This window comes from Anomaloglossus baeobatrachus, chromosome 2 (assembly GCF_048569485.1).
Source record: "Anomaloglossus baeobatrachus isolate aAnoBae1 chromosome 2, aAnoBae1.hap1, whole genome shotgun sequence".
In the NCBI taxonomy this organism is placed as follows: Eukaryota; Metazoa; Chordata; class Amphibia; order Anura; family Aromobatidae; genus Anomaloglossus; species Anomaloglossus baeobatrachus.
Window position 1 is genome coordinate 188,672,143 of NC_134354.1, and position 288,358 is coordinate 188,960,500.

Genomic DNA, 288,358 nt, shown 5'->3' on the forward strand with positions numbered 1-288,358 from the left:
CAGCTCCTCCAGGACATGTGGCTGTGTTGCATGATGGCCATCACTAACAGACATGACTGCACACCATGCACACTGACACAGCACTTCTGTATATACATCACAGGAGGGGCTAGGGCCTACAATATATACATTACAGGAGGGGCAGGGGGCATAGACGTTACTGGGGGGGCATAGATGTTGCTGGAGTGGCAAACAGCTCTGGTGGCGTACACATTACTGGGATGGGTGGCTTAGCACTCTGGGGTGCCGCACAGACTGCTCTGATTCATATATATACACACACATAGCTCTGCTTCACACACACACACACACACACAGCTCTGCTTCACACACACAGCTCTGCTACACACACACACACACACACACACAGCTCTGCTTCACACACAGTTCTGCTTCACACACAGCTCTGCTTCACACACACAGCTCTGTTTCTCACACACCACACACACAGCTCTGCTTCACACACCACACACAGCTCTGCTTCACACACCACACACACACAGCTCTGCTTCACACACCACACACACACACAGCTCTGCTTCACACACCACACACACACACAGCTCTGCTTCACACACCACACACACACACAGCTCTGCTTCACACACCACACACACACAGCTCTGCTTCACACACCACACACACACAGCTCTGCTTCACACACCACACACACACAGCTCTGCTTCACACACCACACACACACAGCTCTGCTTCACACACCACACACACACAGCTCTGCTTCACACACCACACACACACAGCTCTGCTTCACACACCACACACACACAGCTCTGCTTCACACACCACACACACACAGCTCTGCTTCACACACCACACACACACAGCTCTGCTTCACACACCACACACACACAGCTCTGCTTCACACACCACACACAGGTCTGCTTCACACACCACACACAGCTCTGCTTCACACACCACACACAGCTCTGCTTCACACACCACACACAGCTCTGCTTCACACACCACACACACACACCACACACACACACAGCTCTGCTTCACACACCACACACACACACAGCTCTGCTTCACACACCACACACACACAGCTCTGCTTCACACACCACACACACACAGCTCTGCTTCACACACCACAAACACACACACAGCTCTGCTTCACACACCACACACACACAGCTCTGCTTCACACACCACACACACACAGCTCTGCTTCACACACCACACACACACAGCTCTGCTTCACACACCACACACACACAGCTCTGCTTCACACACCACACACAGGTCTGCTTCACACACCACACACAGCTCTGCTTCACACACCACACACAGCTCTGCTTCACACACCACACACAGCTCTGCTTCACACACCACACACACACACCACACACACACACAGCTCTGCTTCACACACCACACACACACACAGCTCTGCTTCACACACCACACACACACAGCTCTGCTTCACACACCACACACACACAGCTCTGCTTCACACACCACACACACACAGCTCTGCTTCACACACCACACACACACAGCTCTGCTTCACACACCACACACACACACAGCTCTGCTTCACACACCACACACACACAGCTCTGCTTCACACACCACACACACACAGCTCTGCTTCACACACCACACACACACAGCTCTGCTTCACACACCACACACACACAGCTCTGCTTCACACACTACACACACAGCTCTGCTTCACACACCACACACAGCTCTGCTTCACACACCACACAGCTCTGCTTCACACACCACACACACACACAGCTCTGCTTCACACACCACACACACACAGCTCTGCTCCACACACCACACACACACACAGCTCTGCTTCACACACCACACACACACACAGCTCTGCTTCACACACCACACACACAGCTCTGCTTCACACACCACACACACACACAGCTCTGCTTCACACACCACACACACACAGCTCTGCTTCACACACCACACACACACAGCTCTGCTTCACACACCACACACACACAGCTCTGCTTCACACACCACACACACACAGCTCTGCTTCACACACCACACACACAGCTCTGCTTCACACACCACACACACACACCGCTCTGCTTCACACACCACACACACACACAGCTCTGCTTCACACACCACACACACACACAGCTCTGCTTCACACACCACACACACAGCTCTGCTTCACACACCACACACACACACAGCTCTGCTTCACACACCACACACACACACACAGCTCTGCTTCACACACCACACACACACACAGCTCTGCTTCACACACCACACATCTTTCTTCAGCTCTGCCCTTACCTGCTCTGATGCCATCCTCCTGCTGCTCCGGTATAGGCCGCCGTCCTCCTGCTGCATTTCCGGTGCCGCGGCCATCCTCCTGCTCCGGTGAGTCTCCTCTCCTGGCCACGGCGCCGGTCTTCTCATCCGCGGCCGCGGCGCCGGTCTTCTCATCCGCGGCCGCGGCGCCGGTCTTCTCATATGCGGCCGCGGCGCCGGTCTTCTCATATGCGGCCGCGGCGCCGGTCTTCTCATATGCGGCCGCGGCGCCGGTCTTCTCATATGCGGCCGCGGCGGCGGTCTTCTTATCCGCGGCCGCGGCCGCGTCCTGCTGTGACGGCCGCGGCATTGGACCCCACAGCAGAGCATGGAGCAGGCATAGCTCTGACCCCGGAAGTACAAACTACTTCCGGGGTCAATCAGCGTCCTGTGCACGCAGTTTGTTTTTGCGTCTTAGAGACGCAGATACAAATAAATGTAGGTGCGTGCACCTCTCTCCCTCCCGAAAACACAGCTGATTTATTAGACTGTCTTTACGGAGGGGGAGAGGGTGTGAAGTAAAAAAAAAAAAAAAAAAAATTGCTGACGGGTGGCAAGTATGGCCCTGGTGGTGGGGGCCCCCTTGGAAGCTCTGATGGTGGGGGCCCCGGGGCTGAAGCCCCGCCTGCCCCGCCTATAATCCGGCCCTGATTACACTCATCACATGGCTAATGTTAGCTACATCTGCCGGCTACCATCAGGATAAAATTATTTATACAGTCCAACTTAATAACAACATAACAAATAGTTATCTCCCATCAGAGTGTAGTCACTAAATGAAACAAAAATTGTATGATAATTGAACATTTATTGTAAAACTGTCATGAATTAATCATATTAAGGCGCATTCATCCAATGCACCATGTGTGTTGTAGAACTGAAACATTACAATTTTAGAAAAAACTTTTTATGTATATATGTCTTTTTCACTTTTTGTCACTAAATTATAATAAAATTTGATATTTTGATATGAATATGTGGAATTGCTCCCAGTTCTTTTGTAATATAGGCGGCCACCACCGTCTGCCTCCTTGCCAAAGGTGACTGGGCTCCGACCCAGCCACATGAGTAGACTGTTGGCAGGCCTGGTCACAGGTCTGCCGTTGAACTCGTCCTCCCTCCTTCCCTGTCAAGGCTACTCTCCACACTGAACTAGAACTTGTGTCTTTCCCGCCTCCAGGCCTGTGAACTCCTCGATGGGCGGAGCCAACTGCCTGGCTCCACCCCCTGGTGTGGACGTCAAACCTGGAGGGTGGTGACAAGGGTTTCTGGGTTGGCTGCTGTCACCTATTCGGAGAGGAGGGGTGTGTGTGTGTGTGTGACTATCTGGGACGACCTTACTAGTCCAGAGCGTCACATTCCTCCTTGGTTTAATGCAGACCATCCGCAGGCTGCCCGTACATCACTGGTTTATTTTATTTTTCTGAAAGATAAAAAACGGGAACACAGTACAAGTATACTAACGATTGTACAAACTTCAAATATTAACTTTTCAGATCTTCCCTTATGGGAGGCACATACTTGAACGTTGCCAACTTAAAAACATTTTTATTAATACGGGAAACGGGACCGGGTCCTTCAATCACCCACCCAAACAACCTGAACCTTGATGCTGCCCCTAAGAAGTGGGCAGCACCCCTTTTCCCCAGTCCAGGAACAGGCCCAGGTGTTATCCAACGGGACGGGTGCAGGGTTTCACAACTGCCTGTCTTTTCAGAGGCCCCACGTCCAAGGGGACCCCTGACTCAGAGGACGGCCACCGGTTGTAGTGGTGGCGGGCCTCGGCCATCTGTTTCCCGCAGGCCTATCCTCCAGTCTGCCTCCCCGGAGGCTGTGAAACCGGAAGCCTGGTTAAGGGAAGGTGTTATTTACAAGCCCAATAGTTTTTGGGTGGCCTGCTAGTTCTCGGCCTTGTCTTTAGGCAAACGGGGGAAAAACGGGCAGTATGGTCCCAACGGGGACTGTTCAACTTTGGCAACCGGGTTCCGCTGCCTTTACTCTGTATCTTCTTCCTAATACTTCTCCTCAACGGCAACCTCAGGGCTGTACGGTGGGGGAGGGGACTGGGAGCGCTCCGGGACATCCTGGCGCACCCTCCTTTTATCACTGAGGGCAAATCAGCCCCTCTCCATGCAATGTCGGGTGTAGGTCACCAGGTCCCCTGCAACCAGATCCCGATCTGGATGACCCAACGGGAGGTGGGAGTTGACGTCGGGAAACAAACACTTCGGCCTCCAGGCCCGGTTCGAAGATGAACCCCCATCCACGCTGGGGGTCAAACTGGCGGACTTGGCCTTGGAAGGTCGGGCCCCGCACCCGGTAGGTAGCACTCCGCAGGTTGTCCTTCTCCCGGATTGTGCGGGCAAGGATCTCTGCTTTCCTCCTCTCACAGGCCTCGATCTCCCGGCCCAGTTGGTTTGGCCGCTGCTCCCAATACGGGGCGTCTGCTTGCCCGGGGTCTCTACGGGTGGGGATCTGGCCCAGCTGGAGTTCCCCGGTGGCGGCCACGACCGTCACACTCTGGCAGGAACCCCGCTGCGTCGCAGCCGGCTCTGCTGCCTTGCAGCGGCCTCCCCGCGGGACCTCAGCCGAGGCCCAAGACCCAGGAACAGCCTGCCTCACCTTCTGGGCCTTCTTCCGGGTAGCGCTCTCCTCCTCAGCCGGGCGGACTCGGCTGGGCTAGCGATGTTGCAGCGTGTAAAGCACCCTTAAGTGAAGAGGCCTGACCCTGGACCCCGAATGTGCTATGAAAGGAGATCTTGGACAAATGAGCCTAAACACAGAGTCTTTTCAATCCAATTAGCCTCGAATGGACTATGGAAAAATTAATAAAAGAAGAAATTAAAGAAAACCAAATGAAAAATGTTGCTAATTTAAAACTGGACAGAGAAAAAAAATGTACAGTATATACCATGCTGTGGGAAGGTAATAATACTGGTATCAGGAACTAGATACCCACTATGCCACTTCTACCACGTATTGGGCTGCTGACCATATCACTTAGAGCCATGTATGGGAATTCCTGGGTATACAGTATCTATAGCTGAATCAGTTATACCAGCTGATTTATGGGTAGAAGTGTGCACTTAGGCGTATACTCAGTTGATTACGTAGGGAGGAGGAGATAATCCAGCATCCAGTTCCAGAAATTTAAAACATCAGATTTTATTCAAAATTTCATTAAAATTCCATGTTCCATGGTTGCATTAAAAACGCATCATAGCAGGTGTAAAAAGGGAGGACGCGTTTCGGACGTATATGTCCTTAGTCTAGATAACACTAAGCAAGAATGACATGTTACTATAAAGGTTTAGAACAGGAAGTAGGAAAATAATCAAGTCGAGTGAAATACACATGTTTCACAGGTTTCACACAGAGAGGCAAGGGGAGAGTGAAAAAAAAAAAAAATTTTTAAAGTTAGAGGACATTGGCAATCTCATTTTTCACATTCATGCCATGCGGCATTCTTGTTTTTAGTAAATACATCCATTTAGCCTCTCTACGCAATAAAGTTTCCCCCATATCGCCACCTCTCTTTGGTAAAACAATCTTTTCAGCTGCAACAACTTTTAAAGAATCCAGGTTGCCCGCATGTTGGCTCTGAAAATGTCTGGATATCGCAGACAAAGTGCGAGTGGTAGTGTGACTGACATCATAAACATGCTCACATATGCGTCTTCTTAGTGCACGTGATGTAGAGCCCACATACTGGATATGGCACTGTGTACAAGTCACAACATATATCACACCACTTGTGCCGCAATTTATCATTGTGCGGATTTTAAATTCTTGTTCAGACACACTTGAAACTACTTTAGTAGTGCCTGTCATGAACTTGCAAAGTCCACAATTTTTCTGTCCACACTTATAGGAGCCAACAGTGGGCAACCAACTTTCCTGAGTATTTTTATTTTTAACATTTTTATTTTGGTGGTCGCTAGGGGCAACCATGTTTGCTATAGTTTTATTACGTTTGGAAACGAATTTTACACCGTTTTTAAGGATGGTTCTTAGAGTGTCATCCACATACAGAATTGGTAAGTATTTCTTTATGACACTAACAATGCTATGGAAATCGCTGCTATAATCAGTAGAAAAAACTATAGGTGAACAGTCCTTTGAATTAAAGGGAGATGTTTTTTCGTTTGCAAATACTGTTCACTAGTTTTTTCATCTGATTTTTCCCTGGCTGCACTGATAATTTTAGATCAATAACCTCTTCTCTTAAAACGTCCCTCTATGATTTTGCATTGATTTTCATATGCATTGGATGATGTGCACGTGCGTCTGGCCCTTATGAATTCTCCTATTGGGATATTATTGGTGACGTGTCGGGGATGGCAACTGGTAGCATAGAGGAGACCATTCCCTGCTGTAGGTTTTCTATAAATATCACATGCCACTGTTTCATTCTCTAAGTCTGCACTGAGACTTACATCCAAAAACGGAATAATTATTTTATTGAATTGAAAAGTGAATTTTATGTTGCAGGGATTGTTGTTTAGATACTCCACGAAATTTTTTATACTACCAGTTGTTCCATCCCAGATCACTATCACGTCATCTATATATCTCAAAAAAATAAAAATATTAGAAATAAAGGGATTTTTTTCAGAAAAAATATACTCCTCCTCCCACCAAGACATGAAGATATTGGCGAGAGAAGGAGAAAATTTTACTGACAAGAATTTTCCCACTAGAATTCCGAACCCCACGTTTTATCCTGAACAATCATCCAATGCATATGAAAATCAATGCAAAATCATAGAGGGACGTTTTAAGAGAAGAGGTTATTCATCTAAAATTATCAGTGCAGCCAGGGAAAAATCAGATGAAAAAACTAGGGAACAGTATTTGCAAACGAAAAAAACATCTCCCTTTAATTCAAAGGACTGTTCACCTATAGTTTTTTCTACTGATTTATAGCAGCGATTTCCATAGCATTGTTAGTATCATAAAGAAATACTTACCAATTCTGTATGTGGATGACACTCTAAGAACCATCCTTAAAAACGGTGTAAAATTCGTTTCCAAACGTAATAAAACTATAGCAAACATGGTTGCCCCTAGCGACCACCAAAATAAAAATGTTAAAAATAAAAATGCTCAGGAAAGTTGGTTGCCCACTGTTGGCTCCTATAAGTGTGGACAGAAAAATTGTGGACTTTGCAAGTTCATGACAGGCACTACTAAAGTAGTTTCAAGTGTGTCTGAACAAGAATTTAAAATCCGCACAATGATAAATTGCGGCACAAGTGGTGTGATATATGTTGTGACTTGTACACAGTGCCATATCCAGTATGTGGGCTCTACATCACGTGCACTAAGAAGACGCATATGTGAGCATGTTTATGATGTCAGTCACACTACCACTCGCACTTTGTCTGCGGTATCCAGACATTTTCAGAGCCAACATGCGGGCAACCTGGATTCTTTAAAAGTTGTTGCAGCTGAAAAATTGTTTTACCAAAGAGAGGTGGCGATATGGGGGAAACTTTATTGCGTAGAGAGGCTAAATGGATGTATTTACTAAAAACAAGAATGCCGCATGGCATGAATGTGAAAAATGAGATTGCCAATGTCCTCTAACTTTAAAATTTTTTTTTTTTTTTTTTTCACTCTCTTCTTGCCTCTCTGTGTGAAACCTGTGAAACGTGTATTTCACTCGACTTGATTATTTTCCTACTTCCTGTTCTAAACCTTTATAGTAACATGTCATTCTTGCTTAGTGTTATCTAGACTAAGGACATATACGTCCGAAACTCGTCCTCCCTTTTTACACCTGCTATGATGCGTTTTTAATGCAACCATGGAACATGGAATTTTAATGAAATTTTGAATAAAATCTGATGTTTTAAATTTCTGGAACTGGATGCTGGATTATCTCCTCCTCCCTGCAATTCGTGGTAGTAAGGTCTAACTACCAAAAGTCCGTGCACCGTTCTTGGCTGATACTCTAATCTCCTGAAAGGGTGAGCTGTTTTTTTTTTTTCTTCTCTTTGCTCAGTTGATTACGTGTTTGTTTATCATTATGTGTCTCTGGATCCAGTGGAATTGATGAGAAAACTTCCATTTTTGCGAGAGACCTTATCACAGGTATGGTTGCCACTCAATGTGCCACATAAGTATGACCTGGGAGAGGTTGTGCCAGTCTGCATCTGAGCAAAAGTTATATTGTAATGACTGATCTGGTGGCTGTGACCGGCCAGGGAATAATGCTTCCCAGTCTGGTGAAAATACCTTTATGTATAGTGGCAATAACGTTCTGACAGTGGCTTTTGATCCCTCAACATGACTCCCTATGAGAGTGAGAGAGATGACTCTTGTTTCTGTGGACTTTATTTTCTGTTAAACCATTTATTGAGTATAACCATCAAAAGGTGCATCCATGAAGTAAGTCGTTTGCCTGCAATGAACATGTATGTGGGACTATTCCTATCAAGTCCATTGCTCCTGCCACTCCACAGTAATCAGTAAGGTCACCAATGGACCGAGAGGTAGGTTTGTGCAGGGCCCACTCAGGTGTTAGCACATGTATAATGGTGCTACATAGTTTGTGAACTCTTCAGAATTTCCCATAAATCTGCATTGTTTTGAACTAAAGCTACATCAGATTTTTCACAAGTCCTAAAAGTAGATACAGAAATCAAACAAATGATTGAAAATATCAGACTTTGTAACTTTTTTGGGGGGGAGGAAAATAGTCTAATGTTACATATCTGTAAGAAATAGATTTGCTATGAGTACCTGGTGTGTCCCCCATGTGCATCAATATCTGCATCTAAACATTTCCGTTAAGTATTGATTAGTCCTGCACATCTGCTTGGGGGAATTTTAGACAATTTTCCCCTACAAAATAGCTTCAACTCTTTGTTTGTCGGTTTTCTCCATGAACTCCTTATTTCAGGTCATCTTACAACATTTCTACAGGGTGTAAGATGGCTGCCAGACAAATCATGGAGGGGAGATATGTATCACACAGGTGTTTATCCTCTGTGATGTAAGCCCACAAGCTAGCTCCAGCACGTACAGTATATTACTGACAGTGTTAATTGGTCTTGGCAAGGCCCAAGTTTACAAGCAGTAAACCAGTATTGTGGTGGAAAAAGCTTTGAAAAGTTCCATGATTTGGCGCAACTCAATGCTTTACTAAAATTATGTGATTTATGGCATTCTCGTGACATTTTCACCCATCTCCGAGAAAGAGGGTGGTGCTAGGGCGAGACAAAATGTTCAACAAATTCATGACAAACAGCAGCATTAACTACACCACAAACCTTACTGCAGCACCTTTAATTGTTGCTTTTTATGGTACAGTTCATCTCATTAGATGTTATTTGCCAAACTGATTTTTCTATGGCGACTATGAATTCTAGTGACGCCCATGACAATCCTGTCCTTTACTGATGCTTATACATACTGTACATACACATGTACAGTGTGTCAGCACACTGTGATTAACACCTTTTCAACATGGCCACTTTCTATTATTGCATTTTCGATTTTCCTCCCCTTTTTCCATGAGCCCTAACATTTTTTATTTTTCTGTCCACATAGACTTACGAGGGATTGATTATTGTTGGACAAGTTGTGCTTTTGAGTTACACCATTCACTTGAGCACATTGTATACTGTAAACTCTAAAAAAAAATTCCCAGTGAAGTAAATTTGCAAAAAAACCCCACAATTCTGATATTTTTTAAGAATTGTTTTTACAACATACACTTTGTGGTAAAACGGAACTGACAATATAATTCTCCTTGTCAGTATGATTACAATGATACCAAATTTGTCCATTTTTTTTAATTATTTTAATGGTTAAAAAAATTACTAAACTTGTAAAAAAAATGTTGTTGATTGTGTCACCATTTTTGATACTTGTAACATTTTTCATTTTTTGGTTAATGACGCTGTGTACAGACTTGTTTTCTGAGGGGTGAGATGTTTTTATTGAGAACATATTGGGATTGATATGACGTTTTTATTGCTTCTTACAGCATTATTTTACAGTGTTGGTTTGACCAAAAAATTGCAATTTCACAATTTTAGTGACTGAATATGACAATTTGGCCCTAGGATGGGAAAAGGTTGTGTACCCCGGCGGCACGGTGGCTCAGTGGTTAGCACTGCAGTCTTGCAGCGCTAGGGTCCTGGGTTCAAATCCCGCCAAGGACACCATCTGCAAGGAGTTTGTATGTTCTCCCCGTGTTTGCGTGGGTTTCCTCCGGGTACTCCGGTTTCCTCCCACACACTCCAAAGACATACAGATAGGGACTCTAGATTGTGAGCCCCAATGGGGTCAGTTGTCAGGTTTCCGGGATTTCCAGTTCTCTTTTGTAAGAGCTTGCCCTCGGTTAACATGGAGTTTACTGTTCTGTTGCCCTACTTCCTGTCCAGCTGCTTAAAAGGCCGCCTCTAAGCCTAGTCCAGTGCCTGAGTATACTGCTTGCTGTGTGCTCCTGCTTTGCTGCTTCTAATTCCTGATTACCTTTGGATCCTCCTGAAAGACTACCGACACCGTCTCTGGACCGTACCCGGTTTCTTCAAGCTGTGCCCGGACTCCGTCTGCCATCTTTGGTCAGCACTTCTGCCCGGTACCTTCCGGTTCGTAACCACTCTGGACAATTATCCCGTACGGACACTTCTGGACTTTACCACTTGCCCCTTGTGTCCCGGCTGCTGCGCATTTAGGCCTTCCGGGGTGATTGCCAGACAGTCCCTGTATAGGGGTTCGCTCTTGGTGGTCTCCCTGGGGGAGTCCGGTGCGTGGCCCCGGGAATTCCCTCCGCTCCGATTCGGGAAGGTATCTCGTGTGTTATTATTCTATTGTGTGTTCCGTTGTGTACCTATCGTGGTTACCTGTTATAAACATATTTGTACCAAGAACTCGTCTCTGGTTGTCATTGCCCTAACGCTATCGAAATCCTCAGAATATACAACAGTATTACATCAGTATTGCCAATGTATGTTAAGTGCTGTGGAATTAACAGCGCTATATAAATGAATAAAATTATTAATTATTATTACCCCTGAAATATTGAGATTGAGTGTAGTGTCACCTTCCTTGATGCGTGGATGCTCCACGGCATCCTCCTAATGCCATGTCCCTGATCCCTCCTCTTTCCTGCCAAGTCATCCCTGTGTTGTGTGGTCTTCGACTCACCTCCCCACTGGCCACTTGCATGTTGCGTGGTCCTCTACATCCCTTCATTGCCATCCATGTTTAGTCCAGTTTCTGGCTTGATGCCCATGTGTCTGTCAGTCCCCAGCTCCTGCCTAGGCCCCGGACTGAGGTTACCTGGTCTGCAGCCTAGGGGGAATGCGCGCACGCTTCCTGTCCCTTGTCGAGGAAGCATGCGCACTTTGCTAAGGTGTCCTCAGCCAGCCGGGAAGAACCAGGCACTTAACTCTCCCTCCCCTGATGAGAGGGGCCAGGGCAATACATTAAGTTTTGATCCTAGCGGTGTATTAGTCCTGTCTGTCTTCTGTGGTCTGCAAGGCACCAGCACCAGTCTTGCATGTCACCAGTTCTGCTCTGCTGTGTCTGTCCTGTCTGTTTCCCTGGACGTATCCTGTATGTTCCCCAGTACCAGCCTGTATCCTGCACCTGTTTCCGTACCTGCCTATATCCTGCACATGTGTCTGTACCCGCTTGTATCCTGCACCTATGTCTGTACCTGCCTGTATCCTGCACCTTGTCCTGCGCCTGATGTACCAAGACTGGTGATCCATGCCTGATGACCTGGACCCTTACGACTGGAGTTCTCTGCCTGATGACCTGGACCCTGGTGACCGGAGTTCCTCCTGAGGTCCTGTCCCTTCTGCACCTGTGTCTGATGTCCTCTGCTTGATATCCCTTGCCTGGTGACCTGAGCCTGATGACCCGTGCCGGACGTTTTGCACCTGCCTGTACTCGTTCTGCCTGTTCCCTTCCAAACTATGATCCTGTTCTGCCGATTGTCCTGCTAGCTCCTCTTGTCTTGCCAGTGCCTGTCCTTTACCTGACCCTGGTTCTGCTGCCTCCCTGCTCCGCTCAGCTTCCACAGTCTTAGTTAATGCCCTAGGAGTGGCACTGGTTTTCTGCCTCACAGCGGGCGCGAAGTCAAGCCCCTCCCACTAAAGGGTAAGCCTGGGTTCCCCCTGTGGTCCACTCCCACTCGCTGCCTTACCCAGAGGTGAGCATTACATGGAGTATGTTGAAGGGGTTTAAAATAAAATTATAGAGGCTGGAGTATCACTTTAACATAGAAATATCGGCCATCCTGTAGATCCTAACCATACAACTGACCAGGGGCGGACACAGACTGCAGGAGGCCCCTGTGCAAGAAATCTTTTTGAGCACCCCCCACCACAACAAATGATGTAAGCATATAGACTGCACAGTTTATTACTAGTTTAGGACACAACTACCAAATCTAAACAATAAGTAAGCTCCATATTTACCAACTGAATATAACACTGAACAGTCCTGCCGCCCTTCTATCTTGCTGCAGCTTCAGCGCTGTCTCCAATGCTTCGATGTACATTGACTGGAGATGGCACAACCTGGATGCTCTGTGTGTTTTGCAGCTTGTCAGTGGTATATGGTTCAAGTCTGAAGCTAGTGATTGTCTGCAGCGGTTACATGGGGCACCTGGGCTGTGATGTCTGTAGCCATTGTCAACAGAAGAATGAGGAAATGCAATACTAGAGCTGCCAGGTGCAAGAGAGATGAGGATACTGTATATAGTTTATTAAAGCACAGCATGTACTTCTCTGTCTTTGTTCTTCTCTGTTCTTCTCATGTCTCTTTTCTTTGTAGTGCAGCCTCCCCTCCTCCTGGGGCCCGACTGCTGTGTGCTCCTAAAGTAATTTCAGTACAGGAGTGGGAGCGCTGCTCCATAGGGTAGGCAGGAGCCATGTTTGTATCCAGCAGAGGCCTCTCTGCTGAAGCCGGAAGCTGCTAGGCGGAGCCTCCTCCTTTCTGCCTCTGACTTCCAATCATCCTCTGCGTGGCCGGCTGTGTCTGCAGAGATGAATCCTCCTGACTGCAGGCCCCTAATAGGTGAGGAAGGGTCCCGTGTCAGCTCAGCATAACCATATGTGGCCAGCTGATTGGATCCCTGCTTCTCCTGTTAGGATTGAAGCTGCTGCCGGCAAAGTGAAGCAGCACATGTTTTCAGGCCCCTCTGCAACTGCACTGGCTGCAATATGTCCGCCAGTGAAGCCAAGTATTACTCCTTTCCATCCAATCTCCACCGTGTACTCAAATGTAGTGCACAACCACATAGGGGGTATTGCCACTTTCGGTAAAAACTGCTTAACAAGTTGTCCTGTCCATTTTCCCCCTTTACCCCTCATGTAATTTATAAATTAGGTGCTAAAACAGTATTTTAGGGGAAAAAATGAAAACATTAAAACATATTAATGTTATGATTCAATAATTTTTTATTAGGTTTTTAAAGTCTATACATAAAACAGTTCTTACAAAAACAATAAAACAGAATGTACTGTATAGCATTACTTCATGCTATATCAAACAAATAATATAGACATATACAAAAGGAGAAATAAACAAATAACATTGGTAAAAACTATGACATACAGTCGGATTAAGAATCTCCATAGTATGATTTTCATATAATATGGCAGGAGATGGATGTAGACAAACAATTTTCTTATTAAACTAATTGATTAAGTATCATGTATTACGTTTATACCAGAATTAGAACTAGATTAGGTTTAAAATTTTATGTATAGTTGTTAATAAAGTCAGTCCATGGGTCCCATTTTTTATGAAATCTGTTCCAGGAGTTATTAATCAGAGCATGCTTCTCTTCATAGAACTTATGAAGGGATATTTTTTCTATTAGATCCTAAATATTTGGAATTTTACTGGATTTCCAACGTGCCGCCAATTCGACTTTGGTAACTAGAAGGATATGAATTACGATGGCCCTGTATTTTATGTTTATTGTATCCGAATCTATCGATAAGAGAGCTAATTGTGGGGTTAGACTTATTTTTGAGTACATTATCAGATTTATTATTTTAGACACTTTCTGCCATAAGCTTCTGATTCTAGGACAGCTCCAAAAAATATGAACAATGTCACCTTTTGTATCGCAACCTCTCCAGCATGTTGGTTTTTGGCTTGTGAATATTTTAGCTACTTTGTCCGAAATAAAATACCATCTGGTATAAATGTTATAATAAGCTTCATGTAATATAGCGCAGATATTGGAAAGGTATGTGTTTTTAAGAGCTTTGTCCTATTGGACTTTAATGTTATAAAGTTTTGTAAATCTGCTGTGGTTTCAAATTCTTAGTACACCACTAGATGAATTTCTTGAAGGGTCTAGCTTCCAAAATGCAGTCACTTGTAGGAGATTTTTTTTCTGTTTTGGCATGTCAGGGGCTCTGCAAATGTGACATGGCATCAGCTTTCTACTCTAGACAAATTTACGCTCACAAATAGCAGTTTTGCACCACATATGGGGTATTGCCACGTATTTCAAAGAAAAGATCGACCAAACCAGACAAGTCTTTTCTGCTCAACCACCACAACCCCTTCATATAACAGACCACTGCTCCTCCCCCATAAACGTCCTCTCTACTATCACCGAAGAAGAGCTTGCACATCTTCTCTCAAAAGCGCACCTCACCACCTGTGCACGTGATCCCATCCCAACCCACCTCCTCCCCAACCTCACCACTATCCTTATTCCAGCCTTAACCCATCTCTTCAACCTATCTTTAACGACTGGTACCTTCCCTTCTGCCTTTAAACATGCAACAGTCACACCCATCCTAAAGAAACCTTCCCTCGACCCAACCTCTGCTGCCAGCTATCGCCCCATATCGCTACACCCATTCACCTCAAAACTCCTGGAACAGCACGTCCATGCTGAACTCTCCTCCCACCTCTCCTCTAACTCTCACTTTGACAACCTACAGTCCGGCTTCCGTCCACATCATTCCACTGAAACTGCCCTGACAAAAATCACAAATGACTTACTGCCAAAGCTAACAACCACTTCTCTATACTCCTACTTCTGGACCTATCCTCAGCTTTTGACACTGTTGACCACTCCCTCCTACTACAGATCCTCTCTTCCCTTGGTGTCAGAGACCTCGCCCTCTCTTGGATATCTTCATACCTCTCCAACTGCACTTTTAGTGTCTCCCACTCCCACACAACCTCTTCATCCCGTCCTCTCTCTGTTGGTGTCCCTCAAGGCTCTGTCCTGGGACCATTACTTTTTTCTATCTATACATTTGGCCTGGGTCAACTCATAAAGTCCCATGGTTTCCAGTACCACTTATATGCCGATGACACTCAGATCTACCTCTCTGGTCCAGATGCCTCATCTCTGCTGTCCAGAATCCCAGAGTGCCTATCTGCTATATTTTCCTTCTTCTCCTCTCGCTTCCTAAAGCTCAACGTGGCCAAAACTGAGCTGATCATCTTTCCTCCATCTCACCTACACTCTCTACCTGATCCTATTACAATAAATAACATCACGCTCTCCCCAGCACCCAAAGTTCGGTGCCTCGGAGTGACCTTTGACTCTGCCTTGTCCTTCATACCACACATTCAATCCCTCACCACCTCCTGTCGTCTTCAACTCAAAAATATTTCCAGAATCCGCCCCTTCATCAATTCTCAATCTACAAAAATGCTAGTGCATGCTCTCATAATCTCCCGCCTCGACTACTGCAACATCCTCCTATGGGGTCTCCCTGCTAACACGCTCGCCCCTCTTCAGTCCATCCTTAATGCTGCTGCCCGACTGATCCACCTCTCGCCTCACTACCACCCCGCTTCTCCTCTCTGCAAGTCCCTCCACTGGCTCCCAATCTTCCATCGTATCCAATTCAAACTACTAATACTGACTTACAAAGCCATCCACAAATTGTCTCCTCCATATATCTCTGAACTAATATCTCGCTACACTCCAAAACGTAATCTCCGGTCCTCCCAAGATCTCCTTCTCTCCTCCTCTCTCATTCGCTCCTCATGCAATCGCCTCCAAGACTTCTCCCGAACATCCCCAGTCTTCTGGAACTCACTGCCTCAACACGTCAGACTATCTACTACACTTGCAAACTTCAAAAAGAACCTAAAGACTCATCTGTTCAGAAATGCCTATAACCTTCAATGACCTCACTGCTTCACCACCGTGCGGAGCTGCCGCCCCACCACCGTGCGGAGCTGCCGCCCCACCACCGTGCGGAGCTGCCGCCCCACCACCGTGCGGAGCTGCCGCCCCACCACCGTGCGGAGCTGCCGCCCCATCTACACCCCACCTACTGTCTCCTCCCCATAATCCTATAGAATGTAAGCCCGCAAGGGCAGGGCCCTCTTCCCTCTGTACTAGTCTGTCTACTGTAACTTGTATATGTATTTTGTATGTAACCCCCTTCTCATGTACAGCACCATGGAACTAATGGTGCTCTATAAATAAATAATAATAATAATCATCACATTCAAAAAATTTGTCAACACATGATGAGTTGGGTTTTTTTTATCCAATATGAAAGTTACAATTTTGGGGCCAAAACAATATTTTATCGTAAATTTATTTTTTGTTTTCGCATTCATATTTTAGAAATTATGTGAAGCATCTATGGGTTCAACATGCTCAACACTCCAGAAGACACATTCTTTGATGGGTTTATTTTCCAAAATGGGGTCACTTTTGGGGTCTTCTGCTGTTTTGGTGCCTCAGGGGCTCTGCAAATGAGACATAGTGTCTGCAATCTATTACAGCGAAACTTACATTCCAAATAACAAATGTCAATTCTTCCCTTCCGAGCTCTGACATTTAACCAAACAGAACATTTTTTGACCACATGTGGGTATCGCCATACGCAAACTGTAAGGTCTACTTCTTCATGTTACTTCTTGCAAAAGTTAAAAATTTGGGGCTAAAGCAACATTTTTGTGGATAAATAACAATTTTCAATATGTTGATGAGTGTAGTTTCAAAAATGGGGTCAATTGTGAGGGTTTCTACTGTTTAGGCACTTTAGGGGCCCTGCAAATGTGACATGGTGCCCAAGATCTATTTCAGCCAAATTTGTGTTCCAAAATTCTTTCTGTTATGAACGCGACCGTTTGTCCACACAGAGATTTCTGACCACTTGTGGGGTATCAGTACACTCAAAAGAAATTGGGTAACAAATTGTAAGGTCTATTTTCTCTTGGCTATCCTTGTAAAAGCAAAGATATTGGTGCTAAAGCAACATTTTAGAGGGAAAATTGCAATACATATTTTTATTAATTCCACTTTGCATTCATTTCTGTGTAGCACCACAAGGCTTAACATTTTTTCCTGACAACAGTTTTGAAGTATTTGAGGGTTGTGATTTGTAAAATGTTATCACTTTTGGCGAGTTTCCAATATAAGAGCCCCTCAAAGTCAATTTAAATCTGAATAGATCCTTAAAGAAACACATTTTGAATTTATTTATTTTTTAAATAAACTTTTATCCCTTTTAAAATCCTAACAAAATAAAATAATGTTTGAAAAATGATCCAAATGTACAGTAGACATATGAGAAATATTATTTATTGATTATTTGGTACATGATGACTAACTGGTTTAATGATGAAAAACTGAAAGTTTAAAAATTGCAAAAGTTTTACTGAAATCCCAATATTTTCTCAAATAAAAGCAAAAACTATTGATCTAAGTTTACCACTAACATAAAGTAATTGTGTCACGAAAAAACAATTTCAGAATAACTGGGATTCATTGAATCGTTCCAGAGTTGTTATCACATAAAATGATACTGGTCAGATTTCCAAAATCTGGCCTGGTCATTAAGATCTTTACAACTAAGGACTTGCCTAGACATCAAAGTTGTATTTGTCTCTTTAATGCGGGCTCACTGACAGCGCGATTTCATGCATTCCAGCGCTGATTGTGCAGTTCCCTAAAGCCTATTGGTGTTTCTGTAACGCGATCTCGGGGCGCTAATGGGTTGTCAGCTGATCACTGCAGTTGCTGTCATGAGGTATTTCCTATGAAAAGGTTTTCAAAAATATGAAAAAAACCCTATAAGTTCAAAGCACCCTCCTTTTGACCCATTGAAAATAAAACATTAATAATATATATATAAAAAATACACTTATTTAGTATTGCTGCATTCAGGAATGCCTGATCTATCAAGATATGAAATCAATAATTCTGATTGGTAAATGGTCTAGGGAGAAAAAAAACCCAAAAATGTCAGATTTATGGATTTTTAGATTGCAATAAAATGCAATAAGAGGCGATTAAAACATTGCATGTACCACAAAACAGTATAATTAAAAATGGCAATTCAAAAGTGTCAACCCAAAATAATTAAAAAAAATAAGCTCACACAGTCCCAGATCCCTAAAAATGAGAACACTACGGGTCTCAGAAAATAGCAACAAAAGTGCAATTCTATTTTTTTTTTACATAAGTCTGCATTTTTTTTCACCACTTAGATAAAATTAAACTCTACATGTTTGGTATCTACAAACTCGTACTGACCTGGGGAATCATATTAACAGGTCAGTATTACCATCGAGAGATCATGGTAAATAAAAAAATAAATAAATAATTGTGCAATTGCACTTATTTTATAATTTCACAGCACTTGGAAATTTTTTTCCATTTTTCAGGACAATATGGGGTATTCAAAAGTACAACTGGTACCGCAAAAAACAAGCCCTCATATGTCTATATCGACAGAAAAATAAAAAAGTATGGCTCTTTGCATGCTGCGCTCTGCAAGACCCGGGAAACTGATGAGGTGTGACATCAGAAACGTCACCCCTTATCACCCTTATGATGAGTGATAACTAAAAAATTTGGAAATAAAATTAATACATTGTATCACATTATTTTACTAGAATGCGCTTTCCCTTTAAATTAACTGACGCATACATTATCGTGCTGCAAGCATCAACCAATAGCATCGCAGGATTTGAACTTAAAGAGAGAAAAAAAACGTCAGTTGGTGCCAGTCTGCGATTGCTCTATTAGAGAAAAGACAGGCTCCTTATTGATCTCACAAGCGACATTTATTGGAGTATTACCCGGACCAGTACCTGTGGATTTAGAGACAGCCTTCTACCTGTGGATTTAGAGACAGCCTTCTACCTGTGGATTTAGAGACAGCCTTCTACCTGTGGATTTAGAGACAGCCTTCTACCTGTGGATTTAGAGACAGCCTTCTACCAGCGGCCCTAGTTTCCAGGAAGAAGAGGAAGAATGGCTATGAGGAAGCGGAAAAGAGAACTGATCGCCCTCTATGAAGCGGAGTGGTAAGTAGATGAGATAACATCACTGCAGTCATACACCATAAACTTACACCAGTAATCCCAAGATACATAGAAATCAATGGGAAATTCCCAACCAGCCATAGATACAGAGGAAGAAGTATGGATGGGCCATAGATTTTTATTATGGTGCCAATAGCTCAGAACTTATGTGGAGCCATAGTACGGCTGTGTGTATGAGGCTTAATCCTAATATACAGTATATCCATCTCTTCTATCACAGCTCACAGTCTACCACCAAGGAAGACACAAAGAGGAAGAAGATGGATGATGACATCCCGCAGCCTGAAGAGCGGGCAGCTTTCTTCATGCTCCTTGGTAAGACTCATTGCACCTTCCAAGGATTCCAGCACAAAGTATTACATTATGTGACATGTAGGGAATAGTGTTCTCTCTTTCCCAGGATGTGATAGACATACAGTATTCAGGACCTTCCTCTATGTGATAAGAAGGGTCATGGATTAGGTTTTATGATAAACATGAAAGATATGTTAATAATGGATCCTGCAGCTTACACCACATCCTAATGACCTAAGGCCCCGTCACACTAAGCAACATCGCTAGCAACATCGCTGGTAACGAACAACTTTTGTGACGTTGCTAGCGATGTTGCTGTGTGTGACATCCAGCAACAACCTGGCCCCTGCTGTGAGGTCGTTGGTTGTTGCTGAATGTCCTGGGCCATTTTTTAGTTGTTGCTGTCCTGCTGTGAAGCACAGATCGCTGTGTGTGACAGCGAGACAGCAACAACTAATGTGCAGTGAGCAGGGAGCCAGCTTTTGCTGAGGCTGGTAACTAATGTAAACATCGGGTAACCAAGAAGCCCTGTCCTTGGTTACCCGATATTTACCTTTGATACCAGCCTCCTCCGCTCTCACTGCCTGTGCTGCCGGCTCCTGCTCTGTGCACATGTAGCTGCAGCACACATCAGGCAATTAACCCGATGTGTGCTGTAACTAGGAGAGCAAGGAGCCAGCACTAAGCAGTGTGCGCTGCTCCCTGCTCTGTGCACATTTAGCTGCAGCACACATCGGGTTAATTAACCTGATGTGTGCTGTAACTAGGAGACTGGGGGCTGGTCACTGGTTGCTGGTGAGCTCACCAGCAACTCGTGTAGCCACGCTCCAGCGATCCCTGCCAGGTCAGGTTGCTGGTGGGATCGCTGGAGCGTCGCAGTGTGACAGCTCACCAGCAACCTCCTAGCAACTTACCAGCGATCCCTATCGTTGTTGGGATCGCTGGTAAGTTGCTTAGTGTGACTGGACCTCTACTATAGTCACAATGAGACTTTTATTGGTTCCTTCCCCTGTAGAGTATTATAGCTCAGTAGACTATGTTATTCTGTCAGTGGGGACGGACACCTAAACCATAGAAATAAATGGCAGCAATATCATACCCCAATAATGAGGTCAATGTTCTTCAGGAAATCTCCTCTTTGCTCTCCAGAACCGATCACTTTCCTGCTCTGGGGCTTATTACAATATGGCATCTCATAGGTGTCGGATAGTGTGTCGGCTTATTGGATTTTAAAGGGGTTGTTCATTATTTAAATAGTGATCGTCTATAGGACAATTCTGCAATATCTGATCAGTGAGTGTTGGGTGTCAATCCCCCACCGATTAGATAATGATGACCTATCCCGAGGATAATCCTTCATTAATTAAGTGCTCCACAAAAGCTTTAATTTAACACTGTTATTACTATTTGCATTAGGTAGTTAATAATAAAATAATCTTACTTTTATCATTTTTGTAGAAGAAGAATACATCAAGTGTTTTCTAGCCAGGGACAGCTGCCTTAAGATTTCGGACAAGGTATTATTGTAGTGAGGGATAGAAAAACATCCAGAGACTATCCATCACAGAGAAATGAAGGCTTATTCTTATGTACCAGAGGACAGATATTACAGAACAGAGGAATATACTGATCACCTGTACATGTAATGTATAATATATACTTTATAACTGCTTCTCACCCCTCTAGTATCTCCTCGCCATAGTCTTCACCTACTTCAGAAGAGCCGGACTGCGCACTGCGGAGTACAGAACGTTCTTATTTCCAGCTCTGTGAGTCTCTTTTATTATTACACCTTTATGTATATAACATTTTTTTTTTTTATTTTAAAAACCAAACAGCTCTTATATCACTGAACTAAATACATGATAATTGTGTTTGCTGCTACTTATTTTTTTGTATTTTCTTCTGAAATGTTTAATAATTTTTTTGGTGTAATTTTTTTCCCTCCAGGTTTTTAGCCAACCAGTTTGAAGAGGATGAGCCATATCACCGGCAAATCTACCGCTGGGCCCTTGGATGGACGTAGAGTATGAAGAAGCATCGGCTCCTGCACTTACGCGATGTGTTACTCACGAGGATGGGATTTCGCGCTTGGGTGAATCAGGCCACCTGTGATCTGGTAAGTAATATAAAGCAAGAAGACTATAAAGCTGACCTGTAACCAGAGTCACAATATAAACAGCAGTACTTATTTTGAAAACCCATGTCAGAATGGTTGAATAATCCTGATAATAGATATTAGTGCAGCCGTAGCTTAACACATGAAATGCTTGTTTTGATATCGAGCAGGAAAACTCTAAGGGATTGTACAACCATTCTGATATGGAGTTTCAAAGTAATTACACTAGGCTCATCAGGTCTCAAATAATTATAAATTAGATTATGAAATATGGTGACAGATTCCCTTCATGCGTTAATTCTAATGACTTATTTCATTTCAGATCATGGCACAAGACCCTGACCATTGGGCATGGAAGAGAGACAGGAACGTCCATCACAGCTGGGCAGTACGTTGGTTCCGGAGGGATACTGCCCCATCCTGCTCTCTGTGTAACATCGATCCACCCAAGAGGGAAAAGGCCAAGAACATCCAGTGCCGGACAGACACAGAGGAGGAACCCGAAACAGCAGATTCCTAACCATCTCTGGTAAGCGTAATATTGCTGTGGGAAAAGGGTTTCATAAGGTAAATGTATAGTATAGATCTATAACAGACCGATCTCTAAGTGATCATTTATTCTGGATGAATGTAGATAAAATGAATATTCTTCCTGACATGTGAAAATGCTGAATTATCTATCAGTACATCTGTAAAGTAAAATGCACTTTTTTTGTCTCACCCTTAGTAATGAGAAGGTCATATAGAAGGACTTGATAAGATTGATATATGATTATATTTTCATCTAATAATTCTCTTTGACATTTAGAGGTGCTGCTGCCACGATGGAGAACATATCGGCCGGACGGGGAGCAAAGCTGCTGGACCTAGAAGGAGAAGAACATGACGAAGGCGGATGAAGAACTGGATAAGGAGGAGATATCCTTAATAACCACATCACAGTACACAGTCACTACACACACATTATATATACTGTACACACACACCATATGTGTGTGTGTGTGTATATATACTATATATATATATATATATATATATATACTGTACATAGACGCACACACACACACATACACACATATATGTATACTGTACACACACTATATACTGTGCACACAGATACACATTATATATACTGTACACACACACTGTATGTATGTATATATATATATATATATATACTGTATACACTATATACAGTATATACTGTGTGTATATATATATATATATATATATATATATATATATACATATACTGTACACATGCTATATACTGTACACACAAACATACACTGTACACACACTATTTACTATTTACTATATACACCACACACTACACACTGTACACACACACACACACACACACACTATATACTATACACATGTATCCTCTACATACACACACTATATGCTGTATACACACACTAATTACTGGACACACCCCACACACTATACACTGCAAACACACTTTATACTGTATACACACTATGTATTGTACACACACATACTGTATACAGTACACGCACTATATACTGTACACACACTGTATACTGTACACACTTATACACTATATACCGTATACACACACTATATTCTGTACACATACTAGAAACTGTACACACACAATATATTGTATACACACACTATATACTGTACACACTCACTATATACTGTACACACATACTATATAGAGTACAGATACACTATATACTATACACACTCACTGTATCCTCTACATACACACACTATATGCTGTATACACACTATTTACTGTACACACCACACACTATACACTGCACACACACTTTATACTATATACACACTATGTATTGTACACACACTATATATATATATATACTGTATACACTATATTTATATATATATATATATATATATATATATATATATATACATACACTGTACACATGCTATATACTGTACACACATAAACATATACTGTACTCACACTATTTACTATTTAATATATACACCACACACACTACACACTGTACACACACACACACACACACACACACACACACTATATACTATACACATGTATCCTCTACATACACACACTATATTCTGTATACACACACTAATTACTGGACACACCCCACACACTATACACTGCAAACACACTTTATACTGTATACACACTATGTATTGTACACACACATACTGTATACTGTACACGCACTATATACTGTACACACACTGTCTACTGTACACACTTATACACTATATACCGTATACAAACACTATATTCTGTACACATACTATAAACTGTACACACAATATATTGTATACACACACTGTATACTGTACACACACACACTATATACTGTACACACACACTATATACTATACACACTCACTGTATCCTCTACATACACACACTATATGCTGTATACACACTATTTACTGTACACACCACACACTATACACTGCACACACACTTTATACTATATACACACTATGTATTGTACACACACTATATACTGTACACACAATGTACACTGTACACACTTATACACTATATACCGTATACACACACTATATTCAGTACAAACACTATAAACTGTACACACACAATATATTGTATACACACACTATATACTGTACACACTCACTATATACTGTACACACATACTATATAGAGTACAGATACACACTATACACCTTACAAACAGTATAAACTATACACACAATATAGTGTACACACTATATACTGTACACATACACACTATACAGACACCTAATTGTTAATTTTTCACACTTGTTATGTTATAAAGGTACATATATAGGTATGTTATAAAGGTAACCTCCCTTAGTATGCCCGGAGGAAGGGCAGTACAGCGGCCATGGTTTCCCTACAGGTTTCCTCCACTGGGGGGTTTTCCTGTCCTGAGTGTTGCTGTACGCTCTTTGTGAGTAATGGGAGGGAACCACCACATAGAAAACATTTAATAAACGTCACATTTTTTAAACTCCACATTAAGTAGCAGAGTCTTTTTTTATATATTTTCATGTGTGAATGCAAAGTCAAGTCTTAAATGAGAAATTTGATTAGTCCATGGCTGCTGGACCAGATAGCTGTGAACCTCCTACTTTTTGCAGTTTCCATGGCGCACCTAGTGATTAATAGGCCTCCTCCATGTTCTGCATGTCATACAATGATGTTGTGGGGCTTATTAATTAGAAGATAAGGTATGCACACCAGTGACTATGCAAGGGGAATACATGTAATAGCAGAAACTGCTGTGTGAATACTGACATGAAAAATTCAATAGCTATATGTAAGAATAAAATGTGAAAAATGGAACCTGCATTACTGCCATGAACATATGAATAAAGAGAAATTTAGCTACTGAATTGATCAATGCAATAGAGCCCCAACACTACGCCAAAGTATTTCTCTACGTTGGGGTCCCTAGCTTGTGTGTGTGTGTCCTCTCATGCAGTTAAAAAACTTACCGTGTATGGGAAGCTGAGACCCAGGCTATATATACGTATCATGTGGATTGGCAATAGGTGTGAGTGGGGTGGGTTCTCAAACGAAAAACTACTAACAAATAAGGAATAACGTTTGGAACTCCATTCTATGTCTAAACTTGGTGCAAAAACCTAAAAAAAAATCACTATATGGAGATAAGGTATGCACACCAGTGACTATGCAAGGGGAATACATGTAATAGCAGAAACTGCTGTGTTAATACTGACATGAAAAATTCAATAGCTATATGTAAGAATGAAATGTGAAAAATGGCAGTAATGCAGGTTCCATTTTTCACATTTCATTCTTACATATAGCTATTGAATTTTTCATGTCAGCATTAACACAGCAGTTTCTGCTATTACATGTATTCCCCTTGCATAGTCACTGGTGTGCATACCTTATCTCCATATAGTGATGTTTTTTTAGGTTTTTGCACCCAGTTCAGACATAGAATGGAGTTCCAAACGTTATTCCTTATTTATTTATTAATTAGAAGGGGCACCAGCTATGCTGCTAATAGTAGGAGGTTCACAGTGCTCTGGTCTGGCTGCCGCAGACTAACGACACGGCTGGGGAACCAGAATCCTACAAATATTTTGGTTCAACTCTAAATACCGTCATTAATCCATTCCCTTATGGGAACAAAGAGAAAGAAAACTGTTAATTAATTATAAAAAAAGACCCAAGGATATCTTCCATCTCTCAGTCTCAGTATATGAAATGGATTCCAAATTGGGCCCAGTAGATAGATCACATTCGAGGCAGAGTGTACCCAACTTCAGCCTTGTCATTATATAAATGGCTGTTTAGAGCTATGTTTAGGGAACAGGAATCACACCATTAAAGTGTCTACCAGCACAAAATTACATTATTAACTTGGGCCAGTGCTGTGTCCGCACCCACATTTCCTAGGGGACATTTGCCAGAGACAAGACCAATGTTCCGAAGCAGGGGGCAGTTTTGTTTTAGTTCTTATCTTTTCAAGGCACTAAAAGCCCCATGAAATTATTTTACTGCGAGGAGTGTTGTATGAATCACATTAATAGCACTATAATCACATGCACCCTTTTCGCTTGAGTATAATCATATATACGTCTTGTAATAAAACTACTACCCCCTCCTCCCCTTAAAGGGCTTTTTCTCTTTCAGCAAATCTCTGGCCCTGGCCGCAGGTTATTAGAAAAAAACAAGCAAACCAGCTGTTCTCATTTATAAGTTTATCCTGGGACAATTTTTTTTTATTTAACACAACCAATCCAATAGCGGGCTCCACTTTCACCAAGAGCAGCGCGTTCAACTTTCACTCAAGGCAGCAGGGAGCCTCAAGTGTGAATTTTGGTGACTTGAATGCCAGATTGCCAGACTACTGTGGCACCGTGTCCCACAATCTGGCAGTCTGGCAATCCACCAGCAGGTTCACTGGCGGTCACACTTGGCACCATGGAAATACGGCTGTGACTTCCGATAACCTGACTGACATCATAGTTAAGTCCCCTGCTGCCCTTAATGTGTTGCAGGAGCTGTACTGAGTGGTCGCGTTTTCCATTACTGCAGCTTCTGGATGTAGCAGAGAAGGGATTGTGGTGGGACTTCATGTGGATTACGTCAGATCTGTGGGGGTGTTTTAGGGGTTAATAAATTTGTGAAAGAGGGTGTGTTTTTTTCATTTAAAATATAGGATTTTTGTGCGTTTGTGTTTATTCCTTTTGACTTACAGGTCTCATAGACCCCTTCCCATTACTAACTTTGGGCTTGATGACCGCTTCATGTTTATGACAAATCACACCTGTCATTAACTCCTTATATCACTCCTGCACCAAGGCAATTGAATAGAGACAGGTAAAGCACAGAAATTGATGCATCTAATGGATGTGGGGCAGCTGCAGGTTGCTATTTTTAGGTTGGGGAGGGCCCAATTATCATGGGTCTCCCCAGCCTGAGAATACCAACAGTGAGAGTGGGTGGGGAAAGCAGGACTTCAACCAATCACAGACGCCGACAAAGAAGGTGGGCAGGGGAAGCAGTGCATATCCATAAGGGTTAATGTTCGAACCAGGAAGTAGTGTGACAAGGAAACTGTACGTATAATTCTCCTGCTTTAACGACCAGAATTTTTTTTTCTCTTGCGCCGTAACCAATCACATTAATTCCAGTAGCAAAGATGGCTACGACATTACTGTATTTGGCAAGCAATTCCAGCATGTTTAGTGGCTGAGAATCAAGCTGTGAGTTTTTGACAAATCACAGCTGTTATTAACCCCTTATATTATCCTGATTACCACTGCATCATGGCGATCGGGATGAGCCGGGTAAAGTGTAGAAATTGTCGCATCTAATGGATATGACAATTGTGGGCTGGCTGCAAGCTGCTATTTTAAGGCTAGGGAGGGCCCAATTACCATGGGTCTCCCAGAAAATACCAGCCCCAGCTGTCAGCTTTATCTTGGCTGGATATCAAAATTGGAGGGGACCGCACGCACGGTGTTCTTTAAATTATTTATTTAAATAATTTTAAAAAAGCCACATGGGGTCCCTTGTGTTTAGATACACAGCCAAGATAATGCACATAGCTGGAGGTTTCAACTGGCATAGAGGGTAGGCGGGGAAGCAGTGCATATTCATAAAGGTTAATGAGTGGACCAGGAAGTAGAGGGACATGGAAACTCGATAAGTGTAATTCTCTTGTTTTAATGATCGGAAATCTTTTTTTTTTCACTGCGCCATCCCAAGCACAGTAATGCCAGTAGCAAAGATGGCTACGGCACTAATGTGATTGGCAAGCAATTCCAGCATGTTTAGTGACTGAAAATCAGGGGCCAAATATGGTGGGGGGAGTGTCGAAACTCACAAGGTGAAGAGCAAAATATGGGTAAAGGATATCGTGTATACCTTAATATTCATGTGAGTAATAGTGCCAAGTATATTCGCTCATCACTAGAAATAACCATGATGTGTCTTTCATCTGCTGCATTAATTTTCCTTGGCCAACTACTGCTTTTATAATCCTCAATGTAGCCCTTTTCTTATTTTCCTCAATGTTGAGAAATACAGGCAGACACTTATCAATCATGCAATACTATCAAGGAGGCGTCTGCTTGGCTCTAATTTTATTCTGCTACAGGACAAACCAAAACATATGGCTAATGTCATTACATCACTAAAGGGGATCTATCAACATAGTTTTACTACATATTCTGAGGACAGCATTAGGTAGTGGATAAAACACTTAATTCAGCTATGTGTCATTTATTGGGCTCTGAGCTGTTGTTTACTTATGAAGGTTTTATAACCAGGTGATTATCACTGCAGGAACTACAGGGCTTGTGAGCTGTTGTCAGACCCCCTTCTCCTGATAAGCAGCTAACTGGCAATAGACAGTGTACATAGAGAGCTGTGTTGTGGATGGGGTTAGCATTTTGAGCTCTGCTACACGCTACATCTAAGAACTCTGATTGTGTCAGAATTGCTTCACCCAGTAAACTAAGTGACACAACGTTGAAATCAGGTTCTCTTCCTACATTATGCTTCTTTCAGAAGAGCTAGCAAACAACTTGTGATTTTGAGAGAGGGCAACCTGATGACCATGAAAAGATTTTGTGTGAGGGCCACGTAATGACCCTCTAAATATTTTGAGCGAGGACCGCGTGATGACCCTCAAATCATTTTGAGCAAGGGCCGCCTGATGACCTTCTAAAAATTTGGAGCCAAGGCCTCCTGATGACCCTATTGATATGGTGGAACAGGAAGAGAAGCACAAAAAAAGAAGAAAACATGAACTGTATACCCTTTTTTGGGTGGCAAGGAGTGCATGGGAATACAACAGAGTAAAAAGGTCATTTGATTTGGCTTTAGGTACTGTTACTATCATGCGGTGGGTTGGGAAGTCGGGGCCAATCCAGGCCTTATTCACTTCAATAAAAGTCAGCCTGTCAGCATTTTCAGTTGACAGTCTGATGTGCCTATCAATTATTATGCTCTGGCAGCACTAAAAATTCGCTCTCACAAAATGCTAGCAGCAGAATAGGCCCCTCCAAGGTGTAGAGGAACAGTTCATGTCACATGTCCAGCTTTGATACCCAATAGTTGTATTGCACAGAGAAATCATGGAGGACTCTGTTGTACGGTTGGCTAGGTATTCCTTCACCATCCTCAAAAACTTTCCCCTCTTTGTCAGTCTACCCCACGCACAGCGTCGGTCTGGCTTGCCGGGGTACCGCGGAAACCCCCGGTAGGCCCCGATCTTGTCTTCAATCTAAGCTGTATCCGGCAGCCTGCAGGGGCCCCCCCCGCCGGGTGTATTAACATGACCTGCAGCTGTGGCTCGCTAGACTATCGGCCGCCTCCGCAGGTGATGATATTGTATACAGCAGTGAGTTTATGATAGTGCCAGTAGTTACAGGGGGGGGGTCAGTCCTGACCTGGAGGGGCCCCCGTAGCTTATGTGTTATGAGCACAGCAGGGGCAGAGCAGAAGCTCCTTCCGAGAGGAAGAAAATGCATCTAGTGGTTAAGCAGCCAGGACCTGTAATGATGTCATGCCCATGTGACCGTGTGGCAGGAGCCGGGCAGGAGCTGCCAAAGGAGATGTAACTGGTAATGAGGGTTGAGGAGGGCATGGGGGGGCGCAGGGTGGGTGGCATATGAGGGGTCCAGACTGTGACACAGGGGTGTTAAGGGATACAGGGTGTGTGGATTACGGGGTTTCAGTGTGTGTGAGAGAAGGGTTATTTGGGGTACACCCAGGCTGTGTGAGATATGTGTGATTTGGGGAGTGCAGGGTGTGTGCACCAGTGCCTGCTGCGTGATGTGAGTGAAGTCTACACAGTAACCCAGGCGTGGACACAGACTGCAGGAGGCATCTGTACAAGAAATCTTTTTGGGCCCCCCAAAACAAAATGATGTAAACATATAGACTGCACTGTTTATTCTTAGCTTAGGACACAATTACCAAATCTAAACAATAAGTAAGCTCCACATTTACCATCTGAATATAACACAGAACAGTCCTCCCTCCCTTCTATCTGCTACAGCTCCAGCGCTGTTTCCAATGCTTCTATTTACACTGGCTGGAGATGGCACAACCTGGATGCTCTGTGTGTTTTGCAGCTTGTCAGTGGTATACAGCTCAAGTCTGAAGCCAGTGATTGTCTGCAGCGGTCACATGAGGCATCTGGGCTATGATGTCGGCAGCAATTGTAAACCGAAGCATCAAGTAATAAATAGAACACTAGAGCTGTCAGGTGGAAGAATGATGAGGATTATATTTTATTAAAGGAATTGTCCAGACAAAGGTCATTACCTGGAGGCCAGATTCTGTAAAAATAACAAAATAAATTGTATTCACACCTGCTATTGTCGCGGGCAGAGGAGGGGACGCCGCGCTCTCCCACTGCTCGGGTCCGGCTGCCGCAGCTGCTCGGTGGCTCGAGCGATGGGCCGGATCCCGGGGACTCGAGCGGCGCTCCTCGCCCGTCAGTGAAAAGGGGATTGGGTTTTGGGATAATTTATTGTCCGTGACGCCACCCACGGTTGTGGTGATTTGTTAGCACCACCGCTGCTCTGTATGGGGAGGCCGGGAGTGCTGGTACGGAGCAGCCAGTTGTTGATGTGCCCCTCCGTGGGTAGGGGTTGTGGTCCTCCCGGGGCCCAGTGATGGGATGGTGGACAGGCGGGGATGGGGCCTGTGGAGGTGCAGGGGCGCAGGGACAGCGCTGTGCCGCACGGCACGGAGGTATTCACTCAGCCAGTAAACACGACACAGTTCTCGGTAAACAAACGGCTGGTTGGACGGGTCCCTCGGACGGTTCACGGTGCTGATGTTCCCTGCAGTTAGCGGTGACGGTCTCTTCCCTGCACCTATGAAAGTCTCTTTGGTAGCGATGGGTCCCCACCGGTTACCCACTCCTCGGCTTCAAGCTGGGCCGAAGGAGCCCTACTTTGCCCGCAGGCGCTGGCCCTGGGAAACTGGAGCCCTGGCGGTGGCGGTGTCTCCCCTTCACGGTCGGACTGTTGCCTTCAATCGGGACTTGGTTGTTAGGAGACAGACGTCCCCTTCACTGACGGATTTGGCAAATTATGTCGACTCCTAGCCTTGCCGGGATCCGAAAGGCCCCTGTCCTGGTGCTGACTGTTCTTCGTGTACTGCTCCAGTACCGCCGGGTCACCACCCGTCCGCGGTCCTTCCAGCAACCTCCAAACAGTCCCACTGCAGACTATCACCGCCATCTGCTGACCTTGCTGTCACAGTCCGGGGCACACACCCGGACCAACTTCAGGCTTTACTACTCTCTTTTTTGTCACTTCAGCTTCTCCTAAACTGCACTGCACTCTAGCCCTCAGCTAGACTTCAACTCCTCTCAATTCCTCCTCCAAACTCTATCTGCCTGGTTCTTCCCGCCTCCAGGGCTGTGAACTCCTCGGTGGGTGGAGCCAACCGCCTGGCCCACCCCCTGGTGTGAACATCAGCCCCTGGAGGAAGGCAACAAGGATTTTGGTAGCCTTGGTGTTCCTAACTGGGGTGTAGGGTGTGGTGGTGTTGTGACTAGAGATGAGCGAACCGGTCGCGGTTCGGCTCGAGGTTGGTTCGCCGAACGGACCTCCCGTTCGAGTTCGGTTCGTCGAACGTTCGACGAACCGAACTCGAACTGCATAGGAAACAATGGCAGGCAATCACAAACACAGAAAAACACCTAGAAAACACCCTCAAAGGTGTCCTAAAGGTGACAAACAACTCAAACACATTGGAAAGTGACAAGGACATATACTCATGCGAAAACAAAACAGCTGGACAAGGAAAAAGAGGAGGACACACAGATATAGGCATGGCACGCCCTTCTAAAATCATGTAAAACACCGCAAGGTGACTCCAAGCGGAGTCTCCCTTTTTTCCAAAAATTGGGCCACACACACACCCACCCCTTCAGTGGTAGCACTTGTGCCCCAGTTGCACACTTCACAGCTAGATTTGCATCAAGCACATTCAAAAATACGCCATAATTAACCGTCCCCAGGATGACACCAGGGTAGGTAGCTAAGTCTTTCCTGATCCCAGCTCTGTGCAGCTTGGATCATTTATAAAAAACACAGCAATCAAGGGTTACTCCAAGCGGAGTCTCCCTTTTTTCCAAAAATTGGGCCCCACACACACCCACCCCTTCAGTGGCAGCAGTTGTGCCCTAGTTGTACACTTCACAGCTACATTTGCATCAAGCACATTCAAAAATACGCCATTCTTATCCGTCCCCAGGATGACACCGGGGTAGGTAGCAAAGTCTTTCCTGATCCCAGCTCTGTTCATCTTGGCTTCTTTTAAAAACACATCAAGCAAGGGTTACTCCAAGCGGAGTCTCCCTTTTTTTCCAAAAATTGGGCCCCACACACCCACCCATTCAGTGGCAGCAGTTGTGCCCCAGTTGTACACTTCACAGCTAGATTTGCATCAAGCACATTCAAAAATACGTCATTCTTATCCATCCCCAGGATGACACCGGGGTAGGTAGCAAAGTCTTTCCTGATCCCAGCTCTGTTCATCTTGGCTTCTTTTAAAAACACATCAAGCAAGGGTTACTCCAAGCGGAGTCTCCCTTTTTTCCAAAAATTGGGCCCCACACACACCCACCCCTTCAGTGGCAGCAGTTGTGCCCTAGTTGTACACTTCACAGCTACATTTGCATCAAGCACATTCAAAAATACGCCATTCTTATCCATCCCCAGGATGACACCGGGGTAGGTAGCAAAGTCTTTGCTGACCCATGACTTGTTCATCTTGGCTTCTTTTAAAAACAATGTAAGCAAGGGTTACTCCAAGCGGAGTCTCCCTTTTTTCCAAAAATTGGGCCCCACACACACCCACCCCTTCAGTGGCAGCAGTTGTGCCCTAGTTGTACACTTCACAGCTACATTTGCATCAAGCACATTCAAAAATACGCCATTCTTATCCGTCCCCAGGATGACACCGGGGTAGGTAGCAAAGTCTTTCCTGATCCCAGCTCTGTTCATCTTGGCTTCTTTTAAAAACACAGCAAGCAAGGGTTACTCCAAGCGGAGTCTCCCTTTTTTTCCAAAAATTGGGCCCCACACACCCACCCATTCAGTGGCAGCAGTTGTGCCCCAGTTGTACACTTCACAGCTAGATTTGCATCAAGCACATTCAAAAATACGTCATTCTTATCCGTCCCCAGGATGACACCGGGGTAGGTAGCAAAGTCTTTCCTGATCCCAGCTCTGTTCATCTTGGCTTCTTTTAAAAACACAGCAAGCAAGGGTTACTCCAAGCGGAGTCTCCCTTTTTTTCCAAAAATTGGGCCCCACACACCCACCCATTCAGTGGCAGCAGTTGTGCCCCAGTTGTACACTTCACAGCTACATTTGCATCAAGCACATTCAAAAATACGTCATTCTTATCCGTCCCCAGGATGACACCGGGGTAGGTAGCAAAGTCTTTCCTGATCCCAGCTCTGTTCATCTTGGCTTCTTTTAAAAACACATCAAGCAAGGGTTACTCCAAGCGGAGTCTCCCTTTTTTCCAAAAATTGGGCCCCACACACACCCACCCCTTCAGTGGCAGCAGTTGTGCCCTAGTTGTACACTTCACAGCTACATTTGCATCAAGCACATTCAAAAATACGCCATTCTTATCCATCCCCAGGATGACACCGGGGTAGGTAGCAAAGTCTTTCCTGATCCCAGCTCTGTTCATCTTGGCTTCTTTTAAAAACACAGCAAGCAAGGGTTACTCCAAGCGGAGTCTCCCTTTTTTTCCAAAAATTGGGCCCCACACACCCACCCATTCAGTGGCAGCAGTTGTGCCCCAGTTGTACACTTCACAGCTAGATTTGCATCAAGCACATTCAAAAATACGTCATTCTTATCCGTCCCCAGGATGACACCGGGGTAGGTAGCAAAGTCTTTCCTGATCCCAGCTCTGTTCATCTTGGCTTCTTTTAAAAACACAGCAAGCAAGGGTTACTCCAAGCGGAGTCTCCCTTTTTTTCCAAAAATTGGGCCCCACACACCCACCCATTCAGTGGCAGCAGTTGTGCCCCAGTTGTACACTTCACAGCTAGATTTGCATCAAGCACATTCAAAAATACGTTATTCTTATCCGTCCCCAGGATGACACCGGGGTAGGTAGCAAAGTCTTTCCTGATCCCAGCTCTGTTCATCTTGGCTTCTTTTAAAAACACATCAAGCAAGGGTTACTCCAAGCGGAGTCTCCCTTTTTTCCAAAAATTGGGCCCCACACACACCCACCCCTTCAGTGGCAGCAGTTGTGCCCTAGTTGTACACTTCACAGCTACATTTGCATCAAGCACATTCAAAAATACGCCATTCTTATCCATCCCCAGGATGACACCGGGGTAGGTAGCAAAGTCTTTCCTGATCCCAGCTCTGTTCATCTTGGCTTCTTTTAAAAACACAGCAAGCAAGGGTTACTCCAAGCGGAGTCTCCCTTTTTTTCCAAAAATTGGGCCCCACACACCCACCCATTCAGTGGCAGCAGTTGTGCCCCAGTTGTACACTTCACAGCTAGATTTGCATCAAGCACATTCAAAAATACGTCATTCTTATCCGTCCCCAGGATGACACCGGGGTAGGTAGCAAAGTCTTTCCTGATCCCAGCTCTGTTCATCTTGGCTTCTTTTAAAAACACAGCAAGCAAGGGTTACTCCAAGCGGAGTCTCCCTTTTTTTCCAAAAATTGGGCCCCACACACCCACCCATTCAGTGGCAGCAGTTGTGCCCCAGTTGTACACTTCACAGCTAGATTTGCATCAAGCACATTCAAAAATACGTCATTCTTATCCGTCCCCAGGATGACACCGGGGTAGGTAGCAAAGTCTTTCCTGATCCCAGCTCTGTTCATCTTGGCTTCTTTTAAAAACACAGCAAGCAAGGGTTACTCCAAGCGGAGTCTCCCTTTTTTTCCAAAAATTGGGCCCCACACACCCACCCATTCAGTGGCAGCAGTTGTGCCCCAGTTGTACACTTCACAGCTAGATTTGCATCAAGCACATTCAAAAATACGTCATTCTTATCCGTCCCCAGGATGACACCGGGGTAGGTAGCAAAGTCTTTCCTGATCCCAGCTCTGTTCATCTTGGCTTCTTTTAAAAACACAGCAAGCAAGGGTTACTCCAAGCGGAGTCTCCCTTTTTTTCCAAAAATTGGGCCCCACACACCCACCCATTCAGTGGCAGCACTTGTGCCCTAGTTGCAAACAGGATGTTTTGATTTGCATCAAGCACATTCCAAATCAACAAGCATTTACTCTCCCCAGGATGACACAGGGGTAGTAAATTCCTTCTGGATCCATGACTTGTTCATTTTGATGAACGTCAGTCTGTCCACATTGTCACTGGACAGACGCGTGCGCTTATCTGTCAGCACACACCCAGCAGCACTGAATACACGTTCAGAGACAACGCTGGCAGCTGGACACGACAAAATCTCCAAGGCGTAAGTTGCGAGCTCTGGCCATTTTTCTAGGTTTGAAGCCCAAAAGGAGCAAGGCTCCAGTTGCACAGTCATGGCATCGATGTTCATTTGGAGATACTCCTGTATCATCCTCTCCAGCCGTTGACTATGTGTCAGACTTGTTGTCTCTGGTGGCCTTGCAAAAGAGGGTCTAAAAAAATTATGAAAAGATTCCATAAAATTGCTGTTACCGGCACCAGATACGGTCCTACTGGTACGGGTAGACTGTTGAAGATGACGAGACCGTCCCATGTTTGTCAAGTTACAACTGGGAGATTCACTCCCTGCATCTGCACGGTTGTTTGGTGGAAAAGCCGAGCTAAGATCTAGTAACAGCTTCTGCTGATACTCCTGCATACGTGCGTCCCTTTCTATGGCTGGAATTATGTCACAAAATTTGGACTTGTACCGGGGATCTAATAGTGTGGCAATCCAGTAGTCATCATCACTTCTAATTTTGACAATACGACTGTCATGTTGGAGGTAGTGCAACAAAAAGGCACTCATGTGTCTTGCGCAGCCATGCGGACCAAGTCCACGCTGTGTTTGTGGCATAGAGGTGCTACCCGTTCTTTCTTCCTCTGACATCTGACCCCAACCTCTTTCAACTGAAATTTGACCAAGGTCTCCCTCATCCGCTGAGTCTTCCATGTCCATGGACAGTTCGTCCTCCATTTCTTCATGTTCTCCTGCACCTTGCTCAACATTTCGCCTGCTACTATGCGCCCTTGTCGATCCCTGTCCCCCTTGGTCCCATGCCTGCTGCGTTGGTGATGATGAACGTCTGGACCTTGGTGATGTTGTTGTCCCTTGCGCATATGAATCCTCCTGTAGTTCCTCCCCTTCATGTTGTCCCACCCCCTGACTCCGAATAGTGTTTAGCGTGTGCTCCAGCATGTAAATGACTGGAATTGTCATGCTGATAATGGCATTGTCAGCGCTAAACATATTCGTCGCCATGTCGAAACTGTGCAGAAGGGTGCATAGGTCCTTGATCTGAGACCACTCCATCAGGGTGATCTGCCCCACCTCTGCATCTCGTTGGCCCAGGCTATACGTCATGACGTATTGCACCAGGGCTCTGCGGTGCTGCCACAGTCGCTGTAACATGTGGAGAGTTGAATTCCAGCGTGTCGCCACATCGCATTTCAGGCTATGAACCGGCAGGCCGAAAGACTTCTGGAGCGATGCAAGTCGCTCAGCTGCGGCGCTTGAACGGCGGAAGTGAGCAGACAGTTTTCGTGCCCTGTTCAGAAGGCCATCTAGGCCGGGATAGTGTGTTAAAAATTGCTGCACGACAAGGTTCAACACGTGAGCCATACAAGGTACGTGTGTCACCTTGCCCAGGCGAAGGGCCGCACCCAGGTTTGCAGCATTGTCGCACACGGCCTTACCAGGCTGCAGGTTGAGTGGAGACAACCATTTATTAAACTCGGACCGCAGAGCTGACCACAACTCCTCAGCTGTGTGACTCTTATTACCAAGACATGTCAAGCTAAAGACCGCCTGATGCCGTTGCGCTCTGCTGCCAGCATAGTAATGAGGGGTGCGTGATTCCTTCTGCGCAGTGAGAACGCTGGTGGCCTGACCAGGCAGGCTTGGGGCGGAGGTGGAGGACCCAGATGAGGTGGAGGATGCAGAAGCAGTGGCGGAACTTGGACAGACAGAGGATTGACACACAAGTCGTGGGGACGGCAAGACTTGTGCAGCAGACCCTTCACCATCTATCACCATAGTTACCCAGTGCCCAGTCAGCGACATGTAACGTCCCTGTCCATGCTTACTGGTCCAAGTATCGGTGGTGAAATGCACCCGTTCACACACAGAGTTTCTCAAGGAAGCGGTGATGTTGTGTGCGACATGCTGGTGTAGCGCGGGCACACCTTTCTTAGAGAAGTAGTGGCGACTAGGCATCTGGTACTGGGGCACAGCGACAGACATAAGGTCTCTAAAATCCTGTGTGTCCACTAGGCGGAAAGGCAGCATTTCGGTAGCCAACAGCTTACAGAGGGATAGAGTCAACCTCTTAGCTTTGTCATGGGTCGGAGGAAGTGGCCTTTTATTTGACCACATCTGAGGGACAGAGATCTTGCTGCTGTGTGTAGACGGTGTTGAGTAGGGTGTCCCTGGAAAAATGCAGGTTTGTGAGGAAAGTGCAGGCGGAGACATGATGTTGCCTTCATCCAACGTTGGTGCTATCGATGTCTGAGAGAGCTGTACACACTCACTTGTTTCCCCTTCCAAACCAACTGACGACCTTACAAGCAAACTGCCTGTTGCGGTTACAGTGGTGGAAGTTTTGCGTGGAAAAACAGGTGTGACAGCTGTCCCCACAGTCCTAGAAGATGAAGAGCGCGCGGATGCACTGGAAGGGGCAGGCGGTGGATGGTTCGCTCCGCTAGGCCGCATTGCAGCATGGTGAGCTTCCCACCGGGACTTATGATATTTAGTCATGTGACGATTCATGGAAGAAGTTGTCAAACTGCTGAGGTTTTGACCTCTACTAACAGAATCATGACAAATGTTACATATCACATGAGTTGGGCGATCTTTTTCGATGTGAAAAAAGGACCAGGCTAGGCAAGGCTTAGAGGCCATGCGACCTGTTGATCCACCCCGAATAATGCTCATAGGCAGAGTGGTGGCTGAGGATGCAGTTGTAGACGTGCTACCAGTGCTCCGACTCTGTCCAGGAAGGCGCAAGGTAACTTTGTCGTCGGTTGCATCCTCCTCCACCGCCTCTGTTGACCTCCTCGAGTGCCTGACTGGGGGTTGACAGTAGGTGGGATCTAGAACGTCATCATCAATTGTTGTGTTTGCACTCCCCTCCCCCTCAGACCGAGCCTCTTCTTGCCCTGACCGAATATTTAAGTTGTCATCCCAATCGGGTATCTGCGTCTCATCTTCATCAGTATGTTCCTCATTGTCTATAACCACAGGTGTTACAGTTTGTGACAAAGGGTCAACATTATGCTCAGAAACTTGGTCCTCACGGCCTGAATCAGAGTCACAAAGGTTCTGGGCATCACTGCAGACCATTTCCTGTTCTGTACTCACTGTAGCTTGGGAGCAGACCTCTGATTCCCAGGCTATAGTGTGACTGAACAGCTCTGCAGACTCAGCCATCTCAGTTCCACCATACTGTGCAGGGCTGATGGAGACTTCAGAGCTGGGAGAAATCAAGTGTGATTGGGATGACAACTCAGAGGACTGGTGTTTTTTGGATGCGGTACTTGAAGTGGCTGAGAGGGCACTTGTTGGACCACTTGAGATCCATTCAAGCATTTTCCTTTTTTGCCCATCATCTACCTTTGTTCCTCTTGTTCGTGTCCGTAAAAAAGGGAGCACATCGGATTGTCCACAATAAGTAGTAGACATCTTACTTTTGCTAGTAGATGGTCTATCTGCAGCAGATGATAATGGAGCTTTGCCACCTTCCCCACTGACAAAACCTTTTTTGCCTTTTCCACCACGCCTCTTCCCCTTTCCACCAGCATCTGTCATTTTGCCACTCATGTTGATTGCGACAAGATTGTGGACTGAAAATGTGGTAGTAAAAATTGAGAGGTGGTGAAGATTGCAGTGGTGGTCTAGCTTTATTAACAGCAGAATAATAAAGAATAAATATCCCTGACAATGTAACTTAGTTATAATTAGTTGGAGTGTGCAACGCAGGCAGACGTGCTGCAAATGTCTTGGCACTAGTGGTACTAAAGCAAAGTCCAATAGCCACGTATAGGATGCCACTAGGTACACTGAGTGTTTGCTAGTATAATGGCTTAGTTATAATTAGTTGGAGTGTGCAACGCAGGCAGATGCGCTCTGCAAATGTCTTGGCACTAGTGGGACTATAGCAAAGTCCAATAGCCACGTATAGGATGCCACTAGGTACACTAAGTGTTTGCTAGTATAATGGCTTAGTTATAATTAGTTGGAGTGTGCAACGCAGGCAGATGCGCTCTGCAAATGTCTTGGCACTAGTGGGACTATAGCAAAGTCCAATAGCCACGTATAGGATGCCACTAGGTACACTGAGTGTGTGCTAGTATAATGGCTTAGTTATAATTAGTTGGAGTGTGCAACGCAGGCAGATGCGCTCTGCAAATGTCTTGGCACTAGTGGGACTATAGCAAAGTCCAATAGCCACGTATAGGATGCCACTAGGTACACTGAGTGTGTGCTAGTATAATGGCTTAGTTATAATTAGTTGGAGTGTGCAACGCAGGCAGATGCGCTCTGCAAATGTCTTGGCACTAGTGGGACTATAGCAAAGTCCAATAGCCACGTATAGGATGCCACTAGGTACACTAAGTGTTTGCTAGTATAATGGCTTAGTTATAATTAGTTGGAGTGTGCAACGCAGGCAGATGCGCTCTGCAAATGTCTTGGCACTAGTGGGACTATAGCAAAGTCCAATAGCCACGTATAGGATGCCACTAGGTACACTGAGTGTGTGCTAGTATAATGGCTTAGTTATAATTAGTTGGAGTGTGCAACGCAGGCAGATGCGCTCTGCAAATGTCTTGGCACTAGTGGGACTATAGCAAAGTCCAATAGCCACGTATAGGATGCCACTAGGTACACTGAGTGTGTGCTAGTATAATGGCTTAGTTATAATTAGTTGGAGTGTGCAACGCAGGCAGATGCGCTCTGCAAATGTCTTGCCACTAGTGGGACTATAGCAAAGTCCAATAGCCACGTATAGGATGCCACTAGGTACACTGAGTGTGTGCTAGTATAATGGCTTAGTTATAATTAGTTGGAGTGTGCAACGCAGGCAGATGCGCTCTGCAAATGTCTTGGCACTAGTGGGACTATAGCAAAGTCCAATAGCCACGTATAGGATGCCACTAGGTACACTAAGTGTTTGCTAGTATAATGGCTTAGTTATAATTAGTTGGAGTGTGCAACGCAGGCAGATGCGCTCTGCAAATGTCTTGGCACTAGTGGGACTATAGCAAAGTCCAATAGCCACGTATAGGATGCCACTAGGTACACTGAGTGTGTGCTAGTATAATGGCTTAGTTATAATTAGTTGGAGTGTGCAACGCAGGCAGATGCGCTCTGCAAATGTCTTGGCACTAGTGGGACTATAGCAAAGTCCAATAGCCACGTATAGGATGCCACTAGGTACACTGAGTGTGTGCTAGTATAATGGCTTAGTTATAATTAGTTGGAGTGTGCAACGCAGGCAGATGCGCTCTGCAAATGTCTTGGCACTAGTGGGACTATAGCAAAGTCCAATAGCCACGTATAGGATGCCACTAGGTACACTAACTGTTTGCTAGTATAATGGCTTAGTTATAATTAGTTGGAGTGTGCAACGCAGGCAGATGCGCTCTGCAAATGTCTTGGCACTAGTGGGACTATAGCAAAGTCCAATAGCCACGTATAGGATGCCACTAGGTACACTGAGTGTGGGCTAGTATAATGGCTTAGTTATAATTAGTTGGAGTGTGCAACGCAGGCAGATGCGCTCTGCAAATGTCTTGGCACTAGTGGGACTATAGCAAAGTCCAATAGCCACGTATAGGATGCCACTAGGTACACTGAGTGTGTGCTAGTATAATGGCTTAGTTATAATTAGTTGGAGTGTGCAACGCAGGCAGATGCGCTCTGCAAATGTCTTGGCACTAGTGGGACTATAGCAAAGTCCAATAGCCACGTATAGGATGCCACTAGGTACACTGAGTGTGTGCTAGTATAATGGCTTAGTTATAATTAGTTGGAGTGTGCAACGCAGGCAGATGCGCTCTGCAAATGTCTTGGCACTAGTGGGACTATAGCAAAGTCCAATAGCCACGTATAGGATGCCACTAGGTACACTAACTGTTTGCTAGTATAATGGCTTAGTTATAATTAGTTGGAGTGTGCAACGCAGGCAGATGCGCTCTGCAAATGTCTTGGCACTAGTGGGACTATAGCAAAGTCCAATAGCCACGTATAGGATGCCACTAGGTACACTGAGTGTGTGCTAGTATAATGGCTTAGTTATAATTAGTTGGAGTGTGCAACGCAGGCAGATGCGCTCTGCAAATGTCTTGGCACTAGTGGGACTATAGCAAAGTCCAATAGCCACGTATAGGATGCCACTAGGTACACTAAGTGTTTGCTAGTATAATGGCTTAGTTATAATTAGTTGGAGTGTGCAACGCAGGCAGATGCGCTCTGCAAATGTCTTGGCACTAGTGGGACTATAGCAAAGTCCAATAGCCACGTATAGGATGCCACTAGGTACACTGAGTGTGTGCTAGTATAATGGCTTAGTTATAATTAGTTGGAGTGTGCAACGCAGGCAGATGCGCTCTGCAAATGTCTTGGCACTAGTGGGACTATAGCAAAGTCCAATAGCCACGTATAGGATGCCACTAGGTACACTAAGTGTTTGCTAGTATAATGGCTTAGTTATAATTAGTTGGAGTGTGCAACGCAGGCAGATGCGCTCTGCAAATGTCTTGGCACTAGTGGGACTATAGCAAAGTCCAATAGCCACGTATAGGATGCCACTAGGTACACTGAGTGTTTGCTAGTATAATGGCTTAGTTATAATTAGTTGTAGTGTGCAATGCAGGCAGACGTGCTCTGCAAATGTCTTTGCACTAGTGGGACTATAGCAAAGTCCAATAGCCACAGATAGGATGCCACTAGGTACACTGAGTGTTTGCTAGTATAATGGCTTAGTTATGAGTTGGAGTGTGCAGAGGACAAGAGGGTACAGTGGCAGGATTGTGGTGCTCTGGGTAGAGGAATGGAAGCCTGCCTTTCTATTCCCTCCTAATGGTGAAATGCAGGGAGGAAATCCCTGACCTTGGCTGCACAGACGCTGGCGCTGTTTTCAGGACCAGTCACCTTAACTCTGACCCTGCCGGTTTGAGCCCTTAAAAGGACTGCTATAAAGTGCTCTCCCTATGCTGTCTAACGCTGTGTATGCAGCGCATACAGCTGTATCGGCGATAGGACAAAGGACGGAACTGCGACAGTGATGTCTGACACCAAAGACGCAGAAGGCAGATAATGGCGTCCGTGAAGAAAATGTCCGGTTTTATAATGCAGGGACATGTGACATGCAGATCCTATCACACATGCCGTTGCTTCTCTGGCTCAAAGTCCACTTAGCTGTGTGTGTGTCTGTGATTGGCTGACATGCTGGCCCGCCCCACAAGACGCGCGCGCTTAGGGAAGGAAGACAAGAAAAAAAAAAAAAAAATGGCGATCGCCATTATAGAAACAGCAGTGATCTGAAGGCGCTGTTCACGCACACTATACACTGAAATGTCATAATAGTTTGATTCACAGAGTGACTTACACTATTACAGCAGAAACCAAGCTATGATTTAGCTGTTTTTTGGCTGCTAGAACCGTTCTCGAACGTTTCTAGAACTATCGAGCTTTTGCAAAAAGCTCGAGTTCTAGTTCGATCTAGAACATGCCCCAAAATCACTCGAGCCTAGAACTGGAGAACCACGAACCACGAACCGCGCTCAACTCTAGTTGTGACCTGTGACCCCTGGCTTGCCCAGGGCGTCACTGTAACGCCTGGTCCCACCAGACCCCGGGGGGGGAGCTCTCTCTCACATCTGCCCAGTCCCAGCATGGCTCCCACATGCACTCCTGCCCCCACTCCCAGGCAGAGAAGGCCTTCCACTTACCGGCCCCAGGGCTCTGCAGACGTTGCTCCCACTCCAAGGCCTGCTGCAGTTTCCTCCTCACACAGAATTGCTGTAGGTGATTCTAGGCTGCGTGCGAGGCCACGCCCCCTTTCTTAAAGTGGCATGCCCCAAATCCTGGAAGTGATCTCAGAGGTCACCTGCTGCCTAATAGGTATTTAAGTTCACTTCCCCCGGCAGCAGGCGCCCGAGCAACGCCTCTATTAGTGCATTGCCAGTGTCCTAATCTGTCTATGCTATTGTTTATGATCCGTACATTTGTTACCTGATTCTAATCCTGTGTCTCACCGTAGTGCCATCTATACCATTCCGGCTGTGGACGTCACCACCTATTCCTACCGTGGACGTCACCGTGCCATACCTGCCGTGGACACTATCTGTACCGTACCGGCTGTGGACGTCACCACCCATTCCTACCGTGGACGTCACCGTGCCATACCTGCCGTGGACACTATCTGTACCGTACCGGCTGTGGACGTCACCTGCTGTAAAACATCTCCGGTGCCACTTCCGTGTTCCGCCTGCCGCGGACATCGTACCCGAGCCACGCCTGGCCGTACAGAGACTCCTACCTCCGGTCCCTGGCTGCCGTGCATTTAGGCCTTCTGGGGAGGCGCCGCACAGTCCCTGTATAGGGGTTCGCTGCTGGCCGTCTTCTCAGGGGAGTCCGGTGCACGGTCCAGTGGGTCCACCTCCGGACGTTCGCCGCTCCTCGGTGAGCGTAACAGTTTGCTCGGGCCATGGACTCCGCCGGGATCACGGTTAACCCGCTGAATGACCTGCAACAGGAGCTCTCCCGCCAACGTGAGACCCAAGCAAGGTTCGTGGCTTACATAAAGTCTGTGGAATCCCGTCTGGCATCCATGCAAACCTCCGTATCCTCCGACAGCTCCCAGTTGAGTGAACTACTGCAGGAACTGTCCCGCCAGCATGAGGCCCAGAGACGCATGGCTGAAGATATGGCGGCCGTGGATTCTCGTCTAAATGCCCTGCAGAATCCGACCTCCTCTACAACTCCCGACTCTGCAGGATTATCGACATACATGTCTCCTTCTCGCCTGGCCTCCCCACCCATGTATGGAGGGGATCCCCGTTTGTGTCGCGGTTTCTTAAACCAGTGCTCCCTGCACTTTGAGCTGTCGCCGCTGCAGCAAGCGACCGATCGCTCGAAAATCGCATTTATCATGTCTCATCTGACTGGTCAGGCTCTGGCTTGGATGAATCCGCTCTGGGAAAAGAATGACCCGACCGTCCAAGTCCTGTCCGTCTTTCTGACCACCTTCCGTAAGGTGTTCGATGAGCCAGGCCGTCTCTCATCTACTGCCTCTTCACTCATGAGAATCCACCAGGGGAATCTCACCGTGGGACAGTATGCAATCGAGTTCCGCACTCTGTCCTCCGAGCTCAAGTGGAACAATGACGCCTTGGTAGCTGCCTTTTGGGAAGGGTTATCCGGAAAAATCAAGGATGAACTGGCCGGCCGGGATGTACCTACCACCCTGGAAGAGCTGATCTCTCTGGCTACCCGTATTGATCTCCGCTTCCAAGAGCGTGCCAGAGAGGTCACCCGGACAAGAAGAACCCCGCGCCTTGCGCCCACCTTCCAAAGGCCGATGTCACTTCCCTCCACCAGGCCTACTGCTCCGCACGAGCCCATGGAGGTCGACCGCGTCACTGAGTCCAGACTGCGACAGAGGAATCGGAGAATGGCAGGAGAGTGCTTTTACTGCGGAAGTGCCAAACATCTGATTCAGGACTGTCCAGTAAAGCCGGGAAACTACAGAGCCTAGGGTCCATCGGAGAGGCCACCCTAGGTCACGCCACGTCCTCTCCTTTTCTCCAGGTGCCCGTATCCCTGTCCTGCGGCTCCATCCGGTTGTCAGTACATGCGTTCCTGGATTCTGGCTCCGCCGGGAACTTTATCCAGCAGTCCGTGGTGGATCTACACCAGATTCCCGTCCGATGTCTTGCTACCCCCATCAGTCTGTCTTCCGTGGATGGAAAACCGCTTTCCGAACCCATCCGGTTCATCACAGAGAACTGTACAATGCAAGTGGGGTTGCTACACTCTGAGACAATCGTCTTCCATGTGCTCCCTGGCATGGCACATGCTCTTCTTCTGGGAATACCCTAGCTTCGGTCACACAAGCCTGTGCTCGACTGGGATTCCGGAGACATCCTGCAATGGGGTGCTTCTTGCCACAATCACTGCCTGACACCAGTGCATCCTCCGCACCCACCAGTCAAACCGGTCAACCTTCCCGGGTTACCTCCCGCCTACTGGTCCTTTTCCGATGTCTTTGACAAAAAGGAAGCTGAGACGTTGCCGCCACACAGACCCTACGATTGTCCCATTGACCTGCTCCCAGGTACAACCCCTCCTCGTGGGCGCATCTACCCACTGTCGCGAGAAGAGACCCAAGCCATGTCTGACTATATAAAAGGAGAATTTAGCACGAGGCTTCATCCGAAAATCCTCCTCTCCCGCCGGAGCGGGATTCTTCTTTGTGGGAAAAAAGGATGGGGGTCTACGGCCCTGCATTGACTACCGCGGATTGAATAAGATCACGGTGAAAAACAGGTATCCGCTACCCCTTATACCGGAACTGTTTGACCGTTTCCGAGGTGCCAAGATCTTTTCCAAACTAGATCTCCGGGGTGCGTACAATCTGGTTCGCATTCGGTCGGGAGACGAATGGAAGACCGCGTTCAACACTCGTGATGGGCACTATGAATACCGAGTGATGCCCTTCGGGCTCAGTAATGCACCGGCGGTCTTCCAGGAGTTTGTGAACAACGTCTTCCGTGATCTTCTCTACACCTGCGTAGTTGTGTATTTAGATGACATCCTTATCTTCTCTCCGGACTTGCATACCCATCGAAGACATGTCCGTCTGGTCCTGCGGAGATTGAGAGAGAATCGCCTTTACGCCAAACTCGAGAAATGCCTGTTTGAGCAGACCTCGTTACCCTTCCTTGGCCACATAGTCTCGGATACCGGCCTGAAAATGGATCCTGACAAGGTTTCAGCCGTACTGAAATGGCCCCGTCCGGAAGGGTTGAAGGCTATCCAGCGATTCCTGGGATTCGCCAACTATTACCGGCAATTCATTCCACATTTCTCATCTCTGGTGCGCCCCATATCCTCTCTCACTCGCAAAGGGGAGAACCCGAAGAAATGGACACCGGAAGCTGAAGAATCGTTCCTGTCCCTTAAACGTGCCTTTGCTTCTGCTCCAGCCTTACACAGACCCGACATTAACCAGCCGTTTATCCTTGAGGTAGATGCCTCCTCATCCGGAGCCGGTGCGGTCCTTACACAGAAAACGTCAGAGGGTAAGACAGTAACCTGCGGCTTCTTTTCTAAGGCTTTCTCCCCAGCAGAACGAAACTACTCAATCGGAGACCGTGAGTTGCTGGCAGTCAAGCTGGCTCTGGAGGAATGGCGATACCTGCTGGAAGGGTCATTGCATCCAGTTACCATCTATACTGACCACAAGAATCTGGCATATCTTCAGACAGCCCGCAGGCTAAACCCCCGACAGGCCCGATGGTCATTATTCTTTGCCCGCTTTGATTTCGTTCTGCATTTCCGTCCAGCCGAGAAGAACCTGAAAGCCGATGCGCTATCTCGATCATTCCTGTCAGAGGACCAGGAGGATGAACCTCGGCACATCATTGAACCTTACAAACTAATGGCGGCTCCAGTCGGCATGCATCACCTTCCTCCCGGTAAGACGTTTGTTGCTGAGGTCGATAGAGAACGTGTACTCCGGTGGGGACACTCTTCCAGAATAGCAGGTCACGTGGGTCAAAAGAAATCTCTGCAATTGATATCCCGATATTACTGGTCGCCAGGGTTACGTCAAGACGTCCAGGACTTTTGTTCATCCTGTTCCTCCTGTGCCCGGAATAAGGTCACGAAGACCCTTCCGGCGGGCCCTTTGCTTCCTTTACCTGTACCATCCGCTCCATGGCAACATATCGGCATGGATTTCATCACGGACCTGCCAAAATCGTCTGGCTGCACAGTCATCTGGGTGGTAGTGGACCGGTTCTCCAAGATGGCCCACTTCACACCACTCTCCGGGCTACCGTCCGCTCCGGTTCTTGCTGACTTCTTCATCCAACACATCTTCCGGCTTCATGGCTTGCCTCTCCATATCGTGTCCGACAGAGGGGTCCAGTTCACCGCTCGGTTCTGGAGAGCAGTCTGCAAGATGATGGATGTGGAATTGGACTTTTCCTCTGCCTACCACCCTCAGTCCAATGGGCAAGTGGAGCGCATTAACCAAATCCTGACTAACTATCTCCGCCACTTCGTGGACGAACACCACAGCGACTGGGTCAAACTGCTTCCGTGGGCCGAGTTCTATAACAACCATGACAGTGAGTCCTCTGCTAAATCTCCGTTCCAGGTGGTGTATGGACAGCGACCCAAAGTGCCGTGTCCTGTGACAAGTTCCTCAGGCAACCCTGCAGCTGATGACCTCGTGAGGTCCTTCTCCGCCGTCTGGGCTGAGACCAAGTCGGCTCTGGAACGGTCCTCTGTCCGCATGAAGAAACACGCTGACAAGAAATGTCTGGATGTTCCTTTCTTCCGACCCGGAGATAAAGTCTGGCTCTCGTCCAAGTATGTCCGCCTGAAACAGCCGTCTTACAAGCTGGGTCCCCGCTTCATTGGTCCCTTTGAAGTGCTCCGACGGATCAATGAGGTGTCCTACAAGTTGAAGCTGCCGTCGACACTTCGCATCCCGAACTCCTTCCATGTGTCCCTCCTCAAGCCGGTGGTCCTGAGTCGTTTCCATGGTGATCCTGGGGTCTCGCCTCCTCCTGTTGGTGATGATGACGTCTATGAGGTAAAAGCCATCCTTGCGGCTAAGGAGGTCCGAGGTAAAACCTATTATCTGGTGGACTGGAAGGGGTTCGGTCCTGAGGAGAGGACGTGGGTACCTGCGGAGGACGTGGATGCTCCTCGTCTCCTCCGGAGCTTCCTGAGGAGGAGGGGGCTTCGGGGGGGGGGTACTGTAACGCCTGGTCCCACCAGACCCCGGGGGGGGAGCTCTCCCTCACATCTGCCCAGTCCCAGCATGGCTCCCACATGCACTCCTGCCCCCACTCCCAGGCAGAGAAGGCCTTCCACTTACCGGCCCCAGGGCTCTGCAGACGTTGCTCCCACTCCAAGGCCTGCTGCAGTTTCCTCCTCACACAGAATTGCTGTAGGTGATTCTAGGCTGCGTGCGAGGCCACGCCCCCTTTCTTAAAGTGGCATGCCCCAAATCCTGGAAGTGATCTCAGAGGTCACCTGCTGCCTAATAGGTATTTAAGTTCACTTCCCCCGGCAGCAGGCGCCCGAGCAACGCCTCTATTAGTGCATTGCCAGTGTCCTAATCTGTCTATGCTATTGTTTATGATTCGTACATTTGTTACCTGATTCTAATCCTGTGTCTCACCGTAGTGCCATCTATACCATTCCGGCTGTGGATGTCACCACCTATTCCTACCGTGGACGTCACCGTGCCATACCTGCCGTGGACACTATCTGTACCGTACCGGCTGTGGACGTCACCACCCATTCCTACCGTGGACGTCACCGTGCCATACCTGCCGTGGACACTATCTGTACCGTACCGGCTGTGGACGTCACCTGCTGTAAAACATCTCCGGTGCCACTTCCGTGTTCCGCCTGCCGCGGACATCGTACCCGAGCCACGCCTGGCCGTACAGAGACTCCTACCTCCGGTCCCTGGCTGCCGTGCATTTAGGCCTTCTGGGGAGGCGCCGCACAGTCCCTGTATAGGGGTTCGCTGCTGGCCGTCTTCTCAGGGGAGTCCGGTGCACGGTCCAGTGGGTCCACCTCCGGACGTTCGCCGCTCCTCGGTGAGCGTAACAGTCACACTATCACCCTCCTGGATCCATCGCCGGCCGTCCTGTGCTCTGTGCCAGCATTAATTATGTCACCGTTCTATGGGAGACAGGAATGCTGCAGCTTGTGATACCTGCAGTTCAAGTCACCTGAGCGCTGCAGCTGATCACAAGCTGCAGTGGTCCTGTGTCTGGTGGAGCTGTGACATAATTAATGCTGTACAGACCACAGGATGGTCGGCGCTGGATCCAGGAGAGTGACAGCAGGTGTGAATAATTATTTTGTTAGTTTTACAAAATGTAACCCCATTAGATTATTTTGCCAGACAATTTCTTTACAGTACATTTATTATATTTTACACAACTCCTTCAAAGGGAACCTGTAAGCTGATACCCATGAGCCATGGGCAGCCTGTACCAGGCAGTGGCTGTATGATCATAGCCAGGTATATGTGACCCTGACAGCTGATACCCATGAGCCGTGGCAGCCTGTACCAGGCAGTGGCTGTATGATCATAGCCAGGTATATGTGACCCTGACAGCTGATACCCATGAGCCGTGTGCAGCCTGTACCAGGCAGTGGCTGTATGATCATAGCCAGGTAGGGGAGGAGGGTGTCAGCACCGCGCTCACCCCTCTGCTCGGGTCCGGCGGCTGCTGCTCAGTGGTGGCTCGAGCGGTGTGCCGGATCCCGGGGGTTCTCGAGCAGCACTCCTCGCCCGTGAGTGAAAGGGGGTTGTTGGGTGTTGGGATATTGTTTATTGTCCGTGACGCCACCCACGGTTGTGGTGATTTCACCACCGCTGCTCGATGTGGGGATCCCGGGAGTGATGGTGGGGGAGCAGCTAGTTGTTGTGTTGCCCCTCCGTGGGTAGGGGTTGGTGATCCCGGGGCCCAGTGATGGGATGGAAGGTGCAGGGCCTGGTGGGCGCAGGGACGCGGGGGCAGCGCTGTGCCTTGCGGCACTGTGGTACTCACTCAGCCTGAGACGTGGACACAGTTTTACGGTAAACCACACGGCTGGAAAGACGGTTCCCACGGACGGCTGCACTTGCTCTCCCAGTAGGTGATGGTGATGTCCCTTTTCCTTGCACCTTTGTTTCTGTGTTGATAGCGATGGATTCCCACCGGTAACCCGCTCCCCGGCTTCAAGCTGGACCGGAGGAGCTCTACTCTTTGCCCGCAGGCGCTGGCCCTGAGAAACTGGTGCCCTGGCGGTGGCGGTGTTTCTGCTACAATGGTTGGGCTGTTGCCTTCAATCGGGACTTGGTTGTTGGGGGATCTACGTCCCCTTCACTGACGGATTTGGCAAATCCTGGCGACTCCTAGCCTTGCCGGGGTCCGAGAGGCCCCTGCCCTGGTGCTGACTGTCCTTTGGTACGCTGCTCCAGACCGCCGGTCCTTCCAGGAACTTCCAAACGGTCACCCCTTCAGACAATCACCACCGTTGCTGACCTTGCTGACTCTGTCCTGCACACAGCTGGACTCACTTCAGGCTTTCTCTCTGTCACCTTTCACCTTCCTTCAGCTTCTCTTACTCCTCCTTTACCACTTCTACTTCACTTCACTACTTTCACTTCCTTAGCTCATCTTAGCTGTTTACTCCTTCACTCCCTAGCTTAACTGCCTGGTTCTTCCCGCCTCCAGGGCTGTGTACTCCTTGGTGGGCGGAGCCAACCGCCTGGCCCACCCCCTGGTGTGAACATCAGCCCCTGGAGGAAGGCAACAAGGATTTTTGGGTTAGCTTAGGTGTTCCTAACTGGGATGTAGGGTGTGTTGGTGCAATGACCTGTGACCCCTGGCTTGCCCAGGGCGTCACATTCCCCCTTAGCAAAATGCAGACCGTCCGCGGGCTGCCCGTCCAACACCGGTTTTATTTTTCTGAAAATGCATAAAAGGGGTAACATGGTAAACGGTAACATATATACATTTTTAATGAATCTTCCCTTAACGGGAGGCACTTTTACTTTAACGTTTCAAACGGTTTACGGTTACGGTTTCCGCTCTCTCCCACCCAAGTAACCTGGCCCTGATGCTGCCCCTAAAACCCAGGCAGCACCCCTTGACCCACAGTCCAGCACACGGTACCCGAGCGGGATCTGTCCTTCCCCTCCAGAGGGTAACCACCGGTTCCTTTGGTGGCTGGGCCCCAGCCGGCTCTGCTGCGGGCCCTCCCTCCAACCTGCCTCTCCGGAGGCGGCAATGCGGAAAACGGTAACGGCAAACAACTTATTTACAAGCCACTTAACGTTTGTGGTTGCCCTGCAAGTTCACGGGCTTGTCCATGGATAGTTCCCATGCAAAACAACTTTTAAACGGTCCCCACGGGGATAACGGTGCCGGCTCCGGCCGGTTGCAAATCACACAGACAATCAGGTGAGGTACTCGGTAATCATTTTCTTATTTTCAACTTTCAACAACACAAACTTGTAAACTCAGACTTTGGTCCCAACGGGGACGGTGCAACGGGCATCCGCTGCCCTACTCCGGATATTCAGGCTCTGGTGCTGCCGCCAAGGGAGGGGGTGCGGCGCTCGCTCGGGCCTCTGGGCTGCCCCTTAATTTAGCGTCCAGCGTGAACCACCCCCGCTCCCCATAGTGCCGGGTGTATTGCACGATGTCGCCCGGCATCAGGTCGCGGCCGGGATGCTCCTCAGGGAGGTGGGCATTCACATCCCGCCGGGCTATAAACACTTCGGCCTCCAGGCCCGGTTCGTAAATAAACCCATAGCCCCGGCGGACATCAAACCGCCTCACCTGCCCCTCGTACAACGGGCCCCGGACACGGAACGTGGCCTGGCGGAGATTCTCCTTCTCCCTTATCGCTCTGGCCACCAGCTCAGCCTTCTTCCGTTCCCTTTCAGCGATCTCCAGGCCCAACGGTACCGGCTCCCTATCCCAATACGGCGCTGCTGCGAGCTCCGGCGCACGGGTCGGGCCCCGCGGGACATCCTGGACATTGCCCACTGTCAGGAATCTGGGCGGCATGTCCCGCGGTGTCTTGGCCTTGGGCGCTGCCTTGCAGCAACAACCCGGTGCTACCTCAGCCGAGGTGTGGGGGATGGGCATAGGGGCTTTCCGCTGCTGGGCCTTGGGCTCGGAGCGGGTCATTGGCTCCGGCTCGGGGGACTTTTCAGGGGATGCCTCCGGTTCAACCTTCGGAATCTTCCACGGCAACACCTCCGGTTTACTACGGGCTCCGGCTACAGGCTGGCCCGCCTGGGCGGGGACGCTGGGTGTTGCTACCGGTTGCGGTGGTAGAAGGCCTAATGGCGGGGTCACGGCCTCCGGGACGGGTGGCAAGGGAGGCAGCAAAGGGAGAGGGCTTGGACCGGGTCCCTCAGCCGCAGCGACCGGTCCCTGGGGGACATAGGGGCGTGGGTCACTCACCCTCCCTTTCTCCGCTTCCTCCTCGCGTCTCCGCACGGTGGCTATAACGTCCGCCATGTCGGCCTCCCACTCCTCCATGAGGAGCTGCATCTTCACCTGCAGCCGTTGGTAGAGCTGCGCGGTCCGGATCTCCACCCACGCCGCGGTTCCAGGCGCGGGGGCTACGGTGTCGCGGGACGGCATCCACATGGTGACTTCTTCTTCCAGGAACGGTATATCTGCAGAGTCCTGGCGTCCCTGCTTTTATAGCTGCAGCTACATGCAGCCAGCCGCCATCGCGTCCCCCTTAGCTCTTTCCGGCCCCTCCTCTCTCGGGGCGGGATTTTGGCCTTCGCGCCTCTGCTACTCGAGAAGACGCTCGAGCGGGAACTTTCGAGCCAAAGATGGCGGCTTTTGAAATTTTTCAGCCGGATACCTCCGGCAGTTACAAGGCGCACCTCTACCAGACGGCAGAGCGGTAGGATCCTGTTTGTGACGCCAAGTTGTCGCGGGCGGTGTAGGAGGGTGTCAGCACCGCGCTCACCCCTATGCTCGGGTCCGGCGGCTGCTGCTCAGTGGTGGCTCGAGCGGTGTGCCGGATCCCGGGGGTTCTCGAGCGGCACTCCTCGCCTGTGAGTGAAAGGGGGTTGTTGGGTGTTGGGATATTGTTTATTGTCCGTGACGCCACCCACGGTTGTGGTGATTTCACCACCGCTGCTCGGTGTGGGGATCCCGGGAGTGATGGTGGGGGAGCAGCTAGTTGTTGTGTTGCCCCTCCGTGGGTAGGGGTTGGTGATCCCGGGGCCCAGTGATGGGATGGAAGGTGCAGGGCCTGGTGGGCGCAGGGACGCGGGGGCAGCGCTGTGCCTTGCGGCACTGTGGTACTCACTCAGCCTGAGACGTGGACACAGTTTTACGGTAAACCACACGGCTGCAAAGACGGTTCCCACGGATGGCTGCACTTGCTCTCCCAGTAGGTGATGGTGATGTCCCTTTTCCTTGCACCTTTGTTTCTGTGTTGGTAGCGATGGATTCCCACCGGTAACCCGCTCCCCGGCTTCAAGCTGGACCGGAGGAGCTCTACTCTTTGCCCGCAGGCGCTGGCCCTGAGAAACTGGTGCCCTGGCGGTGGCGGTGTTTCTGCTACAATGGTTGGGCTGTTGCCTTCAATCGGGACTTGGTTGTTGGGGGATCTACGTCCCCTTCACTGACGGATTTGGCAAATCCTGGCGACTCCTAGCCTTGCTGGGTTCCGAGAGGCCCCTGCCCTGGTGCTGACTGTCCTTTGGTACGCTGCTCCAGAACGCCGGGCCACTACCCGTCCGCGGTCCTTCCAGGAACTTCCAAACGGTCACCCCTTCCGACAATCACCACCGTTGCTGACCTTGCTGACTCTGTCCTGCACACAGCTGGACTCACTTCAGGCTTTCTCTCTGTCACCTTTCACCTTCCTTCAGCTTCTCTTACTCCTCCTTTACCACTTCTACTTCACTTCACTACTTTCACTTCCTTAGCTCATCTTAGCTGTTTACTCCTTCACTCCCTAGCTTAACTGCCTGGTTCTTCCCGCCTCCAGGGCTGTGTACTCCTTGGTGGGTGGAGCCAACCGCCTGGCCCACCCCCTGGTGTGAACATCAGCCCTTGGAGGAAGGCAACAAGGATTTTTGGGTTAGCTTAGGTGTTCCTAACTGGGATGTAGGGTGTGTTGGTGCAATGACCTGTGACCCCTGGCTTGCCCAGGGCGTCACATGATCATAGCCAGGTATATGTGACCCTGACAGCTGATACCCATGAGCCGTGTGCAGCCTGTACCAGGCAGTGGCTGTATGATCATAGCCAGGTATATGTGACCCTGACAGCTGATACCCATGAGCCGTGGGCAGCCTGTACCAGGCAGTGGCTGTATGATCATAGCCAGGTATATGTGACCCTGACAGCTGATACCCATGAGCCGTGTGCAGCCTGTACCAGGCAGTGGCTGTATGATCATAGCCAGGTATATGTGACCCTGACAGCTGATACCCATGAGCCGTGGGCAGCCTGTACCAGGCAGTGGCTGTATGATCATAGCCAGGTATATGTGACCCTGACAGCTGATACCCATGAGCCGTGTGCAGCCTGTACCAGGCAGTGGCTGTATGATCATAGCCAGGTATATGTGACCCTGACAGCTGATACCCATGAGCCGTGGGCAGCCTGTACCAGGCAGTGGCTGTATGATCATAGCCAGGTATATGTGACCCTGACAGCTGATACCCATGAGCCGTGGGCAGCCTGTACCAGGCAGTGGCTGTATGATCATAGCCAGGTATATGTGACCCTGACAGCTGATACCCATGAGCCATGTGCAGCCTGTACCAGGCAGTGGCTGTATGATCATAGCCAGGTATATGTGACCCTGACAGCTGATACCCATGAGCCGTGGACAGCCTGTACCAGGCAGTGGCTGTATGATCATAGCCGGGTATATGTGACCCTGACAGCTGATACCCATGAGCCGTGGCAGCCTGTACCAGGCAGTGGCTGTATGATCATAGCCAGGTATATGTGACCCTGACAGCTGATACCCATGAGCCGTGGGCAGCCTGTGCCAGGCAGTGGCTGTATGATCATAGCCGGGTATATGTGACCCTGACAGCTGATACCCATGAGCCGTGGCAGCCTGTACCAGGCAGTGGCTGTATGATCATAGCCAGGTATATGTGACCCTGACAGCTGATACCCATGAGCCGTGGACAGCCTGTACCAGGCAGTGGCTGTATGATCACAGCCAGGTATATGTGACCCTGACAGCTGATACCCATGAGCCGTGGCAGCCTGTACCAGGCAGTGGCTGTATGATCATAGCCAGGTATATGTGACCCTGACAGCTGATACCCATGAGCCGTGGACAGCCTGTACCAGGCAGTGGCTGTATGATCACAGCCAGGTATGTCTGACCCCAAAACGCTGCAGAGATTCAGAGAAAGACATTAATAGATGTCGGGGACTGAGCCACATGAAATACTAGTCGTACAGATGTGATGTCTGATACACGCTGCTGGATCAATGGGTGACATGTATCCGCTGTCAGGCTCCTTGTAAGCAGCGCTCTATACCACAGGTATAGAAGAGAAACAGAGGAAATACAACAAAAAACAGCGGCACCATAGACATAATTAAAGAAGGTCTCACTAATTTGTTTACTGATGGAATATGTGTATGCATGTAGTGTCATAATATACTCATCTACCGCTACTCTCGCCGGTGTCCAGCGCTGTTCTGCTCCTTTTCTCAGTGACATCTCCGCCAATCTCTCCGGTGTCCAGCGCTGTTCTGCTTTTCTCACTGATGTCACTGCCGCTCTATCTGGTGTCCAGCACTGTTCTGCTCCTCTTCTCACTAATGTCACGCCACTCTCTCTGGTGACCAGCACTGTTCTGCTCCTCTTCTTACTAATGTCACACCACTCTCTCTGGTGACCAGCACTGTTCTGCTCCTCTTCTCACTAATGTCACACCGCTCTCTCTGGTGACCAGCGCTGTTCTGCTCCTCATCTCAGTGATGTTACCGTAGCTCTATCTGGTGTCCAGCGTTATTCTGCTCTTCTCACTGACATCACCACTCTCCAGTATCTCCAGTGTCCAGCGCTGTTCTGCTCCTCTTCTCACTAATGTCACTCCACTCTCTCTGGTGATCAGCACTGTTCTGCTCCTCTTCTCACTAATGTTACGCCACTCTCTCTGGTGACTAGCGCTGTTCTGCTCTTCTCAGTGATGTCACCGCTCTCCAGTATCTAGCGCTGTTCTGCTCCTCTTCTCAGTGACGTCCCCACTCTCAAGCACCTCCGGGTCACATTGCTCTGCAGGACCTGAAAGTGACTTACAATGTAAGTCTATGGAGTGTCAGAAAGGCTTTAATTGTAAAAGACTTCTGGCTCAGCGTGTAGTGTGACCCAAGATACCGGAGAGTAGTGACTGCACTCAGGAAAGTAGAAGAGCTGCATTAGGTGAGTATATTAATACACTCACACTACATTACTTGCACAGACACACTCCATCAATAAAATACAGAGCAGAAGTCTTCTGTATATGAATGTATTCACCTACAGTATATGTTCACATGAATCACCACATCAGGCCATTCTCACACTTGTAATGGAGCTGAAATAATATAAGCATATAGGTGAATACAAGGATGTATACAGATAAATACACGTACAACATATACACATGTGCGCAGAAATACATAGACATAACACATATACAAATATATTAGACATATAGATGAATGGATGGATAGATAGATTAGATAAACAGATAGATAGATAAATGGATAGCTAATGGATAGATAGATTCGATACACAGATAATAAATATAGTAGATACACAGATAATGGATAGATTAGATACACAGATAATATATAGATAGACAGATAATTAGTCACAGATAATAGATAGACAGACAAGTAGATAGAAAATAGATGGATATATAGATAGATAGATAGATAAAGATAGAATAGATACACAGATAATAGAATAGATATACAGATAATAGATAGATTAGATACACAGATAATATAGAGATAGATAGATTATTAGATACACAGATAATAGATACACAGATAATAGATAGACAGATTAGATGCACAGATAATACAGTTAGGTCCAGAAATATTTGGACAGTGACACAATTTTCGCGAGTTGGGCTCTGCATGCCACCACATTGGATTTGAAATGAAACCTCTACAACAGAATTCAAGTGCAGATTGTAACGTTTAATTTGAAGGTTTGAACAAAAATATCTGATAGAAATTGTAGGAATTGTACACATTTCTTTACAAACACTCCACATTTTAGGAGGTCAAAAGTAATTGGACAAATAAACCAAACCCAAACAAAATATTTTTATTTTCAATATTTTGTTGCGAATCCTTTGGAGGCAATCACTGCCTTAAGTCTGGAACCCATGGACATCACCAAACGCTGGGTTTCCTCCTTCTTAATGCTTTGCCAGGCCTTTACAGCCGCAGCCTTCAGGTCTTGCTTGTTTGTGGGTCTTTCCGTCTTAAGTCTGGATTTGAGCAAGTGAAATGCATGCTCAATTGGGTTAAGATCTGGTGATTGACTTGGCCATTGCAGAATGTTCCACTTTTTTGCACTCATGAACTCCTGGGTAGCTTTGGCTGTATGCTTGGGGTCATTGTCCATCTGTACTATGAAGCGCCGTCCGATCAACTTTGCGGCATTTGGGTGAATCTGGGCTGAAAGTATATCCCGGTACACTTCAGAATTCATCCGGCTACTCTTGTCTGCTGTTATGTCATCAATAAACACAAGTGACCCAGTGCCATTGAAAGCCATGCATGCCCATGCCATCACGTTGCCTCCACCATGTTTTACAGAGGATGTGGTGTGCCTTGGATCATGTGCCGTTCCCTTTCTTCTCCAAACTTTTTTCTTCCCATCATTCTGGTACAGGTTGATCTTTGTCTCATCTGTCCATAGAATACTTTTCCAGAACTGAGCTGGCTTCATGAGGTGTTTTTCAGCAAATTTAACTCTGGCCTGTCTATTTTTGGAATTGATGAATGGTTTGCATCTAGATGTGAACCCTTTGTATTTACTTTCATGGAGTCTTCTCTTTACTGTTGACTTAGAGACAGATACACCTACTTCACTGAGAGTGTTCTGGACTTCAGTTGATGTTGTGAACGGGTTGTTCTTCACCAAAGAAAGTATGTGGCGATCATCCACCACTGTTGTCATCCGTGGACGCCCAGGCCTTTTTGAGTTCCCAGCTCACCAGTCAATTCCTTTTTTCTCAGAATGTACCCGACTGTTGATTTTGCTACTCCAAGCATGTCTGCTATCTCTCTTGATGGATTCTTTCTTTTTTTTCAGCCTCAGGATGTTCTGCTTCACCTCAATTGAGAGTTCCTTAGACCGCATGTTGTCTGGTCACAGCAACAGCTTCCAAATGCAAAACCACACACCTGTAATCAACCCCAGACCTTTTAACTACTTCATTGATTACAGGTTAACGAGGGAGACGCCTTCAGAGTTAATTGCAGCCCTTAGAGTCCCTTGTCCAATTACTTTTGTTCCCTTGAAAAAGAGGAGGCTATGCATTACAGAGCTATGATTCCTAAACCCTTTCTCCGATTTGGATGTGAAAACTCTCATATTGCAGCTGGGAGTGTACACTTTCAGCCCATATTATATATATAATTGCATTTCTGAACATGTTTTTGTAAACAGCTAAAATAACAAAACTTGTGTCACTGTCCAAATATTTCTGGCCCTGACTGTATATCTATATATATATAATTGCCTTATTCTGTCTGTCTGTCTGTCTGTCTTGCTCCAAAAACCTGTCCTTTTCGCGACAAGCGTCTCATTGGCCGCTCGCCTCACCTCGGCTCCGTCCCCCCGCACGGATTAGCCGTTCGCCTCGCCTCGGCTCCGCCCCCCCGCACGGAATGGCCGCTCGCCCAGGCTCCGCCCCCCACACGGATTGGCCTCTCGCCTCGGCCCCCTGCACACATTGGCAACTCGGCCACGCCCCGCCCCCCTCACGCATTGCACGCTCGCTCTGGCCCCGCCCCCTGCACGCATTCCCCGAAACGACACGGAGCCCCGACTCCCAGGTGAGTGCTGTACGCCCGGGAGCCCACATCAGCGTACGCCGCCAACCCAGCCGACACATACCCTCGCATTGCTGGGGTTGCCGGCGTACGCTGGTGTGGGCTCCCGTGCGACCGGGGGGCGGGGTATGCTGGTAACCATGTAATATTGTGTAGCATGGTTACCAGCGTACACCGGCTCCCAGGTGAGCGCATCAAGGTCCTGCAGCGACGGAACACACACACACGCACACACATAACAACAGACACACACACAACAGATCACACTCACTCTCACACACACCTCACACACACATCAGATCGCATCCACACACTCACAACATCCCGTGATATCGCTTGCTTCTCGGCGGCGATACAGTGCGTGCAGTGATCTTCCAGGACCTGCCGGAGGATCACATGGCCGGAAGCATGTAGTATCTCCGGATGTTGTGAGTGTGAGCGCGTATGTGCGATATCGTCAGTGTGTGTGTGTGTGTGAGTGTATGCGATCGGATGTGTGTGAGTGTGTTCTGATGTGTGAGTGTGAGTGTGTTCTGATGTGTGAGTGTGTGTGTGTGAGGGTATGCGATCGGATCTGTGAGTGTCGGCAGAGGAGCACGGCGTGCAGCACAGCTGCTGGGACCACCCACCGGTGGGCACAGGGAGAAGTGGGGTGTGTGTGTGAGTGTATGCGATCAGATGTGTGCGTGTATACTGTCTGATGTGTGACTGTGGAGCACGATGGGGGGTGCACAGCATGGGGGATGGAGCACGATGGGGAGTGCGCAGCATGGGGGATGGAGCACGATGAGGGGTGCGCAGCATGGGGGATGGAGCACGATGGGGAGTGCGCAGCATGGGGGATGGAGCACGATGGGGGGTGCGCATCATGGGGGATGGAGCACGATGGGGGGTGCGCAGCATGGGGGATGGAGTACGTTTGGGAGTGTGCAGCATGGGGGATAGAGCACGATGGGGAGTGCGCAGCATGGGGGATGGAGCACGTTTGGGAGTGCGCAGCATGGGGGATGGAGCACGATGGGGAGTGTGCAGCATGGGGGATGGAGCACGATGGGGAATGCGCAGCATGGGGGGATGGAGCCCGATGGGGAGTGCGCAGCATGGGGGATGGAGCACGTTTGGGAGTGCGCAGCATGGGGGATGGAGCACGGTGGGGAATGCGCAGCATGGGGATGGAGCACGATGGGGAGTGCGCAGCATGAAGTGCGCAGCATGGGGGATGGAGTACGATGGGGGTGCGCAGCATGGGGGATGGAGCACGATGGGGAGTGTGCAGCATGGGGGATGGAGCACGTTTGGGAGTGCGCAACATGGGGGATGGAGCACGTTTGGGAGTGCGTAGCATGGGGGATGGAGCACGATGGGGAATGCGCAGCATGGGGGATGGAGCACGATGGGGAATGCGCAGCATGGGGGATGGAGCACGATGGGGAGTGCGCAGCATGGGGGATGGAGCACAATGGGGAGTGTGCAGCATGGGGATGAAGCACGTTTGGGAGTGCGCAGCATGGGGGATGGAGCACGATGGGGAATGTGCAGCATGGGGGATGGAGCACGATGGGGAGTGCGCAGCATGGGGGATGGAGCACGTTTGGGAGTGCGCAGCATGGGGGATGGAGCACGATGGGGAGTGTGCAGCATGGGGGATGGAGCACGATGGGGAATGCGCAGCATGGGGGGATGGAGCCCGATGGGGAGTGCGCAGCATGGGGGATGGAGCACGTTTGGGAGTGCGCAGCATGGGGGATGGAGCACGGTGGGGAATGCGCAGCATGGGGATGGAGCACGATGGGGAGTGCGCAGCATGAAGTGCGCAGCATGGGGGATGGAGTACGATGGGGGTGCGCAGCATGGGGGATGGAGCACGATGGGGAGTGTGCAGCATGGGGGATGGAGCACGTTTGGGAGTGCGCAACATGGGGGATGGAGCACGTTTGGGAGTGCGTAGCATGGGGGATGGAGCACGATGGGGAATGCGCAGCATGGGGGATGGAGCACGATGGGGAATGCGCAGCATGGGGGATGGAGCACGATGGGGAGTGCGCAGCATGGGGGATGGAGCACAATGGGGAGTGTGCAGCATGGGGATGGAGCACGTTTGGGAGTGCGCAGCATGGGGGATGGAGCACGATGGGGAATGTGCAGCATGGGGGATGGAGCACGATGGGGAGTGCGCAGCATGGGGATGGAGCACAATGTGGAGTGCGCAGCATGGCGGATGGAGCACAATGGGGAGTGCGCAGCATGGCGGATGAAGCACGTTTGGGAGTGCGCAGCATGGGGGATGGAGCACGATGGGGAATGCGCAGAATGGGGGATGGAGCATGTTTGGGAGTGGGCAGCATGGCGGATGGAGCACGTTTGAGAGTGCGCAGCATGGGGGATGGAGCACGATGGGGAATGCGCAGAATGGGGGATGGAGCACGTTTGGGAGTGCGCAGCATGGGGGATGGAGCACGATGGGGAATGTGCAGCATGGGGGATGGAGCACGATGGGGAGTGCGCAGCATGGGGGATGGAGCACGATGGGGAGTGCGCAGCATGGGGGATGGAGTACGATGGGGGGTGCGCAGCATGGGGGATGGAGCACGATGGGGGGTGTGCAGCATGGGGGATGGAGCACGATGGGCGGTGCGCAGCATGGGGGATGGAGCACGATGAGGGGTGCACACCTCCCCCCAAAACACACACACACCGCCACACACGCACTGCACAACACACCACACACACACTGGGAACCTCTAACACCGCCCTACACCGACACTCACACACACAGACAACGCCGCACACACACAACACCCAACACCGCAACACACACAAATATACGCACATACCGCGCAACACACACATTGCACAAAACATACCTCCCACCAAAACACACACCCCACACCCACACAAACCGCGCAACACACACACACAGCACTACAGACACACAGCGCTCCACAAACAACGCAACAAACACAACGCAACACAAACAACACCGCTCTCGCCCCCCGCCACACCCAGAACATGTACAGAGCCCTACACAAACACTTGGTAACTACACACAACAACATCTATATATATATATATATATATATATATAACAAAAATCATACATTAACTACACAATACGTAAATTCTAGAATACCCGATGCGTAGAATCGGGCCACCTTCTACTAGATAGATAAATAATTAGATACACAGATAATAGATTAGATACACAGATAATAGATAGCTGTGCACACATTATACATGGACTCACCCTCTCTGCAGATGATTACACATGGAGCCCAAGACTGCAGGATTCTCTGGAGCCTGTACTTCCATCTTCTCTTGTGGTGCAGCCTCCCCTCCTCCTGGGGCCCGACTGCTGTATTTTCTTTAAATAGTTCCAGTGCTGGAGGGGGAAAGTGTGACGCCCTGGACTAGTCAGGTCGTCCCAGGTAGTCACACACAACATCACATCCCCTCCCGGTTAGGTGACATCAGTCAAACTAAAAGCCTTGTCACCACCCTGCAGGTTTGATGTCCACACCAGGGGGGCGGAGGCAGGCGGTTGGCTCCGCCCACCGAGGAGTTCACAGGCCTGGAGGCGGGAAAACAGAGTCAGGTTCAAGTTGACAGAGAGAGTAGTCTAGAGGAGGGAGAGAGCAGTCAAGGTCACGGGCAGTCCTTGTGTCCAGGCCTGCCAAGAGACTACCAGGTGGCTGGGTCGGAGCCCAGTCGCCATTGGCAAGGAGGCAGATGGTGGTGGCCACCTGCAGAAGACCGGGAAGACGACCGGTGGAACCGTAAGGGACCGGGACAGGGGAGTGGCCCGCCGGAACCGAACCGGGGAGCCAACTGGATACCGGAGCACCAGGGAGGGTACTCGGACCCAGTACAAAACCCTGAACCGACAGGGCCGAGTCAAATCAACTGATTGCGGACTGGACTTAAGGACCTATCCCACACAAGCCCCGTTAGAAGACAACAGTCCAACCATACAGGGTAAAGCCACCGCCAAGGCATAGAGACCCAAAGCGCCAGCGTCTGCAGGCAAACGGGCTCCTACGGCATATGCAAGTCGGGGAGCGGACTACCGGTGTCTAGGCATAGGAGTCAAACATTTACATACAGAGGTGCAGGAGAAAGGCGGAAACCACCAACCTATTCTGGGAGAAGCTGCAGCCGGCTGCGGGCCCCATTCATCACTCCGTTTGGTTTACCAGAGACTCCAGTGTGTTGTGTCAGAGTGAGTACACCAGTGCCATCAGGCACCGCACCGCACCGCAACACTTCACCCTGCACCCCGGCCCTCGCCAACCGGGCCCCGGGACCAACACCCCCCTACCCACGGAGGGGTCAACACCTAGCTGCGCCATTGCACTGCTCCCGGGAGCCCCCACACCTTCACCGCAGCGGTGGTGTCTACAATCACCACAACCCGTGGGTGGCGTCACGAACTTACATCCCAAACCACCACGGCCCCGGCCGTGGAACTCCTCACCCAAATCCCTGCGTGTAGTGTCGCGGGCGGGGAGGAGGGTGTCAGCACACTACGCTCACCCCTTCTGCTCGGGTCCGGCGGTTGCTGCTCAGTGGTGGCTCGAGCCGTGGGCCGGATCCCGGGGGTTTCTCGAGCGGCACTCCTCGCCCGTGAGTGAAAGGGGTTTGTTGGGTGTGGGGATAGTTTATTGTCCGTGACGCCACCCACGGTTGTGGTGATTTCACCACCGCTGCTCTATATGGGGATCCCGGGGATGGTGATGCGGAGCAGCCAGGTGTTGTGTTGCCCCTCCGTGGGTAGGGGTTGGTGACCCCGGGGCCCGGTGATGGCTTGGGAAGTGCAGGGCCTGGTGGGCGCAGGGACGCGGGGGGGCAGCGCTGTGCCTTGCGGCACTGTGGTACTCACTCAGCCTGAGACGTTGACACAGTTTTTACGGTAAACTAAACGGCTGGTAAGACGGTCCCACGGACGGCTGCACTTGCTCTCCCAGTAGGTGACGGTGATGTCCCTCTTCCTTGCACCTTTGTTTACTTGTTGGTTGCGATGGGTCCCCACCGGTAACCCGCTCCCCGGCTTCAAGCTGGACCGGGGGAGCTCTACTCTTTGCCCGCAGGCGCTGGCCCTGAGAAACTGGTGCCTTGGCGGTGGCGGTGTCTCTCCTACTCTGGTTGGGCTGTTGCCTTCAATCGGGACTTGGTTGTTGGGGGATCTATGTCCCCTTCACTGACGGATTTGGCAAATTCTGGCGACTCCTAGCCTTGCCGGGGTCCGAGAGGCCCCTGCCCTGGTGCTGACTGTCCTTCGGAACACTGCTCCAGACCGCCGGGCCACTACCCGTCCGCGGTCCTTCCAGGAACTTCCAGACGGTCCCCCTCCAGACAGTCACCGCCGTTGCTGACCTTGCTGACCTGTCCTGCACACAGCTGGACTACTTCAGGCTTTCTCTCTGTCACCACTCTTGCTTTCCTCCTTTACCACTTTACTTCGCTTCTACTTTCACTTCCTTAGCTCATCTTAGCTCTTTACTCCTTCACTCCCCTAGCTTATCTGCCTGGTTTCTCCCGCCTCCAGAGCTGTGAACTCCTCGGTGGGCGGAGCCAACCGCCTGGCCCACCCCCTGGTGTGTATCATCAGCCTCTGGAGGAAGGCAACAAGGATTTTTGGTTAGCTTTGGTGTTCCTAACTGGGATGTAGGGTGTGGTGGTGTGTGACCGGTGTCCCCTGGCTTGCCCAGGGCGACACATTCCCCCTTAGCAAAATGCAGACCGTCCGCGGGCTGCCGTCCAACACCGGTTTTATTTTTCTGTAAAAGATAACATGGTAAAATAATAACATATGTACATTTTTAATAACTCTTCCCTTAACGGGAGGCACTTTTACTTTAACGTTGCATAACGGTTTACGGTTACGGTTTCCGCTCTCTCCCACCCAAGCAACCTGGCCCTGATGCTGCCCCTAAAGCCCAGGCTGCACCCCTTGACCCACAGTCCAGCACACGGTACCCGAGCGGGATATGTCCTTCCCTCCAGAGGGTAGCCCCCGGTTCCTTTGGTGGCTGGGCCCCAGCCTGCTCTGCTCAGGGCCCTCCCTCCAACCTGCCTCTCCGGAGGCGGCATTGCGGAAACGGTAACGGCAAACAACATATTTACAAGCCACTTAACGTTTGTGGGTGCGCTGCAAGTTCACGGGCTTGTCCATGGAAAGTCCTCCATGCAAAAACTTTTTAAACGGTCCCTACGGTGACAACGGTGCCGGCTCCAGCCGGTTGCAAATCACAAAGCAAATCAGGTAATGTACTCGGTATCATCATTTTCTTATCATTCTTTCAAACAAACAACAAAGTGGTGGTCCCAACGGGGACTGGACAACGGTGCTCCGCTGCCCTACTCCAGGCCTTCAGATTCATCCGAGGGAGGGGGTGCCGAGCTCACTCTGCTCTCCTGGCTGCCCCGTAGTTTCACATCCAGGGCAAACCACCCCCTCTCTCCGCAGTGTCGGGTGTACCGCACAAGGTCTCCCGGCATTAGGTTGCGGCCAGGATGCTCCTCGGGCAGGTGGGCATTCACATCCCGCCGGGCTACAAACACTTCGGCCTCCAGGCCCGGCTCGTAAATGAACCCATAGCCCCGGCGGACATCAAACCGCCTCAGCTACCCCTCGTAAAGGGGTCCCCGGACACGGAACGTGGCCTGGCGGAGATTTTCTTTTTCTCGGATAGCTCGGGCCACCAGCTCGGCCTTCTTCCGTTCCCTCTCAGCGACCTCCAGGCACAGCGGTATCGGCTCCCTATCCCAATACGGCGTTGCTGCCAGCGCCGGCGCATGGGTCGGGCCCCGCGGGACATCCTGGACGTTGCCCACTGTCAGGAATCTGGGCGGCATGTCCCGCGGTGTCTTGGCCTTGGGCGCTGCCTTGCAGCAACAACCCGGCGCTACCTCAGCCGAGGTGTGGGGGATGGGCATAGGGGCTTTCCGCTGCTGGGCCTTCGGTTCGGAGCGGGTCATCGGCTCCGGCTCGGGGAACTTCTCAAGGGATGCCTCCGGTTCAGCCTTCGGAATCTTCCACGGCAACACCTCCGGTTTACTACGGGCTCCGGCTACAGGTTGGCCCGCCTGGGCGGGGACGCTGGGTGCTGCTACCGGTTGCGGTGGTAGCAGGCCTAGTGGCAGGGTCACGGCCTCCGGGATGGGTGGCGAGGGAGGCGACGGGCGGAGAGGGCTTGGACCGGGCCCCACAGCCACGATGACCGGCCCTTCAAGGGCATCGGGACGTGGGTCACTCACCCTCCCTTTCTCCGCCTCCTCCTCGCGTCTCTGCACGGTGGCTACAACGTCCGCCATGTCGGCCTCCCACTCCTCCATGAGGAGCTGCATCTTCACCTGCAGCCGTTGGTAGAGCTGCGCGGTCCGGATTTTCACCCACGCCGCGGTTCCAGGCGCGGGGGCTAGGGTGTCGCGGGACGGCATCCACATGATGGCTTCTTCTTCCAGGACCGGTATGTCTGCAGAGTCCTGGCGTCCCTGCTTTTATAGCTGCAGCTACATGCGTCCAGCCGCCATCGCGTCCCCCTTAGCTCTTTCCGGCCCCTCCTTTCTCGGGGCGGGGTTTTGGCCTTCGCGCCTCTACTACTCGAGAAGACGCTCGAGCGGGAACTTTTCGCGCCAAAGATGGCGGCTTCTGAAATTTTCCTGCCGGATACCTCCGGCGGTAACAAGGCGCACCTCTACCAGACGGCAGAGCGGTAAGATCCTGTTTGTGACGCCAAGTTGTCGCGGGCGGGGAGGAGGGTGTCAGCACACTACGCTCACCCCTTCTGCTCGGGTCCGGCGGTTGCTGCTCAGTGGTGGCTCGAGCCGTGGGCCAGATCCCGGGGGTTTCTCGAGCGGCACTCCTCGCCCGTGAGTGAAAGGGGTTTGTTGGGTGTGGGGATAGTTTATTTTCCGTGACGCCACCCACGGTTGTGGTGATTTCACCACCGCTGCTCTATATGGGGATCCCGGGGATGGTGATGCGGAGCAGCCAGGTGTTGTGTTGCCCCTCCGTGGGTAGGGGTTGGTGACCCCGGGGCCCGGTGATGGCTTGGGAGGTGCAGGGCCTGGTGGGCGCAGGGATGCGGGGGCAGCACTGTGCCTTGCAGCACTGTGGTACTCACTCAGCCTGAGACGTTGACACAGTTTTTACGGTAAACCAAACGGCTGGTAAGACGGTCCCACGGACGGCTGCACTTGCTCTCCCAGTAGGTGATGGTGATGTCCCTCTTCCTTGCACCTTTGTTTACTTGTTGGTTGCGATGGGTCCCCACCGGTAACCCGCTCCCCGGCTTCAAGCTGGACCGGGGGAGCTCTACTCTTTGCCCGCAGGCGCTGGCCCTGAGAAACTGGTGCCTTGGCGGTGGCGGTGTCTCTCCTACTCTGGTTGGGCTGTTGCCTTCAATCGGGACTTGGTTGTTGGGGGATCTATGTCCCCTTCACTGACGGATTTGGCAAATTCTGGCGACTCCTAGCCTTGCCGGGGTCCGAGAGGCCCCTGCCCTGGTGCTGACTGTCCTTCGGAACACTGCTCCAGACCGCCGGGCCACTACCCGTCCGCGGTCCTTCCAGGAACTTCCAGACGGTCCCCCTCCAGACAGTCACCGCCGTTGCTGACCTTGCTGACCTGTCCTGCACACAGCTGGACTACTTCAGGCTTTCTCTCTGTCACCACTCTTGCTTTCCTCCTTTACCACTTTACTTCGCTTCTACTTTCACTTCCTTAGCTCATCTTAGCTCTTTACTCCTTCACTCCCCTAGCTTATCTGCCTGGTTTCTCCCGCCTCCAGAGCTGTGAACTCCTCGGTGGGCGGAGCCAACCGCCTGGCCCACCCCCTGGTGTGTATCATCAGCCTCTGGAGGAAGGCAACAAGGATTTTTGGTTAGCTTTGGTGTTCCTAACTGGGATGAAGGGTGTGGTGGTGTGTGACCGGTGTCCCCTGGCTTGCCCAGGGCGACACAGTAGCGCTAACTCCCTTGCAGAGCGATGTGACCCCTGGGTCCGTGAGAGGCTCGAGCCACCACCCGCAGTACAAGCACGGATCTGAGCGGCTCGGCGGCCGCAGCCGAGCCCGCTGGGCGGTACAAGAGCAACTCAGGGATGAGGGGGGCAGGGAGCCATGTTTGCATATAGAGGCCCCTGCTCTGCTGGAGACGGAGCAGGTGGGTGAGCCTCCTCTGGGCTCTGAGAAATGACGTCATCCTCTGCGCCCCGGCCGGCAGCTTCTGCAGACATGAATTCTCTCTCCTGGATCCCCTACCTGCATCTCCTAAGGTGAGGAAGGGGCCGTGTCAGCTCAGCACAATCATATGCGTTCAGCTGATCGGGCCCCTGCATTTGCAAAGTGTTCAACCTGCCGCAGGCAAAGGAAATCCCCATATGTTTTCAGACCCTAGGAGGGGCCCCCTCCTGCTTGGGACCCCTGTGCGACTGCTAGTGCAACTGACCATCCAATACCTGGAAATTCTCAGTTACCACTTACCAATATTGCTATAATTAGTTGTAGTCGGCCTCATAGCTTCTCCGAATCCTGAGGACCTGTCATGTTTTCTTAATTCATGTCGATAAAATATATTGCATCATATAGGTACTAAGAGGAACAAATACTATACAAATACTATAAGCCTGAGAAAAGAACCAGAGAAATGGACAATTATGGGACCATAGTCACAATACTGAGTAAATCTTAATAACAATATAACTACAAAAATGGGTAGCAAACAAAATGCCAAAAAATAGTAAAAACAAAAAAAAGCATTTTAAAAAAATATGTCAAACTTTATTAGTTATCACAAAACAATGTCTTTAAAAGTAGATAAATAATTGATGAATTAAATATCCGTAGTCGGTATGAGGTGAGGACACATGATATAGGCCAACAGTGAGGAACACTGGTATACAGTGGTATACAGTTAGGTCCAGAAATATTTGGACAGTGACACAATTTTCGCGAGTTGGGCTCTGCATGCCACCACATTGGATTTGAAATGAAACCTCTACAACAGAATTCAAGTGCAGATTGTAACGTTTAATTTGAAGGTTTGAACAAAAATATCTGATAGAAATTGTAAGAATTGTACACATTTCTTTACAAACACTCCACATTTTAGGAGGTCAAAAGTAATTGGACAAATAAACCAAACCCAAACAAAATATTTTTATTTTCAATATTTTGTTGCGAATCCTTTGGAGGCAATCACTGCCTTAAGTCTGGAACCCATGGACATCACCAAACGCTGGGTTTCCTCCTTCTTAATGCTTTGCCAGGCCTTTACAGCCGCAGCCTTCAGGTCTTGCTTGTTTGTGGGTCTTTCCGTCTTAAGTCTGTATTTGAGCAAGTGAAATGCATGCTCAATTGGGTTAAGATCTGGTGATTGACTTGGCCATTGCAGAATGTTCCACTTTTTTGCACTCATGAACTCCTGGGTAGCTTTGGCTGTATGCTTGGGGTCATTGTCCATCTGTACTATGAAGCGCCGTCCGATCAACTTTGCGGCATTTGGGTGAATCTGGGCTGAAAGTATATCCCGGTACACTTCAGAATTCATCCGGCTACTCTTGTCTGCTGTTATGTCATCAATAAACACAAGTGACCCAGTGCCATTGAAAGCCATGCATGCCCATGCCATCACGTTGCCTCCACCATGTTTTACAGAGGATGTGGTGTGCCTTGGATCATGTGCCGTTCCCTTTCTTCTCCAAACTTTTTTCTTCCCATCATTCTGGTACAGGTTGATCTTTGTCTCATCTGTCCATAGAATACTTTTCCAGAACTGAGCTGGCTTCATGAGGTGTTTTTCAGCAAATTTAACTCTGGCCTGTCTATTTTTGGAATTGATGAATGGTTTGCATCTAGATGTGAACCCTTTGTATTTACTTTCATGGAGTCTTCTCTTTACTGTTGACTTAGAGACAGATACACCTACTTCACTGAGAGTGTTCTGGACTTCAGTTGATGTTGTGAACGGGTTGTTCTTCACCAAAGAAAGTATGCGGCGATCATCCACCACTGTTGTCATCCGTGGACGCCCAGGCCTTTTTGAGTTCCCAAGCTCACCAGTCAATTCCTTTTTTCTCAGAATGTACCCGACTGTTGATTTTGCTACTCCAAGCATGTCTGCTATCTCTCTGATGGATTCTTTCTTTTTTTTCAGCCTCAGGATGTTCTGCTTCACCTCAATTGAGAGTTCCTTAGACCGCATGTTGTCTGGTCACAGCAACAGCTTCCAAATGCAAAACCACACACCTGTAATCAACCCCAGACCTTTTAACTACTTCATTGATTACAGGTTAACGAGGGAGACGCCTTCAGAGTTAATTGCAGCCCTTAGAGTCCCTTGTCCAATTACTTTTGGTCCCTTGAAAAAGAGGAGGCTATGCATTACAGAGCTATGATTCCTAAACCCTTTCTCCGATTTGGATGTGAAAACTCTCATATTGCAGCTGGGAGTGTGCACTTTCAGCCCATATTATATATATAATTGCATTTCTGAACATGTTTTTGTAAACAGCTAAAATAACAAAACTTGTGTCACTGTCCAAATATTTCTGGCCCTGACTGTATGTAAAAGAAACATATTATATATGCCTTTACATATATCTTTAAATATACCATTCTGTGTCTCTTGCCTTTGTCCTATATATCATGTGTGCTCACCTCATACTAACCATGGATATTTAATTCATCAATTGTTTTTCTACTTTTGAAGACATTGTTTTGTGATAACTAATAAAGTTTCGTATACAAATACAATAGTAACAAAGCTCAGGGTTCACATCCTAAAATTCCTTCTTTCATCTGGATCCAAGCCCGGTATATGCAGAATAGTGACTGATGAGTCAGGGTGGGATTGTTGTGCACTTTCTCCATCCCACCCATCTGTCAGCAGGAACTGTCTGGGTGATGCAGGATATATAAGAGGTGCCTGCAGCTTCCTGAGTGTGGGGTGCAGTCCTGGGTGGGTGTGGAGCACAGCTCATCTCCTGCCCATGATGTCAGTGCCTGGGACAAGAGGTCACTGTTATTGATCCTGTGCTCAGTGCTCTATTGACACAAAGGTTTGGGGATTCAGAGAAGGGCAGCAGCTGGATGGACTGAGTGGGCACCATGGAGGCACACATGCATCACCCACGAGCCCTGGCCATGTTACTGCTGCTGGGGGCACTGGCACAGATCCCCCCCTGTGTGACTGCCCTGGAGAGAACCTACTATGTGGCTGCTGTCATCACTGACTGGGACTACAGCAATGGGCAGGCTGACAGGTAATGACCTCCAGGCTGGGCTGAGTGCTGGCTGTAATGTGTATGTGTGATGGATGGATAGATGGATGGATGGATGGATGGATGGATGGATGGATATGGCATAGCTAGGTAAGATGGACGGAAGGAAGGATGGATATGTCATAGACAGATAGGTAAGATAGATGGATTGATAGATAAATAGACTAATGTGTATTTAGTCCTGCCAATAAAGCTTATTTGAATTTTAATTTGATAGATAAATAGATAACAGATAAAGTAGATAGATGATGGATCGATAGATAAGAATAGTTTGATAGATAGAGATGGATAGATAGGCAGATAGATAGATAATGGATGAATGGATAGATAGATGATAGATGATAGATAGAAAGAGAGATAGATAAATAGATTGATAGATAGATAGATAATGGTTTGATAGATGATAGATATTAATAGATAGATAGATAATCTTGGTTTGATAGATAGATAGATAGATAGATAGATAAATAATGGATGGATAGATAGATAAATAATGGATGGATAGATAGATAGATAGATAAATAATGGATGGATAGATAGATAGATAGATAGATAGATAAATAATGGATGGATAGATAGATAGATAGATAGATAGATAGATAGATAGATAGATAAATAATGGATGGATAGATAGATAAATAATGGATCGATAGATAGATAGATAGATAGATAGATACTTAGATGATAGCTAGATGATGGATAAATAGATAAGGATAGAGATAGATAGATAGAGGATATATAGATAGATGATGCTAGATCAATAAATCTGAATAAATAGATAAGGATGGATAGATAGACAGACAGATAGGTAAGTAGATAGATAGATAGATATGAATAAATATATAAGGATGGTTAGATAGATAGAAAGATAGATAATGGAGGATAGATACTGTAGATGATAGATAGATAAATAGTGGATAGATAGATAGTGGATAGATAGATAGTGGTTAGATAGATAGATAGATAGATAGATAGATAGATAGATATGCCCCATCATAAGCCATGGACTTCCATAGCCCCCATCCTAGAAGTGCCCCCACAGTCCCCACCCTGGACATGCCCCATCATAAGCCATGGACTTCCATACCCCCCACCCTAGAAGTGCCCCCACAGTCCCCACCCTGGATGTGCCCCATCCATCCTGCCTACAATCCCCACCCACCATTCCCACAGCCCCAGTCCCTAATGTACACTTGCTTTGGCAAAACTAATTTGTATTTGGTCCTGCCAATAAAGCTTATTTGATTTGATTTGATTTGATAGATAGACAATGGATAGATAGATAGTGGTTAGATAGATAGATAATGGATAAGATAGATAGATAGATAATGGATAGATAGATAGATAGATAGATAGATAGATAATGGATAAGATAGATAGATAGATAGATAATGGATAAGATAGATAGATAGATAGATAGATAGATAGATAATGGATAAGATAGATAGATAGATAGATAGATAGATAGATAGATAGATAGAAAATGGATAGATAGATAATAGATAGATAATGGATAGATAGATAGATAGATAGATAGATAGATAATGGATAAGATAGATAGATAGAAAATGGATAGATAGATAATAGATAGATAATGGATAGATAGATAGATAGATAGTTACATGGATGGATAGATAGATAGATAGATAATGAATAGATAGAGAGATAGATAGATAGATAATGGATAGATAGATAGATAGATAGATAGTGGATAGATAGATAATAGATAGAGGGATAGATAGAAGGATAGATAATGTATAGATAATGTATAGATAGATAATAGATAGATAGATAATAGATAGATAATAGATAGATAGATAGATAGATAATGTATAGATAATGTATAGATAGATAATAGATAGATAGATAATAGATAGATAGATAGATAGATAATGTAAAGATAATGTATAGATAGATAGATAGATAGATTTCCAGGAGTCTGGTCAGTTTTTCATAGTTTTTTTGTCAGGAGTTGTTTCAAAAGCCGTGTGAAAACTAAAGGAAATATTGACACGTCTCCTTCTTGTTAGCTCCACTTTTGGATTGGACTAAAAAACTTCAGTAAAAACTGCTATGTTGTTTTTTTTTAGTTTTCCAAAAAAAACCCTTTTGTGTATGAAAGAAAGTACTCTTTATGTTATATTAAAGGGGTTGTCCAGACATATATTTTTTTCTTATCAGGTTGCTTATATAAACAAACACCCCAATACTCGACCTCCCCAGTTCAGCGCTGCCTCTCTATCGTTGCTCCTGTTTTTTTCAGAGTGCAGCACTGACATCATAGCTAAAGCGCTGGAGACCACTGCTGAAATTAACGGGGTGGTGATGTGACAGTAGGAGCCCAGTGATTGGCAGCAGTGGTCACTGCGTTGTAGTCTTGATGTCACTGCTGTAGCATGAAAACAAAGACTAGAGCCGTGATGGAGGACCATATCTGGACCCAGGAAGGCTGAGTATTGGTGTTTACCACCATGTAATAGAAAAATATATTACCGGACAACCCCTTTATTGCAACTTTTATCTTCTTCATAGATCAGTAGAGGGAGATTTGGATTATTATAACTGTTAGTGTCATATATTAAATGTTTTATAGGTTTGTAAAAAAATAAAAGCAATAGCAATATACTAAAAGATTATAAGGAAAGCTGTCACCAGTCATATCTACTAGATGACAGGTCTCAGCGGTCAGACCCCCACCGATCACCACCATAGAGGATCCCTATTGGACTGCTGGGGAGAGTTGTACTCAGCTATATCCATCAATCTCATAGGAAATCAATGGATAGACTGTGCACACGCTCTTCCACCTTTCCATTCAAAGTAGGAAACAAAAGTCTCAGCAGCCTGACCCCACTGATCTAGTAGTTATCATCATCCTTCCCGGAATAAGAAGTAAAGGCCCCGTCACACTAAGCAACATCGCTAGCAACATCGCTGGTAACGAACAACTTTTGTGACGTTGCTAGCGATGTTGCTGTGTGTGACATCCAGCAACAACCTGGCCCCTGCTGTGAGGTCGTTGGTTGTTGCTGAATGTCCTGGGCCATTTTTTAGTTGTTGCTGTCCTGCTGTGAAGCACAGATCGCTGTGTGTGACAGCGAGACAGCAACAACTAATGTGCAGTGAGCAGGGAGCCGGCTTCTGCTGAGGCTGGTAACTAATGTAAACATCGGGTAACCAAGAAGCCCTGTCCTTGGTTACCCGATATTTACCTTTGATACCAGCCTCCTCCGCTCTCACTGCCTGTGCTGCCGGCTCCAGCTCTGTGCACATGTAGCTGCAGCACACATCAGGTAATTAACCCGATGTGTGCTGTAACTAGGAGAGCAAGGAGCCAGCGCTAAGCATTGTGCGCTGCTCCCTGCTCTGTGCACATTTAGCTGCAGCACACATCGGGTTAATTAACCTGATGTGTGCTGTAACTAGGAGACTGGGGGCTGGTCACTGGTTGCTGGTGAGCTCACCAGCAACTCGTGTAGCCACGCTCCAGCGATCCCTGCCAGGTCAGGTTGCTGGTGGGATCGCTGGAGCGTCGCAGTGTGACAGCTCACCAGCAACCTCCTAGCAACTTACCAGCGATCCCTATCGTTGTTGGGATCGCTGGTAAGTTGCTTAGTGTGACTGGACCTTAATGCTGGCCATACAAATTAGATAGCTGTTGGCCAAACAATGCTTCAGCCAATCATTTGCCCAACAGCCATCTCAGCCGACTCTCCCGTACACAGGAGCGCTCGCTCAGACTATGGAGTTAGTGCAGCTCAGCCCCTCAGTCACTTCAATAGAGCTGATCTGCAATGTCAGGCTCATCCCATTGAATTATGAGGTGTTGGGCGTAACATGAAGCAGCCAGGTTTCCTAATCCTAAACAGCACTTTGAATAGAGCGGTAACAGCATTTACAGATGGCTTTGTCCTTTGAAGTCTATGGGAGTTATGACCTCCATTCCTTTTATAACGGAATCACTAGAAAAATGTATTCAAGGGACATACAATAAAAATCCAATTGACTCTCTGCAGCCCCTACTAATTTGCTAAATAATGGGTCAGGGTCCCTTGGAATTAACCTAGGTGTGTAGTGGCTCTCCTATTGTTATGGGTGGGCCCTACTCTGGGGAGCCCTGTGGCAAGCCTGGGACCAGAAGGTCACAACATCTTATTATGTACAGGTCTGAAGCTTGCGTTTAATTGTAACTTCTTACCTTTGGTGCTGTAGGGGTTACGGACTCTTTCTTTTCTGGCTATCCTCTGTAGCCTTGATGTCAAGTGCAGCTCCTTGTGGTCACTCCCCTACGCTTTAAAGAGTCACATGTCTTACCCTCTGATGCCGGTGATAGAATTTCATTTCTAAGCTGTCCACTTTGGAAGGAGCCAGTCTCTGGAAGAAGCTGATGTGTTGTGACAATTGCAGCCATGGTGCTTAGCTGCATTGGAAGGCATTGGAAGAGTTTGGAGTGTTTTCTTTATTGTGTCTATTTTACCCCTGTCTGTCTCCCTTCCCTTGTGTTGTATTATTGTACTGATGAGATTAGTGCTCTCACAGGCCTTCTCACTAGCCAGGGTAAGTTCAGGGCTAGCCAAGGCCTAGGCACATGATCGGCGATGAGGGGAAGGACTCATATATGGGCGTTTGGGAGTTCAAGGAACATACTCAGGTGACAGCAGGAGATGACCCCTCTCCCCTCTCCCTAGCACTAGGGCCCACCGTTGTATCACATTCCGCTGTACCCTGTGTGTTGCTGCACTTGCCTGGGGGGTTCCCTTGTACCTGGTGGAACCCCAGTAGTCACTGCATGATACCTATACAGGTGGAACAATTCCCAGCCATAAAGAAATATATAGAGCTTTGCCACTTCCAGTGCACTACTTCCCCCACTAAAAGCTGATTATTGGAGGTGCTCTCCAACCAGTCTGACATTATCACCTATCCTGAGGTTAGGTCTTCAGTATCAAAGTCCTGGAAGTTTAGTGAAAGTGTTAGAGCCCCACCCTTAGAAACAATCATACATTCCACCATTGTGAGTCTTAGCCCTCTTTCACACGTCTGTGAAAATCATGCACGTTTTTCAACGATGTGTCAAAGGTGCGTATTGTCCTCCGTGTGCCGTGTTTATGGCACACGTGTGTTCTCCGTGTGTTATCCATGATAACACACGGAGAACGGGAATGTTCTGCTCACCTGTCCCTAGCGTTGCTACTTTAATATTGATGACCAATTCATAGAACAGATCATCAATATCAGATGAATGGCACTACGACACCCTGACACCCTGTTATCAGCTCCAGCGGTGGCCAGATGCAAACAGTGAACATATACGCCTATTCCTCTGAATAAGAGCTTATGTGCAGCACCGAGAAGCTGCCATTTAATAGTGTGTTCCAGTGCTTTTCTTCTAGCCACGGCCAGCGAGGCTACCAGATATTCATTGGGGGCACTGATTGAGAGCTGCTAAGGAGCTTGCATTATTTCTAGATTACCTGGACAGTTATTGATTTGCTGCTAATTTCTATATTTTACAGTGACTGTGTGGCGCCCCTGACCTGGTCAGGCACCACTGAGTACTGCACCCGTGCTGGGGACAGTACAATACAGGTAATCCAGAAGGCTGACCGGGGTGTGGAACACAGGCGCATAGTGATCAGGTCTCACACATGTACCCATGAGAGGACCCCTGGGGATCCCAGGAGGGGGAAAAGCCTTGACCTTCACTGGAATAGTGGAGGGGGCCAAAAGCCTCCATCTCCTCTCAAGGGGTGTGGTAAGAGAGTCTGGTTGCTAGGTGGCGTAGGCAAGAACAGGAGAGGAGGAGCAGTGAGTCAGTTAGAGCAGAGAACTCCAGAGGGCTCAGTGAGGAGCAGACCTGTGGGGCTGTTGCTGTCTAACAGCGCCCGCGCAGTGGCTACTGATGGGGGAGAACGGTCAACTAGGAGTGCTACCTGAAAGCCAGCTTCAGCTAGAGAGAAAGCACGGAGTGGGAAGTAAGGAGACTGCTAGAGAGCACCAGGCCCAACCGGGCGGCAGATCCCGAAGCGAAGATAGATCCAGCTTTCTTCTGCTAAACCTGCCGGTGTGGGGCTCTCAAAGCCCACACCACAACACCACAAAAGCCGCAGCCACGTAACCGCAGTGAGGGCCCATAGGTCACAGGAGGCAAGCAGCTGGAGTGGCCTGGTCCGGGGAACAAGCAAACGGCAAACAAAAGGGGGAGAGAGGCTGCAGCATCTTCCCTGGGTGACCCCCATAGGGACTCAAAGTCGGGGTCACCCCAAACCACCAAGGGCTAAGGAAGGCGAGTCAGTAGTCACCCTCATAAAGTCAGCCGGAAGGATACCTGGTTCCCATCTGGTTCATCCCAGCTACGCCCGGGCTACTCACCCTGCCATCAAATGTGAGTAAAGCCCTTGAAAGACAGTTCTGCCTGTGTGAGTCATTCTGCGACTTGTGGTACTACAAACCTACACCGGGCCCTGGGGCTTGCCTCACTCTCAGGAGGCTATTCCAACTAACTGCACACACCATCAGCCCCAGGCGACCCTCAACCTGCAGTGGCGGTCCCTACTGACCGCAATACTGAGAGTGGCGTCACGATCAAAACCGAAGATTCCCTACCTGTGACCAGATCCAGCTACGTGGAGTCCCTGAAGGTATGCACCGACACTACACCTGTGGGGCTTCACATCTGGCGTCACGAACAGGATAAGGACTAGACCTGTTCAGACAGGTGACCATGTGCCTGGGCGGTCCGCTTGAAAAATTGGAAGCGCCGCCATATTGCCACCATGAAAAGCGCGCTGAAAAACAACAGCAGCCCGCGCTGGGAGAAGTTACCGCCCACGAAGAGGTGTGGCTACCCAGAGATCCCCTGCAGAGTTCTGAGCTTGCCAGCGAAGAGAGCGGAAGCGTCCGGAGACGGCGGAGCAGGAGAGAAGCCAGCAGCTTGCTAGAGAAAATGGCGTCTGAGTGCAGAGACCCAGAGCCAGGCTCCGCTGCCTGGTGGTGTCGGGAGCTCGCCGAGTTCTGCGATCAACTGGAAGCCAGGGTCGGAAGGCTGATCAGAGAGGGACGCGAGGAGTTTCTATGGATGACCGCGGCGGTTCGGGCCTACGAGGAGAGAGCCGCGCACCGAGTGCCAGACCGGGCGGTGACGACTCAGACCCCGATGCTGCTACCGATGGGTGAGTCCAGTGTTGCCCCTGCCGGCCCGGATGCCCCGACCCCTGCTGCCACGCCCGCGGTCCCTGAAGAGGCGCCCGGTGCGGCGACGCTGAACCAGGCCGCAGCCACGCCAGGTGCGGCCCGCCAAGCCCCGGCCGCCGCAGCGATGCCCTGCTCGGCCCGCCAAGCCCAGGCCGCCGCAGCGATGCCCTGCTCGGCCCGCCAAGCCCCGGCCGCCGCAGCGATGCCCTGCTCGGCCCACCAAGACCCGGTCCCTGCAGCGACGCCCAGCCCAGCCTGCACGGATCCCATCGCAGCTGCGACGCCGATCCAGGCCGCCGCCATACAGGGCGCGGCCCGCCAAGACCAGGCCGCCGCCATGCCAGGCGCGGCCCGCCAAGACCAGGCCGCCGCCATGCCAGGCGCGGCCCGCCAAGACCAGGCCGCCGCCATGCCAGGCGCGGCCCGCCAAGACCAGGCTGCCGCCATGCCAGGCGCGGCCCGCCAAGACAAGGCTGACGTACCATTTACCCCGGCCCGCAAGGCCAGAGCAGACAAGGCTCCCCAGGTTCAGGAAGTCCCTGCTAGGCAATCCCTGGTAGGTGAGGACTCCGCATACTGGCAGCTAAAAGCCGACCTGGAAGCTAAGTTCCCACGGGAGATGGTGGAGCGGTACATGCTCCCTCCGCACACCCCAAAGAGTATCCCGACAGCTCCCGCAGCAACCACGGCAAAGAGTTCCCCACCTGGGCCGGCAGAAAGAAGTCCATCCCCAGCACTGCTACCCAAGGAGTGCCAGGAAGAACTAAGGGGGGGAGGAGGCCAGGAGGTTGAGGGGCTGACTCCAGAGCCATACCCAGAGCCAGAGATGCTGCCTTATTCTCGCTGGGATGAGGAAGACCTGACACCATCTGCAGAAGAAGAATTGCCCAAAAGCCTTACCTGGGAGTTTGTGAGCTGCACCCTACAGAATCCAGCCCGTAAGACACACCGCAACAGAATGCAACTATCCTCTGCACCGTCATCTCCAGAGCAGAGAGAAGTCACCGCCAGAGACCTGCAAGAAAAACGAGCCCTGAGAAGGTCCAAAGCCCAGGCCAGAGGACCCCTTTTCAGAGGAGTAGTGGAGGATTTTAATCTGAGAAGTGGATATGGATTCATCGTAGCACCTGGTATCAAAGAAGGGATATTTGTCAACAGAAGAGATGTGAGAGCTCATCTGCCTAGAGGACACCCTGGCAGAAATCTAAAGATGGGAGATTCAGTCCAGTTTACTATGCATCAAGGTGAAAGAGGATTGTATGCGCTTGACGTAGCACTATGCACCAGCAAACCTTACAGCCACCCCATGCTACAAGAAAGAAAAGACAGAGATAAAGACACAGATGAAGATCAAGAAAGAAAAGACAAGGAACCTACAGATGAAACCACTTCAGACGACGACAGAGAGCAGGAAAGCAGCAGGTGCCACCGCCGTACAGGCTCAAGCCCTGGTAAAGAGGAGTAAAGTAAAGTAAAGTAAAGTAAAGAAAGAAGTTACCAGTTGAAGTTTGAAAAGTTTTGTTTTGCAACGTTCACGTTTAAGCATGTGCCCACAAAAACTATTGTGAGAGAACCATAAACCTTAAGGCTATGAACTGGCTATAGCCACAAACTCTCGCAGTGTAAATAGTTACACCAAAAGGGCACCACCACCACCAGAGTCAGCCTGTTTAGGGGCTTGGCTCGTCTGCAACCAGGAGGAGCCCGTCCGTATATAGGGCCTTGGCTCACCTGCAACCAGAGAGCATGCCTGTTTATGGGGCCTGGCTCTCCACCACAAAGAGGGTACCTGGTCAGCACCAACTGTGGAGGCCGCCTCTGCATCCTGCCAGAAGAGGCTGAAGGCGCGGATCCACCAAGCCAGGTATACCCTGAAAACCACCAGCCCATGAAAGCCGCCTCTACATCCTGCCAGAAGTGGCTGAAGTCGCGGCCAACGTGAAAGGGTTTTGGGTGGGTTAACGGACTTGTGGGTGGAGGGTGGTGATGTATGGTACCTGGTGCTTTTAAAAATGTTTTACATGTTTTAATGTTTTATGCATTTTAAAATGTTGTCTTGCAGCCCGAGGACGTGCTGGTGATAACTAAGGGGGAATGTGGCGCCCCTGACCTGGTCAGGCACCACTGAGTACTGCACCCGTGCTGGGGACAGTACAATACAGGTAATCCAGAAGGCTGACCGGGGTGTGGAACACAGGCGCATAGTGATCAGGTCTCACACATGTACCCATGAGAGGACCCCTGGGGATCCCAGGAGGGGGAAAAGCCTTGACCTTCACTGGAATAGTGGAGGGGGCCAAAAGCCTCCATCTCCTCTCAAGGGGTGTGGTAAGAGAGTCTGGTTGCTAGGTGGCGTAGGCAAGAACAGGAGAGGAGGAGCAGTGAGTCAGTTAGAGCAGAGAACTCCAGAGGGCTCAGTGAGGAGCAGACCTGTGGGGCTGTTGCTGTCTAACAGCGCCCGCGCAGTGGCTACTGACGGGGGAGAACGGTCAACTAGGAGTGCTACCTGAAAGCCAGCTTCAGCTAGAGAGAAAGCACGGAGTGGGAAGTAAGGAGACTGCTAGAGAGCACCAGGCCCAACCGGGCGGCAGATCCCGAAGCGAAGATAGATCCAGCTTTCTTCTGCTAAACCTGCCGGTGTGGGGCTCTCAAAGCCCACACCACAACACCACAAAAGCCGCAGCCACGTAACCGCAGTGAGGGCCCATAGGTCACAGGAGGCAAGCAGCTGGAGTGGCCTGGTCCGGGGAACAAGCAAACGGCAAACAAAAGGGGGAGAGAGGCTGCAGCATCTTCCCTGGGTGACCCCCATAGGGACTCAAAGTCGGGGTCACCCCAAACCACCAAGGGCTAAGGAAGGCGAGTCAGTAGTCACCCTCATAAAGTCAGCCGGAAGGATACCTGGTTCCCATCTGGTTCATCCCAGCTACGCCCGGGCTACTCACCCTGCCATCAAATGTGAGTAAAGCCCTTGAAAGACAGTTCTGCCTGTGTGAGTCATTCTGCGACTTGTGGTACTACAAACCTACACCGGGCTCTGGGGCTTGCCTCACTCTCAGGAGGCTATTCCAACTAACTGCACACACCATCAGCCCCAGGCGACCCTCAACCTGCAGTGGCGGTCCCTACTGACCGCAATACTGAGAGTGGCGTCACGATCAAAACCGAAGATTCCCTACCTGTGACCAGATCCAGCTACGTGGAGTCCCTGAAGGTATGCACCGACACTACACCTGTGGGGCTTCACAACTGCTCCTGGCCCGATAGATCTCTGTGGCTCCGTTCATTTGTGGATCTGAGCTGAGGCACCAGGCTCAGTCACCACAAACTGTATGGAGCTATGCAGGGTGGACAATGAAGAGCAGATGTGACTCCTTAATCAGTTGATCGGTTGGGTTTAATAGACTCAAGGGTACTTTACACCCTGCGATATTGGTACCGATATCGCTAGCGAGCTTACCCACCCCCGTCGGTTGTGCGTCACGGGCAAATCGCTGCCCTTGGCGCACAACATCGCTTACACCTGTCACACATACTTACCTTCCCTGCGACGTCGCTCTGGCCGGCAAACCGCCTCCTTTCTAAGGGGGCGGTTCGTGCGGCGTGTAAAGTACCCTTTAGTCATGGAAAATGCCTTAAACTTGGTCTTTTGATGACTTATGCAGCTGTATAAAAGATCCGGCAGATGTAGAAAAGCAGTGGTCATGGTCTGGGGCTCTAGAGAAGGGTCAGGTGGGTTTAAAATTTATTCCAATCTTTGATCTTATCTTGTGTGTTTATTTTTGGAGAACAACTCAATGTTCACTTTTTTTTTCAAACCATGATTGTGTCTAGTGACTTAGTGATTTTATTTGTGACATCTGCAAATAAAAATATGACCAAAATAATAAAACAACAAAGTGCAGAAAATGATTTCTCACTCTGACAATGAAAACATGCAGTAGACTTAGGGGTACTTTGCACGCTGTGACATCGCTAGTTGATGCTAACGATGCCGAGCGCGATAGTCCCCGCCCCCGCCGCAAATGCGATATCTTGTGATAGCTGCCGTAGCCAACATTATCGCTACGGCAGCTTCACACGCACTTACCTGCCCTGCGATGTCGATCTGGCTGGCGACCCCTCTCCTTCCTAAGGGGGCGGGTCGTGCGGCGTCACAGCGACGTCACACGGCAGGCAGCCAATAGAAGCGGAGGGGCGGAGACAGGGCCGGCGTCAGCACCCGGCAAACCCGGGCAAATGCCGGGGCCCTGGAGAGCCGGGGGGGCCCACTCGGCCTCGTCAGTTCTCCTGTCCCTTGGCCGGGGCCCACTCGCCTTTACAGTTCTGCGGTCCCTGGCCGAGTTCCGGGGACCGCAGTCCTCGGCAGCAATCTGCGGCGCCGTCACTTTAAGGCGCGCAGACATCCTGGTTTGAATTTCATCTGTGGGCGGAGCTACCGCCTTCTCAGTCTCACAGATGAAGGAGGCGAGCTTCTGTCCGGCGCTGTGTGGGCCCCCTCTCCACCGTGACCTAATCGGGTAAGTGCCCTCCCCGCCTCCCCATTATGGGCCCCGGTGAGCTGCTTCTAACCCCCCAGATGTATGCCCTGGCCCCTGCCAATCCCCCCCGCCGATTCCGCGGGTGCTGTACCCACCGAGCCGCGGGTGTGGGCCCCGCTGAGCTGCGGGTGCTGCCGCGGGTGCTGTCCCCGCCAAGCGGCGGGTGCTGCCGCGGGTGCTGTACCCGCCGAGCCGCGGGTGTGGGCCCCGCCGAGCCGCGGGTGCTGTCGCCGCCGAGCCGCGGGTGTGGGCCCCGCCGAGCCGCGGGTGCTGCCGCGGGTGCTGTCCCCGCCGAGCCGCGGGTCTGGGCCCCGCCGAGCCGCGGGTGCTGCCGCGGGTGCTGTCCCCACCGAGCCGCGGGTGTGGGCCCCACCGAGCCGCGGGTGCTGCTGCGGGTGCTGTCCCCGCCGAGCCGCGGGTGTGGGCCCCACAGAGCAGCAGAGTTGTGTGCATTTGTCTGAATGTAGCAGAGTTGTGTGTGTTTGTCTGTATGTAGCAGAGTTGTATGTGTTTGTCTGTATGTAGTAGAGTTGTATGTGTTTGTCTGTATGTAGCAGAGTTGTATGTGTTTGTCTGTATGTAGCAGAGTTGTATGTGTTTGTCTGTATGTAGTAGAGTTGTGTGTGTTTGTCTGTATGTAGCAGAGTTGTGTATGTGTTTGTCTGTATGTAGCAGAGTTGTGTGTGTTTGTCTGTATGTAGCAGAGTTGTGTGTGTTTGTCTGTATGTAGCAGAGTTGTGTATGTGTTTGTCTGTATGTAGCAGAGTTGTATGTGTTTGTATGTAGCAGAGTTGTGTGTTTGTCTGTATGTAGTAGAGTTGTGTGTGTTTGTCTGTATGTAGCAGAGTTGTGTGTGTTTGTCTGTATGTAGTAGAGTTGTGTGTGTTTTTCTGTATGTAGCAGAGTTGTGTGTGTTTGTATGTAGCAGAGTTGTGTGTGTTTGTCTGTATGTAGCAGAGTTGTGTGTGTTTGTCTGTATGTAGCAGAGTTGTGTGTGTTTGTCTGTATGTAGCAGAGTTGTGTGTGTTTGTCTGTATGTAGCAGAGTTGTGTGTGTTTGTCTGTATGTAGCAGTGTTGTGTGTGTTTGTCTGTATGTAGCAGAGTTGTGTGTGTTTGTCTGTATGTAGCAGAGTTGTATGTGTTTGTCTGTATGTAGCAGAGTTGTGTGTGTTTGTCTGTATGTAGCAGAGTTGTGTGTGTTTGTCTGTATGTAGCAGAGTTGTGTATGTGTTTGTCTGTATGTAGCAGAGTTGTATGTGTTTGTATGTAGCAGAGTTGTGTGTTTGTCTGTATGTAGTAGAGTTGTGTGTGTTTGTCTGTTTGTAGCAGAGTTGTGTGTGTTTGTCTGTATGTAGCAGAGTTGTGTGTGTTTGTCTGTATGTAGCTGAGTTGTGTGTGTTTGTCTGTATGTAGCTGAGTTGTGTGTGTTTGTCTGTATGTAGCTGAGTTGTGTGTGTTTGTCTGTATGTAGCAGAGTTGTGTGTGTTTGTCTGTCTGTATGTAGCAGACTTGTGTGTGTGTGTCTGTCTGTATGCAGCAGACTTGTGTTTGTGTGTGTGTGTGTGTCTGTCTGTAAGTGTATATGACTGTATAGATTTGTCTGTTTATATGTATTTTTGTGAGTTTGTCTTTAAATATGTATATGTACGTGTTCGTATCGGTGTCTGTGTGTGGATGGGGCCCACTGGGACTCTTCCGCCCGGGGCCCACAAAAACCTGGAGCCGGCCCTGGGCGGAGATGAGTGGGACGTAAACATCCCACCCACCTCCTTCCTTCCGCATAGCCGGTGGAGGCAGGTAAGGAGATGTTCCTCACTCCTGCGGCTTCACACACAGAGATGTGTGCTACCGCAGGAACGAGGAACAACATTGTATCTCCTATTGGTGCGACATAATGAAAATGTCCGACACTACACAGATCACCGATTTATGACGCTTTTGCGATCGTTTATCGGCGCATCTAGGCTTTACACGTTGCAACATCATTACCGACGCCAGATGTGCGTCACTTTCGATTTGACCCCGACGATATCGCAGTAGCGATGTCGCAACATGCAAAGTACCCCTTAGTTAAATTGTAATAGAGGTCTGAACAATACGCCTATTTTCTGCCATCTTGCGTCTTATTTAGGGGTCGTCAGAATGATGATATAGGCAGACTACTATACAGACAGACTTTCCTGTTTCGTGATCTTTTTATTTTTTATTTTTTTTCTGTTACATGACCTTTGATCCTGTGTGAGATATGAACAGGTAGACGGATCAAGACAAACAAAGCTAGCAAACATGCACAGTTTTTGGCTGGGTGTACAGGTTAACATTTTTTGACTATTTAGACTTGCTGCTACGAGGGGCTGATGATAAGTCTTTGGCTTTACCCAGAAAGAAACGAGATAGGGTGATGAAAATTTACATTTATTCCACATACTCTCCACTGATGTCAACACACTTATTACATCGATATTCCAAGTTCTGTAAGCCTAGCAAAAAGAAGGATTTCGGTAGTGCCTCAAACCAGGCATCCGTAGCAGCCATGGCATCAGAAATGGTGTGAAATTTGGTACCCTTGAGTTGTTTCTTCAGGTTTGGAAACAGATGATAGTCGGAGGGAGCTAGATCTGGTGAATAAGGTGGGTGGTCAACCAGCTGGAAGCCCAACTTTGCCAGTTTTGCCTTGGTTACTCGTGCAGTGTGAATGGAGGAGTTGTCTTGCAGGGACAAGATTCTTTTAGACTGCTTGCTGCTCCTTTTGGCCTTTTTGGCCCAAAAGTTCCATGTAGTGGAACCCTTTTGAAGGCAGTCCACTAGCAGCACACCCTCCTTATCCCAGAACACAGAGGCCCTCACGTTAGTGGCTGATTTTTGAACCCTGAACTTCTTTGGAAAAGGAGAACCACTGTGCCTCCACTCTTTTGACTGCTCCTTGTTTTCAGGATCATACACATAAATCCAGGTCTCATCCATAGTGACCAGTCGATCCAGGAAGTTCTTATCAGTCCAGAAACGCTGACAAATGGACCCTAAAGTTTTCACTCGCATGCTTCTCTGATCTGTTGTCAAACATTTGGGGACCCACTTTGCAGATCGCTTCCTCATGTCCAAATGTTCATGGATAATAACACAAACATGTTCACGGGAAATCCCCATGATGTCTGCTATTGCTTTAGCTGAAATTTGTGGATTCTCCAGTTTGAGGTTGTGCACAGCATCGACGATCTTCGGAACAACAACCACTCTCGATCGTCCAGGACATTCCTCATCATTGGTGCTGAAGTGGCCCGTTTTAAATTTGGCAACCCAGTTCTTAACTATGGAATATGATGGCCATTGATCCCCCAATGTCTGCGACATATCACCATGAATATCCTTTGTGGACTTTCCTTGCAGAAACAAGAATTTTATCACTCCTCTGCTCTCAGTTGCAGTGAATATCGCATTAGACTCCGCCATTTTGTTTTCCCGCGTGCGTAGAACACTGTTGCCATAAGCAACAAACACAAAATTTTGAAAACTTATATTAGACACATAAGACTTTCATGTGATTACGATTTTTGTAGATATTTATGCACAATTACGTAAAATGTGAATTTATGCCATTTTTATTAGTGTAGAAATATTATAAATGATGATGCACACCATATTTTGTGCTATAATTTGTTGACTTTTACATTTCTCCTCATTTTTTAAAAGTCACCTGCAGATTTTCTGTCACTTGCGGTGCATATATACGGGCTGGAATGAGTGTTTCTAAGGGCGGCTTTGCACGTTGCGACATCGCACGTGCGATGTCGGTGGGGTCAAATCGAAAGTGACGCACAGCCGGCGTCACTTTCGACATCGTACTGTGTAAATGCTAGATGATATGATGAACGAGCGCAAAAACGTCGTTATTGTATCATCGTTGCATTCACCGACATTTCCATAATGCCGGTGCCGCGACAGGTACGATGTTGTTCCTCGTTCCTGCGGCAGCACACATCGCTGTGTGTGAAGCCGCAGGAGCAAGGAACATCTCCTTACCTGCCGCCGGCGGCTATGCGGAAGGACGGAGGTGGGCGGGATGTTTACATCCTGCTCATCTCCGCCCCTCCGCCGCTATTGGCCGCCTGCCGTGTGACGTCGCTATGACGCCGCACGACCCGCCCCCTTAGGAAGGAGGCGGGTCGCCGGCCAGAGCGATGGTCGCAGGGCAGGTGAGTGCATGTGAAGCTGGCGTAGCGATAATTTTCGCTACGCCAGCTATCACACGATATCTTACCTGCGACGGGGGCGGGGACTATCGCGTGCGACATCGCAGCATCAGCTTGCGATGTCGCAATGTGCAAAGCCCGCCTAAGGCACGATATCGTGTGATAGCTGGCGTAGCGAAAATTAACGCTACGCCAGCTTCACATGCACTCACCTGCCCTGCAACCGTCGCTCTGGCCGGTGACCCGCCTCCTTCCTAAGGTAAGGAGATGTTCCTCGCTCCTGCGGCTTTATACACAGCGATGTGTGTAGCCGCAGGAGCGAGGAACAACATCGTACCTGTCGTGGCACCGGCATTATGGAAATGTCGGTGAATGCAACGATGATACGATAACGACGTTTTTGCGCTCGTTCATCGTATCATCTAGCATTTACACAGTACGATGTCGAAAGTGACGCCGGATGTGCGTCACTTTCGATTTGACCCCACCAACATCGCACGTGCGATGTCGCAACGTGCAAAGCCGCCCTAAGAGTGCCTGTTTGCCAATAATTGGTTAGTGTACACTCCCTGCCAATGTCTTCTAGGATGAAGCCAAATGCACAATATGGTCAAAAGTACCGTATAATGACACCTACACCTTGTATCTATAAAGCTTTTATGATATCCCATTATTTTTATATAGGCATTAATATGGATTTAGTGCACCCTCCCTTTGTAGCTATAATAGCTTCCAATTTTCTTGGATGACTTTTTAGAAGATTCTTGAATGTCTTCATGGGAGTTGTTTGCTTATTCATTAACAGTTGGCACAATTTAGTCAGGCAGAATGGTCTCCTGACATTGGCCAAACCCAGTTTTGGTCCATCAGTCTGTCATATGGACAAACATGATTCGTCAGTCTATAGAACACACTTCCACTCCCCTAGACTCCAGTGGCGGCTGCTTTACACCACTCCGTCCGGTATTTAGCATTGTGCTTGGTGATTTAAGGCTTGCGTGCAGCTACTCAGCTATGGAAACCCATGCCATGAAGCTTCCGAATCACAATTTTGGATGTTAATGTCAAAGGATGTTTGGATCTTTGTAGTTAGTCAAAGGAGATCTCATTTATATGTATAAATACATGTGTGTTCCATATAAAGGACTGGCATATGACTTATTCCTTCTGAAGACCATACTGAGGACTGGGGAGCCCTACTGCATATGGAAGAAATGCGATTCCAGCAGCTGAATAGGAGAGGATTCTTTACAGTTACAGCAGTCAGACTGTGGAATGCCCTACCATGACTGTGGAATGCCCTACCACAAGAGGTAGTAATGGCAGATACTATAACAGCTTTTAAATAAGGGCGTGATGATTTCCTCAGTACACACAACATTGTCGGTTTTAAATTATTTATTGACAAAAATATATAATTGGTGGAGGAAGGTTGAACTTGATGGTCCTGAGTCTTCTTTTCAACCTATGTAACTCTGTAACAGTGTTAGTGACTTTTGTGCATTATTCGCCTGCACGCTCTGTGACCCCACTTTGTAACTTTATGTGGTCTCCTCTTTGTGGATAAGTTACATTGGTTCCTTCCACTTCTCAATAACACAAACCACAATTCATCGTGAAATATTAGGAGAGAAGAAATTCACTGAGCTGATTGTTACAGTGATGCTATCCAGGATCACTTACTAATTCAGTGAGCTCGTTAGAATGACCCTTCCTATCTAAAATGTTTATAAAAGCAGATTTCGTGGAACGAGGCTGAATTTTTTATACTTATTGGCAATGGGGCTGAGTGAAAAGCTTGAAATTAGCCCTTAAGACGTGTGTCTTAATGCTCATGTTCATACAGTGTGTTTCAGTGTGTCTCTGCTCAGGAAACGTGATGTACTAGACCAGCAGAAATATCCAGCAGAATCAGAGGTGGTAATTGGGATATATGCCACGTCTCATTTGCAGCTGAGATGAGCCATTCTCACCACTACTTCTTTAGAAATCTTTCGCTTTGTTCACATTGCAACCTTTTATTCTAAAAAACAATTAGGTTGCCTAAAAATGATCTTACAAACTAAGATAGTGTATTAAAAAATTTGCTTCCTAGCTGGTTAGATGCATTGTATGTACTGTATATACATAGATAGACCATTGGAGGTTCAATGGGTACAGTAGGATTCTTGACTGAGTATATCATAAATGTAAAGCATCTAATACCAATGATAAATGTGATTGTTATTGTTTAAGGCATTGATGGTTTTAAGATAATAAATGGAAGCTTATTTACCTTCCCGTTCCCCATGAATCCATTGGAGAAGCAATGTCTGCTCCATTCGAAAGTCACAGGACTGCCACAACCTAGAATTGGCTGCAGTGCTCAGGTGAATAGAAGAGTGTATCAATTCATGTTTCTTGTCTACTCACCTAACCAACTGCGCTGGATCCACGGGGGCACTGGAAGATGAGTATGCCTAAAGGGGGCTTTACACAGAGTGACATCGCTAGCGATATCACTAGCAATGGCACCCGCCCTCGTCGTTTGTGCGTCACGGGCGATTTGCTGGCTGTGGCACACAATATTGTTGGGAGCCGTCACATGGACTTACCTGCCTACCGATGTTGTGTTGCCGGCGAACCGCCTCCTTTCTAAGGGGGCGGTTCGTGCGTCATCACAGCGGCGTCACTAAGCGGCCGCCCAATAGAAGCGGAGGGGCGGAGATGAGCAGCGGTAACATCCAGCCCACCTCCTTCCTTCCTCATTGCGGGTGGCCGCATGTAAGCTATAGTTCGTCGTTCCCGAGGTGTCACACTTAGCGATGTGTGCTGCCTCGGGAACGACGAACAATCTGCATTCTCAACAATCAACGATTTTTTGAAAACGAACGACGTGTCAACGATGGACGATTTGGTGAGTATTTTCCATCGTTAACACTTGCTCGTTGGAGTCACACGCAACGACGTCGCTAACGATGCCGGATGTGTGTCACGGAATCCGTGACCCCGACGATATATCGTTAGATACGTCGTTGCTTGTAACGGGGCCTTTAGTTTATTATTTTAAAACCATTAATGTCTTTAAAATATATATATATATATTTTGGAGTTGAGCATTCCCTATATTGTTTTGACCCACTATACCAAGTATATTTAACACATATAAATGTAGTTCTGATTTAGACCTGTCATATTTTCTTCTCTGTTATACAGATCTGAATATGTCTTTAAGAAAATAGTTTTCAGGGAATATGAAGAAGGTTTTCAGAAAGCAAAGCCAGTATCCAAGCTGTCAGGTAAGCATCACAATGAAATCACTGATGTTCTGATATAGACAGTAGATTCTTATCAGGTTTGCCATAGACACATGATAAAGTGCTGATATCGTGAGACCAAAACCTAAATATTTCTGGTATTTCAAAAAGGGAATGGATCTAGGCATACGCCAGACACCTCTGCTGCAACTGATTGGAGGAAACGGCAGAATCAGATGTGAAAAAATACAAATTATCTGATCCTTCTGGCACTATTCACCAGTTTCTATAGACTAAGCTTCTCTGCACACCCATAAAAATCAGAAGACTCCATCAAGAATAATTTCATGTTGATGGTCAGTTTAGAAATGTTTCTTGAGTCATCTACTTAAAGGGGTTCTCCAGCTTTGGAATGAAAGTCTACAGTCACTCTAGCGCACTGCAGGCTCTCAGGATCCTACGGTGGTAGTGGCAAGAACTGGTGTACATGATTTGCATACATGCACATATTACAACTAGACGTATTTTGCCTCTGTCATTCCATTTTTAGTGAGCGAGGCTGCCCACATCTAGTCAGAATGTTTCCGGAAGTATGCAAATCACATACTTGTGGTCATGTGACCTCCCACTCTCACCACCGGCAGCGGAGAATCCTGACAGCATGCGCTGCACATGATGTGAGGATTCACTAGTCTGCAGTCACAGGTTTGAAACTCTTTGGACCAAATGAGCAACATTTCTCGTCCTTATTTTTAAGTTAATGTAATATTCACAAATGGTTTTGTTAAACTACAGCAATATTCTATTTATTTAACTTTATTTGTTATTCATTCTTTTACATGTATAAAGCAGAACCTGGTACTGGTTTTATAAGATTAAGGAGATTCATTGCCAAGTTCTTGGCAATTGTAAAACTATGGATTAAGGAGAAAGATAAGAGGATGTTAAACAAGTAAGGAAAACTGGAAATCCAAAAGTTTGATTACTATTAAAGGGAATTAGTCAGCAGGATTTAACCCCAAAACTATTTACGGTACATGTGCATGTAGCTGTTTCAAAGACAAGTACTACTAAATCTTTACAAGGCAAGTCCGTTCATCTGTTACTAAGAAATCAGTGTTGAACTGATACGGAAATGAGACTGTAGATCTGAAGCTTCTGTCGCTCCAGCTCTACTCCATGACCTATGCTTTCTTCTGCTTGACTGATGGCTGCTTTGCAATGAAGTCACACAGCATAGAGGCTATTGGTCAAGCAGGAGGAGGCGACGCTGGACAAGTAGAGCTGGAGTGACAGGGGCTCAGATCCACAATAGTTTTTCAGGCTCATTCACATACCAATTCAAACTCTTATTTCTCAGATTCAGAGGAATGGATTGGCCATGTTATGGTATAGCTGGACTTGTCTTTCAAAGAGCTACATGCACATATAAATTCTATGAGGTCCAGAAACATTTGGATAGTGACCGAATCTTCATGATTTGGGTTCTGCATGCCACTATTTTATTTATTTAAAATGAAACAACTGAGATTCATTTAAATGTAGACTTTCTAGACTTTCAGGATTAATTATAGGGGTTGAACAAAAATATCCTGTGAAATGTTTTGAATTTGCAACAATTTTTCTATAATGCATCCTGATTTCAGGGTTTTAATAGTAATTTGACTAATCTTTACCATAAATTTTCATTTTTAATACATTGTAGAGAATCCTTTGCAGGCTCTAACTGCCTGAAGTCCAGAAGTCATGGACATCACCAAATTCTGAGTTTCCACCTTTGTGATTCTTTGCAAGTCCTTTACTGTAGCTGACTTCAGTTGTTGCTTGTTTATGGGTCTTTCTGCCTTAAGTTTTATTTTAAGCATGTGAAATGCATGCTTAATGGGGTTTAGATCTGGTGATTGACTCGGTCATTACAGAATTTTCCATTTCTTTGTCTTAAAAAACCTCTGGGTTACTTTTGTAGTATCTTTTAGGTCGTTGTCCAACTGCACTGTGGAACACCGTCCAATCAACCTTGCTGCAATTGGTTGAATCTGAGCACAAAGTATAGTGCTGTACACTTCATAATTCATCCGGCTGTCTTCAGTCACATCATCATTAAACACTAGTGACTCAGTGTGTTGGAAGTCATGCATGCCCATGCCATTACACTGCCTCCACCATGTTTTACAGAGGATGGGGTGTGCTTTGGATCATGAGGTATTCCAAGACTTCTCCATACTTTCTTCTTCCCATTTTTCTGTTACAGCAGAAGTTCACAATATTGTTTGAGCCCAGAGCCACATTGTCATACTGAACCAATCCCAAGGCTGAAATTTTTTTTAAAGGGATACTTACATGAATACATCTTCAGAACCACCATCAGGACATTAATACATCACCAGAACCAAGTTTTAAGTATTTGAGGAGAATTTAGAAACTTTCTGCTCAGTTTCTGCTTTCATAAAATCGATGTGAACACACGCTAATTTAAATGGAGATTTTGGAACAGAAACTCACCATCAGTACATGAATGAATCACCATAACCACTATTAGTAAACAAATGCAGCATCAGAACCACTGTTAGTACATGAATACAGAGCTAGAATCATCATCAGTATGTGAATGCAGCACGAGAATCAGCATCAGTACATAAATGCAGTGCCAGAACCACTGTCATTGGATGAATGCAATGTCAGAATCACCATCAGTACATGAATGCAGCTTCAGAACCACTATCAACACATGGATGCAGTGCAAGAACCACCATCAGTACGTAAATGCAAAGCCATAACCACCAACAGTACATGAATGCAGCGCCATAAGCACTGTGAGTACATGAATGCAATGCCAGGAGCACTGTCAGTACATGAATGCAATTACAGGGCTACTGTCGATACATGAATGCAGAGACAGAACCATCATCAATAAATGAAAGCTGTTGTGAATACATTTTCCAGATTGGGGCTCCCTCTTGTGGTCAGAGCTGGTGGTGCAGTTGACTCGTGGAATGAGAGCCACACACCTGTGGCGGACTGTCAATCAGGCCTTTCAGATTGGGACTATATCACTAAGTATTTTTCTCCTGTTAGTTGCCGGTGCTCAATTGATTTCTTGTGTGTTAAGGACATTCTGAAACCAGCCTTGCTCTCTACTAGAACTCAGTCAAGATAAGTTGGTCTTTGTACCTTTGCTTATTGTTTCCACTTTCTTGTTGTTTTTTCTGTTTTGATACTATTGTTTGATTCCTATTTTGCCTGTGTGGAGTTCTTGGTGGAATTGGATCATTCCCTGCTGGGAGTGTCTGTATATTTAGTTCCATGATACTGCAATGTATTGTGTTTTTTCATGCTTGGTATTAAATTCAGTCCCCTATCTATATTAGTGTTTTTGGATCTCAGTAACATCAGAGTACTGATATAGTGGGGGAGAGGCCATGTGGTCTCAGGGTTTTTCCATGTCAGGCATGCTGAGATTGTTTAGGGTTTTTACGGCTGCAGACAGTGCTCTTTCCTATCCTTTCCCATAAAGATAGTTTTGGGCCTCATCTTTGCTGAATCTGTTTTCTAGCTTTCTATTGTGTTTTCCTATATCACCGTAGTCTTTATATGTGGGGGGCTATCTATATCTTTAGGGATTGCTCCGAGGCAGATTATTTTTTCTTATATTTCTATCTGTAAGAATATTTAGTTCTCCGGCTGTGTTGAGACAACTAGGTCATCGTAGGCTCGTCCCACGGCTACTTCTAGTTGTATGTCAGGATTAGGTCTGCAGTCCGTTAAGGTTCCAGGTATTCTGGTTAAATTTTTGGGTTTACGCATTTTTTGATTCTCCTCGGTCCCTGAATCATAACAGAATGCAGCACCAATACCACCATCAGAGCATGAACACAGCTTCAGAACCAAAATCCCTACATGTATATAGCACCGAGCATAGTGCAGCGATTAATTGCAATGTCAGGTCAGCTCCATATACAATTGCTTCACTTGAAGCTTCAATTCTCATTATGTCCTTAACAATGGTAATGTGATGCTGGGAGATTTTGTTACCAGCCATTCTCAGACTGCTGACCATACAGGAACCAAAGTGCTGGTTAGATGTAGCCAGTATCACAAATAGACATGTACATGTACAGCTTATACTGTAGGTGACATGTTCTCTTATTGAATTTGTTACTATCCCCTTTTGTCGCCGTATAGTACAGTAGCCATGATGAGTTTTCATGTCTAGAGCTCGTCTCTTCAGACTTCCCTCTTCTCAGTCCTCTGAAGCACATCCCAAAATGGTGCCCACAACAATAAAAGTATCATCATTATACTGCCCATAAATAAAAAACATCTCACATGCTGCACCGCTGAATAAATAATTGCCACTCAGTGTACTTCCTGCACAAAATATCCTTCCCCTCACACTGCCTCTCTCCTTAATATCCCCCCAACACTGTCCCTCTTCATAATATCCCCAACACTGCCCTTCTCCAGAATATTCCTACCACACTACCCCTCTGTATACTATCCCCCACACTGCTCCTCTCCATAATATTCCCTTCACACAGCCCCTCTCCATAAAATCCCCTCAAACATTGCACCTCTCCATAATATTCCCCCCACAGTGCCACTCTCCATAATATCCTCGCCCACATTGCCCTTCTCCATTACATCCCCTCAAACTGTCCCTTTCAATAATATCCCCCACCCAATGCTCCTCACTATTCTATGACCCTGTCCACAATCCCCTCCAATAATGTGTGTGCCTTGGCAGTAACCCCAATCCTTCTCCCATCTAAAGATATTACACATTTAATCTTCAGCTCCTATATGGAGCACTTACTGGGTCTTCTGCCTCTGTGGCGCAGGCAGCAACGTGATGACATCATCATGCAGGTCGAAGCTTGGGCTGAAATTGTTGCCAGTCTCGGCACTCAAGTATTCAAATGTATTTGCATCTGAAAAACATGAATACATTTGAGTATTGGAAGAGGTGAGTAGCATCTCCTGTCCATGGCCGCAGCATATCCTCTGATGAGCCGCATATGACCTGCGGGAGGTATGTTTTGCAGGCCTGTAGTGCAGGTCAATCTTAGTTCCATCTGTCCAAAGAATTATTTTCCAGAACTGGTTTTGCTTCTTTAGATTTTTTTGGTAAAGTCTATTCTGGCCTTTCTATTTTTAAGACTCATTAATGGTTTGTACCTTGTTGTGAAATTTACTCTCATGATGTATTCTCTTTATGGTAGACTTAGGGGCACTTTGCACACTACGACATCGCAGCTGCGATGTCGGTGGGGTCAAGTCGAAAGTGATGCACATCCGGCGTCACAGTCGATATCGTAGTGTGTAAATCTTTTTTTATACGATTAACGAGCGCAAAAGCGTTGTTATCGTATCATCGGTGTAGGGTCCGGCATTTCCATTAATTGGGAAATACCGATGTTACGATGTTGTTCCTCGTTCCTGTGGCAGCACACATCACTGTGTGTGAAGCCGCAGGAGCGAGGAACATCTCCTACCTGCGTCCTGCGGCTCACGCCGGCTATGCGAAAGGAAGGAGGTGGGCGGGATGTTTACGTCCCACTCATCTCCGCCCCTCCGCTTCTATTGGCCGCCTGCCGTGTGACGTCGCTATGATGCCGCACGACCCGCCCCCTTAATAAGAAGGCGGTTCGCTGGCCAGAGCGACGTCGCAGGGCAGGTGAGTGCATGTGAAGCTGCCGTAGCGATAATGTTCGCTACGGCAGCTATCACCATGATATCGCAGCTGCGACGGGGGCGGGGACTATCGCGCATAGCATCGCAGTATCAGCTTGTGATGTCGTAGTGTGCAAAGCCCGCCTTAGACACTGAAATACCCATATTTTTAGAAAATTCTCTTCACTTGGGTGGATGTTGTGAAGGGGTTTTTCTTCACCATGGAAAAGATTCTGTAATTATCCACCACCGTTATCTTCCGTGGTCCTTAAAGCCTTCCCAACTCACCACTGTGCTCTTTTTTTGCAATATGTACCAAACTATTGTTTTGGCCACTCCTAACATATCTGCTCTCTCTCTGATGGATTTCTTCTTTTTTTTTTAGCCTAATGATGATCTGTTTTACTTCCATTGAGAGCTCCTTTGACCGAATGTTGTGTTCACAGCAAAAGCTTCTAAATGCAATTGCCACACTTGAAATCAGCTCCAGACCTTTTACGTGCTTAACTGATGATGTGTTAATTAGTGAATAGCCCATTAAAAAGATTTTGAGATAATTGTCCAATTACCTTTGGTCCCTTGAAAAAGAGGAAGCTACATGTTAAATAGTTGTAATTCTTAAACCCTTCCAATTAAGGATGTGAATTAATGACCAAGCTCCAATTGTCAAATTTGACCAGTATCATGTTATGGGTTAATGACTCTGGAACGCTTCAACAGATTCCAGTGATTCTGAGTCTGTTTTTTCATGACATGCTATACTTCTGTGAGTGATAAATTTTGGTCAATATTATTTGTGTTTACTTTTTAAAATATTGAAAATTTACCAAAAATTTTGAAATTTTCAAAATTTCAATTTTTAAGCCCGTATGTCAGATAGTGTTATACCACACAAAATAGTTAATAAATAACATATGCCACATGTCTAGTTTACATCAGTACCTTTTTGAAATATTTTTTTTGTTAGGAAGTTAGAAAGGCTAACATTTATGAGCAATTGCTCATTTTTCTAACATTTATCAAACCAAGTTTTTAGGGATCACATCACATTTGAAGTGACTTTGAGAGGCCTATATGCAGAAAATACTTAAAAGTGACACTATTTTAAAAAAACTCCACCCTTAAAACTGCTGAAAACCACCTTTAAGAAGGTTATTAACCCCTTATGTGCATCACAGGAACTAAAGCAATGTGGAAGGAAAAAATAACATTTCACTTTTTCCCACAAAAATGTTGCAATAGCCTCATATTTTGCAGGAGAAAATGGACCATACAATTTTGATGTGTAATTTCTACAGAGTGTGACAATACCCCATATGTGGTAGAAGACTACTGTTTGGGGGTGCATGGCAGGGCTCAGAAGGGAATGAGCATTATTTGACTTTTGGTGTGCAAAATTGTCTGGAATCGATAGTGGACACCATGTTGTATTTGCAGAGCCCCTGATGTGCCTAAACTGTGGAAACCCCCCACAAGTCACTTCATTTTGGAAACTTCACCCCTCAAGGAATTTATCTAGATGTGTGGTGAGCACCTTAAACCTGCAGGAGCTTCACAGAACTTTATAGCAATGAAAATATAAAATAACATTTTTCCGGCAAACATGTTGCTTTAGCGCCCAAAATTTTAATTTTCACAAGGGTAACGGGAGAAAATGGAACATATACTGTAATTTGATGTGCAATTTCTCCTGAGTACACAGATACCCCGAATGTGATGGAAAGCTATTGTTTTGATGCATGCCAGGGCTCAGAAGGTCTCTTCAGGGAGGAAGCAGACAAACTCTTGTCAAAAGTGGCTCTTTAACAAGCCTTTTCATATGATCTAGGATTTATGCCAGATCAGAACCTCAATTTGCAGACACTGCTTTTTCGGGATGATTGTCCCTCATCAGTGCAAAGTATGAGATCTAATCTGGCTGTATGAGAAGTTAAAGTGGGGTCTAAGGGGAGAATTTTTCTCCTTGCTGAGACTGACAAACCAATCTGGCTGTCAGGGGTGAGGAGTCTTTTAGCTACAATGCTCCTCTGCAATATATTCAAATTGTCTCTTCAGGGAGGAAGGAGACAAACTCTAGTGCTACCTATTGGAAGTAGCAATCCTAAAAGTCAAAAGTGTCTGCTAGCATAGCCATATAATTGTGCATAACACTTGTAGATTATTGTAAACTATTTCTCATTTAGTGGCCTAACTTAAAGCTTATGGGCCCTAATGTAAAATCTTCAACAGGACCCCCATTCATCATGGGTCTTTAATAGTGTCAGGCTTTTGCAAGGCTCAGGTACAACTTCATCCGCTGTACCAACTCTAGTTATACCAATGTTCCTACTGTAATGTAACCAGGGACGGTAGTCGTGGCCTAGGGCTACCAACCTCAGCCCACCCCGGCACGCTACAGACACGGGGTGCGGAGTGGTTTCGGGAGTAAGTGAGGTACCTGCTTGAAGCTGCACATCTTGAGTTTCATCCGGCTTTTCTGGATCCCGTTCACACTACAGATCACACGCAGCACTATCAGGGACGAGTCCACCACTGGTTAAAACTGTAACAACTTTACTGTATGCTTCCTTAAAACACAGTTTCCAGTTAATAACATCATGTTTCACACCATGATTTTCCACAGGTGTGACTCTCTTCTCAAAACCCAGCTCTGTCGCTATGGCCACCAAGGAGGAGAAGGATGGGCGCTTTATCCATCTTTTTCTGTTCCAAACACCTGAGGCTTTGGTTAGTCCCACGGTCCGGCTCTGTAAAAGTGGGAGGACTATGACAGCCTTTGTTCCCGCTGTGCCAGTGACACCATCCGTCCCAGTGGTTAGCCTAGGAAAAGGCGCTCTCCTCTTTCCCCTTCTGGCTTACATTCTGTAACTGAGGGGTTACTACCTACTTCAGTCTCCTTGACTATTTCTCTCATACCTTCTTAGCCTTTCTCCTCCACACCCCATAACTCCACTCCGCTACATCTGTCTCTCAGCCTTCTTACTCTGAAATTCTTCCCTAACTCCCCTGAACCAGGAAGCTCTCCCCCCTATATTCTCTTTAGCTGGGGACTGGCCTACATCTGTTAACCCACACCATCCTGCCACTTTTCCTCAACTTCCGACTCTCCCCTATCACCAAGGGACCAGGGCCGGTGACACCGAGTGGCAATCAGCGATTTTGCACAATAAAATACACATTTAAAAAGATTACACCAAACATATGCATGTGGAACGTGACATCTTCGGGTGGGGCGGCGGTAGGGCACTGGACACAATCTTACACTACCAAGAAGTTGGAAGAAGACACGCCGCTGGAAGTACTGTGATCCACTGGGCAAGGTTCTACAGGGACACGTTGGGTTCTTGCTTTCATGTGAATGTTACTTTGACATGTACCACCTACTAAATACTATTGCTGGTAAGTTCTCTCCCTTATGTCAACAGTTTCCCAGCAAATTATTGTACCTGTCACCGAAAAAATAATAATGTTCAGGAATAATTTAAAAACCTGAACATTTGAAGATGTTGACATTAAAGCGTAACCATCATTTTCATTTTTATTTCAGAAATCAATAGTACACATGAAAATAAGCAGCTCTGTAATATATCTTAGCAGAGAAATCTGCTTCTTTTTCTGCCAGAATTGATCAGTCATTATCAAAATTCTCAATTCTGAGGTAAAATCTGTATTCAGTTAAGACTTCCCCATTACTGAGATGGCAGATGTTACTGATGACAGTTATGCTTTAAGTCCCAAGTCCACAGAGTTAAACCCAATGAAGGTTCATTAGGTTGTTCTGAAAAACAGGTCCGATTTGTTAAAGGAATTGTCCACTACTTAGACAGCCCATTCTCAATTGCTATTTTCACTCCTCTAATATGACAAGAGCATATACTCACGTCTGGCACTGGCGCCATTCCAGGAACGTGTGTATCTGGTCTCCTAGGGCTCATGTGATGTTATTATGCCACATGAGCCCAGCAGTCAAAACGCGGTCACTTCACTCTCACTTCTTTTGGATGAAAATGACGCCTGGAATGAATGAGAGCTATTGTTGCTCTCTGACGTCCTCCAAATGTCATTAACATCTAAAGGAAGTGAGAGTGAACTGGTTGGCTGCAAGGCTGACATGGCATAATAACGTCACGTGAGCCCTGGGAGACCAGGCACACACGGCTCTGGAACGACGCTGGCAGCAGTAGTGACTATAGGCTTTTATTATATTATAAGGGGAAAATTGTCAGTTGAGAAGGGGTTGTTTGAGTAGTGGACAACTCCTTTTCCACAACTTGCAGGATCTGCTACGAATATCCTGATGCCAGATACCACAGGACAACCTCAAAGTCCCAGCCTTGATAGGTCAGAGCTGTCTTGGTAGCACCAACACAATTAGATTTTAATGTTGACACTGTATATATCTCTGGTGACCTGTTCATGATGTGCTTTTCTCTATGAACTGTGGGGAAGCTATTACAACTCTTTTCATATGGGGACTTTCATGTTCCTTTGATGAAGCTTGTTTTCTGTTATTTGAAGGCAGCATATAATCTTCTTAAAATTGCATTTCCTGGCGCTCAAATCCTGGGATCATTCCTGTTCTGCCCCCCTGCTGCTGTATTTACCCCCCAGCAAAGGCCTGAGATCCTAGTGATAAAAGACATCCTGTAATTAGGCCTTTTACGTGTTATGTGGGAGTCGTAATATTGAAAGAAAGGCTTATGGTTAGATGTTTGGACAGCTGGAGTATTCTCTTCAGGTCAGATATGTGTATAATTGTCCTGATCAAATGAGGCAAATGTTACAGGAAAGTGTATTTATTCTGCCTCCATCAAAGTCCATCATCATGAGTTCCATCACTGCAGGCATGACTCAGATGTGAACAGACTCTTAAGACCTTTATAGAAAAGTGATCCTCAAACAATCAGATACTAGTTAGAAAACAACAAAACACATAGTACCCACCTAAGGCTGCTTTCACACCTCCGGTTTTAGCAGAGCCGGACAATCCGGCTCTAAAACCTATGTGTCGCGGGCGGGGAGGAGGGTGTCAGTACACTACGCTCACCCCTTCTGCTCGGGTCCGGCGGCTGCTGCTCAGTGGTGGCTCGAGCGATGGGCCGGATCCCGGGGGTTTCTCGAGCGGCACTCCTCGCCCGTGAGTGAAAGGGGGTAGTTGGGTGTGGGGATTGTTTATTGTCCGTGATGCCACCCACGGTTGTGGTGATTTCACCACCGCTGCTCAATACGGGGATCCCGGGGATGGTGATAGGGAGCAGCCAGGTGTTGTGTTGCCCCTCCGTGGGTAGGGGTTGGTGATCCCGGGGCCCGGTGACGGCTTGGGAGGTGCAGGGCCTGGTGGGCGCAGGGACGCGGGGGGGCAGCGCTGTGCCTTGCGGCACTGTGGTACTCACTCAGCCTGAGACGTTGACACAGTTTTTACGGTGAACCAAACGGCTGGTAAGACGGTCCCACGGACGGCTGCAATTGCTCTCCCAGTAGGTGATGGTGATGTCCCTCTTCCTAGCACCTTTGTGTACTTGTTGGTTGCGATGGGTCCCCACCGGTAACCCGCTCCCCGGCTTCAAGCTGGACCGGAGGAGCTCTACTCTTTGCCCGCAGGCGCTGGCCCTGAGAAACTGGTGCCTTGGCGGTGGCGGTGTCTCTCCTACACTGGCTGGGCTGTTGCCTTCAATCGGGACTTGGTTGTTGGGGGATCTGCGTCCCCTTCACTGACGGATTTGGCAAATTCTGGCGACTCCAAGCCTTTCCGGGATCCGAGAGGCCCCTGCCCTGGTGCTGACTGTCCTTCGGAACACTGCTCCAGACCGCCGGGCACACAGCCTACGGGGTCCTTCCAGGAACTTCCAAACGGTCCCCCTCCAGACAGTCACCGCCGTTGCTGACCTTGCTGACCTGTCCTGCACTCAGCTGGACTACTTCAGGCTTTTGCACACTCTTTCTGTTCTGTCACCACTCTTGCTTTCCTCCTTTACCACTTTACTCCGCTTCTACTTTCACTTCGCTGTTTACTCAAGCTCTCCCTGAGCTCTAACTGCCTGGTTTCTCCCGCCTCCAGAGCTGTGATCTCCTCGGTGGGCGGAGGCAACCACCTGGCCCACCCCCTGGTGTGAATCATCAGCCTCTGGAGGAAGGCAACAAGGATTTTTGTTTAGCTTTGGTGTTCCTAACTGGGATGTAGGGTGTGGTGGTGTGTGACCTGTGTCCCCTGGCTTGCCCAGGGCGACACATATGCAACGGATACGGTGACAATACCGCATCCTTTGCATACGTTTTTTACATGCGGCCCATCCGTTTTTTGCCGCTTGCGGCACGCTACTGAGCATGCGCAGTGGAAAAAACCGCATGCAATGGCCGGATGCTGTGTTTGCCGCAGGACGCCGCATGCGGCGTCCATAGGCATGCATTGCAAATCGCGCCGGATACAGCGCAATGCAGTTTTTTTTGCGGGACAAAAAAATGTGCCAGGCAGCGTTCCATCCGGCCGCCGCATTGGCTAAATCTGCCGCATGTGGCAAAAACCGGACCGGACGCAAACCCATGCGGCACAATCCGGCACTAATGAAAGTCTATGCAAAAAACCCGCAACCGGCGGCAAAAAAAAAAACGGTTGCGTTTTTTCTGCAAAGCGACGGATTGTGCCGCACAGGAAAAAACGGAGGTGTGAAAGCAGCCTTACCCACCTCTGTGGTCTAGCTGCGTCAGTTATGTGATGTCGACAGTGCAGGTCATTGCTGCAGTCAATCACTGGTTTGTGACTTATACAATGGCAGAGCTGCTTAGCTCAGTGATTGGCAGCAGCGGTAATGTGCTTTTTTGATATGATATCACCGCTGCAACCAAACCACGGAGATGGTAGCACAATCCTGGCAAGGTGAGTACTATCTGTATTTGTTTTATCACTACTATTTGATTGTTTGAGGGCCACTTTTCTAAAATTGGAAAAACACCTGAAGCAATTACATAAATGCCAATTCCATAATGTACTCTGCATAACAGCATTGCTTTCTTTTGTATTAGTACCTAATCACAATAAGCAGAAATGCATATATGACAGCCTGATGACTGCTTTTACACATCCGAAGTTCACAGACGGAGTACATACAATGGTGTCCTGATAGGCTCAGGGTCTGCTGAATTAATCACAACAGGCTCATAAATGCCTATGGAACTGCTGAGTTTGGGTTATGAGATCCATGTCTGGCTCAGACATTGAGGTCTGCACTTGGACTGTGAATTTTCGACACATGATATCATGTAAATGTACATTGGGTACGAAAAGTATTCAGACCCCTTTAAATTTTTCATTCTTTGTTTCATTGCAGCCATTTGGTAAATTCAAAAAAGTTCTTTTTTTTCTCATTATTGTAGACTCTACACCCCATCTTGTCAGGAAAAAAACAGAAATGTAGAAATTTTGAAAATTTATTAAACAAGAAAAACAGAAATATCACATGGTCATAAGTATTCAGACTCTTTGTTCAGACACTCATATTTAAGTCACATGCTGTCCATTTCTTATGATCCTCCTTGAGATGGTTCTACTCCTTCATTGGAGTCCAGCTATGTTTAATTAAGCTGAAAGGACTTGATTTGAAAAGGCACACACCTGTCTATATAAGACCTCACGCTCACAGTGCATGTCAGACCAAATGAGAATCATGAGGTCAAAGGAACTGCCCAAGGAGCTGAGAGACAGAATTGTGGCAAGGCACAGATCTGGCCAAGGTTACAAAATAATATCTGCAGTACTTAAGAGCACAGCGGCCTCCATAATCCTTAAGGGGAAGAAGTTTGGGACCACCAGAACTCTTCCTAGACCTGGCCATGAAACCAAACTGAGCAGTTTTTCTTCTTTAATAAATTTTCAAAAATGTCTAAATTTCTGTTTTTTTTCTGTCAAGATGGGGTGCAGAGTATACATTAATGAGAAAAAAATGAACTTTTTTAATCTACCAAATGGCTGCTATGAAACAAAGAGTGAAAAATTTAAAGGGGTCTGAATACTTTCCATACCCACTGTAAATATAAAAGCAAAGGAATAGGTTAAATATAAAAAAAATTACTTATTTCTTTATTGCCGCAGCACTCCAGTGCCATTGCTGTTGTTGTCCTCACCGGTTTCTGCTGACCTCCCGCAAGAATCATTGTCCATATACTGACTGATGATCACAGCAAACACTGTCCTCTATGGCAGTGCCTGAATGTCACTGATGTGGCTTGTGATTGGCTATATATTTTTAGATAAAAGCGGTAGAGAAAATGAACAGTAGGGATCCTGGATGACCCATTTAAAGAAGACCTGTCACTTGTTCCTAAAAATTGAAATACCTTGAAAAAATCCCTGATCTCCTCTGATTTTGCTGCACCTTTTCATTTTGCGCTGTGTCACTCCATTGGAGAGATATTCACATTTGGTTTGCATGGAGCACATTATGTGAAATTTTTGCTTGCAGACCAACTGGACATTTCTTCAGAGTTTTCTCTGGGAGGCCTGTGCTTTTACTCCTCACTCCTGATGCTGGCTATCTGTAATTGGCAACATCAGGGAGGAAGAGGTGAAAGCACACAACCCTAGCGAAGTCTCTAAAGAAATTCCAAGTTGAACTAGAAACAGACATTTCACATATTGTGCTCCAAAACAATAAATGTAAATAACTTTCCAATGGAGCGACACAGAGCAAAATGGAAAAGAGCAGCAGAATCAGGGCAACTCATGGATTTTTACAAGGTAATTAACTTGATTTTTTAATAAATGACAGGTCCCCTTTAACAGTTATTTCATATGTTTTTCCATTCTTCCACATACTGCTACATCAGAAGCTGGGAAGCTGCTTACCAACATGGGTGTAGGTTGTAGATATTTCAGATTTTCCAACAGTATTAAAGATTGTATTGTACCACAACCTTGAAAATGCTGGACTTTGCTGTTCATATTCACAGCTTTGCTGCTTTTGGAAATCACATAAAGGAAATGAGGCAGCTGTTTATTATATTCCAGCATTCCATGTGTAAGGTGTTATTAGTTACAGAATGGTTTCATTTATTCTTCTTCAGGTATCCTTGGACCAACGTTACGTGCAGAAGTAGGAGATACTTTAAAAGTCCATTTTAAGAATATGGCTAGTAAGCCTCTTACCATTCATCCACAAGGAATTTCATATGGAAAGCTATCAGAAGGTAATAAAAATGAATTTCACTCAACCATTCATAATAGAATAAATATAAAGGTGAAATGAAATGATATTAACATGTTACATGAGACCAAGTTATATAATGTCCATCCTTTATTTATATAAACAGTATTATCTTGTCACTCACAGACCGAGCCCCTGATCACTTGCCGTGCTCGTCTGCCCTAACAACCATTCTGCAGAGTGCTTGTATAGCCATAATACAAAGTTGTCACAAAATAGTGTATATAGCATCCACAGGGTGGTGGGAATGCGGATCCCCTTTTATTACATTTTCTAGATACCTAGATATATAGGTACCTTCTCTGCTATCATTTACTCTTTGCATTGTATAAAGTTCATACTGATCACTAAATATTAGGATTTTTCAGGTCGACGGACCCATCCAGTTTTTCCAGCAAAATACACTTCAGGAAACATCAATAAATGTTTTCATGAAGTGTCTTTTTAGTGAGTTTTTGTACATTTCTAAACGCTCGCTTTTTCAACATTTTTTGACTGTCAGCCACAATTGACCATCACATTAAATATGCAAATTGCCCCTTTAGAGAGGAAGAGGATTTGAAGTCTAGTGCCACCTGTTCAGCGACCTGCCTCCTTTATGAAATTTGCGCCGGTGCCATCCTTGTGGTGGCAGCGCGTGCACAGTGTGATCCTGCAGCCACACTTCAGGTCTTCAATGAAATGCGAAGATCAAGATTCACGCGCTATGTGATTTTACAGACTGTCATTAATAAAATGGTGCCGATTACGTCACGGGCCTGCCGATGGTGGCAGGGAACGACATGATTCCCGCCGCTGCCATTTAAATTGTGCTGTTGATATTTGAGAGGGTGAGCCAAGTGGCAAGCAGGCACAGGTGGATCGCCTGTTAGCCCCACATGTCTGCTGTTGAAATCAGGAGACATGTGCGGAGATTACCGCCGGCTCACCGCAGCAGCTGGCAGTGATTACTGCTACATGACCAATGACGTACCATTACGTCATTGGTCATGAAAGGGTTAAAGATTCGAAGAGTGTGTGGAAGTATGAGCCCAAACTACAGTTTTGCAATGCATTCGACTATTTTCTCCATACAGAAGGCGCATTGAAGCTGTCATCGCCAACAAAGGCTTTTGTACGAAATATTAAATAAATTTCAGTAAGCGTGTTCAATACTTTTTCCCTGTGTCATTTCTAAATATTATACATCAATAAATTTATGGAAATCTATGATTTGATTTCTTAGCCTGTCTGGATTGGATGGGTTGTTACTGACATCTGGTGAGAAATTCATATAAACAACACGTTTAGAAATGTATTTATTAAAAAAATTGATGATGTGTTCAATACTTATTTCACCCATTGTACAGTATTTTGAAATGTGTTGCTGCCATCAATTTCTAAATGAGTTAATTGTGTCAAATCAAATGCAAAGTGTGTAGCTTTAGACTTTTGATCTCTGTTATGTAAATCATTGAATTCTTATTTTTAGGTAGATTTTACACAGTGTCCCAACTTTTTTGGAATTGTGGTTTTATAATTTCTTAACCTCTGCTAACAAGAGCCATGTAATTGTGTCTGTATACAAACTGCATACATTATTAATAACATATCTTAGACATTATGAGAGTAAGGCCTAAGGCGGGCTTTGCACACTACGACATCGCAGATGCGATGTCGGTGGGGTCAAATTGAAAATGACGCACATCCGGCATCGCATGCGACATCGTAGTGTGTAAAGGCTCGATGATACGATTAACGAGCGCAAAAGCGTCGTAATCGTATCATCGGTGCAGCGTCGGCGTAATCCATAATTACGCTGACGCGACAGTCCGATGTTGTTCCTCGCTCCTGTGGCAGCACACATCGCTGTGTGTGAAGTCGCAGGAGCGAGGAACATCTCCTACCGGCATCACTGCGGCTTCCGTAGGATATGCGCAAGGAAGGAGGTGAGTGTAATCCATAATTACGCTGACGCGACAGTCCGATGTTGTTCCTCGCTCCAGCGGCAGCACACATCGCTGTGTATGAAGCCGCAGGAGCGAGGAACATCACCTTACCTGCCGCCGGCTGCAATGAGAAGGACGGAGGTGGGTGGGATGTTTACATCCTGCTCATCTCCGCCCCTCCGCTCCTATTGGCTGCCTGCCGTGTGACGTTGCAGTGACGCCGCACGACCCGCCCCCTTAACAAGGAGGCGGGTCGCCAGCCAGAGCGACGGTCGCAGTACAGGTGAGTCCATGTGAAGCTGCTGTAGCGATAATGTTCGCTACGGCAGCTATCACAAGGATATCGCTGCTGCAACGGGGGCGGGGACTATCGCGCTCGGCATCGCAGCATTGGCCTACGATGTCGCAGCGTGCAAAGTGCCCCTAAGCTACACGGCGAGAAAAACGGTGCGAGTGGAGTGCGATAAAACATCACTTTCCACTCGGGCCAACATTAGCCTGTGTGTCAGCGCACATGAGCGATTATTTTCTCAGCCCTAATCGGACCGAGAAAACAGTCACAGCATGCTGCGAGTGCAATGTGAGACTCTTTCTCTCGCACCCATTCAAGTCTATGGGGCAAAAGAAAAATCGCACTGCACTCGCAATACACCGGTGTACCGTGAGTGCAGTGCGAGAATCGCAATAGCCGGCTACGGAAGAGAGAGGGAGATAAACCCCTCCCTCCCCTCCTGAGTGCCGGCCCGCCCCCCGCAGCTGAGGTCCGCTCGCACAGTCGGACCACAGTCGCAGGGACACTCGCATGACACTTGGCTCCCGCTGTACTGCCAGCGTGAGCCAAGTGTCATGCGAGGATCGCACTAGTGCCCTGTGTGGCCCCGGCCTTATGTACTTACTTTAATAATCCATAGCAGAATGACAGTATAATCTCCTGCCTTATATCAAAATTAGCATTTTCTGAGTCCAGTTTTAGTTTAATTTAATTTTACTATTATACCCCTATTCTGACATGGATTTTTAAAGTCAGTACACATCAGGTCTAAGAGATATATTTAGTAATACGTGCACAATATAATAACTGTATATTATAGTGACAGATTTATTATTCCATTTTATTTTTCATTAAAAAGAACTTTTCAGCATGTTTTTACATATGGAAGAAGTTGAATGGCTGTCTAGACCTTTGTCTCCCTTTTTCCAAGTGTATTAACATGTAGTGCACTCGCTGCCGAATTTGCATATGGTTCCTACACCAGATTGCTCATACCGGACAGACTGGTCCTCTACTTAAAGGCTGCTTTACACGGTACGACCGACTGTGCAATTTCACAATCGATCATACCCGCCCCCGTCCTTTTTGCGTCACGGGCAAATCGCTGCCCGTGTCGCACAAAGTCAGTAACCCCCGTCACACGTACTTACCTCTCGTGCGACCTCGCTGTGGGCGGCAAACGACCACTTCCTGGAGTGGGAGGGACGTTCGGCGTCACAGCGACGTCACACAGCTGCTGGCCAATGGAAGCGGAGGGGCGGAGATGAGCGGGACGTAAACATCCCGCCCACCTCCTTCCTTCACATAGCTGGTGGCGGCCGCATGACGCAGGTGAGCTGCTGTTCATGGTTCCCGGGGTGTCACACGGAGCGACGTGTGCTACCCCGGAAACGATGAACAACTAAATTAAACGATATTATGAAACCTAGCGACCAGTACACGACTCACGATTTGTGAGCGATACTGCGTCGCTAGGAGGTGTCACACAGGCCGGCATCGCCAGCGATGCCGGATGTGCGTCACAAAAACCGTGACCCCGACGATCTATCGCACGATAGATTGTCTGGTGTAAAGCAGCCTTTACTGTTATAATTGTTATTGGGGGATAAGCACCTATACAACCAAGTACTATTTCCATATCCAAAAATGTGTTAACATGTTCCCTTTAAATTCCATGCAGACAATACTCATAGAAAAAAACAACAAAAGAGTTACCTAGACATAGCTATAAACATATACACATAACAATTACAGCATCATGTCAATAGGATCATACCACCAGTATTTTACTTAACAAGTGAGGTTAACATTTATTCCCCTTACAAACAAAACATATTCTGAGACATTCAATTATGGGATAAAAATGTAATATCACTGAGGCTGCAAAGAATAAAGGGAATTCTCTAAACTGTCACTGATTTTTTGCTACCCTACCAGGGAGCAGCCTGGACACTTACTAGGATACTTGCTGCAGTTTTTATAAAATCACTTCATCTGCTGTACCTCCACCAGTTCCCAGTAATCCCTGATTGACAGCTTTCTGTGTATACTGTGCATAGGCAGAAAGCTGTCAATCTGTGGACTATGGGACTATACAAATCTCATTAATATGGGGGGATATATGACAGCAAGTTAGCTAGTCCTCTACTGATATTCTCTTGCAAATAAAACTGTCATTTTAGCAAACCTACAGCAAGCAGCCCAGAACTTAACACATCACTGTAATCAAGGTCTCTGTCTCTACATTATGCCACTCACAGATTAAATTTGTGACAGATTCCCTTTAAAGAGGTTGCTCAGTGGAGATTTTTGTCTAGCGCTGCATCTGGCTGACTTCTAAAGGCCCTGTCACACACAGAGATAAATCTTTGGCAGATCTGTGGTTGCAGTGAAATCATGGACATATTGTTCCATTTGTACACAGCCACAAACCTGGCACTGATTTCCACAATTTCACTGCAACCACAGATCTACCACAGATCTGCCACAGATTTATCTCTCTGTGTGACAGGGCCTTAACAGTGTGTAACATACATAATGTTAGGATTCACCAATTCTTGATGCGTGGAGTAGTCTCCACATAGTTACAAGTATATGATTTGCCCACTTGCGGTTATGCTCTGACTAGATTCTTTTCTATTTCTTTTAATACAACATTGAGAAAAGCAGATGAGAAGCTAATTATCCCATGTCTGCAAGTCGACAAATCACATACACACAAAAATAAAGGTGGAAGTCCTTAGGAGTAAAAAAAAAAACTAGGACATTTTTACATAGCACAGATTTGCCAATGACAAATAATTTTTTAGGATTTTTTTCTCAGAAGATCCAGAGAAAAAAAATATCAAACCAAAAGTGCAATTTTTTTTCTTTTTGGGAATCACGTGGGTGGGATAGAAAATACTCTATTGACATAACTGATGGCATATAAACAAATTATGTCAGAATTTAGGTGCAGAATCCCAAAATATGATCTGAAGTTTATATAGCAGATATTTGCTCCATGGTTAACCCCTTAACCCCTTCACGACCGGCCGATTTTTCGCTTTCCGTTTTTTTTTTTCGCCATTCTTTTTCTGAGAGACGTAACTTTTTTATTTTTCAGTCAATATGGTCATGTGAGGGCTCATTTTTTGCGGAACGAGCTGTACTTTTAAATGAAACCATTAGTTTTACCATATAGTGTACTAGAAAACGGCAAAACAATTCCAAATGCAGAAAAATTGCAAAAAAAGTGCGAAAGCACTATGGTTTTTGAGATGTTTTATTCACTGTGTTCAATATATATGGTAAAACTGATGTGTGGGTGTGATGCCTCAGGTCAGTGCGAGTTCGTAGACACCAAACATGTATAGGTTTACTTTTATATAAGGGGTTAAAAAAAATCGGAATTTGTCCGAAAAAAGTGGCGCACGTTTTACACCATATTCTGTGACCCGTAATGTTTTCATTTTTCGGGATCTATGGCTCAATGACGGCTTAGTTTTTGCGTCTCGAGCTAACATTTTTAACGGTACCATTTTTGCGCAGATGCTACGTTTTGATCGCCTCTTATTCCATTTTGCGCAAAAGTTGTGGCGACAAAAAAACATCAATTTGGCGTTTGGAATTTTTTTGCCGCTACGCCGTATACTGATCAGATTAATTGATTTTATATTTTGATAGATCGGGCGTTTCTGAACGCGGCGATACCAAATGTGTGTATATTTTTTATTTTTTTAACCCTTTCATTTTCAATGGGGCGAATGGGGGGTGATTTGAACTTTTAGGTTTTTTTGTTTTTTTTTAATTTTTTAAAACTTTTTTTTTTACATTTTTTTTATTTTACTAGTCCCCCTAGGGGGCTATTGCGATCAGCATTCCGATCGCTCTGCAGTATCTGCTGATCACAGCTACAAGGCTGTAAACAGCAGATGCGCTCACTTTCTCTTTTGCTGTGCCGCTGGCACAGCGAAAGTGAAAGCAAGTCAGGTGTAGTATATTAGTCATCACATGACCCTATGCTACCATGACAACTATCGGGAGTCACGTGATCGCGTCACGTGACTTCCGGTATCGGGCGGTAAGTAAATGTTTACCGCGATTGCGCTTATAATGGCGCTGTCACATATTGACAGCGCCATATAAGGGGTTAAACGGCACGAGCAGATAACGATTCTGCTCGTGCCTAGCAGGCACACATCTCAGCTGTGAAAATCAGCTGAGATGTGTGCCGATCGCAGCATGATGCTGCCGGCAGACCGCGGGCAGTAACATTATGACCGCAAGGACGTAATTTTACGGCCCGCGGTCGTTAAAGGGGTTAACGACTGTGGGCAGTAAAGTTACGTCCTAGCGGTTATAGTGTTAATCCCCGCCGGCTGGCGCAGGCAGCCGGAGGGGATCTGCGCACATGTCAACTAATTTGTACAGCTGACTTGTGTGCCTCACAGACAGGAGTGGAATCGCATTCCACCCGTTCCTGTTAACCCCTTAAATGATGCTGTCAAAATGTGACAGTGTCATTTTAATGGCGATCACTGTAAAACTGTACTCACCGGCCGCCATCGGAAGACACGTGACGTGTTCACGTGGCCGATGGTTGCCATGGTAGAACAGAGTCATGTGATGACTACTATAGCTATCATGGCTCACTTCCTGTTTCACATGGCCTAGTGCTGTGTGAGACAGGAGATAATCATTTCTGGTGTTCACAACTGTGTAGCTGTGATCAACAGAAAAGAATGAGTTACCAGACTGCTGATCCGTATAGTCCCCTAGGGGGACTAGTAAAATAAAAAAAAAAATAAAAATTAAAAAAAAAATAAAAAAGTAAAAATTCATCAAATCAAAATTAAACAAGAAAAATAAAAAATATACATACATTTGGTATTGCTTCATTCAAAATATAAAATCAGTTAATCTGATCAGTAAATGGTGTAGCGGCAAAAAAAATCCAAACTCCAAAATTACGTTTTTTGGTCCCAACAAATTTTGTGCAAAATGCAATAACATGTGATCAAAACTTAGCATCTGCACAAAAATGGTACCATTAAAAACGTCAGCTCGAGACGGAAAAAATAAGCTATCACTGAGCCATAGATAGCGAAAAATGAAAATGCTACGTTTTGTGTAAAATGGCGCAAAAGGTTCGCCTTTTTTTGGACAAATTTCAGATTTTTTAACCCCTTAAATAAAAGTAAATTTATACATGTTTGGTGTCTTCAAACTTGTACCAACCTAAGGCATCACACCGACATATTAATTTTGCCATATACTGAACACGGTGGCCAAAATATCTCAAAAACAATCGTGCAATTGCATTGTTTTTGCAATTTTTCCACACTTGGAATTTTTTTTACCATTTTCCAGTATGCTATATGGTAAAAATCATGGTTTCATTTACAAGTACAACTCGTTCCGCAAAAAACAAGCCCTAATATGGCAAGATTGACGGAAAAATAAAAAAGTTACGGCTCTCGGAAAAAGGGGAGCGAAAAAAAAGTAAAACGGAATTTCGGCTAGGAGGAAGGGGTTAAGGAGACAACAAAAGTTATTGCTACAGTTTGCAAAATATATGTCCTGCTTTGTAAGCATTATATCAGAAGTTGATAATATATTTTATTTTCTTTAGGTGCAAAATATGCTGACGGGACGTCTACCTTGGAAAAAATGGACGATTTTGTTCAACCTGGTGAAATTTACACTTATAAATGGGATATTACAGAGGTTGTGGGCCCAAAAGAAGCTGATTCTGACTGTTTAACCAGTAGTTATTATTCAATGGAAAACCCAGTACAAGATGTGAATTCTGGTTTGATTGGTGCATTGCTGATTTGTAAAAAAGGTAAAGAAAACTATGTCCATTCATTAGTTCTGAATAAGTAAAGAGGTTATTCCATAAAACATGTTTTTAACCTGTTCAACAAGAACTTCACAAAGCCTTCCGTTCCTCCTCACTGAGGGACCTCATTCAGAGTAAGGACAGACACAAAGTGGTAAGATGGTATCTGGCCATTACATTAGCTTGGATGATGGACACTGCATATAAAAATGATAATGCAGGTAGTCAGTGTTGTAACTGGAGTCCAATGGGTCCATGAGCAAAATTTGGACCTGCCTTTCCCACCGCATGTTGATCAGATGTCTTGGCCCTTGTAGCATTCTAAATCCTATAAAGCCACATGAGTTGTCCCACCTTCCCCATTATGTGGTAATTTTCCCAATTATGTACTATTGTCCCCCATCCTGGGCCCATTCCTGGTATATATGTCTCCCTTCCTGATAAATATGTGGCATATCCTGGTATGTATGTGGCTCATTTTGGTGTATATGTCTCCCATCCTGGCCCAATCCTGGTGTATATATTCCCCATTCTGCTGTATATATTCCACATCCTTGGCCCATCCTGGTATATATGTCCCCTATCCTGCTATATATATTCCCCATTCTGGTATATGTGTCCCACATCCTGGAATATTTGTCCCCCATCCTGCTATATATGTCTCCCATCCTGGTATTTATGTCCCCAAACCTGGTATGTGTTTTCCCCATCCTGGTATATATATTCTCCATCCTGGTGTATATACAGTGTGTCCACCCATATCCTGTCCACCGCCATTAACTTGAGAACAGTGGCAGCTATAGTCATAGAAATAGTGTCTAAGTATAGTAAAGTAGCCATGCGCTATGCAATGAAACCATCTATAGCACCACCTGGTGGAAAACAACAGAGTTAGCATTTTTATCTTGAAAAATGGAACGAGATAGAGAAAAAAAGGGAATTTAAAAATTGTAGGGCATCATCAATTCAATACGAATCGACACCTTGCATACAGAAATGCTGTCATATGAAACCCATGACCCCCCTAAAACATTGAATGCTGGTCACGCATATGGTGCTCATTTAACTTTGATGCTCCAAGTGGCCACCATCAGCTGCAACGCACATTTGGACTCTGAACAGCATACTGTATCTTGCTGCACGTTGTGCAATATGGTAGGTGACACGTTTGCATAAGCATCTGTGATACGTCGTTGTAGGTCCTGCAGTGTTGGTGGAGGGGTCGCATACACCTGCTGTTTGATTGGACCTCACAGAAAGACCCCAATGGGGTCAGGTCAGGTGAGCGTGGAGGCCACTCCACGCAGCCACCATACCCAATGACTAGTAGGAAGGTCTCCATGAGGTATCGCTTCACGTCCGGAGCCTTGTGAGTTTTACAAGTTCTAATCATAGCATTTATGTATGCAAGGTGTCGATTCGTATTGAATTGATGATGCCCTACAACTTTGTAATTCACATTTTTTCTCTATCTCGTTCCGTTTTCAACATAAAAATGCTAACTCTGTTGTTTTCCACCAGGTGGCGCTATAGGTGGTTTCATTGCATAGCGCATGGATACTTTACTATACCTAGACACCACTTCTATGTTTATAGCTGCCTCCGTTCTCAAGTTAATGGCGGTGGACAGGATATGGGTGAACACACTGTATATCTCCTGTTATGCCACTTTTTTAACACATAAAAATATAAATTATTCTACTCACATTCCCTCCGCTCCACCAGTGCACTGCATCCTGTTCTTATGTCAGCAACTGACTTGAGCATGTAAGTAGCGCATGATGTCGCTTCCAAGAAATGTCAGCTGCTGCCCTCTGTTTGGCTGGCAACTGGTAATGTTGTGCAGGAACTCAGTGGGTCTCTGTGCAGCAATAGATTTCAGTTGAAATATGCGCTGGCACCGGCGGGCCCCTCGACCCTGGGCCCGGTTGCGATCGTGATCTCTGTGATTGTGAACCTTATGCACCTGCAGGTAGTCTACTGATGGTGAAAAGTCTTTTCTTAAGTAAAATGAGGCTTAAATGGACACACATAATGAAGATAAATGTAAATGCATTCGTAGATAGAAATTGCTTGATGATTAGAGGACAGTCTTCTGACAATTTTTCCAACACCCCAATGGTAAAGTTCTTAAACGTTTCTTGCACAGTCACATTGGGTCAATCAGAGCAGAAACATTCCACTGGTTGATAAGAAAGGATGAGGGTTCCCCATTTGTATATTCATATAAAAAGGGGTGAAGCCAATCAATTGCAGATATTCAGTCTTAATCTAAATTCAAAATCTGTTCTGTAAAAATCCAATATTTCTTTGTGCTCAAGCCTATGCATGTTTCTACATACAGCAGAACTGAGATAAACCAATTCCAGTGATTAAAGTAAATCAATAACTACCAGAAGAAAACAATGAAAAAAAGATCCTAGTATAGTAATAAGGCAAATAAGGCACATATCCATATATACAAATTGTGGACCAATGAGAAAATTATGGAGATAGACTACCATATAAAAATACAAACTTTATTTGAACAGTTTAAGAATTCACACAAAACAATCAGGATATACCATAATGTGATGACATAGGTGCTAGTCACGTGATTGTATCAGATGCCAGATGCACATTATTAATACACCATTATTATATAGGTTAGAAAAGTCAGTACCATACATGCATGTATGTGTAACTTAGGTAAGTTACAAAAGTAGTTATGGGAAAATATCCCTAATGCCACCAGGTAAGAATATAAATAAAATCAATCCCAATCCAGCAGTGTCTGGTAGTCACTCCCAATACATGTGGCAGCCAGACTTAGAGATCAATTACCTCTAAAATGCTATATTGACAGCACAGGTGGGTTCCCAGTAATTTGATCCCGACGCGCTTTTTGTATGTTGCCGTTGCTCGCTTTGTACAAGCACAACTGGCTTGTAATATTATGTGATTGTTCTACACCTGTAAAACTTAACAAACATTTCCCCATGAAATATTAGGAAGCCTGAAACCTGATGGAACACAAAAAAACTTTAACAAAGATTATGTCCTGATGTTTGGTGTGTTCGATGAAAGTAAAAGCTGGCAAACGTTTCCATCAACAAACAAGAGACCTTTGATGTATACTGTAAATGGATATGTGAATGGAGCTGTACCAGGTATGATACTTACTACTTAGTACATTGAATCTACTCTTAAAGAAAAGTAAAGTGATTTTCCACCTTTCTATTTTCATTTTACTATGGTCGGAGTGTGCTTTAAAGAGGATAAATAGCACCTTTCCTACTGATCCCCCTCAGCCCCTTCTTATTGACTGGGTCCCCTGCTGGTCTCTTCCTTTCATCTGGCATCAGCAAAATAAAAGGAGAGGAGACCGGTAGGGGAACCAGGCAATGAGGAGAAGCTCTGGGTTTGTCAGCTGAGTAGGTGCTATTTATTATTTTCACAGTAAATAAGAAAGAAAGGTGTGGAAAACCCCTTTAGGTTGAATTTCTAACAAACTCTTGTTGTTTGCCATTTGAACCTCAATTATATTTTCGGCTGTCATTGGGCAAGTGGTTAGAATCTATATGAATATCCAAAAAAAATGCTTATTTAAAATTTTCCATTTTTTTTTATTTCATTTTTGAAAGTGCACCCCCAAACACTTATTGCATAAACACATTTTAAAGAGGATCTTTCAGATCTATTATAGTAAATACTTGAATTCACCTGAAAAAAAAAAAACAATTCTGGATCACCTTTTCTTATAGCTCTGATGTTCCTTCTAGAAAAATCTGAATAACTAAAGACCAGGGTGTTACCATTCCACTCATTAAAGGGGTGTGTCCACACACAGTCTCATATTTTCAGTTTTGATTGGAGAGTGGGAAGATGTGCATGGACACGCCCACAAACTGTTACCACCCAGTTGTCACTTTAGTCATAAATTTCTAGAAGAAATAACAGACAAATGGCACTACAGAAAAGTATAGGACAAGATGCTCCAGAATGGTTGTTTCATGCAAAATACACTTATTTAACAAATAAAGAATTTAGAAGAGTTGGTTTGGTCCTATTTAAGGGTATCTCCTAATACATAAATGAGTAGATTAGATTTGCCAGGTTGGTCCTATGTAAATATCAGATAATGGTGTTTGTGTTCCAGCATTCACAGCCTGTGTCGATGATAAAATCAGTTGGCATATACTGGGTTTGAGTTCCAAACCTGAATTTTTCTCCATTCACATCTTTGAGCACTCTCTGGAGCAAAAACTGCATAAAGTCTCTATAATAAGTCTTGCTAGCATGGCGTCCACAACTGCAAACATGACGGTGACACGAGATGGTAGATGGAATATATCTTCTCTTGTTGAAACACATCTGGAAGGTAAGGATTTCTGCAATGTAGTCACGTGGCAAAGCGATTCATGGTGTGAAATGTATCAATATGTTAACATAAGATAAGGACGCACGAGAAACCCAATTGTATCAATCTGTTACCATAACCCAGATGTTTTAGAATGGGAATTTCAAGGACATCCATATGACAATTATTATAAAATATCAGAAACTTTATCATTGAACACTATGTAATACTAGATCTAGTTTTACAATTTACTGTGTTTGGAGTTTTTATCTTTTTGATTGTTCTTTTTGAGTTAGGCGGGCTTTGCATGTTGCGACATCGCAAGCCGATGCTTCGATGTCGCACGCGATAGTCCCCGCCCCCGTCGCAGGTACGATATCGTGTGATAGCTGGCGTAGCGAAAATTATCGCTACGCCAGCTTCACACGCACTCACCCGCCCTGCGACCGTCGCTCTGGCCGTCGCCCCGCCTCCTTCCTAAGGGGGCGGGTCGTGCGGCGTCATAGCGACGTCACACGGCAGGTGACCAATAGCGACGGAGGGGCGGAGATGAGCAGGATGTAAACATCCTGCCCACCTCCTTCCTTCCGCATATCCTACGGAAGCCGCGGTGACGCCGGTAGGAGATGTTCCTCGCTCCTGCGGCTTCACACACAGCGATGTGTGCTGCCGCAGGAACGAGGAACCACATCGGACCGTCGCGTCAGCGTAATTATGGATTACGCTGACGCTGCACCGATGATACGATTACGACGATTTTGCGCTCGTTAATCATATCATCTAGGCTTTACACACTACGATGTCGCATGTGATGCCGGATGTGCGTCACTTTCAATTTGACCCCACCGACATCGCACCTGCGATGTCGTAGTGTGCAAAGCCGCCCTTACTTGATTTCATGGAAGATGAAAAAAAACAACTTATGTTCATTTTATAGTCTGAAACCATTAATCTAAGCTCAGGATATTGTCATGGGATATTCATAAATGTCTAATATGCGTGAGTCCCATGTCTGGGAACTTCACATATCGAAATAATGAGGGGTTGTGACACCCAAATGACAATCAACAGAAGCTGCCTCCCCTATATACGTCATACTGCTGTAACTAGGACCTATAATACATTTATGGCACATAATGTGGACAGTATAATTATAAGGGGTAATGGCACAGTCCTCTATGTCCACTACCGCACTAATTTGTATGATAATTTCAGGGCAGGATTGGAAAACTGAATGGAATGAGTATGTTGCTGTCACTTTTCTGTCATGGGCTGAACATGCCTGGCACCTGGGGAAGAGAGTAAGGCTATGTGCCCACGGGACTATGTACCCGCGGATTATCCCATGGAAAACCTGCAGATTTATCTGGATTTTCTAGATAAATCCGCAGGTTATAGCAGGTACAGACACTCCCCATGTTATCCTATGGGACATGGGGAGTGCTGTGTCCATGCTGCAGTATGTGCGGCTGCGGAATTTGCTGCGGATGTCCCGCAGCCACATGTAACTGCATGTCAATTATTCCTGCGGAAATATCTGCGGATGTCCCGCCTCTCCACTATGGAGATACAGGGTGGGACTTCCGCAGGTAAGTCGCACGAATGTCCACAGGTTTACCACAGATATTTCGCTGGAATCCCGTAGCAATGGATAGCTGCGGATTCCGGGGATCAGCTGCGGGAAACCTGCGGACGTACCTGCGGATATATCCGCGGGTACATTGTCCCGTGAGCACATAGCCTAAATGTCTAGACAACATAAATTAACCCTTCATTAAGAGCACAAGGAAGAAGAGCATAATCTTTCTACCACCCTAGACCACCAGTGATGTGTCCATTTCCTACTGTAAACAACAACTGAAACAAACATTAAGCATAAGGAAAGCTGACATTAACCTCTCCACTTTCCTTTGTCTCAAAATAGTCTTAAAAGTCTATTTTGGTAAGTAAATGATATTCAAGGGTATGTGATAACTTCAAAATCGATGAGGATCTGACCCCCTAAGATACCCCAATCACCGAAATAATGGTGTTCTGTCCCCTGTTGCAATATAGCAACAGTGAACGTGGTCAAAAGCCGCTTTATTCACTCTCCGAAGGATTAACGGAGTAGAGTACTTGGCTATGTCCTGGTGCGGATCTCTATGGTTACATGACCAACGGTCTAGAATAAATTACATATGCTGGGTAATAGGTGATTGTGTCTTCATACTGGAATATATATTGTTTCTTTTTTCATTTTGCATTGTGTACATATTGTTTAGCTTCTTACAGTCCAAATAATACATGATGATACATATTAACGACAGTTGGATTTACTGATTTCTTTTCCCTTGTTTCTTTTACCAGCCGGCATGCATGGTCATTTGGAGGTAGAGTCATGTGTGGACCAGGTACACCGTACACTGAAAAAGTCCGTTTTTCAAACTAGATATATAAAACTGTGGCACTATTATGTAGCTGCAGTTGAAATTGACTGGGATTATGCGTCTGTGACTTCAGAGAACGCTGAAAAGTAAGTGTCTAAAACTGGGGTCACACAAGTCAATAATCAGTCCCATTCTCATACAGAAATGTGGTATTATTTTTTTCTCAATTGTTATCCACGTGCCGTCTGTTTGCAATCTATTTTTTTTACTCAGCAGCTAGTAAAGGGATCCTGTCATTAGATTTGACCCCTATAAGCTGCGACCACCACCACTGAGCTCTTATATACAGTACAGCATTCCAGAATACAGTATACAGGGGCCAAATCTGATGACAGGTTCCCTTTAATCATTTATGGCACCCTTTACAGTTTCCCATCTTACAGAATTGTCAGGTATCCGTAAAAATCCGATGCCATTATGCTGTTGCGTATGACATCCGATTTTTTTTATCGCATTGTACCAATATCGGATTTAAATTGCAGCATGCTGTGATTTTTTTCTCATGCCGAAAATAGTTAAGAAAAAAAACGCAGATCTGCATTGCCTCATTGTATAACATTGGTCCAAGTACAATTCCTTTATCGGATTGTACTCATCTGACATCTGATTTATACGCTCATGTTAGAGAGCATTAAAGGTCACTTATGTACTTACTTTTTCAATTAGTTAAAGGGAATCTGTCGGCAGGTTTTGGTTATGGAATCTGAATACAACATGATGTAGAAGCAGAGACCTTGATTCCAGCAATGCGTCACTTACTGGACTGTTTGCTGTCATTTGGATAAAATCACAGTTGTATCTGCAGCAGATCAACCAGTTCTCTGAATTCTGAGCTGTCTATTCCCCCGCCCACACCACTGATTGTCAGTTTCCTGTTTACACTGTGCATTGTCAGCAAGCTGCCAATCAGTGGTGATAGTGGGGTAACAGATTAGCAGGACTGCTTGGTATGCAACACCTAGTCTGGTAGTAATCATTTATTGATGATAAAACACTTCTAACATATTGAAACTAAGTAAAACATTCCTTGAATCAGCCCCTATATTATGTTGCTCTCAGTCTAACTAGCAAAAACCTGCTAACAGATTCCCTTTAAGTATTGCCATAATACAACTTATTAATGAGAAATAAGTATTTCCTTCTTTTATTGTGGCCTATTGGCATCCTGTTGTAGAACATGACTGCAAATTAAAGGGAATCTGTCACCAGGTTTTTGCAACCTCATGTGAGAGCAGCATGTTGTATTCAAAGAGATTCTGAAATTAACCATGTTTAACTTAGATCACTGTGTGCAGCTGTTCTGTCTTTATCTAAGAATTGAGTTTAGCAGAGCTGTCCCGCCCACACCAGGCTCTCAATAGAGATTGTGCATTGACTGTGAGTTGTCAAACACAGCAGGGGGGCATGACTGACTGCTGTGGACCAGCAGAGGAGTCACACTAATCTTAAACATACAGAAATAAACTCTTTAGATAAAAAATAGCTCGCACACAATTAAGAGAAGCACAGTTGTATTTTCTTTTTTAACCCTTGCAGCAAAACATTGTAAAATCTTGGTGACAGATTCCCTTTAAATATTTGGTAAAATATGCCTCATACAGTACCGACCAAAAGTTTGGACACACCTTCTCATTCAAAGAGTTTTCTTTATTTTCATGACTCTGAAAATTGTAAATTCACATTGAAGGCATCGAAACTATGAATTAACACATGTGGAATGAAATACTTAACACAAAAGTGTGAAACAACTGAAAATATATCTTATATTCTAGGTTCTTCAAAGTAGCCACATTTTGCTTTGATTACTGCTTTGCACACTCTTGGCATTCTCTTGATGAGCTTCAAGAGGTAGTCACCGGAAATAGTCTTCCAACAGTCTTGAAGGAGTTCCAAGAGATGCTTAGCACTTGTTGGCTCTTTTGCCTTCACTTTGCAGTCCAGCTCACCCCAAACCATCTCAATTGGGTTCAGGTCTGGTGATTGTGGAGGCCAGATCATCTGGCGTAGCACCCCATCACTTTCCTCCTTAGTCAAATAGCCCTTACACAGCCTGGAGGTGTGTTTGGGGTCATTGTTCTGTTGAAAAATAAATTATGGTCCAATTAAACGCAAACCGGATGGAATAGCATGCCGCCGCAAGATGCTGTGGTAGCCATGCTGGTTCAGTATGCCTTAAATTTTGAATAAATCCCCAACAGTGTCACCAGCAAAGCACCCCCACACCATCACACCTCCTCCTCCATGCTTCACAGTGGGAACCAGGCATACAGAGTCCATCCGTTCACCTTTTCTGCGTCGCACAAAGACATGGTGGTTGGATCCAAAGATCTCAAATTTGGACTCATCAGACCAAAACACAGATTTAAATTGGTCTAATGTCCATTCCTTGTATTCTTTAGCCCAAACAAGTCTCTACTGCTTGTTGCCTGTCCTTAGTAGTGGTTTCCTAGCAGCTATTTTACCATGAAGGCCTGCTGCACAAAGTCTCCTCTTAACAGTTGTTCTAGAGATGTGTCTGCTGCTAGAACTCTGTGTGGCATTGACCTGGTCTCTAATCTGAGCTGCTGTTAACTTGCGATTTCTGAGGTTGGTGACTCGGATAAACTTATCCTCCGCAGCAGAGGTGACTCTTGGTCTTCCTTTCCTGGGGTGGTCCTCATGTGAGCCAGTTGCTTTGTAGCATTTGATGGTTTTTGACACTGCACTTGGGGACACAGTTCAAAGTTTTCCCAATTTTTCGGACTGACTGACCTTAATTTCTTAAAGTAATGATGGGCACTCGTTTTTCTTTACTTAGCTGCTTTTTTCTTGCCATAGTACAAATTCTAACAGTCTATTCAGTAGGACTATCAGCTGTGTATCCACCAGACTTCTGCACAACACAACTGATGGTCCCAACGCCATTTATAAGGCAAAAAATCCCACTTATTAAACTTGACAGGGCACACCTGTGAAGTGAAAACCATTTCCGGTGACTGCCTCTTGAAGCTCATCAAGAGAATGCCAAGAGTGAGCAAAGCAGTAGTCAAAGCAAAAGGTGGCTACTTTGAAGAACCTAGACTATAAGACATATTTTTAGTTGTTTCACAATTTTTTGTTAAGTATTTCATTCCAGATGTGTTACGGTAATTCATAGTTTTGATGCCTTCAATGTGAAGCTACAATTTTCAGAGTCATGAAAATAAAGAAAACTCTTTGTATGAGAAGGTGTGTCCACATTTTTGGTCTGTACTGTATATTATAACTGAAAATCAGTTTTGCCTATATTATATGCACATTTTGTTGTTGGTTTTGCTGCAAATTTTTGCTGCAAACTTACAGCTTTTTCACAACATAAATCTGCATCATTATTCTGCCATGCCTCAATGTACCCTAACGGAGAATACAATGCTGATTCCTGTACATTGAATGCTAAGGATATTATAAGATACTAGATGGTGGCCCGATTCTAACGCATCGGGTATTCTAGATATGTGTCCCCATCGTGGTATAGGCAGGATCCTTGTGCATGCAGCATCCTGGTCTGTGTCCCATCCTGGTATAGTCTCCATCCTTGTATGGCCCTCTTCCTGGTATGTGGCCCCATGCTGGTATGTGCCCCAATCGTGGTGCAGCCACCATCCTGACATGTGCCCCCATCCTGGTCTGTGTGCGCAATCTGGTGTAGGCAGCCTCCCGGTATAGGCACCATCCAAAATGTTTCCTAAGGTGTCCCTTGTACCTGTCCGCCGGCTGCTCACTCCTGTGCGGCATCCGCTCCGCTTTTCCACTGTGTCTGGCAGTGAGTTGCAGGCTGTGGCGTTGGGAGGTGTGGGTTGGCCTGGTATGTGGGCTGATGCTGTGATGTGATGCACCACTCACAGAGCGGCTCAGTCAGTCTCTGCTTGAAGCCACAGCATGCAGTTATGTTCTGAAAGGTGGCTAAGGCTAAGATCACATGTCCAGTAGTCATACATTAGAACATGTCAACCAGCAATTCTTTGGCAAAAAAGTTGTGTAAATATTACTTTCTTGTCCGTTTTGAAAAAATTGATTTTTATGAAATCCGTTTTTTTTAACATGGGAGCCTATGGAAAACAGACCCATTTATATGCTTTCAACTTTGTGAGAACAGTTTTGGGAAAAGTGCTTCTTTGTTTCACCATGACTGTGCTACAATGCATAAAGCAAGTCCACAAAGGCATGGTAAGATGAGTTTGGCGTAGAAGAACGTGACTGGCCACACTAATCCCAGACTTCAAGCCCACTAGTTTGGAATTAACTAGAACTGAGATTGTGAGCCCCGCCCTCACAGAAATGCTCTTCTGGAGACAGACACAGTCCCAATTAGTGGGGTCTTTTTAATTTGTTCCTATTCCCTGTTGTTTTGAGTAAACAATATTAGCAATAGAATATATAAATCAATGAGAAATTACAATAAAGGTTGAGGAGTTGCTCATTGCAGATATACAGTGCCTGGCGAAAGTATTTGGCCCCTCAGAGCAGGAGCAGTTATACGGAGACTAGATTACACACAGGTAGATTATATTTATCATCATCAGTCATTTAGGACAACATTGGATTATTCAGAGATCCTCAATGAACTTCTGGAGTGAGTTTGCTGCACTGAAAGTAAAGGGGATGAATAATATTGCACGCCCCAATGTTCAGTTATTCTTTTTTACATAAGTTCAAAATAAGCAATAAATTTCGTTCAACTTCACAATTGTGTCCCACTTGTTGTTGATTCTTCACCATAACATTAACAATTTTTATGTTTATGTTTGAAGCCTGAAATGTGGGAAAAGGTTGAAAAATTCAAAGGGGCCAAATACTTTTGCAAGGCACTGTAAGATATTTTATTGTATAATGGTAAGAATCTTGTATGTTGACCTATCGTTAAATAATGTTGTCTTTGCTGTTAGAACGTACTGCCACCATCCATTTAAGAAAGTAGTGTATAAGCAGTATGTTGATAACACGTTCAAAGAGGAGGTTAAAAACCCCAGAGAACTTGGATTGATTGGACCAGTGATTCGGGCTCAAGTCAGGGATACGATTATGGTATGTATTGACATCTTTGTAATTTTTCTTGATAGCTAATGTCTGGATAGTTTGAGAACATGATTTAAGAAATCTTGGTTATTGCACGAAGCTGATGGTACAAATTAAACATGTCTGCACCATAATTCCTAGTTTTGTCTTTGCCCACTCAATTGAAAAATCCTAATCCATACCTAGAGTGAACACAGATACAAAACCTTGGATAAAAATGGAGCGCAAATACCCTGCAGTAAGTCAATAAATAAATAGTACTAGTAAATGTAGATAACATAGAGTACTTATTTTACAGTACCTGATCAAAAGAGTGGAAATGCCATTCTATCTCATCAAGGTGTACCTAATCAGGATGGTTCTATCTCTAGTATTTCACCTCATGTGTTAAACACAGATACAGAAGGCGAAATCCGTTAGAAAAAGCGGTTCTGTACAAATAATAATTTATGGATTAGAAGAAATCCGCGCTATTAGAGAATAATGGATAAGAGGATAAACATTTTTTATATGTATACAAGCTACAGTCTCATTTGAACACATACAAAACAATCAATGCATTTGCTTGATAAAATACATATAAAATTAGTGTCTATGTACACTTGAGTAAGAGGAGCTATAAATGTCCCATACAGCTGAGTATAAAATAGTTCTGTATCCACTCCACTCCAAGTATTCTGGACAGATAGGTACTTCAATATGCAAGTGACAATAGATCAACATTTAGTTCGCGGGACCCCAGCCTGTGGTTGCCACTCACTGGTGGTTATTTGTCACAATGGGTCACAGGCCAACACTGAGAGTTTGATAAGGGGTCCTCAGGGGTACACAGCCAGCATAAACAGTGCTGCGCTAAGGTGCTTTTAGAATGGCTTGGCGAATTGAATAGTCAGAAGGACTGATTCGCACACTGGAGCCATAGAAGTCCCTATCGAGCTGCTCTGTGCAGGTCGGTGATCATAAACACGCTAGGCGCTTATGCTGCCAATCAAGAGAGCAGTGTCTAGGCACTGTTACCAGAAACAGGTAAAATGGCAGCCGTTCAGTATCCTGTCTTGGCTTGTAGTATGGTAGAGTGGGTTAAGTGGTCATATAGACCAAGGTGCACATTGGGGCCGCAGGAGTACCTGTCAATGGCACACCGTGTCACGTGAGGGGTACACACCCGCTAGGCTCCTAAGCTGCAACCCATGATGGGTCAATGTCTATGCACTGTTACCTGTAACAGGTAAGATGACAGCTGTTCAGTGTCCTGTCTTGATTGCTGTACTGCCCTCCTCAGCCGCCTGTTAGATTGAGATCCCTGGATGACTTGCACGATGATTGGTTGATAATAATGAGCACCTGTCTACCAGATTCACGTGCTGTGTTACGTCCTTCCTCTATAGTAGCAATAGGATGATTAGTCTGGGCTGACTCCAACACACGTTTCGGAACCTACTAGTTTCCTTCCTTAAGTATTTTTTATATTACTAGCATATGTGCTCAATATGTGATCAGCGTAAGCCTGACCTCAATGTTCATAAGAGTCTAGTACTGAAGCTCTTATCAATGAGTACAATGAGTGTGGCTGAGCTAAAAATTTGCTTTTACACATCCATTGTCTCTTGTATGTGTTCTGCTGATTGGTGGTTACAGCTGGTATGGTAAGCTCCCCATAGACATTAGACTTCTCTTACAATGACTTATCTACAGGGAGAACAAAATAATCGGCTGTTGGACTTCCAGCATGTCGACCCTCGTATCCACATGATTGGTAAGGGGAGATCTGAGAGCCTCCATACAGATTAGCCTGCTTGACGATCCTGCCAATATTGGCCTGTTTGGTCGATTTATACTAATGTGTTTGTGGGCCTTTATTGTTTAATACATTTTGTCATGTGTATTTCCAGGTTGTTTTTAAAAACATGGCAAGCCAGCCCCACAACATATATCCACATGGCGTGTCATTACAAAAATTCTTTAAAGGCTATGCTCCAGACCTAAAAGGTATGACTGTCTTACGTATAGGTGTCAATTAAGTAACAGATTAATATTTGTGCACTAATTTGCATATTTTTGAACTAGGTAATGAGACACAGAATAGCACAGTGATGCCAGGGGAAACAGCTTCCTATTACTGGACTATACTGGAAACTGATGAACCTACAAATAATGACCCACAGTGTTTAACGAGAATGTATCATAGTACTGTTAACATTGTGAAGGATTTGGCTTCTGGACTCCTTGGTACACTTCTTATTTGCAAGTCAATGGCGTTAAATACTAGAGGACTACAGGTAAACACTTCATGGAAGCAATTACGATAGTTTATTTACTATTATCCATCACATTGGATGGTAGTGCTTAACAATGGAAAATACTTCTAGTATCACACTAATGTTGGGGAAGTCCCTGGGTCATATTTAATGGTATAACAAGTAGAAAGGTTTTATGGCTATGAATTCCCATATATGATACGATACGATACAATACGATACACTTTATTGATCCCGTGGGAAATTATGGTATCACAGCAGCACAACTTAAATAATAACATGAATTACTTAGTTGACAAGACAGTAGAGTTGACAGAAGAACATTATACATTAGATTAGGTCATACACAGTGGGTAAACTGAAAAGTAGAAGAAATAAAGAAGTAAACATTAGTAACAAAACAAAAGTAAATATAAATTAAAATAAAAAGGTGCAAGTCATACCCAAAAAGAATTGGTGATTCATGCTGCCAAAAACCACATGTAGTATGAATCAGAGCCTGTCTGCACTATTGCAGCCAGTATATATGCCTCTGAAATTCTGGAACATTTAAATATTGGTCAGTACACCATAGACGGAGAATAGATATAGTTTTAAGACCCATTCGGAGATTGTAGTCTGAGATTCGCCTGGTCTAGTGCCGCCTCAGGTGGCTTTTCCTCGCACCACTCTAGTTGATTAATAGGTCTGAGGAACCTGTCAATCACCTGGAGTAGGAGAAACCAGACAAGGGGCAGTCTATGGTCGTCCATAGGACCTCAAACTATATTTTTCAACTGCAATTGTGCATTCAGGCTTTGACTCATTTTTTCCACGGTTTGGGCATGTAATATGATTTGTTTAAAAGGCAAAAAGCCGCCTTATGCAAAGCTTTCATAGTTTCAATGTTTTAATGCTGAAAGGAGAAACAAAAATCCATCGAGTTCAACATATAACCTAACATGTTGATCCAGAGGAAGGCAAAAACCCCATTAGCCAGATGCTAATTGCTCAATTTTAGAGGAAAATTTCCTTCCCAACTCCACACACTGCAGTCAGACTAGTTCTCTGGATCAACATCCCATCACATAATCTATAAAAAAAAATATATAAATCAGCGCTAGACCGAAGTTACTTTTTTACTAGACCAAAAAGGATTTTTTTTATTTCTTTTTTCTTTCAAATGTTTAAAGAATAATACTTTGATACACAGTATTTCAAAACAATGATTTAAAACAAGAACAATACACGGTATATTGTATGAAATGTACTATATAAAATATACTAACTGAAATATCCGATTTAAAATATGAGTAGAGCCCCGGCTGGTGGCTGCCACCTATAGCCCAAATTTATATATATATCAATTCAATGGGAATTACCCCCACTCTGAATCACCACTCCACTTATTTTAATCGGATATTTCAGTTAGTATATTTTATATAGTACATTTCATACAATATACCGTGTATTGCTCTTGTTTTAAACTATTGTTTTGAAATACTGTGTATCAAAGTTTTATTCTTTAAACATTTGAAAGAATTATTTTCGGTTTAGTAAAACAATAACATTGGTTTAGAGTAGATTTATATATTTTCTATATATTTTTTAACCCTACTATTAGGCAAATTGAGGGTATTTGCCAAAAATCTAGCTGCAGCTGAAGTTTTGGATAAATAAGCACTGGACTCTAACCTTCCGGATAGATCATCCGTCACATAATCTACTGCTCGTAATATTATTTTATACAAGAAAGGGATCCAGGCCCTCCTTGAACTTTTGTAGTGATTCAACCATTACAACATAATGTGGCAGAGAGTTCTCACTGCTCTTACAATAAAGAATCTGCATCTGTGATTATGATTAAACCTGCTATCCTCTAAATGTACAGAATGCCCCTTGTAATCATTGCAGACCTCGGTGTGAATTCATTAGAAAGATCTCTGTATTGTCCCTTAATATATTTGCACCCTGCCCTCTAAGCCTTAATTTTCCTAACTGAATAACCCCAAGTTTAATAACCTATCTTGGTATTGCAGTCCACCCATTCCCTTATTAACCTTGGTTGTGTTTCTTTGCATCCGCTCTAGTACAGCTATGACCTTCTTATACACCGGAGACTAAAATTGTACACAGTATTCCAAGTGTGGCACTACTAGGGACTTTTATAGGAATAAAACTATGTTCTTGTCATGAGCATCTACAGTTATAGGTCCAGAAATATTTGGACAGTGACCAATTCTTTGTGATTTCAGCTCTACATGCCACTAGTTTTGATAAAATGAAAGGATGAGGTAGTGTTTTTATCATGAGCTGGTCAAGTCTTCGCGTTACGTTCTACTTCCCATCATTTTGGTACAGTTTGATCTTAGTTTCATCTATACATAGAATGCTTTTCCAGAACTGAACTGGGTTCTTTAGATGTTTTTGGCAAAGTCTACTCTGGCCTTTCTATTTTTAAGGCTGATTAATGGTTTGCACCTTATGGTGAACGTTCTATATTTTCTCTCATGAAGTCTTCTCTTTATGGTAGATTTAAATACTGAAACATCTAGTTCCTTCTTCACTTGGGTGGATGTTGTGAAAAGGTTTTTCTTTGCCATGGAAAGGATTCTGCAATCTTCCACCACTGTTGTCTTCCATAGATGTCCAGGCCTCTTGAGTTCCCAAGCTCACCAGTGTGGTTTTTTTTTATTGTTTTGCAGAATGTACCAAACTATTGATTTGACCACTCATACTATTTCTGTTATTTCGCTGATGTTTTTTTCTTTTTTTCAGCCTAATGATGGTGTAGGTTCACAGCAACAGCTTCAAAATGCAAATGCCACACTTGGAATCAGCTCAAGACCTGTGTCCCTCCTTAATTGATGATCTATTAATGAGTGAATAACCCATGCAGCCCATTAAAGAGCTTTTGAGATAATTGTCCAATTACTTTTGGTCCTTTGAAAAAGAGGCAGCTACATATTAACCCCTTCATGACCATGGACGGATATATCCGTCATGGAGCGTGTCCCGTTAAGCCCCGCCCCCTGCCGTAGGCAGGCGGCGGCGGTCGGCACACATATCAGCTGTTTTCAACAGCTGACATGTGTGCCTGCTAGCCGCGGGTGGAATCGCTTCCACCCGCGGCCATTAACCCCTTAAATCTTGCTGCCAAAGTCTGGCAGCAAGATCTAAATGCGCGCGCCCATGTTTTTTACTTACCGTGATCACGTGACTATCGGTGGTTGCCATCGTAGCACAGGGTCATGTGATGACGCCTGCAGCTATGATGTTTCACTTTCGTTTTCCCTCGGCACGGAACAGAGGGAAAAAGAAAGTGACTGTATCTGCTGTTTACAGCTGTATAGCTGTGATCAGCAGATAGATAATAGCGATCGGATTGCTGATCGCTATAGCCCCCTAAGGGGACTAATAAATAAAAAAAAAAGTTTTAAAAAATAAATAAAAAAAAAAAAACCTAAAAGTTCAAATCACCCCCCTTTCCCCCCATTGAAAATTAAAGGGTTAAAAAATAAATAAATATACACATATTTGGTATCGCCGCGTTCAGAAATGCCCGATCTATCAAAATATAAAATCAATTAATCTGATTGGTTAATGGCGTAGTGGCAAAAAAAATTCCAAACGCCAAAATTACGTTTTTTGGTCGCTGCAAGTTTTACGCAAAATGCAATAACAGGCGATCAAAACGTAGCATCTGTGCAAAAATGGTACCATTAGAAACGTCAGCTCGAGACGCAAAAAATAAGCTGTCACTGAGCCATAGATCCCAAAAAATAAGAAACGCTGCGTGTTTCGGAAAATGGCGCAAAACGTGTGCCACTTTTATTGGACAAACGTGTGAATTTTTTTAACCCCTTAGATACAAGTAAACGTATACATGTTTGGTGTCTACAAACTTGCACCGACCTCAGACATCATACCCACACATCAGTTTTACCATATAGTGAACACCGTGAATAAAACATCCCAAAAACTATTGTGCCATCACACTTTTTTTGCAATTTTTCCGCATTTGGAATTTTTTTGCTGTTTTCCAGTACACCATATGGTAAAACTTATGGTTTCATTTAAAAGTACAACTTGTCCCGCAAAAAACAAGCCCTCATATGGCAAGATTGACGGAAAAATAAAAAAGTTATGGCTCTTGGAAGAAGGGGAGCAAAAAACAAAAACGCAAAAACGAAAAGTGCCCCAGGGCTGAAGGGGTTAAAGAGCTGTAATGTGTAAACATTTATTCCAAGTAGGATGTGAATACCCTCAAATTAAAGCTGAAAACTTAAAACTTTATGTCCATATTGATTATAGAACTGCAATATATTTTGGTAAACATCCAAAAATTCCAAAAACTTGTGTCACTGTTCAAATATTTCTCGACCTAATCGAATGATTCTTTGAATGAATCCCATTATTTTATTTGCCTTGGTAGCAGCTGCCTGGCATTGGTCACTTAAGTTGAGTTTGCCATCCACCCATATTTGCTTTTAGAGCAGCTGCCTGGAAATGGTAACTAAAGCTGAGTTTGCCCACTCATAATCCCAAATCTTTGTCTTTTTTTTCTCAGTAATAATTTAAACTAGTGTTTAACAATTAATTACATAATTATTCATTTAATTTCATCTTCTCAAGTGCATCACCTTACATTTATGTACATTAAGCTTCAATTGTCATTTCTCAGAACAAGACTCTAGCTTATATAAATCCCTCTGTAACATTATCCTCCTCTGTTTTATTACCTTGCAGTATTTAGTATCTTCTGTAAATATTAATATTCTACAAAGTCATTAATACTAAAATCATTGCTCAACACTTATTCATTAATTCAAGAATATTGAATTACTGATCTTTCAGTGATTCTGTAGCGCCCATGAGACATCAGGGCACTACAAGGAACTGCATCCTCTCGGGGATACAAGACCTATCCCCTGGGACCTGGAGTAACAGTGCTATTGACCACCAAAACACGAATCAAATCCTAGTGAACTCTCCACACCGGGCATAAAGGGGTTAACAGAAGGGTTTAGCCAGCTTGGTGGGAGGAGTTAGAGAGTCTGAGTTAGAGTCAGTAGGAGTCTGACGGCGCACGTTGAAGTGTGAGGACGTGCCGACACTGGGTCTCTGTAACAGAGACCCCGGGGGCACGGGAGAGAGGTCGCCAACACGGGTAACAGAGATACCGCTGGGACCAGAGCACAAACGGGGCACAGGGCCCTATGTCAAATGTCAAGTTTTAAATGGTTTGATAAATACCTGCACTGTGTGGAAACCTTCACCGACTTCACCGAACCAAATAATCTGGGGGCATCAGCAGCAAACTAGGATCAGGGTTCAGACACTTACCTCCCCACAGGGTCCACGCTGCCCGCCGTACAGAGAAGGAGACTGTACCCCAAAAGGGACAGTCTGGTCCCCCAAACTCTTCAAGCTATGGGGACTTAACTAACAAGAGAGTGCCGGGGATAGAACAACCTGGGTCACTACATTGGCACTGATACTCCTGGGACCGGAACCAGCCTACCAAGGGTCCAATGTGAGTAGAGACTGTTAAAGTGAACCTGGTGTGGTCTCCATCATTTTGCACTCTCACAGCTCCCAGACTCTGCCCTACCTGCGGAGGGCCCAACACCAAAGCTGCCATTACCATCAGCTCTGGGAGTACCCACGTTTAGCAGCGGTGGTTCCCATCCTTAACCGCAACCCGCAGGTGGCGTCACATGACAATAACTTTTATCCCCTGTAAATACACCCCATTTACAAAAGGGGCCTGGGGCACGGCAATGGGCAGTGGCCTCCAGAAGTGACATTCCCACATGTAGAGTCTGCCCGGGAGTGAGTACCCCATTCCCTTGGCCCTATAATTCAGCCTAATAGCTCTGCTCCTCTGTGGATGATTTAGTCTTCATATCATAATTGCCTTTACATGATTTTTTGTCTAGTTTTGTGCGTTATGCACCTTTATTTTGTTTGCATGTAATTTATGATTCTATGTGCCCTTTTTTTAAGTCTAGTTTATATTTGCTCACCTGGTTGTTTTTTTGTTGTTTTGTTATGTGAGTGGTATTTTAGCAACTCCAAGTATTTTTGCTTTATTCACCAATTGAAACCTTTTATAATCTCATAAAATTTGGTGCAACACTAGTCCAGTTTCCCTTGTGTATGTTTAAGTATGCCTAAATTTTATTTTACTTTTGACATCAAAAGTCAGAATAGCAGTTTAAGGCAGAGTAAAGTCCATTTTTGACTTTGCGCCAAATTCATGAATGTAGAGGTCTATTTTGATGAATTTGGTACCAAATATGACAACTGACACCAGAAGACAAAAAAAAGACAGTGACTTTAAAAAAAATGCAATTGATCAATCAGGTGGTAGTTTTTCAGATCTTGGATCACTATACAGGGAATCTTATAAAAATCACTATTCTCAAAGATAACTCTGTTACCAGCAAGGAATGACTTCTCCAGAATTCATAGTAATTATTTGCTTTTTTAATAGGAAAAAGCAGATGAAGAACAAGTCTTAATGTTTACTGTATTTGATGAGAATAAAAGTTGGTATTATGAGCAAAACAAGCCAAAAGCCTGCAACAAAGTGCTCAGCAAAGACGCAAAGAGCCTGTACAACTCCTACGTCATCCAAAGTAAGAGATCTTCTTTTCTTCTCTGTAACATGCAATTAAATTGAAAAGTAACTGATGTCTGTATCTCTGAGGATTACTAATGGTCAAAGCTGACAGGAAACATTCTCTAAGGACATGCACAGAATGTTTCCTGTCGTAAAGGCACCGTCCTCCATTCCAGTGGTGATCGTCTGTATGACACATAGGATTTGCTCCCCATATCAATATGGATTTTTTTTTTTTTTATTATTATTATTATTATTATTTATTTATAGATTACAATTGATTCCATGGTGCTGTACATGAGAAGGGGGTTACATACAGAACACATATACAAGTTACAATAGACAGACTAGTACAGAGGGAAGAGGGCCCTGCCCTTGCAGGCTTAGATTCTAAAGGATTTTGGGGAGGAGACAGTAGGTGGGGTGGGGGGAGTCGGGCGGCAGCTCCGCACGGTGGTCAGGCGGCAGTTCCGCACGGTGGTCGGGCGGCAGCTCCGCATGGTGGTCGGGCGGCAGCTCTGCACGGTGGCCGGGTGGCAGCTCCGCACGGTGGTGAAGCAGTGAGGTCATTGAAGGTTATAGGCATTTCTGAACAGATGAGTCTTTAGGTTCCGTTTGAAGTTTGCAAGTGTAGTAGATAATCTGATGTGTTGAGGCAGCGAGTTCCAGAAGACTGGGGATGTTCGGGAGAAGTCTTGGAGGCGTTTGCATAAGGAGAGAATGAGAGAGGAGGAGAGAAGAAGATCTTGGGAGGACCGGAGATTACGTTTTGGAGTGTAGCGACAGATTAGTTCAGAGATATATGGAGGAGACAATTTGTGGATGGCTTTGTAAGTCAGTATTAGTAGTTTGAATTGAATACGATGGAAGATTGGGAGCCAGTGAAGGGACATGCAGAGAGGAGAAGCAGGGTGGTAGTGTGGCGATAGGTGGATCAGTCGGGCAGCAGAATTAAGAATGGACTGGAGAGGGGCGAGCGTGTTAGCAGGGAGACCACAGAGGAGGATGTTGCAGTAGTCGAGGCGGGAGATTATGAGGGCATGCACTAGCATTTTTGTAGATTGAGAATTGAGGAAGGGACGGATTCTGGAAATATTTTTGAGTTGAAGACGACAGGAGGTGGTGAGAGATTGAATGTGTGGTATGAAGGACAAGGCAGAGTCAAAGGTCACTCCAAGGCACCGAACTTTGGGTGCTGGGGAGAGCGTGATGTTATTTATTGTAATAGATAGATCAGGTATAGAGTGTAGGTGAGATGGAGGAAAGATGATCAGTTCAGTTTTGGCCACATTGAGCTTTAGGAAGCGAGAGAAGAAGAAGGAAGATATAGCAGATAGGCACTCTGGGATTCTGGACAGCAGAGATGTGACATCTGGGCCAGAGAGGTAGATCTGAGTGTCATCGGCATATAGGTGGTACTGGAATCCATGGGACTTTATGAGTTGTCCCAGGCCAAATGTGTAGATAGAAAAAAGTAATGGTCCCAGGACAGAGCCTTGAGGGACACCAACAGAGAGAGGACGGGATGAAGAGGTTGTGTGGGAGTGGGAGACACTAAAAGTGCGGTTGGAGAGGTATGAAGAGATCCAAGAGAGGGCGAGGTCTCTGACACCAAGGGAAGAGAGGATCTGTAGTAGGAGGGAGTGGTCAACAATGTCAAAAGCTGAGGACAGGTCTAGAAGTAGGAGTATAGAGAAGTGGTTGTTAGCTTTGGCAGTAAGTAAGTCATTTGTGATTTTAGTCAGGGCAGTTTGGATTAAGCTGGTTTAGCCCCAGGTGCCTTTATGAACTTTTAGGATTGATATTCTGTAAGCTGATCTAGTCTACCTAACCATTCCTCTGATTAACCCCTAGATATCCTCCTGCTTTGACAATTAAGGGGGCTCTACACGCAGCGACATCGCTAGCGATGTTGCTCGTGAAAGCACCCAACCCCGTCACTTGTGCGTCACGGGAAAATCGCTCCCCGTGGCTTCAAAATTCGCTAGTACCCGTCACACTTACCTTCCTAGCGATGTCGCTGTGGGCGGCAAACAGCCTCTTTTCTAAGGGGGCGGTTCGTGCAGCTTCAAAGCGACGTCACACGGCAGGTGTCTAATTGAAGCGGAGGGGCGGAGAGCAGCCGCATGAAAGTCACGCCCACCTCGTTGCTGGAGGACGCAGGAACGCTGCTGTTTGTCGTTCCTGGGGTGTCACACGTAGGTGTCACACGTAGTATTTTGCATCGTTAGCGGTCACTCGTACGTGTCACACGCAACGACGTCGCTAACTAGGCCGGATGTGCGTCACAACTTCCGTGACCCCAACGTTATCTCGTTAGCGATGTCGTTGCGTGTAACGGGGCCTTTAGGGTCTGCTCACTCAGAGGAGGGCTAACCAATGTTTATAAGATCGCCCTCAGCCCAATGTTACTATGGGGCAGTGCCAACCAGTGCTTTTTTTTCTCATGCTGATTTTACATGCAAAAAAATATCAGCATGCTGCGATTAGCAATGTATATTGGACAGCGCGCACCCATTGAAGTCAATGGGTGAGTGCAAAACATTGGACTGGACTCGGATGACACATCGCATGATTTATGCCAACACAGGCAAGGGAGAAGATAGAGTAGTTAAGTTCTCCATCTTCTCACCTGTGATATAATTCTCTGATATGAAAGAATCGGATCACAGTAAAGGGTACTTTACACACTGCAACATCGCTACCGATATATCGTCGGGGTCACGTCGTTAGTGACGCACATCCGGCGCCGGTAGCGACATCGCAGCGTGTAACACTAATGAGCAACGATCAACGATCGCAAAATCGTTCCAAAACAGTGGTCGTTGACACGTCGTTCATTTCCTTAATATCGCTGCTGCCACCGGTACGATGTTGTTCGTTGTTCCTGCGACACCACACATCGCTATGTGTGACACCGCGGGAGCGACGAACATCTCCTTACCTGCGTCCACCGGCAATGCGGAAGGAAGGAGATGGGCGGGATGTTACGTCCCGCTCATCTCCACCCCTCCGCTTCTATTGGCCGGCCGCTTAGTGACGCCGCAGTGATGTCGCTGTGACACCGAACGCACCTCCCCCTTGAGGGAGGGATTGTTCGGCGGTCACAGCAACGTCACTGACCAGGTATGTGCGTGTGATGCTGCCGTAGCGATAATGTTCGCTACGGCAAAGAGCACCCAATGTCGCACGAGCGACGAGGGCGGGAGCTATCGCGCTCGACATTGCTAGCAATCGCTAGCGATGTCGCAGCGTGTAAAGTACCCCTAAGTGTCACTCAGCTCTGATCAGACTTTCAGCTGAGTGTCATTAGCATAATCAGGCCGATTCTCACGCATGAGATAACATACGCCCCTATGACCCCAGCCTTAGGCTGTCTGATTCCTCTCTGCTTATTGTTTCTGATTGATGCCGATTGACCCAGCTTCTACTACTATTTGTATACATCCAATTTTGTCCTTGTCGTCATGTGGTTCTGTTCCTTATATTTAAAAGCAAATCTGACACCAGATTTTAAAATACAAACTGTTTAAAATAAATTCATCACTCTGATCTGATATGCTTACTTTGAAAATGTATGCCAAACTGGCAGTAAAGTCCTGATATTAAGATGAGTCCAGCTATCGAATGAAATAGCTCCTGACTCCAAGTGTATTCAATCTTCATCACTTGCCTGACTGAAAGCTGCAGTTTATACAGAGAGATGTGAGATCTCAGCAGCAGCAGGGAGGAGGAGTATTGAGGAGCTGTCAATCATACTAGGTGGGTGGAGAATAAGTTAAACTTTTACTAGGGATTGTACAGTCATTCGTACATGAATTATTAAACTCAATAAAGCATTCTTATTAGGTCTAAGAGATCTACAGTAATATAGTAATGTATGCAGTTTGTATTGTGAACACTAGTGACAGAGCCACTGATTTTCCTCAACTTGCACCACTGGCAAGCAGCTAATCGAAGCCCCAATAGCTTGTGACAATTAATAAAAGGAAATTTGCCCTTCTGAACACTAGGGAAACTGTATTAGGTTATTTGATACATTTCTCTCAACAAGTCTAGTTTAAAGAACAAGTCCCAACAAAATTTAATTTCATAAATTCTCCTTATTACTTATGTGATAATGTGTAAGTGTATCGCTATACTTGCCATCTCTGGTTTCCAGTGCGATTCAGGTTCCATGGGAGCACTCCTCACAGAGTGACCGTTATGTGGGAAGGAGCTATACTGAACAACAATATAATTGCAACACTTTTGTTTTTGCTCCCATTTTTCATTAGCTGAACTCAAAGATCTAAAGCGGGCTTTACACGCTACGATATCGCTAGCAATTGCTAGCGATATCGTACGCAAAAGCACCCGCCCCCGTCGTGCACGCGATTTCGTGTGATCGCTGCCGCAGCGAACATTATCGCTACGGCAGCGTCACACGCACTTACCTGGTCTGCGTCATTGCTATGACTGCCAAACAATCCCTCCCTCAAGGGGGAGGGACGTTCGGCATCACAGCGACGTCACCGCGACGTCACTAAGCGGCCGGCCAATCAAAGCGGAGGGGCGGAGATGAGCGGGACGTAACATCCCGCCCACCTCCTTCCTTCCGCATTGCGGCCGGCGGCAGGTAAGGAGACGTTCCTCGCTCCTGCGGTGTCACACACAGCGATGTGTGATGCCACCGGAGCGACGAACCACATCGATAATCAACCATTACCGATTTTTGGTTTTGGGACGACTTCTCCATGATGAACGATTTTCACCATTTTTGAGGTCGCTTAAGGTCGCTGGTAAGTATCACACGCTGCGATATTGTTAAAGACGCCGGATGTGCGTCACTAACAACGTGACCCCGACGATAAAACATTAACGATATCGTAGCGTGTAAAGCCCCCTTTAAACTTTTTCCATGTACACAAAAGACCTTTTTCTCTCCAATATTGTTCACAAATTTGTCTAAATCTGTGTTGAAAATTCAATTTATGAGTAACAGCTCTGGTGGACATTCCAGCAGTAAGCATCCCAATTGGACACTCTCTCAAAGCTTGCTACATCAGTGACATTATGTTGTGTGATAGAACTGCACATTTTAGAGTGGCCATTTATTGTGGCCAGCCTAAAGCACAGCTGTGCAATAATCATGCTGTCTAATCAGCATCTTGACATGCTACACCAGTGAGGTGAATGAATTGTCTCGGCAAAGGAGAAGTAATCACTAAGGCTAGTTTAACACTTGCGTTCAGCGCATTCCGTCACTATGGAGAATAGCGCAGTCCGTTAATGCACTGCGCAATTCTCCATAGACTTGTATGGACGACGCACTGTAACGCAAGTGTCTGCGTTGCATCCGCTGGACGACGCAGCGTTGTTATTTTGACGCTGCGTCGGGCGGATGGAACGGAGCACGTAACGTTTTTCTGCGCTTGGCGGAGTGTCAAAAAAACACAACCTGCAGGAATCCGTTAGGCGTCCGTTGTTTTTATAATGGACGCCTATGGTGGCGGATTCCGTTAGAATGCGTCATTTGACGGATTCCGTTAACGCAGCTGTTTTTACACAACTGCACATGCTCAGATGTGTAAAGACAAGGAAAAATAACTACAACGGATTGCGTTATTTTGTACGATCTGTAGCATGCGTTGTGCCACTATATGCAACGCATCCGTTGCATGCGTCACACAACGTAATGCTACGGATCCCGTCCAACGCAAGTGTGAAACTAGCCTAACACAGATTTATACAAACTTGTGAACAATATTTGAGAGAATAAAGTCCTTTTGTGTACATAGAAAAACTCTTAGATCTTTGAGTTCAATTAATGAAAATGGGAGCAAAACCAAAGGTGTTGTGTTTATATTTTTATTCAGTGTACTTCCTTCTTTGTAAACCTATAAATCCTCACAATTAGGCTCCTGACACTTAAACAGAGAAAGCGACTTCCGGCTCACACATAAACTCCTGTGTGAACCCATTAGTCTGCAGGTCTAGTGAGCAAGAAGAGGATTGGGAAACTGGGGAAGGCGGCGATCGGTAAGTACGGTATATTAATACACTTACAAATAATTACTTGAGTAATTAGTTCAGTTTATGAAACAAAAATTTTGTTGGGACTTATTTAAAGTTAGCTGTATTTTTCTATAGTTATTGCTCTTTTCCAATTAGTCGGTCCGCCTTAGCCTTCATTTCTTGATAGATATAATTTTATTGATTTAATGTCTTTTTGTTGTTACAGGCATCAATGGAAACAGCTGTGAAAATTTACTTCTGGGATTTTGTCATAGTCATGTTGTACAATGGCATGTATCAAGTGTAGGGGTACAAGATGAAACCATTACACTACAGCTTAGTGGCCATACTTTCCGACACAAACTAGGAAATGGAGATATGGTGACACTGTTTCCGATGACTGGGGAAAGCATTTCTATAGAAATGAATAATCAAGGTAATTTTATTTTAACAGCCTTTTAAACATCTTTATGGGCGCAAGAGGACAAACCCTAATCTAAAACTTAGAGGGAACCTGCCATGTCATTTTTCTATAGTAAACTACCCCCAATATCTTGTTAGTGATTCAATGTGCATCCCTAAGGCCCCTTTCACATGTCAGTGATTCTGGTACATTTGTGCTTTTTTTTAAACGTACCAGAATCACTGACATACGCAGACCCATTATAATCAATGGGTCTGCTCACACGTCAGTGATTTTTCACTGCACGTGTCTCCGTGCAGCGTACCCGCGTGTGCGTGATTGCCGCACGGAGACATATCAATTTTTTTCTGGCATCACTGATGTCCCACGGACCACGCAGTGGTGTGATCCGTGAAACACGTGCCAGAAAAAAACATACTTTTAAAATAAAAAAACATTTTAACTCACCCGGCGTCCAGTGATGTCCTCTGCAGCCCGTTCTCCCTGCTGCTTCTAAGCCGGCTGATTACTGTCACGCATATTCATTATGCGCGACACAGCCGACCCGGAAGCAGCTGCTGCAGGGGTCAGCGCCGGCCGGATGCTGCACCGCGGGAGGATTCAGCACCACGGAGAGCGGGAGCGGGCACAGGTGAGTTGATTTCTAAGTGCAATCACGGGCCACGGAGAACGGAGCCCGGATTGCACTTAGACAACCCACGTGTGCCGAGATTCACGGCACACGCAGGGACATGTGCGTGTTTTACACGCCAGTGAAAAACATCTGTGTTTTTCACTGACGTGTGAAATGGGCCTACCATGGTGTTCTCAAACAAACGTTCCCTGTATTTATCAAAAAAAACCCAACACTTTTTACCATTAGGTGAATGCATCACAGCCCTTCTCATTCAGTCATCGGGGTGATGCTTTGTAGCGTTTCAGTCACAGTCAGTCAGTCAGTCATGGTCCTCTTCAAACTGTGCATGCCGATCGCAGTCTGATTGATTGCCGTGACTGGCCCGATGTAAAATTTCATATAGTTACATCATAATAAGAGTGTCTTTCCTGGAAATTGACATAAATGTCTCAATAATTGTGGAGGCAGCTGGGCCCACAAGATCACTACTGGAGCCTTGGTGTAAATGAAATTCGAGCTTCTGCTGTAACAATAGGAATTGGAGGTAAATCCAAAAGTGTATCATATAGGGAGAGGTCAATGATTTTCCATTACAATGGCAGGGTGCCAATGAGTTGCTTTGGTAACCAGAGGCAAAAAAATGTATCCCGGGTCTACTATACTATGAGGGTGCCTTTCAGCATTACACTGTCAGACGTAATATAGTGTGAGGCTGTAGTATTGCACTGTATTGTATGAGAAATCACACTAACAGAAAATCAAGTCTCCATGAGGGTAAAAAAATAAATTTTAAAACAATTTTTAAAAATATTAAAAAAAGAAATACAAACTACAAATATAAAAAATCTTTATTATGCAAAAAATTCAAGAAAAAAAGGATTGTATCGTTGTGTCTGTAACATCCCAGAATAAAATTTTATATATGGTCGCCACAGGGTACTGCACTCCACTTAGGGTGTAGTACTGATCATGGATCTAAGGGAGGTCGGTGCTGGTTTCATCATACACAACCTCATACACACATGGGTTGCCCCTTCTCCACTGGGGACTGGGCTAGGGTCGGGTACCAAAGGGGTTACTAACAGTGTGTTACGTCACCACCGGAGTCCGCTACAGTGACTTCTGCTCCGATCGCCAGGCCACACCGTGTTCTTGCCGTGGATGGTGCTGGGAGAGGAGTCGATGCCAGCGGCACCGGTGGGCGCAGGCTCCAATCATCCACTGGGCTGGAATCTTAATATCCATTATTATTATTTTGGGATCTGCAGTACCACTGGCTGACTGTGGGTGGCATGTGTCTTCCAGCTGAAGTTGCCAGCGTTCAGCTACAGCCAATGGGAAGACACCACACCCTTCTTAGTTCCCCTCCTGTCTGCTGACCTCTGCCAGAGATAGTTCTGATTTCCTGGCTCCTGATCCGCCCTATTCTGTTTTGTGATTCCTGTGTGCTGACTTCTGCGTGTTTTCTTACTACCCTTCTGCCTGCTGTTTTTGTACCTCGCTGCCCGGATTTGACCTTTGCTACGTTTTCTGATTACGTCCTTGCCTGCCGATTCTGTCCCTGTTCTGCTATTCCTGGTTTGACCCTGCCTGACGACTACTCTCATCGGACTGCAGCCTTCCACAGGTAGTGATCTCCAGGACCCTGTGTAATTCCAAATCCCTGTATAGGGGTTAAAGGGTTTCAGGGTTCTGGGGGTCCTGCTTGGTGAGTGGCTTCCCTCTAGCCTGTCCATTACATCCCATCTGAGTCTGTTGATCCAGGCAGGCGTTACACAGTGTGGCATTTACAGGATGCCATCACAACCGGGGCCCCAATTCACTAGCTTAGGACCTGGGTAGGGGGAGGAGCGGCCACCAGGGGGAGTTAGGAGTCACACACACAGTTTTACAGGAGTTCTCCAGCAGGAGTGACAGTGAGCAGACTTCTTTCCCGGTAGCTCCTCTGGGACATAGGAGTTAAACGGTCACTGTGGAGGATACCGTGTCAGTTCCCCCGGGACCAGCGCTTTTCAGGGTGCAGCACCCTAAGGTGGTGCAATCCCACATTGAATCTCCAGATTCTGCCGGACGGAGAGGTTCCATGCCTCTTCGACCACACAAGTTTCCAGAGCCAAGTGGTGTGACGACATGGACTCTCATGGGTTAAAGTTTCTTAAAATTCAGCCAGACAGGATGATAGATTGTTTATCGACGGGGGATAAGTCCCTCATTGTTTTTACAAGACTCTTGTTGACTCATGTAAATTGTGTTGGCCACTTGAAGCCAGACGTATTGTTTCTCCAGAGTCTTCCAGTAATCATTGTATTGTAGTTGTGTATTGCTAATGTGATTACCTTAGTAGCCATTGTCTAGTCGGTGACTCCCAGACTACATGTATACCCTCAGTCTTTTTGTAGACATCATTTGGATGAACATTGTCCATGCAGCTTGAGATTCATCCAATGGGAGAGGCGCTCTTGTCCAACCAATCGATGAGGACGCAGTGTATCTAAGTGGAAGGCTGTGGCTATAAAAGGGACTTCTTTAAGCCACCAGGTGGTTGATGGATGCTGATGGATCCAGTCTAAGCTCTTTGGAGCTGACTAGAGGATCAGGATATCTTATGGCTTCAATCTAGGGACTCCGGTTCCGGTTGGAGACCATATCCACAGCCTAGGGATTTCGACTCCGGCTGCCAGGATTGTATCATCATACCAGGACTACCTAAGGAGGACACTCAGGTTGGGACAGTTCAGTCACCTGTTACAGACTTTGCAGACCTCAGCCAGGTTCCTAAATCTGGCATTATTCCTTTCTCGGTGGGTGCCCACCAAAAGCGGGGTGCTGCTGGATTGGAGTAAATAGCCCTGGAACCTCTGAGGCAAGGACATTCTAAATCCCTGGTGAGCCAGCGGAAGGGTGAGACTCTGTTGCCTGTTACATTTGTGTGTTTTGCTGGTTATGTGTTATGTGCCGTTAATTGTTTGGGGATCCAATAAAGTCTAATTATTGTGGTTCCCTCACCCTGTGTTGTCTGAGTAGTGTTACGCCCACGGTTAAGGAGGCCGGCATTCAGTTGGGATGAGCCCTGAGCCACGCTGTCTTTCTAAAGGCGGTGGGTTTTAGTGGACGAGAGCACCCACTGAGCCCCGTGTCTCCACAAGTGGCACTTAGGATACCGGGGCCTCGATCACGGTCATAGTTAAGTGGATCCATGCTACTGGCATAGGGAACAGTTCTTTGCCTAGTACAGAAGGGACTCTGTGTGCTTCAAGCCTCAGGGACCCGCACTAAAAAATGCAGTGAGGAAGGGCCCACAGACTACCGCACTGGTTCTAACCTCCCACGGATCCGTGATGGACCTGAGCCCATCATGGCAGTGACCAGTACTACTGGGCTGGCGACTGAAGCTGTGAGTAAACTACACTTTGAACACGCAGAGACTGTGTTGGCTTGTCCTTACCGGCGTTGCTGTCCAGCACTTAAGCGCCAACCGCCATTACCTCCCCTCTTCACCCACCCGGGCCCCGCTCACCCTGTGGGGAGTGACACCACCCCGGCTGCCTTAACACCTGCCCCTGTGAGGAATTCTGCAGCGGCGGCTACTCCTGGCCGCAGACCACAGGTGGCGTCATGACAAACTCTCCCAGATACCCTGCTTCCCCCACCATTTACTCTACGCTTCGGGGCAACGGAACCGGCCAAGGCCACCCGTGACATTGCCTGACCCGACCTCAAATGGCCCGGCAACAAGTAGGGTAACCACCAGCACCGTGGGGCGCTACACACACACACACACACACACACACACACACACACACATATATATATATATATATATATATATATACTAGAAGGTGGCCCGATTCTAACGCATCGGGTATTCTAGAATTTACGTATTGTGTAGTTAATTATGATTTTTTGTTATATATATAGATGTTGTTGTGTGTAGTTGCCAAGTGTTTGTGTAGGGCACTGTAAATGTTCTGGGTGTTGTCTGGGTGGGGATGGATTGTGAGAGAGGTGTTTGTGTGTTGCGTTGTGTGTGTTGTGTTGTTTGTGGAGCGCTCTGTGTCTGCAGCATTGTGTGTGTGTGGTGCTGTGTGTGTTGCGCGGTTTGTGTGGGTGCGGGGTGCATGTATGTGTTTTGGGGGAGGTATGTTTTGTGCAATGTGTGTGTTGCGCGGTATGTGCGTATATTTGTTGTTGTGTGTTGGGTGTTGTGTGTGTGCGGCATTGTCTGTGTGGGTGTCTGTGTAGGGCGGTGTTTGTGGTTCCCAGTGTGTGTGTGGTGTGTTATGCGGTGCGCGTGTGGCGGTGTGTGTGTTTTGGGGGGAGGTGTGCACCCCCATCGTGCTCCATCCCCCATGCTGCACATCCCCATCGTGCTCCATCCCCCATGCTGCGCACCCCCCATCGTGCTCCATCCCCCATGCTGCGCACCCCCATCGTGCTCCATCCCCCATGCTGCGCACCCCCTATCGTGCTCCATCCCCCATGCTGCGCACCCCCATCGTGCTCCATCCCCCATGCTGCGCACTCCCCATCGTGCTCCATCCCCCATGCTGCGCACCGCCCATCGTGCTCCATCCCCCATGCTGCGCACCCCCCATCGTGCTCCATCCCCCATGCTGCACACCCCTCATCGTGCTCCATCCTCCATGCTGCGCACCCCTCATCGTGCTCCATCCTCCATGCTGCGCACCCCCATCGTGCTCCATCCCCCATGCTGCACACCCCCCATCGTGCTCCATCTCCCATGCTGCACACCCCCCATCGTGCTCCATCCTCCATGCTGCGCACCCCCCATCATGCTCCATCCTCCATGCTGCACACCCCCCATCGTGCTCCATCCCCCATGCTGCACACCCCCATCGTGCTCCATCCGCCATGCTGCGCACCCCTCATCGTGCTCCATCTCCCATGCTGCGCACCCCCCCATCGTGCTCCATCTCCCATGCTGCACACCCCCTATCGTGCTCCATCCCCCATGCTATAATAGTCCTCCTAATATACTCAGAGAGGAGTATAATAGGAGGACTATAATAGGAGGAGTAGTCCTGGGGAAAGAGAATTATAATGGGAGGAGTGGTCCTGGGGAAAGAGGAGTATAATGGGAGGAGTAGTTCTGGGGGGAGGTGTATAGGTGCCCAACGTGTGTCGGGGCCGAGCGGGCTAACGTGTGCCGGGGGCGGGGCCGAGCAGGCCAGCGGGGGCGGGGCCGAGCGGGTCACCGGGTGCGGGGCCAAGCGTGTCGCCGGGTGCAGGGCCGAGCGGGTCGCCGGTGGCGGGGCCGAGCAGGCCAGCATGTGCTGGGGGCGGGACCGAGCATGCCAACGTGTGCCGGGGCCGAGCGGGCGAGGCGTCAGCGTATGCCGGCTCCCTGCACATGTGTACCGGGAGCCGGTGTACGCTAGAGCGGGCGATGCGTGCGGAAGGCCGGAGCGAGCGGCCAATCCATGTGGGGGTGGGGCCAGGCCGAGCCCAGCGGCCAATCCGACAGTTGTCACTGTAACGACACAATTTTGGAGCAAGACAGACAGACAGAATAAGGCAATTTTATATATATATATATATATATATATATTTATATATATATATATATATATAAAATAAGGCCTTTATCCTGCTCATGATCATCACAGAAAAAAATAAACAGCTGCAAAATTGCTATTTTTAGTTCTTTCCACCTTCCAATAAATGGAATAAACACTTGAAGTCAATGAAAACAACAGCTACCCCAAGAACGAATCCCTCACATATCTCTGACAACAGAAAAACATAAAGTTATGGTGACACAGAAATTATTTTTAAAAATACAATTTTTATTGTGCAAAAGTGGTAAAACATTAAAAAAAAACTTTACAAATGTGGTATTGCTATAATTGACCTGTAATAAAGTAACACATTATTGATTCCTCGTGGTGAATAGTTTAAATTTAGAATTTACAAAAATAATGACAGAATGTCTTTTTTTTTTTTTTTCTTTTATTGTTTTTTCAATTTTCCCACAAAGAGTCATCAGAAAAATATTTCTGGCTCATGTCATTCAATTGTAAGAAAATTAAACAAATAGGCATGCCCTGTAGGCCAAAGTGATAATTAATTGCATAATTGTTCAACACTTGAAGGGGTTATCCGACAAATAAAAACAAATTGAGTAAATTGCACCAACATTTTAATTACATCAATGCAAAAAACGCCTCATTCGATTCTGATTTTTACCTCTTTCAGCCTTTTAACCCAGCCCTCTGAAGCTTTCGTATTTTTACTTCCTGTTGACAGGAATCAGCTTGTCTTACATGACCAAAATCTAGCAGCATTTCCCTCTTCCGTCTGTTTTCATAGCGCTGATCTCCTTCTACCTCCCTAAACCCGCAGAGAACGTAGTTCTTCACACAATGCCAGCATCCCAAATAATAAATAACTAATGACTACTTTTTTATATACTGTATAAGCCTAATATCTATCTGTCTCCATCTCTTCTTCTATCCCTTTCTTTCTGGCTTCTTATCTACAGCTGGTGCTCCATTTCTTCTCCTATTACTACATAGTATTGCACGCTACACTGTCCTATCACTGAGCTACTGAGCATGTGCGTCCACTATAACATTTCAGCCAATGGAGACACAGCAAGGAGTCGCTACTCCAGATAATGTAGATACAAATTTAAAAGTTGTATATAGCAAATACACTTCTTTTGACATGTCTTGTTGAATTGTATGTGGGATAGCCTCTTTAATAGAACTGAGTATTTTACCATAGAATAAGATTACATTTATAAGTTACATTCATTATTTATTGTTCTATAGGTGTTTGGATATTTGGAAATTATAACTCAAAAGTCACAACCCTAAGGTTTAAGAGTGCAAAATGTGTAAATGATGAAGATTACGAATTCTCAGAAATTTCAATGGATTTTGACTATTCAACTACTAAAGTTGATGACTCTGAATCACTAGAACTCCTTGATGAAGACATAGACTATAATGAGAAGATGGCTGAAATGTTTCACATTCGGTCACTTGGAAAAAATGTCGGAGCAACAGATGAAGGCGTAAACCTCACAGCTTTAGCCATTGAAGATTTATTGGAAAGTAATAAGGAAAATGTACACATTTCTGTAAACCATACAAAGGGAAATGACGATTATTCAATTGAGTCGAATGAAGAGAAATTTGAAAAACAAAATAGACTTGAGAATTCTTCAAAAAGTGATACTTTACTTAAAAGTAATGAACGTGAAAGCGTTAATGGAACAAACGAGTTACAAGATGTCCTCCTTGATCGGCGAGATCAGTTAAATCAAACAGAAGAGTTGCATGGTTGGATTCCAAGTAATATGACCGGCTTGGAAAGTGAATCAGACAGTAGTCTACCAAGTTATGATAATGACAATTCCACATTACACCTCGAGAAATCCTCTATAGAAGAAGATAGAAAAGTAGTACAGGATCATATATCCAGTAATGGATCATACATAGCAATGACCAAAAATGTGACCAAAAGACATACCGAAAATGATAATGTAAACTCTAGTAGTGAAAATATCATTGAAAATAGTGAACTACACAATTATCTTACAGAAAATGAGGGTCTCCAGTCTGGTGATACCCCAATATCTGATGACAAAGTGTTTTCATTGGAGATACCCGAAAACATCTCAGAGTTACCAAAATTAGTTAATGTCACAAGTAAAGTATCACACATGGAACAATATGATGAGAAAACTCAGGTAACATCAAGTTTTGACAGTAAAGCAGATGATCCTGGTGATGGCGGAAACAAGGTACCAACTTCAGCATCACCCTCCATTGTACCCAGAAATCTCAAAACCCCTCAGGCTACACATGAGAGTCATAACCTCCAAACTCAAGTGACCACATCGAGTCCATCTCAAAACAGCATAGATGATTTTTATGATGCAGAACTTGCAGAAATGTTTGGGTATGTGAGTGTTTTTCTTCATATGCAATACATTACTGCAGAAAAATGTTATTGTATGAAAAATGATATCAGTTTAGTGTTACAAACACGCATCACATTTACAGTAGAGTCTAACCTGAACTAAGAAAATGACTGAGTCTTCAGTGAATTTATAGACCATGCTGTGGGTAAACTTTGAGTTAAAGGGTTTTCCAAAAGTTAAAAATTGGTTAATTTCAGATTTGTGAGGTCCAATACCGAGCACCATCACTGATCAGACAGCAGCTGGAGGGACACATAGAAGTGAACATTGTAGAGGGAATGGGAGATGAAATGTAGCATTCGGCAATGGCAGTAAGCAATATACAAGGCTGAGGTGTTCCTCTGTATATTATTTATGGCTCCTGCCGGATTTATTAACAGCTGATCGGTGGAAGTGCCAAGTGTCGGACTCCCACTGATCTTATATTGATGGCCTACTCTATGGATAACTCACTAATTGTAAAATCTTGGACAACCCCTTTAAAGGTGTGTTCAAACAATTGGCAAGGACCCTCCATTTCACACACCAATGTTATACATATACATAATTTCACATAAAGTGTATGGTTTGATTCCATAACGGGAATAAAAGATGACTAGTCACCAGGTCAAAAGTAGCCAGTTTTTGCTTTTATTTTATTCCCACTGACGTTTTTTTGCTTTAAAAAAATATACACATCATACAATCCCAGAGATGTGGGCCTTTTGTATTTAGTACTCATATTTATTGTCTTTACCGGGGAGGGAGGGTAAAAAAAAAACCCTGAATATTCAGGAGAGCAGTGCGAATAAAACATGAGCCAAAACTTTCTACTTTTGACCTGTTGACAGGTCTTCATTACCCAGGAAAACAGCTGTCATGGCATTTATTTTTGATGTGCTTGTACAATAATGTATCTTCTGGTATCACAAAACCATACATATGTGTGGCAGTATATAGCACCAGAATCAGATCACTGCACTAGATTAGTATGCCCATTGAGTTTTTATGTCCACAATTAAATTACCTCTCATATTATCACTGTGGACATAGGAGCTCAATGTGAATAATAATCCAGTGCATTCTGGCTTTCAATAGTAGTGTATAATGCTGTACATACATCTTTTCTATATATTGTACATGTATATTTATATACAATCATGGACAAAAGTGTTGGCATCCTTAAAATGTCCTTGAAAATGAAAATTATTACAATTATACATGTTTTGCTATACACATGTTTATTTCCTTTGAGTGTATTGGAACAACACAAAAAAAGAAAGAAAAAAATGCAAAATTGGACATAATTTCACTCAAACCCCCAAAATGGGCCAGACACAGTCAAGGCACCCAATGCCAGAGGCAGCAAGAAGAAACCAAAACATTTTTTAACCTCTAACATATTTGTCTGTAGGTACTGTGTTCTTTTCTTTGTAGGCCTCATTCTGCTTTCAGTAAAAAGTAGAATGATGTGCTTTACCAAAGAGGTCTTGGTCTCATCTGTCCACAAGACGCTTTCCCAGAAGGATTTTTGCTTGCGTATATATCAGTCTAGCTTTTTGTGTCTTTTTGTCATTAGTGGGGTCCTCCTGGGTCTCCTGCCATAATATTTAATTTCAAATGTCGACAAATATTTTACGCTGACACTGATGCACTTTGAGCCTGCAGGACTTGAATTTCTTTCAGCAATTTTTTTCTGCAGTCCACATCCATGGAGATAAGCTATAGTACCATGGGTTATACAATTCTTGATTATGTTGCACAGATACAATGCATAGATTTAGTCAACATCTCCTCTTTTATCTGGTTTCTGGTGTGATTTTCATGTTGCCCGCACTTGTTATTTGCCTCAGGTGAGTTTTAACGAGCATCACATGCTTGAAACAAAGTTGTTTACCCAGAATTTTAGTACAAACAATTTTGTCGGGTCCATTTTTTGAGTTTTGTGTGAAATTATTTCCAATTTGCCATTTTTTATCATTTTTTGTGTTGTTCTAATGCACACAAAGGAAATAAATATGTGTATAACAAAACATTTGCAATTGCAATCATTTTCCTGGAGAAATACTTCATCTTCTGGAATAATTTCAAGAGTGCCAACACTGTAGGCCATAACTGGACTTAAATTATGTACTGTATATATAACAGTGGTGTGGCAAACAGGATACTAGTTTGCCTTTGGCAAAATAGTTAATTTTTTAAGAAATGACCCTCCCACTCTCTGGTGTTACTTAGGTGAAAGTTGTATCATGTCACATTAAGACCACTATGACTCTAGTTTCCTATCTGATCCCCTGTCCATTCATACTGTTTCACTGAAACCCATGAGAAAATGCAGCTCCATCTCCCTCCTCCTTGTCATCCATTTCCTGTTTTAAATTGAATGTATTTTTGAGGGGGTAAGTGAGAAGGTTTCTGAACATTTACTTGGAACCTGTAAGATAGGGAAAGAGAAGTGACAGGCTGTTGGAAGGTGAAAATTTTTGCAATATTCACATGGAATAGGGATTTATACAAAACAAAGTTAGTCTGTACTACAAGTGATGAGTATTCTGCTTTAGTTAAAGTAAATATTTAGTTTTCTATTCATTTTTAAGAAAACAAATTTAAATATGAGAAGAACTCAGTAGTGTATTTTTTGCAAATTGTTGATGTTTTTAGTATCAATCCTTAAAGGAACCTATCATCTGATTTAGGCTGCCCAAAACTTGGGCAGCATGATTCAGAGCTTGGTTGCACTATTATAGCTGTAACACATCTGGCACTGCCACAAATGAAGTGGGCTCTGCTCCTGAGCCTGCACGATATACATCTGAAAAAAATTACATCACAGATGATTAAGGGGTTAGACAGTTGGATGTGACACTAATGGTGTCATTAAAAAGACAGTTGTTCTCACATCTGAAGAAAAAGCTATTTTACATTCTTTATCCCATGGAACATTGCTCAGCCTATACGTTTACCTACAAGCCTATAAGTGTATAAGTCTACCTATAATGTTGTCTTGTACAACAAGGAGAAAGTAGGCCAACATGAAAGTCCTATAATTAGTACCGTGCTTAGCATTGATGAAGTGCACGGATCTCAAAACTATTGTCTTCATAGGGTCTTTTCCTTTTGGGACTGTGGCAAGGTTTGGTGAAGGATCTTATAACAGCTACCTCCTCCTACCTGGTCCTGAATGTTGACTTATCACAATTTTTCTTCCTCAGTGCTCATCTATTTGAAGATATCATTAAAAATGTATTTCTCCAGGAACAGAGTGACGAAACACACCCTAAAGAGAATGAAAATGTAACATCTAACAAAACTGTAGATGATAATTTTAAGGAGCTTAAAAATCTCTCTGTCTCAAGTGCAAGTAACGTGACAGAAGAAACAAGCAATAATAACAATGTGAAGAAAAAGGTCTATTTGAAAAGGATGCAAACATTTCAGACCTACCAAAACCCAAACGAAACCTCTGTGATATATCTAAAAAGAAAAAAGAAGGTGAAAGGAAAAAGAACTGCCGGGAACAACGGACAAACCAGTGTACATGGCTTTAAGTTAAATGAGACCTCGTATGATGAATACATGGCACAAAATAATTCTTTACACTCTGACGTAGGGAATAGGACATTTAGTCCTAGAGGATTTAGTCCAAGAGGGCATAATCCCAAAAGTTTACAACCCAGAGGACACAATCCTCATGAACGCAAATCTGAAATTGTAATTGGAGTAACCAGAAAATTTGATGATTATGTAGAGTATGACCCTGAGGTCAGCAACTTCATCGATGAAGGGAAATCCAAACCTCCGTATCTTATATATGAAGAGCCGTATACGATAGAGACAGAGGATGATGTGAACCGCTATACAAATCCAGATAGAATAGTGCAAAATTTCATGCGAACGTCAAAAGGAATTAAAAGGAGTTACTATATTGCAGCTGAAGAAGTGCAGTGGGACTACACAGGAGGCTCTAAGAGGTACCGTACATATGTTTATATGGTTCTTTCTCAGTTACAGTAATTTGCTGTACTGTGCCTATAGCTATATTGTTTCATACACAATTTCTGATATCGACGTGTGAATTTTAACTTAAGGCTATGTGCACATGTTGCGTTTTTTTTGCATTTTTCATGCGTTTTTCCTTGCAAACTTTAATCATTACTGCAGGAAAAATGCACCCCAGTAAAGTCTATGAGAATATGAGAATTGTGACTTTCTGTGCACATGCTACTTTTTTTTCCTTGCAGATTTTGTTGCTAAAAAAGCAGCATGTCAATTGTTTTTGCGTTTTTTCCTGTTTCTATAATCCCCTGCAATGCTTTATCACTACAGTGGATTATATTGTAGCACTTTGCCTCATACATCATGCATACAGCATAGTGTGTGAAGCTCTCTGTAGCTCAGTAACCCGGGGTCGTCATGTTGACGACCCATGGTTACCATGACAGGAATCGGGTCCCTGTGATCACATTACAGGAACCCAATCATCAGGGAGAGGTAACTGATTCCTCTCTCTGCCTCCTGAATGCTGCAATCACTATTGATCGAAGCATTCAGGGGGATAAACTGCCATGAGTGGCGCGGGCACCACTCCAGACAGTGAGAGCGGGATCTCGTCTGTAACATCAGCCGGCGACCCTGCGGCGATCGCGGGGGTACATCGCAAGAACTCACGCGATCGCCATAACTAAAAATAAAACACAAAAAAACGCAGGAAAAAACGTATGTGAAAAAAAACGTACAATCGCAATAAAAATGTGCTGCTTTTTTCCTGACAAAACATGCTTTTTATATGCAGAAAAGAAGCACACAAAAAAGCAATGTGGGCACATAACCTTATTGTGACTATTGTTTCCCTCCAACGGATCCTGTCAGGCAATTCATGCTGCCCAAACATTGGCTGGCCAATTACTGACAGGTATATTATCCTCTGAAATGTTGCGGGACATTTTGAAGATCTGGCCGGGGTTATAGCTGGAGATGAGACTAGTCTGGCACCGTTCCCAACCAGCTCTTCCCAGCGCTGCTGCAGGTGATTGACAGGTCTCTCCCTGTGTAAATGTAATCTTCAAAGTATACCGTATAAATTTTCAAATCTATACCTGACTGACAGGTTGCCTTTCCTTGAGCAGGTCAGGTTTATAGCATTTTACAGGGGTTAGACATCATCTAATCAACTCCTTTAGGGGTGGCTTAAGGACTATGATTGTGAAAAATTGAGTGAGATTTTATATTTTTCACTTCACTGTTACCCTCTTACCATGTCACAAGTGACCAGCTTTTGTTCTTTTTTTATTCCAACCGATTACTTAAGTATTTTTTTTACCTCTCTTCAATACGATTCTAGAGATATTGGAGCCTATTCATTTATTGCAAATTTTTCTAGTCTTTACCGAGAGGAGATCTCTGGGAACATGTCTTTATATTGTTCTATATTACTAATCTGTGAGCCTGGCCCCGTTGTGGAGACCATAATAATAACCCATAAATAAAAAGGTCCACGTCTCTAAAATCAGATGACTGGTTTAAAAAAAAATGGAATACTTAAGGAAACTGAGTTAAATAAGAGAAAAATAAGAGCAAAAAGTTCCCACTTTTGACCTGAAAACTTTTTAAACGTCAAAGTACAAAGAATTGAACAAATCTGTTTGTTTTCCTCAGAAACCAGGTAAATGAGAAACCTTTTGTTGAAACAGGACAGAACATATACACAAAAGTTGTGTTTCGACAGTATATCGACAGCACTTTTACAAAACGAGATGTGGAGGGTGAATATGAAGAACATCTTGGCATACTTGGACCTGTGATTAGAGCTGAAGTTGAGGATGTCATCCAGGTAAAAATTCAATATCACATCACGTGATAAATGTTAGAATATTAGTAGGTCAGTCCTACATTTGCTGTCTGCTATGTGTCTGTTACCTTCTACATAAAATTAGAATTATTGTTATGTGTTCTGTGTTGTGTCTGTAGGTGACTTTTAAAAATCTAGCATCACGGCCATACTCAATTCATGCGCATGGGGTATCTTATGAAAAGTCATCCGAGGGCTACAGGTATGATGACGAAACTATGGAGTGGCTAAAGAAAGATGAAGTTATAGAGCCTCAAGAATCCTATGTCTATGTGTGGTATGCTACAAAATCGTCAGGACCTGAGCCAGATGGTTCTGCATGCAAGACATGGGCTTATCACTCAGGTCTTAACCCGGTAAGGAATGTACTTGTCTATGATTAACAACTAATATATACATAATACTCCCATATAAAAGACTATACAATGCATTCCCAATTCCACCATGACCATCTTCAGCATCAAGTATAGAAAATAATAACTTAGACGTTATCTACTAAAGATTCTTCCATGAAGGCCATGTTTTTGTATGTATACCACAACTCTAGAGTCTGCAAAATCTTCCTATGGGTATGGTTCTACCTGCGTACATCCTCCGATGCGAGAGCATTGGAAGCGATATGCTAATGACCCTCTGATGCGGGTATCAACCGAGGGTCATGCGAGTGTGATGCGATCTTGCAATATATCACAGCTGCGAAGAAGAGGGATGGATCACTTTCTCCCCATCTCGTCCGCTGCCTGTCTCTGCATATATCACACTGCACGCGGATTACATGCGAGTGCAGTGCGATGTTTCACACTCTCCCATAGGTTTGCATTGTGGTGCGTGAGCCGAGACTCGCTGCCAAACGCAGCATGCTGCGATTCATTCCACATGCCACTATGGCATGAGAAATCAATCGCAGATGGATGCTGCCCCATAGGTTTGCATAGGTGCGAGTGCAGTCCGATGTTTTATCAGATTCCACTCGTCCATGAAAATTGCAAGTGGAACCGTACCCTAAAGGTCTTTTGCAGTCAACCAGGGGGTTCTGATTTGCCTCTCTAGCAATCCTACGAGCAGCTCCCACAGAAATTTTGCTTGGTTTTCCAGAATTTATCTTGACCTGCACTGTACCTGTTAACTGCCATTTCTTAATTACATTTCAAACTGAGGAAAATGCAACTTGAAAATGCTCTGCTTTTTTTTATAATCTTCTCCTCCTTTGTAGGCCTCCACCATATTTATTTTCAGAGTGCTAGGCAAATACTTAGGAGAACCCATGGCTGCTTATTTTTTGGTTCAAGGTTAGAGGAGTCTGGGTTTTTATAAAGGTGTGACATTTACATCACCTGGCCTTTCCTAATGATGATAGTGAACACTAACAAGCTAACTAGGGTCTGAAACCTTGGTCAAAGTTATTTGAGCACACAAATCTCCAAGGGTGCCCAAACTTTTGCTTCGTCCCATTTTTATTTTTGCTTAATTTAAAAAATATTAAAGATGAAAATATTTTTTTTCCTAAAATATAAAGAAAATGTGTCATCTTTAACTTTATACCTGTTAGAGATCATTTCATCTTCAAGTTGCTTAACTGTTCATAATAACAGTAATTTTGACCAGTGTTACCCAAACTTTTGCATGTCACTGTATGTAGACTACATTGCTTAGCCAACACTGTTACATCTATACATTACACTACATTTTATGGATTCCTATACATTACATTACTTTCCTATCTAACATTACTTTATATCTTATCACACACATATATTTAAGAACATGTTTGGTGTCTTCAAGGATAGGAATTCGAACACCATCTTAGATTCCTCCCCTCTTGGACGTGGCCGTCCCCGACCATGTCTGGACCTGCAAGACACCAAACAGCAGGCATGCATAAACACTTAAAACGACACTCGCCATTCCAGAATTAAATTAAGAAGTAGGCCGTAGGTCATAGTCCAGCTCTCCAACCAAGCACAAGATCAGGGCTCAGTCCTTAAACATTTCATAAAAGCCCAACTGTCCCAAGAGCTCGCATGTGGAAGTACTTCCTTGTAAAAGGTTAAAAGTATCAAACCATAGCCCTGGCAGATACATTGGTCAACCATTGTCTCCCCTTCCCCCCCAACAGCAGTCTAGCTGACCCTTGACCTGAGGAGAGTAACAGGCTTCCATCTTACCGTTCCCCAATATTGGCTGTAGGGGCAGGGCAGAGTCCATGGGGGGCAGAGTCCAGAATTGACCAGGCAGAGCCCCTATTAGGGGCTGGTGGAGTCCATGGGGCAATAGGGACAGAGTTTAGGCTTAAAGGGCAAAGGCCATGGTGAAGACACACAGTCCTTAAATAATTCAGCACTGGGTAAACAGTGAAGAAAAACAAACCAAACCATCTGCCATCTATGGCCAAAAACATGAGCACTGTTTCATGCTGGGTTATCTTACCCACAGCACAAAGTAAAGCAAAACAGTTATTTTTTTTCATTGCAATGAGCACAAACAGAGCTTTAGAATGCAGACTTCTCACTTCCGGCCACCATACTTTATACTGCGGCTACTCGCAGACCCAGGTCTCCTATTTTCGCTTCCTGAATAAAGCCTTAAAATAATGGCTACAGTGGGGGGTCGTCTTATACGCCGGATATACGGGGGGGGGGGGTGTATATATATATATGTACACTGCAGCGTCCAGGGGAGGTGGGGGCAGCAGCTCTGGAGCACAGGGGAACGCTGCGGGCTGCAGCCTTTGATCTCCTGCACCCGCTCATATAATATGCACAGCCGCTGTCCAACTCCAATGGTGCTGAAATCGCACCGCAGTGAGGGGCTGTGGCAGCGGTGCATATTATATGAGCCTGCGTCCCAGTGTGATCGCACATGCCCACCCCTGTGTTAGATATGGCCCCCAGGCTGCTGCTCATTCTAAAATAAAAAAGCTTTACTTACCCCTGCAGCGTTTCTCCCCGTGTCCCTGCTTCCACTGTGATCAGGCAGGCAGAGAGCTCAGCCTGCTGTGCCGATCACATGACCGCACTGAGAACCAGGAAGTGGAAGAACAGAAGCACGGAGCCAGACAGGAGGGAGATCAGCGCTGGAGGAGGTAAGGAAAGAGGGTTTTATTTTACTTTGGGCAGCAGCCTAGGGGCCATATCTGACACAGGGGGACTTGTGCGATCTATAGGGGCCATGGGCAGCACTATGGGGGCGATATCTGACACAGGGGGACTTGTGCGATCTATAGGGGCCATGGGCAGCACTATGGGGGCGATATCTAACACAGGGGGACTTGTGCGATCTATAGGGACCATGGGCAGCACTATGGGGGCGATATCTGACACAGGGGGACTTGTGCGATCTAAATAGGGGCCATGGGCAGCACTATGGGGGTGATATCTAACACAGGGGGACTTGTGCGATCTATAGGGGCCATGGGCAGCACTATGGGGGCGATATCTAACACAGGGGGACTTGTGCGATCTATAGGGGCCATGGGCAGCACTATGGGGGCGATATCTGACACAGGGGGACTTGTGCGATCTAAATAGGGGCCATGGGCAGCACTATGGGGGCGATATCTAACACAGGGGGACTTGTGCGATCTATAGGGACCATGGGCAGCACTATGGGGGAGATATCTAACACAGGGGGACTTGTGCGATCTATAGGGACCATGGGCAGCACTATGGGGGCGATATCTAACACAGGGGGACTTGTGCGATCTATAGGGACCATGGGCAGCACTATGGGGTCGATATATAACACAGGGGGACTTGTGCGATCTATAGGGACCATGGGCAGCACTATGGGGGCGATATCTGACACAGGGGGACTTGTGCGATCTATATAGGGGCCATGGGCAGCACTATGGGGGCGATATATAACACAGTGGGACTTGTGCGATCTATATAGGAGCCATGGGCAGCACTATGGGGGCGATATCTAACACAGGGGGACTTGTGCGATCTATAGGGACCATGGGCAGCACTATGGGGGCGATATCTAACACAGGGGGACTTGTGCGATCTATAGGGGCCATGGGCAGCACTATGGGGGCGATATCTAACACAGGGGGACTTGTGCGATCTATAGGGACCATGGGCAGCACTATGTGGGCGATATATAACACAGGGGGACTTGTGCGATCTATAGGGACCATGGGCAGCACTATGGGGGCGATATCTAACACAGGGGGACTTGTGCGATCTATAGGGACCATGGGCAGCACTATGGGGGAGATATCTAACACAGGGGGACTTGTGCGATCTATAGGGACCATGGGCAGCACTATGGGGGAGATATCTAACACAGGGGGACTTGTGCGATCTATAGGGACCATGGGCAGCACTATGGGGGCGATATATAACACAGGGGGACTTGTGCGATCTATATAGGAGCCATGGGCAGCACTATGGGGGCGATATCTAACACAGGGGGACTTGTGCGATCTATAGGGGCCATGGGCAGCAGCATGGGGGCGTTATCTAACACGGGAACGTGTGCAATCCATAGGGGACCATAGGCAGCACAGGGGAACATGTGCCATCACAAGGGGGCTATATTCAATATAAGGGGGCCATATCCAGATTAAGGGGGCTAATTTTAGGATGGGGGGCTATGAGGGACATATACCCTATATGATTTGTTAGAGGGACACTGGCATTATAAGATGGACCACATTTAACATTAAAAAAAAAAAATTCTCTTTTCCTTCACCAAATTTGGGGGTGCGTCTTATAATCAGGTGCGTCTTATAAAGCGAAAAATATGGTATATATCATACAGCAGGGGTCGGGAACCTATGGCTCGCGAGCCAGATATGGCTCTTTTGATGGCCGTATCTGGCTCGCAGACAGGGCTCCTACCTGTCTATGGGCAAATGCCGGGGCCCTGGAGAGCCGGGGGGGCCCACTCGGCCTCGTCAGTTCTCCTGTCCCTTGGCCGGAGCCCACTCGCCTTTATAGTTCTGCTGCCCCCGGCCGAGTTCCGGGGACCGCAGTCCTCGGCAGCAATCTGCGGCGCCGTCACTTTAAGGCGCGCAGACATCCTGTTTTGAATTTCATCTGTGGGCGGAGCTACCGCCTTCTCAGTCCCACAGATGAAGGAGGCGAGCTTCTGTCCGGCGCTGTGTGGGCCCCCTCTCCACCGTGACCTAATCGGGTAAATGCCCTCCCCGCCTCCCCATTATGGGCCCCGGTGAGCTGCTTCTAACCCCCCCACATGTATGCCCTGCCAATCTCCCCCCCGCCGATGCCGCGGGTGCTGTACCCGCCGAGCCGCGGGTGCAGGCCCCACAGAGCAGCAGAGTTGTGTGTATTTGTCTGTATGTAGCAGAGTTGTATGTGTTTGTCTGTATGTAGCAGAGTTGTATGTGTTTGTCTGTATGTAGCAGAGTTGTATGTGTTTGTCTGTATGTAGCAGAGTTGTATGTGTTTGTCTGTATGTAGCAGAGTTGTGTGTGTTTGTCTGTATGTAGCAGAGTTGTGTGTGTTTGTCTGTATGTAGCAGAGTTGTATGTGTTTGTCTGTATGTAGCAGAGTTGTATGTGTTTGTCTGTATGTAGCAGAGTTGTATGTGTTTGTCTGTATGTAGCAGAGTTGTATGTGTTTGTCTGTATGTAGCAGAGTTGTGTGTGTTTGTCTGTATGTAGCAGAGTTGTGTGTGTTTGTCTGTTTGTAGCAGAGTTGTGTGTGTTTGTCTGTTTGTAGCAGAGTTGTGTGTGTCATTTGTCACTTTTTTTCATTTGGGAGCGGGGTAGTCTTATACAGTGAGTATATCCCAAATTCTATATTTTTAGGGCAGAAGTTGGGGGTCGTCTTATACGCCCAGTCGTCTTATACGCCGGCATATACGGTACTTTTTTTTTAGGTCAAAGCGCCGCACAATCTGGTACATAACTCGGCCGCCGAGTGCTCAAACTTTGGGCCCCGATGACTGACCTTTTGCCCCATCAAACTACTTGGATGCACCTCTTCTAACTGGCAAGCCAGCTACCACTTAAGCCCCCTTTACACGCTTCAATATATCTCACAATCCGTCGTTGGGGTCAAGTTGTAAGTGATGCACATTCGGCATTCGGTATTTGCGTGTTACACCTACGTGCGATCAAGATTGAACGCAAATACGGTGATCGCATACACGTCGTTTATTCCTCATATATTGGACGTTTTGTTGTACGAACCTAGTTAATTGAAACGTGTGACATCCGTCATACGATTTTGATGTCTGAGGCTATGTGCGCAGGTGTGCGCTCTGCACCGCAGCTTAAAAAAGGTCCGCTTCAGAGTGCAGCTGAAAAGCTGCGTTCTGAAGCGCCTCACAATGTCTGTCATTCACTAATCTCTGTCAGTCGGTCACTATTATTATTATTATTATTATTTATTATTATAGCGCCATTTATTCCATGGCGCTTTACAAGTGAAAGAGGGTATACGTACAACAATCATTAACAGTACAAGACAGACTGGTATAGGAGGAGAGAGGACCCTGCCCGCGAGGGCTCATAGTCTACAGGGAATGGGTGATGGTACAATAGGTGAGGACAGAGTTGGTTGCGCAGTGGTCTACTGGACTGAAGGCTATTGTAGGTTGTAGGCTTGTTGGAAGAGGTGGGTCTTGAGGTTCCTCTTGAAGCTTTCCACGGTAGTGGAAAGTCTGATGTGCTGAGGTAGAGCGTTCCAGAGTATGGGGGATGCACGGGAGAAATCTTGTACGCGATTGTGGGAAGATGAGATAAGAGAGGAGCAGAGAAGGAGATCTTGTGAGGATCTGAGGTTGCGTGCAGGTAGGTACCGGGAGACTAGGTCACAGATGTAGGGAAGAGACAGGTTGTGCATGGCTTTGTATGTCATGGTTAATGTTTTGAACTGCAGTCGTTGGGCGATGGGAAGCCAGTGAAGGGATTGGCAGAGTGGCGAGGCTGGGGAGTAGCGAGGGGAGAAGTGGATTAAGCGGGCCGCAGAGTTTAGGATAGATTGGAGGGGTGCAAGAGTGTTGGAAGGGAGGCCAGAGAGCAGGAGATTGCAGTAGTCGAGGCGGGAGATGATGAGGGCATGCACTAATGTTTTTGCAGATTCTTGGTTAAGGAAAGCACGGATCCGGGAGATATTTTTGAGTGGTAATCGGCATGAGTTGAAGAGGGCTTGGATGTGTGGCTTGAAGGATAGAGCAGAGTCGAGGGTTACTCCAAGGCAACGAGCTTGTGAGACTGGGGTGAGTGAGCAACCATCAAGTTTGATGGAAAGGCTTGTTGGAGGAGATGAGTAAGTGGGAGGAAAGACAATGAACTCTGTTTTGTCCATGTTAAGTTTTAGGAATCGTGCAGAGAAGAAGGATGAAATAGCAGACAGACATTGTGGAATTTTGGTTAGTAGAGAGGTAATGTCAGGTCCAGAGAGGTAGATCTGTGTGTCATCGGCATGGAGATGATACTGGAAGCCGTGGGGCTCTATGAGCTGTCCCATGCCGAAGGTGTAGATGTGCCTCTCTCTCTGTCCATGTCAGTCTATCCCTCTTACCCCCTCTCTCATACTCACCGATCCCCGATCACCGGCGTGGCGCTGCAGGACATTCACACTGCTCCGGCGGCTTTTACTATTTTGAAAAAGCCGGCCGCTCATTAAACAATCTCGTATTCCCTGCTTTCCCCGGCCACCGGCGCTTATGATTGGTTACAGTGAGACACGCCCTCACGCTGAATGACAGGTGTCTCACTGCACCCAATCACAGCAGCCGGTGGGCGTGTCTATACTGTGCAGTGAAATAAATAATTAAATAATAAAAAAAAACGGCGTGCGGTCCCCCCAATTTTAAAACCAGCCAGATAAAGCCATACGGCTGAAGGCTGGTATTCTCAGGATGGGGAGCTTCACGTTATGGGGAGCCCCCCAGCCTAACAATATCAGCCAGCAGCCGCCCAGAATTGCCGCATACATTAGATGCAAAAGTTCTGGAACTGTACCCGGCTCTTCCCGATTTGCCCTGGTGCGTTGTCAAATCGGGGTAATAAGGAGTTATTGGCAGCCCATAGCTGCCAATAACTTCTAGATTAATCATGTCAGGCGTGTCCCCGAGATACCTTCCATGCTTAATCTGTAAGTGACAGTAAATAAACACACACACCCGAAAAAATCCTTTATTAGAAATAAAAAACACAAAATATACCCTGGTTCACCACTTTAATAAGTCCGAAAAAGCCCTCCATGTCCGGCTTAATCCAGGATGGTCCAGTGTCGCTTCCAGCTCTGCTGCATGGAGGTGACCGGAGCAGCAGAAGACACCACCGCTCCTGTCAGCTCCACGCAGCTAATGAAGGGAATAGCGTGATCAGCTGAGCTGTCACTGAGGTTACCCGCGGCCACCGCTGTATCCAGTGACAGCTCAGCTGATCACGCTATTCCCTTCATTAGCTGCGTGGAGCTGATAGAAGCGGCGGTGTCTTCTGCTGCTCCGGTCACCTCCATGCAGCAGAGCTGGAAGCGACGCTGGACCTTCACTGGTCCTTCACTGGTGACCGCTAATCAGGATGCGGCACAGACAGAGCCGCAGCATGACAATGAAGTCAGGTGAAGTTAACCCGAGTTCATTCTGATCGTGCGGCTCTTTCTTTGTCTGCTGTCATCTGCCATTCAGCTCTGCTACATGTCTGTCTGTGTCTGCTGTTAGCGGCCATGTAGCAGAGCTGAATGGCCTATTGACATAGTAAAAACGCATCCCTACACATTACACACGCTTGGCAAGTCAATAAATTAAAAAAAAAGGTTGCCCAATGCATACGTCACAGAACACATGATCTAAAGGATCGCACACAAAATTGATCAATTTAACATAGACTACTAACGCATGTGTGACAGCAAATGAACGACCTACGTGCGATCTCATTAAATCGCATATGCGACCTGGGCGTGTCACATCGCATATGAGATCGCACACCTAATTGTAAGGTGTAAAGCTGGCTTTACATTCATTCAACTCTAATCCTCCAAGAACCTGAACTCCATACATCCGGCCGTCTCTCTCGGGGATCACTCCATGACGCTGATATTTACTATGCAGTCTCAGGTAGACAATTATACACAAGACATAGTGGGTACACTTCTTATTGGACATTTCTTTTATGCAGAGCACCAACAGACACAATTCCTCCAAGTTTACCTCAGCTCTTATTACCCTGGCTGTTCCAAGTCCTCCTGCCACCAACTAGCTTAGCATAACAGTATGGCATTAAAAGTAATTCCTTTCCATCCACGTTCTGTGTCCTAGCCAAATGGAGTAACAACACTCTTGCATATGTCTGGTGGAGGACTGCATGCTCATTTTGCATCCAACATCGTTCCGGGCCTGGTACCTCTCAGATGTAAGCTACTCGGGGCCTACTGCTCAGTGCCCTTCTCCAGACCCTACCAACAGGGGTCACATTCAGCTTCTTTACCAGTCTCAGGATTCATTGCTCATCTGCATTCTGGGTTACAACCACCTTCCGTTTGTCTGTTCGTTGATTCAGGCTACTCGTATTCAGTCTCAGCGTTGCAGCCTCCACAAGTCACCCACAGAATGTGATCAAAAGACAACTAGACAGACTGTGTGTCCATCCTACTCACTAGCCCTGTCTGAAAGCCACCTAAGGTAAAATCATTTAAAACAAGGTTAATAATACCCTTGACAATCCCAGGCTGGCTATATTAAAGCTCACCCCAAAAGGATATACAAAAGAGTAAAAGACAATATTCAGTAACAGAATTCAACTTACGCAAACAGGAAAAGACCAGAATATGCAATAATATATCCATATGCTCTTACATAGGAGAATAAGCAATTGGGGAAATAAATGGACATCCCCGTTGCCTTTCGGCAGCGCTCCTCCAACACCCAACCTATTTTTTACAGGTGCTATAGAGACAATATTGCTTTCTGCCCACATGATCTCTTTATGGCCTCTTATTCCTAGCAATTCATTTTTATAATTTTGTGACATTCCTTGTTCCTGGTACCATGCACTTTGCTATGTCTTCACTATTATGCATGTTCACCCCTAAGGGACCCTTTATATCATATATCTATGCATGGATTCATGGGATAGTGCATTTATTTCCCCAATTTCTTATTCTCCTGTGTTTGCTCATATAGATATATTATTGCATATTGTTGTATTTTCCTGTATGGGTGAGTTGAATTCTGCTTATTGAATAATGTATTTTACTCTTTTGTATATCCTTTGGGGGTGAGCTTTATTATATTACGACTTTTTAAAACTTTTATGCCATTTTTTGAGGCATAAAACTTTGATGAATCGGCCCCAATGATTTTTAACTGGATGCACCAAAGTAGGAAAATCTTATTTATAGACCACCATTTTGACATAATCAAAGGCAAATGGTCAGCTGACCATTATTATACAGTATAGCATATTCATCTGTCTGCTATCTCTCTAATAGGAGAAAGACATTCATTCTGGCCTCATTGGACCCCTGATCATCTGCAGAACTGGGACTCTGGATGAAAAAAACAGCCGTCCACTGGATGCTCGGGAATTCACGCTGCTATTTATGACTTTCGAAGAAGAAAAAAGCTGGTACTTTGATAAGAACGCAAATAAAATGTGCAGGGGCGCAACTCAAAAATCAGCAAATGGGATGAACTGTCATAACTTTCATGGTGAGAAAACATCTGCGTAGTTTATTAAAAGGCTTTCAGTAATTGTTCGGTAGATATAGTGATGCAAATATCAAAAATTAGAAGGGGTTCACTTAGACGTTCCTACATGGCAAGTGCTTCATTAGAACGTTGCTTAAACATATAATTATTATACCTTTTTATTTCTCCCTGGTTTTTTTTCCAGCAATAAATGGAATCACATATAACCTTCAAGGTTTCAATATGCATCAAAATGAACTGGTGAGATGGCACATGTTAAACATGGGAGGACCAAAAGATATCCATGTCGTTAATTTCCATGGTCAAATCATGACAGAAAAAATAAACGCTGAATTTCAGCATCCAGCTTACCCCCTAATGCCTGGTAAGTATAATGTCATACAGTTACGTTACTGGACTTATGTCCCCACTTTTTTATGCTTGTCTTACTTTTCATCCAGGGAAATCATAAGCCTCAATAGGGCAAACCATACAATGAACCCCACCCTCCACTCACTGCTCTATTAAAGGGCATCTGTCAGTAGGATTTAACCTCCTAAGCTGTCAATATCGGCATGTAGGTGTCACAACAGTAAAGTAATGAAGTGACTGGAAATCGGGTCTCCTAAACAGGGCCTCAGGCTAGGGGAGCCCCTAACTGTCTCTTGTCCCAGAGGTACGCCTGCTGGTCGTGAGGTCTGGACCACCAGCGTAACCCTAACTCCTGAGAAGATCTGGTCTTATATCCCATCACCCCCACCCCAGGAAAAGGCCGGGACTGGAGTGATAAATCCCCACACAATAGACAGGGAGGAGCTAAAACTCTCACTTACAGCAGTCACTCATGGAGGTAAAGACAATATGTGCACGGGGGAAATAAAGAAAAGGAAGGAAATACACAACGACAAGGGTATCTTTACAACACACCAAGATAGCATACAGCAGCTCTCCAGAAGCTGAATCACCATTTACCAAGACCGGTATTGCTTTTGCTGTATTCAGCATGAAGTAAAAGGATTCACTATCTTTTGTGGGGTGGAGGCGGCTGTCATAGGTCTTCAGTAACCTGTGACCCCAGCAGCAACTAACAGGCTAGCAGCAATTAACTCCTGCCAGACCGATCACCAGCGAGCACAAAACTGGTTGACGCCCTGCTCTGACTAAGCAACACAGGAGAAACAGGTGGTGCAGTGTGAACAAAGTCCGAGGTCACCATGACACCTGGTGCGAATAGAGCAGAACACTGCATGATCGTAAGTCATAGAAAACTTAAAGGGTTAGTACCATGTTCAAGATCCTATCCCAATATGTAGTAGGTGTAATAATAATATTAGCAAATACCTCCAATTAGAAATGTAGTATACTTCTTCTGATATAGTCATGTCACTTACTTCATATGCAGGGCATTGTAGCTTACGTAGCCATGGTTACACCCACTCATATAGTGACAGTTAGTTACTCATGGTTGTAACTATAGATATCTAAGCTACTGCAATGCCCTGCACATGAGGTAAGAGACATGGAGAATTATACTACATTTCTAATTGGAGGTAATATTATTATTACACCTACTACATATTGGGATAGGACCTTGAAGATGGGAATACCCCTTTAATAAAATAATACCTTGATATCTGCGATCCAATAAATGGTTCCAGAGAAATCCTCATTTTTCTTATATTCAACTGAGATGAACAGATCAGTCAGACACCCTTTAAGCACAGCAATTACAGGGGTTTTTCTGGTTTAATTTCCTTTTTTATTATAGAGGCATTCTTTTCTTATGAACAGAATGAGGATATATACATCTCACCTCTCCATATCATCTCTCCAGCACTATATCACTACATCCCTGCTGCTTGTGATGTCATGACTACTGCATGTGACCGCTGCAGCCAAACATTGAGCTCTATGGTTTAGTATCATTCATATCAGCATACATTATTAATAGTGCATGCATTCATTAATCTCAGCATGCTGACTTCAATATTGAGAGAATCATATAAAGATTGTGTGCAAATAAACCCGAAGTTAAATAGTAAAATATAACTTTTATTAAATAATTATAAAAGCAAGTAACATTGCAATTAGTCAGTGGGTAGCATCACAATCCCAAGAAATACAAGTAGAGTTGCTATTAGATTCTGAATGATATACACATAGCAGGTACAAGTACATTTCAAGACCAGGTGCTGGTTAGTAACCAAGATCCAAAGGTCATAAAATCTGAACCAAGCATAATAGAGACCAAAAGCATGTATTACCTACATTAAGATGTTTTGCCACTTCCCCCACGCGCGTTTCAGCACTGTGCCTTCTTCTGGAGGCACTGCCCCAGATTGGGATTGGGATTTTGGTGCCACCTACTGGCTAATTGTGATGCTACTTGCTTTTATAATTATTTAGTAAAAGTTACATTTTACTATTTCAGGCTTGTGTGGTAAAATGGTCAGATAAGGGAGATGAACCCTGTAGGAAGCCACACACCCCTTAATATGTACTACAACAGAAACAATATAGTGCCCGCACACCTATGTACAGGTGGAAAATTTCTATATGTGGCTAATATACAGACATACAGTATACATACACAATGCGGCAGTATACTGCGTTTACATGAACTCCAATAATGTTGTAAGACTATGTGCGCACGTTGCGTACTGTCACTTCAGAAATTTCTGCAGCGATCTGAACAGCACACGTGCGCTTCAAATCGCTGCAGAAAATGTCCGTAGTGAAAAAAAAAAGCCGATTCCATGCGCTGTGCCTGCAGCTTCTCCCATAGACAGAGCAGGGGCTGCAGGCAAAGCGCACGGAAGAAGTGACATGTCACTTCTTAGAACGCGCGCTTCGGGCAGCAGCCGAAGCGCTGCGCTCTAAAACGCAACGTGTGCACGGCCCCTGCATAATCTTCATAGATTATGCAGGGGACGCAGGACGCATGCAGTTACGCTGCGCTACAAAGCTCAGCGTAACTGCATGTAATTACGCAACGTGCGCACATAGCCTAAAGGTTAAAAACGTAAGGTATTTAGCATTTTTTGAACAAAATAAGTTGGAACGTCTTCTCTGTTAAGTATTTGATGAGTTTTTTGATGTAGCAGATTTTCTGCAGATTCCTGCACCCATTAGCTTATCTAGGTTTCTTGTGTATTCTTATTGCTTTTTTTGTCTGTTTTTTTACATACGTTTGTTATTGGGTTTTTTTATGCTGCATTTTTTGTCTCCTTTTATATCTTGTTTTAAATAAAGCTGCTTTGCTTTTGATACTTCCTAGTCTTTAGCTTGGTAAAACTTTCTGGATAAAGTCATGTGCAGATTACATTTTCCATTTTAAGTCTATAGAGAAAATCCTGAAATAAAATGTCTATTTTCTACAAGTGAAATTGACATGTTACGGATTTCAAACACATACAAGAGGTCAGTTTCTGATGTGTAAGATATATAAGCACAATGGAAATGTAAAGCGCTACATTTGTTGCATAGCGGAAATATGCAGCATCAAAAACACATCAAATGCTCATTGTGGGAACTTAGGCTTAGAAGTGTTATTTTGTGTTCTTTTAGGTACATTTGCCACAGTTGAAATGAAGCCAGCAAGGGCCGGTATCTGGCTACTTGATACCGAAGTTGCAGAATATCAGCAAGCAGGAATGCAAACAATGTTCACAGTTGCAGAAGAAGGTAAACGGAAAAAAATACTAACACTTGTCATGTAGTTTACTAATATGCTCGTACGGAAAGTTAGAGCCTGATAAAGAACATGGTGACAACATAGTAGTAATGAAGGGTTCACATTACAATCATGCAAGCAATTAGCTGCCTGTCAGCTGCAACGTCTGTGTTTCTGTTCTGATTTATTTTCCTTTGGAAGCACAAAAATTAAGAAAATGGATTCATAGATTTTTTTTTTTTTAAAAAAAAAACCCTTTTCTTTGGTCTGAAGATCTGAAAGGAGGGACGGCCAACAGTCAAACCCAGGAACAGTTGGGTCTTCTGCTTTAGCTAATGTGGCTCTAGGATGTTGGGGATACCAAAGCTGAAAATAATCTATTCTAAGGGTGCACATTTGTGCCTGTCATCTGTGTATACTTATTGTGTATTTCGAATTATTGTGGCTTCCCCTAGTGATGCGCATTTGTGTCGCCAGGGGTTAAGGAGATACCCAGAACCGGGCCAAGGGGTCGCTTCTGGAAAGGGGATCACGGTGTCGTGACCCGGTCCGTGCTCCCTGGTTCCACAATAAAAAGGGGGGTTATGTTCGTGACGCCACCCGTGGAATGTGATCAGAGATGACCACCGCTGCTGCAGAACCTCCGGGGTGATGGAAGGCAGCTTGAGATGGGACGGCTCCCCACGGGTAGAGCCTTTTCCCCGGGGCAGTGTGTTAGTCTATGGGGGGAGTGCAGGACACGAGCACAATAAACAGGCAGACTCACGGTTTTGCAGTTTCTTTGTCTTTTACTGGTGATGGTATTCAGCAAAGTACTGTCCACGGAGTCTGTGAGGGGTTCAGGGCTTCTCCCACCCAGCCGGGCTGTTTTGGCTTCCTTGCCTGCACTGTGTGTTTGTGGCCCTGCTGATGTGTGAACTATGCAGCCGGCTCTGCTTCTGCTCTGCTCCTATGTACCGACCTGACAGGCAACTCGAGTCCTTACTTGTATGTTCCTGAACTCTCCTATGTTGCTTGTGTCTGTGGTACAGGTGAAAGATCTGGAATCTTCACTTCTCTGGTGGTAACTATGCAGTATGTAACTTGCAGTCTCGGATCCAGCATCCGTTCTGTGTGCTCCACTGGGGATGAGCCCTGCAATGCTCTGTCTCCCAGGAATGTTCCTCTGTGTACGCTTTCTCCTTTCCTCAGACCCTCAGCTAGGCCTGGAATTGGTCAGTGGATCCTGAGGTGAGCTAAAGCCAGCTTCCAACCTACAGATCCTTTCTCCTCAGTGCTCTGCACTGAACTTTCAAACTGAAACTACTTCTGACCATTTCCTCCCCCCCAGCAGAATGTACAGGGAAGCAGCTTGGTCTCCCCCTTCTGGCCAGGAGGTCTTGGTGTTGTGTGTGGGGAGTTAACCCTTTGTGTTGTTACTGTGGCAACCCTGGGGTGCCACATTCCCCCTTAGTGAAGAACAGTACTCCGGGACTGTGAAACAAACAAACAAGTTATCACAACAATTATATATATATATATACAGAGTCTGAAAAGGAAAAAATACAAAAACCTTAAAGTTCAAAAAGAGTCCAAAATGTTCAAGAATATGTAAGTGGTCATACCGTATAGTCTCTGTAGGTACTGGGCTTTTGGTCTTAACGTTGCAATTAAATAAACATTTCAATCAACAAACACTTCTTAAAGGTGTCTCTACTCTGGTCGTAAGTGCAGTAGACCTCACGGCCCTCGGGCCACCAACAATGTGATCAAGTTGTAACTCTCCGTGCTGCCACCTTACACCACTCTTCTCTCACCTTTACTGTACACTAAACTGTTACGGTTTTTCATATAAACATTATAACATATGTACATTTTATATGCAATTCCACATTAGTCTTTATATCTTGCTGGTATCTGACCCTGAGTACTACGCTGTGATCTGCGTACTGTTGGTGTACTGGGTGTACTTAGCATAATGGTGTGGGTGGAAGTGTACCTATTTGGTGTTTCTGGTACTTGTGAGGATGGGGGGCTGACTGTAGGACTGGCAAGCTCACTGGGACCAGGAATCTGTTCTTCCTCTACGGTTTCAACTTCCAGTTCTTCTTGTCTTGAGACTTCTTGTGGTATGGGTTCTGATTGTGGTTCCACCACTTGAGGGAAGGCGATCATTGGGACTACTACTGCTCCATAGTAATTTGGCCATGTTTTTGGAAAATCTCCTAAGACTGTATGGAATACATCTTCTTCCTTCTTGACAGGTTGTACCTGTATGGGTAAGGTGACTTCTGGTGTCTTCAGGGTTTCAGGACATGGTTTGAGTTGATCTCTTGACACGACAGCTGATGTCCTTCCTTCATCCTTACTGATGAGACACACTTTGGGATTATCCATACTGGACGGTAAGACTGTATATGGGGTGGTTTCCCACTGATTATCCAATTTGTTTGTGCGCCGTTTCCTCTTGAGAACTTGGTCACCAGGTTGCAATGGGGTTGCTAGAGCATGCTGGTTGAAGGTTCTCTCCTGTCTTCCCCTAGCTTGTTGGAGACTTTTCTCTACGCACTCTTGTACTTGGCGATACTGCTGCTGACGTAGGGTATCCCAATTGGATTCTTGAACTTCTGCATCTGGCTTCAGAATTCCCATATCTAAATCAATTGGCAGTTTACCGGGCCTTGCACGCATGAGGTAAGCGGGGGTGCAGTTTGTAGAACTCACCGGGACATGATTGTACAAGTCCACCAAGTCTGGCAATTTCTCTGGCCATTGATTTCTTTCTGACTCTGGTAAGGTCTTCAACAGGTCAATCACAATATGGTTCATCTTCTCACATAAGCCATTTGTTTGGGGATGGTATGCTGTTGTGCGGATCTTTTTACAGCCATACATGTTGCAGAATTCTTGGAAGATCTGTGATTCGAAAGCTGGACCTTGATCTGCAAGGACTTGTTCTGGGTAACCATGGGGTCTGCAAAAGTACGTCTGGAATGCTTTAGCTGCTGTTCTAGCTGTAAGGTCTTTCACGGGTACCACCACTAAGAAGCGTGAGTAATGGTCCACGATGGTTAAGGCATAGACATAGCCGGACCGGCTTGGTGACAACTTGACGTGGTCTAATGCGACTAGCTCGAGTGGTTGCTTGGTTACTATGGACTGGAGTGGAGCTCTCTGGTTCTGTTGATCCTTTCTTCTGAGGTTGCATGGCCCGCATTTTCTACACCAATCTTCAATTGATTTTCTCATGCCAACCCAGTAGAATCTTTCTCTTAAGAGCACTTCCAACTTTTTCCAACCAAAATGACCAGCACCGTCGTGGTAAGCTTCCAGAACCATCTTGACGTCTCTCTTGGGCACGATGATCTGCCAGACCAACTCATGTGTTTTTGGATTGGTGTGCCTTCTACAGAGCTTCCCTTGGTACAGGAACAATTTACCTCTCTCCTTCCAGAGATGTTGCGTCTCAGCTGGGGCATTCTGATTAGGGTATGCACCTTGTTGTGTAAGCAGTTCTTTCACTAGCTTCACAGCTGGATCGCTGTCTTGTGTGTCAGCCCATCCGTGGTGTGCTAATGGGTTGAGAGTTGCCTGCTGTTGTTTTTGGTAGACACTCGGTTGATACTGCCCAATCTTAGGACGGTGAAAGGCCGGCAGCTCAATTTCTTCCAGTCCCTCCGGTTCCTCTTCCACGTTCCCCGAGTGTGGCATCCGGGATAAGGCATCTGCATTCCCATTCTTGTGGCCTGCCCTGTACTTGATGACAAAGTTGTAGTTTGACAGTCGGGCTATCCATCGCTGTTCCAGCGCACCTAATTTTGCCGAGTCCAGGTGGGTCAATGGATTGTTGTCAGTAAAGATGGTAAATTCTGCAGCTGCCAGGTAGTGTTTGAAACGCTCTGTTACAGCCCAAACTACTGCCAGTAGTTCTAACTTGAAGGAGCTGTAATTCGCAGGGTTTCTTTCTGTAGGCCGGAGCTTCCTGCTTGCAAAGGCAATAACTTTCTCCTTGCCTTCCTGCTTTTGAGACAATACTGCTCCCAGTCCTACGTTGCTGGCATCCGTGTACAAAATGAAGGGTTGATGGTAATCTGGATATGCCAGGATCTCTTCTCCTGTCAGTGCCCACTTCAACTTCTTAAAGGACTCTTCCCTCTCATCACTCCACTGGAAAGGAGGATTTCGGGCTGCAGACTTCTTTGACTGTCCTACCAGGATGTCTTGTAGGGGAGCTGCTAGCTTCGTGAACCCTTTTATAAATCTTCTATAGTAGCCTACCAGTCCGAGGAATTGCCTCACCTCTTTCACGCTGGTGGGTCTCGGCCAATCTCTGATCACGGTAACTTTTTCAGGATCTGGTGCTACCCCTTCTGAGCTCACGACATGTCCCAGGTACTGTACCCTTGGCTTTAGAAGGTGACACTTGGATGGCTTGATTTTCATGCCGTATCCGGATAAGGCTTCAAACACTTCCGCCAGGTCTTGTAGATGCTGTTCATAGGTCTTGGAGTAGACTATGACGTCATCCAGGTACAGGAGGACAGTTTCAAAGTTCTTATGTCCTAGGCAGCACTCCATCATTCGCTGGAAGGTACCAGGCGCATTGCAGAGTCCAAACGGCATACAATTGAACTCACAGAGGCCCATCGGCGTGGTGAACGCTGTCTTCTCCTTGTCAGCCTCTGCCACAGGAACTTGCCAATACCCACTAGTCAGATCTAGGGTGGAAAAGTAAGTAGCGGATTTTAATGCAGCCAATGACTCTTCTATCCTAGGTAATGGGTATGCATCCTTGTGTGTAATGCGGTTGATCCGTCTGTAGTCTACACACATCCTCATGGTCCCATCTTTTTTCTTAACTAGCACTAGTGGGGCTGCCCAGGGGCTACAACTGTCTCTTATTACCCCTGCTTCTTTCATTCCTTTGAGCATGTCTTTGGCGCATTGGTAGTGAGCCGGTGGTACTGGTCTATACCTCTCCTTTATGGGTGGATGGTTACCTGTGGGTATAGTGTGCTCTACCCCTTTGATCTGCCCAAAGTCTAATGGGTGTTTGCTGAATATTTGTTCATATTCATTCACTACCCTGTATACTCCATGCTTTTGATGGGAGGGTGTAGAATCGGTACCTACATGTAGCTTTTGGCACCAATCCTCCAGCTTTCCCTCTGAGCCATTGTCCTCCGCCTGATTTGACGGCTTCAAGGGCTCAACGGTGGTGATGGCGTTGTTATCAACCGTATATAGCTTAGCCATGGTAGCATACTTAGGTAGGGTGACCTCATCTTCCCCACAATTTAGAAGGCGTATTGGCACTCTCCCCCTGTGTACCTCAACTATTCCTCTGGCCGTCAGAACAGTAGGCCTACTGTCTGAGTACACGGGTTCTACCAGGGCCTGATAGTCTCGCCCTCTGATGCCTATTGCGGCTCTACACCAGACCAGCATTTCAGTTTTGGGAGGAATTACAATAGGTATTGGGTCACTTACCCTTGCACTGCCAATTTCACCTCCTGACATTTCTACCTGCTGCTTCAGCATCAAGGCTTTAATTTCCTTCTGCAGGAGTCTCTGTTGCCCAGGTTTGGCAGTCTCGACGATCTGCTGCAAGACAGTAATTACCTCTGCAAAACAATTTTCAATTACATTCATTCCTAGCAGCATAGTTGGTTCACGTTCTCGTCGGTCAACATCAACAATGATAATACCCTGATTCTGCAATTCTACTCTCCCAATCTTAATGGTCATTTCTCTGAAACCAACCTGTGGTACTAATTCACCATTGCTAGCCCATATATTCAATGCAACATTAGATGGACCACTGCTAACGTCTGAATCAGCCCAGTACCTCTTATAAAGGACATGCGGAATTGATGATATTTGGGAACCAGTGTCCAGCAAGGCGTTGAGCGGAATGCCATCCAGCACGATGGGGATGACTGGACGTCCCCCCACATACTTGTCGTGCCAGGGTGAAGGACCTTGAGAGTTCATTCCTGAGGAGCGGCCCGCCTCCCCAGGGGATCCCCATTTAAAGCACATTCACGGGCAAAGTGACCTGGCTCATTGCAACGGCGGCAAATGGGCTGTCCATCCGGCTGGTAGCGGTCGCTGGGTCGTCCTCTCGTCGCTTGGTATCTCCTAGGCCTCATCCACGGGACATCCTCCTTGCTGGTCGCCAGCTCAATCTTGGGTGCAGACTTGGATCCACGCAGCTCCTGGACGATTCTAGCCATGGAAGCAACAGTGTCTGTAAGGGCTTCAAGCTTTTGATGGAGAGCCTCATTAGTGATCGGCTCCAGGTGGTTAGCAGCAGCCGCTGACATGGCCGATGTCACCGGCACTACTGGCTGCTGGGGTGCCACTGTAAGGTGTTGAACAGAGTCTATATCCTGCGGCTCCTCCACCTGCTGGAGGCGGATGGCTCTATCCTTTAGCTGGGCAAATGTTAGTCCTGGATCCTGGATCACCATCATGCTGAGTTGTCCCCGGTGGGAAGGGGATGAGAGTCCATCCAGGAATTGGTCTATCAGCAGCTTATCTGCTCCAGGGGCTAAGGCAGGTTCTGCTAATTTAAGTGCTCTGAGCGCCTCCTGTAAGTTTAAGGCAAAGTCTCTTGCGCTCTCTCTAGGTTTTTGCTTGCATCCAAAGAACCTCATTTTAGCCCGGCTGCCAGCAGTGGATTCAAAAGCTGCTTTTAGTCCAGCTATTATATGCTCTACAGTGTCCTTTGCATCGTCCGGCCAGGATGTAGCCTCCCGCTGGGCATTGCCGGTTAACTGTCCCATAAGCATACCAACACGCTGAGCTTCTGTCAGGGGGTACATGCTGTAGTAGATTTTTAGCTTTCCGATAAAGTCATTAAGTGTGTTGGGCTCACCTGAGTACTGCGGCAGCCACACTGCACCCGGGGTGTACGGCATCAGGAACGGCATGATAGGTGCCGCTGCACCGCCGGGTACAACAGCGTCCCCCTGCTGCGACATCTTTGCGCCCCCTTAGTTAATTTCACCAGTCTTCTTGACAGCAAGCCTGGGACACTTTTCTGCGTTTTCGTTCGGGTCGCAGCACCGAGCGCACCTCCTCTGCAAGCAGTGGGCGGAGTCTTAGTTTAAGCGCAATGTTTTCCCGCGCGTAGCAGGTAATGGCGTGATTAAAGATGGCGCCTGGAAAATTTTACCAATGATGTTTTTGGATTTTTCCAGGTATCTTTGCAAAGTTTAAAGTCCGTTCTTTGTTGCAACAATTCACAGTGCAAGTCTTTTATGCGATGCAATAAGTCTTTACAGGCGCACGTCACCCGGGTTGCAGCCGGGTCCAGTCCGCATCCTGTTCGTGACGCCAAAGTTGTGTCGCCAGGGGTTAAGGAGATACCCAGAACCGGGCCAAGGGGTCGCTTCTGGAAAGGGGATCACGGTGTCGTGACCCGGTCCGTGCTCCCTGGTTCCACAATAAAAAGGGGGGTTATGTTCGTGACGCCACCCGTGGAATGTGATCAGAGATGACCACCGCTGCTGCAGAACCTCCGGGGTGATGGAAGGCAGCTTGAGATGGGACGGCTCCCCACGGGTAGAGCCTTTTCCCCGGGGCAGTGTGTTAGTCTATGGGGGGAGTGCAGGACACGAGCACAATAAACAGGCAGACTCACGGTTTTGCAGTTTCTTTGTCTTTTACTGGTGATGGTATTCAGCAAAGTACTGTCCACGGAGTCTGTGAGGGGTTCAGGGCTTCTCCCACCCAGCCGGGCTGTTTTGGCTTCCTTGCCTGCACTGTGTGTTTGTGGCCCTGCTGATGTGTGAACTATGCAGCCGGCTCTGCTTCTGCTCTGCTCCTATGTACCGACCTGACAGGCAACTCGAGTCCTTACTTGTATGTTCCTGAACTCTCCTATGTTGCTTGTGTCTGTGGTACAGGTGAAAGATCTGGAATCTTCACTTCTCTGGTGGTAACTATGCAGTATGTAACTTGCAGTCTCGGATCCAGCATCCGTTCTGTGTGCTCCACTGGGGATGAGCCCTGCAATGCTCTGTCTCCCAGGAATGTTCCTCTGTGTACGCTTTCTCCTTTCCTCAGACCCTCAGCTAGGCCTGGAATTGGTCAGTGGATCCTGAGGTGAGCTAAAGCCAGCTTCCAACCTACAGATCCTTTCTCCTCAGTGCTCTGCACTGAACTTTCAAACTGAAACTACTTCTGACCATTTCCTCCCCCCCAGCAGAATGTACAGGGAAGCAGCTTGGTCTCCCCCTTCTGGCCAGGAGGTCTTGGTGTTGTGTGTGGGGAGTTAACCCTTTGTGTTGTTACTGTGGCAACCCTGGGGTGCCACACATTGACCAAGACTTTATCTTTCATTTGTCTCCAGAGTTTTCAAAACCATTAAAAAATCCAAAATAAAGCCACCATACACGATAGATAGCTTTAGGCTGAAGGATCGTTTGGTTAGCAGCTGTCTCTGCAAAGTTCCCCATAGATATGGACACTTGACTACGCTGAGCCCTCCTCTATTCTCTATGAGAAAGCCACTGCCAGATTCTTCTGTCCTTTTCCAGATTCCTCTGTTCTCCTCTGGCAGTGGCTATTTCACATAGAACAAAAAAAATTGGCCATCGGAAATCAGACATGCGAGATTCCCCCCCCCCTCCCCGACATCATTTGATGGGGCTGGTGATAGCAAATAGGGTCAAGCTGGGCATTTACTCAGTCCCTCAAGGAACCCCAGTGTTTTCTGCAGAGGCTACAGTGGTTACGGAAAGTGTTCAGACCCCTTTAAATTTTTCTCTCATTGTTTCAGTGCAGCCATTTGGTAAACTCAAAAAAAGTTCATATTTTCTCATTAATGTACACTCTGCAACCTGAAATGTCGAAATTTTTGCAAATGTATTAAACAAGAAAACTGAAATATCACCTGGTCATAAGTATTCAGAACTTTTGCTCAGTTTTGAGTAGAAGCACCCTTTTGCGCTAGTACAGCCATGAGTCTTCTTGAGAATGATGCAATAAGTTTTTCACCCCTGGATTTGTGGGTCTTTGGTCATTCTTCCTTGCAGATACTCTCCAGATCTGTCAGGTTGGATGGTGAACGTTGGTGGAAACCCATTTTCAGGTCTCTCCAGAGATGCTCAGTTGGATTTAGGTCAGGGCTCTGGCTGGGCCAGTCAAGAATGGAGTTGAGCGCGGTTCGCGGTTCTCCAGTTCGCGGTTCGAGTGATTTTGGAGGGTGTTCTAGATCGAACTAGAACTCGAGCTTTTTGCTAAAGTTCGATAGTTTTAGTTACGTTCGAGAACGGTTCTAGCAGCAAAAAGCAGGGCTTTTTACAGCTACAGTGTGCAGGAGCCATTGCTGGCAGCCTGCCAGAGGCTGGTAACCAAGATAAACATCGGGTATCCAAGCAAAGCGCTTTGGTTAGTAACCCGATATTTATCCTAGTTACGTGCAGGAAGCCCACACTTCCCCGCTCAGCTCACTCCACCCCCTCCTGCACGCGGCAAGTACACACACACACTCACACTCACTTGTCCCCAGCCAAGCAGTCCACGACACTGACGTCCTCAGCGCCACATGACCCCGCTAGGCTCCACCCACGTCGCACTTCGCCGCCAGCACACATGGCTCCGCCCACCTGTCACTCTGCACACATTACCCCGCTAGGCTCCGCCCACCTGTCACTCTGCACACATGGTCCCGCTAGGCTCCGCCCACCTGGCACTGCACACATTGCCCCGCTAGGCTCCGCCTACCTGGCACTCTGCACGCATTGCCCCGCTAGGCTCCGCCCACCTGGCACTCTGCACACATTATCCCGCTAAGCTCCGCCCACCTGGCACTCTGCACACATTACCCCGCTAGGCTCCGCCCACCTGGCACACTGCACACATGGTCCCGCTAGGCTCCGCCCACCTGTAACTCTGCACACATGGTCCCGCTAGGCTCCGCCCACCTGGCACTCTGCACACATTCCCACACATGGCTCCGCCCACCTGGCACTCTGCAAACATTGCCCTGCTAGGCTCCGCCCACCTGGCACTCTGCACACATTACCCCGCTAGGCTCCGCCCACCTGGCACTCTGCACACATTACCCCGCTAGGCTCCGCCCACCTGGTACTCTGCACACATTACCCCGCTAGGCTCCGCCCACCTGTCACTCTGCACACATGGTCCCGCTCGGCTTACCTGCGGTGATGAAGTCCCGACCTCAGCGCTGTCACTGTCCTCCATGGCCGTCGCTTGTCACATCACCTTCTCTCGCTTCCGACCCGAGACTGACTTGCGGTGACGTCACGGGCCGCTCGCGATACTTGGCTGTGTTGAAGTGTGATTGAAGTCAGTGTGCAGGAGATCAGTGCAGGTAATGTACCTAGCTGACAGCAGCACTTGTCATGCCCTGCAGTGACCTGGGCTGACCCATCGATGTTAGCTCAGGTCACTGCACTGCTCTCCCAGCCAATGGGGAACATCCTGCTCTTCATTGACTGGGACAGTGTGGATCGTCATGGGAACGCCTTGGATTACACCAGACCTGGATTTGTTTTTCTTTCTAATAAATTGGTTAAAGAGGGAATGTATTGGGGAGTGTTTTTTTCAAATAAAAATGTGTTTGTCGTCTATTTTTTTTTATTACTGACTGGGTTGGTGATGTCGGGTATCTGATAGACGCCTGACCTCACAAACCCCAGGACTTGGTGCCAGGTGACATTACACATCTGGTATTAACCTCATATATTACCCCGTTTGCCACTGCACCAGGGCACGGGATGAGCTGGGGCGAAGCGCCAGGATTGGCGCATCTAATGGATGCGCCACTTCTGGGGCGGCTGTGGCCTGCTATTTTTAGGCTGGGGAGAGTCCAATAACCATGGACCTCCCTAGTCTGAGAATATCAGACCCCAGCTGTCTGCTTTACCTTGGCTGGTGATCCAATTTTGGGGGGACCCCTACGTGTTTTTTTTTTTTTTTAATTATTTATTTAATTTAAAATAACAGCGTGGGGTGCCTCAGTTTTGGATTACCAGCCAAGGTGAAGCTGCCAGCTGTGGTCTGCAGGCTGCAGCCGTCTGCTTTACCCTAGCTGGCTACAAAAATAGGGGGAACCCTACGTCATTTTTTTCTTTCATTTTTTTGGCTAAATACAAAGCTAAGCACCCCTTAGTGCCACATGAAAGGCACCAAAGGGTGCAAAATTACAAAATGCAGGAGAGTGGGACATTATGTGTCTTTCTGCCATTATAATGACAGAAAAGACTGATATGAAGTGCACAAGCACAAGAAAATCACCAGAGCGCTCTACGCTGTGAAAAGCTGTAGAAAATGGCACTGGAGTGAACATGTGACCGTCTCATGTAGGTTGAAGCTATGGATCCTGGGTAAATTTATGTATTTTCCCTCCTTCAGTTTTTTTGCAGTACGCAAAAAAACCAGAAGGCACACGGATGACAAACAGATGACATACGGACCGTCTACGGAACGGAAACGGATGCCACACGGATGCACCCGTGAAAAATAACTGACTGTTTTTTGCAGACCGCAAAAATGGATCGGTCGTGTTAATGTAGCCTTATTCTGATCTGCCGTTTACAAACAGCAGGAAGAAATAAGTGAATAACGCCCCCCAGCGTCAGAAAATCTCCGGGGTTTCAGGGCTAGCTGAGACCCTGGAGATCATCATTCAGGACGGTTTTTCCGGTCCCCGCTCACGTGATCACTGGTATACACCATACACCGATAATCACGTTACAGTAAATGACAGTGTCGGTAAAAAATTATTTATCTCCCATCTGGCATAAACAAACATGATAAATCTCCTACCCGGTCCCCTCCGGTCCCCCGGTGTCGCCAAAGTGACCCCCCTGATGCCCTCCCAGAAATCCAAGATGGCCGCGCACAGCAGCGCGCCGGCCGCATTCACCCTACTCTTCTGATTTCTGTCGCATGTGCCATGACACATGCGACAGAAAACTCCTCCCCAGGCCCTGCCAGGTCACCCCCTATAACCCCACCGGTGTTCCCCGGTGTCCCACGGTACCTGTACAGCGTTGATCCCCTGCGGCCCTCTCCTTCACAATAGACGCTGCCGCATGCACAGAGCGGCTGTCAGCTCAAGTTCCTGTGTTCAGACACAGTGAGTGGTGGTTATGCATCTGTAAGCTAAATGGGTGGCACGGTGGCTCAGTGGTTAGCACTGCAGTCTTCTGGTGGCTCAGTGGTTAGCACTGCAGTCTTGCAGTGCTGAAGTCCTGGGTTCAATTCCCACCAAGGACACCATCAGCAAGGAGTTTGTATGTTCTCCCCGAGTTTGCGTCGGTTTCCTCTGGGTACTCTGGTTTCCTCCCACACTCCAAAGACATACAGATAGGGAATTTAGATTGTGAGCCCCAATGGGGACAGTGTTCCCAATGTATGCAAAACGCTATGGAATTATTAGCGCTAAATAAATGAATAAATTATTATTATTACTGCAATGTCCTGCTCATGAGGTAAGGAACATAGTTGATCAGGAGAGCTATATACTACATTTCCAAATGGAGGCATTTGATTTTATAGTTTCCCTGCTGAACGACTACCAAACATGAGAGTCCGTTATACGCCACAAGAAAACACATCTAAATAGCGAGCTCTGTTGTTTAGTATTCATTCAGCTGGGTAACTGGACTTAAAGGGGTATTCCATCTCCAAGATCCTATCCCCAATATATAGTAGGTGGAATAGCAATAATATCAGCAAATACCAAGATTTGGAAATGTAGAATAGTTCTCCTCATTAGGCATGCCCTTACCTCATGAGCAGGGCATTGCAGCTTTGGTAGCAACCGTTACGACATGGACTCTGATGCTGTGGACCCGGGGAGAGTGGGTGCAGATTCATTGCACCCACACTCCTCACATGGAGGGTCTGCACTCCTAGAAAATGGGGGATACGTTCCCGTTTTTTCCTTACAATAAATTTGTGAAAGAGGGAATGTTTTGGGGAGTTTTCTTTCAAATAAATTTTTTTTGTCGATTTTTTTTTGTTAGTACTGACAGTTTATGATGTCGGGTATCTGATAGACGCCATGACATCACAAACTGCTGGGCTTGATGTCAGGTGACTTTACAACTAGTATCAACCCCATTTATTACCCTGTTTGCCACTACACCAGGGCACGGGATGAGCTGTGGTGAAGCGCCAGGATTGGCGCATCTAGTGGATGCGCCACGTCTGGGGTGCCTGTGGCCTGCTATTTTTAGGCTGTGAAGGCCCAATAACTATGGACCTTCCCACCCTGAGAATACCAGACCACAGCTGTCTGCTTTACCTTGGCTGGTGATCCAATTTGGGGAGGACCCTACTTTTTTTTGTAATTATTAATATTTATAAAATAATTATAAAAAAAGAGCCTGGGGTGACCTCCACATTGGATCTCCAACCACGGTAAAGCTGCCAGCTGTGGTTTTCAGGCTACAGCCGTCTGCTTTACCCTAGCTGGCTATCAAAAATGGGGGGACCCAACATCATTTTTTTTTTAACTATTTTTTAAATAAAAAAACTTAATGGGCTTCCCTGTATTTTGATTGCCAGCCAAGGTAACGCCAGGGCGATGGGGGTGGCAACCCATAGCTGTCTGCTTTATATGCACTGAGAATCAAAAATACCACGGAGCGCTACGTCATTTTTTTTAAAGATTTATTTTCACAGCACTGTCATGTCAGGCAATCAAAATACAGAGAAGCCCTTCTTGTTTTTAGTTATTTAAATAAATAATTAAAAAAAATATATATGGGCTCCGGCTGCATTTTTTGTATTGCTAGCTAAGGGTAATCCAAGCAGCTACTGGCTGCTAACCCCCACTGCTTGGTGTTACCTTCACTAGCAATGGAAAATCCAGGGAAGCATTTTTTTTGCCAAAAAACTACAAAAAAAATTACGTGGGCTTCGCCATATTTTTGTATGCTAGCCAGGTACAGCAGGCAGGTACGGGCTGCCCGTAACCCCCAGCTGCCTATTTGTACCCGGCTAGGAACTAAAAATATAGGGAAGCCCTTTTTTTAATTAATTCATGAATTTTATGAAATAATTAAAAAAAAAAAACCGTGGGCTTCGCCCCATTTTTGTGTCCAGCCGGGTACAACTAGGCAGCTGGGGATTGGAATCCACAGCACAGGTTAGCCCGAGGTTTCTGGGCCCCTCTGCTGCGAATTGCAGTCCGCAGCCGCCCCAGAAAATGGCGCTCTCATAGAAGCGCCATCATATGGTGCTGTATCCAACTCTTCCAACAGCCCTGGAGCCGGGTGGCTTGTTGGGTAATCATGAGTTAATGCTGGCTTTGTTTTAGTAGCCAGTATTAAGCCAGAGATTCTTAATGTCAGGCACGTTTGACCCAGCCATTAAGAATCTCCAATAAAGGGTTAAAAAAAACCACCACACAGAGAAAAAATACTTTAATAGAAATAAATACACAGACACATTAGAGACTCCATCTTTATTACCCCTTGTCAGCCCTCCACGATCCTGCTCTTCTGTCTTCTTTCCCCTTCAACACATGCAGCTCTGTCTGCTCCATCAGACAGCACAGCTGCATGGGAGAAAGGACGCTGTGCTCCATGCAGAAATCACTCTGTGAGAGTGACCACAGGCTCCCGGCTGTAAGCGGTGGCACGGGTTGCCATAGCAACGCTGCTCCGATCACGTGATTCCGGTGCCGCTGCGTGCTGGTAGCGGGACGTCCCCGTCACCGCTACCAAGCGCGTTGCTTTGGTAACGGTGATCTCCGTGATTGACCGGCTGTGTCAGCCGGTCAGGAGCCGGCTTCTGCGAGCACTGGTAACTACGGTAAACATCGGGTAACCAAGAAGCCCTTTCCTTGGTTACCCGATGTTTACCGTAGTTACCAGCATCCGCCGCTCTCACGCTGCCAGTGCCAGCCCCCTGCACACATAGCCAGACTACACATCTGGTTAAATTAACCCGATGTGTACTCTGGCTAGGAGTGCAGGGAGCCAGCGCTAAGCGGTGTGCGCTGGTAACCAAGGTAAATATCGGGTTGGTTACCTGATATTTACCTTAGTTACCAAGAGCAGCATCGCTTCCACGCGTGCTGCTGGCTGGGGGCTATGGTCACTTTGCTGGTGAGATCTGCCTGTGTGACAGCTCACCAGCAACCCGTGTAGCGACGCTCCAGCGATCCCTGCCAGGTCAGGTTGCTGGTGGGATCGCTGGAGCGTCGCTTAGTGTGACGGTACCTTAAGGGAACGGGGAAGCAGAGTGGGGAGTCGAGCTAGAGCACCGTGTAACAGAGATGCAATGACAGGTCCTACATGACGCGTCATAGTCATGTGACCAGTCTGTAGCCAATGAGATAACAGGCATGTGACTGGTCACATGGCTATTTTTCACGTCACGATAGGTCCTGCATCACTGCTGGCAGTGCTGGTTACCGGGAGGATTCAGCGATCATCGGATGGAATAGCGGCAGGAGACAGAGTGCAGGAGGGATCGCGGGGACCGGTAAGTGTTATGGCAATGTTTATTAACTGTATGTGTACATTTATAATGTGTTTTTATGTGTTTGTGATTGCCTCCTATTGTTCCCTATGCGGTTCGAGTTCGGTTCGTCGAACGTTCGCCAAACTGAACTCGAACGAGACCTCCGTTCGGCGAACTGAACTCAAGCCGAACCACGGCCGGTTCGCTCATCTCTAGTCAAGAATGCCCCTCTGTATACTATCTCCCACACACACACACACACACTGCCTGTCCTGGCATATACAGGTACATCTCTATAAACTAGAATATCATCAAAAACTTTAATTTATTTCAGTAGTTTAATACAAAAAGTGAAACAGTGAAACACATATTGTACAAAGTCATTACACACAGTGATCTATTTCAAGTGTTTATTTCTGTTAATGATTATGGCTTACAGATGATATTCTAATTTACTCAGTTGCACCAGTATGTCCCCATTCTGGGCCCTTTCTGTTGTATATGTCCCCCTTCCGGTATATATATATCCACATTCTGGGCCTTTTCTGGTTTTTGTCCCCTTCACCAAAAAGAGGAATAAAAATCTTCCAAAAATTAAGCAAAAACTCACAGACTAATGGCAGAAGATGTAAACTGCCCAAGGCTAAAAAGACTAATGCACTGCCAGGATGCAGCAAGACCTCCATTAAATGGAGACATCACAGGTACAAAGGAAGATGGTAAAATTGCACACTTGTGGCTTGCATAGGATACCGTTCACACATGCAGGTTCACAGTATCTGGTATGCAGCCTATTAGTTATGCCTCATCACAATAGCTGCAAGCGGGCTGCGCCAGTACTATATATGTGCACCATGCAGGGACAGTGAGTATAATATGCAAGGCTTAACATAAAGAGGCTGTATCCTGTATAAAATATTCTGTGCAAAAGAATAAATATATGAGGTATTGGTAGGTAATATGGCCATAATACAGAAGCCCACAATCCACGTCACGGATCCTCATTTTTGCGGGTCCCTACACTAATATATCATATATCATATATAATATAATATAATATAATATATATATATATATATATATATATATATATATATATATATATATATATATATATATATATATATATATATAAGCAAGCATTGTTGACCTTAGGGAGATCAACATATCCACTGCGGAGACACCATCACGTGTTTCTCAACGCAGTGATTCTAGAGCATTGCCCCCTGGGAAGTATGCAAATAAGAAAGCCGCGGAGACACCATCACGTGTTTCTCAACGCTGGCAGGAAACTAGCCAGGTCTTTCACCGGGAAGGAACAACCACGGGAAGGGCAGTCTCCAGTCAAGGAGACCACCTATACCAAACATGGTATCCATCCACAGACAGCCGTTTCGGGGTATTTGCCCCTCATCAGTGTGGAGTAGGAATCTGGCTAGTGGGGGCAATGCCTAGTAAAAGACTACTTAAGCAAGCATTGTTGACCTTAGGGAGATCAACATATCCACTGCGGAGACACCATCACGTGTTTCTCAACGCAGTGATTCTAGAGCATTGCCCCCTGGGAAGTATGCAAATAAGAAAGCCGCGGAGACACCATCACGTGTTTCTCAACGCTGGCAGGAAACTAGCCAGGTCTTTCACCGGGAAGGAACAACCACAGGAAGGGCAGTCTCCAGTCAAGGAGACCACCTATACCAAACATGGTATCCATCCACAGACAGCCGTTTTGGGGTATTTGCCCCTCATCAGTGTGGAGTAGGAATTTGGCTAGTGGGGGCAATGCCTAGTAAAAGACTACTTAAGCAAGCATTGTTGACCTTAGGGAGATCAACATATCCACTGCGGAGACACCATCACGTGTTTCTCAACGCAGTGATTCTAGAGCATTGCCCCCTGGAAAGTATGCAAATAAGAAAGCCACGGAGACACCATCACGTGTTTCTCAACGCTGGCAGGAAACTAGCCAGGTCTTTCACCGGGAAGGAACAACCACGGGAAGGGCAGTCTCCAGTCAAGGAGACCACCTATACCAAACATGGTATCCATCCACAGACAGCCGTTTCGGGGTATTTGCCCCTCATCAGTGTGGAGTAGGAATCTGGCTAGTGGGGGCAATGCCTAGTAAAAGACTACTTAAGCAAGCATTGTTGACCTTAGGGAGATCAACATATCCACTGCGGAGACGCCATCACGTGTTTCTCAACGCAGTGATTCTAGAGCATTGCCCCCTGGGAAGTATGCAAATAAGAAAGCCGCGGAGACACCATCACGTGTTTCTCAACGCTGGCAGGAAACTAGCCAGGTCTTTCACCGGGAAGGAACAACCACGGGAAGGGCAGTCTCCAGTCAAGGAGACCACCTATACCAAACATGGTATCCATCCACAGACAGCCGTTTCGGGGTATTTGCCCCTCATCAGTGTGGAGTAGGAATCTGGCTAGTGGGGGCAATGCCTAGTAAAAGACTACTTAAGCAAGCATTGTTGACCTTAGGGAGATCAACATATCCACTGCGGAGACACCATCACGTGTTTCTCAACGCAGTGATTCTAGAGCATTGCCCCCTGGGAAGCATGCAAATAAGAAAGCCGCGGAGACACCATCACGTGTTTCTCAACGCTGGCAGGAAACTAGCCAGGTCTTTCACCGGGAAGGAACAACCACGGGAAGGGCAGTCTCCAGTCAAGGAGACCACCTATACCAAACATGGTATCCATTCACAGACAGCCATTTCGGGGTATTTGCCCCTCATCAGTGTGGAGTAGGCATCTGGCTAGTGGGGGCAATGCCTAGTAAAAGACTACTTAAGCAAGCATTGTTGACCTTAGGGAGATCAACATATCCACTGCGGAGACACCATCACGTGTTTCTCAACGCAGTGATTCTAGAGCATTGCCCCCTGGGAAGTATGCAAATAACTTGCATACTTCCCAGGGGGCAATGCTCTAGAATCATTGCGTTGAGAAACACGTGATGGTGTCTCCGCAGTGGATATGTTGATCTCCCTAAGGTCAACAATGCTTGCTTAAGTAGTCTTTTACTAGGCATTGCCCCCACTAGCCAGATTCCTACTCCACACTGATGAGGGGCAAATACCCCGAAACGGCTGTCTGTGGATGGATACCATGTTTGGTATAGGTGGTCTCCTTGACTGGAGACTGCCCTTCCCGTGGTTGTTCCTTCCCGGTGAAAGACCTAGCTAGTTTCCTGCCAGCGTTGAGAAACATGTGATGGTGTCTCCGCGGCTTTCTTATTTGCATACTTCCCAGGGGGCAATGCTCTAGAATCACTGCGTTGAGGAACATGTGATGGTGTCTCCGCAGTGGATATGTTGATCTCCCTAAGGTCAACAATGCTTGCTTAAGTAGTCTTTTACTAGGCATTGCCCCCACTAGCCAGATTCCTACTCCACACTGATGAGGGGCAAATACCCCGAAACGGCTGTCTGTGGATGGATACCATGTTTGGTATAGGTGGTCTCCTTGACTGGAGACTGCCCTTCCCGTGGTTGTTCCTTCCCGGTGAAAGACCTGGCTAGTTTCCTGCCAGCGTTGAGAAACACGTGATGGTGTCTCCGCGGCTTTCTTATTTGTATATATATATATATATATATATTGATATAATATATCAAAAAGTGTTATAAAAATCCTCCAAACATTAAGCAAAAACTAACAGACTAAAGGCCGCTTTACACGGTACGACATCGCTAAAACGATCTCGTTGGGGTCACGGAATTTGTGACGCACATCCGGTCGCTTTAGCGATGTTGTTACGTGTGACACCTATGAGCGATTTTGCATCTTCGCAAAAATGTGCAAAATCGCTCATCGGTGACATGGGGGTCCATTCTCGAATATCGTTGCTGCTGCAGTAACGATGTAGTTCGTCGTTAATGTGGCAGCACACATCGCTCCGTGTGACACCGCAGGAACAAGGAACCTCTCCTTACCTGCGTACCGCCCGCAATGAGGAAGGAAGGCGGTGGGCGGGATGTTACGTCCCGCTCATCTCCGCCCCTCCGCTTCTATTGGGCAGCCGCTTAGTGAGGTCGCTGTGACGCCGCACGGACCGCCCCCTTAGAAAGGAGGCGGTTCGCCAGTCACAGCGACGTCGCTAGGCAGGTAATTAGTGTGACGGGTTTGGGCGATGTTGTGCGCCACGGGCAGCAATTTGCCCGTGTCGCACAACCGATGGGGGCGGGTACCCACGCTAGCGATATCGGTACCGATATTGCAGCGTGTAATGCGGCCTTAATGGCCGAAGATGTAAACTGCCCAAGGCAAAAAAGACTAATGCACTGCCAGGATGCAGCAAGACCTCCATTAAATGGTGACATCACAGGTGAAAAAACCGTTATAGATGATTATTAAGGGATCATATATTGAAAACCGTGAGAAAAAACCCTTAAAATTTTCAATTTTTATTATTCAAGATTAAAACACGTATCCCAAAAGACAATACACACATATGTATATATACACAAATCAGTGCCGCAGTGCCGCATGGGAGTGGGAAAACACCCTGTCACTCCTCCCTACCTATCCTGCGGAGGTCGGCACCCTAGAATTGCGCAATGGCGCCCCCGCTCACCGTCGGCTCGCCCTTCTCTCCCTGCACTAGAATAAAAGTGCAACTAGTCTGGGAGTATGGGAGTGCTCAGGATGGATATTGCTGCACTGCCAAAAAATTATCAAAAGGTGCAAATGCTTAAAATATTGGGGATAACCCTATTGACATATGACACACATATGGGTGTGACTCTACAGGCTAACTATCAAAAAATGGCTATAAGAGGTACAAGGTTAAATACAGGACACCTCAAAAAGGCCATCCTTCATAAGACATAGTGTGGCTGTATTGGTATAACACTCAGAGAGCCCTCTGCACAAAGACCTATTGTCCTACACACTCAATCATGGCACATAAATGGACTCATGTCTATAGTGATAATTGATCACCAGAAAACACTGTGAGCGGGCCGATAACCGTATGCCAACAACAACACAGTTGGCTCCCCCGTCAGCACACACATCTATAGTCTCTAAGCATAGCCAAATGACAGTCTCGTGGACCAATTCCCACTTCAGATGTTTCACTGTAGAGCATGTAACGATAAGGTACTCATATACTTAGCTTATAATGAAGATATGGACTAATCGCCAGATCACTAGCAATCCTTCAGTGAAATCACCGGGAGTCTCGATGCAGGCACAGTATTGGAAACCGCTTGCTCAAGCGTGAGCAAGCGGTTTCCAATACTGTGCCTGCATCGAGACTCCCGGTGATTTCACTGAAGGATTGCTGGTGATCTGGCGATTAGTCCATATCTTCATTATAAGCTAAGTATATGAGTACCTTATCGTTACATGCTCTACAGTGAAACATCTGAAGTGGGAATTGGTCCACGAGACTGTCATTTGGCTATGCTTAGAGACTATAGATGTGTGTGCTGACGGGGGAGCCAACTGTGTTGTTGTTGGCATACGGTTATCGGCCCGCTCACAGTGTTTTCTGGTGATCAATTATCACTATAGACATGAGTCCATTTTGTGTAGGACAATAGGTCTTTGTGCAGAGGGCTCTCTGAGTGTTATACCAATACAGCCACACTATGTCTTATAAAGGATGGCCTTTTTGAGGTGTCCTGTATTTAACCTTGTACCTCTTATAGCCATTTTTTGATAGTTAGCCTGTAGAGTCACACCCATATGTGTGTCATATGTCAATAGGGTTATCCCCAATATTTTAAGCATTTGCACCTTTTGATAATTTTTTGGCAGTGCAGCAATATCCATCCTGAGCACTCCCATACTCCCAGACTAGTTGCACTTTTATTCTAGTGCAGGGAGAGGAGGGCGAGCCGACGGTGAGCGGGGGCGCCATTGCGCAATTCTAGGGTGCCGACCTCCGCAGGATAGGTAGGGAGGAGTGACAGGGTGTTTGCCCACTCCCATGCGGCACTGCGGCACTGATTTGTGTATATATACATATGTGTGTATTGTCTTTTGGGATACGTGTTTTAATCTTGAATAATAAAAATTGAAAATTTTAAGGGTTTTTTCTCACGGTTTTCATGACATCACAGGTGCAAAGGTGTTAGGCCTTGCATATTACACTCACTGTCCCTGCATGGAGCACATATTTAGTACTGGCGCAGCCCGCTTGCATCTATTGTGATGAGGCGTAACTAAGAGGCTGCATACCAGATACTGTGAACCTGCATGTGTGAACAGTGACCTATGTAAGCCACAAGTGTGCAATTTTCCCATCTTCCTTTCACCTGGGATGTCTCCATTTAATGGAGGTCTTGCTGCATCCTGGCAGTGCATTAGTCTTTTTGGCCTTGGGCAGTTTACATCTTCTGTCATTAGTCTGTGAGTTTTTGTCCCCTTCCTAGTACATATGTTCTCCTCCTGGTATATACTGTATGTCCCCATCCTGGTTTATTTGTCCCCATCCTGGAATATATGGTCCATCCTGGGGGCTTTCAGGTATATATATCCCCCACCTTGGCACATTCTGGTATATATGTACTTATGCTGGTTTCTGTCCCCTTTCTGAGCCCCTCCTGGCATATTTGCTACAAAAAGAAAATAAAAAAAACCCAAACATTTTACTCACCCTCCCCGGCTCCCACGTCGTGCGGCGTCCTCTCTGAGCCACAATGCATTTCACCTGGATATGCGCCTCCAATGCACATCCAGCTGAAGCAAGGCGGGGACCGGGGTCGGCGGGCCCCTCCACCACCCCCGGCGATCGTCCCGCTCCTGTCTTCGGCTCACAGAGCGATTATCTGTCTCCTTAGGATAGGTCACCAATGTCTGGTTGGGGTCTGGCACCCCAGCCAATTGCCTGTTCTAGGTGCCGTGCCGGTGGTGGCTAGAAGTGCTCAGTTCCGTATCTGCTCCGTCTTCTGATAGTGGCAGCAGCCTACTATTAAAATCAATGAGGCGGATGTGCAGTACCCGGCCGCAGACACTATCAGAGGATGGAGCAGATCCAGCAATAAGCATTTCCGGCCACCTGCACCAAGAGCAGCTCATCAGTGGGGGTCCTATTGCTCACATAAGAAGCAATGCGCAAGTGGGACTCAGGCCTAATGATGACACACATTCAGTATCACAAATATACATTTACATTCAGGTACCTTATAGATGACATTGTCTCTGAGTCATTTCTTTCTATTCTTTATCTTGTCTTGATGCCATGATGACATGATGATTTTTCACATTCACATCTTGTCTCTGCAGATTTCAATCCTCTCCGGTCTTCTGCAGCACATCCTGACACGATGCCCCTAAAAATAGCAGAATGATTATAATACTTCTATTACAAAATATCTGCCCTACACCGTGCCCCAGAATAAATAATGGCCCCTCTCATTGTGTTCTCTGCACAAAATATGACCTCACACTGTCCCTGTCCCTCTTATTATACATGCCCTCCACACTCCCTCTCTTTCCATACTGAGCATACTCTTCACACTGTCCTTTACACTATGTCCCCTTATACTGCCCAGTCTTTATACTGTGCCCTCATCACACTCCCCCTTCTTGCTATGGCCTTATGCTGGCCTCCCATTCTGCCCCTTCTCCATACCGCCCCCCTCCACTACCCAGTCTCTATTCTGTGCCCCCTCACATTCTTCTCATCCCTTACTGTCTCCTCACTACCTCCTGTGTGTCCATATACAATTTCCCTCACTCCCCATCCTGCCCACTTGCTCCTCATACCATGTCACTTTTTATTCTGTGTCCTCAAAATTTATTTCCATTTCGCTCCACATCCACTCTCTCCCCATACATCACCCCTCATCCTCTCTCTCCCCATACATCACCCCTCATCCGCTCTCTCCCCATACATCACCCCTCATCCTCTCTCTCCCTATACATCACCCCTCATCCTCTCTCTCCCCATACATCACCCCTCATCCTCTCTCTCCCCATACATCACCCCTTATCCTCTCTCTCCCCATAGATCACCCCTCATCCTCTCTTTCCCCATACATCACCCCTCATCCTCTCTCTCCCCACGCATCACCCCACATCCTCTCTCTCCCCACGCATCACCCCTCATCCTCTCTCTCCCCATGCATCACCCCTCATCCTCTCTCTCCCCATGCATCACCCCTCATCCTCTCTCTCCCCATGCATCACCCCTCATCCTTTCTTTCCCAATGCATAAACCACATCCTATCACCCCTCATCCTCTCCCAATACATCACCCCCTCATCCTCTCTCTCCCCATATATCACCCCTCATCCTCTCTCTCCCTATATATCACCCCTCATCCTCTTTCTCCCCATACATCACCCCTCATCCTCTCTCTCCCCATACATCACCCCTCATCTTCTCTCTCCCCATGTTTCACCCCACATCGTCCCTCTCCCCATACATCACCCCTCATCCTCTCTCTCTCCATGCATCAACCCTCATTCTCTCTCCCCATGCATCAACCACATCCTCTCTCACCCCATGCATCATCCCTCATCCTCTCTCTCCCCACGCATCACCCCTCATCCTCTCTCCCCCCACACTTCACCCCTCATCCTCTCTACCCCCACGCACCACCCCTCATCTTCTCTCCCCCCATGCACCACCCCTCGTCCTCTCTCCCCATGCATCACCCCTTATCCTCTCTCCTCATACTGTGTCCAAAGACATTTTTCCCTCCCCATCCTCTCTTCCGACCATACTCTGTCCACAGATAGTATGGTGCAGAAAGGGTGGGGGAGGGAACTGTTTCCATAGATACCCCCCTCTCACCCCATACTGTTTCTCTTCCATGTCTTCAGCTCTACTGGAACACTTATCAGTGTTCTCTACCACCTCCGCGCTGCGTCCCTGACTTCGACTTCCGGGTAGGCAGTGTGATCAGCTGACCTGGTCACATGACAGCCGTTGCTCTGACCCGGAAGTCAGCGCCAACGTTAACAGTTTCAATTGTCCTCGTGTCTGACAGATACAAGGACAATTGAGCAGTTGGAGCCGCACACTGCAGATTCTATGAGTTCGGCTGTCAGCGTGACACCTGCGCTCAGAGAATGGCAGCTCCCACTACGGGGCTGCAAACGCAGCCGCAGGGCAGATTTCACCCTGTCGCATCAAGCAGCCCGACAGCGCCCCCCTCACTGTTGCGCCTGTCTCCCCCTAGATACCAGGTATGCAGCTGCATACCTGGTATATCCAGCACACATGGCTAATTTGCATGTGATGCAAATTAGCCATGTGTATAGTGGCAAAAGCAACACTGCTGAGATCCTCTGCTGCGGCTGTGACTAGGAGGGGCCCAGTGAAGAGGGGTGGGGGCCCGGCTGGCCCGGGGCCTAATAAACTAAGCAATTGTCCATAGCTCAGCCGGGCCCCCCCCTTCACCGGGCCCCCTACACCAGTCTCAGTAGTAATGCCTTGATGGCGGCCCTGCCACTATCTCCACTCTTCTGAATGCCCAGTACTTCCAGTCATGCGCAGTAGACCTATCTGAAGCCGGGACTCGTACACCCGGCTTCATACTATGCATGACGGCGAACACAGGTACATGCATCATCGCTGTTAGTACACCCATGTGTAAATTCAAAACACTGCACTCTCAATTCAAGACGAGGTAGAAAAAGACCAACAGATTAGTTTCTTCAATCAAAAATTCTTTTTGTATTTTATTTTGTAAATGATATAAGTGGAAAATAATACAAGTGGAGGGACGTTTCGGCCTAAGTATAGGCCTTCTTCACGCCGTATTACACTGTAGAAGGACAGAACAAAATAGAATCACTATTTAAGAATAAAGTACATTATACATTTACATACAGACAATATACATATATACATAATCAAGAGAGTTCCATGTCAGATTAAATCTTTGATGAGAATCGTATAATATATACCAAGTTACCATAAGAATATCATATTAAATACGGACAGTAGCAGTAACAGTGTGTAAAAGGTGTATCACATACCTCCATAGAAGGGAAGAGCTAGTTTCCAAAGATGAATACTGCAAGTGCAGAGAAAGGAGAGATAGAGGGGAGACCCGGGGCTTTGTTTTTTTCTATTGGTTACAGAGAGCAAATCCTGTGAATAAAGGTATGTGGATGAGTAGGTAATAAACCAGCGTACATGTATATAAACCTATGGTTTTATTATGGGTGTCTGGGTTGAGTTACCTGGTTGATATATGATCTCACAGTGTGAATGCTCTGGAGAGGTTTAATGGGGGCAACCGTAGGATATTTAGAATTGTGATCCCTTTAGTATAAAATAGAAAATAATGATCAGTTTCTCAGGAGAATCTGTCGATAAGTACATATAGCACTATAATGGATAATGTGGCTACCTTGTAGTATTATTTATAATTGTTTCAGCAGGTATAGGGATGATACGAAGATCCGTCCTAGGTATATTGTCTTTAATAGTAGTACCAGAGTCTATGTCCTGTAGATCAAGGGACATGGGCGATTAATAAGCATATGTTGGGATTGTGGTAGAGCTTATATAAGAATAGGATAAATTACCTTATTGGACTCCACGTGGAGTTTTAAGGTGTGGTTTCTTATGTGTGTTAAGTCAAACTTTATAGCTTGTAGTCCCTTCACGGAGATATAAGTAGATCGGTTAGAAATTTACATACATGTGAGATCACATAAGTATAATATATGATATCAATACCTTGGAACAGTAGTGACTGTTTAATGCCACGTGTTGTAAGGGGTAATTGGCAGAAGGAAATTTGCTACCATCTAAAGAGAGTAATTTATAACAGGGGTTAATATACTGGAGATCAAGTCCCAGGTAGTGATACCTATAGTCTAGCTGGAGGTAGAGTCTCAAGAAGTAATACATATTACCTGTAATATCCTCACTCAAGGGGTATGCAAGGAGAAGGGTTAAGGGTCCCTCTATAGAGTAGATGAAATAAGGCATATTTAGTGGTTCATAGAGGAGGAATCCGAAGTAGAGAGGTGCAATTTAATGACATACCTGATGTGCCGTCTTCCCGGACTGTGGCCGATGCGATGCATGGCTGGGTTTGCAGGCTATTTAGCTCTGTAACCCGGAAATCACGTCAGACGCCGGCGCATGCGCAGTAGCGATATGCGCTTGTATTAGAGCATGCAAGGTACCGTTAGGTATGTGATAGCGGCGTCCGCGCATGCGCAGTGTGCAAATTAGTGTACTTAGAGGAATAACAGTGCTGGGAAGACGTTTATTTTGTATGTGGGTGTAATGTCTGTTTTACGATTGTATTTAATGGAGTGATTAGGAGAAAGAGACTGGGAATGAAAAGGAGGAATGAGTTCTAGAGGACATCATGTATAAAATTATATAGAGCATAAATAATGTAGAACTGGAGATGGTATATATAGTTAGATGATGGATATATAGTTTCAGATACAGTATATATGTGAATGCAGGAACATATTAATAAGAGATACATAAGAAAATTTGAAAGTAAGGACATTTAACAAGATCCCTGTACAAGCAATACATTCAAATGGTTTGATGGAAGATACGTGGAATTTTGGAATACCTGATATGGGTATGACCTAAAGGAAAAGTTAGGTTAATGCATACAACGCAGGGTCCCAATATGCTAAAAAGGTGCATAAACATTACTGTGTCTATAGTACTATATAGTGGTGCCAGTTTATACATTACCATCTATCAGTGAGTGTACGATGGAGGCAGAATAGGTGATGGTGGTGATTCTTAGGTTTTCTGCAAAGAATATCATGAAAAGATTAGTATAATTGCAAAGATGTCCTGTGGACTAAAAAGACAAGATAGTATTAAGATTAAAGCGGCCAATCCATCTCTCTGTTGAGCCCTTTAGGTGTTAAGGTTTGCAGTTTATGGATCCAGAAGCTTTCTTACCCATGTGGGCATACTAACATGGTAAGAGGGCGGACTAGTCAGGGGATATAATGCCCCTGCGACTAGTTCCCGCGCTCATTAGCATAAGATAAAAGATCTTTAGAAATTAGAAATTTTAGAAACTTTTTGTAAAGATCTCTTTATCTATGCTACTAGATGCAGGGACAGTTAGGCAAGAATTAGCAATATGCACTCAGAACTGCTCATGGTTCCTGGTGCATATTGCACCTGACAGGTTTCCTTTAACCCTTTAGGTGCATCACAGGAATTAAAGTAATATGGAAGGAAAAATGGAACATTTTCCTGCTTCCCACAAAAATGTTACTTTAGCCCCAAATTTTACATTTTCACAAATGTAATAGCGCTTCATACTTACTGAGGCTCTGTCACAGCTGTAATTGCTTCCGCAGCCTCTCCTTCACTTCCTGCGCTCATCATTGCTCATCCATATGCACTGCTTTCCCCACGCACTGGCTGTATTGGCGTCTGTGGTTGGTTGCAGTCATACGCATCCCCAGCCTGTGTGAGAGCGTCTGACTGCAACCAATCACAGGCGCCAGTATGGCCAGTGGGCGGGATATGCAGTGCAACTATCTGCGGGTCAGTATCGTGGTATGAAAATAAATAAAATAAAACAATTGGTGTAGGGCCCCCCATATTATGACCCCCACCACAGATAAAGCCTACAGCTACAGGCTGCAGCCCCCAGCCATGCACTTATCTTGGCTGTGTATCAAAATAAGAGGAACCGCATCAGGCTTTTTTAAATTATTTGAATAAATAATTTAAAACAACGGAATGCCGTCCCCCCAATTTCGATACCCAGCCAAGATAAAATCCTGCAACATTGAGCTGGTATTCTCAGCCTGGGGAGCCTCATGGTTATTGGGATCCCCCTGGCTAAGAATAGCAGTCTACAGCCCCCCCAGAATTGTCACATCCATTACATTACCCGGCTCTTACCGATTACCCTGGTGCGGTGGCAATCGGGGTAATAGGGGTGTTAATAACAGTGTACAGCTGTCATCCGGCCCAGAATTAGTGATGGGTAGGGGTCTATGAGATCCCCCATCACTAATCTGTAAGTGAAAGTAAATATACACAGACACTGAAAAAATCCTTTACTTGGAATAAAAGACAAAAAAAACATTTCTTTCACCACTTTATTAACATCCAAATCCCTGCAGGATAGACTTATATGGGGACCGGAATCCGTCCTGAACCGGATTTTAGAAACCAGATCACTGGGATCAGCCGGTCCCAGTTATCTGCGAGTCTGCTCATCACTAATAGCAGATACCATGTCACATTTGGAAAGCCCTTGACGTGCCTAAACTGGGGAAAACCCCACAAGTCTCCCAATTTTGGAAACTAAACCCCTCTTGCGTGCTAAGCAACTTAAACCTACAGGTACTTTACAGAATTTTAGAGCGTTGAGCCGTGAAAATAAAAAATCACATTTTCCCACAAAAATGTTGTTTTTGCCCCAATTTTTCTTTTTACAAAGGGTAAAAGGAAGAACAGGAAGAAATTAATCTTAAAATTTGTTGTGCAATTTCTCTTGAGTAAATTGATATTTCATGTGTGGTGGAAAACTACTCTCTGGGCGCACGTCAGTGCTCGGAAGGAAAGGAGCAACATTTCACTTTTGGAACTCAAAATGGGCAGGAATAGTTGGCGGACACCATGTGCCAGAACATTGCAAACTCCCCACAAGTGACACCATTTTAAAAACTACACCACGAAGGAATTTATCAAGAGCTGTGGTGAGCACTTTGAACCCACAGGTGCTTCACAGAATTTTATAACGTTGAGTCATGAAAATAGAGAAATACATTTTTCCAACAAAAATGTTGCTCTAGCCCCAATTTTTTCACAAGGGTAAGAGGAGAAAATGGATCATACAATTTGATGTGCAATTTCTCCTGAGTGCAGTGATACCCATATAGGATGGAAAACCACTGTTTGGATGCACAACAGTACTTGGTAGGGAAGGAGCACCATTTGACTTATGGAACTTGACTGGAATAGATAGTGGACGCCATGTTGCTATTGCAGAGCTCTTGCTGTGCTTAAACAGGGGAAACCCCCACAAGTGACCTCATTTTGAAAACTGTACCCCTCAAGGAATTTATCTAGAGGATGTGTTGCATATCTTGAACCCACAGGTGCTTACCAGAATTTTAAAACATTAGACTGTGAAAATTAAATTTGATGCTTTTTTTCCCCAAAAATGTTGTTTTAGCCCCAAATTTTTCATTTTCGTAAGGGTAACAAGAGAAAATGGACCACATAATTTGTTGTGTAATTTCTCCTAAGTAAACTACAGAGATAACCCATATATGGTCAAAGACTCTTGTTTGGGCACACAGCAGAGCTCGGGAAGGAAAGAAGAAGCACTATTTCATTTTTGGAGTGCAAAATTGTCCATAATAGATTGTAGATGCCATGTCGCGTGTGGTGAGCCACCAAGGTTCCAAAACAGTAGTAGTAATATTACTTATAAATAACATAGAGTACTTAGTAACACTGTTTTTGAACAAAAAAAGTGTAAAAGTCTCCCACCACAACAAAGTGTACCTCAATCGGGATGGCCCTATCCTGTAGTATTAAAACCTCACCTTGTGTGAACTGACCTCGATGGGTGCAGAGCAGGAACGGGACCTGACTAGTTCAGACACCAGAAATACCTGGCTCAAAAAGGGGGAGCAATGCCAATACTTGTACAACGTACAAGGAGCTACATAAGCAAAGAAACGAGCTGGAGCAGAAGCTAATATACATTCAACACATGATCACACTGTGGCCACTTAACAGAGAAAACCTAAAATAGAAACTGGTGTAAAAGCTTTGATGAATCTGGGTCTTAGTTAAATTGTATTTTGGGTTTATATATTACTTGATATCTATTTTATAATGCATGTGGTCAGTTTATTTAAAATCAGCTTATATTTTTCAAAAGATTTTTAATTTTTTTGCTTTAGGGTGTAATTTTCCAGTTGGCATGGAGAGCAGAATAATATCCGATGAGCAGATTACTGCATCACATTATATAGGTAAGTAAAATTTGTACAGCTCATTCAGATGTCTGTGTTTTATTGATGGTTTTATGGATAGAACACATACAATAAAAAAAGAGAAGAAAATGGAGACGTATCCAATTTAGATTCAAAGCACAGAGCAAAATTGCACATTCAAGTCTGTGCATGTGAAAAGTGGAGAGCATCCACTACAGAGTGGTGTCAGTAACTGGCAGGAGACTAGTGCCACCCCCATAAGTGACATCACTGGTCTCTGCCAGGTATTGACACCGCTCTGTTGGCGGCAGATTATTACTGATCTGAGCTGATCTGACTACAGAGCGGCCGCTGTTGCTGTACTGTTAGCATAGTGCATTGCTCGCAGGGAGAGACACAGCACGGACGAACACAGCCCTGAAATGTCACTGATGACACTTCTTTTCAGGGAGGGGTTAGAGGTTGTGACAGTGGCCACAGCCTCTGCCCTCTGCTTTGATTGCTTTGTTTGACTATCCCAGCATGAACTGGGATTCTCAAACGAACCGTCATCAGACATGAAATAGGAAAAAAAAATAGAATGGCATGTAAATAGTGTAGTTAGGAAACCGTAGGACAATTTTAATACAAGTATATTAGAAAATAGCTTAGATTATAGCTTTAAATAGATAGGGATTTACACGGAAATTTACTTTGACTTCGGACCACCTCTTTAATATTTCCTTTTCTACGAACCTATAGGTCCTATTGTGATTGCAAAAAATTAGTAATATCAAATGAATTGATATATTTTCTTTTTATTTTGAATAGATAGTTGGGAGCCCAAGTTAGCCAGGCTGAACAATGTAGGCTCATACAACGCATGGAACGCATATCTGAATAAATCCTCACTGCCATGGATTCAGGTACTTCTAATTGCTGAAATGATCATTCTCTCTCCTATAAGATCTTCTCTTGCCACAAATAAATGAAAACATTCATTATAAATTCTGAATAGAGTCTGAATAGTTGAATTACTTTTGTCCCTCTCACATCTGAGGGTTCGACCAGTGGCACAGAAATCATGAGGCCCCATAGTAAAAGTTCTACCAATTCAGTTCACCCAATATAATATCACAAAAGTGAGTATACCCATTACATTATTGTAAATTTTTTATTATATCTATTTATGGGACAACACTAATGCTACATTAATGGCTGTGTTGTTATTTAGAGGGCACACCAAATTTACACTTTTATACAAGCTACTTTACATTTAGTGATGAGCGAGTACCAAAAAGCTCGGGTGCTCGAGGCTCGGGCCGAGCATCCCAAGATACTCGTGTACTCGGCCCGAGCACCGAGCCCAATGTTATCCTATGGGAGACCCGAGTATTTTTGTGAAATCACCCCCGGCAGCATGTAGAAACCAGAAAACTGTAAATTAAAAAAAAAAACGTGCGTGTGTGTGTAAGCGTGCATATATATATACACGCGGAGTGGAGTGCGGGAGGGGCTGTAGCCGAGCGGGGAAGTGTCGGGCTAAAGGCACGGTCATGCTGTGCGGGCTGGCCAATCACTGCAATTCCACAACAGGGCTGTGGCATTGCAGTGGTCTGCCAGCCAATCCCTGCATAAGGGATGGCTGTAAAAAGAGCGCCAACATGAAGACCACGAGTACAGCACGAGTATCACGAGATTACTCGGTCCCCGCCGAGTAGCCCGAGTACATTGATGCTCGTGCGAGTACCGAGTAGTAACAAGCATACTCGCTCATCACTATTTACATTGTATCAAAATGTCAGATCTTCAGTGTTGTACAAAAATCTGAGGAGTGTATTCACACTTGTGAACAATTACTACTCACCTCTCCCCGTTCCCCCGGCATGCTGCACTGGTCTATGTAATATGAGCAGGTGCGATGTAGGAGTCTCAGAGTCACTGGCAAAGGCAGAATTATGGATCATAGGACCTTCGGCTCCACGATCCACCATTCTATTCATCAGTATTGACGTCTTGAGGATGTGGATACCGCTCAAATGGTGATCACATATAGCGGCAATGGGGTCCTGTGCTGGGCAGTACTGGCCCGTCTAAAGCGGGCTTTACACGCTACGAGATCGCTACAGCGATCTCGTTGGGGTCACGGATTTTGTGACGCACATCCGGCCGCTGTAGTGATGCCGTTGCGTGTGACACCTATGAGCGATTTTGCATCGTCACAAAAACGTGCAAAATCGCTCATCGGTGACATGGGGGTCCATTCTCAAATATCGCTACTGCAGCAGTAACGAAGTTGTTCCTCGTTCCTGCGGCAGCACACATCGCTCCGTATGACACTGCAGGAACGAGAAAGCTCTCCTTACCTGCCTTCCGGCCACAATGTGGAAGGAAGGAGGTGGGCGGAATGTTTGCCCCGCTCATCTCCGCCCCTCAGCTTCTATTGGGCGGCGGTTCAGTGACGCTGGTGTGACGTCGCTGTGACTTAGAAAGGAGGCGGTTCGCCGGTCACAGCGACGTCGCAGGGAAGGTAAGTAGTGTGATGGGTCCGGGCGATGTTGTGCGACACGGGCAGAGATTTGCCCGTGCCGCACAACCGATGGGGGCGGGTACCCACGCTAGCGATATCGGTCACGATATCGCAGCGTGTAAAGTGGCCTTAACTCACAGACCCCATAGCGACCACATGGCCTGCCACTGTGGATGGTGCACCTAAAGATATGACGCTATGGGGCTGATTTACTATTACTGTCTTAAAGTGAACCCTTCATTAGGATTTTCTACCCATAATGTGGAGGAAGAGAATAAAGACTTCTACACCACTGAGTGAGTGATAATTGTGTACTGGGCTGTACTATTCCTAGATGAGGATCAGTGTCTCAAACTAGTCTGAATAATTTAAATATAACCTGTGCCACGATAAAAATGTATTTTTACACTAACTGCTGCAAAACATAGCTATAATAGGAATAAGTAGAAAGTTGTTAGGAGGCCAGAACAGAGGTAAATCCTGATTACAGATTCTCTTTAAATATGAACAGTTCATTCTGCTCTCAACAGACAAGATGCATAATTATACTTTGCTCTGTGAGCTACCTGACCTGGACTCCAGCCTGATAAGCTTTAGCAAACAACCAGTTAGATTTGTGATGCATTTAGCTAAAAAAATGAGATAAATGCCATGTAAAGATCCCTGAGTTCTCCTCTTGTTGCCTCTCTTTTCCATTTTGCACTGTGTCGCCCAGGAAAGGGGGTACTCGGTCCTGGGCAGTTGCAAATGGGATTGTCACTTCAGGTGGCTATTGCCCGGTCTCGTGCCCTGGGGACGCCTAATAAAATGAGGTATTTACAGGGGATAATAGAGTTAATGTTCGTGACGCCACCTGCGGGTTGCGGTTAAGAATGGAGAACTGCCGCTGCTCAACGTGGGTACTCCCGGGGATGGTAATAGTGGCAGCTATGGTGGTAGGCCCTCCGCAGGTAAGGCTGTGCCTGGGAGATGTATGGTGTATAATGATGGAGACCACACCTGGTTAACTTTAACAGTCTCTACTCACATGGATTTGCTGGTTCCGGTCCCAGGAGTATCAGTGCCAATGTAGTGACCCAGGTTGCTCTATCCATGCTCTCTGTAGATTGAGTCCCCGTAGCGTGGAGCATTTGGGAACCCCGACTGTCCCTTTTGGGGTACAGTCTCCTTCTCCGTACGGCGGGCAGTGCGGACCCTGCGGGGAGGTAAGTGTTCGAACCCCGATCCTAGTTTACTGCTGATGCCCCCGGATTATTTGGTTCAATGAAGTCCGTGCAGGTATTTGCCAAACCGTTTGAAACTTGACATTTGACCTAGAGCCCTGCGCCCCGTGTGTGCTCAGGTCCCAGCGGTATCTCAGTACCTGTCCTAGCGACCTCTCTCCTGTGCCCCCGGGGTCACCGTTACATGGACCCAGCTCAGGCACGTCCGCACACCTCTCCTGTGTGCTCCCCTCTTCTTGACTGCTCTCTGACTGACTGACCCATCCCACCAGGCTGGCTATAACCAGGGACTTGTTCCCATGGTGACCATCCCCTTACATGGTTAACCCTTTATGCACAGTGTGGGGAGGAGAACTAGGATTTAGATGTGTGTTGGTGGAATCGGCACTGCTACTCCAGGTCCCAGGGGGTAGGTCCTGCATCCCCTAGAGGATGCAGTTCCTTGAAGTGCCCTGAGGTTCTCAGGGGCGCTACAACTGCTTTACTCCATTGCAGAGATATTCATATTTGTTGCTTTTGGTGTGTAGCATATGAAATCTCTGCTTGCAGGTCAGCTGGGCATTTCTTCAGAGTTTTCTCTGGGTGGATATGCTGTCACTCCTCCCTCCCAGATGCCTCAAGCACTGTTCAGCAGCCGATCTAGCAGTCTCAAGTGCTGCTGAGCTGTCATTGGCAGTGTCTCTGAGGGAAGGGTGAAAGCACATACCACCAGAGAGGACTCAAAAGAAACACCCAGTTGTACTACAAGCAGAGATTTCACATTGTGCGCTCCAAAACCAACAAGTGTAAGCAACTCTAAAATGGAGTGATGTAAAGGAAAATGGAAAAGAGCTACAGGTTAAGGGAAGCCCAGAGATTTTTACAAGATGTTTAACTTTGATTTTGTGTGCAAGTGACAGGTCCTCTTGAAGGGGGTTTTGTTTTCATAGCTTTCTGGCTTCTAATGACTTGTCCTATGTTACAATTATAAAACTAGATGTCACTCACCCTCCAGCTCTCTTCCACTGCTCTAGTCTCTGATTACTGGCGACAGGGGGTGACATCACAGCTACAGCACACATCACTGCTGCAGCCAATCACTGGGCTCATCATCTAGTTACATTTACATCAACAAAGGCACTGCAGCTGTCGCGGGCGGTGAGGGGGGGTGCGCTGCTCGACCGCGCTCGCGGCTCGGGTCCGGCTGCTGCTGCTTGGTGGCTCGAGCGGTGGGTCGGATCCGGGGACTCGAGCGGCGCTCCTCGCCCGTGAGTGAAAGGGGTTGGTTTGGTTTGGGAATGTGGTTTGTGACGCCACCCACGGGTCGTGGTGAGGTTGTGGCACCACCGCTGCTGGTGACGGGGTTCCCGGGAGCGTTGTTAGGGAGCAGCTGGGATGTTTTCCCCTCCATGGGTAGGGGTTGGTGATCCCGGGGCCCGGTAAGGTGGAGGGAGGAATGCAGGGTAGGTGAGGTGCAGGGTCGCGGGGGCAGCGCGGTGCCTGACAGCACGGTGGTACTCACTCAGCCAATGATGAATACAGAGTCTCCGGTAAAACAAACGGCTGGATAGACGGGTCCCGCAGCCGGCTGCTGTGGTTACTCCCGGTAGGTTGGTGGTGGCTGCCTTTCCCTGCACCTGTTGTGTATCTTCGGTCCCGATGGCTTCCCACTAGTAACCCGCTCCCCAGCTTGGATGTGTGCCGGAGGAGCCCCTTTTGCCCGCAGGCTCTGGCCCTGGGAGCTCTAGCTCTGGCGGTAGCTGCCCCTCCCTGTTCAGTTTGGACGGTTGTCTTCAATCGGGTCTTGGTTGCTGGGAAACCCCAGAGGTTCCCGTCGCTAACGGATTTAACCAGTTTAACGGCGACTCCTAGCCTGGTCGGGGTCCGCAGGCCCTGCCGGTTTGTGCTGGCTTCTCTTCGCTCCCCGGTTCGGTACCGGTGGGCCACCGCCCAGCCCCGGCCCTACGGTTCCGCGTCGATAGGCCACTCCTGCAGACGGCCACCACCATCTGCCAACCTTGCTGTATATGCCCGGGCCACGTACCCGGACACGGTCAGTCTGCTCTTTCTCCTCAACTACCACTTCACTCCTTCAACTTCACTCTCCCTGACTGTTGTGACTTCCTTTCCCGCCTCCAGGACTGTGAACTCCTCAGTGGGTGGGGCCAAATGCCTGGCTCCACCCCACCTGGTGTGGACATCAGCCCCTGGAGGGAGGCAACAAGGATTTGTGTGTGACTGATGTGCCTATCTGGGGTGTGGGGTGTGTTGTTGCAGTACCTGTGACGACCTGGCTTGTCCAGAGCGCCACATTGCCAATGATTGGTTGAAGAGGTGATTTGGGTTGTAGTTGTGATATTTATAGGTTGTAGCCATTAAAAAGATACTGCATCCATCTTAATTAGTTTAGCCCAGCAGTAGCCCCTAGATTGCTATCACCAGGAAGCCCCTTTAATTCACATTGCCTACATTTGTACCATTGCTCAGATTAGAGAAGGATTGGATTTGTGCTGATTTGCGGCCTCTGAATGAAAGCAAAACTGTATCCCATTCGCTGACAATAAATAAATAACAGAATTAGTGAGGATTTGAAAAAAGTGTATTAGAGCGCATAGTACTTTACATTCATACAGTGATTAGAGGGTACTAGTATCGCAATGTCTACATAATGTACTGTAAATGTTTGAATAACCTACACCTATCTTAACCTACTTAGTCTCCTCTAACCCCCGTTTTGCCTAGAGAGGAGGCAGAGGCCTCACTCTACCACATCCAGGCAGGGTACGTTCTTTTTCTCACTTGTCATCCGCGTGCAATACACATTTTTTTTACAGTAGCTATTAATGACCATTTACAGATTGCTGTTGCAGAATTGAAAGGTGTCCGTAAAAGATTGGACGCTATACTGCCTTTTGTAACTAGTCTCATTCAATTTACAGAAGAAACTAGTGCATGCTGCAATTTTCTTCACGCTCAAATTTGGTCAGTGAAAAAAATTGTCCATCTGCACTGGCCCATTGAATAACATTGCTCCGAGTGCTCTCTGTTTTTTTTTAACATTGGATCAAAAATGCGATTGTGTGCATGAGCCCTAATGGGAAGGCATAACCCATTAAACTTTATTCACATAAAACCAGAAACCCTTTATGTTTAATTTACAGATTTCTACCTAATCAGAAAAGCTGGTCTAAAAAAATACAGCAAGTGAAATAAATATTGAACACGTCATCAATTTTCTAAGTAAATATATTTCTAAAGGTGCTATTGACATGATTTTCTCACTAGATGTCAGTGAAAATCCATCTAATCCACTCGGGCTAAGAACTCAAACGATAAATTAAATAATACGTAATAATGAGAAATTACACAGGGGAAAAAGTATTGAACACATGAGGAAAGAGAGATGCAAAAAGCTATAGAACTTTATAACACCAGCTGATATCTATTAGCAATAAAAAAAAATCTGCCACTTATTGAACAAATATCAGCTGGTTCAACTGATGGCCTGTAAAATGGTGTCCCATTACCAAGGTGCCACACAAGAAACATCTCATGATGGGTAAAACCAGCGAGCTGTCACAAGACCTTTGCAACCTTGCTATTGCAAAACATCCTGATGGCTTTGGTTACACAAAATTTTCGAAACTTCTGAACGTACCAGTGAGCTGTGTTGGGTCCTTAACCTGGAAGTGGAAAAAAAAACTTAATTTCACCATGAACCGGCCTCGCAAGATTTGAGACAGAGGAATGAAAAGAATTATCAGAAGAGTTGTTCAAGAGCCAAGAACCACTTGTGGAGAACTACGGAAAGACCTGGAATCTGCAGGTACAATTTTTTCACAGAAAACAATAAGTAATGTACTCAAACTCCATGGCCTGTATGCATGCTCAATCTAAATACCTTTATCTTATTTGCACCATTACTTTGATCTTTTAACATCTTGGCTACTTGCCTATATTGGTTTTACATTTCTTTTTTCACCAGGATACCTGATCTGTCCTATAAGGCTAATGTTGTTTTATTATACTTACCGTAAGGCTATATGCGCACGCTGCGTTTTTTGACGCATTTTTGCTGCGTTTTTTGGTGCAATTTTGTTGTCATAACTTTCTGACATCTGACTTCCCAGCCAAGTCTATGAGAAGTCAGCTTTGCTATGCGCAAGTGGCAGTTTATTTGTCAGCGTTTTTTTGTCAAAAGTTTGTGACAAAAAAGATGCAGCATGTTCATTCTTTCTTGCGTTTTTGTCAACATGTGTCACCCATTAAAATCAATGAGGGCATAAAAAACGCAAGGAAAAATGCATGTTATCAAATTGGTGCGTTTGGCATGCATTTTGCATGCGATTTACCTGCGGTTTTGTCATAAAAAACGCAGCTCACCAAGTTAGTTTCAGAATAACAAAATCAATGCTGGAGTGATTTTGACATGCCGGCGTCCATGTGTCGGTGTACGTGTGTCGGTGTCCGTGTCAGTGTCGGTGCCTGTGTCGGTGTCTCTCTTGCGCTCCCTGTCTTTCTCCCCAAGAAGTACATACTCACCGATCACCAGCTGTCACACTGCTCCCCCACCTCTCATCTTCATCCCAACCCGCTCATTAGCCTCATACATATTGACTCCTACCCCGTCTGTGATTGGTTGCAGTCAGATGAGCCCCCATGCTGAGTGACAGCTGTCTGTTGTAAATACGTTTTCCAGTTTGGGGCTCCCTCTTGTGGTCAGTGCTGGCGGTGCAGTTGATGTGTGGAATGAAAGCCACACACCTGTAGAGGACTGGCAATCAGGGTCAGATTGGGCTATTTAACTGAGTAGTTTTCTCTTGTTACTTGCCGGTGGTCAATGTCTCCTGTTTGTTAAGGACATTCTGTAACCAGCTCTGCTCACTACCAGACCTCCTCTCAGATAAGTGGTCTTTGTACCGCTGCTGTTTGTTTTCCACTCTCTTGTTGTTTTTTCTTGCTTTTGATACTAATGCTTGATTCCTATTTTGTCTGTGTGAAGTTCTTGGTGGAATGGGATCATTCCCTGCTGGCAGTGTCTGTATACTTAGCTCCATGATTTTGCAAAATATTGTGTTTGTCATGCTTAGTATTAATTCAGTCCCTCATCTGTATTGTGTTTTTGGATCCCAGTAACATCAGAGTGGTGATACAATGGGGGAGAGGTTGTGTGACCTCAGGATTTTTCCATATCAGAAGTGATGGTATATATTAGGGTTTTTACGGCTGCAGACAGTTGCTCTTTCCTATCCTTTCCAATAAACATAGTTTGGGCCTCACCTTTGCTGAGTTTGTCTTTTCTGGCTTTGTACTGTGTTTTTCTATATCACCGTAGCCTTTACATGTGGGGGGATATCTATCTATCTTTGGGGACTGCTCCGAGGCAGATTAGCTTTCTTATATCTCTATCTGTGAGATTATTTAGTTTTCTGAACTTGGCTGGTTTGCTGTGAAAGTTGGAGGACTTCAGCTGTGGAGCTTGTCGCTCCACAGCTGGAGTCCTCCAGCTGTCACAGCAAACCACCCGAGTGACTAAAGTGAACAGTGCAATCAGCGGTTCCGTCACTCAGGTGTTTGCTGTCACAGTTCGAGTCCTCCACCTGTGAGCACACATCAGGCCGCGACTGAAATGAGCCGCAGCTGGAGGAGTCACGTGAGTGATGGCACCGCTGATCGTGCGGCTCACTTCAGTAGTGGCCTGAACCGCAGTGACCCCATCCGTGACGTCATTACTGCGACACCCGTCGTACTATGGGACCCGTAGCTGTTACGTCAGGGGTTCACCCTAGTTTATTCTGATCGCTGCGGCTCTGTCCACACTCAGCTAGCAGCCATGCTGTATGACCACTGGCTGTGACAGGACAGGGATGTAGCAGAGCTGGAAGTGTTGTGGGACCTCGTGTGGATTACTTCGGACCTGGAGGGGTGTTTTGGGGGTTAATAAAATGGTGAAAGAGGGTGACTTTTTATTTTATTTCAAATAAAGGATTTTTTGGCTGTTTGTGGATATTTACTTTCACTTACAGATTAGTGATGTGGGGTGTCTCATAGATGCATAACATCACTAACCAAGGGCTTAGTGGCAGCTATGGGCTGCTGCCATTAACTCCTTATTACCCTGATTGCCACCACACCAGGGCAATGGGAAGAGCCGATCCAGCGCCAGAATTGGCGCATCTTAAGGATGCGCCACTTTTGGGGCGGCTGTGAGCTGCTATTGTTAGATTGGAAAAAGGCCAAATAACGATGGCCCTATCCACCATGATAATATCAGCCCCCAGTTGTCTGCTGCACCTTGGCTGATATTAGAAAAATGAGGGGATCCCACGTAATTTTTTTTTTAATAAATCAAATAATTAAAAAATAAGTGTGGGATCCCCTCTATTTTTCATAACCAGCCAAGGTACAGCAGAGAGCTGAGGGTTGCAGTCTGCACCTGCTGCTGTTCCTGTGCTGGATATGAAAAATGGGGGGGACCCCATGTCATTTTTTTTACCCCCCCCCCCAAAAAATAAAGAAGCTAACTAAGCTGGCTATCCCTCTATCAAGCTATTCTGTTATTATTATCTATCTAGCTATTCTATTTTTTCTATCTATCATCTATTCTAGCTATCTATCCATTATCCTTTCCTATTGTATTTTGTTTCTCCTTTAAAAAAACGCAATGACAAAAATGCACCAAAAATGCACTAAAAAGGCACCTACTATACAAGTGTTTTTTTGGGACATTTCCAGGCTCTCTCTGACAAGGTGCAGTTTTGGGTGCAGTTTGTGTGCAGAAAAAACTGCAGTGTGCGCATGCTGCCTGTTTCCTCCACTTTCTGTTGTTGTCTGCCATCTAGTGCACTGTCCTTGTACTACGCCCCATATTTTATTTTATTTTCTACTTTACAATAAAGTTTATGTTTTACCTTTCAATCTTTGTTCATATTCTTGTGAATTTTTCTTAGTTTTGCTAAACTTCAACCATTACATCCATAACTTATTTCTGAGCAGTGCATGGTGGAATTTTATTTACATTTTGACACTGCTTTATTTATTCACCCTTTGCTCAGTTTAATTGGCTGAAATTTGGTATTTCTTTAAGATGTGACGAGTGTTTGTGTGAAAAAATCAACCACAATCACCCCCGAGCAATGCATATGGCTATTTTCTTCATGTCTTTAGGTGTCTTTAAGGTGTCACTTTTGTACAAAGTATTTAAATAAATTTCAGTAGGCGTGTTCGATACTTTTTCCTTGGTTATTTCTCATTATTACAAATCAATAAATTTATGGACATCTATGGTTTGATTTATTTGTCTTTGTGAAATAGATGGGTTGTTACCAACATCTGGTGAGAAATTCAAGTCAATAGAACCTTAAGAAATATATGTACGGTAGTTAGAAAATTGGTGACCTGTTCAATCTTTATTTCACCCGCTGTATGTATACAGTATACAGAATACAGTATACCAATAAGGGTACAGTTCCACTTGCGCATACATTCTGATGCGAGAGCATCGGAAGCGATATGCTAATGACCTTCTGCTGCGAGCGTCAGAGGGAGGTGCATGAGCCGAGAATTGCTGCCAAACACAGCATGCTGCGATTCATTTCTCAGGCCGATATGGCATGAGAAATCAATCACAGATGGACATTGCCTTATAGTTTTGCATTGGTGCAAGTGCAGTCCAATGTTTTATTGGATAGCACTCATTCGTGCAAAACGCAAGAGGAACCGTACCCTATGATTGATTATTTTGACGGGGCATGCCTACAAAACTATTTACATATAAAATCCTGACATTAGCTTAAAAAGGTTGTCCCCTACTTTTACATTGATGGCCTATTCTCAGGATAGGTCATCAATGTCTGATCGGCTGGGATCCGACACCGCACACCCCAGCCAATCAGCTGCTTGGAACCGGCTGCAGCAGCCGGAAATGCTCAATTCCGGAGTTGCTTCTTCCTCTGATGGTGGGCACAGATATTGCACATCCACCTCCTATTGATCTGAATGGGAGGCAGATGTGCAGTACCCAGCCGCAGCCACTATCAGAAGATGGAGCAGATCTGAAACTGAGTATTTCAGGCTGCCGCTGCCAGAACCGAGAACAGCTGATAAGTGGGGGTGCAGGGTGTCGGATCCCAGACGATTAGACATAGATGACTATCCTGAGGATAGGCCTTCAATGTAAAAGTAGTGTACAACCCCTTTAATAAAGTATATACTGCTAACGTCTTGGTTCCAGATAACACAAGACACCTTTAGAAACCTTGTCCAGTCAACATCTCAACAAGTCAAAGCTGTTCTGTCAGCATAATGTAAACCTGCAGAATATTAGGCGGGTGATATTAATTTTCTGGCTGAACCATGTAATATATAATATACTGTAAAAATAATTGTATGCCCTTGGTTTATTCCAGGTTGATCTGCAAAAAGTCTTCCTACTCTCCGGAATACAAACACAAGGAGCAAGTAAAATATTCACCCAGTATTACATCAAAGAGTTCTTTGTTGCATATAGTAAGGACAATAGAAGATGGAACGTTTTCAAAGGAAACAGCACAGCTACACATAAGGTAAAGACAAGGAACGTTTTATTACTTTTTTTCTATCACTATTTTAGGACATCATTTTCTACATAATTTTCTCCAAAAAAATCACTTTTGTCAAAGAGTAAAACATTTTTAATCTTTTCTTAGTTATCTCTAATTCTGGTGAAAAAATAATGTAGTTATTGTTACAGGGGCTCAAGTTTTGCCGCCTAACTTTCCTAGTGTTCCCAAAGGCAGTAGACCTTTCCAGCTGTGCAGGGATTAGTAATGGCTACATTTTTCATTTTGACAGAAGACAACTCAAGATGTTTTTTGGCTATATCGCCTTTTCTCTGTTGATATTTACGTGGCTTACCAATTGGACGTTCCTTGTCTGTGGCATCGCCGTGTAAAAAGCACTACACAGCTCAGTTCACACTCTATATACACCCTCCTCCGTACAATCAACATTCACTAATCACTAGGAAAGAAAGTTGTTTAAGACCAAATTTCTGAAACTACTTTAGTTTGCAGTTGTTATGCATGTCATGTTATGAATTTTATAGGAGATTATATTCCGGGCCAGCATTCAACTGAAAAGGACATCTAGGAGACACATTGTGAAAACAGCCCTTTCAGATGTTCTCTATCAATGGACTTTACCGAAAGCACAAGTTGAAGCTGCTTGGTTGAAAGTAGCTGAGGGCTGTCTTCAGAATGCTCCTCCCACATGTCATTTTCATTTTGATGTAGTAGTGCTATAGAGGAGCACTCCTACAGTTCTTTTATGGACCCCTTATTATCAATCAATAATGTATTTACACTGTTTGAATTCCAATACTTACCCATTCTACTATTTCCAGCACTGCTCCAGTCCTTTTCTGCATCTTGAGACGTCAATTCTGAGCAGTGTATTCTGTGTGGACTAGAGTTTGCTTTCTTAATGTATCGTAATGTAAGAAGGGGTGGGGCCTCGGCCAACAGAAAAATGTTGCTTCGTGGTATCAGCTTTGTTGGCTGAGGCCCCGCAACTTCTGCTTACATGGGTATGACCTCACACATGTCCTGCTAGTGAAAAAGTGAATAGATTGTATAATACTTATGCTAAATCTATCAGGGGGAGGGGATAACTATGAATACCCCCCTGCTATTATCTGATCATCAGCTGCTGTCACTCAACAAGCTACTGATTTTAAAACTTTACTTTCTTGGATTTCAAAACCTAAACATCCGAGCTGACCACTAAAGGTATGTAGAGGATCAACCTGATAGTGCCAGTATAGCACTGGCTTTAGGTTATTTACGAAAATCCTGGTGATTTGTTCCCTTTAAGACTGGGTCTTCTTGCTTGTGATTATTTATTACTGAAGAAAACTACTGTAAAATAACTCAACATACAATATCAACAGCCCAGACTGGAGATTCCATTATTTTTATTGTCACAACATGTACTAACTGGGGATAAGGAGAATTTAAGAGTACAATATTATTTTATTTATTGGATGACATTTTACTGCTCAACTTGGCACATTGAATTAATATTGTCAAAATCAGTGTAACATTGGGGTAGCAGGAGACTATCAGTATATGATATTAGTCAATATTGACTCTAGGGACCTACTGATCAACTAGATACAAATATTACATTCACAAATTTACCTATGCTTCTATCTATATATATAATTGCCTTATTCTGCCTGTCTGTCTGTCTGTCATGCTTCAAAATTGTGTCCTTCCGGTGACATTGTGTCCTTACGGTGACACAAAGCTGATTGGCCGCTGGGCTCGCCATGGCCCCGCCCCCCCACACCGATTGGCCGCTCGCCCAGCCTGCGCCCCCACACGGATTGGCCAGCCGCTCGCCCAGGCTCCGCCCCCCCACAGATTGGCCTCTCGCCCCGGCACCCTGCAGGCATTGGCAACTCGGCCACGCCACGCCCCGCCCCCCTCACGCAATGGACGTTAGCTCTGCCCCCCCCCTCCCCGAACTGACACGGTCACGGCTCCCAGGTGAGTACTGTACAACCCCCCCCCCTCCAACGGGAGCCCACATCAGCGTACGCCGCCAACCCAGCCGACACTTACCCTCACATTGCTGGCCTTGCCGCCGTATGCTGGTGTGGGCTCCCGTGCGAGTGGGGGACGTGATGCGCTGGTAACCATGGTAGCATAGTTACCAGCACATCAAGGTCCTGCAGCGGCGGAAGATCCACACGCACACACATAACAGCACACACACACACATACACACACATCAGATCACACTCACTCTCACACACACCTCACACACACATCACATCGCATCCACACACTCACAGCATCCGTCGATATCGCTTGCTTCTCGGCCTCGATACTGTGCTGCTGTGACCTTCCAGGACCTGACGGAGGATCACATGGCCAGAAGCATGTGGTATCTCCGGATGTTGTGAGTATCAGCGCGTATGTGCGATTTCGTCAGTGTCTGTGTGTGTGAGTGTATGCGATCGGGTGTGTGTGAGTGTATGCGATCGGGTGTGGGTGAGTGTATGCGATCGGGTGTGGTGAGTGTATGCGATCGGGTGTGTGTGAGTGTATGCGATCGGTTGTGTGTGTGAGTGTATGCGATCAGTTGTGTGTGTGAGTGTATGCGATCGGGTGTGTGTGAGTGTCGGCAGAGGAGCACGGCGTGCTGGAGGAGGCTGGGAGCAGAGAGGCTGATCTTGGGGAAGGCTGGGAGTGGGAGGCTGATGCTGGGGGAGACTGGGAGGGGAAGGCTGATGCTGAAGGAGGCTGGGAGGAGAGAGGCTGAACCTGGGGAAGGCTGGGAAGGGGAGGCTGATGCTGAGGGAGGCTGGAAGGAGAGAGGCTGATGCTGGGGGAGGCTGGAAGGAGAGAGGCAGAGGCTGGGAGGAGAGAGGCTGATGCTGGGGAAGGCTGATGCTGAGGGAGGCTGGGAGGGGAAAGCTGATGCTGGGGAAGGCTGGGAGGACGGAGGCTGGGAGGAGAGAGGCTGATCCTGGGGAAGGCTGGGAGAGGGAGGCTGATGCTGGGGGAGGCTGGAAGGAGAGAGGGTGATGCTGGGGGAGGCTGGAAGGAGAGAGGCTGATGCTGGGGGAGGCTGATGCTGGGGGAGGCTGGGAGGACGGAGGCTGGGAGGAGAGAGGCTGATCCTGGGGAAGGCTGGGAGAGGGAGGCTGATGCTGGGGGAGGCTGGAAGGAGAGAGGCTGATGCTGGGGGAGGCTGGAAGGAGAGAGGCTGATGCTGGGGGAGGCTGATGCTGGGGGAGGCTGGGAAGAGAGAGAGGCTGGGAGGAGAAAGGCTGATGCTGGGGAAGGCTGGGAGGAGAGAGGCTGATGCTGGGGACAGAGAGGAGAGGCTGATGCTGGGAGGAGAGAGGCTGATGCTGGGATGAGAGAGGCTGATCCTGGGGAAGGCTGGGAGGGGGAGGCTGAGAGAAGAGAGGCTGATGCTGAGGGAGGCTGAGGCTGGGGTAGGCTGGGAGGAGAGAGGCTGATGCTGTGAGGAGAGAGGCTGATGCTGGGAGGAGAGAGGCTGATGCTGGGAGGAGAGAGGCTGATGCTGCAGGCAGAGAGGCTGATGCTGCGGGCAGAGAGGCTGATGCTGGTGCAGCATGGGGGATGGAGCACGATGGGGGGTGCGCAGCATGGGGGATGGAGCACGATGGGGAGTGCGCAGCATGGGGGATGGAGCACGTTTGGGAGTGCGCAGCATGGCGGATGGACCACGTTTGGGAGTGCGCAGCATGGAGGATGGAGCACGTTTGGGAGTGCGCAGCATGGCGGATGGACCACGTTTGGGAGTGCGCAGCATGGGGGATGGAGCACGTTTGGGAGTGCGCAGCATGGCGGATGGAGCACGTTTGGGAGTGCGCAGCATGGCAGATGGACCACGTTTGGGAGTGCGCAGCATAGCGGATGGACCACGTTTGGGAGTGCGCAGCATGGCGGATGGACCACGTTTGGGAGTGCGCAGCATGGCGGATGGAGCACGTTTGGGAGTGTGCAGCATGGCGGATGGAGCACGTTTGGGAGTGCGCAGCATGACGGATGGAGCACGTTTGGGAGTGCGCAGCATGGCGGATGGAGCACGTTTGGGAGTGCGCAGCATGCCGGATGGTGCACGATGGGAAGTGCGCAGTATGGCGGATGGAGCACGTTTGGGAGTGCGCAGTATGGCGGATGGAGCACGTTGGGGAGTGCGCAGCATGGCGGATGGAGCACGTTTGGGAGTGCGCAGTATGGCGGATGGACCACGTTTGGGAGTGCGCAGCATGGCGGATGGAGCACGTTTGGGAGTGCGCAGCATGGCGGATGGAGCACGTTTGGTAGTGCGTAGCATGGCGGGTGGAGCACGTTTGGGAGTGCGCAGCATGGCGGATGGAGCATGATGGGGGGTGCGCAGCATGGCGGATGGAGCACGTTTGGGAGTGCGCAGCATGGCGGATAGAGCACGATAGGGAGTGCGCAGCATGGCGGATGGAGCACGTTTGGGAGTGCGCAGCATGGGGGATGCAGCACGATGGGGAGTGCGCAGTATGGCGGATGGAGCACGTTTGGGAGTGCACAGCATGGCGGATGGACCACGTTTGGGAGTGCGCAGCATGGCGGATGGAGCACGTTTGGGAATGCGCAGCATGGGGGATGCAGCACGATGGGGAGTGCGCTGCATGGGGGATGGAGCACAATGGGGGGTGCGCAGCATGGGGGATGGAGCACGTTTGGGAGTGCGCAGCATGGCGGATAGAGCACGATGGGGAGTGCGCAGCATGGCGGATGGAGCACGTTTGGGAGTGCGCAGCATGGGGGATGCAGCACGATGGGGAGTGCTCAGTATGGCGGATGGAGCACGTTTGGGAGTGCGCTGCATGGCGGATGGACCACGTTTGGGAGTGCGCAGCATGGCGGATGGAGCACGTTTGGGAGTGCGCAGCATGGGGGATGCAGCACGATGGGGAGTGCGCTGCATGGGGGATGGAGCACGATGGGGGGTGCGCAGCATGGGGGATGGAGCACGATGGGAGGTGCACACCTCCCCCCAACACACAAACACACACACACGCGCACTGCACAACACACACACACTGGGAACCACAAACAATGCCCTACACAGACACCCACACACACAGACAACGCTGCACACACACAACACCCAACACACAAACACCGCAGCACACACAAATATACGCACATACCGCACAACACACACATTGCTCAAAACATACCTCCCCCCAAAACACACCACACACACACAAACCGCACAACACACACACACACACAATGCTACAGACACACAGCGCTCCACAAACAACGCAACACACGCAACACACATACAACACCGCTCTCACCCCCCGCCACACCCAGAACATGTACAGCCCCTACACAAACACTTGGTAACTACACACAACAACATCTATATATATATATATATATATATATATATATATATATATATATAACAAAAATCATACATGAACTACACAATACGTAAATTCTAGAATACCCGATGCGTAGAATCGGGCCACCGTCTAGTATTATAATATACTAGGTAGTTTGTAAAATGAATGATGAAATTCTTCCATCATCTATACATACTGTAGTAAAACAAGTGTAATATGCCAACTACTGATTATGTTGGGGCAAAGAGGTGTTTTACTACAAAGAGGCCCACCAGAGGATCCTCCTGTTCTCCTGTGGGCCAGTCCAAGTTTAATCAAGATCATTGGTAATGTTATCCCTTTAATTCATCTTTTTTACTCTTACAGCTTTTTGAAGGTAATTCTGACTCACATAGTATAAAAGAAAACCTATTTGACCCACCAATTCCTGCACGGTACATCAGGGTGTTTCCTACAAGGTTCGAAAATCAGCCTGCTCTTCGTATGGAGCTACTTGGATGTGAATTACAAGGTAATAGTCAGTCTCAATTTTGAATTTCAAGTGCATTTTAATAAATTAGAATATCATCAAAACGTTAATTTATTTCAGTAATTCAATACAAAAAGGGAAGCACATATATTATACTAGAAGGTGGCCCGATTCTAACGTATCGGGTAGTCTAGAATGTGTATGTAGCAGATTGAATAATAAGGTAATGAATGGACTGGATGGGTTAGGTTTAATTTAGTATTCTTATAATTGTTTATTGGTTTTAAAATGACAAACAACAGAAGGAACAATTTTAATAGATGAGTCTAATGTTTAATAATGTCAATGGCTTGTAATGAAAGAAGGCCATGAACAGTGTAAAGTTAAAGGGAACCTGTAACCTAGAATATGCGTTCTGACCTATCAGCGGACGCATGTATGCCCTAATCACACCTCCCTACCCATCCCTGTGTTATAAAATTGTATAATATGAAAGTAATAAAAAAAGTTTTATTACCTTCAGATTTCCTATGTAAATTAGAGAGCTTCTGGTCACAGACGTCTGCATACTTTCCGTGGTATCACGCCCCTGTGGGCGTGATACCATGGAGTCACATGAGAGACGCCACCGTCACTCATTCTATCCTGGGCGCATTGTGGCAGGCTTCTTTTCCGGGTGTTCACGCGCCGGCTTCAGACGCGCACTGCTCATGTGCAGTGCTCGTCTGAAACTGACAAGGAGAACTCGGAAGAGAAGCCTGTCGCAATAGTAAGTGTAAACGCTTGCAGGATAGCATGAGCGACGGTGATGTCGCTCATGTGACTCCATGGTATCACGTCCACAAGGGCGTGATACCTTGGAAAGTATGCAGGGGCAAGGTGCCGCCCCTGTGACCAGAAGCTCTCTAATTTACATAGGAAATATGAAGGTAATAAAACATTTTTTATTACTTTCATATTATACAATTTTACAACACAAGGATGGGTAGGAAGGTGTAATTAGGGCACACATGCGTCTGCTGATAGGTCATAACGCATATTCTAGGTGACAGGTTCCCTTTAAGCAAAAATATGCTGATGCTGTGATGTGGCCCAATGCTGGTATGTGCCCACATCGTGATGCAGCCACCATCCTGACATGTGCCCCAATCCTGCGGGGTAATGTGTGCGGGAGGGCGGAGTGCGGGGTGGGTGGAGCCGAGCGGGGCCATGGCGCTGAGGACGTCAGTGCTGGGGACAGGTGACTATCCAGGTGTGTGTGTGTGCGTGTGTGTGTGTTCAGTGTATACATGCGGAGGGCGGAGTTCGGGGGGCAGAGCCAAGCGGGGTAATGTGTGCGGGGGGCGGAGTGCGGGGGGGTTTAGCGGAGCGCGGGGGGGTTTAGCGGAGCGGGGCCATGGCGCTGAGGACGTCAGTGCTGGGGACTGCATGGCTGGGGACAGGTGACTATTCGTGTGTGTGTGTTCAGTGTATACATGTGGAGGGCAGAGTGTGGGGGTAGTGGAGCCATTCGGGGTAATGTGTGCGGGGGGCGGAGGTGAGCGGTAGGTATGTGTCGCCTGGGTTGCCGGTGTGGGCTCCCAGGGGTGCAGCACTCACCAGGGAGACGGGGCTCCATGTAGGTGCGGGGAATAGTGTCAGGCGTCGTCCTGTCGGCCCGTAGTTCGGGCTGTTCAGTTAGGCTCCTTGCACACGTAGCCAGGGTAAATATCGGGTAACTAAGCAAAGCGCTTTGCTTGGTTACCCGATATTTACCTTGGTTACCAGCGTACACCGCTTAGCGCTGGCTCCTTGCACATGTAGCCAGGGTAAATATCGGGTAACTAAGCAAAGCGCCTTGCTTAGTACCCCGATGTGTATCCTGGTTACGTGTGCAGGGAGCCTTAGCTGAGCCGTTGGTCGCAGGCTCTTTAGCGCATGCGCTGTGGCGACGGATGTCCCTATAATGACGTCATTTTTGAGCAAGACAGACAGAATAAGGCAATTATATGTATAGATAGAGTCATTACACACAGAGTGATCTATTTCAAGTGTTTATTTCTGTTAATGTCGATTATGGCTTACAGTCAATGACAACCCAAAAGCCATTATGCCAGAAAATTATATTATATAAGACCAACTGAAGAAATGATTTTAAACTCAGAAATGTTGGCCTACTGAAAAGTCTGTATAGTAAATGCCTCAACACTTGGTCGGGGCTCCTTTTGCATGAATTACTGCATCCCATGGAGGTGATCAGCCTGTGGCACTGCTGAGGTGTTATGAAAGCCCCAGTTGCTTTGATAGCCGCCTTCAGCTCATCTGCATTGTTGGGTCTGGAGTCTCTCATCTTCCTCTTGACAATGCCCCATAGATTCTCTATGGGGTTTAGGTCAGGAGAGTTTGCTGGCTAATCAAGCACGGTGATACTGTGGTTACTAAACCAGGTATTGGTACTTTTGGCAGTGTGGACAGGTGCCAAGTCCTGCTGGAAAATGAAATTTCCATCTCCAAAAAACTTGTTGGCAGAGGGAAGCATGAAGTGCTCTAACATTTAACAAGATGTTTGCACTGACTTTGGTCTTGATAAAACACAGTGGACCTACACAAGCAGATGACATGTCTCCCCAAACCATCCCTGATTGTGGAAACTTCACACCAGACCTCAAGCAGCTTGGATTGTGGCCTTTCCACTCTTCCTTCCTCTGGGACCTTGATTTCCAAATGAAATGCAAAATTTACTTTCATCTGTAAACAACACTTTAAACCACAGAGCAGCAGTCCAGTTCTTTTTCTCCTTGGCCCAGGTAAGACGCTTCTGGCGTTGTCTATTGGTCATGAGTGGCTTGACACAAGGAAAAACGACAGTTGTCGCCCATGTCCTGGATACATCTATGTGGTGGCTTTTGAAGCACTGACTCCAGCAGCAGTCCACTCTTTGGGAACCTCCCCAAAATTTTTGAATGCCTTTTCTTAACAATCCTATCAAGGCTGCGGTTAGCTCAGTTACTTGTGCACCTTTTTCTACAACACTTTTTCCTTCCACTCAACTTTTCATTAACTCTATTTGTGATGACTATATACTATATGTGTTTACCTTTTTGTATTGAATTACTGAAATAATTTAACTTTCTGATGATATTCTAATTTATTGAGATGCACTAGTATAATTTTTCTTATAATACTCTTGTTTGCTATTAGTGAATTCATTATTTCATATCTATATTATTGTTGCCTTTTACTCTAATAAGGATACCTAATGTAGTAAAACAATCTGTTTTGTAGGTTGTTCTGCACCACTTGGTATGGAGAGCTATAAGATCAAAGATGCACAAATAACAGCGTCCTCACACAAGACCTCCTGGTACACATCCTCATGGCTTCCATCCTTGGCACGTCTTAATAAGGCTGGTAGTGTTAACGCTTGGCAAGCAAAGGTATGGGCATGCGTCAGTCCTTCATTTTAGTGTTGTTTTTTTCAAAATAATACATGTGAGGTTATAGTGTCTTTAGAAGTTATCATATTTTCGGATTATAAGACGCACTTTTCTTCCCAAAAATTTGAGAGGAAAATGAGGGGTGCGTCTTAAAATCTGAAAGTGGTTTACCAGGGGGTGTTGAAGAGGGGTGAAATGAGGCAGGGGTAATGCGTAGCGGTGTGCTCACGCTGGTTTGTGCGGTGCTGTTCTGTGCATCGGGCGACGCGGCTCTGCTCTGTGCGGGGCTGGTGACGTGGCGCTGTTCTGTGTAGGGCTGCTCTGCTCAGCACGCAGCTGTTCTGTGCAGTGGGCGGTCATTCTGAAGATGTCGACGGTCAGCGGTCAGGGCTTCAAATAATGGCGTCTAGAGTCTCTCTCAGCTCAAGCTCTCATCTGTGCACGCACCAATTCCGGCCGCCATTATTTGAAGCCTCACTGCTGACCGCTGACATCTTCAGAATTGCCGGTAACTCACCGCCTCCCGCGCAGAGCAGAGCCGAGCCTCGTCACCAGGTCCGCACAACAGAGTCGAGCTGCATCACTAGGCCCGCACAGCAGAGCTGAGCTACATCACCAGGCCCGCACAGCAGAGCCAAGCTGCATCACCAGGCCCACACAACAGAGCCGAGCTGTGTCACCAGGCCTGCACAACAGAGCCGAGCTGCGTCAGCAGGCCCGCACAGCAGATCCAAGCCGCGTCACCAGGCCCGCAGAGCCGAGCCGCACCACCAGGCCCTCACAGCAAAGCCTTGTCACCAGGCCCACACAGCAGAGCCAAGCCACATCACCAGGACTACACAGCAGAGCCAAGCCACGTCACCAGGCCCACACAGCAGAGCCGAGTCGTGTCGCCAGGCCCACACAGCAGAGCCAAGCCATGTTACCAGGCCCACACAGCAGAGCCGAGCCGCGTCACCAGGCCCACACAGCAGAACCGTGTCACCACCCTGCACAGAGCAGCGCCCGCAGTGAGTATCTGGGCCTCCCTCTGTACCACTGGCAGCATTACAGTACTCCAGTACTGCCCGTGCCTCCTGTTACCCCCGCTTCGCTGCTGCCCCCTTCTCCCTGATATAACATCACCGGATTATAATACGGACCCCATATTTTTCTTTTTTCTACCTTTTTTTCTCCAAATTTGGGGTGCGTCTTATAAGCTGGTGTGTCTTATGAAACGAAAAATACGGTATATTCCTGGTGGTGTAAATGTTTTATAAATAACATTCCTAGTGATAAAGAGGTTTTATAAAAAAAAAATATCCTGCTGCTACAAATGCTTAAATTAATATTACTGATGATCTAGAGATTTTATAGACTTTATCACTGATGATATAGAGCTTGTATAAAAATATATTCCTGACTCTACAGGTGTTATAAATAATATTCTTTGTAATCTAGAGGTTTTATACATAACATTCCTGGTAATGTAGAGGTTTTATAAATAACATCCCTGATGATCTAGAGGTTTTGTAGAGTTATAGATTATATCCCTGATGATGTAGAGCTTGTATAAAAATATATTGCATTGAAGAAATTCTGGTACTCCGATTGTCCGTAAAATTGTAGCTTTATTCGTACATAATAAAGTGTTATGAAACATGAAATCCTGGGCCCACATGGCGCTACCTTACGTGTTTCAGAACACATCCTTGCTCATAGGTATATGGATATGGATGTGTTCCGAAATGAGTAAGATGGGGCCTTGTCTGCACAGGATTTCATGTTTTTATAACACTTTATGATGTACGAATAAAGCAACAGTATTACGGTAGATCAGAGTGCCAGAATTTCTTCAATTTCTAGTTCACTTGTAGACGCCAGCCACTTTTGGTGCACCTGTGGATCCATCGGATATATGGGTCATGTTTCCTCCATTCCCCTTTTCCCTTCCATATAAAAATATATTTCTGACTTTATGTTACAAATAATATTCCTGGTAATGTATAGGTTTTATACATACGGTAATATTCCTGGTGCTCTAGAGCGTTTAGGAATAATAAAGTTCCTGGGGATGTAAATGTACATTTTTCCAGGTGTTCAATAAGTAATATCCCTGGTGGTGTAGAGGTTTTCTAAATTATTTTACTGGTGGTCTGGAGGTTTTCCTATTTACTGTAAAGAATAGAAGTTGACTTTCCACTAAATGTTGTATGGAGTTACAGTGTTACGCTGTGCGCATCTTTTACCTTTACCTTTGTCAGTGGTATGTGTCACTATGCTGCTTGCCAGAAAAGATTCTCCAGGCCGTGATTGGAGTAGCATTTCTGGCAAGATAATTGTTGCCACTTTTCTACAATTTGAGCATAGCCTCGTCCTACCCCACCTGCTCACCAGGATTGCCCAGTTCAGAGGAGCTGCTTCGGGAAGTGTACCGCCCCGCGGGCTCGGCTGCGACCGCCGAGCCGCTCGGATCCGTGCTCGTATGGTGGGTGGTGGCTCGAGCCTCTCACGGACCCGGGGGTCACGTCGCTCTGCAAGGGAGTTGGCGCTACACTCAGGGACTTGACGGGGAGTTCCACGGCCGGGGCCGCGGTGGTTTGGGATGTAAGTTCGTGACGCCACCCACGGGTTGTGGTGAATGATGGACACCACCGCTGCCGTTAACTAGGCCTCCTGGGGACGGTGTTGCGCAGCTTGGTGTTGACCCCCTCCGTGGGTAGTGGAGCGATGGTCCCGGGGGCCTGAGGGAAGTGCTGAAGCGTGGGAGCGGGTACGTGCTGATGCTGTGCGGCGCGGTGCGCGGCCCGTAGGCACTGGTGTACTCACTATGACACAATACACTGGAGTCTCTGGTAAACCAAACGGGGTGATGAACGGGGCCCGCAGCCGGCTGCAGCTTCTTCCAAAATAGGTTGGTGGTTTCCGCCTTTCTCCTGCACCTCTTTGTATGAAGTTTGACTCCTATGCTTAAGCAACGGTAGTCCGCTCCCCGACTTGTATATGCCGTAGGAGCCCATTTGCCAGCAGACGCTGGCCCTTTGGGTCTCTATGCCTTGGCGGTGGCTTTACCCTGTATGGTTGGGCTGTTGTCTTCTAACAGGTCTTGTGTGGGATAGGTCCTTAAGTCCAGTCCTCAATCAGTTGATTTGACTTGGCCCTGTCGGTTCAGGGCTTTGTACTGGGTCTGAGTACCCCTCCTGGTGCTCCGGTTTCCAATCGGTTCCCCGGTTCGGTACCGGCGGGCCACCGCCTGACCCCGGTCCCTACGGTTCCACCGGCTGTAATCCCAGCTCCTACAGGCGGCCACCACCGTCTGCCTCCTTGCCAAAGGTGACTGGGCTCTGACCCAGCCACCGGAGTAGTCTGTTGGCAGGCCTGTTCACAGGTCTGCCCTTGAACTCGTGCTCCCTCCTTCACTGTCAAGGCTACTCTCTAGACTGCTCTAGAACTTGTCGTCTGAACGTGTGTGTCTTTTCCGCCTCCAGGCCTGTGAACTCCTCGGTGGGTGGAGCCAACCACCTGGCTCCACTTCCCCTGGTGTGGACATCAAACCTGGAGGGTGGTGACAAGGGTTTCTTGGTTGGCTGCTGTCACCTACTCGGGGAGGGTGTGTGTGTGTGTGACTACCTGGGATGGCCTGACTAGTCCAGGGCATCACAGAAGCAGCTTGTATTGGCCCCTACATTTATACTGTTTTACACCTATTTCTTTTTCTTGTAGTCAAACAACAATCAACAGTGGCTACAAATAGATTTCCTTGTGACAAAGAAAATTACTGGAATGATGACCCAAGGGGCCAAATTTCTTCTAAGTGAGATGTATGTGAAGTCCTACGCTGTCCAATACAGCGACAATGGAAAGGACTGGAAATCTTATATGGACACTTCCACATCAATGGACAAGGTAACTATGGATTTGTGTAAATTTACAGAACGACATAGTGGATGGGTTTTACCGTTCCTCTTATCAACACAGTAGGTTATGTTCTTACAGAATGGTAAGACCCGGTTAGGATTCAGCTAGCTGAAGCGCTTGACAAAGATTTCACCCGGGGTGGGAAACCCCTTTAATATGCTGATGGTAGACTTTTAATAGGGGTCCCCTTTATGACTGTGTAATTAGTTTAATTTGTGTTTGGGGGGAAGAGTGATAACAGATTCCCTTTAACTATGTCTTCTCTCTACTCCTACGTATATATTAGTCCTGCAGATCTCTATTATGTAGTTGTGACGTTTGCTTAAAGGGAGTCTCTCCAGGTTTCTGCTATCCCATCTAAAAGCAGCATGTAGGGACACAGACCCTGATTCCAGTGATGCATCACTTACAGGGCTGCTTGCTGCAGGTTTCATAAAATCACTGTTTTATTCTGCTGTACATTTACCAGTTCCCTGAATGCTGAGCTCTGTATAACTCTGCCCACACCACTGATTGGAAGCTTTCTGTATACACTGTGCATAGGCAGAAAGATGCCAATCTGTGGTGGTGGCAGGGTTTTACAGAGCTCATGAATATGGAAGAGACCATGACGGCAGGTTTCCTAGGCTGCAATTCATAATCTCCTCCTGGTAAAACTGTGATTTTATCAAAACTACAGCAAAAAGTCCAGTAAGTGACATATCAAGATCCCTGTCTCTATTAAGTAGCAAAAACCATTAAGTTGTGGATTTTTATTTATAAGTGACAAAGTTATAAGTATGGTGGTTGGCCATTTATTACTACAGGTATATTAAAAAGGATTAAAAACTAAAATGCATTCTACTATTACTATTTCAGATATTCAATGGTAACAGCAACAGCCAGGGATATGCCAAGAATGAGTTCAATCCACCCATATTTTCACGATATCTGAGGATTATTCCCAAAGTTTGGAATCAAAACATTGTATTAAGGCTCGAAGTCTACGGCTGTGATATGTAAATCATTGCACTGGTTTTACTGGTTTTTATGGGCTAATCAGTTAGTTACGAGGGTTGACGTTTTCTGTACTCCAGAATCTCAGCTAGACAATCATTTTACTTTATACTGGATGAGAGCTTTAAACATTCATTCCATTTATGTTTTTATTTTCTTTTTAGTCTATTATTTATACCATTTGTTGAGGACTGTTTTCATTATTACTATATCCATGCTTCCTTTAAAAAAAGCTTATTCATTTGTGCCCATTTTTGTACATCTAAAAATCATCTAATATTCTTATGCATTTCAGTGACTTTCTGTAACCATTTATACTATGGACATTTTTTAATAAACCAAACCGTATTCTGCAATTTAAAAAAATGTTAATATAGATGACTGTGGATTTGACTCACCCCAGGGTTTTGGGGTACTCGGTTCCAGGCTGTAATTTACTGGGATAGTTCACTGGGTGGCTATTGAACTGTTCTGTGACCCTGGGGGTCGCTTAAAAAGGGGATTTTGTACAAGGGAAAAATAAGAATACAGTGTTTTTCGTGACGCCACTTGCGCTATGCAGCTATATAGGGAAAGCCGCCGCTGCAAAGTCTCTCACTGCTGGGGCTGGTGGTAGTAAGCAGCTTGGATGTAATGGCTCTCCACAAGTAGAGCTAGGCCCCAGGGGAGGATGATGGTGGTTGTAGTATCTAAGTGCAGACGTGTAGGAACAATTCAGACAACACAGGAGCTGCGGTTTAACTTGTGCTTTTCTCACTGATTTGGAGTTGTTGCAACCCGGCTGGTGCTGGTCTTTACCAATCCGGTATTCCCTTTGTTCCAGTGCCGGTGTAGTGAACTGGTGAGCTTACCTCCACGCACCTGTCTGTAGCAGTTGGTGGATCCCCGTGGCCTGGAGCATTTTGGGGTCCCCTCCTGTTATCTCCGTCCTGCCCCATACGGCAGGCAGCTTGAACCTCTCTTGGGTTGAACCTCTGTCCCTGTTCCCAGGTTCCCTCTCTGCTGCTGTGCCCCGGACACTAACGTCGGTAAGGTCCTTGATGGTCCCCTCACCAGGCAGATTGTTATCATGTGAGCCTGAAGCGTCTTCCTGAACTAGGGCTCTGTACCCCGTCGGTGCTCGGTCCAGTGAGTACTTTCGCCGTACTCTCCCTGGCAACCGTACTCCTTTTTACTCAGTAGTCACTTTACACTTTCCGTCAACACGTCACCTTTTGACTAACTGTCTGACTTTTCACTATCTGACAAGATGTCCGTCCTCTGTCCACTGCACTGACTAGCCCCTCCTACTCCCGGATTTCTGACGAGTGATTTGGAGGCGTCCCAATCAATAGGTGGCCATCCATCAGGTCCATCTCTAGCCTGTTACCCAATCTGGGGAAAAGGGCGTGGATTTGTGTGTGTGTGTTGTGGTGTTTACCAGCACTGGTCTTCCAGGAATCTGGGGTTAGCTGTAGTACCTTGTGGCACCTGACACTCAAGGGTGCCACATTTTCAGTTTAGTATACATTGTATACACAATTATTAGGTAAGTGAGTAAATGACCAAATCATCAGTTTTATGAAGATTTTCCAACTCCGAGCTGTATAAATTTGGATGAAACAGATCAGGTGAAGTGTATTTGTGTCATGGTGGAGGGGGAGGCATAAGTATATCAACACCATTTATCAAGGTGTGCAGAATTATTAGACGTCTCGTTTTTCTCAGGCAACATAGGCTAAAAATTAGATTCAACTGACTCCGAAAAGTAAAAACAAAAACTGTTAAAAGTCTAACAGAGGAATACAGCACACTTGATATTGCTCAGATATTGGGGCGTGATCACAGAGCCATCAAAAGATTTCTTGCAAATAGTCAACAGTGTCGCAAAAAAACTTGTTGAGAAATAATGATGCAAATCAACTTCCAACGATGTGGGAAAATCAAACGTGAAGCAACCAGGACCCCATTATCATATCCCAGATCTGCAACCTCCCTGGAGTGCCCAGAAGAACAAGGTGTTCACTGCTCACAGACATGACCAAGCTACAGAAGGCTAAAATCCCACCACTGATACAATAAATATGAATAAATATAAAGTTAACAGTTATTATTATCAATTATCAAAATTCAAAGAGAATAAACAAAAGAGAAATCCAAATCAAATCATTTGATGTGACCAGCCTTTGCCTTCAAAATAGCATCAACGCATCAATTCTTCTAGGTACACTTGCAAACAGATTTTAATGGAAATTAGCTGGAGGTTGTTCCAAATATCTTCAAATAACCACAGACAATATGGGGATGTAGGCTTGTGTTATCTGTTTGTCTCTTTATGTAATCCCAGACAGTCTAGATCAGAGGTCTCAAACACGCAGCCCTTGGCCCTTCTTGCGGCCCGCAGGCCTGTGGACCGTTAACGATTGCGGCCGGTGCAGTGGCCGTAGCCGTCATAGCTTTATTTCACATGAACATTTTGCCGTCGCTGCGGAGTCAAGCTCTCTCAATTTTGCTGCTGGCCAATCAGAGGCAAGCAACTGACGCGTTTGACCTTAGTTGCTCTCCTCTGATTGGCTAGCAGCTGCTATTGAGAACTTGACACTGCGCAGCGCCGGCAAGAAGCACTGACAGTGGTTGCAATCGTTACCGGGTCTACACAGGGCGTGTGTGTGTGTGTGTGTGTGTGTGTGTGTGTGTGTGTGTGTGTGTGAAAAAGGGCACAACAAGGAACCAGGATGGTATATTGCTACAAGAAGAAGTCCAGTTCAGGGGACATTACTACAAGAAGAGGACCTGCATTGGCACATTACTACAGGATGGACACATTACTACAGGATGGGCATAAGGATAGGCACATTACTACAGGATGGGCACAAGGATGGGGCACATTACTAATGGATGGTGACAAGGATGGACATATTAGTTCAGGATGGGAACAAGGATGGGCACATTACCACAGGGTGAAGACCAGGATGGGCATATTACTACCGGATGGGGACTAGGATGGGCACATTATTACAGGGTGAGGAGCAGGATAGGCAAATTACTACTGGATGCAGACCAGGATCGGCTCATTACTACAGGAAGCAGACCAGGATGGGCTCATTACTACAGCATGGGGACAAGGATGGGGTACATTACTACAAGAAGGATACAAGGATGGGCACATTACTACAGGATGGGGACATTACTACAGGGTGGGCACATTACTACAGAACGGGGACATTAGTACAGGATGGGGACCAGGATGGGAACATTACTACAGGATGAGGACCAGGATGGGGACATTACTATAGAATGGGCACAAGGATGGGGCACATTACTGCAAGAAGGGGACAAGGATGAGCACATTACTACAGGATGGGAACATTACTACAGGATGAGGACCAGGATGGGGCACATTACTACAGGATGAGGACTAGGATGGGGACATTACTACAGAATGGGCACAAGGATGGGGCACATTACTACAAGAAGGGGACAAGGATGGGCACATTACTACAGGATGGGGACATAACTACAGAATGGGGACAAGGATAGGCACATTACTGCAGGACGAGTACCAGGATGTGGCATATTACTACAGGATGAGGACATTACTACAAGATTAGGACAAGGAAGGGGCACATTACTGCAAGAAGGGGACAAGGATGGGCACATTTCTACAGGACGGGGACAATGTTGGGCACATTACCACAGAATAGAAATAAGGATGAGCACAATACTACAAGGGGATAAGGATAGGCATATTACTACAGAATGGGGAGTAGGATGGTGCCCATTGCTGCAAGAAGGGGAACAGGATGGGGGACATTACTAAAAGATTAGGACCAGGATGGGAAGATGGGAACATCGCTACAAGAATTTGGCCAAAATTATTATATGGTTATAATTGTAAAACTGTATTACTTACAAAAAGTGGATAATATGTAAAAAAAATAAAGTATGATTTTTTTTTTTTACCAGCAAAAATGTTATATATATATATATATATATATATATATATATATATATATATATATATATATACGTATATATATATACAGTATATATGCACAAAAAACCTGTACGTTTGGTATACTAAAGAAACAAACACTGTTATATCCAAAGGTGTATATAAAAAAATATGGTACCAATAAAAATGTCACTTTGACCTGAAAAAAATGCGGCCCGCCAAATTATTTTTTTTTTCTATGTGCGGCCCATATACCCAGCTAAGTTTGAGACCCCTGGTCTAGATGGATTTGAGATCAGGAATCTATTAGAACCATATTATCACTTCCAGGACTGCTTGTTGTTCCTCACACTGCAGATAAATCCTAACTCTTTCCCGACTTTTCACGTAGCGGTGTGTGCCAAAGGTGATCAGGAACTGTACTCCCACTATTGCCGCGAGAAGCTCGACTTAAGTGATAGCAGAGCTGTGACTGTAACCTCTAGGGCCAGTAGCCTTGTGGTTTATTCAGCAAAAAAGCATGTTTTAGTGTGATAGTAGCAAGACATAAAAAAATATATAAATCTTGTATTGCTGTAATCGTACTGAAATAAAGCCGCAAAGTGAACAGAAGAAAAAATAAAAGAAACCAAATTCTTAAACTTTTGTTGATAAGTTTATTCTGTCCTCACAGGTCACAATAAGGCTAAGCTCACATTTTTTCTGCTCTCTACTCTGAGCGCTTACATTGAGGTTTATGTGTAAATCTCTGAAAAACGTGATTCAGACAAAATAAACCATGGAAAATTCACTGTAATGAGGCAGATAGAGTTATTTTGAACTTTCATTTGGCCTATGATCCGGATGTGTTTGTCTCTTTACACGTCTTTTTAGGCAAGCACAAAAGCATGGTCAACTACAGTTTTGTGCTCTTTTGAAAAAAAAGGACATAGCTGAACAGAGGCCAAATGGAGTCCGAAGTAACTCTGCTGCCTCACTAGTGAATGGATTGGTTGGGTGTTTCATCTGAATCACGTATTTCAGAGATGTAGATGGAAACCCAGATGTAAGTGCTCAGCGTACAGCACAGGATAAATGTGAACTGATCAAAATTGTTCTCTACCCCAAAATGATACCAAAAGCATTCAACTCAACCCACAAAAACACACTCAGGTCCATCAAATGTTAATTGAAATAGAAGGCGCTTCCACGTTACTGGCAGCACAAACAGCTGCACACTGAAATACTATGCTAGGTAAACATTGAATCTAAGAAATTTGGAACTGCATTACAGCTATAGAAACTAGGTTAAAATTAGGTACAAGGTACACAATTTGGCCAATTTAGGATAAGCCCAACAGCCAAGTGACTAGGCATATCCTATTTTTGGGATCCTATCCTTGAATGCCTCTACCTGGGCTGAAAGTCTACAATTTAAATGGCAGGTAGGATCCAGCTATAATTACAATTAAATTGCCCTTGCCTGGTGGGCGAAGTGCTCAGTCAAAAGGCACTACAAATATCAAAAAACTGAATGGCACATCGAAGAAACAGACAAATCTGAACAGGTGCATACTGAAGTAACTAGTCCATACAATTAAAGTGAATACACTTCCACATTGATATGCAGTGTAGAGGCTACATAACAAATTGTGAGGTCCATTTTCTCTTCCTACTCTTGGCGTTAAAGGAATTTTTTTGTGGAAGACTGACATTTTTCAATTTCATGTCCCAATGTTATAAAGTTCTGTAAAGCACCAGTGGGTTCTAGATGCTCACAATACCCACACATGAAGGGGTGTAGGTTACTTGTGTTACTTGTTACTTGTGTACGATTTCTGTTGTTTTGGCCCCTTGGGGCTCTTCAAATGCAACATAGTGTCCGCAATCTATTCCAGACAAAATATTGCTCCAAATTTCAGGGCTACATACTGTCCTTTCTTTATTAAAACTGCTGTTACCTGCATTCAGTGTAGGGATAGCTTGTGGAGGAGGAATAGTTTTGAGGCATATAGGAAGGGTTTATTGCCTTACAGTCTTATACTACTGCTGCAGACCAAAAATAAAAGTCCTTTTAAGGCTAGGTTCACATTTCCGTTGTTTTCCATCAGTGGCATGCGTTGCTTAACGCTTGTGACTGATGCGTTGTACAAAGGATGACAAGTATTAAGAAAAAGCGGATTCCGTTATAAAACAAGAGACAGAGAGAATGATCAGCTGATCACTCTCATTAGCCAGCTGCCGGCTTTTGAGAGCAAACAGATGATCTCCCAGCGGCCGGCTAATGAGAGCGATCAGCTGATCGTTCACAATAGCCGGCCGCCGGCTTTTGAGAGCGACCAGATGATCTCCCGGCGGCCGGCTAATGAGAGCGATCAGTTGATCGCTCTCATTAGCCGGCCGCCGGGTGATCAGCTGATCGCTTTCATTAGCTGACCGCCGGGTTATCAGCTGATCGCTCTCATTAGCCGACCACTGGGTGATCAGCTGATCGCTCTCATTAGCCGGCCGCTGGGTGATCAGCTGATTGCTCACATAAGGCAGCCTCCGGGCGATCATCTGATCGTTCGGCCGCCGAGAGAGCATGCGCAGCGAAATCAAACTGATTCCGCTGCTCAAAAAACGCTACATGCTGCGTTCCTGCCGCCCGATGGTCAGTCGTTCCATGACCAATCAATCGGGCGGAGGATGCAACGCAGCGTCATCAGTCACAACCCGCTGCTCATACAAGTATATGGGAACAACGGGATCCTCCAAACAGATTCCGTTGTTTACCAGAGCCGCGGATTGTGACTGATAGAAATTGACGGAAATGTGAACCTCAACACGTCAGTCTATCTGTTACCCTTGCAAGCTTCAAGCGGAACCTGAAAACCCATCTGTTCAGAAATGCCTATAATCTACAATGACCTCACTGCTTCACTATCACTATTCACTTGTGGAGCCGCCGCCCGACCACCGAGCGGGGCTGCCGCCCAACCACCGAGCGGTGCTGCCGCCCGACCAATCTACACCCCACCTACTGTCTCCTCCCCAAAATCCTATAGATTGTAAGCCCGCAAGGGCAGGGCCCTCTTCCCTCTATACTAGTCTGTCTACTGTAACTTGTGTATGTATTCTGTATGTAACCCCTTCTCATGTACAGCACCATGGAATTAATGGTGCTGTATAAATAAATAATAATAATAATAACCTTGCCTTAAGGGCTACATATTTTCTATTCCCAATACAAAAAAAATTTCAGGCATATATAGTTTTTAGCTAATTTAAAATTCAGAAAGATGTGGACGTGCTGATGCACGCAGAGGACATTTGCCAAGTGAAACTTAAAAGAAAAAAGGTTTTGGTACCGTGTTAGCCAGTTGAAAAATGATTGATTGCTCTCAGTGAGAGAAACAAAATTATAATCTTGTAGTTGTGATATCTTTTAATGACTAACTATCATAAAATAAAATGATGTTACAAAGCAAGCTTTCGAGACTTCTCAGGTCTCTTCATCAGGCATGGTATGACAAAGTATCTGAAGAAACACAAATATATACACAAACAGCGGAGGGATGGCATAATAAAAGGACATTTAAATAAACAAACACTCAGCTTAGAGAGTGAATCTTTAATTAGCTTTGATTAGTGGTGTGAAAGTTTTAGTGTCCCAATATCCCTATAGGATCAGAGGTCTGGTGCCCTCGTAGGCTCGGGAGCAGACTCTTCAGATTTTGTAGTGCGTCAGGTGAAACTGTGACTGCTGTAGGAGCACAAACAACATGCTTATCCACAAGACCTAGCTTCCTGTCCTAGTTTGCAGGTGCACGGCACACCACTCCTGAAGCCAGAACAGTGAGAACAGGCAGCCGGTTGGATGACAGATAATTCTTCCAGTATGTTTCCCAGCACCACTGTGTCTTCAACATGGTCCAGTCTCACTAGCCAACAGTCTGTACCACATAATGCTCACCCTGATCCCCCTTTGCCCTACCATGATGAGTCCCAAGAGACAAGTGTGATGCACCCCAGGGCCTTGGGGTACTCGGTCCCAGGCCTTGGATCACGGGGACGTTTCGAGGTTGCCAGTGGCCGGTTCCGTGACCCTGGGGGTCGCTTAAAAAAGGGGGAAAAAATAAAAAAGGAAATGTTTTTTCGTGACGCCACTTACGGTATGCGGTTACGTGGGGAAAGCCACCGCTGCAAAGTCTCTCACTGCTGGGGCTGGTGGTATTAAGCAGCTTGGGTGTTATGGCTCTCTGCAAGTAGAGCTAAGACCCAGGGGAGAATGATGGTGCTTGTAGTATGATGGAGGTTGGTGATGCAGAGGTGTAGGAAGAATTCAGACAACACAGGGGCTGCGCTTTAACTTGTGCTTTACTCACTGGTTCTGAGTAGCTGCAACCCAGCTGGTGCTAGTCTCTACCAATCTGTGCCTCAGGTAATCCGGTATTCCCTTGGTTCCAGTGCCGGTGTAGTGACCTGGTGAGCTCTACTTCCATGCACCCGTCTGTAGTTGGTGGGTCCCCGTGGCCTGAAGCGTTCTGGTGTCCCCTCCTGTTGTCACAATCCTGGCCCTTATGGCAGGCAGCTTGAACCTCTCTTGGGTTGGACCTCTGTCTCCGTTCCCGGGTTCCCTTTTTGCTGCTGTGCCCCGGACACTAACGTTGGTGAGGAACCCTGATGATTCCCTCACCGGGCAGAATTATCAGGTGATCTTGAAGCATCAACCTGAACTAGGGCTCTGCACCCCTCCTGTGCTCGGTCCAGTGAGTACTCACACCGTACTCTCCCTGGCAACCGTACTCCTTTAGCCCAACAAGTCACTTTACACTCTCTGTCTGAGCGTCGACTTCTGACTGACTAGGTGTCTGATTAACTATCTCACAAGATGTCCGTCTCCCGTCAACTACACTAACTAGCCCCTCCTCCTCCCAGGTTTCTGACTAGTGGATTGGATAAGATAGCCTGTTACCCAGTCTGGGGAAAAAGGGCATGGATTTGTGTGTTTGAATGGTATTTACCGGCACTGGTCTTCCAGAAATCCTGGGGTCACCACCGCACCTGTTACTGGATGCAATACCCTGTGGCACCTGACACCTCAGGGGCGCCACAAGGGATCCTACACTTGGACACTCTGACTAGCTCTTTACATTTACTGATTCTGACCTCTCACCCTGCACTTTTCAAGAGGGACATAAGGAGATCATGTGTAGTGATGCCCAAATATTTGAGCAGCCATAGTCAGAAGGTGGTGAACAGTAATTGGTGTCTCAAGAGGTAGATGATGATGTGACACAGTTGAAAACAAGTGATGTTGTTAAGTCAACAAGTCAGGAGGACCAGAGTGCAGAAATCGAAGATGAGGTGGTAGACCATGAAGTCACTGACCCAACCTAAAAAGATGCCATGCACAGCGAAGACAGTAGTGCAGAGGCGGAGAGATCCACAGCACTGAAACAGGCAGGAAGAGACTGTGAGGTGGCCAGAGGGAGAAGGCGAGCAACTGTTCCGCATAGCATCTACACTTGGCAAGTTCCCAGGCCAAGGGTTAGGTGTTCACCAGTCTGGCGCTTTTTTGCAGAAAGTGCGGACAATAAAAGAATGGTCACAGGCAACCTGTGCTTTACCAGGATCATCAGGAGCCTGACCATTACCAGCCTGACCACAAGCAGCATGCTCAGGCACATGTAATCAAAGCACCTGACTAGGTGGGCCGAACGCCCAGTTCCACAATCAGTGTCTACAGGTGATATGACTGCCTCTTCCCGTGTGCTACATACTTTTCAATCCCCTGTCCAGATCATACCAGTCGCTGCACATCTGCAAGCACCATCAGCAACCACAATTTTTGTCACACATCTAGCCACCCACACACAGTTACCCAAACACCAAACAGACACATTTGCAGGATGCTTTGCCTGGAAATGTTGCCATTTAGGCTTGAGGAAGCTGAGACTTTACGCAACCACATGGTGGTGGCTGTTCCTCGGAACTCAGTCCCCAGCCGTCCCTATTGTTCCATGTGTGCTGTCCCTGTTTTACACCACCACATGTCCCATATCATCACCCGTGTCCTGACCAACGCAGTAGGAACACGTGGACAAGTGCTTCTAGCCACGGATGGTACATTTCTCTGAAGACACACTGGGTGAACCTTATGGAGGCCGGGACCGAGTCGGACCCTGGCATAGCACGTATGCTACCGACACAAAGGATTTCGGGCTTTAGTTCCATCAGGGTTTCCTATACCAGTTCCTGCACACACTTCTCCTCATCCTCAATATCTGAATTGTCATCTCTGAAAATGTCGTTCATTTCAGTTGCAAGCTGGAAGGACTGCAGCACTGCCTCGGTGAAGCAGCAACAGGCTCTTCTGAAACTAATTCAGGCCCTAATGTGTGGGGTAGATTGACAAGGAGGGGAAAGTGTTTGAGGTTGGTAAAGGAATACCTAGCCAACCGTACCGGAGTCCGCCATGACTTCTCTGTGCAGTACAACTATTGGGTATCTAAACTGGACACTTGACATGAGCTGTTCCTCTACACCTTGGAGGGGCCTATTCTCCTGCTAGCATTTTGTGAGAGTGGATTTTTAGTGCTGCCGGGGGCATAATAACTGATAGGCACATCAGACTGTCAACTGAAAATACTTTGTAACACTGTAGGGGGGAAAAAAGCGCAAATAGGGTCTTACCCGGTATGAGGGTAGAGAGAAGAGAGAGAAATACACTCACCTGGTGAGGTTGTGCCAGTCACAACCCCTTTATTGCGCTTGTGAGTGTCTAGCGGTTTAGCAGCGGCCCCGGAGAGACAATATAATATATAGGTAAAAAGGGAACGGGTTTGATGCAGCGCTAAAAACCACAACTGCTGTAGATTAAAAGATTTCCTTTTATTTTTACAGTTGTACGCGTTTCAGAGACATCTCTGTCTCCTTCCTCAGGAAAAAAGAAATCATGCTTCAGCACATGGCTGTCATGGCCTATATATAGGTATCCAAACAGCCACGTATGCATTTAGGACGTAAACAGCCCATATTACTCAGAGCCGATGACTCAGCGCCACATGAAGAAGAAGAAAAAAGAGAAAAAAAAAAAGAGAAAAAAAAGGGAAAAAGGAAGAAAACAGCAAAATTTGAGCTGAAAATTTGAGCAGAAAGGAGACCTTCTGGATCCAAAAATTAAATACATTGAAACCTCTAGGTCTCAATGAGGTCACTGATTTGTTCTATTAATTTATTCTGCCCCCTATTGCTCATATTTTATCAGTTTTTACTTGTTTTATTGAATTTTTACAATTTCTTAAAGGGAGTTTTTACCCCTTACACTTTTATGTTTGTGTTTTCATATTGGTATTAATATTCATCTTTGATATTCATATTTATATCTTTATCTGTTATTAAAAAATTAATTTTCTCCTCTTTTAATTCGTATAAAATGTTAAAAAAATTCTTAATCTACAAGATGTTTTTAGTAATATTTGTTACAAATACTTTTAGCGCGTTTCAATATCCGCTTCCCCATTCTTCTAGTCCTAGTCATGTTTTATACATTTTTAATAATTCTTTCATCAGCGTAATAACTGCAGAGTTTGCGTGTTTATTAATCACTGTTCTTTATACCTCTTGTAATCCTCGCCGCTACATTAAACCGCTGTTATGTTCCTCCTGCTCCGCTCACGCACGCGCATTGGTTTGATTCCCACGGTCTTGAACTTTCATTACCCCTCTGCACCAATGTAAGGGGTAGTTGGACCCCTGGTAGTGAAGGAGCGGTTTTTCCCCCCTGAAAACGCCACAGTAGTATGGTGGCAAATTGTAAATGTTGATGGTAAAATGTTACCTGTCATAAACTGTTTCCCCACTAGGTGCCAGTGTAGAGCAGTGGTTCCCCTGGAAACAGTGGCAGGGAAGGAAGGGGCAGGGCAGCCTAGGTGGGGAAGGAAGGGTTCTGAATGAAGAGTCCAGTGTGCAGTGAGATGTGAGAGGCGAGCAAGCTCGGTCTGAGGTGACGGGGCAGAGTGTGGGAGTGAGATGAGGCAGTCAGCCTGAGTGAGTACTCTTGGCTAGAAAGCAGAGGAAACCCATGAGAAACGGTGGAAGAGTTGGGACTAGTCCGGAGCCGGTGGTGTGTACTAGAGTGGAGTGCAGCTATCAGGGGGATAACAAGTGGCCCCTGCAGGCGAAGGTTAGTGCCCTGACAAAGAAGTGGAGAGGTGAGAACTTATCCAGAGCCGGTAGTGTGTGCTGGATCTGCCCTACAGTAAATCCGGGTTAGAGCGCAGCTACTAGGGGGTTAACGTATGTCCCCTGCAGGCAAAGGAAAGTGCCCGTAGAGAAAAGGAAACCGTTTTTGTAGAAAAGGACCTGTAACTTGTAACGTACTAAAGTAAACCTGCTGCAAACAAAAAGATGGAAGCTTTGTTTAATAAATCGGTGTTTGCTGCCTGCAATTGTCTCTTTCCTGAAAGTGAAGAAGGAGCTGGAGAGCACAGAAAGAAAGCTGTCATGAATGGGCCCCATGCATCCACACTCTGCCCCAACAACACACCTGTTTTGCAAGTAACGGCCGGGCCGGGGTTCAGCCTGCAGCCCACAAGGCGAGGGGACCCGACTACACCCCCTGAGGCGCCCCCTGCCCCCGTTACATTTTGGCGTAGTCGGCAGGATCAAGCCCGCAGAAGAGAAACCCCGAGCATAGACCAAGTGGTGCCTGATGTACTGAACAGGCCACAAGATGGCGGCAAGATGGCGGCCGTCCTTATGGATTTAGTGAAGGCGCGAAAAGTGGGCGCCAAACGAAAAGCGCTGGGCTGGCCTGTAAGGAAGAAGCCCGGAGTGCACCGCCCAAAGAGGGGAGGTGCTTGCCCCGAGATACTGCAGAGGTCTAGAGACGTGGGCGGCGCCGCAAGAAAGAAGAGGCGTCGCAAACGCTGTGCCGACCTGGTGGGTGAGGCCGGGGGCGGAGTATGGGCAGAAGCGGGAAAAGAAGAACCGCCTCCACCTTCCCCGGCGCGATTGCAACCCCGGCAGTGGAAGAAGAAGCAAACTCCAATACCTGGACCAAGCAGAATGGAGAACAGAGCGTGGCGCGCTCAGCATAAGCAAGCGCTCGCTGAAGCCTGTGGGCTGAAGAGTACCCCGACGGTCGCGCCAAAAGCGGCCGCCGAACCTACGGCTGGAGACAAGCCAAGAGAAGCATCGGCATTACTGGTGATACATCAGAGTATGGTGTCGCACCCGGTAGTTGTTGTCGGCAGCCCACTGCGGTCCCGTCCAGCTACCCCCTCACCCTCGCAGGAGGCTGAAGGGCCTGAACCAGAGAAGGAAGTACCGGAGCCACCGGGTTATGAGCCGTTTCGTAGGCTACCCCGCTTACCTGGACAGTCCCTCTCCGACCATGTGAGGGCCCAGCGGGCCGAATGGCTGCGTGCATACCACCCAGCGTGAAGAGGTGGTCATCCGGAAGAGACGTCTGTTTGCTGTTAGGAGCCAGCGAATGTTACAGCTCAAGCAACGTTAAAAGTACTGAACCCGCGAGGAGCTTAATGCAGAACTGTACGTGGACTCCTTCCGTGACTGTTAAGAAGGAATCTTGTTGTCCTGTTGTTTTCTGCCCACCCAAAGACCGGGAGCGCTTGGAAATAGCCTCCGGGCAGAAGGTCAGCTAAGACCGGGAGCGCCTGAGGAGGGCCTCCGGGCAGATGTGCGACTAAGACCGGGAGCTTCCCTGGAGGGACTCCGGGCACCAAACTTGTGTGCCAGTCTGTGTGTTTTAAGTATTGTGTTTTCCTACATGTGTTGTTTTGCAGGTACGAACCTCGCCAGGAGGCTGAGGTTAAAGAGGGGAGGAATGTAAGGGGTAGTTGGACCCCTGGTAGTGAAGGAGCGGTTTTTCCCCCCTGAAAACGCCACAGTAGTATGGTGGCAAATTGTAAATGTTGATGGTAAAATGTTACCTGTCATAAACTGTTTCCCCACTAGGTGCCAGTGTAGAGCAGTGGTTCCCCTGGTAACAGTGGCAGGGAAGGAAGGGGCAGGGCAGCCTAGGTGGGGAAGGAAGGGTTCTGAATGCAGAGTCCAGTGTGCAGTGAGATGTGAGAGGCGAGCAAGCTCGGTCTGAGGTGACGGGGCAGAGTGTGGGAGTGAGATGAGGCAGTCAGCCTGAGTGAGTACTCTTGGCTAGAAAGCAGAGGAAACCCATGAGAAACGGTGGAAGAGTTGGGACTAGTCCGGAGCCGGTGGTGTGTACTAGAGTGGAGTGCAGCTATCAGGGGGATAACAAGTGGCCCCTGCAGGCGAAGGTTAGTGCCCTGACAAAGAAGTGGAGAGGTGAGAACTTATCCAGAGCCGGTAGTGTGTGCTGGATCTGCCCTACAGTAAATCCGGGTTAGAGCGCAGCTACTAGGGGGTTAACGTATGTCCCCTGCAGGCAAAGGAAAGTGCCCGTAGAGAAAAGGAAACCGTTTTTGTAGAAAAGGACCTGTAACTTGTAACGCACTAAAGTAAACCTGCTGCAAACAAAAAGTTGGAAGCTTTGTTTAATAAATCGGTGTTTGCTGCCTGCAATTGTCTCTTTCCTGAAAGTGAAGAAGGAGCTGGAGAGCACAGAAAGAAAGCTGTCATGAATGGGCCCCATGCATCCACACTCTGCCCCAACAACACACCTATTTTGCAAGTAACGGCCGGGCCGGGGTTCAGCCTGCAGCCCACAAGGCGAGGGGACCCGACTACACCCCCTGAGGCGCCCCCTGCCCCCGTTACACCGTGAACTCCTATCACCTTCCTCACGAATGCGCCCCAGCAATTTTTCTTCTCTTTGACTACAAAATCGCTCCTTCGAGGTGTAACTCGTAGTGATTTTCTGTGTTTTTTCACAACTTAATGTGCAGCTATTCTGTTCATCACACCACTAATGAGAATCTCAGTGACACCTTCACTGCGATCTATCCAAGTTATTGCACTAAAACTCCTTTTTGTTACTTTCACGCATACAATCACATACGTTAAATGTACAAATTTCTGGCACTGAAATTTCTTTTTCCACTGTCCCCAATAATTATTTTTATTTCCTGAAGGAATCAATGCCCGCTCACACATTTTTGTATCCATACTTGAGTATTTATACCCGCTCACTGTCACAAAATTCCCATCTAGTGTAGGGGTCTCAGCACCAGTGTGCTCACTTATACTTTCTAGGTTCGTAAACCATCTGAACCCCCCCCCCCTTTTTACCAAAACAACACGCAAAAAAATGGACTCAACTTTGTTTCAGAAAGTGATTTATTTATTATGCATTTATTTCTCTGCATTAATTTATGTTGCTTTTCTTGCATTATGTATGTAAAAATCCTTTTTGTATTGTTCCTGATGAATTACTGTTTTCTTCCTTTTTCCCTTTCTTTTTTCTCTTTTTTTCTTCTTCTCCATGTGGCGCTGAGTCATCGGCTCTGAGTCATATGGGCTGTTTACGTCCTAAATGCATACGTGGCTGTTTGGATACCTATATATAGGCCCTGACAGCCATGTGCTGAAGCATGATTTCTTTTTTCCTGAGGAAGGAGACGGAGATGTCTCTGAAACGCGTACAACTGTAAAAATAAAAGGAAATCTTTCAATCTACAGCAGTTGTGGTTTTTAGCGCGGCATCAAACCCGTTCCCTTTATAAATATATATTAACTGAAAATACTGACAGTCTGACTCCTATCAAAATGAACAAAGCCTGGATTGGCCCAGACTTCTCAACCAAACTGGATGACTGCAGCGGTACCTAAAGCCAAGTCATATGACCTTTTTTCCCATGCACCCCTTCCCACTCAAAATAGGGTATATAGTTCATGTTTTCTCTTCCATATCAATAGGGTCATCAGGCAGCCCTTACTCCAAATAGTTTGAGGGTCATCAGGTGGCCCTCAATCAAAAGTGTTTGAAGGACATCAGGTGGCCCTCATTCAAAATCTTTTTGAGGGTCATCAGGTGGCCATTGCTGCGAATCTATTGAGGGTCATCAGGCGACCGTCGCTCAAAATGTTTAAACGGTCTTCAGGCGGCCCTTGCTCAAAATATTTAAAGAGTTATCGGGTGGCCCTCACTCCAAATCTTTAGAGGGTCACCAGGTGGCCCTTGCTCAAAATATTTATAAGGTCGTCAGATGGCCCTGTCTCCAAATGTTTAGAGGGAAGCCCTTGCTCCAAAATTTTAGAGGGTCATCAGGCAGCCCTCGCGGCCTTAACTGAAATCATTTGAGGGTTATTACACAGCTGTACCGCCCCAGCGCCAGCAGCCGGGCTGCTGCTTGGATCCGCATCTGTGGTGGCTCGAGGGATCTTCGGACCCAGGAGGGGCCGCGAGGACACCCGAAATAAAAGAGGGTATTTACAAGGGGTTTTGTCGTTAGAGTTCGTGACGCCACCCACGGTGTGTGGTAAGGTGTAATACCACCGCTGCTGTGGAGAGCGCCCGGTGGTGATGGGATGTCAGCCAGGTATTTAACCCCTCCATGGGTAGGGGAAATGCCCTGGGGCTCGGTGATGGTAATTAGGGGATGCCGTTAGGGAGGAAAAGGTCACTGCGTACTCACTCAGTCCAATAACGCTGACACCGACAACTTGTAAACCGAAATTCTGAGCACCGCTGCAGCAGGGAGGGAGCACGCCTGGATCCCGTGCCCGATGGTGTTGCTTGTTAGTCTGTGACCTTTCCCTTGGCACCTTCTTTACTGGTTGGCCCCTATAGTATAGAACTAGTCGGGTCCTGCTCACCCGTATGGCTAACGGAGTGAGCTTGCTCTCAGGGTTCACACTTGGGATTTTCTGGACTATGTATTGGGAAAGTCCTATCCCCCTAGTTGCGCTAGTACCCCGATTTTGGAACGGGTGGAGAACGATTCCTGAAGACTCCGTCCTCGTCGGGTGAATTACCAGGATGCTTGAAGCTACTTCCCAGCCTAGGGTCCACGTACCTCATCGTGCCCTGGCCCCTGCCCAGAGATGGCACAAGGCCGCCGGCTGCCCTCCTTGGCAGTTCTGTGCCCCTTGACACGATCACCTGCGACCGGGGTTCCAGCTCCTACCAGCCCCAGACCAACGTCTGCCACCTAGTATTAACAAATCAAAAAAGTCCGAGGAGCGTCTGTTAGGAGTCTCGACACAGAAACTAGTCAGATATTTCTCCGGGAAGGACCTAGCCAAGGAGTGGTTCTTTTTAGGAAACCACCATAACCACCAAAAGTGGCCCTTTTAGTCAATATCCAACTCTTTGACAAGTTTAACACTAGAACTACTGGACTCGTGACACCTATATAGAAATACATGGTGCAAAGTAGTCAAAATGACTACCTCAGTAGTTCTAGTGTTAAAGATATGACAAGGGAAATACCAAGGCCAGGTATCCATCCACAGAGAGCTGTTTTGGGGTATTGCCCCTCATCAGTGTGGAGTAGGATTCTGGCCAGGTGAGAGCAATGCCCAGTATACCAACAATACAAAACAATCACTGATCTCTGGGAGACCAGCCAGAGAAAACACTGCCGGCAGCCAACGAGGGCGCTCAATACAGTAAAATCCTAGGTGCGTTGCCCCCTGGGAAATATGTGTGACGCCCTGGGCAAGCCAGGGGTCACAGGTCATGACACCACCACACCCTACACCCCAGATAGGTACACCAAAGCTACACCAAAAATCCTTGTTGCCTTCCTCCAGGGGCTGATGTCCACACCAGGGGGTGGGCCAGGCGGTTGGCTCCGCCCACCGAGGAGTTCACAGCCCTGGAGGCGGGAAAACCAGGCAGTTGAGTTTAGGAGTCGAAGTGAAGTGGTAGAGGAGCAAGAGAGAGGAGTAAAGTGGAAGAGACAGTGACAGTTGAGAAAGCCTGAAGTTGGTCCGGGTGTGTGCCCCGGACTGAGAACAGCAAGGTTAGCAGACGGCGGTGACTGTCTGCAGGAGAGGCTGCTTGGAGGTTGCCGAAAGGACCGTGGACGGGTGGTGGCCCGGCGGTACCGGAGCGGTATACGAAGAGAAGCCAGCACCATTGGCAGGGGCCTTTCGGATCCCGGCAAGGCTAGGAGTCGCCGTGAATTTGCCAAATCCGTTAGTGAAGGGGACCTCTGGGTCTCCCAACAACCAAGTCCCGATTGAAGGCAACAGTCCAACCGTTAGAGAGAGACACCGCCACCGCCAAGGCACCAGTTTCTCAGGGCCAGCGCCTGCGGGCAAAGAGGGGCTCCTCCGGCCCATATCCAAGCCGGGGAGCGGGTTACCGGTGGGAACCCATCGCTACCAACATCATCTTAGGTGCAGGAAAAGGGACCGTCACCGTCAACTACTGGGGAAAAGCAACTGCAGCCGTCCGTGGGAACCGTCTTTCCAGCCGTGTGTTTTACCGAGAACTGTGTCCCCGTCTCAGGCTGAGTGAGTACCACAGTGCCGTGAGGCACAGCGCTGCCCCCGCGTCCCTGCACCCCACCAAGCCCTGCACCGGCCCCGCCATCCCTCATCACCCACCTCATCAATGGGCCCCAGGACAACTACCCCCTACCCACGGAGGGGAGAACCAACAACTTTGCTGCTCCCTGTCACCGCTCCCGGGATCCCCATACAGAGAAGCGGTGGTGTCCACACAATCACCACAACCGTGGGTGGTGTCACGGACAATAAACAATCCCAAAAACCAATCCCTTTTCACTCACGGGCGAGGAGCGCCGCTCGAGTCCCCGGGATCCGGCCCATCGCTCGAGCCACCGAGCAGCAGCAGGCCGCAGCAGCAGCAGCCGGACCCGAGCAGTGGGAGAGCGCGGCGTCCCCTCCTCCGCCCGCGACAACTTGGCGTCACGAACACGATCTTACCGCTCTGCCATTGGGTAGAGGTGCGCCTTGTTACCGCCGGAGGTGTCCGGCCGAAAAATCTCAGAAGCCGCCATCTTTGGCTCGAAAAGTTCCCACTTGAACGTCTTCTCGAGTAGTGGAGGCGCGAAGGCCAAGACCCCGCCCCGATAGAGGAGGAGCCGGAAAGAGGCTAAGGGGGACGAAATGGCGACTGGTCGCATGTAGCCGCGGCTATAAAAGCAGAGACGCCAGGACTCTGCAGGAGTACTGGGTTCCTGGAAGGCACGATTGCCAAGATGTACAGTTCAATTCCCGACGAGGAAGCCCCCGCGCCCGGCACAGCGACATGGCTGAGAGACCGGACCATCCCTCTGAGTAATCGTCTGCAGGCCCATATGCAGCTCCTCCTGGAGGAGTGGGAGACCGACATGGCGGATGTAGTGGCCGCTATGCGGAGACGCGAGGTGGTAGAGTATTTGGAGGAGCGGGTAAGAGGCCCACGCCCCTGTATCCCCGAGGGATCGGCCACTGAAGCTGAGGAGCCCGGCCTGCCTCCGCTCACCCTGCCTCTCGCCCCGCTACCCGTGTTAGCTGCTGCTGCTCCGCCACTAGGCCCGCTACCTGCCCAACCGGTAGCGATACCCTGCCAATCCGCCCCGGCGGACCAACCGGCTGCAGACGCCCAGGACGTCCCTGAATCACTCCCGAGGGAACCGCTAGGACCGCGGCCCCTTAGTAGAAATGTTTCAGAAGTGTCGGCGGTGATTGCCCCAGACCCCGAGCTCGGGACCGTAGCATGGATGAAGGCCCGGGTGATTGCGTTCCACCAACGTCAGCAGGATCAGATCTTCCGGATGATGGAGCAGTGGACCAACGAGGTGGAGATGCTGATTGCAACTGCCCCGATGTACGGGAGGGGAACAGATGTAACAGAGTCGACTGGTGACCCCCGTCCCTATGTCCTTCCTGGACCGGCCGCTGCGGCTGAGGGGCCCGGCCTAGTCTCGACCTATGCATCAACCTTGCCATTACTTATGGGGCGCCTCAGTGTAAACTCACCTGACCTGCTGCCCCGTGCTACTGCAGAAGGATCTGATGTACTGGATGCTGGAGGCCAGGAGGCTGCGGCAGCTGGCGGCAACCCGCCTGACGCAGATGCAAGTGATGGTGACTCCAGCGACTCCAGCTCTGGTGCTGAACCCGCCCTTGAAGGTGAGGAGGCAAGCGAGCGTCTCCGCTATGTGGGGGAACCAGTAGTTTATTACACTGCACGCAATGGTGGGAATGGATACCGGGCGCCCATGTCACAGCAAGCATGTCACTGCATGTTTGATATGCTGGTGGCAGAGAACCCAGCGGACACAGAAGAGTCCGAGTGATGGCAGCGGAGCACCGTTGCACCGTCCCCGTTGGGACCACCACTATGTGTGTTTTGAAAGTTTGAAAAGTTTTACCAAAGATGATAAGTGATTAAACCGAAGATTTACCTGATTACCGTGATTGGAACCGGCCGTTGCCGACATTGTTGTCCCCGTGGGGACCGCTTGAAAAGCTGCATAGAAACTTCTATGAACAGGCCCGAGAACTTGCAGGGCAACCACAAACATTAGTGGCATGTAAATAAAATATGTTTGTTGCAGCAACCGTTACCGCCTCCGGAGAGGCAGGTTGGAGGGAGGGCCCGCAGTGGAGCAGGCTGGGGCCCAGCCACCACAGGAACCGGTGGCTACCCTCTGGAGGGGAAGGACAGATCCCGCTCGGGTAACTGGTTCAGGACTGGGGTCAAGGGGTGCTGCCTGGGTTTTAGGGGCAGCATCAAGGCCAGGTTACTTGGGTGGGAGAGAGCGGCAGCAGCAACCGTTTAAAATCGTTTGTAACGTTTAAGCAAAGCACCTCCCGATGTGGGATGAAGTTATTTTACTTGTATGTCATGTTTTTATATCTTTTCAGAAAAATAAAACCGGTGTTGGACGGGCAGCCCGCGGACGGTCTGCATTTTGCTAAGGGGGAATGTGACGCCCTGGGCAAGCCAGGGGTCACAGGTCATGACACCACCACACCCTACACCCCAGATAGGTACACCAAAGCTACACCAAAAATCCTTGTTGCCTTCCTCCAGGGGCTGATGTCCACACCAGGGGGTGGGCCAGGCGGTTGGCTCCGCCCACCGAGGAGTTCACAGCCCTGGAGGCGGGAAAACCAGGCAGTTGAGTTTAGGAGTCGAAGTGAAGTGGTAGAGGAGCAAGAGAGAGGAGTAAGGTGGAAGAGACAGTGACAGTTGAGAAAGCCTGAAGTTGGTCCGGGTGTGTGCCCCGGACTGAGAACAGCAAGGTTAGCAGACGGCGGTGACTGTCTGCAGGAGAGGCTGCTTGGAGGTTGCCGAAAGGACCGTGGACGGGTGGTGGCCCGGCGGTACCGGAGCGGTATACGAAGAGAAGCCAGCACCATTGGCAGGGGCCTTTCGGATACCGGCAAGGCTAGGAGTCGCCGTGAATTTGCCAAATCCGTTAGTGAAGGGGACCTCTGGGTCTCCCAACAACCAAGTCCCGATTGAAGGCAACAGTCCAACCGTTAGAGAGAGACACCGCCACCGCCAAGGCACCAGTTTCTCAGGGCCAGCGCCTGCGGGCAAAGAGGGGCTACTCCGGCCCATATCCAAGCCGGGGAGCGGGTTACCGGTGGGAACCCATCGCTACTAACATCATCTTAGGTGCAGGAAAAGGGACCGTCACCGTCAACTACTGGAGAAAAGCAACTGCAGCCGTCCGTGGGAACCGTCTTTCCAGCCGTGTGCTTTACCGAGAACTATGTCCCCGTCTCAGGCTGAGTGAGTACCACAGTGCCGTGAGGCACAGCGCTGCCCCCGCGTCCCTGCACTCCACCAAGCCCTGCACCGGCCCCGCCATCCCTCATCACCCACCTCATCACTGGGCCCCGGGACAACTACCCCCTACCCACGGAGGGGAGAACCAACAACTTTGCTGCTCCCTGTCACCGCTCCCGGGATCCCCATACAGAGCAGCGGTGGTGTCCACACAATCACCACAACCGTGGGTGGCGTCACGGACAATAAACAATCCCAAAAACCAATCCCTTTTCACTCACGGGCGAGGAGCGCCGCTCGAGTCCCCGGGATCCAGCCCATCGCTCGAGCCACCGAGCAGCAGCAGGCCGCAGCAGCAGCGGCAGCCGGACCCGAGCAGTGGGAGAGCGCGGCATCCCCTCCTCCGCCCGCGACATATGCAAATCAAAAAAGTTTGTGGAGCCTCTGTTAGGAGTCTCAACACAGAAACTAGCCAGATATCCCTCCGGGAAGGACCTAGCCACCTAGTATTAACAAGGAGCCCAGATCCTGACCTCCTCCAACTGACTTGTGACCTCTCCTCATGAGTCACCACATAACTGACTGCTCCTGACACTCCTGACCCTCCCTAACCAACCCCCCAAGTGGGTGGCCCTATTCCCTTCAGGATACCCATTGGTGTGTCTGGTGGGTGTGGTGCAGAGTGTTTCTAGGATTTCGATTAGCTTGTTCTTAGCAACACCAAAGGCCAGGGACCCGTAACCAAGGAGGATATGGATATCATGCAGAAGGGCAGATTGCACAATATCCTGTGACGACCTAATAGGCCAGGGCGTCACACTATCAATGAACCCTGCTATATAGTTTGGGATTGGAGAGGGGCCTCTCAACTATATACTTATGTATCTGTGTGTTATTAATTAGGCATTGCTAGTACAGATATGTACAGCCCAGGTGTGTAATCTCCTCCATTTTGGGCTGTGATATCTGTATATACATGTTCACATATATGTGAGATATTTTTATGCAGGGCTGTCTCCCATCATTTCATATATTCTGACTTCTCTTCCTTCTTTCTGTGTCCTCTAATTTTTGCTTCCTAGGTTTCTAGGTTACATGTGAATATTTATATTCTATATTTATGGAGGCTGAAATATTTAGGGAGAGGATTACCCATTAATAGAGAATTGAATATATGTCGATGGGGGATTAAAATGGTGAACCTGTCTATTTAGAGAGGCTTGATTTAGCACCCCTGTACAACACATTAGGGTGATATGTATTGTTTTGCCTAATTGTGATGCAAATACAGTAGTATGTTTTTGTGGGAAATTATAGCAATAAAATAATAAATGATATTTTTACAAATTTTTAGGGTATATTCCTTTGTTTCTAAACTTGTACAGAATATGGGTGACATTAAAGGTGGAAAAATTCTGAGATTATTTTTTCTTAAAAAAAACCTTGGATTATAACAAGCGTCTGTCGACTTTTTATATCAACTGTATATATATATATATATATATATATATATATATATATATATATATATATATATATATATATATATATATATATACACAATGTGCCTGATAGTGCCAGTACTGCACTGGCTGCACCTTATACATGAAAATTCTGATGTTTGGTTCCCTTTAAGTTACATGTACTGGCATTTTGTATTAAGGAAAATCACTGAATATATACTGTATATATAGAGTATGTGTTAGTAAGAAACAAAAGCATTCATCAATATGTGTGTTAGGTTACAACTAAACTACATACCTGAGTCTATGAAGTGGCTGAATTAAGAATTTTTGGTTACTTAATTATTATCCTCAACATATATATATATATATATATATATATATATATATATATATATATATATATATATATATATATATATATATACATACATACACACACACTCATACACACACACACACTACAGTTCAAAAGTTTAGGGTCACTTAGATATTTCCTTATTTTTGAAAGAAAAGCTAATTTTTTTTCAATAAAGCTAGCATTAAATTAAACAGAAATACATCTATACATTGTTAATGTGGTAAATGACTAATTTAGCTTCAAATGTCTGGTTTTTAATCAGTATCTACATAGGTGTATAGAGGTCCATTTCCAACAACCACCACTGCAGTGTTCTAATGGTACATTGTGTTTGCTAACTGTGTTAGAAGGCTAATGGATGTTTGGAAATCCCTTGAAAACCCTTGTGCAAGTATGTAAGCACAGCTGAAAACTGTTTTGCTGATAAGAGAAGCTATAAAACTGACCTTCCTTTGAGCTAGTTGAGAATCTGGAGCATAACATTTGTTGGTTCTATTAAACTCTAAAAATGGCCAGAAGAAGAGAACTTTCATGTGAAACTTGACAGTCTATTCTTGTTCTTAGAAATGAAGGATATTCCATGAGAGACATTGCCAAGAAACTGAAGATTTCCTACAACGGTGTGAACTACTCCCTTCAGAGGAGAGCACAAACAGGCTCTAACCAGAGTAGAAAGAGAAGTGGGAGGCCCTGCTGCACAACTGAGCAACAAGACAAGAACATTAGAGTCTCTAGTTTAAGAAATCGACGCCTCACAGGTCCTCAACTGACTGCTTCTTTAAATAGTACCTGCAAAACACCAGTGTCAACATCTACAGTGAAGAGGCGACTCCGGGATGCTGGCCTTCAGGGCAGAGTGGCAAAGAAAAAGCCATATCTGAGACTGGCTAATAAAAGGAAAAGATTAATATGGGCAAAATAACACAGACATTAGACAAAGGAAGATTGAAAAAAAAGTGTTATGGACAGATGCATTGAATTTTGAGGTGTTTGGATTACACAAAAGTGCATTTGTGAGACACAGAACTACTGAAAAGATGCTGGAAGAGTGCCTGATGCCATCTGTCAAGCATGGTGGAGGTAATGTGATAGTGCTGGTAAAGTGGGAGATTTGTACAATGTAAAAGGGATTTTGAATAAGGAAGGCTATCACTCCATTTTGCAATGCCATGCCATACCCTGTGGACAGCGCTTGATTGGAGCCAATTTCATCCTACAACAGGACAATGACCCAAAGCACACCTCCAAATTATGCATGACCTATTTAGGGAAGAAGCAGGCAGCTGGTATTCTATCTGTAATGGAGTGGCCAGCCCAGTCACCAGATCTCAACCCTATTGAGCTGTTGTGGGAGCAGCTTGACCGTATGGTACGCAAAATGTGCCCATGGAGCCAATCCAACTTGTGGGAGGAGATTCTAGAAGCATGGGGTCAATTACCTCCTGATTACCTCCGCAAATTAACACCTAGAAAGCCAAAGGTCTGCAAAGCTGGAATTGCTGCAAAGGAGCATTCTGTGACAATAGTAAAGTCTGAAGGAGAAAATTATTATTTCAAGTAAAAATCATTAGTTCTAACCCAATGTCTGGACTATATTTTCTATTCATTATGCAACTCATTTGATAAATAAAAGTGTGATTTGTCATGGAAAAGACAAAATTGTCTGTGTGACCCCAAACGTTTGAACTCTAGTGTATATATATATATATATTTTCCAATGGAAATATGACTGCGTTGCTATTCTTCCCTGTAAATTCCATCCATATACACAAGCACACACAAGGGCTGTATATTTATATAATACCCCGCGTGCTGATAATCACATGACGGTATACTACTACTGTAGAGACATATGACACGTGATTCTCCGGCAGCCAATAGCTGTCCGTCCTAGTAACACTCCCCCAGTGTGACGCCGGTAACCATGAGGCCGCTGAGCAGCAGTGACCTTGTGTGCCGGCTGGATCCGCATCTGTGGCTGCTGCTCCCGGGTCACCTGCGCCGCGGTCAGTGCCGGCTCCCCCGGTCTTCGGTGCTGTGCCCGGTGCTGAGCTCTCATGTCTAATGAAATGGAGCCGAGGGAGCCAGTGACCAGCAGGAAGGCTCCGCTGCTGCCCCGGGGAGGATGGCTGCTGCCCACATGTATCCTGTGCACTAACGGCTTCTTCTCCAACCTCAGACCCTCGGAGCCCTTTCTCACCCCGTACCTGCTGGGGCCGGACAAGAACCTCACAGAGCGGCAGGTGGGTACCTGATATCTGATATGGAGCATGCGCTGCCGAGACCTGATCAGCGGGGGCTCCAGCCTCATATTGGGTCACCCGCCTTGTAAAGCGTGTCCCACTCACCACGGCCCCATACAATATGCCAGCCATGTGCAGTGCCAGCCATGGAACAGGGCCCCCATGTGCAGTGCCAGCCATGGAACAGGGCCCCCATGTGCAGTGCCAGCCATGGAACAGGGCCCCCATGTGCAGTGCCAGCCATGGAACAGGGCCCCCATGTGCAGTGCCAGCCATGGAACAGGGCCCCCATGTGCAGTGCCAGCCATGGAACAGGGCCCCCATGGAACAATGCTCCCCCCATGTACAACGCCCCTATAAGCAATGCTGGCTACATCACATATAGAAGAGCCCTTGTACCCAGCTTGGCAGTTGCCACTGCACAGTGTGCCAGGGAAGACTGGTCCTGCACTTGGTGTAAGCCAGTGAGGGTTTCCCCAATATATAAACTTCCCTTATACACTGTGTCAGGCAGAAAATAATGTCGCCATACACCATGCCTGATGGTGACTTCCCACATAGTGCACAGTACATAGTGCTCTTATACACAATGCCAGCCACCATGTTCCTCTGCTCCAGTGATGGAGGATTCCTGCTCCATTCATCTGATGTGTCCTGCGCCACCTCCTATGACTATGTGCACTTGGCATCCCTCCTCAGAAGTAGTATATAGTGTGTGGCAGGGGGATGGTGTAGGTGTTAGTGCATGCGGCTGTGTTATGTTGTGTATGTGGCTGTGTTATAGTGTGTCAGTGTGGTAATAGGGCCGTGTTATAGGGCAGGATAATAGGGGTGTGATAATAGGGCTGTGTTATGTTGTGTATGTGGCTGTGTTATAGTGTCAGTGTGGTAATAGGGCCGTGTTATAGGGGTGTGGTAATAGGGCTGTTATGTTGTGTATGTGGCTGTTATAGTGTCAGTGTGGTAATAGGGCTGTATTATAGGGTGGGATAATAGGGCAGTATTACTATGGTGAAAACACTGCGTTTCTGGTTTTCCGCTTGTGACAGGACTGTTAGTCATTCGGGATTGTTGTGAAACTGATGTGGTGACAGTAGAACAAACCCAATCCCTACGCTGGCTGATGGAACAAGTTCTCATAGGTTATTCACAGTATAACAAACGTCTCATTTTGCAGAATGTCTTCGCTGTGTCGTTGCCTCCATGTGTGGTGTGTGCAGGAAGCTGCTATAGGAAGCTCCTGGATGTCTTTGTGGAGACACTGGGTCAGTGGGTGCTCTCGTCCGCTGGCCCGGCCGCCTTTAGAAAGACAGCGTGGCTCAGGGCTCATCCCAACTGAAAGCCGACCTCCTTAAACCGTGGGCGGAACACTACTCAGACAACACAGGGTGAGGGAATCACAATATTAACGGCACATAACCAGCAAAACACACAAATGTAACAAGCAACAGAGTCTCACCCTTCCGCTGGCTCACCAGGGATTTATAATGTCCTTGCCTCAGAGCTTCCAGGGCTATTTACTCCAATCCAGCAGCACCCCGATTTTGGCAGGCACCCACCGAGAAAGGAATAACGCCAGATTTAGGAAGCTGGCTGAGGTCTGCAAAGTCTGTACCAGGTGACTGGGTTGTCCCAACCTGGGTTTCCTCCTTAAGTAGTCTCTGGTTTGATGATATAATCCTGGCAGCCGTAGTCGAAATCCCTAGACTGTGGATATGGTCTCCAATCGGAACCGGAGTCCCTAGATTGAAGCCACAAGGTATCCTGATCCTCTAGCCAGCTCCTAAGAGCTTAGACTGGATCATGCACATCCATCAACAATTGGTGACTTAAATAAATCCCTTTTATAGCCATAACCTTCCCTTAGGATATACTGTTTCCTTATCGGATTGGTTGTACAAGGTTGCTTCTCTTATTGGATGAATTTCAAGCTGCATGGATAATGTTCATTTAAATGATGTGGATAGAAAGACTGAGGATATCTACATGGAGTCTGCAAGTCACAGACTAGACAATGTCTACTAAGGTAATTTACATTGGATTAGCAATACGCAACTACATTACCATGGACGCTCAGAGGGTCTGGTAGAAATAATAGTTTAGCAAACATGAGTTAGCACACAGAAGAACAATACGTCTGGCTGAATTTTAAGAAACTTTACCCATGCTAGGCATTGGGTGTCCATGTCGTCACAGTCTTCAGCAGCCCCATGTGTAGGGGATGCTACAGGTGGTCATTTGAAAGGAGTTGTACAGGAATCCTCCCCTCCCCCGCTGGTTATATTGGGCATGGAGAGAAGCCGCTCCACTCTGTCAGAACCATCAAGATTGGGTCCATTTATTAGAATAGCTGAGCTCATCATACCTTGGTGTCATACTGTTGAGCTGCGTCTCTCCACACCCGATGTCTGATCAGGTGTAGAGTATACCAGCGTGACCCCTCTAACCCCCAGCATTGGTCTGGATATTGAGATCCTTATAGCCGTCTGCTATTCTTCCCCACTCCGCCATGTATATACCTGGCAGAAGAGGTGGGCGATATCTGACCCCTCTGGCATCAACTTATCCCTTATGTGACATCTGTCAGTGCAAATCACCATCTCCTTCCATCATGCACTGGTATGTGGTTTATGACATCAGAGTTTGTGCTCTACGTCAAGGGGGCGCCATGTGGCTGACAGCTGGGGGTGCTGCTCGCTAGGCAGTGGCAGTCTTATGGCTGGCGCTGTATAATACGCATTAGTCGCGCCAGACACTTGTTTTAAAGACAAAGTTCATAGTATTCAATAAGAAATTGACATGAAACCCCCAAATAAGAAGTTGTGCACCAACAAAGGTGAGGATAAGGAATAGTGCACCCTTCTGCTCCTTATGGTTGGTGATGAATAATCTTACAATTTACACTAAATTATCTCATGAATTGACAATTTGTATGACAGTTTTTTTAATTTATTTTTTTTCTCAATTTCTAGGTGTTTAATGAGGTTTATCCGGTCTGGACGTATTCGTACCTGCTGCTGCTCTTTCCAGTCTTCATCACTACGGACTATCTCCGATACAAGCCTGTAATTGTCCTGCAGGGGCTCAGTCTGATCATTACCTGGTTCATGCTCCTCTATGCTCAGGGGACTCTGGCCATCCAGTTCCTCGAGTTCTTCTATGGTATTTCCACAGCAACAGAAATTGCCTATTATTCCTATATTTACAGCATGGTAGAGCCTAGGGTCTACCAGAAGGTGACCAGCTACTGCCGTACCGCCACATTAACCGGCTTCACGGTGGGTTCTGTTACCGGGCAGGTTCTACGGTCGGTGGCCCACTGGTCGCTATTCAGTCTGAATGTCATCTCCTTAATCAGTGTCTCAATTGCATTTTCCACTGCGTGGTTTTTACCAATGCCAAGAAAAAGTCTATTTTTCCACCAAAGCTTAATTGATGGCAAAGAAAGCAAGAGAGGCGAATATGAAAAGAAAGGAAACCAACAAAATGGTGACCTGGAGTGCGCTGCCGAGGAGATTGAAGCTCGCGTGCCCCTGAACACTAATTTACACTATGTTGCGGGCAAGGTAATGGTTGATTATTTGTAAATTCATGTAAATGTAATATGATGAAGGAGCGCAGCGTCCCAGGACCCCAGTGTCTTACACCTCTGGTGGAAGGGCACATAAGCCCTATCACCCCATAACAAAACTCTGAATGTGCTGATCAGCCCATAGCTGGGCCTATCACCCTCCCTGCCACTCCTGAATAGTAAGTATGCCCTAAAGCAAGTATCCACCTGGTACTAAACAAGTATGGAGGCATTAGCCAGTTCATGAACAGGCACTTTTTCTGAACTTTTTTTTAAATCCCCTTCCCCCCGCCCCCCCCCACTTTCTGATTTTGCCAGTAAGTGGGGCTGGTGTATTACAGTAGAAATCCAGCCTCATGGCTTCATAGTAAAGCTGACTAGGGTCTCCGAAGATCCAGCGATTCTTGCTCCCTCCCTTTACCAAGTGATCACAGCAAACAGCGATTTCTCCATACTGTGTGCACAGCATTGGCATTATACAGCGATAGGGAAGGCAGCGATGGTAACAAACAGCCTCTGACTTCTCTGTGGGGAGTCTGGCTGTGTCTGACAGCCAGCTCTCCGCATCTCCACAATGTTGTACAGCTATTGTACTTTGCAGTTACATTTCAGAAAGTCACTGCAGAGTAGAGCTTGGACTGCCCAGATGTTTATCAGTTATAGGCAGTATAGAAGTAGTTAAAATGTTTTTTTACTCTGCTGTGCTGAATAATAGTACCTCTAGATCACCCTCAGTAGTGGTAAAAATGTGGTGAAAGCATTACATGGTATACTATTCTAGTGATTGGCGGGCTACCCTCAGTCACCCCACACTAATGTGTAATTTTAGCGGATCTCTATTATATGCTGTAACTGACATTTATACAAATCCCTCCCGACCCCCAAGTCTTTCATTGCTCTCAATTCATATTCAGCCTTTGGCTTAGGAATTGAGATGCCTGAGAAATACTAGATGTCATGAACCTACTGCACTTTCCTATGAAGGCATTCTGCAGTTTGTTCCTGTGCACTGATACATAGAAGATGCAGAACCGTGCAGTAATTATTGAAATATAGTTTAAGTTCCACAAAGATTTACATTACTTCTATAATTTTAATGCAACTGTAACAACTGGCATCCAAAAACCTTAAGAGGAAACACTAAAGAAGCGGATTTCTTTACTATTAGAATTGTATTACTTTGCTTTTCTTATTGATCTTGTTTTGTTCAATCTTTCTTTTTCCATTTCTACCTTCTTTAGGAGAAAAATTTCTTTCAGGTGACCTCTTAATATTAATATAATATAACTGCACAACCATCCATCATGTCTGTCAAGCCACAATATGTTGTACTTTAATAATCCGCAGTCATGTAAATGCCATGATGGATTTAATCATTTATGGAATGTTTGTAATCCGATTTGTTGCCAGGGAATTTTTCAGTTTCCAAATGACATTTGAGTTCAGATGCCCATGAACGGTGTAAAGGCGGTCTGTGTGCTTGAGAGTTTTTAGCCTGTCGATTGTACCTCGGGCTGTTGATGTAATTATTAAATTGTTCTCAAAAAATGTTCTGATCTGGAGACCCCCACTGATCAGTCAAAACATAGCTCTGAAGTTCACAAGTTCTGCATGCACAGTGGTGTACAGGCTCAATGGTAAGTCTATGGGTTCTCGCAATCTCTCTCGATCCGTAGACCTACCATTGAGCCTATACACTGCTTTGTTCCTGTAGTTCATGTGTGTTTTGACCGATCGGTGGAGGTAGCGGGATCCAGACCCCACTGAGCAACACTATGCAGCACCTTTAATGCAATCCAGCTTTGACCTTGCTTTAAAGGCAAATTTCCTCTCTCCTCTTCGTAGACATTTATGGCATAATCACAGGATGTGCCCTATATACCATGCGAGAGTCGGCGCACAGGTGAGGAGAGGTTAATCTCTCCACTGCCTGTCTCGTCGTATAGTGGACTGCACTCGGATGTTATCTGAGTGCAGTCCAATGTATCAGACGCACCTATACACTTGTATGGGTGCGTGTGATCCGATTTGCGGAGGCACGCTCATGCAGCAATTAATTTCTCATGCTGAATCTGCATGAGAACTCTCAGATCTGCTCTGCCTCATTAACATTGGTCTGAGTGCAATACTAGATTTTCTCACCTTGCACTCATCCGATATAATCGCTAATGTGAGCGAGGCCTTTACTTTAGCAGTTACAGCTGAGTGAGCGTCAGTGCATGTGTTTTCTTGTTTGTTTTTTCTTCACACTTCTGACCATGTTCTCCTTTTTCATAGTTCACAGCAAAGGTTACTTTAGTGACCGTGCTTAGAGCATTGTGGAAGGACTTCTTACACTGCTACTCGTCCCGGACCCTCCTCTGCTGGTCGGTCTGGTGGGCTTTGTCTACATGCGGATACTTCCAAGTGGTGAACTATTCTCAGGGATTATGGGAAATGGTTGCTCCGTCTTCCCAGTCAGAGATTTACAATGGCAGCGTTGAAGCAGTCGCCACACTCCTGGGTAAGTTGATTTCAGGTCAAGCACCTGAGTACATGACTGCACATATTTACAGAGGAACACAAAAGGAGCTGCGTGGTGGTGACTCAGCAACATTTCTATTGTATCTACTGGATTTGGGATTTCATGGCCATGTGTATCTGTTTGTTTTTATAGGTGCGGTTGCCGTCTTTATTGTTGGGTATATTAAAATTTCATGGTCCACTTGGGGCGAGCTGCTGCTGGCTGCTTTTGCTATGATTATTGCGGTTACTGTATATATCATGGACGTTGTCGGAAACATCTGGGTTTGCTACGTCATGTATGTCCTCTTCAGAAGTATTTACATGATCCTCATCACAATTGCAACGTAAGTGATCTCTTCTTTCATCTTTGTGGTGCATCTACATAAACTCACGTCCTAGTCTATAGATCGGGCATCTGACAGTTCTGTCCTATGTCCTACTTATTGGAGTCCAGGGTGCTGCTTGGTTGGGTTCTTACACTAATATGGCGGCACTATCTAGGAGTGCAAGCAAGACTTGGGATCATTGATAATTTCAATCCCTGTTAAACCTAGATACAGGGTCCTGCACAAGATGACTTTAGACCCTCGAGGCTGATACTTTGTTAGGTCACACTCCAATAAGTGTTAAACAGCTGTCTATAGGAACAGTGCTTTTTAGCTCCAAAAAGAAATTAACATGATGCACCACATAAACATTTGGATCGGGATTTTCCTGGTGGGATGTAACTGAATTGCATTAAGAAGTCATTGAATGCTTCTCATTTTCTCCATATCTATGAACATTGCTGTAAGAACTAACAATATGTCTTTCTGAAGATTTCAGATTGCTGCTAATCTCAGCATGGAGTGCTATGCCCTTGTCTTTGGCGTTAACACTTTCATTGCTTTAGTATTACAAACTCTGATGACTGTGATAGTTGTGGACTCCTGTGGCCTCGGCCTGGATTTATTTACACAGGTATGTCTTTGTTTTTCTGTTAGTGGTTGTTTATATAGATGAAAGTGAAGGGTTTTCTTTGTAATCTTAATTATTTTAGAAATGGACTGCTTGCCAGGACGTGAGCTTTCTGTGTATCCATGAGCCTTGGATTCTTTGTAATCTAGGACATTATTGACCAGATCACAATGTTCCTGGAGATAACTGTCTCTCAGTACAAGTTAATTTTTTTATCTAGTCTGTATCATCAGTCCGCTTACGTAGTGTAGACTTTTATAACAGCATTCTGGCTGGGTAGTCTGGGGTGTGTGTGTGTGTGTGTGTGTGTGTGTGTGTGTGTGTGTGTGTGTGTGTGTGTGTGTGTGTGTGTCCCCGCCCCACAGTCTGGATGACACACACACACACACACACACCAGTCTGGATGGCGCCCCCCCACTATGGCAGTCTGATCCAGACCCCACTGCCAAAGTGCTGTTAAAGGGAGCATGGCGCACAATTATGTACATTGTAACTTCTTTTTCCATCTCTAATCAAATAATGTCCTTTTTTTGTTTTTCAGTTTAAAATTTACGCAGGGTACTTTGCGGTCATTTCAATAGTATTCTTTGTGAGTGCGGTCTCCCACATTGTAAAAAACTGTCGACGACCAAAGCAGGATACACTGGATTCTTCAGGGACCTGAAAGATGAAGCAAAGCACTGCTGGCTCACAATACACTACAATATATAGCTGGAGAAAAGCTGCGTCCCCAGTATGCAGCGCCGTATACGAACACGTGCACTTCCGTATTTATTAACTGTAATGTAAATGGTGTACATGTCCGTGTCCAAAAATAATGGAGCGGGGATATCTTCATGAAGGTAGAGCTATTCATGTTTGCTCTTAGTTTACCAGATGCACTTATGTCCTGGATAGGACGTTACGGTCAAGATGAACTTATCTCAAAGCGCACAAGCTGCTGACCCTACTGGATTTGGGTGAAGCTGGGTCTTTGCCTTTTGTGTTGGTGAGAAGTCGGCCATTTTGCTCATTTGGGTAGCCCTTACTCTATGGCTGCTATTTTTGGGGCCAGGCTGATAATCAATAAATGACTCCTTTTTTACAGATAGACTTTATATTCCTAGAATATATTTATTTGAAAATGTTTTGGGCTATATGACATTAATGCACAATTTAGTATTATATTGCTGATTTTTCACATTGCCTTAAATTGGTTATCCTGATGTGCTCTGACTGGTGTGAGCCCCATGTAAATGCAGCTGCTGCTTGTCCCAGCACTTCCATGCATTAATACTATAAATATATGGCCAGAAATGACATTCTGTATAGATCACGTCTGATGCTCGTGGGTTAAAGAAGCTATACAGCGGACATCTGCCTCAAATACAGTGAAGCAAGGTAGCTGCTGTTTTACCGCTTGACTGCCACTGACAATGGCATTTAAGTGGTTCGATATGGGTGGGAGGGGCGTTCTGATGGGTGACTGTCTCCATAGTCTTGGCACTCGCGTGAAGCCCAGCTTGTGGCTCAATGAGTGTATGGGATATAAAACGCTCACAATTTGCCTAGCCTAGGTTCAAACGTTGCGGGGTTTTTTTGTTTTTTTTTTGTTTTTATTTTAATTTTATGCAGCCAAAACCTAATCTCAGGGTAGTAACAAAAAAAAAAAAGCTGCAGCCACTACAAAGCCTTTATCAAAGTTCAGTTTTGCTTCCAACTTGCAAGCATGAACAATGCAAGGTGTATGTAAAACCACAACATTTTTGGAAAGAAGGGCAATATGATCAAATTATTTAGGGGGAAACATATTTTGTCTGAAAAAAGTGACTGTTCAGAACAAATAAGTTTTATCCATGTATGAAATGCAGTTTTGAACTATGATTACATGAAATCATGAATTGCAAATATAGTGTAGGGCATTGTTTTACTTAACACATTGATAGGGCACTGTTTACTTTAACACATCACTAATTTAACCCCTTCATGACATCTCCTGTAAATGTACAGTGCTGCAGGAAGTGCATTTCTGCAAATCACCATACGTCTACGGTACTACGATCGTGCCGGCCCACAAGCAGATCTGTAGTAATAAACTTTGGGTGTCAGCTATGTGTCATGGCTGATGTTCCAAAGTAACGCCCACAAGCACCAATAGTGGGCGTTTTTGCCCGGTCAATAGCGATACCAGCATCGCTTTATTTACCAGAGGGAGGGAGCTCCCTCTTTCCTCCGTTTTGAGCAGGACTTGGCCTGCCTCCTGCCTGTTTGAGGCACAAATCTAATGCTTAGTAATGCAAAAGCATTGCAGCGCATTAGATCATTGATCAAACCAGGAAAAATTGAAGTCCCATCCTGGAACTAGTAAAAAAAATAGTTAAAATATTTTTAAAAAATAAACCCATGAAAAATTATAATTGTGTAAAATAAACAAGTACACATTTGGTATTGCTGCATTCAGAACGACCTGCTCTATAACGGTCACAATAGTTTTCCCTTTCAGGGAACACCGTAAAGAAAGAAAAATGGTGGCAAAAAATGCCTTTTCATCATACCACTGAAAAAAGTGGATCAAAAAGTTGCATGTCAAAAAAAAAAAAAATTTGGTATAGCTGAAAAAGAACTGTTGTCCTGCAAATAAGCCCTTACTCGGTTCCATACGTGTAAAAATAAAAAAAACCTATAGCTTTCACACTATAGAGACTCAAAAATGTTTTGTTTTTTTTCTCCAGATAATTTATTTTTATTGGGTAAAAGTAGCAAAGCATTTAAAAAAAAATAAATAAATAAAAAATAACCTGTATCGCCATAATCATTGTGACCTGAAGAATAAACCTGTTTCATTAATTCTACCCCACAGTGAATGGCCTGAAAAACAAAAAAAGCCTCAAAAACAATTGCTGTTTAATGTTCATTCTACCTTCCAAAAACCAGAATAGATAGCGATCAAAAAAAGTTGTACCTGAAAATGGTACCAATGTCAATTGGCCCCACAAAAATAAGCCCTTACATGACTGTCAGCAGAAATACAGCAAAATTCTAGCTCTCAAAATATGGCGATGTAAAAAGGAAAAAAAAAAATTGGTTATAGTACCAAAACCTATAAAAATCTGGTGTCTCTGTAATCGCACAGTAGACAGCGTAAAGAGCTTTTCTTGACCTGCTGTTCATTTAGTCATTATTTTTTTTATTTTATTTTTCTTTTTTATCACAAATCACAGGCTCTACTCACATTTATCCTGCGCTCTATGCTGAGAGGCTACTTTGGGGTTTACGTGTAAATCTTTGAAATACGTAATTCAGACAAACCTCTGATGGAAGATTCAGTGTAAGGCAGATGGAGTTACCTTAGACCCAGTCTGTGCTATGATCCAGTGGTGTCTTGTCTCTCCAGTAGCGCATAGGAGCAAAGGCTACTACAGTTTTTTGCACTTTTGAAAAGGGCTAGAGTAACTCTACCTCATTATAGTGAATGGATTCCTATGGGGGGGGGGGGGGTCATCTGAATTGTCCTTCAGAGATTTAGATGTAAACACCGATGCAAGTGTTCTGCGTAGAGCACGGGATGAATATGATCCAAAATGTTATGTAAAATGTGCCTAATAAAATCTTCAAATCAACCCCCCCCAAAAAGTCCCCACTCTGGTCCGTTGTCTTCAGGCAAAAAGAAAATCTGTTCTCCCAAATCCCCCCCCCCCCCTTCTATTCCGGACCCCACAGTGTGCCTGAAGCCTTACCCATTTCCCTGTGTCAAAATGCAAAATCTGGAGTTAAACTAAATATTTGTGATAAAATATATATATTTTTTTTTTTTTTTTTTTCATCACCACTCAATGGTATAATATTCTGTGGCACACCTATGGTGTCAATATGATCACTGCGCCCTTAGATGAATTCATTGAGAGGTGTGGTCTGTAAGATGAGGTCAGTTATGGGGGACGGGGGGGCGTTCTAGTACCTCCAGGGGCTCTGCTAATGTGACATGGCACTTGAAAACCATTCCAGTAAAATTCATAATATAATATAGTGCTCTTTCCCTTATGAGCTTTACACTGTCCCTCACAATTTTTCAACCACAAATGAGGTATTGTTACACTAAGGAGAAAATGTGTAACATTGTGCTTTTTTTTTTTTTTTTTTTTTTTTTTTTTTTTCCCCCCCCTCCCTCTCTCTCCCATGACCCCTTTTGAAAATTAAAAACTTTGGGCCAAGGCAACATTGTTAGTGGGGAAACAGTAGTCATTTACTCAGCCCAGCGTTGTAAAATTATAAATCGCCCAAGGGTGTCAAAGGCTCACAAGTAACCGACCGTGTTTTTCCAAAAGTAAGACTCTATATATTTTTTTTTTTTTTTTTTTTTTTGCCCTCCAAAAAAGCACTAGGGCTTATTTTTGCAGGAGGTCTTATTCTTAAAGAAACACGGTTGGGGGGGTAAGTCCCCACCTCCCTCCCCACTTCCCAGGAGACTCACTCACCGGACGTCTGCGTGGCTCCCAGGTCTTCCTGTGAGCTCAAGTGGGTGCTGCACGCCATCCTTCCCTGGTGCTGGCTCACACACACACACACACACTCACACTCAGCCGATCACACGTGCGCACATCACATCCAGTGCAACCGGCCGCAGGGAATGATGGGAGGAAGTCACGTGTCCGGCCTCAGGTCCTGTTCTGCAGGTCCTTGCGCTCCACCGCACTGCCTCTCAGGATTCTGCCGGCGAGAAGAGATCAGTGTTGCTGGATGTGGTGTATGTGTGCGATCTGGTGTGTGTGTGTTTTGTGTGTGAGATCTGATGTGTGCGGGTGTGCGATCACTGCAGGTCTTATGCTCGGCGTCTGTATATAATGAAGTGTCCTGCAGTATCTGTAACTTTTTTAGCTGCACGGACACTTCATTATTGATCTGCGACTAGGACTTATTTTCGGGGAGGGCTTATATTTAAGCCTTGCTCTGAAAATCCCTGCTAGGGCTTATTTTTGGAAAAAAACGGTAGATTTCTTCGGGAGGTGTAGTTTCCAAAATGGGGTCAATTGTTTGGGTTTAGGCACATCAAGGTCCACTATCTATTCTAGAAAATTTTGAACTCCAAAAGCCAAATGGTGCTCCTTCTCTTGAGAGTCCGGCCGTGCTCCCAAACAGTAGTTTTCCACCACATGTGAGACATTGGCATGCACAGCAGAAATCGCACAACAGATGGTATGGTCCATTTTCTCCTGTTACCCTTGTGAAAATGCAAAATTTGACACTGAAGTAACATTTGTTTTCTATGGGTGAAAAAAAATGCTGCAAAAACACAATTTGATATGCAATTGTGTGTGTGTGTGTGTGCGCATATATATATATATATATATATATATATATATATATATATATATATATATATATATATACACAAACTCCAAGCATATGCCTGAAATTCTGCTAATACTGTAAAAAGCAGTCTTTAATTTGCATAAAAAAGCAACTTGTGAACATGGCTGTGTAGACTGTTCTCAAAGTGTCTTAATAGCATTGAAAAATGTAAGTTCATCTGCAATGTCATCCACCAAAGCCTTTGCCATATTGAAATGTTTGTATTTATTTTATCATATATGTTTATAAATTGTGTTTTTGTATATACGCCATTGTTTTCTATCATTTTTGAATTTCTGCCTTAATTGACTGTTCTTGTTTCAAATTTCCAATCAAATAAAAACTATTTATTAACTAAACTGGTACTTCATATAGGCAGTGAAATCAGACATAAGTGCCATCTGTGTGCATAAAGAATCAGATTTGTTCTCTATGCTTAAAGAGCCCCCATGCATTTCTTAGGCCTCATTCAGACATCTGTATACGGTAAAGGGTATGCTTTCTAGTCTGTGAAACCATTCATGTCTTGTGGTGTGTTTTTTTTTTTTCTTTTTTTTTTTTTTTGGTTGTTTTGTCTTTAAAAGGAAAAACAAATCACTGAGACATGTATGATTTTGTCGTGGATTAACATTAGACTTACAAGTCTATATCCCTGATTCCTCATTGACATTTAATTTGCACCAACTTCATCAAAATGGCACATGCTCTTTATGTATTTGGCTCAAAAAAGGCAACGAATACCACAAGACAAAAAAGGGACGTGACTTCCAAAAATCACACGGCTCAACAATGGCATCACTGTACGATCTGTGGGTTATTCTAATGAATAGAAGAAGCTTTGCAATTTATTTTTCCATATGTGAAAATCGCTGATGAAAAACTGATGGTGAAAACTGACCTTATACTGAAGCCATTTGGATGAAGACCACTGATAAAATTTGGATCGTTGTTTTTGTGAATGTGAAATTTCCTGATGTCTGGATGAGGCTTTAGGGAATTCGTTGGCTATGCTTTGTTTTTATTTCTTTTGGATGATGAATGATGCTTTTTCACATGACAAGCACTGTGATGTGCTAATCATTAGGCCTAACTCTTTGCACAGTCCATGGTCAAGGTACGTGTCCGTGTGTGTTCTACGTGTGCTGTTCCTCTACTATCCGTGCAACATCGATAGCATGAACTGGTATACTTACCTGTCTCCGGCGCTGCTGCTACTTCCAGGTCCACGGTGAATGCAGTGAATATGCAATGAGCAGGCCCAGAAGCAACAGCAGAGACAGCAGTGCTGGAGACGGGTAAGTATAAAAATTGTTTATTTTTATGTCACCTGTGATTTCTCCGGTCCGTGTGACATCCGTGCTGCTGGAGGAAAAAAAACTGCCATGTCGCCGGGTTAATTGAATTTATTGGGTCTACGTGTGTCTGTTTCTACGGTACTTGTTCAAACAGATGTCACAGGTACCAGAGACATGGGTTTGGGAAGGAGGCCTTAGATAGTGTATCACAGTGCTTGTCAGCTGAAGGTACGGTAGTATTTAGGCAGAGGATAGTATAGTCCAGTCATGGCGAACCTTTTACAGGCCGAGTGCCCAAACTGTAGTTCTAAACCCACTTTTTTTTTCCGAAGTGCCAACCAATCCTATTACATAAAGAATTGATTTTAACCTTACCTTTGCCGTCTTCTCTTCTCTCCAGCAGGGGGCATCACGCTCATGCGTGCTTACCACACATGGAAGCTGAGCCCCTGCCCTTTTCAGACACAGCAGTTGGATTGATCTTTCTGGAAATAAATTGCAGCATATTAGACAGATTTTAGCCTGGAATGCAATCAGATGTCACCCTGTAATCCACATCTACATTTCAATGTCTGAACATCTCGAAATCCCATAAAGACGTACGAGTTGCTCCCCTCCCCTTTCATTGTGTAGTTATGTCCCCTTCTGGCCACTTCCTGGTAAACATGTCCCCCATCCTGATATATATTTCCTACATTCTGGTATATTTGTCCACATCATGGCCCCATTCCTGGTAAATGTACCCCATCATTGTAAATGTATCCCATCATTGTAAATGTATCCCATCCTGGCATGTTCCCCCATGCTGTTAAATGACCCCATCCTGGTAAATGTACCTCATCCATGCATGTTCCCTTATCCAGGTAAATGTACCCCATCCTGATAAATGTCACCCTTCCTGATAAATGTTCCCCATCCTGGCATTTTTCCTCATCCTGGCATGTTTCCCCCCATTCTGGTAAATGTATCCCCCATTCTGGTAAATGTATCCCCCATACTGGTAAATGTACCCCTTCCTGGCATGTTTACATTCCAGCTAAATGTACCCCATCCTGGCATGATTTCCCCCATCCTTGCAGCCATGTTTACCCCCATCCTTGCAGCCATGTTTCCCCCATCTTTGCAGCCATGTATCCCCCATCTTTGCACGTTTCTCTCCATCTTTGCAGCCATGTTTTCCCCGTGCTCTCCATGTTTTCCCCGTGCTCAGTTTGTATATGCCCCATGCTCCCATGTTACCCCCGTGCTAGCTCTGTCCCCCGTGCTCCCATGTTTGCCCCGTGCTCCCCATGTTTCCCCCATGCTGGCTCTGTCCCCCGTGCTTCCCATGTTTCCCCCGTGCTGGCTCTGTCCCCGTGCGCTCCATGTTTCCCCCGTGCTGGCTCTGTCCCCGTGCGCTCCATATTTCCCCCGTGCTGGCTCTGTCCCCGTGCGCTCCATGTGTCCCCCGTGCGCTGCATGTTTCCCCTGTGCTCCCCATGTGTCCCCCGTGCGCTGCATGTTTCCCCTGTGCGCTGCATGTTTCCCCTGTGCGCTGCATGTTTCCCCTGTGCGCTGCATGTTTCCCCTGTGCGCTGCATGTTTCCCCCGTGCGCTGCATGTTTCCCCTGTGCGCTGCATGTTTCCCCCGTGCTGGCTCTGTCCCCGTGCGCTCCATGTGTCCCCCGTGCGCTGCATGTTTCCCCTGTGCTCCCCATGTGTCCCCCGTGCGCTGCATGTTTCCCCCGTGCGCTGCATGTTTCCCCTGTGCGCTGCATGTTTCCCCTGTGCGCTGCATGTTTCCCCTGTGCGCTGCATGTTTCCCCTGTGCGCTGCATGTTTCCCCTGTGCGCTGCATGTTTCCCCTGTGCGCTGCATGTTTCCCCCGTGGGCTGCATGTTTCCCCCGTGCGCTGCATGTTTCCCCCGTGCGCTGCATGTTTCCCCCGTGCGCTGCATGTTTCCCCCGGGCGCTGCATGTTTCCCCCGGGCGCTGCATGTTTCCCCCGGGCGCTGCATGTTTCCCCTGTGCGCTGCATGTTTCCCCTGTGCTCCCCATGTTTCCCCTGGGCGCTGCATGTGTCCCCCGTGCGCTGCATGTTTCCCCCGTGCTCCCCATGTGTCCCCCGTGCGCTGCATGTTTCCCCTGTGCTCCCCATGTTTCCCCCGTGCGCTGCATGTGTCCCCCGTGCGCTGCATGTGTCCCCCGTGCGCTGCATGTTTCCCCCGTGCGCTGCATGTGTCCCCCGTGCTCCCCATGTGTCCACCGTGCGCTGCATGTGTCCACCGTGCAGGCTCTGCTCCCCCCCATCTTGGCACAGCCGCACAGAGGCTAAACATAAAAAAAAAACAACTCACCTTCTGGCCCCCACTCCTCCACTGCTGCGTCCTCAGTCACTTCAGTTCCCGCGCGGCCACAAGACACCGGCGCCGCCTACTGACGCTCCTCCGTCTCCTAGGCAACAGGCCTGCAGCCCAGGAGAGGAGGAGTGTCAGAGCGAGGAGAAATGTCTCCTCTGCTAAACACCAGTTTGAGCTGCCGGTGCGACCACACCAGCAGATCAAACTGGCGCAGTGTGGCGACAGCGCGCGTGCCAGCACAAACGGCTCTGCGTGCCCTGTCTGGCACGTGTGCCATAGGTTCGCCATCACTGGTATAGTCTAATGTGAGCTCAATCGTGTGGTGCCGACTGAGTCTGCTGAAGCCTTGAACTGCCTTCAGCTGATAAGCCCTGTGATATACCATCTAATGATCGGCACATCACACCGCTTGTCAAATGAAAGCACTGCAAATGAAGCTCCAGGCTGATAGGACCGTGAAGCTGATGTGAGCATGTGCCCAGACTGCTGTCACTCACCAACATGCCCTGTTCGTCTTCTGATTCTTGTCCCCAGATTGGCAGCTGGAGTCAGAACAACAGAAGGAGCTGGGTAGGTAATAGAAGTATATTAGGAAAGTGTTAGAGAAAAGAGGATTTGCACATCCAAATGTATTTAAAAATGTTGTCTTTATTTCCACGAGTTAAAAGTCCATTCAAGACATAGTAGCTGATGCGTTTCCAGCGCAAAAGAGCGCCCTTAATCATAGGAAAGTGTTACTTGGGAAGAGTTAAGGCCCTGTCGCACACAGAGCTAAATCTTTGGCAGATCTGTGGTTGCAGTGAAATTGTGGACAATCAGTGTCAGGTTTGTGGCTGTGCACAAATGGAACAATATGTCCACAGATCTGCCAAAGATTTATCTCTGTGTGTGACTGGGCCTTTAGGACAAATAAGAGGGTGAAATTAGTAGTGGGAAAACTTCTTTAATATGCCTGATCTTTGATGTTCGTTTTGCACCACCCCTCCAAAGTCTATGGGACTGTAGCCAACCTCCCTGGACATGGCCATGCAAGAGGAAAATTGAAGACATAGTGAAGAGACATATAACACAAATTAATAGGGCACTGAAATTTAAATACTATTGCTACACTTTATATAGGTGCCCTAATGCCATATGTGGTATCTTGATTCTGATGCACTACAGGCCCTTTATTCTCTACCACTGTTTGGAAAAATCTATCATAGGCACGTAAGGGTAATAATAATGTTGTGTTTTACATAGGTGTATCCATGCCAACTTTCGCATATAACTTGTAATGCATTATAGACACTTTACTTACTGTGCGCTTTTAGTATGAGGCCATGATTCAGACTCCTTCTCTGAATTATTCCATCTCTGCATTTGTACCATTGTATATCACTTAGACTCAGGCTTAGGCCCCTTCCAGACGTCCGTATTTCAGGTACAGGTGACATACGTTTTTAACACGGCCGTGTTTTCACATAGACTGTGTGACCCCCTCCTGGCCCTGCTCGCCCACACAGAGACATGTCCGGTTTTTCTCCGGCAGCACGAGTGTCACACAGATCGCACACTGATGTGATCCATGTGACATCAGTGTGACACGTCCCAGAGAAAACACGGGTCTTTGAAATAAAAAGATTTTCTATATTTAGCTGTATCCAGCGCTGTTTTCTTCGGCTCTGCTGTCTCCTGTTTCTAACCCCTGCTCATTATATTCATTGATTATTCACTGCACCTCAGACCTGAAAGCCAGAGCATCGCTGGGACAGCACCACTGGGGACAGCATTGCTGGTGACAGGTGAGTATTCAGCAAGCAACTAGTGTGTGTGCACTGACGTCCAGATTACCAGAGTTCCCAATGAACTGTAATGAACCCGTGAAGTCACTGTAATGACACCCGCTGTAGTGTGGGTGTCACGGAGGTGTCATCAGGATATCATCAGAGTTGATTGGGAACTCCTGGACGTCACTGCACACACACTGCTTGCTGGATACTCCCTGTCACCAGCGATGTGGTCCCCGCGATGCTCCGGCTTCCAGCTTCTTATTGCAGTGAATAATCAATGAATAAAATGAGCGGTGGTCAGAAGCAAGAGACAGCAGAGCCAGAGATACAGCGCTGGATACAGGTGAATATAGAAAATCTTTTTATTTGAAAGACCCGTGTTTTCTCCAGTATGTGTCACACTGATGACACACATGTGACACATGCATGACACACCGATGCATGTGGCTTGTACCAGATTAAACACAGACGTCTTAAAGGGGCCTTAGCCTGTAGATCCAAACTTTAGTTACCATACAATTTTGCCTAAACTGAGGGCTTGAGTGCCTCCTCATGTGCCCAGGGTATGTACACTGGGAGAAACATGTTGAGGCATTTTGAATATTCATACATGTGTAAGATAACATTAATGGCATAAGCTAAGACTTTTTAGGTACCATATAGTACACTAGTGGCACTAATAAATTGTTAGTTATATGATAGTATTTGTAATACAATCTGACTATTTATCTGCCCCCCAACTATCTGGGCACAGAATTACTTGCCTGTGTGTGGGTAACAAACAGAATGGCATAGAGGATCACATGTGGTCCTTTGGTTCGCAGGTTGTCTATCCTTCCTCTAAAACCTGCCTAAGAGAAGTCTTCTTAGGTGAATACATGTTCTTATAGCCAGTAGAAGGAGGCCCAATGCCATATTTATGCCCATGGTTATGGAAAAGGATATCTATCAAGCTCATGGGAGGTGTAATGCTCAAGTGCCCACATACTGTTAGCTATGTAGTGTGTCTATAACCCAATGCCAATTCCCTCTCACATGGAGTGCTGTGCTACTGTTCTGGGTGCATTTACTAAGAGTCTGTAACTAGAGCTGATCGAACTGGCCAAAAACCGGGATCGGCGGATTAAAAAAAAAAGTCTGATCCGCTCTGTAATCCGGTGCTCATATAAGTCAATGGGGACCAGAATCCGGAGATTAAAAATGTTGGTGGAAGTGATAGGGGGTAGGAGCGCGCGTGTTATACTCACACAGGCTGTGTTATGGCGGCAAATGCCTTCCAGGTCACACTTTTCCCTTCCGGAGCCGACAATTCAATATTCATTGTTTTGCCCATCCACCGGTGTGTGTAATTGGTTGCAGTTACACGCACCCCCACCCTGAGTGTTAGCGTGTCAGCTGACTGCAACCAATCACAGGCGGCAGGACGGCCGGTGGGCGGGGAAAGCAGTGCTAGTGTCTGCGGGTCAGTTTGGGTGTTAAAAAATAAATAAATAAAACAATTGGTGCAGGGTCCCAGTTATTCTGATACCAGCACAGATAAAGCTTGCGGCTGGAGCCCCCAGCTGTCAGGCTGTATCTGTGCTGTGTATCCAGTGCCGAGTCACACATGCGAGGCTTTGCCGGGTGATGCTGTGCTGCCCCAGCAGCAGTCGAACTGCTCGGATCCGGGGTTGCTATGGCTCGAGGGTCTCTGGATCCGGGGGTGAATGTTTGTGACGCCACCTGCGGGTTGTGGTAAAGGGGAGTACCGCCGCTGCCGATGGGAGTACCAGGGCAGATGGTGTGGGGCAGCCAGATGTCAGTCCCTCCGCAGGTAGGGAAGGCCCTGGATAGTGGGGATTTGGTGAACGGGTAGCTTGCTTGGCCTTGGGAAGCAGGGTGCAGGGGTTAGATTACTCACTGCGGTAGTCGTGGTGTTGGATCAGGTGGATTAAACAGACACTCACACAGATGGTAAACCAAAATCTCCAGGCACCGCAGTCTCTATGGGGGGAGTCCGTCCAGGTCCCGCTCCCACCAGTGTCACTTGGTAAGTCTGGAGCCCTGCCTCCGTGCACAAATTTACTGTTGTGGCCCCTTGGCTTGAAGCTTTCGGGGCCCCGCTACCCGTGTGTATGGCAGCTGTGCTTTTGGTGGCTGGCACTTGGGATTTCAGTGGGTTGTGTGTTTTGGAGAACCCTATCTCCCCCGCGTTGTGCTGATGCCTCCAATCTCTGAGCTCTTGGGGAAAGTTAGAGACTATCCACAGGTTAATTATCAGGTTGCTTGAAGCTACTCCCCGATCTAGGGTCCTGTACCCCGCCGTGCTCAGTACTGTTAAGGTGGCTGGGCTTTCTGGTGCCAACTGCCCTCCTAGACTGCGTCTGTTACACTCCTGTCCAGTATCCCTAATACCGGTCCCCGACTCCTGTGGTCCCGGACCACCGTCTGTGACCCAACCCGTCGCTTCCCTGGGAGCTCCAACCCCCACGCTCCTCACTCTCTGAGGGCTACAACTCAACTCCTTGTCTCCCCTTCCACCAGTCTGCCTGACCCCTAGGTGGGCGGTCGTGCTCCAGCTTGATGAACCCACTGGTGTGTCTGTCCAGCCCTGGTGTGAGGTGTGGTTGGGATTTGTAGTGCGGATGTCAGTGACACTGTTGAAGGGAACCTGAAACCATGGCGTATAGGCCCTGTACCCTGAGGGACAGGAATGCAGTTCCCTGTAGCACCCTGATACAGTCAGGGGCGCTACAATGCCATGGCAGACTCGCTCGAGTCCCTTGCAAGTGTGATTCTGGGAGAAACCGCATGCGGATTTTTTTGTTTTTAATATTTAAATAAATAAAAAAAACTACGTGCGGTCCCCCCCAATTTTGATATCCAGCCAAGATAATGCCGGCTGGGGGCTAGTATTCCCAGCCCGCAGCCGCCCGGTATTGCAGCATCTATTAGATGTGATAATCCCGGTGCTATACCGGCTCTTCCCATTGACCTGGAGCGGTACCAATCGGGCTAATAGCAGGAGTTAATAACAGTGCACAGCTGCTACTAAGCCCTAGGTTAGTGATGGCACAGGCGTCTATGAGATACCTCCATCATTAACGTGTACATGAAAGTAAATAAGCACAGACACAGAGAAAAATCCTTTATTTGGAATAAAATCTGAATATCACAGAGTGAGGCCATAGAGAACGACCACTCGCTGTGAGTTCCAGAGAATGAGCTGCGTAATCTGCGGTGACGTCACTCAGGTCATTTGCGGTCACAGCTGGAGGTTCCCAAGATCCTTCACCTGTGATCGCAGGTAACCTGACCTGAGGTAGAAGTCACTGAGTTCACAGACCTGCATCTCCTAGCCGATTGCCTAGTAATAAGGGGTTAATAACAGTGCACAGCTGCTACTAAACCCTAGGTTAGTAATGGCACAGGCGTCTATGAAATACCTGCATCACACTAACCTGTAAGTGACTGAGTCGCGATGACTGCAGGCAGACACTGTCATAGGCTGGGGGGGCGCGTCTCCCTGCAACCAATCACAGACGAGAGGACAGCCGGTTGGCAGGGAAAACACGGAAAGCTGTGTCTATGCGATGTACAGTACAGGAAGTGAATGCTCGACCCGGAAGCAGTGTGCCGCCATGACACCGAGTCTCGTTAAGTATGAAACTCTCACTTATGTCTTGTTATGTTTATTTTTACTTTACTTATAGTTTAGTTCCCGAATTCGGATTATGCACCCGGAATCACGGCCCCGGGTCCGGCACCCAGATTTCTTTGAAACCGCGCGGATCCGGACTTTTACAGCCCTAGCTGTAACCTGTTTACAGTGATGATTTTTTATTTTGGCAAGAAAACGCAAAAGCTAATCACGAGATGTATGATACTAGCCGTGTGTAATCTTTCACATGATGTTTATAGGATCCTACTTAATCTTATTTTGCAGGTTATTTAAAGTGTATTTGCAAATGTTTGGATAAAGTTGATTGGTGTTTGTGTCTTACTTTGTACAATAGAGCTATTTATTAGAAACATGCCATGCATTGCCTTGAAGCTTTATCCAGCGACATTCAGCTTCTACTAAACCAAATTAAGGGTTGGTTAACTCATTCCTTTGTATTCCAGAAATAACAAAATAGATGTGGGTTAAATCGGCTTTAAACAGGTATGAAAAAGTAAACCATAATTATTGTATATGCTTAAATAATCCCATTAATGGAAAAATACCACACAAAAGAAAAGGAAAAAATAAAATGATCACCCAATAGAGGTAGTTCATTACAAAAAGTGCATAGTGCTACTGGTAGGGTAGGGTAATAAATGTCAGGGGTGGGACAACTGCAAGCCTAATCAATTCCTGATTGCAGATCTATCTCCTGCTTGACAGTGGAGGTTTATAGCCCTGAGGTCACATGGCACCCCTGCTCCACATCGGCTAACCCTCCAACCTGTCCCTCCACTCGCCCTACCTGACATAGAAAGAAATAAAGGAAAGGACACACACCGCGTCGGACTGGCTACCGGAGGAAACTCCAGTAATGCCAGGCCTGGATTCAGGTACCTGCACTGCACTCCGGAGCTCTCACCTGAGCTCCGGCGTGCAGACTAGACCAGAGGTCCCCAACTCCAGTCCTCAAGGCCCACCAACAGTGCAGGTTTTTGGGATTTCCTTAGTATTGCACAGGTGCTGGTTCCAACAGCAGTGCAATGCTAAGGAAATCCTGAAAACATGCACTGTTGGTGGGCCTTGAGGACTGGAGTTGGGGAACCCTGAACTAGACTGTACCGCGAGCGCCGAGTGATTGATTCCCCGGCGATTTGCGGTTCAGTTCATGTCAGCTCCAGACTGGCTGGCCTGATCTTTGGTGCTCTCACCTGAACTCCGAAGTTCAGCCCAGCCTGTCTGCAGCTGTCATTAACTGAACCGCAATCGCTGAGGAATCAATCACTCGGCGTTTGCGGTACAGTCTAGGCTGCACTCTGGAGCTCAGGTGAGAGCTCGGGAGTGCAATGCAGGTACCTGAATCCAGGCCTGGCATTACTGGAGAACCTCTGGTAGCCAGTCCGACGCTTGACACATACAAAATGGTATCATGTACTTAGCTTCAGATATTGCACATGTCCCTCCCAGTGTAGTCACAGGGGTCCTGATCCTGACGCGTTTACCCTTCAAAGATGTGTTGAAGGCTTGACGGCCCACTCTATTTAATGGGGATCATCCATCATTAAATAGAGTGGACTATCAAGCTTTGCAGCCACTATTTCTTACCGGTTTAACTTGCTGAAACTGATGAAAAATACTTCTTAACCCCTTCACCACCCAGTGATTTTCCGTATTTTTTTTTGTTGACTGTACCATTCCCCTTTTTACATTTACTGAACCACTCAAACCACCTCTAGTTTTCCTTGAGATTGAGGTGATGTCCGCTTACAATAACCCCTTCACCACCCAGCAATTTTCCATTTTTCATTTTCTTTTTTCCTCCCCTTCTTCCAAGAGCCATCATTTTTTATTCTTCCATTAATATAGCTATATGAGGATTTATTTTTTTTTTGTGGGACCAGTAGTACTTTTGACTGACAACATTCATTTTGGCCCATATTGTCCTGGAAAAAAGGAAAAAATCCAAGTGCGGTGGAATTGCAAAAAAAAGTGCAATTCTACTATTGTTTTTTGGGTTTCTTATTTACCATAGAAAACAAAAAAAAATCCAACATCCAAATGCTGCTAAAATCAGAAAAATGTATTTCAAAAATACACGTAAAATCAGCACATGGAATCCAAACATGATAAAATGGAACGATCTCCCTTTTTTATTGGGTAACATAATTGATTTTCTCACATTCACTTGTCCAATTTATACGCTCATGTGCCCTAATAACAGGGACAGGTGTACTCACCCACTGCGGTTCTGACTGTCATGGCGTTGCAGCCTCCACATTTTGTTACGTTTGCTACAACAGTGATACTGACGTAGACTATACCTTACAATTACTAACAGCGAGGAGCCAGTGCATTAGCGTCTGTATTTATTTTTAAGTAAAGGAAACTAACAGAGTTAAAAGAAAAATTAGACGACGCCTTTAATAAAAAAATTAAAAGTCAAACAACATTATTGGTATGGTAAACAATCTAGATATATTATCACAATTGTGAAGAACAAATTATAGGGCGTGCAGAGTCAGAAATGACTGCTGTGTTCTTGAACTCCAGTGTTTGCATTTCTTATCTTCTTTCAGAAAATATTTGCACTTGCCTGTACTCTGTTTAGGATACATTATATCTATAGATGTCTTGTCCCCTGCTAGAACTCATTTAAGAATAGAGATGAGTGCACCTTTCAAAGTTCGGTTTGCCAATGTTCAGCAAACATACTGAACCCATTGAATACAATGGGAGGCCAAACTTACGTATTGTAAAATGGTATAGGGGGGCTGTAAAAGAAAATAAACCAGAACATACTTAACGAGTCTCCGGCGCGGCGGTACTTCTAGGGCCGCTAATTATCCCTCCTACATATTCACTGCTTTCCCCGCACATCTGTGTCTCTGGCTGTAGTCAGTCCCCACACCCAGGCAACATCTGTGATTGCTTGGAATCACAGACCCTGTCTGCGGGTCTATCGTGGTATAAAAAAAAAAATTAAATTGGCATAGGGTCCCCCAATCTATTGAGACCAGCACAGATAAAGCCCATGGCTACAGGCTGCAGCCCTCAGCTGTGCGCTTATCTTGGCTGGGTATCAAAATAAGAGGAGCCGTATGCGGCTTTTTTTTTTTTAGTTATTATTTAAATAAATTGTAAAAATATGGCATTCGGTCCCCCCAAATTTTGACACCCAGCCAAGATGAAACCTGACAGCTGGGGGCTGATATACTCAGGCAGGGGAGACACATGCTTGTTGAGGTCCCCAGCCTAAAAAATAGCAGCCTGCAGCTGCCCAAGATTGCTGCATCCATTAGATGTGACCAACACTTTACCCAGTTCTTCCCAATTGTCCGGGTGCAATGGCAATTGGGGTAATAAGGGGTTAATCACAGCTCACAGCTGCCCCTAAGCCCTAGGTTAGTAGTGGGAGTCTGAGACCTCCCCTATTACTAATCTATAAGGGAAAGTAAATAAACACAAACTCAAAAAAACCCTTTTATTTTAACTACAATACAAAAAAACACCCTCTTTCAGCACCTTATTAACCCCCCAATAGACCCAGGTCCGATGTAATCCACACTAGGTCCCATGAATATTCCAGCTCTGCTACATCTGAACTGACAGCGAACAGCCATAGAACATGACTGCCCGCTGTGGACTTCAGGCAGAGACTGAGCCTTAGCGATCAGCGGTGATGTCACTCAGGTTAGTTGCGGCCACAGCTGGAGGTTCCCCCAGTACCCCACTTGTGTCTGCAGGTAACCTGACCTCAGGGGAACTCAATGAATTCAGTAACCTCACCTCTGGTCATTTGCAGTACGTGCATCTGTACTGTGAAACGCCGTCCAATCAATCTTGCTGCATTTTATTGCATCTGAGCAGAAAGTATACACCTGTACACTTCAGAATTCATCTGGCTCCTTGTGTCTTCAGTCACACCCATGTCATCACACTGCATCCTCCAGATTTTACAGAGGATGAGGTGTGTTTTGGATCATTTGAAGCCTTCTCCATACTTTCTTCTCATCATTCTGGCACAGGTTGATATTAGCTTCATCTGTACAAAGAATGCTTTTGCAGAACTGTACTAGCTTGTTTAGATGTCTTTTGGCAAAGGCTAATCTGGTCTTTCGATTTTTTAAGGCTGATTAATGGTTTGTACCTCGTAGTGAACCCTCTTTATTTCCTCTCATGAAGTCTTCTCTTTATGGTAGATTTAGATACTGAAACATCTACTTCTTGGAAAGTGTCTTCACTTAGGTGGATGTTGTAAAGGGGTTTTTCTTCATGATGGAAAGAATTCTCCGATCATCCGTCACTGTTGTTTTCCATGGATGTCCAGACCTTTATGAGTTCCCAAACTCGCCAGTATGCTTTCTTTGTTTTGCAGTATGTGGTAAACTGTTTATTTGGCCATTCCTACCATTTCTGCTATCTCTGGGATGGATATCTTCTTTTTTTTCAGTCTAATGATGGTCTGTTTCTCTTCCATTGAGAGCTCCTTTGAGTTCACAGTAACCGCTTCCAAATGGAAATGCCACATCTGGAATCAGATCCAAACCCTTTTACCTGCTTAATTGATGATGGATTAACAAGGGAATAACCCATGCAGCCCATAAAAGGGCTTTCAGATAAGTGTCCAATTACCTTTTGTCCCTTGAAAAAAGCTACATATTAAATAGCTGTAATTCCTTACTCCAATTAAGATGTGAATACCCTCCAATTAAATCTGAAATTCTGTACTTTAAGCCCATATTGATTATACAGTATAACTGTATTTTGAAAATGTTCAGGAGTTACAAGAGGAGTGAGGACCCTGCTCGCAAGCTTACAATTTAAAAGACAATAGGGGAGACACAATAGGTAGAACGTGCTTGTTGTGTATGGTCTAACTTTCATCATAATAAGGTTTTTAATATAAAGCTGCATGATCCGTTCATCAGCCAATATTTGTCTAATTGCCATTACTGTGTGTTATTTGGTGCATGGAGGATATAGAGACATATGAGTAGGAGGGACCAGATTATAATTAACATTTATAAGGAGGGAACAGGGGAAGGTTATGCCATGTGCCCACGAGAGAAAGTTACTGCGGAATTTGCTGCAGAAACCCCACAGATTTTCTAGATTTTCCAGATAAATCCACGGGTTTACGCAAGTACAGATACTCCCCATGTTATCCTATGGGATTTGGGGAGTGCTGTATCAATGCTGCGGTATTTGCGGTTGCGGACTCTGCTGCGGATTTCCCGCAGCTGCACGTAACTGCATGTCCATTATTCATGCGGAATTATCTGCAGAATTCCTGCCTTTCCACTATGGAGATACAGGGCAGGAATTCCACACGAAATCCGCACTGTTTCCGCAGGTTTACCGCAACAATTTCGCAGAAATACCACAGAAATGGATAGCTGCGGATTCCGGGGAGTTGCTGCGTGAACCTGCGGAAATACCTGCAGAAAAGTCCGCAGATACGATCTCCCATGGGCACATGGCCTTAGGTTAGTGAGTTGAGGCGGTAGGCCTGTCCAAAGAGATTTGTTTTTAAACACGCTTAAAAGATATTAGTTTTATCTTTTGGGGTAGTAGTGAATTTCAGAACAGTGGCGTATCACAAGAGAAGTCTTGGAGAGACAGAGATATGAGGTTAGGATTATGGAGGAAGTTAGTTTTAGAACAGTTGCAGAACAGAGGGCACAAGTAGGGTGATAGACAAAAATGAAGGGTGATATATTAGGTGGTGCAGAGGTGAGAAGAGCTTTGTGGTGGGAGTTATAAGTTTGTATTGTTTTCTGTAGAGGATGGGCACCCAGTGTAATAACTGGCACAAGGTGGAGGCGTCGTTGAAGCAGCCGGACAGTAATACGAAACTGCCGCCATATTCAGGACGGATTGGAGAGGAGAAATTTTGGTTAGAGGGAGATTGATCAATAGAGAGTTGCAATAGTCCAAGTGAGACTGAATAAGAGTGACTAAAGGTACCGTCACACTAAACAACTTACCAGCGATCCCAACAACGATACTGTCACGCTCCCCGGGTCCTCACCCCCGCTCCCCGGCTCACCTGCCACGCTCCCCGCTCTCCAGCCTCCGGTGCCCGTCCTTCCCAGGCCCCCTGGTGCCCGATTCCGGCGCCCGACGGCTTCCCAGGACCTGGCCGGCTCCCCTGCGTCCTCCTCTCAGCCTCCTTCCCTGGCTTCTGGCACCCGGGCGGCGCGCATGCGCATTAGGGCGCGCGCGCGGTCACTGACCCTTTCTTAAAGGGCCAGCGTCCATTAACAGGAAATGAGGTTGAACAGGTACAGGGTATAAAGGGGGTTATTGTCCAAGGGGGCGGGGCCTGATCTTCGTGTTTTCCAAGCTAGGAGTCAGGTCTCCTTGTATCTTCTTGCCATACTCACGTATCTCTCTTCTAGAGCTGATCCTGCCTCGCCATCCGGTCCTGCTGAATCCGGAACCCCGCACGCTGTCCGTCTGCCATCTGACAGTCCGTACCATCTCGGATCCCTGCGGTGACCCGTCATCTTGCTCCAAAAGGTTCCGGACCCCGCCTGACATCATCTCGGCTTCCGAACCTGAGCTACGTCACCCGGACTATCATCCGTGACTCCGTGGTCCCAGGGACTTCTTCGTTACGCTCTCTTGCACGGACTGTTCTACTGCCCATACTGCTTCAGCTACCGGACTCCTTACCACCATCTTAGAGTTCGGCCCAGTGGATCCACCTCCTGGGTCTGCCCGACCGCCTGGCCCTGACAGTAAGATCAGGGCATGGATCCCGCTGCAGCACTAGCGGCCTTGCAAGAGGAACTCCAACGCCAGCGTGAAGTCCAGACCCGCATGCTGAACTTTATGACTTCCGTGGACACCCGCCTGACCACGCTACAAGCGGCAGTCACGTCTTCAACATCCCAAGCCGCCACTAGTCAAGCCACGTCCCCCGCTCCCGTGGCTGTCTCTTCGGATGCTTCCAGACTGCGTTTGGCCTCACCACCCCGGTACGCCGGAGATCCCAAGACCTGCAGGGGGTTTATAAACCAATGCTCCCTCCATTTCACGCAGCTGCCACATCTGTTTGCCTCCGACCAAGCCAAGGTCGCCTTCATCATGTCTCACCTGGAGGGCGAGGCACTGGCGTGGATGAACCCGTTGTGGGAGAAGGAGGATCCTATGACCAAGGTTCTTCAAGAGTTCCTGCAGGCCTTTCGCAGCACCTTTGACGAGCCGGGACGCGCCTCTGCGTCTGCTTCATCCCTTCTCCGATTACGTCAAGGAACACTGACGGTGGGCCAATACGCCATCCGTTTCCGCACTTTGGCTTCAGAACTCGGGTGGAATAATGAGGCCCTAACAGCCGCCTTCTGGGAAGGACTCTCGAGTCGCATCAAAGATGAGTTGGCGGGTCGTGACGTGCCCTCCACCCTAGATGCCCTGATTGCCCTAGCAACTCGAGTGGACATTCGTTTTCAGGAGCGCTCCAAAGAGCTGTCTCGTGAGAGACGTCCGGTACGGTATTCCTCTCCTCCACAGAAGCCCTCCGTACCTCAGTCATCAACAGCTGGGATTCCCGTCCACGAGCCCATGCAGATCGACCGAGTACGACAGTCTGAACAACGTCGAGCAGAGCGGCTCGCCAAGGGTCTCTGCTTTTACTGCGGAGAGGGAACACACCTCCTACGCTCCTGTCCAGAAAGGCCGGGAAACTCCAAAGCCTAGGGTTGGTAGGAGAGGCCACCCTAGGTGCTGGGACTCTCTCAGACCCGGTTATGTGGACTGTGCAAGTGTCAACGGGAGAGACGCGGTTTACGGCTGAGGCATACCTCGACTCTGGAGCAGCAGGCAATTTCATCCAGCAGGCCACTGTGGACAAGTACCAGCTGCCTGTTACTCTACTCGAGAAGCCCCTAGTGATTGCCTCGGTGGATGGGAGACCCCTATCTGATACCATCTCCTGGGTCACCAGACCGGTCGAACTGCGTATCGGTGCCCTGCACACCGAGAACATCGCTCTCTACGTCCTTCCACACATGTCCCATCAAATCCTGCTGGGACTTCCCTGGTTGCGGACACACGAACCATCAGTCAGCTGGGGTACTGGCGAAATCACCCGATGGGGTCCTGCTTGTCATGAGAAGTGTCTGAAGTCCATACAACCTATCCGACGACCTCCGGTTCCAGAGAACCTACCGGAACTGCCCTCGGCCTATTGGTCCTTCGCAGACGTCTTTGACAAGAAGGAGTCTGAGGTACTTCCGCCACACCGTCCCTACGATTGTGCCATCGACCTGCTCCCAGGAACAACACCACCTCGAGGACGGATATATCCGTTGTCTCCAGCCGAAACCAGGGCCATGTCTACCTACATCACAGAGAGCCTGGCAAAGGGATTCATCCGGAGATCCTCCTCTCCTGCGGGAGCAGGCTTCTTCTTCGTTAAGAAGAAAGAGGGTGACCTACGCCCATGCATCGACTACCGGGGTCTGAATCAGATCACCGTCAAAAACAAGTACCCTCTGCCGCTCATCCCCGAATTGTTCGACCGGCTCAGAGGAGCCCGTGTGTTCACCAAGCTGGATCTGCGGGGTGCCTACAACCTAGTTCGTATCCGCTCTGGGGACGAATGGAAGACCGCGTTTAATACTCGCGATGGGCACTATGAATACTGCGTGATGCCCTTCGGCTTGTGTAACGCACCAGCAGTCTTCCAAGAATTGGTGAACGACATATTCCGGGACCTCCTCTACATCTGTGTAGTAGTTTATCTGGATGACATCCTTATCTTCTCTCCGGACCTCCAGACCCACAGAGAGAACGTACAGCTGGTTCTACAAAGACTGAGAGAGAATCGTCTCTACGCCAAATATGAGAAGTGTGTCTTTGAGCAGTCTTCTCTTCCTTTCCTGGGATACATCATCTCGGGTACTGGACTGCAAATGGATCCAAAAAAGGTCTCCTCCATACTCAACTGGCCTCCCCCTTCTGGACTGAAGGCAATCCAACGGTTCCTGGGATTCGCCAACTACTACCGCCAGTTTATCCCTCACTTCTCTGCCCTGACTGCTCCTCTCTCCGCTTTGACCAAAAAGGAGGCTAATCCAAAGGACTGGTCACCTGCGGCCGACGCCGCGTTTTGCTCACTGAAGCGAGCATTTGCCTCCGCTCCTGTACTCCACCGTCCGGAGTTAAACCGCCAGTTCACCTTGGAGGTGGATGCCTCCTCCTCGGGAGCCGGAGCAGTGCTCATGCAGAAGTCCTCCTCCGGCAAGATGGTGACTTGCGGTTTTTTCTCCAAGAGCTTCTCAGCACCTGAACGTAATTACACCATCGGTGACCGAGAACTATTGGCGGTCAAACTGGCTCTGGAGGAGTGGCGCTACCTCCTGGAAGGAGCAGTGTACCCCGTGATTATCTACACGGACCACAAGAACCTGGAATACTTACGGTCCGCTCAGCGACTGAACCCACGGCAAGCCAGGTGGTCCTTATTCTTTGCCAGGTTTGACTTCCAGCTCCATTTCCGACCCGCGGACAAGAATGTACGCGCTGATGCCTTGTCTAGGTCTTTCATGCCCATGGAGCAGGAGGAAGAGACTACCCAACCTATCATCTCTCCTAGCAAGATTATTCCGGTGGCCCCTGTCACCCTGGCCCAGATACCGCCCGGGAAGACCTATGTCTCTGAGACAGACAGGCAAAAAGTGTTACACTGGGGTCATGCCTCAAAAACAGCCGGTCATGCAGGCCAGAAGAGAACATGGGGTGCGATTGTACGCCATTACTGGTGGCCATCCCTTCGCACGGACGTCGCTGCTTTTGTCTCTGCCTGCTCCTCTTGTGCCAGGAACAAGACGCCCAAACACCTGCCCTATGGCCGTCTTCTGCCTCTGCCGATACCCTCAGTTCCGTGGCAACACATAGCGATGGATTTTATTACGGACTTGCCATTATCCTCCGGACACACAGTCATATGGGTCGTGGTGGACCGGTTCTCCAAAATGGCTCACTTCGTCCCTATGGCTGGACTGCCCTCTGCTCAGGAACTCGCGGAAGCCTATATACATCACATCTTCCGCTTGCATGGCTTTCCATCCCACATCGTGTCCGACAGAGGAACTCAGTTCACCTCCCGCTTCTGGAGGGCGCTCTGCAAACATCTGGGAGTGACTCTGGACTTTTCTTCTGCTTACCATCCTCAGTCTAATGGCCAAGTGGAGAGGGTCAATCAAATCTTGACCTCCTTCTTACGTCACTATGTCAACGCCCATCACGACGACTGGTCCACGCTTCTGCCTTGGGCTGAATTCTCACATAACCACCACATCAGTGAGTCATCCTCCAAATCTCCCTTCCATGTCGTTTACGGACTTCAGCCCTCCGTCCCATTGCCTATATCCCCTTCTTCGGATGTCCCTGCGGCTGATACTGTAGCCCGTGACTTCGCTACCATTTGGGACTCTGTCAAGGCGTCCCTTGGACGCGCTTCCCAGCGGATGAAGAAACACGCTGACAAGAGGCGTCTGGACCCTCCGCGTTTCTCTCCTGGTGACCTGGTCTGGCTTGCTTCCCAGTACATCCGGTTGAAGATTCCATCCTACAAGCTGGGTCCTCGCTACATCGGGCCGTTTAAGGTCCTCCGCAAGATCAATGAGGTCTCCTACAAGCTACAGCTCCCGGCCACGATGAGGATATCCAACTCGTTCCACGTCTCCCTGCTCAAACCGGTTGTCCTTGGTCCCTTCTCCGCTACTGCCAGTCCGGCTCCTCCACCTATTGCCGATGACGACATCTATGCGGTAAGGGATATCGTGGCCATGAAGACCGTACGGGGTCGACAGTTCTTCCTGGTGGACTGGGAAGGGTATGGCCCTGAGGATAGGTCCTGGGAGCCCAGGGAGAACGTGGGCACTCCTCTTATCCGTGCCTTCATGTCCCGGTTGCGGGGAGGGGGGCGTGGGGGGGGGGTACTGTCACGCTCCCCGGGTCCTCACCCCCGCTCCCCGGCTCACCTGCCACGCTCCCCGCTCTCCAGCCTCCGGTGCCCGTCCTTCCCAGGCCCCCTGGTGCCCGATTCCGGCGCCCGACGGCTTCCCAGGACCTGGCCGGCTCCCCTGCGTCCTCCTCTCAGCCTCCTTCCCTGGCTTCTGGCACCCGGGCGGCGCGCATGCGCATTAGGGCGCGCGCGCGGTCACTGACCCTTTCTTAAAGGGCCAGCGTCCATTAACAGGAAATGAGGTTGAACAGGTACAGGGTATAAAGGGGGTTATTGTCCAAGGGGGCGGGGCCTGATCTTCGTGTTTTCCAAGCTAGGAGTCAGGTCTCCTTGTATCTTCTTGCCATACTCACGTATCTCTCTTCTAGAGCTGATCCTGCCTCGCCATCCGGTCCTGCTGAATCCGGAACCCCGCACGCTGTCCGTCTGCCATCTGACAGTCCGTACCATCTCGGATCCCTGCGGTGACCCGTCATCTTGCTCCAAAAGGTTCCGGACCCCGCCTGACATCATCTCGGCTTCCGAACCTGAGCTACGTCACCCGGACTATCATCCGTGACTCCGTGGTCCCAGGGACTTCTTCGTTACGCTCTCTTGCACGGACTGTTCTACTGCCCATACTGCTTCAGCTACCGGACTCCTTACCACCATCTTAGAGTTCGGCCCAGTGGATCCACCTCCTGGGTCTGCCCGACCGCCTGGCCCTGACAGATACAACCTGATAGGGATCGCTGGTAAGTTGCTAGGAGGTTGCTGGTGAGATGTCACACAGTCAGACGCTCCAGCGATCCCACCAGCAACCTGACCTGGCAGGGATCGCCGGAGCATCGCTACACGGGTTGCTGGTGTGCTGTCACCAGCAACCAGTAACCAGCCCCCAGCCAGCAGCGACGCACTGAAGCGATGCTGCGCTTGGTAACTAAGGTAAATATCGGTAACCAACCCGATATTTACCTTGGTTACCAGCGCACGCAGCTACACGTGCAGAGAGCAGGGAGCAGCGCACACCGCTTAGCGCTGGCTCCCTGCTCTCCTAGTTACAGCACACATCGGGTTAATTACCCGATGTGTGCTGCAGCTACACGTGCAGAGAGCAGGGAGCAGCGCACACCGCTTAGCGCTGGCTCCCTGCTCTCCTAGCTACAGCACACATCGGGTTAATTACCCGATGTGTGCTGCAGCTACATGTGCACAGAGCAGGAGCCGGCACTGACAGTGAGAGCGGCAGAGGCTGGTAACGAAGGTAAATATCGGGTAACCAAGGACAGGGCTTCTTGGTTACCCGCTGTTTACCGTGGTTACCAGTGTCCGCAGAAGCCGGCTCCTGCTGCCTGCACATTTAGTTGTTGCTGTCTCGCTGTCACACACAGCGATCTGTGCTTCACAGCGGGACAGCAACAACTAAAAAATGGCCCAGGACATTCAGCAACAACCAACGACCTCACAGCAGGGGCCAGGTTGTTGCTGGATGTCACACACAGCGACATCGCTAGCAACGTCACAAAAGTTGTTCGTTAGCAGTGATGTTGCTAGCGATGTTGCTTAGTGTGACGGGGCCTTAAGTGTTTTTGCTGTTTTAAAGGTGAGAAAAGATCAGATTCTGGAGATGTTTTTAAGATGCAGGTAAGAAGAAATAGTGAGTGATTGTATATAAGAAAAAAGAAAAGTTCCGTGTCAAATATGATCCAAAGACAGCGAGCGTGCCACTTGGGAGTTATGGTTGAACCACCACCATAGGTAAATAAAATATGCAGTGTAGGTCGGTTAGTAGAGGATAGGAAACGCGAGAAGTTCAGTTTTGGACACATTCAGTTTCAGATAGAAGGAGGAATTGGTGTTAGAGACATCAGACAGACACCTCTCTGGCCACAAGTATTGTGCACTTATCTCATTGTATTTTTGGTGTGATTGGGGTAACATTTTTCCTTATGGAGAGCACCATCTGACGTACAGAGACTATGGAAATGGTGAGAGCAATGTGAATAAATGCCATGCTGTTTAATATAGTTCTGATTTTAAACCATTTCCATTGAAATGACACAATAATTCACTTCCTTACTTACATTGCTTTGCACTCACTGAAATTTACAACACGGTTTGATCAACCATTCTTGCAAATTTTGTAACCTGTCTTTAGCAAACATGGCCTGAAAAGGAGAAGTTATTATATACTATAGATGGTAGGAGCTGATCCAAAATATGGGAGGTGCAGCCAAGCTCCTATTTGCAGGATGCTTTTGTAATCTTCAGTTATAATTCACAACCTTATTGAAGACAATATGTATAGAAAATTTTAGTTGCATCATGTTTTAAAAGTTCCTTTATACATTGCTGCAGCTTGACGTACAAAAAGAAGAGGAGAGAAGAGCTTTTGTAGTGCAAAAGAGTATAAATATTTATTATGACAAAAGGTGATAATTCATTTCTTGTAAAATAGGTAAAAACAGAAACCAATCCTATTGCAATTTACTCCATATAGTTCCCATACTCATAGGTGTAACATATAACAGTATTTAGATCACACATAATATCCTATTAGCAATTCATATTGTATATATATAACGTCAACTTGACATATAGAAAATACCATGGGTAAATATTGCATATTGCCCATTAAGGATATACAGTATGGGGATCCCAAAGATAGTGGAAACAATCCAACAGGTCGAAGTATTTCCATTGCTAATTTACCGCTATAGGATGTAACGGCGGTCAGTCTCAGAGAAAAGTCCGCAAATCAGCCCAACGTACGTTTCAATCAAGATTTTCTTCTTCAGGGGAGAGGTGCTGTAATGTGTGCCCATCGGACGCAAAGTTTAAATAGCTGCCGCTGCTGTTGAGAACCCGGAAATTACATGTCGGCGCATGCACGGATTGCCCCATCAGGTCCCCCGGGTCAGCCCGCCGTCACGTCATCTTGTGCATGCGCGGAAGCAGGGACGCGTCTCCATGGCTCCCGCGTAGGCGCACGACTTACAGACGGCGGTAGTGACAACAAGAGACAGGTGCCGCAATCCACGCATGCGCACAGGAATCTCCAGGGGTGAGCATGTCTTTTTAACACAGAGGCGGACGATCCTAATCCATATAGGAAAATTGGATATCCAGAGGTGTGGAAGGGGAAGAAGTCCATATATATATATATATATATATATATAATTTTCATATGTTCCCCTCCATACATATTACTGTACATTTTAGAAAGATCACCTTTTTAACCTAAATGGTAAAGACAAATAATCCAGCGTTATTAATGAACCAATATGAAGAGGGTTTTTTTATAAAAACAAATCATATAAAAACTGAAAAACAAAAAACGAATGAAAAAAGAGGAAGGCAGAATTAGCTTGGATAAGCAAATACAGTACTCATATGCATTTGGTAAGAAGCCATTACATTCCCCCTAGGACCAATTTTTTTGAGTCTAGGGGCCCGGTACGGGGCTGTTTTCCCTGCGGTCACTGTATGGCTTGTAGCAATGTCCTTAGTAGCACATCTTTCTATTCTTCGGATGGCCAAAAAACGTTTAAGATCAAACTATACATCACGTGTAGTACGACACATGTGGTGTATATTGCCACTTGCACATGCTCCCTGACCTATGTGGGACTTACATCTCGTGAGCTCCGCATTAGGGTCAGGGAGCATGTGAGGGACATTGTTGCAGCCAGTTCAGTTTCTGAAGACCTTGCCCAGGCATTTCAAGTCTCACCACTCCTGTGATCCCTCCCAATTGAAAGTTAGGGGCATTGATGTTATAGATGGGGGTATCAGGGGTGGTGACCTCAAGAAACGCCAGGCGCAATGCAAGGCCAAATGGATATCAGTACTTGACGCATTGGTCCCAAAGGGAATAAATGAACAATTAGTTATACATCATTCCTCTAACGTGTTTTTCCATTTAGGTTAAAAAGGTGACCTTTCTAAAATGTACAGGGATATGTATGGAGGGGAACATATGAAAATTTACGTTCAATATATATGGACTTCTACCCCTTCCACACCTCTGG

At 46.5% G+C, this 288,358-nt stretch overlaps 2 protein-coding genes and 1 long non-coding RNA gene across 3 annotated transcripts; all 3 read left to right on the forward strand.

The window, feature by feature from the left end:
- The first annotated feature begins 21,870 nt into the window (after positions 1-21,870).
- LOC142288949 (uncharacterized) lies at positions 21,871-23,039 on the forward strand. Its single transcript, XR_012749535.1, has 3 exons — positions 21,871-22,033; positions 22,356-22,562; positions 22,842-23,039. It is a non-coding gene; the product is annotated as an uncharacterized LOC142288949 (long non-coding RNA).
- A 48,444-nt stretch (positions 23,040-71,483) lies between these two features.
- F5 (coagulation factor V) lies at positions 71,484-230,280 on the forward strand. Its single transcript, XM_075335550.1, has 26 exons — positions 71,484-71,790; positions 90,930-91,012; positions 105,698-105,820; positions 113,651-113,863; positions 116,851-117,009; positions 117,999-118,220; positions 120,549-120,714; positions 125,533-125,671; positions 127,555-127,651; positions 127,730-127,941; positions 134,399-134,543; positions 140,751-140,960; positions 148,359-149,493; positions 152,707-153,465; positions 155,150-155,324; positions 155,462-155,698; positions 165,755-165,974; positions 166,159-166,338; positions 169,521-169,637; positions 199,918-199,989; positions 200,761-200,855; positions 212,070-212,225; positions 217,943-218,087; positions 221,310-221,461; positions 225,164-225,346; positions 226,217-230,280. Exons 1-26 carry the CDS (start codon positions 71,636-71,638, stop codon positions 226,358-226,360), a joined length of 5,694 nt encoding a protein of 1,897 aa, XP_075191665.1. The 5' UTR covers positions 71,484-71,635; the 3' UTR covers positions 226,361-230,280.
- A 21,368-nt stretch (positions 230,281-251,648) lies between these two features.
- On the forward strand, positions 251,649-262,795 carry SLC19A2 (solute carrier family 19 member 2). The gene is made up of 6 exons (XM_075335551.1): positions 251,649-251,963; positions 254,936-255,529; positions 257,812-258,037; positions 258,191-258,383; positions 258,858-258,999; positions 259,538-262,795. The coding sequence occupies exons 1-6, from the start codon at positions 251,778-251,780 to the stop codon at positions 259,658-259,660; spliced, it is 1,464 nt and encodes a 487-aa protein (XP_075191666.1). The 5' UTR covers positions 251,649-251,777; the 3' UTR covers positions 259,661-262,795.
- The last annotated feature ends 25,563 nt before the right edge of the window (positions 262,796-288,358 follow it).

Excerpts from the sequence above, each read along its gene's own strand:
- F5 (XM_075335550.1), top strand. The coding sequence starts at position 71,636 with ATGGAGGCACACATGCATCACCCACGAGCCCTGGCCATGTTACTGCTG. Across the intron at positions 134,544-140,750 it reads CAACTCCTACGTCATCCAAA|GCATCAATGGAAACAGCTGT; the intron begins GTAAGAGATCTT and ends TTGTTGTTACAG. Across the intron at positions 165,975-166,158 it reads GAACTGTCATAACTTTCATG|CAATAAATGGAATCACATAT; the intron begins GTGAGAAAACAT and ends TTTTTTTTCCAG.
- SLC19A2 (XM_075335551.1), top strand. The coding sequence starts at position 251,778 with ATGTCTAATGAAATGGAGCCGAGGGAGCCAGTGACCAGCAGGAAGGCT. Across the intron at positions 258,384-258,857 it reads ATCCTCATCACAATTGCAAC|ATTTCAGATTGCTGCTAATC; the intron begins GTAAGTGATCTC and ends GTCTTTCTGAAG. Across the intron at positions 259,000-259,537 it reads GCCTGGATTTATTTACACAG|TTTAAAATTTACGCAGGGTA; the intron begins GTATGTCTTTGT and ends TTTGTTTTTCAG.